The following is a 202410-nucleotide window of genomic DNA, read 5'->3' as shown; positions in this document are numbered from 1 at the left end:
GAAAGAGAAATATTTGCTCTGTTTTAATCGACTTTAATATACTCTACTTTGCACATTGGGTGACTTCTGAAAGCCATTCAAACTGAGAAAATGTCACATTAATTGAAAGACTGACATGAGGGAGATTAAGTATGAGAGGAATATTTAGGTGAAACAAGCCAAAGAGAATGAAAAGAGAAGGAAAATAATAATAGTTGGTTTTAATGTTCTTATAATCTCAACACAATAAGAACCTGGAGTAGATTTTTTTCTTTTTAAAAATCTTACTTTAAGATTATACAATAGGAAAAGTCAGGGCTGCAGATCCTCAGGTCATTAAAAACAAAGTATGACCTCAGCAGAAACTTTCAAAATAGAGAAGCCAAACAACTGTCCACAGGTTTAATCAAGTCAGCAACTTCAGGTTATACAGAGGGGACATTTATCTATTATAAGGAAATAGGTTCAAACCCAAAATTCAGTAGGGGAGACTGGGGATAGTTCTAACACCTTCAATATCTTCAACCAGGCACAAATTACGAATTACCTAAATTCACTTTGCACATGCTCAGTTTAATCGTAACTCTTCATGTGAGGAATTAGCACCCTATGGCAGACACAGTGAAGTTCATGAAAAAAAAAAAAAATTTCAGGTCAGCAAGTACTTTCTTTTACTGTATTTTTGAAATTGCATTGCCAGCTTTGTAGTTTAAGAGATGACATTTATACCATTTAATAGCAGACATGTGTCCCTAGTTTGTATCATACTTTGAACCCACCAGCTTAAAATAGCCCTGAGATACACACTGAAATTTTAAAAAATGTTACAAACAACCCCAGTCTCCCCTATTTCAGAAGATTATGCACACTGATCTAAGATTACAGCAAAAAAAAGAATCTATCACTCAATATCACTCTTGTCACTTCAGTAATGTATCTGTCTCAAAAGCAGCGTGAGGTTTCTGATGCGTTCAGCTCGACAGCGAGGAGACTGGTGCAAGAGGCAGCTCGAAGAAAGAGAAGGTGAAGCTTCGAGAGAAGCTGAGGTTGGTGACGGGACGCAGAGGCGGGAGACGGGGAGGACGAGGCACCCGACGCTGGGGCAACAACCTCCGCCTTGCCCGCATCCCTCTACCCCCTCTGGCTGCAGAGAAAGAGAGGGATGGACATGGAAATGTTGAAGTGAAAGAAAATTGAACACATAATTATTAAAAAGGGCAGAACCGAAATTCATGAAGAGTTAGTGGAGCTGCCAAAATGAAATTCTGAACTTAAAACCTGGAGTGAGATCACTTTCCTTACGCTGCATTCAGACCCATTTTCACAAGTATTTTAACCTTTGAAACCCTGAGCAAATTCGTGTGATTTCTCATAAACATAAGAAAAAGGCAATGAGAAACTTTGCAATACATTTTCAACAGACGATGATTAGATTTAGAAAAATTTTTTGAAAAAGCTAAGGAAAAAGATCCGGGGAGAAATGAAAAAAGTTCGGGTAAAACTATATTTATAATTATCATAACTAAATATTGAATTGTTGCAAAATTATTATCATTTTCAAGCACTTTTTTTCCAGGTAATTTTCATGTTTTTTTATTTATTTTATTTTATTTTTTATTTCTTACTAATTTTTGGGTCATTTCTTTTTTCACTGCTCATTGCCTTCTTTCCACATTTTTGGAAGGAAATCACACCTAATGGAACTTAAAAGCCCACGGGCAACAAGTTTTTCCACTTGCCTGATTGGACCTTGTCTCGTGACTAAGTGCTCCTGTAGATTGTGCTTAATAAACACTTTTCTCACTCTTCTGAAAACTTACACATAATCTTTTTTTAGTATATGGGTTTTGGAGACGTCACATAATAAAACTCTTTCATGTTATAATGTCTGAAAAGGACAGGTCTGAATCATAATCTTACTGGACAGGGTCCTGGTACTGTACATGCAGACTCACTGGAAATACTTATGGGGACACCAAATGAAGTGAAGCCATCGTTAATGTTATTGGTTCCACCTGTTTTTTCCCAGAGTCCAAACGTCTGCTGTGAAAAAGGTCTAGCTTTGCTAACAAATCACAGCCGAACAGAGGTGGGGCCAATTCTTTGTTTTGCAAGTCACACGTAAGTCTCAAGTCCAATCAAGTCCCAAGTCGAGACAGGCAAGATGCTTCAATCGGTTCCTGCTTGCTTTCTGTGGTGGTAAAGGTAAATTTATTAAGAAGGTAGAGGGTAGATTTATTTGTTACTTTTTAAGCAGAACTTTTGACTTTCTCTCGGACAAGGAGAAATGCAATTGCAAATAACTGTTTCTCCACAATTCCCGCTGCTGATTTTGACAAAGAATCATTCGTAAGTTAAAAAAAATAGTTGGCAATCTGTGAGTGTTGAATCGCCTATCTGGGGTCACCTCTACCTTCAGAACTGACAGTAGCCTATGACAATGAAAGAAAACATTAATAAGAATATTTGGCCCCAATCCATGTTTTGTTTGTTTGGCAGCATTTTATATTTTAGCTTTGGTTACATGGTTGGACATACCTGCAGCGTCCTGGGGGACTGCACCAGGTGGAGATGGAGCCTCTGAGTTGAGACTTGAACTTGAAACTTCCTCGTCTTCATTCGGTCTCCCACGATAAGGAGTGGATGGTGTCGGCTGAGGAGCGGGAGGAGGAGGCGGTGGAAGTGGAGGGGGCCGTGGAGGGGGAGGAGGGGGTATTGAGGTAAAGGAGGATTCGGAGAGAACCAGGCCTCCCCAAGGCGTCATGGTGGTGTCTGAGAGGAGGATGGAAGACGGCCCTGGATGAGGGTGAGAGGAGGAGGAGATTTGCTGCTGGCTGCGCTTTCGGTTATTAGCCTGATGGGGGCGCTGGAGAACCGAGGAGGAGACAGGCGGCTTGGCTGTTATAGGAAAGGGGAGATAAACGGAAAAAATAAAAATGTACAAGGTTGTGTAGCTAGTACATTACCTGTTAAAAAGGCTCTATGCGAGCATTTATTAAGTTGTCTGCACAAGGACATCAACATGAAGGTGGGTGAGTCAGTGACTCACAGCCAACAATGCTACCTCGATAAACAGAGCTAAACAGTGAGGGTAACTGCTGGTAAACACTCCTCCATCGATCCCCGCCCCCTGCCCAACAGTGAAACTCTGCCAAATAATGTAATTTACATCATTTGGCAGAGTTGCTGCCTACCGCGTGGAAAAAGGGTATACAGTTGATCAAGAAAGTTACCGCTCCCTTTAACTCTTTTTCTCAAACTCCAACCAAAATCAGATAAAATGGCAAAACAAGGCAGTGCTGACCAAACATAAATCAGGATTATGTTACTGCACTGCTTATTTATCTCCTCAAATGTTTCCAAAAGCATATTAAAGTTCTCTGTTTAGCTGAATTAGTGAGAGTTTGTGGGTGCCACACTGCTTCCTGCACAGGGAAAATGGGAGGCAGAAAAAACGGGGATAAAACAGTCTAACTAAAACTAAACTAAACAGCGTGAGGGCACTCTTTCTATCGGTGAAATACATCTTTAACTATCTGAGGGGTGTTGAAGTTTGTGCTAATATTTTGCAATTAGGAGTGCTTCTCTAATGCAGTTCCACTTATAGTTAAAGCTGATGCGGCATGTTTACATTTTCATATATTTTACAAAAACAGCAGTATCAGCTTTGGGAAATATGATGAAATAATAACATTTATTAATGTCCAATAAACAGATCCTTAAACCTGAAGAGTAATATAGTGGTCTGGAGCTCTTTCTGAAATTCAGCTGACAGCCTGCTGTAGCAGAGTTATTTGTTTTAAAAGACTGTTGGATAGAAAATCACCTTTTATGAAGTGATGCAATGTGTAGATATTTCAGGCCAACAACAAGAGAAGAATAAACTGCTATTATATTAAACATTTAAGGCTGTTTCCCCTCTAGGCAGTGGTGTAGATTCATGGATTCCCATACAAAATCATTTTGCAGCAGTTGTTTCTTTTAATTGATGTGCATTTAACTTCATTGTCTGAAGGATCACAGAGTTTGTACTTATTTGTTCAATTCCAAGCATTGCACGGGCATTAAGCAATAAATAATTACTAAGAACAAGGAAATAATCTGGATATCAGATCTCATAATAATATGAAAACCATTAGTTAATGGCCTGCTGTGCAATAGGGATAATCAATACTTTCTATTCTCACTTGTTTAGGGAATCTGGTTTATGTAACATTAATGCAGTTTGTGTAATATTTGACAATTTTGTGCTGGAGTGACTCAAAAGTTTTATCAAAAAAACCCCACATTTTGCACTTTGTTTTTCAGTATGACCCTATCTTGTTTACAAAATCATCAGGTATTTTTTATTGTAAAATAATGTGTCTCCAAAATCCGTTTGTGCATACTTCATCCTCCTGCAGCACAATAGCCTCTGTAAGTGGAGAAGTGAGTGGGTCACCTGTTGTTTTACTTCCAGATGAACCAATAAGAGGGAGCCGTTCCTGTGACATCACCAGTCTGCGAGCCTGAACAGAAATACAATGGATATTTTAAGATTGGCATGGTCACACTAGTGCACGAGAATAAATCTCTTACAGGGCTCTGGGTCACACTTATAGAGATATGTTTACAGTTCACAGTGCGCCCCTTTCATCACACACACAGTAAAGTGTGTCACCAGCTCACATTGTCACTGATGACTTGATAGCGTGGTGACATTACCATGTAGATACTTGTGCCTATAGGTCCAGCTCAAACAAAAGAACTGCCTAAAAATCACAAAATAGCAAATGAAGTTGTCAGCACTCACAATTATGTATGAAATTCTTGTACAGCCTCACAGGGCTGCTAGCATCGCTGAAGTTAGTCTCATTACTTTATTCTCCACTCTAATAAAAAAGAAATGATTTTTCAAAAATCCTCTAGGAATCTCTTCTTTCCTGACCCATGACCTAACCACACACCAAAACTTGTTGAACTCTAATAAGAAATACCTTGATAACAAAGATAAAGGAATGAAAACATAACCCAGCCAAGGTAACAATTCATCTTTGATGCGTGGCGTAGGTTTCATTTCATTATTGGGGAAACACAAATGAAATCATAGGTTAGGGCCAAACATTCTGAGCATCACACACTTCATTTCCTGCATTGTGGTAGTTTCTTTGCACCTATTTGTGCCTTTTTCTGCATCAGTTTATGGTGTTAATGTATTTACCTTTGTAAAAACAAGAGATCTATCTCCTCCACTATTCCCATGTTTTTGTTGAAGGCACAAATGTCCCCTAGATCTATGATATAGAACATCTCGACAACGTGTTTCTAAAAAGTTAACATTTCAGAGTTGCAGATGAGGGTTAAGTTAAAAGACAGGAAATAAATGAGAGGAATGGCACATAGCAGAGGCAGTGATGGAAAGCTGTGTGTAAGAGTGTGCGTATGTACCTCTTCGATGTCACTCCTGTACTTTGACAGCAGAGCACTTACTCCTCGGTCTCCTGGGTCGAGTCTCACAGACACGCACACAGACAGAGACAGACATACACACAAGGATTGTCATAAGCATGCAGGGACAATCTTCCTACCAGCCCTTCATCACCACAGACGTTAATGATCTCTCAAGCTGGCTTCCATAAGTCACTTCCTCTCTCCCCACATGTTGTCTGAAGACTGAAGATGACTAATTCAGATCAAATCCTTTTTGGTTTCCTCCCTTAAAACGTAAAATTTATCCGACACACATCCTGTTCTTTCTCTCTCATCTTACACTCCCTCATTCATCAGTCAGTCCTCTCCTACATTTTCCTGCCACGTCTCTGCTCATCCCTCTTTCTCGTCTGTAAGAAACATCAGCAGTGATGCAGCAGGTGCCCTCTCCACTTCTATCCGTCCTCGCACCCCTTTTCCCTCCTCACCGACCTTTACCTTGTCAGCACTGGTGCTTTCACTCTCCCTCCTCTCTTTTCTCTCACCCTTTCTTCCCCTTGTAAGTGATAGCGTTGCTTACACAGGCACTTTGGCACTTGCTTTCTCTCCTTCCTTCCCCTTTTCTTTCTGAACGAGGATGAAGGGTGGCAGGGAAAATGAACATGGGAGCTTACATCTCCTCTTTTTCCATCTTTTCTCCTCCACTCTCTCCTTCTCACCCTCACTGTTCATTTTCAGGGCGACATTAACTTTCCTTCTCTCTCTCTTCCTCCTTCTTTCTCTCCGTTGTGAGTGGCAGCTGGTGAGATGAGAGATGGACAAAAGGCAATGTGAGACGAGGCTTAAATATTAAAATATTCATGGGTACCTGCAGTCGGCCCCTTTGTGGGCTCTGTCCCCCACCTAGCCCTTCACACACACACACACACACACACACACACACACACACACACACAGAGGAAAGCAGGTACAAACGTCATCTGATATCTACATTTGAATTTCAGGCAGGTTATTGTGAATCAACACACACTTGCGCACACACACTTTGATCTACAGTGAATGACATTTAACATGGAGCAGGTGAACATGCTGCTCGCTGTCTCACGCTTCATCTGACACACAGCGACATTTGCATACCAGGCAGGCACACACACCAAATATGCAAATAATTCTGCACACAGTCCCATATCAACCTCCCACTTAAGCTGAATTAGCATTTTATATCACACATTCATCCTCAATTGTGCTAAATGAGCATTTCAGAAAACACACATACACACAACATAATCACAGCATAAGTGGGCACTGTTATATACAGACCCTCACCTTGGACCAACCACACACTCCATGTTCACACTTTTGACTTACTCGCGTATAAAAATTGAGTCTTTATGATCCCAAAATAAATACTATTTCTTTGTCACACAAAGCACTGCATGCATAGTCGCTCACACACAACTGTTTTGGCATTTATTATTATATTCTTTTTGATATGGATAATCTAAACTTATCTATTTCTGACATGATAAATGTTGTGTCATTGTTAGAGGTAAATATATTGAATGTAGCAAATGAAAAAAACAGCAAGTCCTTGTTCATTTGATTTTTGAATGATTTCAAAATATTCTTTTCATCACTGAAGCAAATACAGTCTAATAAAATAGCAAGAAATATTGGTGGAGAAATATCTTGTTTCTTGTTAAATTTATGTTTTGTTTCTTACCTAAGCCAAATGATTTAGAAACTGCAGTGTTACTCCTACTTTTTAAAAAATTCCCCATATTTGTTCTTATACATTTATCGTGATAATGGTTACGCTGTATCATATTAAACAGTCGTGTGTACTCTGTTCAAGTGCTTGTACTTTTTCAAATTTTAAATGAACAAAACAAATCCTTCTCAAACATACTTTTCTACTGTGTGTGGTAACGAACAGTTTTTTGTTTTTGGTTTTAAGTCTGTCAGATGTGTTATGGGATGTGCAATTCACTAAATCTGTCTGGATTTAAGTGTCTTGCTCAAGGACACCTCAGAAGTGGTGATGAGGCAGGGGTAATATTTTAACCATAAACTAGAAAAAGCCATAAATCTCACCAATATTTTGGAGACATTTGGTAAAGGCAGTCTTTGGTTTGGCCTTGCTCTTACCGATAATTGAGTCCCGAGGCTGTCTTCAAGTACGCAGCTTTATTTGCTGGCTGGTTGAGATGTAATATGCTGTATTAAAAATAACTCCAGTCATTTCTGCCATCTTTTTTGCAGTGCTGCGTTACTCCCTGAAGAAGGCCACAGATGGCCCAAACACATTAGAGACGGTTTTAATGTTCTTTTGAAATAACCATGAAGATTTTAATTTTTCCTCAATGAGCACCAAATGCTTTTGGTGCTTTGTTACAAGCAAAGATGTCACCCACGTTTTTTTTAAAGATTATTTTGCAGGTTTTTGCCATTATTTAATAGGACAGGTTTTAACGTGTAAGGGATGCAAAGAGCCGCAGGTGGGAATCAAACCTGCTGCAAGGACAGAGCCATTGTACATGGTCTGTCTGCTCTTTCAGATGAGCTACTGGACGCCCCAGATTTTCGTTTTTTGGCTGTTTTTCAGTCCAGCAGAAAATGATTGCAGGCTTTAGTTTCAGAAGTCATGAGAGGAAACTGTCTCATATTTCTTCACATATAAGATATTTTGGTGATTTTACTGCTGAAACTACCTCCAGTTTCAGCAAGAGAATTTATGTTTTATTTTGCTTTTTATTATATTTTGATTGAGCCAAATAAGCAATAAATGCCTAAAATAATTGCAATTTACCCTAAGAATAATCAGAAGGATGGAGAATAAATAAACTTTATTAAAAATGTAATTTAAATATTACCAAAGTATAACTGATTTGATATCAATTCCTGCAGCTGTAATCAAGGAATTTTACAGATTGTTCATAAGTAAATGTGTCCACTGAGAAAGTGATTGTTTGGACCACTACTCCACTTTTCCTTGCAAAGTCACTTTAACTCTGTGATTCACATCCTCTTTCTTTCTTCCTGCAGCCCGCATCTCTGCATCCATCTCAGTATTTTGGACTCGTAGTAGCTGGAAGCCCTGACCGCAGACCAGCACCCATCCCGTCTTTTCTCTCTTGCTCTCAGTGGAAGCATTGACACCCGTCTCTGTGTTTACTTCGCTCTCTGTCTCACCCACGCTGTCAGTCTCTGTTTGATTTCTACTTTCACCAGCTGTCTCTCCTCCCCTCTCATCACTGGTTTGATAAACTGGGTCGCCTGTCTCGCTCATGGCCTCATCAGGTCCTCCACCCTCGGCTTCATCAGCTGTTTGCTTTTCCTTTTTGAACTGTGCTGCTGTCTTACATACTGTTTTTAATCCTGTTTGACTCTCTTTCCCTCCTGAAATTACTATCTCCTGTTCAGACTCAAGCCTCATTTTCCTTTTTTCAACTCCCTCCTCCTCCTCCATCATCTGCCCGCCCCACACAGCGAGTCCTGCAGCATCTGCAACATGGGAGCACAGCGCCCCCGTGTGGCTGATACCTGTACTGCCTACCCTCCACAGGCAAACCCTCTGATCTGCAGAAGTGGAGACCACCAGGCCGGGGCTCAGGAGCTTAAGGGCGGTCAGAGGGGCAGCATGAGCGAGTGGGATGTGGGACTGGGAATGAAGATGGAGATGAAGCTGGTTTGATGGTTGGAACTGGGTTTGTGGAGAAATGTGGGGCTCAGAAATCTGAGAAAAGCCTCTGCTGCCCCCAATCGTTCCGTCCTCTGGGTACTGCACCCTTATCATGGACACTGTCAGCTGCCCATCATCCCCTCCGCTAGCAACAGTTACCAGGCAACCGCCCTCTTGTTGTTCCAGTTTCTCTTCCCAAACAGCCAATGAGTTGACGCCGCTCTGGTGGGCGTGAATGTCAAGGCAGAGGATTGGTGGAGGTGAAGCGCTGCTCGAAGTGTCGGACGATAAGGAAGAGTTATCAGTCAGATCCCACACTGCAATTCTGCCATCTGTTGCAGCACTGAACAGCAACTTATACCTGAGAGAGAGAGAGACGTAAATACAAACATGTACGTGAAATCTGCTTTCTTCAGATTTCTCTTTAAAAAACAAAAAAAAAAGTTATTTTGAAAATTGGACCTAAATTTACCCAGAGCAAAGCAAGACAACCACAAGCTGGTGTTATATGGACAATATTCTTCAGTCTGATATTGGAGATTCCAACTGAACTGTTAACACTGATGTAAAATAAAGTAATTTGATAAAATCTGCATTTACAGAGCATTTGCTGAGAATATAACTTTCTTGACTTGTGCAAAGTGGATCTGCCTGCTGTGAAGCATCTAATCTGCCAGAAATATAATTCACTCAATATAGAAAATACAGAAGGAGAAGACGTGATTCTGCCTGTTTATACAATTTAGTAGTCTTGAGTCACGGAAGTGTACGCAAAGTGATTCTCTAAAAAGTCCCCTAAAAAAATTTCATATGAAGAATATTGACAGACATTACAATTTATGGATGGTCCGTAAAGCAGGTTCAGGAAATAAAAAACTTAACTTTAATTAACTCACCTGTTGCCCTTTTCATCCTCCAGGCTGCAGGCTGCAACACTGAGCACACAGCGCTGGTGGTAAAACGTCTCCCACAACAGGTCAATCTGATGTTTAGTTTCACAGACTGAGAACAATCTGGAAAGGACAGTAGTGGAGTTGAGAAGACAGAAAGAAAAGGAGAGAGTTGAATCAATTTAAGTGACAGAACAAGAGCAAACAGCATCTCAAAGGAGACAATGGAGCATACAGAGAGTTAATATCTTCGGCCACATTAAAGCTACATTTTGCCAAGTAACAAAATATTTCAACACATTTTCTCTCACATTCAGTTAAAATCACAATCACTACCTCTTTACTAGAGAAAGTACTAATTTGAGAGCATTGAAACTGTTGGAAGACATTCTGATTTTATATTGAAAATCTTCTCCTCAGCTAATGAGAGAGAACTTTTCATTTTGCCTGCGATGGACACCAACCTGAGAGCTCCGTCGCTGCAGGCCAGAGCCAGAAGAACACAGTCTGTCTTCTCATCCACCGCCACTACAGACATGTATCTGAAAACACACACACGACTGGTAAGACTGGATAAGACGGAGATTCAAAGGAGCAGGAGTCAATTTAGCTTTAACTGAAATTAGTTGCTGATTTTCTTCAGCGCTCAGCACATTTTTCCAGTAAAAAGTTCGAAAACACTTGGAGAATGTCTACTTTTCTTGATGAAGACGGGCATGAAATAAAGGAAGGAGAGAATAGGCACTCAAGGTAGAAAGAAACGGGTAGTCATAAAGAAAAGTTCATCTTTTAAGGGATGAAGTTCCCTTCACACAGTACATGCAGATCAATCATCAACTTGCCTCGTTTCTGGATCCACCTTCACCGTCTTGTGTCGGTTCCGCCTCCTCTCCCACTGTTCGTCCAATCGGTGACCGGCCACCTGGATCACCTGGCAGGAGGGAAGCAGTCTCTGCATGTCCCAGCTGACCAACAGTCGGTAACACTGCATCTGAGCTCGCCCTCCAGCTGACAGCAGCAAGGCAGAGAGAGACTGTGTCTGGTTTTCGCTCGCTCCCTCTGGTCGTGTCACCGCTGTCACCGTCCGAACACTTGAGATGTGGTCGGTAATGACTGACAGAACTTTGATGCTGCCAGAGTTGGGATTTATTGCCAGGACTGTTAAGCTGGTGTCCTCTCCTCCCGTCACCACAATCTCCCAGTGCTCCTCCTTCTCCTTTACATCATCTTTGAACCTATCGCTTCCCCCAGTTTCAGTCAAATCTCCAGTACTGTTTGTTTGAATCTCATTCTTAACTCCCCTTATCATCCCCAGCCTACATACACATCCAATCCCCCTCCCATGGACGCCCTCTCTCAGGCTCCATCCTCCACTCTGTCCCGCATTACCAGCCCAGCTCTGTGCTTCTCCAGGGGGCTGCGAAGCCAGGACAGCCCCCTGTTTAATGAAGACCAGAGCTCCATATCCGGGCCAAACCCCTTTGTGGGACGGCCAGAGACTCCATGAGCGATGCCCCCCACCACAAGGCACCACTAACAGCCTCTCCTGCCTCACTGGGTCCCAAACCACAAAGTGGACAGCATGAAAGCCAACGATGGCAAACCTGGCTTCTCGTCCCTTGTTCTCTGTCTTTTCTCCTCTAAAGCTGCCCTCCTGCTTTCCTTTCAGCTTTTCTACAAAATCCTTTGTCTTATAGTGGTTCTCACATTCCTCTCTGAGCTCTTCCTCCTCCTCCTCCTCCTCAGCAGAAATGTCATGCTCAAGAATCAAAACCCTCTCCAGCCACTCCATCCCCTTACAGGCCCGCTGGACTCTGAGAACCTCCAGCTGAAGCCCGCCTTTGTTCTCTGCACTCTTTTCTTCGAGTTTTCCTTGTGGTGTTGGATGCACTCTGAAGACCCTGACACAGCCGTCCCTGCCAGTGCTGTAGAGCAGTCCCTGGTATTCAAACACTGAAGTTACACCTTGTTTTCCATGCACACCAAACAGGCAGCTCAGTGGCTGCAGGATTTGGTTTCCAGCTTCTTTTATTTTTCTCTCCTCTCTCATTTTATCTTCTCTGTCTCCACTGCTTCCCATTTCCTCAGCCCATTCATCTGTCAGCGAGCTTTCATCCGCCCTTTTGTCATCTCCCATTTTTTGATTTCCTCTTTCCTGAAACAACAGCAGGGAGCCTCTCCTGTCCCCGCAAACCCACAGTGACTCCTGTGACATGGAGTTGAGGCGCACTGCAGCTGTCAGCCAGCGTTTGGCACAGGGGGGAAGGAGGAAAGGAGGCAGGGGATTCACACTGAGAGCAAAGGAAGAGTCTTCATCTAATTCTACCTCCAAATACCAGCGATAGACAAGTCCTTCAGCGTCCGATGCTAGCAAACACGAGCCTTCCTCTGCCTCTTGCCAAATGAGACTATGAATCTTCCCTGATCCACCTGTGAGAAGAATCCCACTCTGAGGATGAGAGATGGGGAAGACCTGTAAGGACCCGCTGAGGTTTCCCACAGCACACAAATTCACTTTTGCTGTTGAGTCTTTCACGCTGACAGTTGTTGTTTCCATCACACAGTAAGACTGAAACTCAGGAGTCCCCTGCCAAACCATCTCCCACTGCCCATCGCTGTACTGGTACACTGTTCCGTGGTCAGTGCAAACCACAAACTTACTCTGACTCCAGCTTGAATTTCCACACGCTTCCCCTGCTAGACAAACCACTTTAGGTAAGCCTTGACCAGGAAATTTCAGGTCAGTGAGCTTCTCTGTCACAGTTTCCTCATTTCTCTCCTCGCTCTCCTCCACCCTCCACAACCTCACCCCTCCGTCTGCCCCTCCTGTAGCCACCCATCTCTCTTCATCTCCTGTTCCCTCACTGACTGCGAGCGCACGAACCCCGCCTGCTCTGTGTCCCTTCAATGTCCGAACCACCTTGCCACCTCCAGCCCAGTCCCACACCAAACAGGCTCCGTCTTCCCCAGCACTGAACACTTTCCCCGGGGAGAGACACACCGAGAATACCCTCGCCTGATGTCCATATAGGACCCTTAAACAAGCCGGGTTCAGGTCCCCACATCCGCCTCTGGGGCCCCCTAAAGCACCAACACCCCAGACTCTCACACTGCGGTCATCAGAAGCTGAAGCCAGCCATCCTTTCTCCTGGAGGTAAGAGATGCTGAAGATGACCCCACTGTGGCCAAGCAGACGTCTCTCGACTGGAGCTTTGTGTGTAGAATCGTCTCTTTTGTCTCCTTCAGGCTTCCAGAGAACCAACTGATTGAAAACAGTCCCTCCTACTACGACGGTATCTGTCCAGGATTCATGCACAAGAAGGAGGGCAGAGTACAGCAGACACCCCTCCAGACAGGAGCGCTGAACCAGGGCGTTTCCTGTAGTGACGTCCAGGAGGAGAGCACTGTTGTGGGCTACAGCCACACAGAGCAGTGAGTGTTTATCTCCAGAGAGCCAGCGGGCATCCAGGGCCCAGTCCTGCAGCTCCATGAGGGGGCCCAGAATCTCCAAGCGCAGACAATCTTCATCCTGGAGATCCACATGGAGCCTCACCAGCCTCACAGCCTTGCCTCCAAACACTGCGAGATCACAAAAGTAGGGCTGCCAGGTGGAGCTCAGTTCTGTTGACGGACAAGAGGAGATTTTGTGAATTTATGAGAGTGAATAAACTGAAAGACAACATCTTTGAAAAAAAAAAACTGTAAGTAAGTGCAAAACTCTCTTAACCAGCACTGGAAAGTTTAACTAGCCATCACAGCCAAAGATAATATCCCCTGAAATTTTTGTAAATACCAACCAAAGTAAGAGTTATTTGTCCATCTGTTTTCACTCACATCGGCTAGTCATGTTTTCATACATCCCGACAGAAGTGAAGAAATGAAACAACCTCCCTGAACACAATAGAAAAAATCAACACGTAGAAGGGAAAACCAACATCTTTCTGTGCTAACCACCTTTCTCCTTCCCAAATGTTCCCGTGGCAGAGCTCTCTGCTGCGGCAGCCGTCAGACTTCTGGGTCTTATCCCGTGGATTCTGTGGTTTTGGAGCACACTCAGGGTGGCATAGGCTTTAGGGCGAGGTTTGATACTGTACACCATCAAGACTGGACCCTCACCTGTCATTAAAAGGTAACAAAAGATTTTGATATATTGTGTGATTCTTCACTGTGTTCAGTCTTATTTCAAAGTGAGCACGAAAATAAGTGACAGACTCTTCATTATAAAACACATGACACAAATGACTGCATTTAAACTTTTTACCCATGCATTTGTACTAAAACCTCTACAGACATGCATAAAAATAATAAAGCATATAGTCAGGAAATTCTGCGATTTTTGGTTTGTCTTTGCAGATTCTTATTTGTGCATCAGAATAAATATAAACTTTACACTAAAACCCAACCCCGCTTCTTACCTGTCAGCAGACATGCATCCTGGAGGAACTCCGCAGCTGTGACTGGAGCCGCCAGAGCTGCTGTCTCCATCGCTTAATGATTGATAAACTTGCATTGAGGACACATTATCAACGATGCCTGGAAGATTTAAAGTGACAACATACTTTTGTTACACATTGAAGAGTCAAAAAAGACGGAAACCAGGCAGCGTCATTGTCAGCATTTTATATATCAAGATGTTTATAAAGTCCACATTGTCAACATTAGCCTTTTAGTTAGCAAAACAAGCTAACTAACTCGAGCACTTCTCGACTAATTTTGTGTTACTTAAAGTTTATTTTCCAGGTAAATACAAATAACGCTGCATGATTTACTTACATACAGCCTCTGAAGCAACATAAATGTGTTTCAATTCAGCATTAAAACATCTTTATTTGTGTCCACGGTCCGCTTGAATCCAGTACATGTGTTTCTGCTCTCGTTTCCGTGCCGCGTTTTAACCAATCAGATTACACTGCTGGTTTCCTGGACGCTGATTGGGTAGAAACAAATTAGTCACGTTCCTATTGGAGGAAACGACACATGTGACCGACTGCCATTGACTTCTGCTGCCCTCATGAAAAATAAGACGTTTAGCACCACCCATGTTAGGCCTGTTTAAAAAATTATGTATTACTACTTTATTCTGTGTCTCTAAGTTATTTTTTTAAACTTTTGTCAACATTAATTTGGATAATAATAAACAAATTAATTTGATAAATATATTTTCTATTCACTACGGCAGCAGATACAATTGTGCAGTTTCTGTCTTTCTTTCTTATACTTTCAGTTATTGTAGATAATCATGGGAATATCATATGAGGTAGCTCAATGCACCAATGTCAACGCCATATTTATGTCAACAATAGGCCTAAACATAGTAATTTCTATTAATATGCGCAGTGATACAGACTAAACTAATTCGTTATTCCGAGTGTGCATGAACGCATCAGGAGGCAGTGGAGGCAGCGCCTGGCTGTTAGCGGTCCAGCTAACTTCGCCGCTAACTATGCCTGGAAAATGTAAATTCCAGGACTCCTGGCTCTCAAAGGGCATTTACAAGGACTGGCTGGTAAAGGATCTGCAGGACATCCACTTCGCCCGATGTAAGGCCTGTTGTAAATCAATCAAACTTCAGACCATGGGCGAGGCTGCTCTCACCAGCCACGCAGGGGGAGCTGGCCACAAAGCGGCGGTCCGCAAGCTAGTGGAAGGTAGCTTAGCCTCAATTATACCACGAGTCAACTGTTCAGCAAGCATGCAAAGAGATGCGTTTGAATGTGAGTGATACTAACCAATCAGCCGTCACCGTTGAGCTGGTTTTGGGTTGAGATGCTGCAGTTTTCTGTTGGTATGTGTTTATTTGGCTGTAACGACAGTCTAGACGTGTGAGTGCTGAAACATCTGGATCAGGTCATCAGCCACAGTTTCTATCTCTTGTCGTCTATTTTTTTTTTTGTTGTTGTTGTAACCTGTCATAATCTCGCATGATTTTCATGAACGGCCTCATAAATTCATACATTTCTATTCTGTACAACAAGAGCCTTAAAAACACAGCAGTCAACACTTCTCTGCAGAGAAGATGAAAAGCAGCTGTCCTTGAACATCTGCAGCCTGCTGAACTGTCACTGAGCGCCGGCTCCTCAACAACAGAGCAACAGACTCATCAGCAGCTCTGATGAAGCCGAGCACTGTACTTACTGTGATAAAACAACAACAACAACAACAACAACAACAATAATAAGTGTAGCTGTGATGTAATTAAAGTATATGTATATATAATCACATTCAGTATATATAATTAGGTAAATGTAATTAGGGCCCTTAGAAACCTGGATTGACATCACTTTTTCTTGTGCTGCATCCAAATACCTTTCATAAGTATTTAACACTTCCAACCCAAAGCAGTTTGATTTGACTTCTTCCTCGAAAAGATGGGAAAAAGGCAATAAGCAATTAAGCAAAACATGCTCCACAAATTACAGGATTTTGTAGATATAGAAAATAGTTTCTAAAAAGGCTCCAGAAATCTCCAGAAAAAAGGGGGTATTACTAATTATCATAATTATATATTTAAAAAATCTTTGAGCCTTTGAGAAATTTGATGGGATACATGTTCGGTCGGGCTAACATGTTTACATGTATTTTTAAAAGCCCAGTTTAGTACGACTGACACAATAATTCAACTTTTTTTTAACATCATATAAACATACTGGCTGGCTTTATATGAGGCCATTTGCATTTTCTTTTTTTATTTTGCATTCTCACATTCGCTACTCAGGTGACATGCTTGACACATGGGAGAAATTTTAATTATGCAACTTCACCACTAGATGCTACTAAATGCTACACACCGGACCTTTAAAAACCATTGACATAGGTGAAATTCCCAATTCTGGGTAAACCTATTAAATAACTCATTCTTTGCATTTTTACAGCTGATGACAAAGATAATCTATGTTTCACTGCATTTAATAACATGCTGCTGAGAAACAGCTCAGTATCAAGCTCAGTGTTTTCAAATTTAAAGCGCGAGTTCATTCTTACTACTAAACCACATTTTCTCACAGCTCGACCATCGCATCTTACTATGAAATCTGAATAAACACACCGTTTATAAGATGCTCAAGTGTTAAGAGAGTCTAAAGACTGCCAGCTGTTTGTTTGGTTTCTGAACCAAAAAACCCTTTTTATTTTCTGGAACTAACAACCTTGTTGCCCTTCTTCTTGTTCCTACTCTGAAAAGTGCTTTGGGGTGTTTCATGTTCATTTGTGAAGTAAATCCAGAGTTTTCCAGCCTTTACAAACAGTAGTTTAGGTGTTCTTTGTGTAATTTCTTCACCATGCACAGAAGATGTTGAGTTTTTTCTTTATTTTGCCCTCTAGTGTGAGATCAAAATCAGCTAGAAAACAATAATAAAGAGATTCAGGGATTTAGTAATTCTGCTCATGGACACTTCAGTGAGGTAAATAAGTGTTTGCCAGGAGAGTTGAAACTTTCTTATTTTAACATCCTGCTGCACTAAAGGATGATCAGTTTGTTAATTGGTCAAACGTATGAGGCATCCAGCCTGGAGACTGCTGAATATTACCTGAATTTCATGTTTAGATGGTAAAGTGTTGGAAATTGTCATTACGGAACTCAGCTTAAAACGATATTATTGACAGTAAATTTGAGTCTGACATTGCTGTAAAGATTTACATCCCAAAATAGACTGATTTCTGTTTATTGGCCATCACGTCTCAATACTTTCACTCTGAACAGTTTAAGTGCCGTTGAGTTAACATCGGTAAGTCAGGAGTTCATTTTCCACTCCATGCAGAACGATGCATGCATACATGATGGTGTGAGGTGCTTTGGACACGTGTGTTTGTCTTTTTCGTGTTTGAGTGAAGGCGATGTACCTGCGTGCACCAGAGGGAGGCGCTCTCTGCCCATTTTCCTGAAACACATTCACCTGCAGTCCCTCCCTGACTGTCTGTCCTCTCTTCTCATTAGCAGGTAATTTGATGCTGATAAATGCTGCTGGACAGATAAACGGCAGTGTGAATCAGGTAAATATGCTAAAGAGATTATTTTACATTTACTTTAGAGGCAGAATTCAATGAAAGAACAACATTTAAATGCCAAATGTTTCACCAGCGTGAAGCAATCACTTAAAACTCACTTTGTTCTCTGCATCTGAGGCCGAGGACAGCAAGGAGCAAGTGGCCATCTGCCTCCAGCGTGACGCCTTGGACAGAGTGTCGGCCAGCGACTGGTCCGATCTGCATCACAGCCCCACTTCAAACTCCACCTCCCACAATGCAGAGCTACAGGATGTGGCATTTCCTGCCGCCTACTTCTCAGCACCAGGTATCCACAAGCTGCTGCAGGATTTGTTGCCTAGAGACACTTGTTCAGTGAACTTTTTGTCTGAAAATATTGGTGACCTTTAAATAAACATGTTTGCGTATGATTTTTCAGTATTAACCTGATTTAAACGTTACTCTTCATTAGGAAACTGTCATATGAACAGCACTGAATGATTACCTTGATCTTCATGCAGTCGTGGTTTATGTTTCCATGTCTGAGGAGCTTCAGTTAATATGTTCCTCAAAATTCTCAGTCCTGTGTGACCTTTTTCTTAACTCTGACCTCTCAGGCACCTCCCGACTCATCAGCCAGCGCCTCCACTCGACAGACGGCGAGGTGGAGGAAGCGCACGACTCTGTGGAGCTGTCGAGACTGGAGAACCAGCAGAAAACAGAAGCACTGGAGCAACAGCAGCAGATGAAAATCCTGGAGTGGGAGAACAGGATGAAGGTGCTGGCGTGGGAGCAGGAGCTGGTGAAGGAGAAGAGGAGAGCGACCCGGCAGAAGGAGAAGGCGTTCAGGATGAAGAAGGCATACTACAAAGCCAAGCTAAAGAGGATGGGCGAGGACGTGCCGCCGTCTTCCTCCAGCAGCTGCGATGAAGAGGAGAAAACATCTGATCCGACAGGATGAACTTTTTTTTTACTGTTGTGTTTTTATTCGCGCTCGTTTCATTGTATTCTTTGATCTATATGCCATGAAACTGTTACTATTTTTATAAATTGTTTTGTATTTTAATGCAGGAGAAGGATTCAGAGTTGCTTTAAATCAGCTGTTCTCACAGTGAGCCAAAATGACTCTTCCTGTTTTTGAGTGAGACTTCTTTTGAGGTTTCATAACCTGTACAATTTAGCAATCCTACTGGTTGGTTCTAGTGGGACATACAGTAACGATATGCTGCAAAGTTCTGCTTTTTAAAAGCATCAGTGAAATTAGTTGGGTTGCGGACTCCTCAAAAGTACAAAGAAGCTGTTTTTTAAAGCTTGTGACATTATTACATGTGGTCGAGCCATCAAACAATCCCTCTGCAACGCGACGACCACCTTCTCTGTCCAAATACGCCTCCTCAGAGATATTCAGAGTAAACTAAACTACAGCTGAGTACAAAATTTCATTAAGATTACCCGAAGTGGTATTAACAGAAAAGTACATGGAAATGAAACATGAATACTTCTGCAAACCTTGCATAGTAGCTTTAAACTATGTGAAAGGGTTGAGATCAAAATCACAGCAATCATATTTTATATGTCAGTCATCACAATGTGTCTTCAGTATTCAACGTTTTGAGACGTTTGTTGATGTTTAAGTTTGATAGTGTCTGTGAAGGTCATGGCCTTTTCTAGGGGGTACGGCATTTTAAAGAATGTATTGAGATTACATCTAATCACTGCAGATGTAGAACTGAAATGACTCTGAAACGGACAATCTGTTATCACACTTGCTTTGCTTCTTTCGCATGTTACTAACATGAGTGCTTCTGTCTTTGCTTTGTAAATAAATTTGCATTTGGTACAAAGTTTGAGTCAACGCCGGGCAGGTGATAATTCAGAGAAAAACCTGAATAAATGATTTGAGAAACGCTCACCACATGACCATGAGAGGAGTATGTGGACCGTGCTGTGAAGGACTCTGCTGATTTTAGGATCAGGCAGCAGGGATTTGCTCCCATTCAGCCACAAGAGCATTAACTGGCATGTGGGTATAGTTATGCACTGCAGCTCCCTCTGAGCATTAGAGGTGCTGGTAGGCATATTTTTTAAACTTTGCATAGTTGCCCCCAGTTTCCAGTCATTACACTGAGCTAACTGCCTTGACACACTGATATAATCTTTTTTGCAAAGAAGTGAATAAGCAAAATATCCCTTCACCCATCTGTGTGTCTTAAAGCGAACATTTCTTTTGTATATTAGGAGTATAAACATAGAGCTGATGATGTTCCAGCAGCATTTAGAACTATTAGAACAAGACCGTCCATCCCACTGTCCTGGACTCCCATCACCCCCTAACACCCCCTAATGTTGCCAGGATAATTGTCACATGAAATGTTCCTATTGTCCCATTCCTACTCATGTTTTTTCAAGGACTGGTGATGTTCTGTCTCAGCCGGATGCTTCTGTTTTTGCTGGAAATCGAGGTGGCAGCTGAACATCTCCGACGCCTCTGAAAGTGACAGAATACTTTGAGAGTCAAAACAAGTCAGGGAGAGAGCCTTCCAGGAAAACGTGTCCCTCTGTCAGGATGTTTCCTCTGCTCGGCTTTTCTCACCTGAAAATGTCTGTTCTCACGTATATGAAACAGTGCACACACACGCACACACACACGCACACATGCACGCACGCACACGCACACACACACGCACACACACACACACACACACACACACACACACACACACAGAATAAACGAACAGTCATGTAGGAATAAGTCTTTTTTTTAATGTCCAACATTTCTCTTGTTTCCGCGGTAACAGGGGAACAGCTGTTTCCATGCCGCCATCCCCTTGCCGACGGCGGGATAGAAGGCATCCCATAATGAACACACAAGCTAACAAAGACAATCTCCCATCCCTCCTCCTCTTTCTCCTCTCCACGACTATTTCTCACTCTGTTTCTTTTCTTCCGTCACTTCCCCACTTTGTTTCTTTTTTCAGAACACATCACAACGTTTTAGTCTCAACTCCGTCTGTCTTTCTGTCTCCCCTCACTTATGCAGCTCAGATTGGTCTAAACCAGATTAACTTGAAGCTAGAAGATATTTCACTTCCGTACATTTCGCTTAATGATTTGATTTTGTGCACGCGAAGCTTCTGTCTTCGATCTATAACAGTGAAGAGGGAGGAAAAAGGTTTGATTTGGGAAATATCTGCAGCACTATTTACACCCAGTATTAAACTTTGACTTTAGATATGTTTAGATATGTAGACACTGTCTGGGGAGGATAAATGCAGGATAGGATTCAAATTCAAGTTTGTTTTTTCCATTTTTCCACATTTTAACCTCCATGATCGGAAATGGAAACCAAATGAAATTCTTTAAAGTGTCCTGCATCACACTGTAAACAGACATTTTTATCTTGACATTCCTCTCTCTTCTTGTCCTCTATTTGTTACAGTGAGAGACTCAGATTATAAGAAACAGAGACGTGGACAAAAAAGAAATCACATCTTTACCTTGTACAAAACGGAAACATAAATACAGTGTCAATAAATAAATTATCATTAAATAAAATAAATCTCATGTCTGTACAAGTTAAAGGTACTGTCAGGTGAAGATAAACGGATCTGTGATGAAAAATGTAAAAGAAAACAGAGCAGCTGAATGAAACAAGTGAAGAGGAAAGTCACATATTTTAGGCGTACTACCCCTTCAACAGACTAGTGAGTAGTGTTCCCCTGTAGGAGCATTTTTGGCAATAATACTTGACAAATAGGTTCACGTGTCCAATCCCACAGACACGAGGATAACAGAGCAGCGGTAAGAAATATCCTTTTTTTGAGATGTGTGTGTTTATTTCCACTATCTGCATTTCTTTCTCCTTCTTCTTCTCGGTGATGACTAACGTCCACGCCCTCCTCCCCGCAGTTACATTTTGCACAGTCACGGTTTCTGACCCAATTTGTTCCAACCTTGTCCTGTTTTGTACTTCATGATTTGCTCTCTTGCTCATTATGCTCTATCTTAGCCTTTTTTTTCTCTTTTAAATCCTCTCGCTGTGCTGCTGTTATTACAAGTATTGTTTGACTGTCACAGTGCTCTCTGCTTGAGGACACACAGACAACACGTTTTGCCTTCAGTTTTTATGAGCAACTGCATTTTTTTTTCATTACAAAAAAACACAGCTACAGTATGTTAGCCAGAATCCTTAATCCCTCTGAAGGCTGCTGCTGTGTGTGTTGTTACCTTCAGGCCTGAACTCGGCGCTCGCTCCAACAGCTGTGAGAGAGGAGCAGCAGCTGATGGAAAGACCTGCATCTCAAAAACCACTTAGAGGCTTTTAGCGCTGACACGACTGACATCTCCTCTCCTCAGCAGACTGCTACGGTGCTGCAGGAGCTCCGCCGCATCTTGCAGGAGGTCTCATCCTTATACAGCGGTCTAAACAACGAGAGCAAATGTGTTCTGGTGTGAGTCTCTTTTATCAATGACCGATCTGGTTGGATGTTTGAGCCTGTTTTTCAGGACATTTCTCACATATAAAGGATGTTCTGATGTAATTTCCCAGCAACTGTGTTCAACCAAGGAAAAATTCTCATTTGGGATTCATGTGCTGCAGACATGAGCCAATATATTGTGGGAGATACCAGTCTGGATATGTACTGCAGGTCTATAAACGAATCTCTGAGCACACAGACAGAGACATGACTCATAACGCCTTCCCTCTGATCCGCTCTCCTACATGCCAAACCAAAATCTACTTGCTTATTCAGTATGCAGCCAAATAAAATACCAACCAAAGTGGGCCGTGTTGTTGCGCAGATCTAGGGCCTCATTAAGCCTTTGAGTGACTTTTCACTTTTCATGTGCTGCTTTCAGACACCTTTCACAAGTGTTTAAACCTTTGAACCCTGAGTAAAATGGTGTGATTTACTTAAAAAACATGGGAAAATGGCAACTTGGTAGGAAAATGTTCCACATACTGCTAGAAATTAGATTTGGAAAAATATTCTTAAAAATGATAGGGGAAAATGTCAAGGGGATTAAAAAGAAAAGCTGCAGAAATATTTGTAATGATCATAATCACATTATTAAATTAATAACTATTACAATTTTTTAAGCACCTTTTCCTAGTCTTGTTTGCCTTTTTTTAAAATTTTGTTTTGTTTTTACTAATTTTCAGGTAATTTTATTATATATTTTACGTATTTCTTGCTATTTTCGGCTCATTTCTTTGTTCACTGCTCATTGCCCTCTTCCCATGTTCTTAACAAACCAAATTGCTCAGGTCTCAAAGGGTTGATAAAAAAATCAATTTAGACTTGTTTCCATTGCACAAGCATAAAAAAAAACAAACAAAAAAAAAAAAAACATAAGAAAACTGAATAACACCCAGAGTCATTTTCGTCACATAAAACTGGAGAACAACGGTGCACGGTACTGATTTTGTCCCTTTGGCTTGGATTTGCACAGAACTTCTGCATGAGAAGCTTTAATAAATGCGTCTCCTGGATGCTGCCAGAGAGATTCGGCTGCTCCCGTGGCGTATCTTGAGGCAGGCTGAGTTGTGATGCATCAAAGAGCAAAATACCTTGAGGGGCTTTATATGGTTGTTACATGATACAGCCTCACACGGAGGAGCACACAGTTATCCACCTTCACGCGCCAGATCTCCGAAATATCAATCGACTGATATGGTCTGGTTCAGACAGCACCAGGCACAAAGATACACAGACTGATGACGAGGTCACATTCATATACAGTGGATCACAAAACAGCACAATCTCCTCAAAAAGATGATACTTTAGCGACTGAGCTTTGATAGTTGAACCACCAACTCTGAACCTACATGTGGTTTTAGCTTAACGTTGGCCATCTCTCTCTTCACAATCATCTTCCATCAAATCTCTTCTCTTATAATAATCCCTCCCTCTATTTACAATCACTTCTCGCTTCTTTGATATTTTCCCTTCGACCGCGCGCTGCGGTTTCGGTAATCTCATCAGATACTATTGCCGGACCCCCTGTCGCTATACACAGAGTTGATGAACGTGAGGAAAAGTTTTTGAGGAAAAATGTTTTCATGGGGAAATTTGGGGATTTTTTTTTCTTTGTAGGGGAATCGTCTCCCTCAGCAACGGACAAGACTGCACTCGCACCAACCTCACTCACAACCTCACACGGACACAATCATTAAAAAAACGAAAACAAAAAAAAACATCACAAGAGATTTCTTCTTCATCTCCAATGAAAAAGATACAAAATGTATAAAAATGTTATTTACAGTCTTTTTTTCTGATGTTGTCTGGATTGAGTTGACTTTTGCGTTTGACCTCTGAGGAGTATGTTTGTCTTTAACAGTTTTTAGGTAGTAGAGGTGGTTGACTCATTGTCCACAGAAACGTCACAGATCACTGTAGGCGATGGGACTTGAAAAACCTAATTTATACAGTACAAACCGCCCACGAGTGTCCTCCTTTATCCTCATGGACGCTCTGTCTTTTTTCTTTCCAACTCCTCTGTTCCAACTTTGTGTCCAGTCCTCTAATGTCCCAGGGTGCCCCGGTGGGCCAGGGCCATCCATGACCTTTGAACTTGTCCCTGATGGTTAAAGCACTGTCACAATGCATAAAGGGATATGGAGGCTGTCATCAAGACTGTCCTTCACTTCTGTTGGCTCTGAGGTGAAGGAAAAGAAAATGAGTCATCAATACAGCAACTTCTCTGCTGGTTATCATTTCACTTCCACATAATGATGATAATATACAGTAAATACAGGAGCAAAATGGAAATGAGCTGTTAGAGGAGAGAGGAGGCAGACAGAACAACACAGACACAAGGGAGAGGAAGATAAAGAGGCTGAAAAGTAGGAAGTGGAACAGAGGGAGCTAAGTAAAGTTGAGATAAAACGATGGTAAAGACAGGAAGGAACAATAAGAGAGGTGAAGAGAAGAGTTGAAGAGTGGACAGGATCCCTGTGGAGCTGCTGAGGAAGGAAAACTCTGTCAGGCGAGAGAAACGGAAGGAGAGGCGAGAAAGCAAAAGTCTAAAAGTGTGAGGATAAAGGACAATGAGGAGTTAAAGGAATAGTTTGGATTTTTTCAAGTGGGGTTGTATGAGGTACTTATCCATAGTCAGTGTACTACAGACAGTGTGCGGTGGTCACTGGGATGTCTCTTTAAAGAAACACACAAGAATACTGACACGGAAGACAAGTAATGTACTGCTGTGGATTGCAGCAGCAGCGAGACATATTACAACCACCTAAAAGAGTTAATATTGGTCTAAGTCTATCTTATTTTTTAGGATATTTCAAAAGCTTTACCTTGCTGTCGGACAGCCCCTTCTGACGGGGTAACTGAAGCCGTCATCTATGCTCTCTTTAACCCTTTGAAACCTGGAGAGACATCACTTTTCTTGTGCTACTTTCAAACGGCTTTCACAAGTATTTTAAACCTTTAAACCCTGAGCACATGGGGGAAACAAGCAATGTGCAACTTGGTAAGAAAATTTCAACAAGTAGCAAGAAATTAGTGGATTTAGAATTTTTTTTAAGCTAGGGACAAAATGTGTAGTGAAAAAAAAAGCTGGTAAAAAAACTGTATTTGTAAAATCAAAATTACATATTTGAAATTCTATTACAGAATTATATATTTTTTTAAGTGCTTTTGTTGTTTGCTTATATTTTAACATTAATATTTTTTCTTTTTTCTTGCGTTATAAAAAAAAAAACTAATTTACAGGAAATTGTCTTGTACTTTTTACCAATTTCTTGCTATTTTTTTGTGTCATTTCTTCTTTCTTTGCTTATTACCTTCTTCCCATGTTTTTAAAGAAATCAAGCCAATTTGCTCAGGTTTCAAAGGGTCAAATCCACCAGACACCTTTGATGAAAACATTGATTTTACCTTCCAGAACACAGGAGTTGACTACTACTACTGCCTCAATTAGTTAGATTGTTTGTGTTACTGTGTGACTTTGTAGTTGTAAGGGTTAATTCAGATTCACCAAAGTCACACAATAACACAAACTAACTAACCGATCAAGCCAGTGGTAGACTCTATAGTAGAGGTAGATCCACAAATCCGATGTTCTACAATGTAACGTTACAGTTTTTGTCAATGGTATGTGGTGGCTTTGAAGACAGCATTGATAACGGCCGCACTTCTCTGCTGGAAAGGGCTGTCTGATGGCAAAGCAGAAGTGAAAATATTCAAAGTACAGTACACTTAAACTGATATTGATTTTTTTAGGTGACTAAACCAGGTTTTGCTGCTGCCCACAGCAGCACATTACTTAGCTTCTATGTCTGTACTCCAGCCTGCTTCTCCAAACTGGAGGAACGCTGACCCCCATCTACTTTTTGTAATACAATGACTATAAATAAATACCTCATACAGCTGGAAAATCCAAACTATCTCTTTGAAGACAAAGCAGAAGATAGTAAAAATAGAAAGTGGACAGGAGGAGAGGGTTAGTAGAGGCAGATTTATTAATCCCAAAGGACTTACTCGGAGTCAGGGGAGACTTCGGATATGCTGTGGGAGGTGGCTGACTGGGGCGGGGAGGGGGAGGGCCCATGCGCAGAGCCATTAGGCCCAGGGTTAGAGGCAGCAGGAGGAGTGAGGGTGGAGGAGTTGAAGGATGCCAGGATGGAGGACAGAATATCCAGGTGTTCACTGGACGGCTGTCGACCCAGAGGGTTTGGATTTGAACCTGCAGTGGGGTACCTACATGGAGGTGCGGAGTCCAGTCGTGATCTGACGTGAGCTGGGAGCTGGTCTTGCGGGGGCTCCTCAGAGATCGGGGGAGGAGGGGAGGAGGAAGGAGGCTGGTCAGGGTGTGAGGGCTGGCGGGGAGGCAGAGTGCGGAGCCACTCCCTGCACGGCTGAGCTTGAGCTCCACTTCCATTGGTCTCCAGCTGCTCCCTCGACCTACTGCTCATCAGCGCCCCCCCTAGGTGCTCCCGGGAGGAGGCCTGCCGCCGAGTTAGCGAGTTCAGGTGCGACCTCGATCCGCTGAGGTATCCCTCCATTCCCGCTCCGACCGCTCCCCCATTTCCGCTCAAATCCTCCCTTGAGGCATGGATGGTGCCTCCGTGGTGGTTGTCCAGTCTGTCCCTGGATCCTGTCAAGTTCTCCCTGGAAGATGAGACTCGCTGGTGATCCAGCCCGAGGCCCCCCAGCCCTGCTCCCTGCCCCAGCCCCAGCTCTCTCCTCCTGGGTAACAAATCCAGGTTGTCCCTGGAACCCCGGGAGTCCAGTCGGTCCCTTGACCCCCCTACGGTCTGCCTCCCTAGTGGGTCCCTGGACAGCTGCCTCCTGGACAGCGAGTCCAGGTGTTCCCTGGAGGAGTAGCGGGAGGCCGGTTGGGAGAGAGAGCCTGAACCTCCGCCTGCACCAGCCGTGGCAGAGTACATGCGACCGTATGAAGCTGCTGGAACACCGCGGTGGCCCAGAGTCGAGGTTCGGTACCAGTTGAGCTCACTGGGGACCCGGCCCATGGTGGAAAGACCCTGAAGTGCAGGGGGACAGCCGAGGCGATTCTTCAGGATACCTGGAAGAAGAAAATAAGAATGTGAGACTCCATTTATAAAATGTTTGTTTTTTTAAAAATATTTTTAGGGATGCTATTTTACATACTTTGTATATTCATAGATGTATATATTTTTCATAATGTTAGAGAAGCCACATTAAACACTGTTTTTTTTATATTTATACCTTACATACAGTTTTTATTGCTTTATCCGTATGATTTGTGTTCCTTTGGTAATTTATTTCAGCTTTTGTGCTTAGTTTTTTTAGATGTGTATGGACTATGTCGATGTCTTCTGACATGTTTGATTATGAAAGTAACTTCATGTAAGGTTCAATAAAGTATCTATCTATCTATCCATCCATCCATCAGACAAAGAGACAGGAGAGCAGAGGTTGACAGCACGGTGAAGATGAGGGTGAAAAAGCAGGAGGTAGAAGAAGTGTGATGAGGAAAGAAGGGGGTTGGAAAAGGACGTCACAGGAGGAAGTGTTTGTGATGGTGAGTGTACATGCGTTGTGGCTATTAATAGGTTCACTGAAATGTCACCCATGCTTCCAGGCAACATGAGTGATTTTAAACTTTGCCTGAATGTCTTACTGACTCACTCAGTGTGTCTTTGCATGTGTGCTGCATCTCTGTGTGTAACTGTGCATATGCCAATTTCATATGTATGTATTCTGAGTACACACACTGTCCTGCACATACAAAAATGTCACCCAAGCTTTTAGGGCCAGATTTAGACCTTAACTGAAGCTTCAAGCTTTAAAGTGTCGTTTAAAGTTTTTTCTGTATGCACAGGGGCATTCTGCTGATTCTGCACTTTAGTGAGTTGTGGGAGGTAAAAAGAAACTTCTGCATGATACCAACATGATGGTGTGTTGACATCACAGACATTATAGACTCTGTCTTAAGACAAACATATTGTCCTTTGCACATCCTGACATCACTAAAAGTATGGTTACTAATAAAACCAACAAGAAAACTCATCATGTGATCTGGCACTGCTACGTTACATGGAGGTGGTACTGAAATAATTAGGATGTATCTCAGTTATTGAGCTGTGTTTTAATTGATGCCTCGCTGATTCAGCTCACACATCTCCTCCATCTTCCTCTTGGCAAAATGCCCCACTGGGGCTTCATCGGTCAGACAGGATGTCCAGAGATTTTTTTGTTAAACAATATGATGAATAATATATTTAATATGCAGGCACATACACTAATATCCACATCTGCATGCCAATAAACCAACTGCACTTGACTTTTTCAAAGATGTAAATGTAACAATTATATGATGTGTTGTTGTAAGTAGATATTTATAGCAACAAGAATTAAAAGTGAGAAAGAAAAGCATAAACATAATTTATCACAGGCACAAGTCTGTTAATTAATGGCAAGTACATAGTGGTATATTTATCATCTAACTTTTTGATATATTCGATATCCATGTGCCACTGTCTTAACTAACATTAAATATTTTGAGCAATTTTTTTTATGCATTAGACATACAGTAAGGACAAACCAAAGAATAGGATGTTAAAAGTGAATCTAAAATGTCAGTATGCCCTTAGATTGTATACACTTGTGTTCTTCTTACCCTTGCGGTGCCGGTGTGGCTGTGTGAGGCCGTTCTCGTCCCCACTGGTCAGCGCAGCATCGGGCTGGTTGTTGTTGGCAGCGTCCTTACTGTAATCTGCCCCCAGGGGGCGCTCTGAGCCCCACTTCTGAAGGCTGTGAGTCTCACACTCCTCCAAGGCTGGCCAGTAGGACATAAGATCATTGCCATCCAGATCTGTAACACACAAAGAGAACAAACACTTTGTCATGAAAACTGTTGTTCCAAAAAGTGACACCTTTATATACATTCACGTTTCCACTTCAAGTCATGACTTCATTGACGAGTGACTGTAATAATACAAAAAGCTTATTAAGTAGTTATTAAGAAATGACTATTGAAAGACTATGGGAATATGGAGGAAAACACTTATATTGCTGTCACCACAGAAAATATCTCTATGTTCTTATGCCTCATATTCTTTTTTTTAATATTTTTAATTTCAAGCATTGCACCTCATTTTGTTATCGCAGTGCGTCCCAGTGAACACAAAACAGATGTCTGTATCAGATAGCAGGTGTCTGCAGAAAAATAGCATATTTTCTGTATGAAATAACAGCCAGGACTAATTAAAAGTGGCATATTGGTAGAGAATGTATCAGATTACTGCAAATGAGTAGTTTTCTTTGTATATACTGAAGTCAACCATAAAAGTCCAAAAACAGTGAAAGAAATTTTATTGAAGCCCATTATGTCATCTTATTGCTTGTTGTGTTGAATAGATCTAAAGATATTCCATTTACAATTCTGTTTTTGCTAAATAAATTATTCAATTATCAAAATGATTGCAGAACCACCTTTGTTCATTGAGAAATTGAATAATCATTATCTATTCTGGCTATAAAATACATATTACTTTAAAATAACAACAATAAGAAAAGGTTGAAACTATCCATTTATTGGATCTTTCTTTTCAGCTGTCCACTTAACACTTACTCAGTTATGCACTCAGTCCTCTCACACTGTCCAGTCTGCGGCTCTACTGAATCGATGAAGACTTTAATGCTTTGTTACAATGAATAGGCCGCCATCTTCACACAGTGACCTTTCAGTAAAAAAGCCCACATCCCTCAGCACTGCTCTGGCCCTGCACTTTGACTGCACTGATGAATTGATTGGACTGTACTGGCCATCTGGTTCCTGTCCTCCTCTGTTCAGCTGACAGCTTTGCTCCATGTTTTACCCCGAATAGAGTTCATGTGATCCAGATGGCTTATTAGGCTAAGAATTGATTACTTATGTGGATTTATAGATTTGCCTGTCTGGCCTTTTCTCACAGTGAAACATTTCACAGAGCACTCTATATGCATGACATTTATATCACATACTTTGAAGTGCAGAAACTCATATTTTATGCATGATATCTTTTCATGTGTATCAAAACAAAAAAGGTATTGATTCGTGGCGAGTGGCACTGACATTCTCTTGTTGTGTGTGTTTGTGCCTACACATGTTGTATGTTTCTACATATCTGAGATAAAAGATTGGACTTATTTCTAAAGCAGGGACATAAATTACTCGACTCTGCTGGCTGGCAGGAGTCTGACTGTGTTCACTCCCTACAAGGGAAGGGCATGAGTACTTGAGGTTTTGATTTAGACGTCAGTATTCACATAAAGTAAAGAGCAATCACATTTTTTTGCTTTGTAAAAATAACCGTGAAAATATAATACATATAAATGTTCTGACTCTGCTCTATTAAAAGTTCACGTCTCGGACAGGATGCAGTGTGATGTAAGTGTTGTCAATGATAGATGAAGAGAAAGCTCTACACAGGTGCACATAACGTTGAGTGTTTTCAGTCAGATATGACGCAATCCAACAGAGAGAATGGTGGCACTGTGGTCATCTAGATAACGTATGACCTGCTTTTGCCTTTTCTCTGCTGCAGGGGGATGTTTGGAAGTATTTCGACAAAAATGTTTGGTACAGGCAATTTAACGTTAAGCTTGTGCATCATAACTAATTTCCACAGTCTCTTCAGAAAGGTAGGCTAATGCTAAGTCATACCCACATTTTCACTTGAGAGTTCATTTCAGACCCTATACTTGAGTTAATTTTTACTTAAGTACTCTTTAGTAATGTATTGCAGGTTGCAGATGTGTTTGCTCATGGTGGAAGTTTTTTGGGTCTCTGTAAATTAAAAGAGTATGGTTTAGATTTGCTTTATATGAAAAGTGTGCTGAGATAATTTTCTGATTTGGTGCTGCACAAATAAAGTGACTTGATGATTTGGAATGCCCATCCTTACTTCATACTTGTGTGGGTTTCCTCCCGCTGATCAAAGACACACAGGTCAGGTCTGGCGAGTCTTAATTGCCTGAAGGTGTGAATGTGTAAATGAATGCTTGTCCAGATGTGTTACCCTTTGATAGACTGTGAGATGGGAATCTCTCTAGCTTTCATGATTCTGCAAAGGTTAGCCAGGTACAGATGATGAACGAATGTGGGCCTAAATTAAATAAAAGGAGCACTCCTCTATCTCCAAAACAATCACCAGTTTGCTAATAAACTCAATCAATAAATCGAGTGTCTTTTAGCAAGAGACTTAAAACTTTATTGTGTTTTTAACTGTGACAAGAAATTATTTAAAAAGCAAAAGAAAAAGGTTGATATAAATAATTTGATCATCCCTAAAGTGCTGGTCTACCTTTGGTGCCATTGTGGGTGGGCTCTGTAAGCAGACGCTCGCCATGATTGGAGCGTTTGAATCGCCGCTGGATGCGTCCACGGAGTCGAACATTGTCCTCGCTCTCAGAGGAAGGAATGGAGAGACTGCGCTCTTCTTCCATGGAGAGGTCAGAGTCTGAGTCTGAATCCTCACCTGGGAGAAGAGAGGAAGAGGAAGCAAAGAGAGGGAAAGACAGAAAAAAAGAGACAGAGAGGAAACAAGTGAGAGGAGGAAAGGAGAAAAGGAAAGACCGTTTGACAGGTTCAGTGTTTTTTCATGCCCGCTGGTACACACTGAAAAAACCCTGTGCAGACGCGGTGCCTGGGATGACTTAGTGGCGCGGACTGCTTCAGTGACATGGCACAGGGGATAAGCAATGTAATTATTTGTGTATGAAGTTTTGTTCACTGTATATTAAAAACTTAAAACAAAGTGAACACAACAAGGAGAGGATGTCTGAACAGGCTCTATATATTTACAAAATAGAAGTACTTCGTACATCATGAGCAAAGTATGCATAATTCACTGCTGCACTTAATATTTGTAGGCTTTGAGAAAAATTTCACTACACTATCATTTTCCATTTCCCAGCATTATTTTTGGTCCCTGGCTCAGCTGAGAAAAAAAAGTGAATATATTGGGACGCCTGTTACACAGTTTTGTTCTTCTTGGATGGTGGTACTATAGTCATTTAGATAACGTATGACCTGCTTTGCCTTTTCTGTGCTGCAGTTATTTAAACTGCAATCCCCTATTCTGGCAATAAGAGTAAAACCAACAACACTGTCCACATGGGCATACATCCATAAATAACAGCTCGCTGTAGTTGATTTAGTAGAGCCAAGTGAGCTGCACAGGGTGTTTTATTTTGAAATTTGACAGGATTTGCTGCCGCTGTGTTAGTGACTTCCTGCATGATTTGCTTTGCAGCTTGAAGCAGCGCACCTCTTCCTTGCAGCAGCTTCAGTCTATGATTGCTGCGCTTAAACAGTGGCTTTACCGTTCTGAGCGCAGCAACCAACGCAAAATGACTCAATTTACTATCAGAGTTTCATCCATGCACTTTGGAAAGTCTAGAGAAGCCTCACAATTATTTTATCTTATCCACAGGCAAAGCGCTAACCGGGAGGCAGTCTCGGGATGGCAAAGGCATGACCCGCCCTCCTCTGTGTCTGATTGGCTCACCTAATATTCTAACTTAACCAGTTGTTAACCATTCCTGCTTCAGCCATCTGATCGTAGTCAGTGAGCACAGGGGAGATTTGTTAACATCCAGGGCCGAAATGACTTCAGGGTTAACCCACTTGACTTAAACCAACAGCTGGAAAGCAACATACAGGAGCTCCACTTGGTCTTGAATAGCAGCAGCAGCATTTATCGACTTATTACGCCACGCATTTACTGCTAACCTGACTTTGTTACTGTTAGGCAAAGACCTATTTCTCTGCTTTGATTTGTATGCTCCGATGCATTCACTGACACTTCACCTGGCTTTTGCTCAACCACTCACACCATATGACCATACGCCCAGACATACACACACTGCCGTGTCTCCTAATGGAGCAACAACCACTCTTATAACACAATCTAACAAACAAAGGCATAGAGTACCAGCCAGTCAGAGGCAGAGTTGGGTGGGTCATGACTTCTACCTCCTAAGGGAAAAAAATAAAGTGTACTTTGCCATCCTATGCAAACTTTGCACACATTTATGCCTGATGGGGGTTTCGTTGGCAGTGCGCCACGCCTGTAACACTGTAGGGGAAATACTGCTTGTTGTTATTCTCCATTGAGATGAGAGCTTAATAGTTAATGAAATCTAAATTGAGACAAAGACAGTGATGAGAAAGAAAAGAAAACAAGAGAAAAAAAGGGCGAAGAAACAGAGAACGTCTCACTGCTGCTCGTAAAAAATGTGTGATTGTGTGGTCATGTTTGTGCGTTTACCTCCATCTCTATGGAACATGGCTACATCCAGGTCTGTTGCTCCCGTGTGGACGATGTTTTGCTCCAGAGTTTGACGAGCCAAAAGATTTTCTCTAACAAGGCAAGAGGAGAGAAGTGAGGACACACTTACGCACACACACAAACAGCGCACATGTAGTCATGCAGGCTGATACAGATCAAAAAAAGAAAACATCCACACACACATACAGTACACACACACACATACGTAGTATATACTGTACATAAACACACATAAAGGCAGACAATCACTGAGCCTTAAAGACACCAATAGCCACATTCAGAGTACATTAGTGTTGCTCTACATACACTACAGTACAGTGTTCCATCCAATCTTCTTCATCTTTACCCCACTGACCCACAAAGTGCACGACAGGGTTTTTGTTAGCGAGGGAATTTCCTCCCAGAGGCAACTTTATCCCAAATCAAAGAGTCAAAGAGATTTAATCAAAGCTGACAAATTCTTAGTGTCTGAATGATAATTTATCATTTGTACTTTATATTGTGTGTGTATTGTACAGTATTTACACATTTGCTCTCCAACTACAGGAAGTCTCTACCAGCCATGGTGTGGATGTTTTCCACCCAAATGTATCCTTAGTTTGTTGGTAAAAGTTGTGTTTGCGAATGTGTGTGTACGATGTGTGTCTGTGTGAATATCTGTGTGTTTATATACCTGGCAGAGCTGACAGAAGAGATGGTGGAGGTTCCCAGAGTAATGCGGTGCAGCCCGCTCTGCTCCAACAGAGATGCATTGTGATAGGGGTTCTGAGCCTGAACACACACACAAGTAGACACAGAAGAAGGTTCAGAGAGTTATATCTACTGTTATTTATTTAAAATTTAATCATGTCACATCTGTGTCTCTTCTATAACAGAGTTGGTAAAGGTTATTTTCTTTACCTCAACTCATATGACATCTCTTTCAGGTCTGGAATTAGTAGTTCTTATCTGAACTTTCTCAATTTCTTCTACAAATTTAACTGATAAGGACAATATGGGACAATGCACAATAAGCAATATTTCAATTTCCACTTCAATGTAAATGTGCCAGAGTTAGTTAGCTGGTGAGTTAATTTTCATCTGCAGGCACAACAGTTCGACACAATATGATATGATTACACTGAATGGTACAAAACATTGCTCTTTATCTTTTTTTACTGAGAAAAAAAAATGAATTTAGTCTCTCATGATGCTTTGTTAACATGAATCAGCTGTAGTTACACCACATACTGCATTGTATCAAGAGTTGAAATCCCACCCTCATTATGGGCTGCCTTGTACTCCTCTTGCCTCTATTCCATAGTTTTTCTTTGCATAAAGATTTTTTTTATACAGAGGTTATATGATAGTGTATTTAGCACATTTAGCACTATAATATGTGCTTAAAATGTAGGAATCTTGTCAAGACATCTTTTTTTTAGGCTGGCATTCAAAAACACCACACAAGATATTTTACTACAGCTTCTTGAGACTCGTGGGAGCTATTATAGCGACTGCAAAAAAAAAAAAAATTGGAAGGAGACTTAGCTATTGGAGCAGAAACTACTCTTGAAATGGGGCACAATATCAGCTTTCTATACAGTATTAAGCCACTGTAGTCATGAATAATGTATCACATAGTATGAGTCATATAGGCAAAAGGATGCTAACGGTGGTCATTTGTGTCTAATAATAGTTTGGAAAGGTGCAGTTATTTTGCCCCAGATGGCTCAGCGATGGATAGGAAGAGCTTTAGAGGAAATGGGGGTTAAAAGGGTGGAATGAGCTATGTATCAACTTTACACAGCTTCACACACACACACAGGCACACATCTACACACACAAATGGATGCATGTAACACACGTCTCTTGCATACACACACGTTCAGTTTACATATGAAGTTCACTGGGTAGAGGATGGGATTAGAAGTGGATATTGGACTGTGGACATGCATACACACCTTCACACACTCACAGACACACACACACACACACTGGCAGTAGCACAGAGGAGATGTAATGAGAGACTTAAAAGACAGGCTAAAGAAAGCAGGGGTTAGAGTGCAGTGAGCTATGTACTAAAAAAAAAACACATATGAGACAGAAAGAGTGAAGAAAAGATGGGAGGGCAGGATATGATGACACACACACACTCTCTCTTTCTCTCTCTCTCTAATAGGCACTGCACACTGCTTTTGTAGAAGTGGGCTAAAGAGCGGACAGGGCTCCACTGGCCGCTAAATTGTTTTATCTGGGTCAGCGACAAACCCTGAAGGCTGAAGGAGAGGAGAGAGGGAGGACAGGAAAGACGGATGGATGGACAGAGGGAAGGAGGAATGGAGGGCAGGGGGGCCTTTGTGCTGGTCTAGTAATGGACACAGTGAGAATGTGTGTCTAAAAATGAGAATACTGTAGAGAGAGAGAATAAACATGGTAAATGGCTTTGGGATCATGCAGCGAGATGATTTACAGCTTCACATCAGGGTTTCAGATTCACCCTACGAGATGTTCAGTAATGACCTTCACAATATAATATTATAGCTTGTGTAAATTATACTTAAAAAATCTTTACTTGCACAGTGTGCTTTGTAAATGACTACAAAGCAATGAAAGTTCAGACCAAAATACCAGACGGCATAAAAACGTATCAGGTTCGGCAGACAAGAAGCAGCAGTCGGAGGCTGTACGTGTGTGTAACTCACAGTGTTCTGTGGTGGTCTCGGTGGGTCTTCTCCAGGGCTCTTCTTACCCAAACAGGCTACGCTCCAAGCCTCTTTAACCTCTGAGTTGAACACAGTGAAGACCAGCATCACCGACAGGCCCTGGGAGAGAGAGCGGTAGACAGACCCAGTTTACAAGATCTACAAGATCCTTGCACGTTTAACAGCGCCTTTTTCTGTATCTTATTCTTCTATTCAAGCAATACAAAAACAATCATTACTTGGCTGCTAATTTTGACATACCGTATGTAAAAATGTAAATGCTGTACTGTAATAAATTGAATAAAGGTTGAATCAGTGATAGAGTAAACCAATATTTATTTTTGGAAACATAAAATGTGTTCATACCTGCACGAGGCAGAGGACATTGAATATGTAGTAGAAAGCCAGGATGCTGTTGTTCACAGCCATCAGACCACACAGCCAGGTGGAGGTGGCTACTAGCAGCAGCAGGAAGGAATTGCGAATGGTAGCGCTGGAGAGAGATACACAGAAGGTTAGTGGGCGGAGGAAAAGGTCAGTCAGTCATTTTCTGTAACCGCTTGTCCTCGTAAGGGTCGCGGGGGGCTGGAGCCAATCCCAGCTGTCATCGGGCGGAAGGCGGGGTACACCCTGGACAGTTTGCCAGACCATCGCAGGGCCAACACATATAGACGAACAACCACACACACTCACAGTCACACCTGAGGGCAATTTAGAGTCACCAATTAACCTGAGCTGCATGTCTTTGGACTGTGGGAGGAAGCCGGAGACCCCGGAGAGAACCCACGCAGACACGGGGAGAACATGCAAACTCCACACAGAAGGGCCCCCGCCCGGACCGAACCCTGTTCCAACCAGGATTCGAACCAGGGACCCTGGGAGGAAAAGTTCACATTTGGATTCCTCTGAATGAATCAGTACACACTCTGGCAACTGTACTGGACGTCTGCAGTTCTTTGGAAATAAACATCAACGTATTCCATCTCTACACACAAAATAATGACAAAGTTTAGCTTTGAGCGGGACCAGAGCGTATTAATAAGAACACTAATTACCCTGCACGTTAGTTATCCAGTACTTTAGTGAATGTGATATATGGAAACAAATCTACTTGTACCTCGTTACACTGTATACTTATACTTCTGATATGGTAACAATGTGGTCATTATACATTTATGCATTATTTGCATATAGCCAATTCTTAATTGATGCCCATGATGATGGTAATGAAGAAATTTAGAGACAAACAACACAAAAGAGGCAAGTGTGACAGAAGTTAGAACTAGTAGGAAAAGGCAATAGTAGAGAGATCACAGCGGTAATGCTGAGACAAGCGTGTGGGAGCGAGGAAGAGAGAGACCTCAAAGCTTCGGTGATTTCCTTGTGCTGTTTATGCACTTAAGTTTTGATCAAATAACAAGGCCTGACATGATCATTGTCTATCAAATCAACATTGACAGAATGAGACAAATTGAAATACAGCCACAAACCATCTTGCAGAGCAACACTCCGCATGGTTTTGTGATGCTATTATGACAGCTAGGTTATTTTTACAAACTGCCCAAAACTAACATGTAAGTGACTTAAGTGTATAGTTTTATAAACTATAACTCTGGATGCGACCCCTCATAGCAATGTTATAAATTACCCACAAATTCTACGTCTGCATCTGTTCAAAGGACAAATTCTTAAAACATATGAGACAACATACTTAAATTAGCAAATCCTTCTGTTAAAAAGGAAATATTCTGGTGTCTCTCAACCAGTTAGTCACCATATGGGTTTATAAGATACCATCTGAAGCCTGAAATGAAGCAAAACTTGATTCTTTTCCCAAAAAAATGACAAGTACGGTGATAAAAGACTGTAAGTATATATAAGATGATGGGAAATAGCCTACAAATGTACATTTTAAAAAAGAGGAGTCAATTAATCATGGTGGGAGGTACTCACATGACAGGGAGCTTCTTGGTCTCCTTCTGAGAGGGATTGCAGGACATCTTGGCTACAATCATGAAGATCCCTCCATTCATCTGGATAGAAAGAGATCAATACAAACAGTCAGGCAATGCTTTTAATGCATTTCATCTAATCCAATACTGTCCTTAGCAATGTCTGGGATGACAATAAACACGTGAAACAAATCAATGTGGATAAAATAGTAAAGTACGAGGGCAAAATTGTACATTTGTTGAAGTCAAAGCCATTTGCATCTATGAATTGCTCCGCATTTCTGTCTTGACTCCTTTGCTCAAACAGTGCAGGAAAAGAGAGTTATTGAATGAAACAGGGGAAATAGCTAAATAAAAATGTTAGTGCAGAAAAAGAAGGGGCACAACAGAAGACCATACAGAAAAAAAAAAAAGAAGAGAGCATGGCCACATGAACGACGATATGATTCAGCTCATTTCGGGAGGGCACCCAGCCAACTCAAACTCAAGTTTATATTAGGATGATATCAAGTTTAGTAAGAAGAGTTATCTGCATTAACTACAGCATATATATATATATATATCAGACAGACGGAGATGGTTACCAGTATCACGATGGCTATAGGACCAGCAAAGCTCCAGATGAGTTTGTCATAGATGGAGATCCAACAAAAGTCTGGGTTCCCATAACCCTCAGGGTCCAAGCCCACCGCTAGGCCTGCAGTGAAGAGACGGACAGTCAGATCAGACAGGAAGAGAGAGGCCGTGCAGGATGTAACAGCATGTAGTTATCTGAATGACTGTGGCAGGAGACATTCCTGTCACTGGCTTCATTTTGTCAGCTCTGGAGGTTGCCATTTGATCAGAACACATCTCATTAATGTGAAGTATTAATCTTTTTTATTCATTAGTAATTTTATAAATATTGATTCCAGGTGACAAGCATGTTTTTTAAAGTTAACAGCTCATTGTAGACAGAAGATGTGAATATATGATTACAATATTGTGCCTTTAGAAATGTGAATACATTCATTTTCAGTACATTGACTTATCAGCACTGATTTGAACTTATCACTAATGCTTCTGATAAAATACTATCTAACATTAATATTTGTCAATTGCTCTATTATTATTTTATAGTAATATGCACCTGATTCTTTCAATTTGTCACTGAGCTAATTAAACATGTGTCTGAAAAGAAACTAGCGCTAACTAAAGATAAAATCAGTAACATTTTTGGATTTGTTTGAAAATAATTATTACTGAACATCGCTGAATGCACGTAAATTCGCACAACATCAACTTTTAGGTTTCTGTTTTATCATGTGTTTGTTTATCCATTATTTGTGCACAGCCTCCTCTCCATGACCATGATGGAGCCAGACAAGGGCACAGGGAGCTTTGTGACGTAGACCCTGAAGTCTTTTTTTGTGTGTGCTTGTTTGGATAACTGCTAAGGTTCTGACAGTCGTGGATATAAAGAAATTTTAAATTAAACTGCAAAAGCAAGACAGACAGGAAGAGCCGAAATGAAGACAGACAGACAGATTAAACACCTCTGAGCCGGAGGAAAGAGACGTGCAGCCAGTGTGTGCGTGCGTGTGTGTGTGTGTTTGTGTGTTTGCGTGTTTGCGTGGGTGTGTGTGTGTGTGTGGTGGGAGACACATCCACTCTTGAGGCAAGGTGAGACAGCGGTCAGAGTGTGTGTCAGAGTGTGTGTGTGTGTGTGTTTGGGTGTATGTCTGAGAGAGAAGCTGCAACAGATAGACGAGAGTTGACAGCATGTATGAGTCTGGATGGAAACTGCAAGTGTGTGTGTGTGTGTGTGTGTGTGTGTGTGTGTGTGTGTGTGTAAGAAGGAGGACGACAGAAGAATGCAGACAGATATTACTTTCTTACCATATGTGTCAAGGAAGAAATTGCTTGCGCCTGTGTGTGTGTGTGTGTGTGTGTGTGTGTGTGCACGCATTACTATCTCTATATTAAAATGTCACTGAAACCTGCTTAATACAAGTGTCAATAGGACACCTTATCTACACAGCCAGACTCATTGTGAATGTGTGTGTGATGTGCGTCTGTGCACATAATAAGAGTGTGTTGTCATGAATGTATAAATGTGGCAGGAACATGTTTGTCTGTCTGTGTGTACATGGATGCACAGGCACATTTCCAATAAATATCACAGATCTTATGTGTATGCATGTGTGTGAATGTGTGTGTTACCTGTGATAATGGCTGGCACGCCCCAGCCGATGGCGTAGTAGAACCTCATGGCACCAAAGTTGATGTTGCGTTGCTCTGTCTGCATGCGGTAGATATGAAGGCCCTCCACGAACATCCACGCAAACGTGGACATGAAGAAGTAATGCAGAAGGATGGCGACGACTGTACACAGAAACTGGAGGTGGAGAGAGAGAGAGAGAGAGAGAGAGAGAGAGAGAGAGAGAATGATTAAAGAAAGAAGAAAAAAGTGACGCAAGGGAGAAAGCAGACGGAGAGAGAAAAGAAGACAAGCAGGGATGAAACCAGAAAAGAAGAGAAGGAAAAAATGTGATTTAAGATGGTGAGAAATAAAAAATATAATCCCTCGTATTGATCTTGTGACAGTTGCAGAGCAGACGTCTTGGCAAGCGACCAGCAAGTCCTTATTACAACACAGCAGGTGTCAGCAATGAAGTAACAAGCATTCTTGATTTAATTACCAAACCACCTAATGAACAGAGTTAATGGCAGCATGTTACAGTATGTCTCCAGGAAATGTGCAAAATAACTGATATGAATTTAAATGACTGTCTTTAATGTGCTGGATTATAGCAATAACACCCAAGAGTGTGTTTTTGACTACGATTATGGATACGACAGTAAACTACATCAGTTGAGGGAAGTACGTACAGCAAAGAATTCCCCTGCAGGTAATGTGGTCTTCGTAGCACTTTAAGTGTGAAAGCGCTCATGTAACACAATATATTAACAACAATAAAAACAGCATGAAAAAAAGTAAAGGTAATTCTGGCTTGTTGTACTGTTTTTTTAAGGGAGAAATTAGATCAGATAAAGTATATTTACCACAAATATTCAAATAATTAATTTTATATTTTAAGGTAATGAAGTGCTCTACACAGCATTTCTGTATTCTTAATTAATATTAAGCCTCGTAACATACATGCTAGAGAGATGTTCATAAATGCCAGCTTTGTCTATGGTTGATTTACTTCTCTTTATCTTTATTGATAGCACTGATAAACATGCAGGGCCCTAAGACCTGTAGCACTGTTGTTCTGTCTAAATTGCATGGTACAAGTACGGTTAGGGCGTGTCGGCAGATCGGAGAAACAAGCGGTTTTCTGCTCAAAGTAAAAAGTGAGAGCAGTAATGTCACTGCAGAAAATATTGTGGGACAAGCGAGCAAAACTACTACTACTAAGTGTAGTTATCAACCTGACAGAGGACACAGAACTAAACTTTTAGGATCTGAAATGATCAAAGAAGTTACACCGCTACTCGTGCGTAATTGTGCACAGCGCCAATCTTAATGGGGAGTTAAACAGCAGCTCTGCTCTGCGCTTTGTTCACATTTTAGAGAATTTAATGAATATTTCCCTTATTGATAATGTATTAACCTGCAACCCACTGATGCGTCCCTCTGTGTTTAACAAGTTGACTGTACACGTGTTATTAACCCACCTATGTCAGTATCTTGCTATCAGAATAATACACCGTTCAAACAGCAGGAAAATATACCGCCATCTGACTTTAGACCAGATTTTTGTCGGTGAATGGCACAATCACTTTGTGCTTCCTCTAAATAGTAACATGTCAAAAATTTGCCTGACCACTAATCATTTTCAGGCCTACATGGCCATGGGCGCACAGGTGGGTGCATGTACATTTGCTCCTTATGCAATGTGGGCGTTGGCAATAAAAAAGACAACTGCATTAGTCTGAAACTAGCACTGACATTTAAGCTGTGCTGTGCTTTTTTTTGTGCCTAGTGTAAGATAAGGTGGGTAAAACATTTGTCCTTCTTGCCATAAATGTGATGGTGCACATTTGCTGAGAGGATGTCATATCAGAGCAGCGATGGTGTAATCTGCTATAGCATAAATATCTGAGGTCAGTACAATACCATGGTTAAGATTGCATATTATCAGGAATGAATCTTAGTACTTTTTGTCAGGGCAGGAGATAAACTTCTAAATCCCTTTTGTCAGCTAAGTGCTGCTGTTTGGTTTGGCAGTAATGCTGAACTCCTCTATGAATAATGCAGAATATTAGCATTTAAGCTTTCTGAGAAATTATCCTCAGGCTGCATTCAAGCATGTCTGAAGTGGTTTATTTGAACTCTGAAGCCTTCGGTCTATTTTGTTTGTTTAACCAGATGAGAAAGACGCCATTCAAACTCAAGTGGCTCTGAATTATAGCACCTACACATCCGAAAGAGCAAGTCAAAGTCTTTTAAGATAACTGTGGTGCTGTTTGTCAAGAGTAAAAACAAAATCTAAAGTTTGTGAATTAAAATAGATGGCTGCTGGCAACTGACAGCAACCTTTCAAAGGCATGCTTTGAATACCAAGAATAACAAGATGAAGAGTGAGAACAAACAGTCTGGTGTGATTTTTCATGTGTTGTTAACTAACATAAACACCAGACAAGGAGGATTAAAGCTTAAAAGACTCAAGCTGTCCATCCTGGTTTGGCTTGAGCTGCAATGACTGAAATCAGATTTGCTTTGACTCTCCCTCCCTTGTCAAAATCTTTGAGGTTTGACAAAATACTCTGTCTGATGAACAAGCCTCTTGCGAGTCTATGTAAGCTTTATAAACTTTGGTTCTCTGAGATTTGTACTGCAGCCTGCCAACAGGATACACACCTAAATATTCATAATGTTCACCAAAATAGTCATATTGGTGTATCTTAACATTCTAATAAGATGTGAGGACCGAAACAAATTACATATAGAAAAGTATCCAAAACCTTTCAACTTCAGTTCGTGCCAAAAAACCCCAAAACAACAACAACTTAAAAAAAACCCCAACAAACTATACCATCACGAGGCTGTTTTGCAGTTGTAAATTACTGTGAATGAGAGCAATTAAACATTGAAAATGTAAAAGTAAACATGCCTCTTTTGCTCAACCTACAGGGACTCTTAAGAAACAGGAGAAATACATCACTGAGGAAGTACTACAGCTGAGCGCTCTACATCTCTTAAGTTAAAGAAAGCAGACGTACGTCCCAGATTTTAAGGTAAAAAGAAGCTCAGTGCAAATTCCTAACGACAAAGCTCGAGACGACACAGAAATAGCAGCAGCTTTGGCAGAAATACAGCCAGACAATGAATTTCACACTCCCACACACACTCCCACGTACGCACGCACGCACGCACGCACGCACGCACGCACGCACGCACACGCACACACACACACACACACACACACACACAAATCCAAACACTGCAAGTTACATACTAAAAGATATACAGAGTAAAATACGCACATACATATACAAACAGGTGTACACACAAAGCTGCGAGCACTAATGTGCTCTTCCAAGCATGCTGTACATGAATTAGGGAACATATTGTTCAGCTAGAGGTAACTAGTCGCACTGTAAGAGCCATAGAGTCAACTGCGTGGGGGATACAGCTTAATTAATTGGATTTCATGCTGAGTGAGCACATATTTGTAGTACCCTCTCTACAAGACTTGCTGCTCTTTAAACACACATGAACACATTTGTGATGTAACAGAACAGAAAGAAAAAATCAAGAGAGAAAAGAGATGAGAAAACAAGAGCAGAGGAAGACGAAAGGTAGAAAGTGTTGAGCATGACAGGAAGATGACTTAGACAAAAAAAACCAGCAAGAAAACAATAGAGGCACAAAGTTATCAGAACAGAGCGATTCAGAGGATGAAGTACAAGAAAGAAAAAAAGGCAGATTGTTGATTGCTGATTGTTGATGATATATTATGTTCTACAGTATCAGGCAGAGCACAATTTGGAGTTAAGTCCAACTTAAAATCAGGCCAAAAGCAGGGCCATAATCACCTATTTATCATTGGAGGGGACCACAATCTACACCTCCCTCAACCCTTCCCTACCCTGAAAGGGGGTCTGGGGGGAACAGTAGACATTTCTAGCCAAACTGGCCATTTTAGAGCATTTTCAAACCAACATCTTAAGGTTTTCATCACCAATACTGCTATTCCAGCAAATCAGCTTTGGATCTTGAACTGGTTCAAATCAGGTACAATCTAGCAAACCAGCCCGTGTTTCCACCAGTTTCGGATCGGAACCACTGCGATCATGGATGTGTCATCAGTGGAGGGTGTTGCATAATGCAAAACTTAAGTAAACAGTAGTGGCAAGATGACAGATTACACTAATTATAAGCAAATTTTTGTTCCATTTTAAAGATATTTTTAAATTAAAAAAAGCACTGTCCAATTGTTAATGAGAAAACTGCTATTTTCCCCCCAATGATTTCTAATTAAATGTCTCTATTGTTGCCTTCTCCATCCGTCTCCTTCCAATCTGTAGAATATGAAACGCCCACTAATGTCGTCACAGTTCACCATTCAGATCAAGAAAATAAGTGCAATTATTTGGTTACAGCTGGGAACCAACTTCTTAGGTTCTGGACCAATTTTTCTTTGTTCAAAATGCTCTGAACACTTCAAAATTATAAACAAAAACGGAACTCGCTCCATGTAGGTGAAAAAGGGATATCGAAGCTCTTTAAAGGAACCTGTATATGACTGAGAGCTGCACAGGAGCAGCACACACATAAAGACTTTTTTACAACATGCTAGCAGCTTATAGAAGCTATAACAGTCTACAGTGATAAAGTCCCTCCTTCAATATATATTATAACTACTGCCTTAGCCAAAGGTAAATGTTTGCTCATTCACAAAGCTGCGGTCAAGGAAGCTGAAGACATTACAGAACATGTGAGGCTACAGAAAGACAAACACCCCCCCCACCACACACACACACACACACTATCTACCTGTTGTTCTGTCTGATTGACCCCGAGCAGAAACACCAGCTCGGACAAAAACATGGCTGCCGCTGTGTTTGAATGGATGCTCCTGGTGTTGGACTTGAGGCCTCGAAGGCAGGAGAGCACCAGGACAGTGAGGAGGAGGGCCAGCATGGAGACGCACAGAGAGGAGTATGTGACCAGGGCCAGCGTCTCCAGATCCCCCTCCAACTGCTGCTCAGAGAGATACGAGAGGGAAGAGAGAGAAGAGAAGACAGACGGTATTACTGAATTTAAAACATCTCCGTGGGAGCAGATGAAGAGTGAGGGCAGAGGAAAGGGCTAGAAGTAGCAGAGAGAGAATACGTGAGGAATGAGTTGGGAAATGCAAGGCGAGTCAGACAAAGGAAGGCGTGAGATAACATGGTGAAGTAAAACAAAGAGATGAAAACAAATAATTTTAATTTTTTTAAATGTTGCTAATTCAGTCTGGGTTACTGTCTGCCTTCATCTGTCTGCCTTCACTTAGTGTGACAATATTTATATTAGAGATGTTAAATAAATTGCAAAGCAGGTAACAAACTAAAGAGATTAAAGCGGCAGCAGACAGCAAGTTATTTTCAGATAAAAAAAAAAAAGAAAAACATTATCTACTAACTGTAGATAAAATATTAAATAGTTCCAAAAGGATTAAAGGAGGCAAAGGATCTCTGTATTCAAACTATTCAAAATACAAGTTATTCAATAAGCCTTTATTATAAACAAGTCTCAAAGAATTTGAAAGAGAAAATAAAATAAAGATGACAAGAAAAAAAGAAACTATCTTAGATGAATCAAACATCATAGCAAGCAAACTAGCAGACCTTTCTACATCTGTCAGGAAAAAGTTTGAAAATGCTTCATCACTGCCTGAACTGCACACAAAGAAAGCATTCATTCCCAGTAAACATTACAAACACCTTCAGAACTTTATTTGGACAAATTGGGCACATCTCCAGTAAATGAATGGAAATGTGGCGCTCCTCTCCTCATTTTTCTGGACTTACGATGATGATGAAGAAACACCTTAAAGTGCTCAATTCAGTGTTACAGCCAGTTGGAGAAATGCACAACTTTGAATTCACCGAAAGAGGTTTCTGATTCCATAAGTTTCCCGTATCATACGTAGAGATATATCATTACTTAGTATGCTGGGGTGTGATGGACAGGGGGGGTTTGCATTAAAGCGTGAAAAGCTTCTACAGCTGTAACAAGGCTTCCTTCATCTTCCAGAGTGTCAGACAGGATTTAATTCTCTAGGATTTCAAACTTTTATACCCACCAAATCCAGCAATTACCAGCTGAGATGTTCAAATGAAGAAAAAGGAAGGAAAACCTGAACGTGTGTCTACACAGCAGGATCACAGACAGTAACTCTACAATGAATCCACTACATGCCTCAATATTATAGAGAGGCATGTGAATGAAGTTATAAAAATACGTGGATCATGTTGAATATCTTTGAGTAGTTCTCTATAGATCACTTACCTCTCTCTGTGAACTGTCCATCAGCACGCCAAAGGTGCCGAGTCTCTGGCACTGACAGCGGACATGAGAGGTGTTCCTGTACACCACCATACAGTCCCGCACTGTCCAACAACCTCCTGTCTCATACCTGCAGAGACAGAGACAGAGGGACAGAGAGAGAGAGAGAGTTATTAATTAAAGGTCAAATTTCAAAATATGTGCAGACACAAAGACATGAAAAAACTGAATGTATCCTTTGTGCAAAAATATGTTTGGCTGATGTGTGTCTATTATGCTTCCAATCAATTACAAGGACTTTAAAGAACAAGGGTCCACTGTCGCTGCTTTTGTTTGAGTCTTCATGTTCTCTCTTGTTAGTGAGCATATAATTGTGCGTTACATAGATGTGCAGCTGCATATATGGCTCTATAGTGCTCAAGAGAATAACCACCAACTGAAGCCTGAATCATTTATCATCCCCCGGAACAAGAACTGTCAGAAGTACGCAATGCTGTCACTCAATGTTTGCACAAAAAACCAAAGTATGCCAGTGAAAGAAACAAAAACAGCCTTCAGGGATTCATGTTTGAGCAGCAGGAAACCTTTGTCCTGTCGCTTTATTGGAGAAATACCTGTCGATGCTGCCGCCCAATCCACTGGCCTTTTATCTCCATTCAGAGTGGACAAACTACACCAACAATCTATGACGAGTTAACAATGTAAATTTAGCTAGCTGGCATGTTTTTATGTGCAGCCTATTATGCTCGCTTTTCTCTAGCTTTTCTCTTTTCGCTTTTCTCTCTATGCTTTCAATTGCTAACAATATAATTTTTGTTACAGTGTAGTGTGCTGGAAGTGACAACAGCTCCCGAAAAGTGAGCATAATAGTTACCAAATTGCTGATCGATAAATATGTGGTTATGATGCAGCTACAACATGATGGGGACTTTTTTTCCTTTCTCCTACTGTTAGGTACACTATTGCTCTGTGTTGTGCCCAACAACGTCCTGAAGCTGCTTTAAAACTGTAAACCACGACCTCTGATGATTCATTGCTTTATTATCTATACCGGTTGTGAAAACTTGCTGACTTTCGGTTGTATCAACAGTAAATAAATACAGTATGAAGCACCATATGCTACAATAATGCACCTGACAATACCCAGCCCTAATGCACAGTATGTGTGTAGGAATGTGTGAACAAGTGTAATCTGTACTCACTGACTGCTGTGGTTCCACTGCACACACAGTGGCTTGCTGCGATTGGCTGTCTCCAGCAGCTTGAACTCGAGCAGGATGGGCTGGTCCAAGTGTCCGCCCACAAACGTCTGGTTGTTGTAGACAGAGACACTGACCACTGGGGAGTTCATTACCGGGTGTCGAGGAAGCCTGAGGGAGACAGAGTGAGTTACTGCACATCTACTAGATAAGACAGAGCAGAGTTTGATGTCCTGTTTAGGATGGTTTAAAAAAAAGGAAAGACAAGGTGAGGGGAGAGGAAAAGGACTTAAATGGCTGTTTAATGACAACTACTGAAAACTGGATGGTTTGTTACTTTTGTTATTAAACTCAAAGGTGAGGAAACGTAGAGCTGAGGGGGAGAGGGATGGGAGGAGAGGGAGAGAGAAATGAGATACCGTGAGAGAAAGAGAGAGAAGAAACGAGTCAGGGGATGGGAACATCAACTTGGCATTCTCCCTGTTTTTTTTTACACTTTATAGACAAAATGATTTATGGCATTTATTACGATTTATTTATTTATTTGTTTTTTAAATAAAATGCCATAAAGTTGTTGGTCATCATTAAAGATGAAGAAATTTAGTGCAGAATGTGTTTCTAATCACGTGTTGCTCCTGTTATATAAAAGCAATTTTGGTGTACTGTTTGTCACTGAATAAAAGACACATGGGTAATCCGGATTTCTAGATCCAGCATGCTTAGCGGGTTCAGAGGTGCTGTAATCAGATTTTTATTGTTCTGAGTGTGATTGATTCCCACCTCACTCCTCGTCGGTCTGTGTGATACTTGGGGGGGAGCGCGCCGCCCAGACTGCGATAAATCAGCAGGATGACGATGGTGATGGGCGGCTCTGGCATTGAAACAGTGCGTCTGGCTGCAGTGTATTCTCCTGTCTGATTGACTGAGACACCGACAGGGGCGGTCGCAGCGCTTTTTGGGGATGAGGCTAAAATGGAAAAGTCTGTGTGAGTATACAGTCTTAGTTTCAACAGCTTACAGTATAAAGCCTTTAGTTCTGCTTGAGCTTTTGTGCTTACGCTCTTTCTCTGTCCGCTCCTTCTCCTTCCAGTTGTGATGTTGCTGCTGTCGTTGTGGCACCAGGGCAGCAGGGGGCAGTATCACATGAGTATAGGGATCCCACAGAGCCTGGCCCCGGAACAAGGTGTTGTGGTAACGTGGAAAACGCCGCCGCACATGGGTCTGGTTCTCCACCCGGTCCAGGTTCATGACTGACAAACAAACAGGCAGCAAAAAACTAACATGAACGACATTTTTGGACACGGTATGTGCAGTAGGTGTTTGTTAATATGCAGTACATACACAGGAAAATGTCTTTGACCAAGTAATTATGAAACCTTGCTATAATTACCTGACACGCTGAAATAACAGTAAGATTATATCTCACACCACAGGCAGCATTTGGGGGGGTGGGGTGTATTGAGCACTAAAGACCTGCCCCCTATTTAAAGATAGCCCAAGTTTCATTATATTTTCTCAGAGAGGGGTAATGTTATTGGTCCATGTTGTACGATAAATAACTATTTATTTCTGCACTGGACAGCACAGTTGAGCACTTAATCATTTTAACAAAGATAAAGCATGTGTTATCTTGGTAGCATTCAATAACGCACTGCATTGTAAACCACGCGTCTTAGCTATTTAAGAAGCTGGTCGAAGCATCATGGGAACTGTGGTTGTTTACGGGTAACCTGTTTTTTATTTTTGTTAAAATGATAGAGTTCAGTTTTTATAAGCCACTTCTTTAGTAGATTTATCTTTAACAAATAAGATCTACAGCAAATCTCACTATGCTGTAATGTATCTCATTTCAGGTACACACATTCCAGCACAGGGCAAACGCCCAAATAAATATAATTTGCTACTTTGCCTTTATCAGGGTGTTTTACTTACAAAACTAATTTAATTAAATGCCTACAAAATATGCTTTAAAACAAGTTAAAAAAAGAAAAAAAAAGTGCAGACTTGTACAGTAAAACACACACTACTACATACAGTTACTACACATCGCATATTCACGTTTAATTTATTTGCTAAATACAGGATCAGCAAGTTAAAAGTGATTTTTACACTTCTCCTGCCATCTGAGAATAGTGTGAGCAACTGTGATAGGAACTTTAATTCCTCTGGAACAATAGCACCTTTACCCTGTTTTATACAGTGAAGCAGATTTCTTGGTGTTTGACCTTATGGCACACAAGAAAATTGCTGCACACAGGCCGAAATTACCCAGTGAATCATACCTCCGACGTTCTGTTTATTGTTGTATTTTCAATTTGGTATCATAATAGATACTTGTGAGTTTTTAAGTCTATTATGACCTACTGGTATTTTGGAAAGTGTCTGTTCAGTGATTATACAGTGTAATACAAAAGTGATGAAATGTTCCCCACTTTCATGAAGAAACAGTTTCCGCCGGTCGTCAGTGAGCAAACTGTTACCTCGGTCCCCAGCACAAAATTTAAGTTCAATAAATGATTTTTGTGAAACCTACAGCATGTTTGAAACTTACTAAAACAAAGGTTGATGAAAAATTTGACCATAACCACACTAGCTATTGTTTTTATTGGTTCAAAACTACACAAGTTATAAAGTGTCCTCTCAGCTCTCTGATAGGCTAAATCATGACAACGATGTAAAACTTGATTTACATACAATTAAAGCTTGGCAATATATCGATATGATATTGATATTCTAATGTGAGACTTGACAATGTCTCAAAGTGATGTAATCTTTTGAAATAACCATACTATTATGACTGCTCTTTTATTTGCCTTTATCCACTAAGTCAAGTCATTATATCCACATTACTGATGATTATTTATCGAAAATCTTATTGTGTAAATCTTGTAGTGAAAACACCAGTAGCCAACATCTTACAAGATCAGTATGGAGGTATTTGGTCAAAAATATTGTGATATTTGATTTTCTCAATATTGCTCATCCATACATTCCATCTAAGGGGAAACCTGAACTGCCTGTGCCAATAAAGCAATTTATTTACTGTAGATTTAGGAGAGCTATAGGAGCCCACTACCCATGGTGCCTGATGTAAGAACAGAGCCAATACCAGATCCATAAACACACACACACACACACACACACACACAAAATCACAAAGGAGCAGAGGAAGTGTCGTATTATGGGAAATGAGGTGGCGAACAGGAAGTACATAGTCAATGTGGAGTGTTCAATAATGAGTGAACACTTGACCAAGCAAGCAGAAGTGGACCAGCACTCAATACAGAGAGAGAAAAGAGATCATTCAATATAACAGACATCCGTGTGTGCGTGTGTGCGTGCGTCTTCATGCCTGCCTGTTGAGAGGAGTGTCTGTTTTTCTAATTTTAAGAGTCTATAATGACAATTTTTATGGAGAAATGGTTAATTGGTGAAATAAAATTGAAAATTTGGCATTTTAATGACCAAACACAGCAATAAACCAAAATACTTAACAGGAACTCATATATTGGGAGCTAACAGATGGGTGTGTGTCATGTCTATCCATATCTTTTCCCATATAATTCATTCTATCCCCTGTGGCTGAGAGCATTAACTGTCTGTGTTTGTGTGTGTAGGAGTGTGAAATTTAGCGTTGGCTGTATTTCTTGTTCCCTCTGCTTTCACCGCTGCTGCTAATTGTTTGCTGTTCGCCAGGGGATCTGCATCAGGCTGTCAGTTTAAGATTATCTAACAGCATTTTGGATAAAATCCAGAGGGGTAACATATACAGTGAAGTAAGAGAGAGATGAGAGTCACACAGAAAATGAATAAAAGCAGGCAACTCAATGTTGTCCAAGCCTACTTTGTATTTTCTTCAGGTCTGGGATTAACTGTATCGCCAAACTACACTGGGAGAAGCTGGCGAGCCAAGATTTACTAGATGGCAACTTTGATGAGTTTCATGAGTTTGGGGTGTATGATATTTGACAGGAATTCAATCTGTGTGTGTAGCTAAGAGCATTAACTGAGTGTGAAATTCATTGTCTGGCCTCGTCGCTGCCAGAGCTGCTGCTGTTGCTATTTCAACACCTATTGTGAGATTAACTACTTTTTTGTTGTTGTGGCACAAATTATTGAACAGTATTTTCTACACTGCTTATGTGACAGCAGAATGTGGAGAACGAGCAAAACATACAAGCGACAGGATGCCAGAAAATACATGACACAGGAACCTGGCCAAACCTTGCGGATGTGCGGTACATGTAAGGGAGTGTGTGTGTGTGTCTGTATGCTTGTCTGTGAGAGCTATCTGACCCACTTTTAATTCACAGTAAGTTTGAAAAAATAAACATTTTCGCAAGGTTCTGTCTAATAAATTCCAGCATATCAGTGTATGTGTGTGTGTGTTTGTACTTGTCTGTTGCTCTATGTGTGTGAGCGTGTGTGTGTGTTTGGCATCTGTAAATCTACTGTAAATGATGTATGCTGGCCAGTGCTACAGGGCTTTAGGGTTTTTATGTGTGTGCTGGAAGCATTAGCTGCTCTGTGTGTGTGTGTGTGTGTGTGTGTAGGAGTGTGAAATTCATCTCTCTGTGCCGCTGCCAGCGTTCTGGCTGTGCCATCATCATTTGCATTAGCGCTGTTCATCTCCCGCTTTACAATGAGTCATTCTAGCTGATTTCACAGCAGTGATTTACAGTATTATGAGAAAAGCGCAGCTAATCGTTTGTAAAGATTTTATACCGTCTTGGTCTGTCTTATTGACTAGTGATTTGCTTTTTTATTATGTCTCTGTGAGTGTGTGTGTAGTCATTCTGGACTCACCTATGTTTGGAGCAACCAGTGCCACAGGGTTGAGGTAGGTGAGCTTCATGTTCTGGGCCAGATTCTGGGCATATTGCTCCAGCAGCTCTGTCAGCTCAGCTGGACCGCCGCCCGGGATGTGGTTCTGACTCTGAGCGAGAGCCCGCCAAAGCCCAGAGGTACCAGGACCCAACAGCACACTGCAGCCCCGCACAATATTCTGCAAACAGCAAAAGATGACAAGTCGTAAAAAGAAAGACAAGAAATAGAGGGAGGAAGTAGAGATCTGCTTTCCAGCAGATGCTTTAAGTAACACGAGTCAACATCTGGGATCAGGAGAGGGAAAGAGATATTTTTCTGTGCTGACACCAGATAAAATCCTCAATGTCTCTGAGAACGCAACAGTAAATCCTCATAGAGCGTGTTAAGAAAAAAGAGAGAAAAAAATAAGTTGAGTTTGTTACTGATTCTGGTCCAGCAGATAAGGAAACAGATGTAAGTCCTGACCCCAATTATAGAACATTTAACCACAGTGATGTCTCCATTTTTACACATTGCCTCCATTTCAATGCTTTCATGGAAAATTTGTGTCATGATTGAAACCTGTTAAAGATAATCTAGACTGCACAGCCTTGCAAAATGTTCAGAACAAAGAGTAATATCAGAGATCAAGAAAGAGAGAGAGAAGGAGAGAGAAAAAGCGAGAGAGACAGATAGAGAGAGAGAGAGTGAGATAGAGAGTGAGAGAGAGAGAGAGAGAGAGAGAGAGAGAGAGAGAGAGAGAGAGAGAGAAGGACGAAAGTGTTCAATATGATTCCTTGCAGTCTGACTGCACCAGAACCAATAAAGCACTGCAGTCTCACATAATGCTCTGGGGAGAAAGAAATGCACAAGAAAACCTTCAGACAAACAAGGAAAACAATAAACAGTGCAGTATAGGAAGAAGGTGGTGAATTGCAGAGGGAGAGGAAAGTCAAAAACACAGGTTGTGGATAAATAAGCAGCAAGGAGAAAAAAGGAAAGTGAGAGAAGAAGCAATAGAAAAAGGCTCACGCTTGGCTCAGAGATGCAGGAAAACAGAGAGAAGGATGGACAAGGAGTCAGGTGTGATGAGGTGGAAAGTGTGAGCGAGGAGGAGTGATTGTCGGAGGCAGGAGACAGAACATGAGACAAAATGGATGATCATAAGAGACAGATGCTTAAAGGTAGATTACACAGGATTGTCAGTTACTGTTTGTAAACAAGCTCGCCAGCAAAAGTGGAAGTAAAAGCCAAACCCCGGATTCACTCTGGTTTCGCCTCAGTATAATTATGCTTTTTTGGTGCTGTGCCTCTTGGATGCCTGCTGCTTACAGTCTGGCACCTGGCTGCTACCTTTTATAAAGTCCAGACCTCACCTAAGCGCCATGTGGGTACACACCCATAAAAATTCCAAGGACAGAAAATAAGAGGAAAATAGAAAAACACAGGCAGAGGGCAGAGTCTCTGCAGAAGAATAAGCAATCACTGTATGAGTCTATACATTTTTTTTTTTGAAAATCCTGCATAGTACATCTTTAAAGATTGTGTGCTGATCTGTCACCACTGCTTAGAATATATACTGTCTCTGCGTTCTTTAGAGGCGCATTAAACATAAAGATGTAATGGTGGATCCAATCAGGCTGCACACAGCAGGAACTCATCCGGTCTGTATTTATCTCTTGGAAAAGAAGAAGGGGGAAAAACATTGGAGGATAACAAAAGGACAGAGACGTGAAGAGTTTTAAAGAGGCAGCAGATGACAGGATTACAGGCTGAGAAGGAGGCACAGGGTGCACAAAGGCTGAATGAGAGGAAACGTGGATGACAGTTTGGAACATAATGCTAGCCTAATCTGTTAAACAAACATTAGATGTGCCACTCAAACAGCAACACATTGTCATATCCAAACCATTTAGAATAAATTATTTTATTTTAGAAATGGATCTGTTATTGGCCAAAAGAGTTATTGCTTTTTCAGGGAAAAAGGTTGGAAAGCCAAGTACAGGTAAATTTAGATTTCTGAATTAACTACAACTCTGCCCCTAAAAAATTACATAAGCTATCAGGGGAACATCTGGGGCTCCTTCATATGTACAGATTTTTGTTTTTCTTTGTTTATCTGTGTATGGATTTGTCAGTACATGTATACATGTTCTAGTGAGTTTGCATGTGTATGTCCTTGTTGTTGCCAATATCAGTAAAGACACTGATTGAAAAAGTAGTATATTTTGTTTTTTATTCTTTTATGTTTTTAAAATTAACTCAGTTCCCCTCTCTTTTCACCCTTCATTTATGCTAAAGAGATCCTACTATGAGAAACAATTGTATTACCAGCCTGTTAGGACCATTGTCCAATACACGGGGGCCATAATGAATGCCAGATGTTTTAATTAATACTACAGAATGTTTAATATCTGCTTTTCGCTCCCTCATTTTAAAAACATGTTTCTGCTGTGTACTTGATGAGACATGAGTCGTGTCTGGAGGTGCAGCAGTCTCCAGTGGATCTGATCACAGCTTAAATATGAAAGATTTCTTCCTCCATTCATCACTACATTCCTGATGCAAAAACTCGTTTTCCCTTTGCCTTCCTTTGTTTCTCCTGCAGCCACAGGGCTCTGTCACCACCGCTGGGTTACTATAGTAACTGTGTTCGACATTACTGTACCTGTTCGTCGTCTGGCCTAATAGCTGCTGTTTAAAGTGAGGTGTCAAGTATTACCAGATATATATATATATATATATATATATATATATATATATATATATATATACATTTTGTTTTAATGGGGAGAAAAAATGGGCTGTCTGCAGCTCCACTTCAGTGGTGCTGGGGTAAACCAGAGCCGCCTCATTAACTTGACATGACGAGGTATAGCGGCATGACTGCTTTAGAGCCAGAGGTTACAAGCGAGGCGAGCTCATGCTTTGTTCCGGAAATCGTAAAATGACAATAAAGATCATAACAGTACCACTGAGACAACATATAGCTGCATTATGTTGCTGTAAACCAGCAAACCAAATGTTAATCCCTAATGGTTTTATATCTGATTTACTGTCAGGTGAAGTGGTAGAGTGAAATGTCAGGCAGGAAAAGGTTTTCATTTCACTCACTATGGGATGTCATTAATGCTACTGCTGTGTTGCTATAGCGACTGTCCTTGTTAGCCAAAGATTACGTATTGATTACATGAAACAATGTGCTGTTTAAGGTGTGAAGCTACGATTGTGGAGCATTTGAGCAAAATGTTCATTTAAGGACTGTTATGAATGAGTTTTTTATCACAAGGACTAATTTACACTTTGTTATTAAATATATTTTATTTAATGAGTCAGACCCTGACAGATGGTGTTTGTAGGAGGAGGGTGTAAAAGAAACACTTACACTGAACAGCATCCTTCCTCTTTTGTTGATAGTGTTATAACTGGAGCCACAGCGTGTATCTAGGATTCGGTGTGTGCAACAGGTGTGTTTTTAAATCAGATAAACTTGAGTACTTTTATTTTATCGTTTTCCTCAGAGGAAAAGATACACCCTTTTCCTTTTAATCCACTAAATTAACAACACAGAAGATGAAAGGTGATGCCTATACCCCATGCCTTAAATCAGAAAAGTTCTTTCTCCCTACACATGAGGGACAGAGGGAAGCTGGCTGGGCCTAATAATAAAGGAACAATATAAATGAAATTCTGTTCAAAAGCTCAACTCTATCTTCAAATATGTTTTTATATAATTACTTTGAGACATAATCTTTGGTTCAAACTATGGGATGCTACCACAGCCACTCAGTTTCTATAGCAACTCATTCATAGCTGTATAACAATGACAGTATGAATGATTCCAGCACTGCAGGGTGTGGCAATTTCTGCTAGTTATTAGGTGGCGTAATCCTCCCTTTTGTCATAAATAATGAAATGCTTCCCTGTGTCAACTGTCGAAAAATGTGTGAACAAAGAGCTTTTTAACTGCCCACCGTGGCCCCTATTGAGTTAATCACCTCCCAGCTATAAACTCATCAGCTAAAGATAAATTAATTGAAATGTCATAAAGTGAGAGATTACCATTCAACACTGGGGAAATTCCATATTTTATACCTCTTCTTCTAATACTATTACTGTTATTACTACCACTACTGTTACTGCTAATAAACAATACAAATCTGTTTATTGTAGCAAATGTGACACTGTGCATTTGAATGACAGGGAAAGATGTTCAACAATTCGATTTAACCAAGATTTGATATAAAAAATTTTCTCCAAGAATGAAAAAATACACACTATCTTCAGCTTGTTAATTTCACATCACCGTTTCCATAGTGATATACAACTTGTCAATTACTGACACACGGTCCAGTAAATAGAAACAGTAGTTTATCAGGTAAAACAGGACTTTATGTTACATCTTCAGCCACCTACTTGTGATATATGCACAACTCATTTCCTGTCAGCCAAATTTGATGTATAAGCAAAATATTTATATCAAAATGATATGGAGATCTCTGCTAGCTCCTTTATGTCAAAACGCCAACATGTTAAAATGATCCTGTGTCAGCTCCTCAGCTGAAGCTGTCGTATCAGGTAAAATGAGAGTCTGCCAGTTAATATGGAGAGATGACACGTAGCAATATTTCATGAGCTTCTGTCACTGCATCGCCATAGCAACATTACCTCCCATTTCAGAGAAAAGCCATCTCGTTGTACTATCTTGTCACTTGGTCTGTACCTCATAAAGGTGTGCTGTATCAATCATATTCACTGTTTTAAATAACAGCAGCTATTTTATGTCTTCTGGTAGATTTTTGAGCTGAGGTTGCCAGTAGCAAAAAATATAGTGTAAAACTAGTCCTTAAAGTCCTTAAAATAACTTAAATGTCATATTAATCATTAAAATATCCATTTGTGAAGGTAGAATATCGCTGCTGTCGGGTTCAAACCTCCTATCTCAAAAATCGCTATTTTTTAAGAATTAAAAAACCCCCCACTGTTTTTAAAGGATCCAGTGGAGATAGAAGATTTAGTCACAACCTTTTCAATATACATTTTATTGACTGAGAAATGGTAAAACCCACTGGTAGAAGTAGAGGGGGACCAATAAAATTATTTTATGAAAAAAAAAAAAAAGATGTAGCCCAAAAGTTTCTCCCCATCAACTACTATTACCAAAATGTTGATCAGTTTGTTGATCCCACTTGTCTTGGTTAATAATGACAATTAAGTCAGTTCAAAACAGAGCTGCAGAGTGACAGCAAGGAGTTTCATAACATGTTTGGATTTTCACACGTTAAAAATTAACAGCGCAAACTGATTATTGGCTTCACACTTCAGTATCTGGCCTATCTTTCAAACAACCTTTCACAGGTTGCACATTTGCTGTATTTTGAACACAATTCAATTTATCTCTCACCAATGTTAAAATATTAAAAGTGAGCATTTTAAATGATCAAAAACATCAATACAACTACACATCAGACTATTTCCAACCATTTAATCACACTCTTACAAGTAGTGTCTATTATACGGTAAAATCATTTCCCCATGAATTTCTGTGTCCGGCTGTGCTAAGAATGCTGCTGTCCAATCTTTTCCCAAAGTTGTATCTTCAATAAGAAGAGCAAGGTGTATTTTAGCAGCCAACAGCCATTGTTTAATATACCTGTGTATGCACCACTGTACCTCAGCAAGAAACTACACAAATGTATGAATATCAGACTAAAGCACACAGAGCGAGTGTTTGGTAAACTGAAAAGGAGTGAAAAGGATAATTCAATCATGTGTTCTTCTTCTTACCTCATTAAAATGTGCGTCCTGAGTAGCGGTAAGTCCAAAGCCGCTCTGTTGAGTCTCGAATGTCAGGAGGCGGGACAGCAACCGCTCAGCGATCTGCAGGTCATTGCCGTAGAGTCGGGCGGTTGCCTCAGTGACGTCGCGGAGCTGGTGTGCAAGTTTCTTCTCCATAATGGTGTTCAGTTCTGTCTCATTACGCTCCAAGGACTCAAGCTAAACACACAGACACCAACAAAACATGAAAAAGTTCGTACCCCCCCCCCCCCTTTTTTTTACAAGCATTTAAAAATTACCGAGATTTAATATGACAACATTGTTATGTACAGCAACACTACTGCCTGTCAACAAAGAGGTATTTATTGAAGCCTCACTTCATTTAAAGCTGCTTACAGTCCAAAACCTTTACCACCTCTGTTCCAGATCTTACATGAATGATGCCTTCAGCCACAAAAATAGAATAGTCCTTTACTTCCCATGCCATCCCCATTTGTTAGTTAATATTTGTTGTGTTAGTGAAAGTACTCTACATACAGCAGCATTGAGCTCCACAAATGGAGGTGAGGTGCAGTTGTAAAGGGCTGGCTCCAGCCATCCTCTCTCTACATCACAGTGTCTGATGGCCGCACCTGCAAGGACGAGAAACAGGACATCTTTTCACAAGGATACGGCATAAGTGAGTCCGCTGAAGTAAAAAAAAACAGACATTAGGTTGTATGTAATACAGCAGTTGCGTTAAGAATTTCTTTTTGTCTGTAATTTTGATGGACAGGGTCGTAAAAATTCTGCCATGCTCGTTTTCATTATTTAATGATAAGAGTATGTACTTAATAGCATTTTATTTTCATTCATCCATTTTCTTCTTCTGAATAGTTAATATGAAGAATAAGCATATGGACTATGCATTTATGCAGGCATGGAGAGGAAATATTGAGATGGAGAGTCTGTGAGGTCACTGTTTGGGTCAACGTGACATGAAGCATTGCACAATGATATATAGTGATTTAATTGCCCGATGTGTTGGCTAAAGCCAGCTAAACAACAAGGTCATGTACCTGAGATCAAAGAGAGGACTCCACAATGGCTAATTCATATGCACACACCAGCTACTGGGCAGGGGTGTGAATTACTTTAAGTTACAGTCAATCGCAAATATATCAAAAATATATGGTTAAATGTTACCTCTGTATACATAGCTATGTGTTTGAATGCAATTATGTTAGTGTGTAGTGTGTATGGGTGCGCACGAACCGACAGAGCCTTTGGGGCAAGGCACCGCAGCAGGCAGATTGAACTTGGTCCGAGGCCACCAGATCCCCTGAGTGATGGTTTTTGGACAACCATCATAAATGACTGCAGAGAGAAAGAACATTACTTAAAATCATCCTTATCAGTTCCATGAACTTTTCAATTAAAAACATAACAAAAACTAATGATATGAAAATGTTTTTCTTTTCACTAGCAGAGAAGAAAATAAAATTGGATGTGAGAGAATAAAATACCAGCTACAAATTAAAGGAAGTAATTACAAGAGGGACACTGGAAAGTGGCAAAGCTGCACAGAAAAAAAAAACAGACACAAAAACAGGAATAACTGGAAGATGTTAAATAGAAGATGAATACAATCAAAAGGTTTTTGTTATTTTTTGGCTTGGACACAAGATTGACAAACAAGGAGATTTTGAAAGAAAGAATAAAAGAATAAACTGGAATCCTATAATTACACAGTTCTGATTAAATATATTGGAAGCTCAGTTGTGCCTCATTATTTTCATTCATGTCGGTTTTCTCCGTGAATAATTTACTCAGTCTGAATACCAGTTTTTAATCCATTTTGAAAATTATACATTGTCTTTATATTGCAACAGACAGTTTTCTGTACCACTTCCCAAGAGACAATCATGCTAAAGAAAAAAGAAAGTAAGAAATTATTTAGGCTATTGTTGGAGAACAACACTGGCAAACTTTAATATAAAATCCTAGTTTGCAAACCAATCTTCTAAAGCAGACAATTTTTCTTCTTTTGTCAGTGAACCACAAAGGAGCTGCAAGACTTGTGAGACATTTTTAACCATCAAAATAAAGTATTTGGGGAAAAATGTTTCTGTCAATAATGTTCTTTTGACATGATGTGCTTCCTGCTAAGCAACTCACTGTTACAAGAACACAATGCAGCAGCAAGGTGCTCCTTTTATATCTCCCTCTTTTTTCATAACCACCTGCATGTGTGTCAGATGTTATACTCAGGCCATGGACAGAACTGTTAGGTAAACCATTTTTTAACACACGCATTCTCACCTTCACAGCCTGAATTCGTGACCTCAGCGAAGGGGCTGTCACATATGTTGCACTGGCGACCAATCACGCCAGGCCTACACTGACACTGGCCTGTCTCTGGATCACATGACCGCGAGAAGGAACCCACCGGGTAGCAATCACATGGCAGGCAGGTGTCAGAGCTCCGCAGACGGTAGTGAAACTCCTGAATACACACACACAGACACGGAGGGTTTGCATAAATTAGACACACAGATCAAACTCAGTTACACTAATGCAAAATGCCAAGGTGCCAAGAATAGTGTCAGCAGTTACATCACCACATGCTTTAGGGCAAGACTTATACAATGACACAAAAGGAGAGCTGGCTGTAACAGAGACATGAACACAAAAGCAACAATCCGTGCATAATGTGTTAATGAGCAGAGGTAAAAGAAAGCAGTTAATTATTTAGTTTGCTAAATAAAGCTTTGGAAAAAGACTGAGAGTGCTCCCATAGAGGATGACGGTGCAGCTGTTTCATTTTCTGAAGTCCCCCTTGATTTTAAATGTGTTTATCAAAACGATGTTTGACCACTACTGTGCAGAATGACGCAGACTGTTTTCACATAGATCTGCTGAAGGTGAAATGTTTCTCTGTGCTCACCTTTTATCTCAATTAAGGCACCTACAAGCATGATTCGATTAGACATCACAACTAGTTTGGAATTTAATCGTGGTTCAATATGCAGATTACAAAAGTGTCATATGTAAACTTGAAGCATCCAGAACATAAATTACTCTAAATGGACTTATCTATTAAGTGGGAGGCATGTTGTGTTTAGGAGTTAAAGTTTTCAACTAAAAAATACTTACATTTTGGCAGATTGTGGATTTTGTAATGAGGGAGAAGGACTAGATGTTATTTTAATTGTTTAGCTTTGACTAGTTAATTTAAAGTATTTGTGTAAAAACCTTATCAGGCCCAAATTATTACTGTAAGCACACTGAGTATTTTTTATGTCTTTCAACAAGTCTAGAGGGGCTCTTTAATGAAAATGTGTAATTACTAAACAAACTACCTCAAGCTGTAGCTGCTTTATGTTGCCTTTTACAAGGTGAATTTCAGAAGTAATCTGCTGATGCTTTATGATCCAAAACATGAACAGGGCACTCTGCTGCTTCCAGAGTTTAATCTTATTTCAATAAAGGCATATATGATAATATTATAAAAGATAACAAATAGAAATGGGCAACAATGATAGATGTGTGCATGTCACTATTCATTTAATCATGATCTATTGATCAATGCATATTAAAAAAAATAATGTGGGCATGAAAAGGAAAAAAGAAAGTTTATATTTCAAGCTTCAATTTTTCAGAAAATGAGGACTAAGGAGCAAAAGGTCGCAGAACAACATGTGGTTAAGTACTTTGTTCATGGCAATATCAGAGATTAAAGATTAAGGTCAAGAGATCGGATTAAGGATGGGATAAAACAGTGTTAAACATGGTGGCTACACATAAGCATATCAATATACACAATCACAGGTTCACACAAGGCAGAAATATAAATATGTAGGGATAATCATCGTATTATGGTTGGTGTAGTTATGTCTGGCTTAGCCTGTCAACCAGCCATCAGAGTGTGAGATGATTACTATGTCTGGACTCAACCAAAGCCTAAGTGAGCTACAGAGTGACACTGCTTAAGTCCTGTTAAGCAGGTCTGAAACTATTCAATAGAGCTTTGAACAGCTAACAGTTCTGGAATATGACAAATAATAATGATAACATCTTTATTTATATAGCATAGAAAAACAATTTAAAAAACAGCAACGTACAAGTTAAACTAGTAAAACCCAATAAAACGAAATGAAAACTAGAATCAGGTGAAATCAGGAAAGTTTTGAGTTTAGATTTACCAGAAGCAACTGACTCAGCCTGCCTTATTTTCTTGGGCAGAGTGTGTTCAGAGCCTTTGGGGCTTTTATCTCAAAAGCTCTGCCCCCCTAGTTTTCTGCCGCGAGTCTGGAATAGATAGATGGCCACTGCCCGAGGATATCAAAAGTACCAGCAGGTAAAGTAAAAGCCTACACAAATGAGTGCTTCCACACAGGTGCACTGCGTGAAGGAAATCCATCTATTTACATCTAATCATGCTCTGTGGCTTGTATAAAAAGGCTGAGCAGACTCAATTGATTCTGTTTGTTTTTCTTATCTGAGATTTGGACCCACATGTTGCACAGTGCTCCACCACCACCATCAAAACATAAATAAGGAAATGTATTTTGGAAAAATGCTGACTTGTGTAGAGTCAGTTCTATTCTGGAGGTGCGTAGTGGCACCCTGATGAGACACTTACTGTTGCTGTTTTATTCAATTTGTCATTCGTCTATATACTGTGGAGTCAAACCTTTTAGTGCCTTGTAGGTTTTTAAAAGTCTTTAAATCCATTTTGAAACATACTGGAAGCCAATAATAAATAAATATAAATAAATAACTAAATGTATAAACATATATATCTCATGACCCTCCCCGGAGCTATAAATATTTTTCCTTGAGCCTGGTTGTGACAAATTGTGTGGTTTTGGAGATTTTTTATGGAAAACATGCCTTTTAAACCTATCCAGGTTTGGGGTTCCGAAGGTATTTAAAAGTAAATACAAAATATGACCCTTTAAAGTTGAATGTCCCTCCCTTGAGCCAAATCAAAACACAGCAGACGTGTACACAACACCAGGATCCCAACACCTGACAGCATCAGTGTCAGGTGAAAGAGAAACTTGTGTGCCTCTCACACGTTTGAGTTCTGGTGCTGCAAAATCACAAATCACAACAAAACACGTGATAAAGAGGAGTTAGCAAAATTAGCATTCTTGCCAATTCTTGCCAATTGCCAATTCAGCATTCTTCTCAAGTTGCCGTGTGTGTGTGTGTGTATGTGTGTTTCCTGGTTACCTTGCAGTGACAGTGTCCGCTGGTCTTGTTGCAGTCCGGATCGAAGCCTTTATTGGTGTCACAGTGACATGGTCCACAGGTTGGAGATCCCCACCAACCCCGTGGACACTGGTGATCAATCCTACACACACACACACACACACACACACACACACACACACACACACACACACACACACACACACACAGACACATACATAAACAGTTAAACAGAAGTAGGTAGAATCAGTGTGGAAAAAGACAGTAACAGTGTGTCGAAAACTTTCTTGATCTTCAAAGGAACAATCTTTCCCTCTGACTAACTAATGACAAGCTAATGAGTCGAAACAAAGAGATGAAAGACAGACACAGTCAGGGAGAGAGAGAGGGAGAGACGGAAAAAGCAAAGACAGGGATCAAACAGAGAAAATATTGATAGTGAAAAGTGCAGGAGAAAGTAGAGAGAAAGGATATCTGGGAGAAAAGACACAACTTAAAAGAACAGCAAACACTTCAGCATAAGCTGAATCGCAGATAGTAACCATTATTAAACAAAACATGTTGAATGACATTTAAGCAAAAACACCTTTAGCTTTTCATTTAAAGACCAGCGTTCTCTAAAGCTGCTGAACTTCAAACACACCTCAAACTGTGTCACTCTGGTTCATGGTTCACGTCACTCGGCTCTTTCATTCTCTTCGCTCACATCTCGTTTAATGTGCACTGCTTCTGTTCTCAGTGTCTAATGGATCACTGAGGAGACAAACGCTTTTCACAGTCAATGCAGATTCTTCTGTGTGTGTCTTTATTGCTCCTTATGGGGCGTTTAGGAGAGGTAATTTCAGATAGCAGCGATCTTAAAAGAATATTAGGATTGACTCCATTTCTCCAGAGATCTTTGTTGCATTTCCACACAGAATCTCTTTTCCAAATGAAGCGTCTCTCCCTGCTGTGTATTTTTGGCTGCTGAAAGGGCTCTCAAACGGCAGGACAAACACATCCAGAGACGTTTGTCCAATTATAACTGGGGAAGGAGGAGCATAGAAACAGAGGCTGGGTCAAATCATGATGCTGCGCTGGCTGTGCTCTGATAGTCTTTCTAAATTTAGAGATTAGTTCAAACAGTTCTCATTTCACTCATTTTTAAGGACCTAGTTACCTGAACATGGGCTGCAGCTAATGATTACTTTTGAAATGTTAAATATGTCTTTTGATTATTTTGATTAATTACTGAGTTAATTACAATAACAAAATCATCAGAGCAAAAGACAATGTCTTCAAAGCGCACTGTAAAGGGAGTAAAAATGAATTTCTCTCAAAGAAAGAAGCTCTAAGGTTCCTTAAAAAAATAATTTCAAGTGTGCAAGGTGTCTGTATTTACAACTTCAGTCACCTCTTCGATGTCTGCCCAGTTCATGCTACAGGGGGAGGCAACTGGTTGAAGAATCACAAGATCACACAAGAATCATGAGAACATGCAAGTGTCCAGCCCTGATTTTGTACATACTAGTATTGTTGTTGTTTTGAGTACTACAACGCAGCTACTATCTAATACACTGCCTGTCCTGAATAGCTCCGACGGTAAAAATGGTATTACCAAATCACTGCTAGTGAACAAATTTCTAGAGTTGCATGCTACATATTGGCATATCGGCCAACCCTTATTAATATTTTCAACTTTCTGTTGATTAATATGATTTAGTATGATGATTTAAACATGAGTTAGTAGGAAGTTGATTCATCGAACTTAAATTTGGTTCTTTCATTCAAGATAAAAGAAGAAAAATTACAGCAGCGGGGATGAAAAAGAGAGAGAGAGAGAGAGAGAGAGAGAGAGAGAGAGAGAGAGAGAGAGAGAGGGTGGCACATCAGGGGAAATTAAGACAGAGAGCAGACATATATTTCATCAGCAGCCGACAATGTGTGTCTTTCTGAGAAACACACACCGACTTGATCAAAGACGAGATACACACATACACACACACACAGAACGCACAGAAGATCATGAGATAAAGTTAAAGCTGTGTGGATTTCACAGGCAGGAAGGAGAGGATCATGGGGTGAGGTCAGGGTCACGTTTGGTTCACACAGTGTACGCACACACAGATAACCTCGGTGTGTGTGTGTGTTATTAAGTTAAATCTACACTCATTCCACAGTGGATTACATGCAAGGCTGGAGATGTGGGACAACAAGGCAGGACTAATGCTACCAAAACACCACACACACACACACACACACACACACACACACACACACACACACACACACACACACACACACACACACACACACACACACACACACACACACACACACACACACACACAGAAATAGAGCTTAACTGGGCTACAGGCAGCATTTTGAGCATGTTGGCATCTCACAGGTAAACCAGAGTTCAATGATGAGTCACTTGTGCGTGTGTGTGTGTGTGTGTGTGAATGTACCTGTGTGTGTGTGAATGTACCTGTGTTGGCAGTACTGCCCATAGTGGTTGTCTCCACAGTCACAGATGTATCCATGGGAAGAGCTGGGCTTCCTGTGGCACTGAGCCTCGTTTTCACATGGATTCAGATGGCAGGCATCAGTGCAGCCTCTCCCATAGTAACCTGAGAGAGAGAGAGAGGATTCATTTCACAGCCACTGACATCATACAAGTCAAAAACAAACACCACTTACAAAATATGGTCATATAGAACTCATTTTCTTTACCAGTTACATGAATTGCTACATGGGTTATATTCACTGGAAAATACAGTTACAGTCTCAAAATTCATGTAATATCCCTGTAGTCAGAGGGAGGAAGTAACCAAATCAAATACATTTTTAAAAGTCTGTACAAACATACCCCCATAGTCATGATGAAGCAAACTCCGAGCTTGAGTTTTCCATCTTTGTCTTTTACCACTGGAAATAATATCCAAATATTTCTTTTGGGTTTTTATTTAAATGAAAATAATTAGACACAGAGAACATGACAAAGGCACAGGCAGTCACAATGTCCGTGAAGAACTTCCCTTGCATGTAAAATCATGAAATGAGAACACAACACAACAACTACTGAAATCTAAATATGCAGAACGCGGCTCTATGTCCCATCCACATACCAGAAATAATAAGTCAGTTCACAAGTGCACATCACAATCACATCAAACAGCGATTATTGTAAATGTCACTCTCCCGACTAACTCCAGCTGGGCCAACCACTGGAAAACAAGCCACGACTGTGCATCACAATGCTGTCATTCCCTCAAACTCAAAGCAACGCTGCCTCGGAGAGAAAATTACCCCCACTGCTCAAGAAAAAGAAAAAAAAGAACAGATTTCAATGCAGCCATACATAACACAAACAAATCTGTGCATTCAAAAAATATTACAGTGCACAAAACGAGGCATTTCTGCTGCAATTTATATAATGTAAAAAAAACTTAAACTGCAGTCTTAGTATATTTTGGATAACACCAAGCAACACTCCAGCAACATGCATCAGGCTAGTGACGCATGTTGCTGGAGCCAAAGAAAAACTCATGTGAAAAACGTGAAGTCATCAGAGAAAAAGTTTAAACACCTCTCAACCATAATAGCACAGAAATTTGCCTCAGTAAAAGCAAAGACAGAACACTTCAACGAGCCACTTCAACACAACAACGTACAACACATAAATTCCCACAGTGCACTTCAGTGTGCGCCAGTGCAGCACGGTGAACGCAGCCGTCACACACTTCAATGCCATCCCCAGACACTCCACACAAACACACCAGCCTCTTATATGGTAATACGGGCCAACACATAAAACCCTCTTTAATCTAATGAGTAAAGCAGAGTGCTTCACACATACTTTGGGGTGTATTTAGCACAAATAAAGAAGGCCTCTCACCCAGGCTGGCTTTTAATTTAAAAAGAACATAATTGTTGTATTTAGTCTTTCATGTACCTGTATTAATAGTTGGATTAAAATATTATGTGACTTAGCCACGCCATAAGACTCCACTTTCATGTTGGGATTGAAATACAGCAATAAATCCAATATAATCACATTAACGTTGGTGCTAAAGGAATGAGGTTTATATAAATTATTTACCAACGCTGAATCCTTATTATACAGCTGATCTCCGGATTGAAGGTATTTGTCTCATCAAATGTGTTAAAACATACCAGAAAATGCATTAACAATTATTAACAGCAGATTTACAGGCGTTTACACTTTCACTGATTTTGACCTCATTTGGACATGACAAACTAAGACCTTACTACTGATACATATCAATATTTAGGAGCCGGTTCCCTAAAATAGGAGAAAGGCATTATCTCATGAAATCTCTTTGATTTTGAAATTGCTTAAAAAAAAACATTCATAAAGTAAAACCAAAAGCTTGAGACAACAACGCCCCTGTCCTTTTTTGGAGTAACCATACTCTTATATATTTTTAAAAATCAGTGAATCAATATTAATATCACATTAATCATTCCAAAGAAAAACAAAACATGTCTGGAGGATCTTCTCTTCAGTATACTGATGTAGACATCATGCATCAGACATTTTATCAATGTGATTCTCAACAGACCGTTTCAAACTTGTCAACATAAGCATAAGAGCCCCGATACATGCCACAGTTTTTTGCACCCTGCAAATAGTTGTTTTCAGTGTAGACGTGCAGAGGGCACACTCAAAAGAAAGACTGACGCCATCGCACCACGCAAGCCTTCTCAAAAGCCTGTTTTTCATGGTACGATGGCTGTAGCACGTACATAAACAAAGTTCAAGTTTGACGAGAAGTTGATCGTTTTAGTGCAGGGCTTCCCAGAGCTTTAGAACTGTCCTACAGACAACATTTCAGGCCTAATAAATACTCAAAAAAGAAACCTTTGGTAGAAGATCACACTTCACTGGTAAGTGAGCTATGATACGGTGCTGGTTATGGTCGCTTAGCAAACACAGATGCAAACTCCCTCTGGGTCCTTGAACGTTTACACAGAGTAGCACCCAGTACCCGACCTCCCATTCCCAGGCGGTTTAAGTCCTAGCATGGTCCCTTTGTATTTCCTGTTGTAATGTTTTGCAGTTTGCGGCTCAAGCTGCTGCCTCGCTGTGCAATACAAGTGAAATAGTCTCCAACATTTTCAATGATTACATCTGTATTAATATAACACACATTCATCAATCCATTATCCAGGCTGCTCCCAAACAATATAATGATATTGTTTGTAAAGGTTTATACTACAGTATGTACATGTAATCCAAATAAATCACCTTTACCGATAAAATAATACTGTATATAATAATATATTTACCACATAATGACTAACGACTCATGAACTCCTTTATAATAACCCATTTGGGAATCCCAGAATAATATACCTGCATAGAAATTACAATTTTACAGTAATTTTAAGATATTTAAATAATTTGAAATATATTTTGATCTCATCATAAATGCATCATTACATATCAATAATTCTATTTATTGTTTTGATTGTAACACTCTTTACAAAAAAAAGTCATGTTATGAGTCACATGATTTATTTTTTAGACTATCCAAAATACATTCCTTCTAAGCTCTGAAAAGCATCTCAACTGCTCCAAGATAAAATACAGTAATATCTTTTATCAATACTAACCATCGAGTGAAAAACAGAAAACCATGTAATCTTTGTAACAAGATATTACATTTTGCCTAGAGCACCACACTGATCACCTCCAAAAAAAATCTCTGCCTCACATTTAATCACCTCCCCTCGTTCAGGGGCGAGTTCTGCTTTCAGGTCGCCTTTTTAATTTAACAGCATTGAATAGAAAGACGTCTCTATAGATTGAAGTGTGACTGAAGTGTGTGTACAGCTTGTTGGGGTCTGCATTCCTCCCTCTGGAGCTGGCAAAACATGTGTGAGGTCCGCTTTCACGTGTTCATCTATAGAAACCGCTCCGCCTTTCAAACCTGTGGCCTTGGCTGCAGCTTTAGACACACAAAAGATTTTCAATGACTCCTATTCTTGGAATATCTCTCTTTTTCTCCAGCTTATAATGTTCTTTGTGAAAACACAAACCCACACATACTGTAATAAGCAGAATAAAAACACACAATAAAAATAGACACTGGCCTTGCTTTTTTTCCCCTCTTCAATCCTCCACACAGTTTTTCAATTTATCTTACTTTCTCCTCGCGCTTGAAAAAATTTCAGGAATTATACAAACAAAAGAATGAAGACTGTCACAGCTGTTGTTCAGTTTCCAATTATTCGTTTCTTTTCACATACAAACACACACACACACACACACACACACACACACACACACACACACACAGGTATGATTATAGGATCTCATACACACACAAGCATTGGCTGCATTCTGTCTCTTATTTGTTCTCTCACGATCCCCCACTCTCCGTCTCTAACTCTGCTGGTCTCCACTTCTGTCGCTTTGTCTCAGACACACACATTCAATCATCTTCTATCTGCCCTATACATCTTTACACTTTCACCATGGCAACTGACAGAGAGAGGCGAGGACAGCCTTGGCTGTTTTGAGATGCTTATAATGACACTGGCCTTGTCACAACAATATGGGAGAAAAAGAGAGAGAGACAGAGAGAGATGGTACATAGCACTGTAAATCATGTGTGTATGTACGTTTTTGCCTTTCACAGTCAGGGTCCAGCAACTTCTTTGAAAAGTTGTGCCTCTCAAGCTGCACACACACCCAGTGTGACTCACAGCTTTAGATGCTTTATTGTACACAACATCAGCTTGACATCTCCGCAAGACCACAATCAGGGAGAGAAACATGAGTCATGTGTTTGCTGAAACATCCATTCATCCTCTGTGTATCCAACTGTCTTCTCTCTGACAGTGGGAAGATTGTGGATGTCAGAAATAGCTCATAAAATCGTGCTGGTGAGAAAACAGAATAATAGCAGTGAATACTGAGTCCAATGACTATCTGTTCTGTGAAAGTGGTCGCTCACAGTGATGACCCACATGAAGCTAACATTTATCCATGCCGTCTTGAATGGCACAAAGAGGCATTTTTTTGTCAACCCTCACTATATAAATATGAATATAAATCTGTTTTGACAATTGTATAGTTAAGATTGGTTCAGACACAAAAAGACTTGATTAGGTTTAAGGGAAGATTGTGGTTTAGGTTAAAAACCACATTGGTAAGGGCATGCGGCCCGACAGCGAGCAGGTGAGGTCGGGACTTTATAAAAATATAGCAACCAGACTGTCAGCAGCCCGCATCCAAGAGGACACTATGGAAATTTATTATCATACTTATTATACTACCCTATGTAAACATAAGGATAACCCAGAATAACAGAAAGAAAAGACAGGAAAATACATGAATGAATTAACAAATAAAATACACTAAATTATAACCTTCTATTATTTTACACTATACACTTACATAGTGCCGCCAGTTAGCTTAGTTAGCCTGCAATAATTTTGGCTTTTCCATCCATCATTCTATTTTCTGTGTCCGTTATCCTCTAACGGGTCGTAGGGAGGACTGGAGCCGAACCCAGATGACATTGGGCAAGAGGAGGGGTACACCCTGGAGAGGTTGCCAGACTTTCTCAGGGCTCTTAGCAACAGGTGCTCACACTCACACTTACACCTACAGGCGATTTAAAGTCACTAATTAACCAAATCAGCATGCATTTGAATTGTGGGAGGAAGCTGGAGAGAACCCACACTGACACAGGGACAACATGCAAACTCCACACAGTAACACGGGCCAGTCGGCTTAAACCCAGAGCCTTCTCACTGCACCACTGTGCCACCCTGCTGCCTATTCCATTACAATATATGTAATGTTCCTACATTGCAGCTTGCAGTGAACGGAGGAGAGGCCAAGTTTGAATGTCGTGTTTGCAAGCAGTAAATTCCAGCATCGTGTATCTTTAAGACCTTTGGAGACCTTTGACGCCGTGGTTAAAGTTACAAATATGTGGTTAAGGTTAGGGTGTGACAATCCAACATTAGTTGTTAGGTTGAAGCCAGGAATGAACAGTGGTCTCCTGTGTTAAAACATGAATCCATCATGACCTCCTCCTCACACAAACACTACCTTACTTCCTGCTCTGCTCCCATCTTAACTGCTATGGCTGCTAGAGGTTTTTTTTAAATTGAATGTAAACGTACTTTATGTCAAATTGGACAGTTGATGCTGTTGTTCTTCTTCGGAGGACAGTTAGTTTCTATATTTACAGTATTTTTGTTAAACTTGGTTAATACCATCACTATATATGTATGCTGGCTTACTGAAATAAAAGATTTATATTTTTTGTTTAAATCTTCATGGTCAGGTTTGACTGTAAAACTTTGTACCTCAAACATGTATACAAAATTCTCTTATTAAATCTTGTCCAAGTGAGCGTGAACAGGTTCAAGAGGCCTAAAATTTTAAAAACTTTCTCAACCCCAAGATGACCAGTGAGTTTTAAAAAAAGGAGCTTTATGTGAGTCTGTGTAAGTAAAACAAGGTGCAGTAAAATTTTCTTCATCTGCAACATACAACAGTGCCAAATCCCTGTACATTTTGAGTTTCAACATCAAACCTGATCAATAAATGACATTCCTAAGTGAGGAGTCATTTGTCATTGAGAACAACTTTGCCCTGATTCAGCATCTTGAGGATGTGGCATCTATTGTAGGATGGTAAACAGGAAATACAGTTTGAAACTCATAAATCTCTCACTCTCTCTCCCAGAGGGTCCGCGCTTAATATACTGCAGCTGCACCCCACACCGAAGACTAACAACCTCATATAATGTACTTTTCTGACAAACTCCATCTAAAGAAATGTGCATTAGTTCATTTCAGTCTCTATTTTAATGTCCTGAGAACATTGATGAATGACTCATTATTACAGTAAAATCTGTTCTGAGACTTCCGGCTCTCAAACCATGAACATATGTTTTCTACCTGTGATCCAGTTGGTTTTTAAACAGCTCAGGGAACTCAAGCAGACATAAATCAACATGGCTGTAATTTATCTCATTAAATTGAAATTTTCACCACAATGATATAGCCTGTAGCAACCAGCAGCAACTGTCACGTAAATACACAATACACACACATACACAGGCTTACATACTGTAAACGTATGCAGAGACACACGAGGGCAGATGTTTCTCTGCCTTGTCATGCAGGCGCAGGAGTATTGCTCGAATCAAAGGAGCTGAAAAGCAGTTGCGTGAGAGAGCCGTTGGACTAGTTTCAGCACCAGTCCAAAACACACACACACACACACACACACACACACACACACACACACACACACACACACACACACACACACACACACACACACACACACACACACAAACACACTTTAAAGGGAATTATTCAGAGAGCACCTCTCTCTCCCTTATCTCTGTCTCTGCTTTATTAAACTTTGATTTGGTTTGTCTCGAAGCGGCATTCATTGTTTAACAATTTTCATTTTTAATGCTCATTGTGCTGATGAAAGATAATGATAATGAGAGAGAGAGAGTGTGTTTACAGTAAATAAGTGCATGCACATGAAGTTTGTGCATATGCAGTGTGTGTGTGTGTGTGTGTGTGTGTGTGTGTGTGAGAGAGAGAGAGACTGAGTCCACGTGTGAAGGCATCAGTGTGAGTTTGTGTAGTCTCTCTGCGTGTGTGCTCCGTGCTAATAAGTCAAGGTGTTAGCATTAGCTTGCGGGCTGGTGCAGGATGTTACAGGGATAGCAGTGCCTTGCTGCTTCCTCTCCCATGCTGTCAGGCCTGAGGCTCTCTCACTTTCACAAACTAGACCCTCCACGAAACACAATCTCTCACTCATTATTCTTTCACTCCCTCCACCTCTGCTTTAATCTCATGCTCTCATTTCCAAACTTCTCTTTCTTGTAAAACTTCCCTTTGAATTCTCTTCTACCCTCTGGAGGTAAAAACTAGGGTAGCAGCCTGTAGCAGCAGGACGTATTAAGTTTGCTTAGTTTGGTCACAGAGGTGTGACAGAATCAACTTTAGTGCTGAGGTAGTCTTACCCTCCATATGCAGACAGTCGAAGCTGAAATGCACAGCAATAAAAAACACCATTGTTTACAGCTCTGCTTACTAAGCATGGTCACTTCGACTTGCAGTGCTGTTTGCAGCTGAAAAATTGAACCATGTACTGTTTTGCTCTTCTGTATTTTGTGGCAGCAATGTTGCTGGCCAGTCACAGCTTACAATTAAACACAATGGCATATTTTGTTTGCAATTGGCATACCGTGTTTCTTTTTTATTTAAGTGTAATTCAGTGATGCAGAATGTTGTATATTTTAAATTGTCTTTGTTTTTCAGCCCAACATTTCTGGACAAGCTGTGAGAAACAACCCTCATTCAAGTCCTGAGTCTACATGGACAAAACTAAATTACCAAGAAGTGTAAGACTTTGTCTTAATTCTCTTCTTTAATGCTTTATGCTAATTACACTGACACTTTCTTTGACCCCAACAGGTTGTGGTAAAATAACTTTGTACCAAACATGATTTGTACGTGTCTTTGGAGGCTAACACTGGAACAGAAAAAAATGCACAAAGACTACAATGAAAGAGAACAGTTTAAAGTTACAATGCCGACCTGTAATGTTAGCATTTGTTTGTAATTATAGGGGACTATTAGCTCCACTGCTTTCTTTTATTTGTAAGACAGATATATCATGACACAGCCTGTTACCCACTGCAGGGCCCAGTGACAGGTCAAAGTCCCAGTAAACATGAATACTGGGCTTTCACACTGATTATCCAAATGTTGGCACATTTTGCTGTGTATGGATAAATACAGATGCAGCATTAGATCATATATCAAATATTTTTGCACATACTGACCAGGTGGCTACCTCTGGGGCTGAAAAATGAAGCCAACTAAGGGGTGCTAAAAACTACAGTTCTTTGAACAGCCACTGCGGCTGGCTTGGGGAGCCAGTAAATCCCTATAGACCAGCATTTTAAAATGTGCAACTCTATAGCAGAAATAAATATGTTTATAACCCTTGCTCCTCCACAGTTCCAACCTCTGGTCCAAATTTGGTAAAAAGATGGTGATGACCAAAGTGCGAAACTTGAGGCTTAAAAACTGCGGTCCACAAACCGATAGGTGACGCAAAGCTGGCTGCCTTTTTTCTTTGTAGTTTTTTTTTCACTTTGTGTTGTGCTCCTAGTTTTTTTAGTTTTTTAAATGCTGGGTTTAGAGACTCATTTCTGCTTATATGATTTCTTCCTTGTGTTGTGTAAATTTGTAAAAAATTGCCCTTGTGTGCCCTTCTGGCCTTGGCCCTTTGATGCATGTCATCCCCTCTCTCTTCCCCCTTTCACACTTAAACTGTCCTGTCAGAATAAAGGCAAAAACCCAAAAATAATCTTTAAAAAAAAAAAAAAAGAAAAAAAGAATTGCCCTTGTAAAGCACTTTGCAACCTACCTCTGTGAAAAGTACTGTGCAAATATATTTTACACATTTACTTACATCCATTATTTTTTATACAGTCTATGATAATGACCTGCCCAGACGGTAACAGGAAATCTACAGCTGCATCTAAGAAAAGATGCGTGTTGAGATACAGAGAAGGAAGATGATGAATGTCAGGAAAGAGAGTATTAATACCTTGAAACTAGTATGAGAAAGTGGACTGGCTACTTTATCTCTCTCTCTCTGCTGGTTTTGTTTTTCATGTGGTACTTTCTCTCTTAATTTTGCTCCAATCTCTAGTTTCCTCTCCCCTTTAATCATAAATATAAATAACCTCTTTTTATCATCTCTGCATAGTTGATCTAGTCTGTTTAAGCAATACCCATAGAACTGGACTGCAGCTGTTGCATCAGCAGCAGGTAATAAAGCTTCAAATAAATACCAAATCTCACTCTGCATCTTCTCCTTCCATTTTATCTCACTTCTATGATCTGCATGTCTCTGTGTGCATATATGCCAGTCGTGTGTGGTTCTACTCCCAGTCGTGTCACCAGTGTTTTCAGGCTGTTTGATTTGACTTTCTCGTGCCCTCTTTCTTCTCTTTTTTTCCCTCTTGCCTCAAACTTTTGGTGTTTATATTACACTATTTCTGTCGCCCGCCTCTTTCTCTTCATTAATCATTAACATGTTCAGGTTCTCTGTTCCTCCTTTGCCTCTTTTACATTTTTCTATAGTTCTCTTTCTCCTCCCTTTTTATCAACATCCCTCTATAGATTATATGTTTTCCCTCCTCTCTTACTTCAGTTCTCCACTCCTCTCATTCTCTTTTAATCAAGTTTCTCTCCTCCACATGAATTCTGCCTCATTATATCCACCTGACTAAGGAGATTTTGGAAGGTAGCCTGCAGTCAGTCTCTTTCTCTCGGTCTCAGGTGGATGAGAACTCATTATGCAATCCCAAATATCTGTTTAACCCAGTTAGAGCATTGGCAGACACCTACGCAGAAATGGCCACTTTATAATTATTCTTTTTTTTCTCTCTCTCTAAGTCAGCTGGCTCCTTTCACCTTCTCCTCTCACACATCTTTGCTTTCACAGCCAATGCCCAGAATGTGCAAAATATTAAGACCATTTCCCTGGCACAGAAGTTCGCTTGCATTCAATTTAACTTGCATTACTTACGTGGAAAATCGTTTTTGGCTGTGTCACTTGGCAAGTTCATTTAATGCATTCATTGGCAAAGTCACAACACGAGATACAAGAGTTTAGCAGACATGCCAATAGTTTCAAGCCTTAAAATGTGTAATTAACATAAATACCCTTTTGTGTTGTCACTTAATCAACTATTTTTATATAAATCAATAAATTATTTGATTAAATAAAATAGTGGAAAATGATGTTTTTGTGTGTGCCGCTATTTTTTATCATAAAATCAGTACAGGAACATTGTTGTGCCAAACTTAAAGCTGGAGTCTGTGATTCTGGAGAAAGTCCTTCAGAGGATGCGGTAATATCTCAGTTGTTATTTGTGTTCAGTACTATTATGGCGTAGCTCTGTTACTCGTGGGAGTGGATGTGGAAACGGGAGAGTAGCCGGCATAGTGTTGTGTGGCTGGGTCCAAGCCACTTTGTCTGTCTCCCATTTACAGAGCCTGGGCTCTGCATGATAACCAGATTTTTACTTCAGCACACACACAGACAGACGACTGGTGGACTGTGAGGAGATATTCACTGAATTTAACAAAAACTATATTAGATTGGGATCGCAGACTACATCTGATATTGCCTCATTAAAAATATTGATTTGGTTTAACAACTTTTTTCTCTGTTTGTGCTTCTTTTTAGAAACACTCACACAGATATTACACACAGGCTCTTACAGTCAAGTCACAGCCACAGCATCATTATCCAGAGAGTGCCATATCACTAATGGGAAGTTAGACGAGAGCTGACACGTCTAAATTTACTCTTGCACAGTTGCTCTTGCTGCTGCAAAGCAGCATCCCTCCTACTCTGTTACATCTATTATTACACCTTGCAGTTCCATAAATGAGAAAATCAACAATCAATGTTTTCTGAACAGAAAGTCAATCTGTCAAACTGGCTGGACACTGGAGAGCCTCATAATCGCATGTCAATTCACGACTAGAAGCAAATACGTTGTGCTTCTTTTCTCAAAGGCAGCATCTTCAATCATTTCTACCAAACCAGCATCATCTCTGTTCACTCACCAGGTTCACAGACACAGGTGTGCCGCTCCCACTGGTCGGAACAGCGGCTGTGGCCGGGGCAAGGAGACGAGACGCAAGGGTTGCCAACATTACAGCCGATCTCTACTTTGATGGCTTTCGACGGGCGTGGCAGGGCAGGAGCATCAGGCCGTACACCTAAACGAACCCCCTGTAGGAAGAGAGAGGGAAAGGTCTAAGTTATAGGGAGTTAAAAAAGAGAAAAGGCAGCTTCATTCATTTACTGACATCAGTCTATCCCATTTTTCTTTCGCACATTTCCATCTTTTACGTGCCAGTATGTCCAGCTTCCCTCCATCCATCAATAAACATTAAAAATCCAGTTCATCCATTCTCACCTGTATGCATCCTTTTATCCCGTTTTGAACCTCTCCGGAGCCCAGCACTCCTCCCACATGCAGATGTTTCACCTTCAAACCATGAATCTCATTTCCCACTATCACTGTTCCCTAATGGGGAGAAAAGAGGGAGAGAGGTAAGGGGACTGCTGGAGACAGGAAGGGCAAAGATTATTATTATTAATAGCTGTATGCAAACTGACTACCCAGAAAAATAAACACAAGGAGCACATATGAATACAATTATCTGACAACGAAGAAGAACTCTAAGTTATTTGATAAGAAAATATCGAATGAGGAATGGAAAAATGAGTCAGAATGAAGAAAAGAAACTGTCAGCCTCAAAGGTCTGTGTGAAAATGTATACAATGACAAATTCATATTTTATTAGGTTATAGCATGACATGTATAGGGAGCTAAAATGAATCATTTAAACTGAACAAAGATGAAAATTACTTCTCAGAAAGTATTACTGATTTTTTTCTTTTTCCTGATCACCAACTGGAAGCCATGATTCTTCTATATTTTCATTTGCCACTTTATGACTCATTACTAAGGTTATAATGACGCTCATGTCAGTGGAGGGGGGGAGCAGGGAACTGCAGTGTGAGTGATTGGCTTTATTAAATAAAAGAAACCAATAACATACAGTCACTGTGGAGAAGGTCAATACACAACTGATAACACTGACAGTGTTGTGAAGCAATCTTGACAGGCAACAACTATGAAAAGAAAATCAATGAGCCCCATTTATCACCGTTAGCAGCAGAGGAAGATGCTAAACTGGAGGGTGAAATCTGGCTGATAATAGCTATGCACACGCCAAAAAACTTTCAAAGGTAATTACTGTTTCATTGGCAGCTACGATGTTTAATAATTTAACATCTAAAAATGTTGTCTGCACCGTTTACTCAGTATATTACTTGATGCACTTTGAAGAATAGCCCGGTGAACCACAATAAAATGATGAAAGATATCATTTGCAGGCAGATAATTTAAGAATTACAGCAACATGAAAGCAAAGCAAAACATGCCGTTTTGCTTGCAGAGTTTGTTTACTTTTCTATGTGCGTGCTACTGTCACATATGTACACACCTCATATAAATGTATGCACACCAAACAGGCGTGAACTCATACAATGTGACATATTAATAAACTACAGATTAGGGAAACTAGCATTATCAGTCCACATTTTAGAGTGTGCTGCTATCCAGGGTTAGGAAATCTGTGTGTGTTTTGAACATTTGTGAGGGCATTGTGAGTGGTATGGTACATGTCTTAAGGGAAAGAGGATAGAAGGATATGGGACGAGTCGATCAGTAACTGTAAAATGGAGAAAATGAAAAAGTTTGTATTTTTGGAAGTAATTTTGGCAAATATTGGTCTTGGACTCTTGAGACAAGTCAGTTGTGGAAATTAGCTGCAATAAAGTCACTGGTTTAAGAGCAACTTCTCTTGTTTCAAGATTGAGATGATCTGCCTTAAGGGCTGTCCATACCAACAATGATAACTATTATAATAATTACAACACTATAACAAAAACTACAAATATAGCTTTAGAAATCTCCTAAATCAAGTGGATGCTGGTGTCCACACTACTACTATAACGACAAAAACAATGACAAACAATGTCACTGCGATCACTTTCAGAGCAATTTGATGAATGATAGAGACACTAACATCCAAAATCCATCCGTGTTTATAAGCTGTCATATTCAACATGGCAGATATTACATTATGAACAAAAAACAACCCGAGCTTTGTAAGGACTGCAAACACAGCTTGAGTGTGCAGTATGAACCTGGCCCCGCTGCTTACCGAATGTTATCATTCATCAGCAGGGATGTTCAAGTCATTATAATTATAGTTAGCGTTCTTAGTGTTGACGGCCCATCTTATCATATCTGTAACTATGCTGAGAAATGATGTCATGCCATGTGGGGAATCTTGCTTTGACACAACTATGATTTTAAGATGTCTGTGTGTGTGTGAACATATTTTATATTGGAGGATTTCCTGCTTTCATTCATATAAAATGCTTTACAATTCTAATTAGAGGTCTATACTCTCTACTAACAGCCAAATGAAATTAAATGAAAGAATCAGTGCTGAAAAAAAATGCCTATTTTCAAGGGAACACGGTCCATTAAGGTTGTGAATCTGTAATGGGTGTTGTGGAAAAAGGAATACCAGAAAATTAATTGTTAAAGGAAATTAAGTATTTTTGATTAAGTAAAGCAGATATTATGTAGTCCTTGTTATTCATTTAAATATGTGCTTGCGGGGTAATTCTAATGACTGCATTTGCATTATATTAATACTTTTTAAAGACTTGAACTTGCTGCCCTAAAATATTTTATCCACAGTTATTGCTGTAACACTCAGTCTGTCCTAAAAACCTTCCCTTCAAGGTTTGTATCGTGTCTATTACCTGATAGAGTCCAAAGTCGAGCCGTAGTGTGGCAACATAGCGCGTCTCACGGCCACTGCGAACATCTCGCAGCTCCAGTTGGAGGTCGTGCCACCGGCCGTCTGCCACCTGCACCTGATCCAACCGCAAACGCACAGGTCTGGTCGAACCCCGGGTCACTGAGAACACCAGCTGACCATTTATCACCTGAGAGGGGTCGAGGAACACAAGCAGACACAGACACACACACACACACACACACACAAATAGGCAAACACCAGAAAAAAAGGAAAAGATTAGAGAGGACAAGAGGGAGTGTGAAGACACATGAGTCACTGAAAAACAGTGAAAGAATACAATAACCAGCTTGCCTGGAAAGAGGAGAGTGAGAGGTGACTGTGAGAGGTGTGTGTGTGTGTGTGTGTGTGTGTGTGTGCGCGCGTGTGCATGTATGTGTGTGTGTGTGTGTGAGTGTGAGAGAGAGAGAGTGAAATGGAATTCCAACATCTTGACTGCTAATACAATACTGTCTTTGTATGGAGAAATATAAATGCAACTGCACATCATTTCAAGGCTAATAGCAGCATTGTGACATTTTTGACTTATATAGAAGATGATAATGTTGTATTAAAGACACTTATTGGAACCACAATAGCTATGAGACACAAGTATAATTCCCATAATGAACATGACCACTGCCAATACACTTAGCCCACGCTTCATTTTACATCCTGTACCGCCTGTTGGGGCTTGGCTTAAAATGTGCGACATCCATTTTAATCACAATATCAAATTGTTTGTGGCACAAAAGTGGAAGATGATTCTGCCATGTATATTTTAGCGGAAATGAATGAGTTTCTGGCAGTGGTAAAAGCCAGGTAAAAGGGGAAAACAACATGATTTTGTTAATCCTCTTCAGCAGAGCCAAAAAGAAAAACCACCCGCCTGAGAGGGAGAGCAAGGCCCTGGCAACAATCTCCTCTGCAACGGGAATGAACAGGTTTATGGGGAACATTGTTTTGCTTTATGAAACTTCACTGAGCTTAGTGTGACTGTCACAACAAGGGAACTGTCACTACAATTTAAATGTTTTATTAATGTTCAAATATGTTCTAGCACAGAGATTAACAGAAACACTACACTACACGACAAAACAGTATAGTCAGTGTACGTGTGTGTGTGTGTGTGTGTGTGTGTGTGTGTGTGTGTGTGTGTGTGTGTGTGTGTGTGTGTGTGTGTGTGTGTGTGTGTGTCCATACCTGAAACAGCAGGCTGGTGTATTGGCCAGCCTGAGCATGCAGCAGCGTTCCCTCTCGCGCTCTGGTCCTGAAAACGAGGCCGAGGTACCACGGCGTGGAGATGGTCACATCGTTTTTTAGGTCCCACCAAAGGGCGCTGTTACCCAGGAAGCGATGGGGGTGTGGCATCACTGAGGTGGAGAGTGAGTTAAAGACAGTGAATAAAAAGCACCACAGTGTCCAGAGCAAAAGATCAACAAGTTTTGGTTATGTAAAAAAAAAAAAAAAAAAAAGTTGAATATTTTGACCAAGCAAAAAAAACCTTTAGACACACTCGTGGCCTCGGGCTTAAGCTTAACCATGAGTCACAATGTCTTTAGTTCACATCCGGCTAGGGACCTGTCTTGCGTGTCATCCCCAATCTCTACCTCCCCTCATTTCTTATTGTCTCTCTAATGAAGGTCAGTATATGTTTAATCAGAAACACTTTCTTAATGCTTCATTTATTCACAGTTCTGTCTCCCTATCCCACTCTCACCACTTCCTCCAATCAGCTGATTATGGGCATTTCGCTCTCCTTGTTAACCGATAAGACTTTGCCATGATCTGCCAATCATGTTCCTATTGTCATCTTTTAATCTATTCTCCTCTCTTCTGTTAACTGGCATTTTAGGCATAACCCGGTACGAGCTCATCAAAAGCTCACAGGCAGATCCTCAGCTGTCTCAAATTTATTCTCATTACCACCACCATCACTATTCTACATCTTCACCACCCTCCTTAAATATATGACATCACGATGGGGTCTTATCACCAAAGACTTCACATTTTTCATTTTTATGTACAGATGTAAATATTCTTTTCACTCAGAATGAGTCTCTCCCCGGTGAACTGTCGACTATGAAATAAAGGAATTAAATGCCCAAAAAAGTTGAAAAGGAATAAAAAAAAAAATTAAAACAGCAATTGTTCTCAATTTACTATTCTATTCAGAGATCACATAAATACGACTTCACTTCAACCTACAAGGGCCGATGCTACACACTTTCCTCCAAGGGTTAACTGTGTACACTCTCTATTAAGACATGTCAATAAATAGAAATGAGTATAACTCTTTATGATACTATTAGTCTCGCTGTGTTGGGCTGCAGTAAATATTCGGAAGTAAAGGGAATCATCCGTTTCACCTCGTTCCTTTAGCCAGTACCTTCAAAGGTCGACACCCACTTACCCATTTATCCACCTATCCATAAACCTGCATTTCACTTGTAGCATTATTTTACTCATGGACTCTATAAGCCTACAGCTGTGACAACTCAGCACAAAATGAGGAATAAATAATAAATGAAGACTGAGGCATACAGAGCACTTCCTAATCGAAACTACTTAAGTACTAAAGTGTGAAGCAGCCCATTAAAACAGGTTTGACTTATGTAATTCAAACAAAGTGTAAATAACAAAGAGCTGTGAAAAGTTTAAAGGTATTACCTGATTTTAAGATTAGTAAATTATTTACAAGTTAATGTGGCATTATTTTAATTACTACTAACAAATTAAGGCCACTGAGGGTCAGAATGGTTTGGCTGTTTTTTGTTTTTTTTTTTAAACCAGGACCATCATAACCACTGGCATCAGAACAAACCTGCCAATCATCATAGCCATGGCTCCCCTTGTTATTGATAATTATACCAAAAAGGCAAAATAAATGTGACACTTTTGAGGGTTGTCGCTGGTTAAAAGTGAAACACATGTGACCCTATGATGAAAATAAACCCATAAAGCCTCTCACCATGGCTGCAGTCCTTCCCTCCGTACCCGAGGGGACAGTCACAGGAGAAAGTCTCCCAGCTCACCCTGCAGGTTCCTCCATTCTGACAGGGGTTGGACTTACAGAAGGGAAGCTTGGCACTGCAGCCTGTCAGAGGAAACAGAGACGATTACATCATACATTAAGTGCTCAAAATGTATCACCATGAGTTGTGTCTCAGCGAATGAAAGATGATGCAGCAGTCAGCTGATGAATCATGATGTTTATGAGCCACATTTTAAGTCCCTATAAAAGGATTATCATTTACTTGGAAGTGAACTTTTCCAATTGTAGTCAGTACTTGATTCAAATGGCCTCTACAAAAGCAGTCAATTTTTTTTTGGTTTGCATTTTCAATTTTTAAATATTAATGTAAAGTTAAATATCATATCAAATGAGTTCATGAGCGCATAACAATTAACAAAGATGGGATACTGAATCTTATTCCGTTTTGACCTTCTAATTATAACTTTTGTTAATCTTACAGTGAAACAACACAATTAAACCACTGTGTTGACTAGTCTGAAGATATGCTTTAATTTATCACAATGATTTGTATCACTTTATTTAAAAAAAGAGGACATTTATGGACAATTGTGGGTTAGCAGTGCTGACCGGGGAGCGTTCCATTGTTAGCGATAAACCCAGCCAAGTCCAGCGGCTTGTTGTCAATGTGCAGCTCCTTCATGCAGCCGATAAACTCTCTGGTGCCAAATGGGAAGTTGTCTGGTACGTTGGGAACTCCGCCCAGAAACAATGGACCGGTCAAGTCCAGAGACCTGAAGAGGAGGGAATAAAGAGGAGGCAGAGTAAATAAGGTGGAGAGGAAAGGAGAATAAGGAAGGAATGGAGGATTATCCTCAAGAATGGATGGGAGGAGTGAAGGGAGGGAGGGTAAGAAAGGAAAAACATGACGAGAGGGTATGAGAGAGGCAAAGGGATTAAACAAACACAGAGATTAAATGTGTCATCAGAGGTAAATGTCAAAAGGAACAAAAATCTGAGGATCACAGTTGATGTTGAGGAAAAATGAGATGACAATGATGCTGTTGAGGGTAAAAGTGGAAACAGCAGGGGACGAGAGAAATTGAAAAGATGAGGGGAAAAAGGGAGAGGCAGTGAACAAACATATGCTTAAATATGAGTTACAGCAAATATCAGGAGAAAAGAGGTGAAGGTGGATGACAAGGCAGGGGTAAAAAGAAGACACGAGACAGCAAAGAAGGGAGAAAAGAGGTGGATGTTTGGGGACGTCAACAAATAGCAAAGTCACACGCATAAAAGGAGGCAAAAAACAGTGATGACAAAAGGGAGATGTGGAGACAGCCGGGGAGACAGATGAACAAACAAGAGATTAAGTGTGAGTTACAGCAAATATCAAGAGAGAGCCAGCGTTAAGGCGGATGACAAGACAGATGGAAGACGGGTGGAGGGAAAGACACAGGGGTAATGTGAGAAGGACGATGTAGAGGACAGCAAATAACAGTTATGAGATCGCATGAGTGAAAAAAAACGAAGCCACAGAAACAGTTGTGTTGTCATTTTGAGGGCATTATCTTTTTTCCTCTATGTGAGTTGGGTTTTTTCTTTTAAGCCCTCGTTGGAGACAGATGTCACGTGCCAAGCCAATAAACTCCAGTGGAATATGAATTAAAGGAACCCAGAGAGACAAAAGGCGCCAGAGTCGAACAAACAAGAGATCAAGTGCAAGTTACAGCAAATATCAATAGAGAGTGTCATTAAAAGAGGATGTCGAGACAAAGTAGGAGGAGGGGAGAGCTGTTAATGGAGAAGGAACAGAGGAAGAGTGCTGAAGCGTTGGGCTTTGGCCTTCCTCTTTGATCTGTCTTCTCTTCTCTCAGCTTCACTTAGCGCTGACAGAACACAGCCGACGTGATTACAGCTTACAGAGGCAAGGCCAGACATCAACACTATGACAGGCTGCTTTTTGACTGTGCATGTGTGAATATGTGTGTTTGTGCACTTGTTGGCAGACATGTAGACATTTAGTTTGGTAGACACACTACACAAGTAGAATGGACAACAAAACTTTGACAAGGTCAAACTGAACAGACACTTAAAAGCAACATAGTGGATTTAAAACAGTCAATTTGAATGTTTTGGTCGTTCATAAAAGAATATGTGGGAGGGAGATGAGACACAAGCAGGAATGAAAAAGGATGAGCATTAACACCAGGCAGGATGAGCCGACAAGTAACCATCAAAGAGACACACACAGACATGAAGGGGCATGAATTAGTCATAACTTATGAAGGTCTCAGGTCTCCATAGGTTTCCTCTACAGTCACCTCATCACCCTGATCTGACATTCTCCAGAAATCCTTTCCAACAGCAACAGTATCAGTCAAAGTTTTGAAAGAATTGAGCAGATTAGACTGCTTAAATCGGCATTAAATGGTGCGTTACACCTACTTTTCATTTTAAAACTGTGATCAGCTTACAAGCCTGTTTAAACCTCGCTGACGCTGTGATATTCTGACTCTGTGAAGTTGATGAATCAAAACAATTTTTTAGGGAGAATGGCCCAATAAGCGAACATATAGACACCAAAATGTGCTCCATGTTAGAAATGAATTTATTATACAGGATAACAAGCAGTGGCCATTAGACTTGTCTTCTGAGGGGCCAGAGGCAGAAAACAAATTAAAATGGTGAATGGGAAAAAGAGATAATCTTGAGATCAATATGATGACTTGTTGGGAAACATTCCTTTCAAGACAGAGGATATAAATAATACAACACGCATAGTTATGGAAATGTATGACTGAGTGCATACGAATGTTCCTCTACAAAGAAATTGCACCATTTAAGGTGCAATCTAAGTTGTATGCTTTCTAAAATGCAATAAATGTCTATTTATAAACTATAATGGCCTGTGATCAACAGCCTACCTACCATCAGCTGCTAGCTGTCCAGTGTGCTGCCACAGACACTGACCCGCTATATTGGTTTTCTACTTGGTTAAAACGGCCTTTGAATATCTGTTAATCTTCCGATCAGTCACAGATGATCATGTTTAATGAAAATTGTCTTTGCAAAGAAGCTGGCACATCCTGTGCAAACACCACCCACAGCTCAGGGTCAATGACTATTTGGAGTCTTGCAGTTGCTGCAATGAAGGTAAGAGAGATCCGTGCAACAAATTTACTTTGCATTATTTAGATGAATACATTTGTTCACTAAGACTTTTTGAGTCAGTCCTATTTCATCAGTGTCAAATGGAAAGGATTCTCATGATTATTATGAGTATTTATGAATACAAAACAATAATGTGATTTGACAATTCTGTCTTAAACTAATAACCAATATTACCTGCTTTGACCATAAAAGTTAAAAGTGGTAGGCAGCATTTTACATTTAAAGTCGTGTATTCTGGTAGTATTATAAGTTATATCATGACAATGTCAATGATTTTTTAATCAACAGGTAATCAGACCAATGCACCATTATCAAAAGGATTGGTATGTTCATTTAATCTACATGCAGAAGATCCTGTAGTTTTTTTAAAGATGTTGTAAGTAGTTTTGTTTGTAGAGCCTGGCTCACTTTTGCACGTATTCCTGGGTCTACAGGATGCATATGCTGCAACTCATATCTAAGGCTTGACATTTCCAAATATGTGGGCTACGGCACTCTGACTGTAATTGTTGAAGGATTATTTTAGCAATTTTTCAGATGTGTGGAGCATTCAAGTCATCAAATTTAAAGAAAACACAGGTATAAACACAGAAAGAAAAGATTCCACAGCTGAAGAAAAGATTGACTCACTTCTTGTTGCTGGTCTGTTTGCCCTGCGCAGCACAGCTGTAATTTCCGAGCTGTGTACCAAAGCGAAGTGACAAAGCTGTATCACAGTCATCAACGCTCACCACAGCGATCTTTTCATCTGACGGACCCTGGGCCTCACCACTCATGCTACGCTTGGGCTGAACACACAAATACATACAAAAGATTTAAAACAGAGCCCTAAAAAACAGAAACCAAGAAACATCACAACAGCAGACAACATGCAAGAAAAACAACAGCGTTTACTAAATCTAGAGTTTATATACTACAGTCATACACTACAAAATAACAGTTCCAACACATCAGACTATATCTAATATCCACACTGCTACTGCACATCATGTTAAAAAGGAAAGGGGAAAATTTGAGTTAGTAAGACAAGAAATAACAGACACTGAAAATGGGAAGGAAAAAAAATGGAGTAAAAGAAGTTAGACAACACACTCACTCTTCACTTACTGTCTGCTGGTGAAAGAAAGAAAGACAGAAAGAAAGGAAAACAACAGAAAGAAGGAAGTGTATGTGCAGCCTGACACACACTCATACTCACATAGCGTGTAGCTGGCTGAGGAAAATGAAAGAAGATGGAAAAAATTAAAGGAGACGTGTGTGAATGAAATGATGACAGGCAAACGCCCACAGGACAGTTTGCACACACAAACACTTCATCTCAATTCAAAGAGCTTTGTCGGCATGTAGGCTGAGGAACTATTCTGCTGACACATCAGAAGTACAGTACAAATAATCACAAATGTAAAACCTTAAAGCACAGCTGACATCATAAACACATAATGTAAGATCACAAATCCAAATGGTCAATGAAACAAAAACTTAATCAAAATGTAAACGCACCTTGTTGTAGTAGTGGATGTGAACAGTGTGCCAGTTGCCGTCGCTCACACCGCCGGGCAGGAAGGGACTCACCTGAGTGGACGATTCACCTGCAGGCAGACGGATGAAATTTGTGTCAAACCATAAGCATGTACTCAGCGTCTCATATGTACAAGCATCACACTTAAAGTTAATGCTTTTAAAAAACTTTTCAAGATATTTCTTAACCAATATAATACAGATTTTTGGACAAATCTTTCTCTAAGTATTGCAGGTAAGTATAAGAGTAAGTATTATTTATGTGGTTTTGTGCAGAGGTAGGCTTTCTGTAAGTTGTTAGTTGGACTTTCACATATAGTTGGACATGCCCAGAAAACCTCCAACATGGAGGCGTCCAGGAGGCATTCTAATCAGATGTCTGAACCACCTCAACTGGCCCCTTTTCACATGAAGGAGTAGCAGCTCCACAGCTCCTCACCATATCTGAGCCCAGCCACCTTACGGAGGAAACTCATTTTGAGCGCTTGTATCCACTATCTCATTCTTTCAGTCACCACCCAAAGCTCAAGAGCAGCGGTAAAGGTTGGCATGTTGTTAAATCTAGAGCTTTGCCTTCCAGCTTAGCTCCTTCTTTACCACGACAGTCTGGCACAGCACCCACAGCAATGCTGATGCCACACCAAACTGCCTTTCCACCTCACGCCCCATTTTACCCTCACTCATGAAGACGACCCCAAGATACTGGAACTCCTTCGCTTTGGGCGGTCATACAATCTAATTTAGTCTCATCTAACATAATGAACCCAAAACTTGTGTGAAATAATAAAGGTAGTGGTTCTCAATGTGTGCATTGTGGACTTAAACTAAATGATCTCACATCACAGTGAGGGACAGTGGGATCTTCACACCAAATTTAACCCTGTCTGCAGTTTACCGCTTGTCTCATTCTAATCCTACACCTAAAAAGTCCCATACAGAAATGACACACAACATTTGAGAACAAAACCTCATTGTTTTTAACCCGTGGGAATATATGGTCCTTATAAACATAAATACTTGAACATAGAAGCACAATCACACATACAGTATATAGTACCTGTGGAATATTTGAGCACCACTTGTCCTTCTTGGATCTCCAAGGCGATGAAGTCGTGTTTCTCATTAAAGCGTCCATTATAGAAGAGAAGACCGCTGTTCTCCAAGGTGGCAAAACTAGAAAATGCACACACACACAGATAACCCATCCATAATAAGATTATTAATGGACACAGTGTAAGAAATGTAAGTATTATTATGTTTCTACAACATTTTTTTTACATGTTTGTATCCAGAAAAAAAGTTATATCTTAAGGCACATTCATACATTTCAGTTGAGAATTCTGGCTGGGTTAATTGATTTGATCAAAACAAAAGCTACCCCTGAAAGCCCCTTCATGTGTTCACGATGGAAGAACAAAAGGTGTTCAAACTGTACCACAGACTTAAAGCATACTGTTGCTGGCTTCCATTCCCTCCAGCAGCTCAGAGTCATATAATAGTTGATTTCCAAATCAAGGTCAGAGGGACACGCTGAGGCCAAGACTGCTATGTTAACACACTGTGATCAAAAGACGTGTTTGTTTTTTGATACTACAGCACACATGACAAATCTTCCCTCTTGGCAACAAGATGCAGAAGATTCCCACTGCAAAAAATGTCCAATTAAAAAAAAAGATTTTATTTCGTCTTAAAGTGTTTTGTAGATAAATATCTTTGTGAAGATATTTAGAAAAGAAAATTATTTCCCTTCACTCTGACTTATGATTTGCATTTTATATCATTGGCTTAAACATCCACCAGAGAGTGAGACTGTAATAATAGATGCATTAATGAAATACAGGAGTGTGAAGAAATGTACTCTGGAGAAGAGCATGCATCACCATTTCCCTCATCTCAACTTTATATCTCTCTTTTCTGAGATTGTTGTCTTTGTCTAAAATAAATGCGGGTTATTTGATAGTGTACGTGTGTCTTGTTTTCGTGGCTCTGCTGTAATTCCAAACGCACTCTGGCATCCTATCTTGTAGTATGCAGATGTAATCTCTTCAAGCCACCAGAAATGGTTGAAAAATAATGTTACCTGAGCTTTGCCAGAGTAAATAGAGACTGTAAGTGGTGTCAGTGAAGCGAAGATGCAAAAAGGATGAAGGCATAAATAATAGGCAAAGAAGCATGCTTATTGTTTGTGAAATTCAATACTTGAGAGGCCAAAGAACTGCATTTAAAAAACAAAAAAGATATACCATAAGATGACCATTTCTCTTCAAAGCAATAAACCTCATGAGGCCGTGCATTCAAATTTCAGCTTAGCAGCTACTGAGAACTTCAAAACACAGCTGCAGCTTCCTTATAACCAAAGTCTCCCCGACATGATTTGCATACATTACAATTTTGCAGTCAGGACATATCTATACTGTCACAGCCCCATACAGCAGGGCCATGTCACCCGTCAAACTTTCTCAGGCAGAGTTACAACTACAAAAACTTCTGAAGCAGCTTATGGGTGAAAGATGAAAAATGCAGATTTTTTGCAGAGGAAAAATAAAATACTGTGGGGGGAAAGTGAGTGACATGAATAATGATTAAGTCCTGTTTGGCCCTGATGTGAAAATCAGGCCAAGGAGTGAAGCTGGCAGCAAACGAGAAGCTAAATAAAACACTGACATCTTGGAAGGGCAGCTCGCAGTCAGTGTATCTACCGTTGAGTTGAACACTGTTGAATTAGTCACCATCAGATGACTAATAGGAATAATATCAAGGGTTTCTCTGTCTTAAAAGGCAAAATGTACTAACTTTGTGTCCCAGAGCAGAGTGTCTCAATTTTGTATGTCCCTCAGAATAATTTGTCATAGCCTACTGACTGACTAATAAACTACCTTTTCTCTACAGTCTTAATTAGTGCAAGAACATTATAAAAGAAATGTATTGGAGATATAATAGACAAGTATTAACATTTTAAAGACTGTAAGCATTATAGATTTGTTAAATTAGAACATAAGCTATGAATCATTGTAGTTTAGTAAATGTTTAGTAAATGTTTTTCCTCTACCCCTACGTAAATGTGCAAATCCTAGGATAGCAAAGGAATGACCTGCCCTACTCTCCCTGTGAGAGGCTAGTACTTGCTGCCTTCATTGGTTGATTGGCTAGGTTTATGCAAGAGGAGAGGGATTTGTTAAAGTAAAAATGTCAGGGAGCAAATTAGAGGCAGAGTAAAACTGCTATTCTAAGATTCGCAAATTCCCTACCCCATCAGCGCTCAGGTGAGGTTGGTGTTATAAAAAGGTAGCGACCAGCTGCCAGACTGTGAGCAGCAGGCATCTAAGACACACAGCACCAAAAACTATATTTTCATATAATAAGGCAACGTGCCAAACAAGAGTGATCAGGAGGTGGCTTTTACTCTCATATTCACTGGCCAGTGTGTTTACAAATGGTAACCAACAATCATGCATAGTATACCACTAAAAATTAAAAATAAATAGTACCACAGACCCACAGACCTTGAAAATCATTGCCCTAGAGGAAGGTACTGAAATTGTAGTTCATCCTGTAGCCGACACTTGAAGCTCCTAGGCATGAATGTGTTTGACTGAATGTGAAGCAGGGCAGAGCTAAAAAAAAGACCATACAGTACTTGTTCAAAAACACCCTAACTGTTCTCAAGGACACGTTGATTATGGATGAGAGAACATAAGAACATTACTCAATTTTCTCACAGTTTGGGGTTGTTAACTACCCTGCCAATATTACCAACACTGGAGACTTCCAGGGGCAAAACTCTACCATGACATTTCTGAAATGCTCATAAACCAAACTTCTCATCCAAATAGTCTCATCCCAACTCATTCCTTGAATTATCATCACGGCCTAACTGGTGTTCACAAATCAATGAAACACTGAAATCCCTGTACTGCCTTTGCGCACCAGCAATGCAAAGGACATCATTTGGCAATAATCCCTCCATGTCTCATAGAAACCACTTCTTAGCAGCCACATCAGCCTAGCAACAACCCCATGGGCAATGTCACCTTAGCAACCATCATCAGATGACATCATCCATGGTAACCATCCCATAGCCCCGCCTGACCACTCTTAAGGACCACTAAGGACCACTCTTAAGATCTCCCACAGACGACCACTCGTCTGTCAGAAGGTGAATGAGCAGCAAGGAGACAATGATGGTGGGCGAGCAAGACAAAGACAAAGGACCTCAAGTAAGGAGACGATTGCTGACTTCTTATATATACTTATTATAGATTGTTATATACTGTTACATCTGTGATCAAACAAATAAGCTTAGAGGCTGCAGCCAAGTAGTGCACCAACAACAGTTTAGCAGACATGCAAAACTGTCTGGTATTGAAGTTATCTAAGTTAAGTTTTTTAATCCATAACTTACGTTTAAATGTTTTGAGAAACTTAAAGCCCTGGCAAAAGGTCTGAGAGTGCCAAATTGTACAAATCTACTAATTCATTTATTTTTCTGAAAAGAAAATCTGTTTTAAATTAGGCATTTAAACTTACATCAACTCTCTGTCTGCTAACTCTGACTAAAAGCCTATTTTGGTCTAATTTTGTAATAGGAAAATTACTTATCTTTAAAACTAGTAGAGTTCTGACCCCTTCACAGAGAGAGCATAAGGTCACTAGATATACAGCCCTTGCCTTTAGAGCCTTTGCTGAACCATAACAGACTGGTGGAGGAGAATACTGGAGCGATAAGATGTAAGATAAGAAGAGAGAGTGGAGCGAGAGAACGCAAAGGAGATGTTACTGAAACCAGTAAATTGACAGATGAAAGAGGAGAGAGAGGAGAAACAGCACTTCTCATCAGAGAGGCAAGTGGAGGCAGTAGTGAAACCATGAATAATGGGATCAATCTCAGAGACAGAGATGAAATAAATAGATTAAAGCAAAAAGGAGAGAGACTTCGTAAGAGGAAGAGAACTTAGAATCAAAGAGGAGTGGTTATGAATGTCTGTCTGAGTGCAACTGAATGATGAGTGATGGAAACCGAGAGTCAGGAAGGAATATAGCACAGATCAAACCAAAAATGAAATTTAAAATGTCAAACATACATATATAAGAAGAAGAGCTAAGACAAAGACAAGATAAAACTTCCAATTCACTCAATCTACTCACGTTAGCGAGATGGACAGGTGAAATCTCTGTCTGAGGCCCCGGAACATGGCGAAGGACTTTGGTGGGAAGGACCGGGCAGTGACGGTGCAGTATGGACGCTCGTAGCCACCTGCAGGACACTCGCAGCGGAAACCACCACCTGAAAGCTCTCGACAGGTCCCTCCATTACGACACACACCCGGCACACACCTGCCCTGCCGCCTGTCGAACTCACACCGGTCACCTGGGGGTTAAAAATGAAAAGAAATTGTTTTATCCTCTGTTGAACCTCAGTGTGAACTCCAACAACAGTGTAACAAAAATCATGACACCGGAAAGCACAACATCTAAGAATGTGTTATCAGTGTCTCAGTGGGAGTTCAACAAACTACTCTAGGGGCAGCAAAATACATTTTAGCTACCTAAAAATGAAGTTTCTTCCATCTCTAACACTGACTTCTCAGAAAACACTGCTACTGACAAACTAAAACATCAAACACCTTGCATTAATCTACATGTCCAAAAACCCTGATCTCTCCTTTGTGGCTGAGTTGAATGTTATAGACAAAGTTAATCAAGCTTTGAAACTGTCCACTAAACCAACCAACGCAGTCTCTGAATACGCCTGAGTAACTGCTCGGGCCACCATAAGTTAATTTACCTTAAGAAATGTTGTTACCTTGAACAGATAATGAGTTAATGTTAGCCTGACAGTTGAGTTGAAGTGTTGAATTAGTGTGATAATTGACTAAAAAGAGTTAAAAGAGAGCTGTTCTGTTTTACCTCTCAAAGAGCATTATTAAATAGGCAATGCATACATATCTACATGGAAACAGCAGAGAATATGAGCATTTTGAAATGTAAATCACACATTCAGTAACGCAATCAGCTATTCGCCGGACCTCAGATACGCTCAGCAGAGGTTGTTGTGTCACTCAAGAGCCTTCTGCAGGTTTTGACGAAGGACACTTATCATAAGGGTCTTGAAATTGCCCCAGTCTCAAAGATGTGGTTCTTTTTCCTTGTCAACAGAGTGCTGCTGGTTTTCTTTCAGGCTGTGAACTGCATTCACCAGACGTTTAAGATGTAAATTAGTGTTTGATTAAACGGTAAAAGCAGCAGGGTGCTGATTCCTGAGGAGCAGGAGTAAGAGCAACTGTTGTAGTGGCCTACCCTTTAACATCACTCAAAATAATACATAATATAAACTACAGCAAAATTAGAGTTGACAGCAATGACATACTTAGTGTACAGTATTTGGAAGTGTATTGAAAAATGGGAAAAAAAAGATTTATCTTCTGACTGTGATTCTGTTTCTTTAGAAGTGTGTGGAAAACAAAAACACAACACAAACAAATCTGCAGACGAGAATAAACACAGATTTGGCTGCCAGTCAAACAGGCGCCAGTCTGAAGTGTCTCGAGAGGCAGAAACACCCACACAACACACAGAAATACACACATGTATAGACACAATCACCCACATAAAAAAAGGTATGTAGGAGTAGATGTTCACTCTTTCTTTTTGGTTTTCACCTTTCCTTGAGCACATTTGGACACACACATTGTTTGACATTTAGCAGCTGCACACAAAAACACCCACACCCACTGCCCTCCATATAAACAGAGCAGACAGGGTTTGAAACTAGCCTTAAGACAAATGGCTCCTTGAGGACTCATTGTAGAACGTGCTGACGGCACACACACACAAACACACACGAAGATAACAAATAAACAAACAAAAACGTGTGCACATTAATAATAGATGCAATACATTTTTCTTTTTTTCAAACAAAAGACACACAAACACACATTCAATCTCTCTCATATTTCCCCTCTTCTCTCCATCTCTTTCTCTCTCTCTCTCTCACACACACACACACACACAAACACAAACACAAACAAACACACACACACACACACACCACACACACACACACACACACACACACACACACACAGAGACCATTGCCCCTGCCCTCAAGGCTGTTGGGTTTTATCATGTAGATGTCTCTGTTGGCACTTGTTTGTGCTGCTTTTAGACGCCAAAGTACCCACTGGCAGGGTCCTCACATCTTCACGTACACACACACACACACACACACACACACACACAATCGTAAACAACCACACACACAGATGACGTACAGTACTACTGTTGTAAGTCAATAGAAGCCTTCACCTTTCCTCATGGTGGTTTGGACACAAATATTATCTGACGTACACAAGACATGAACACACAGACAATCTCGCACACACAGCCACATACACACACACACCTGAGGGCAAGTCATGTACACACACATACATGTACAAGTCACACACACACACACACACACACACACACACACACACACACCTCCACACACACACACACACACACACAGACTGAGGGAAAAGCTCCCACTCTGATCCTGACTATCTGTGACACATACAACACAAACCGAAGCCCACGGTGTGACGCATTCAGTGGTGAAACATTTAGAGCTTATATAAGAATCAAAGGTATAGACGGCTTGAATTGCAATCCGTCAATCCTCCTCTATGTGAGGGATACAAACTGCCAAAACATTAAGTGCTCAGCTTTGAAGATAGCGAGCAAAGGGAGCTTTTATTTTACACCAGATTCAGCACTCACAAGTGGGTCCCTGCGCACTCTAAATCTGTTCTTGCTGATTGCTTGGTTCTTTCATTTTATGCGCTTGATTTTTTTCAAACTTCAGTACTTTTCTAAACTTTAAATCCCTGCTTGTCTCCTTTCCTTTTACTGATAACTGATTCATTGAAAGCACCTCCCTTGATCTACTCCCAATTTCTACAGTAATGTACTCATTTTTTGTCTGCTTTCATCTAAAATTTTTATCTCCATCAGTGACTTGCTCACTCTATAACAAGGGGTGTAACAGTGCATAACATTTAGGATTTGGTATGTACCTTTGGTACCTTTTGGTTTTGGGGTCATGGTTTGGTACATTTTTAGTACAGCAGGGTAAACAAAAAATTGCATTTTTTTCATTTATTTTGAAAAATGTAAACTGTCAATGGTGGCTCAATGGCCATAATTCTTACTGTAAAAATTAAGTTAACCAAATACTGGCATTTTGTTGGTAAGACAAGATAACAACAAAAGAAATACCAATTGTCAAAATTGTAATGCTCCATCATAAGACTCTCATCTATGGATAATTACCGACACTGCAGCTTGCCCTAAATGTGGGTAGAAAATGCAAACATGACTGCACACTGTAGCAACACAAGGCAATTTGACCGTATGTTGCCTATGTATTCTCTACGATGTGCGTCACAGAATCCGATACACTAGTTTGGCTGCATATAAACAGCAATAATCGCTCCATAGCATAAGTTAGTTTGAAATGATCTGCATTCGCAGTGGGAGGCTGCCTGAACACTGTGGGGAGAGAGACCTGCCTTTCAGTCTCTATTAGGCTCATTCTGCTAACTGATACATTTGGGTGACGCCGTCATAAATGGAATGTATGAAGCGTTTACACCAAGCGGCAATCTCTGGGGCTGAATAACGAAGTCAACACTGAAGTGCCAAAAACTGCAGATTCTCTAATGGCCAGCAAGTCAGTCCCTAAAGACCCCCATGTTGAAATGCCCAACTTAACAGCGGAAATGAACATGCTTACAGCCTTTACAAAAAAACTGTTTTGGTTGCTATAGCTACTTTGTCCCTTTAGGACAACTGTACAGAGGGTGAATTTTTATACAAATCACCTGTTTACATTTCATTAATCCATCCAATATGGTCACTTATGTCTCCAAAAAAACAAGGTTGAGGCTTCAAAACAGGAGTCCATGAACCAACGAGTGACATCACGGTAGCTACATCCGTTATTTTTACAGTCTGTGGTTTCCAGATATATCCAAAGTCACCTGGCTGATCTCTGCACACTTCTGGACACAAATGAATTGAGCCTGACCAACCCAGCTAAACAGGCTAAGTTGTCAAGCATGCCGCTGAAACAGCTGACAGACAGCAACAAGTGTACTGCCAAAACTTTCCAGGGAAAAATCCTGCTCCAGAATAAGTACTCGTAGAGCAGCTAGTTATTAACAGAATATCTGTTTGAGTCACAGGGTGTAGCGAATATATACCACATTTCTAACCGCATGTCTGGTAAAAACATTTACTGTTATAACAGTTTATTCATTTTTCCATCCTAGTCCTCATCATTCCATTTCGCCACTCTCTCTCTCTGCTCATGCCACCAGGCATCCGATATCTGCCAGTTATTGGCTGACAAACACACTCTCACACCACTAAATCACCCTGAGGACACACAGCGAGACACCCGGTCACACACCCTGCTCAGATAACAATAGCCCAAGGACACAGAAATTATCACATCTGTCTCTGTTTGTTCATCTTTCTTTCATCCTCTCTCTCCTCTCACATTAAACATATACATCCATGTCAGTGCACACAACAGGAAAACACACACCCATACACACAGCACAATTTCCCTGCCTTTGTTTGTTGTGCCTACTCATCCATGCAGACCCTCTTATTAATATTAAAATAAATCAATAGACATTAATGCTCATGAATTATGCGGGTGGGGAGACTTAAACAAACACATACATACACACACACACACACACACACACACACACACACACACAGACACACACAGACACACACACACACCTACAAATGCAGATGCTGGTTCATTATGCACACTCAGATGCGCACAGGTCGACAGACTGGCAGGAAATAAATTGACGAGGTAAAACAAACAGATAAAAAAAAACCCACACCCCTTTGCATGAACACATACAGTATCAAAAAAAAAAACCCAAAAACGACAACACCACACACACACTGAGAGAAGCAGAGCAGATGTGATCTCAGACTGACTCAACGAACGAACGTCTTTTTTTGGTGCCTTTTGCCCAGACGGTGTGCAGACGTCCACTTCACTGAGGCACTTAGCTGATCAGCAGTGATAGGAAACACAAACACAAACACACACACACACACACACACACACACACACAGTCTCTTCTAGTGTGTACTTTCTCATTCTGCTCAGCGTTCAGACTCACATGGACACAAAGGTCAAGCGATTACTAAACAAACGGTGAGTCGGTGTCAGATAGCAAGATTGCACTTTAAAATTCCTCTCACATACACACACAAGCACTTTATATACACATACGCAGATGGTTTTTAATGAACTTACCAGAATGGAGACGGCACACCCAGACACACAAGATGCAGTTTAATGCATCCACACAGTCTAACAAAGAAGTGCACACACACACACAAGTACACAAACACTGGAGTTCATGCACACATCCGACTGATGATCCGTAAGAGGTAAGTTATTCAAATTGCACTGAATCTGACTGCAATTTTGAGGTACTTGCATTTACTTTTGAAAATCTCACCTGAGGTCTGAAAGTGGTCCTCTCATTGTTTTTTTACAGCGGTATAAAACAAAGAGCAGTAACCGCTCACATTTGAGAGGCTGCATACAGGGAATACATTATATTTTTGTTTGATAAATAACCTAATAATTGATTATTTTTGACCAAATACCAATATATATATATATATATTGTAGGTTCACTTTTAGTGCTTTCACAAAATACTGACATTTAGTGACATTTTTCATAAACAGTCATTAGTAATGTGGATATAATGACTCCATGGTTAGGCATAAGGCAAATAATAGAACAGCAAGAACAGTCTGGTAAGTTCAAAACATTACACCACTTTACTGTAATGCAGCCTGAAAAACAACAAAAAAAAACAAACAAACAGGAAAACAAAACTTATGATATGAAAAAACAGAACTAGCCCTATATCACAATGCTGATATAATATGAAATACATATAATACTCAGCTCTAATCCAACAGGCTATGAGAACAGTATGCTGCTCATGTGATGATCAGTGATAATAATACTTATTAATAAGACAATTGTGAATAATAAGTGGTTTCTAATATTTAAGCGCTAGCGATGGACTGATCGACCCGCAGCCTGCAGTTTACGCAGGCTGACCTTTGAGCTGGGCTGTTCAATAGGGATGTAACAATTACCTCAACTCACGATTCCATACTGGGTTCACAACATGATTTTCTCACAACTTTTTTTTAAATACAAAATGAGATTACAGAAAAATGATGACAGAAAAATATTCTGTTAATTTTTTCAAACTAAAATTATACAAAATACTGCATTGGTCGGGCGGGGCTGATTGAGTCTCATAACAGGCTGGGTTGGGGTGGGTTTTAAAGAACATTTTGCAATTAATATTTCTGTTTTCAATCAAATGTAGACTGCTAGGCTTTTATACGTTATGGGATAATTATAAACATAAATTTTCAGTGTCAACAGATCCACAAAGACAAGTCCACTTACATACACATAATCCAAAATACACACCAGAAAACCCACTAAAGACTTAAAAACAACCTTCAAGTCTGAAAACTTCTGACTGTTTCTGCTTGTACTTTACTGTTTAAAGCAGAGCGCTACTTCCACCCCCTCTTCATCTTTCTTCCTCCCCTCCCTCCATCCTCCTCCTCTAGCTTCTTGTTCCTTCCTTCCTTTTCTTTTTTCCCTCCACCTTACATCTCTCCATATAAATTGCTCTATGCTTTACTGTTCTTTTCCCTTTCCTCTCTTTCCATATCTTGCCATTTCTTTTTTTTCCCTTCCTCTCTTCCTCATCTATGCTTGGCTTAATGCATTCACACCACCCCTTCATTCACGCGGATGTTTTATTCATCAAAGCCAGTATTCTTCAACCACCCCCCGGCATCTTAGTTTGCTCCGCCCAACCGCCTATCCTATCACCCCCCTCCTCCACCCCAACACATGGTACTTCCCTAGAGGCCAATACACTCCCAGTTGCTTCCCTCTTCTCCTTCCTCTTGTCTTGCCCCTCTAGGTCTTGCTCCCTTTTTCTGGAGCGTGTACACCCACACAAGCAAAGGCACCTTCAAGGGCCCTGCTAATTTTGAGCTATATGTAGTCATGTAATGAGTCAGATATATCCTTATCTAGTGCAGCAGAAATCTGTTTTTCTCATTTTCACATTAATAAATGTTGTGCTTTGACACTCTATCATCAATTCATTTGACACAATCCAAGTCATATCCTATGAGAGCTTTTCCATGTGCTGTTCTAAATATTCAGTCTGCGGTACATGTTTCTCAGGAAAACCCTCTGGAGCATACAAAGCGTAAATTAAATAAGAGAACGTCATAGTCCCGCCAACATTGTTTGACTGACGGGTGACACCAAAGCTTAGCATTACGCAGCGAGACAAATGAAATGAGTGTCTTTACTATTTCGAAAGTTAAAAAGGCAAATCATGATAAGTTAGCCTGTGTTCCAAACTTCTTTTGAGAGTAAAGCATATTAAACTACAGTATAGCATGTTGCGCACCAGGGATGGGAAATGAGAACTGGTATGCCTCTGAGTTTATCAATCCCTTTGATTGAAGCCAAATGATGTTAAACTCATGCATCTAAGCTCCAGTAAACTCTCAACAAAAAGGAGTCATGGCACAGAGGAAGAACAGTCCAAAGCTTTATTTTTCAAAGAAAGGAAGAGTGATGCTTGTAATGTCTGTAAAATGATCATTTATAGTAAGTGTGGAAACACCAGCAGTGTGCTTAAACATCGCCCTACACAACATGAGCTAATGCTGTGTTTTGACATGCCATACATGAGAGCCACTGCTTACCAATCAAGCAGCAAGTACATTACCCACGTTAAGTATCCAGTTATAATATTAGCGCCGTGCTGCTGGGCTTAAAAGATTTTGTCTTTCACTAAATACAGACTCAGAGAACTGTTGAGTTGATGTTGAAACTTGTGTAGGCCTATTTTTTTTACCACACAAAAATTGATAAAGGGAACTGCTAAAGAATGGGTCCAAAAAGCAGAACCGATAATGGCATCGGCATCAGTACAACCTTATCAATTCCCATCCCTACAACATGCTGCTTAATTATACGGAGGGTTTAGTTAAAATATACAAATTAACATTGAATTCAGTGTTTCCAATATAATTGTAAGGGGGAAAAAATGTTAAACCCATATATCCATTCCAGTTTTTGCCCTTTATTCAATCTGCAGTGACGCACTGCAGTGAGGCCATGAACAAGGCAAGTGTCTGTGGTTAGTTCACTAGCTATAAACAAAGAAGAACAGATGAGTGTCTGTTTTCTCATCTGCCTAAGTCATTTGAGCAGGTGAAGTGAAGATAACGCAGGTGAAAGTTACATACATCTGTGATTTTGTGTTTCGAGCTGAGCTAGACCAGAGAATATTTGGTTAAAACAGACTGGTGACGCTGTTTTGCCCTTATTGTTCTCAGGGTTGGAAATTAGAACTAGCCAAATACTGTTAAACATGCAAGTGGCTGCTAAATTTCCTTTACTTACCAGCCAAAAAGCAATGTTAATCTACTGAGTGGCTGGTAGATTTTCAAATCTGACAGCCACAGTCATAGGTGAACAAAAAAGTAAATTTCCCACCTTGATTCTCAGTGAAGTTTGCTGGAAGTGACGTAATGTGGCCCCAGAGCACTGCAGTGGACTGTTTTGAAAATAGCCTTTTAAATGCTGCATTGCCTGTCAGCAAGCAGTCATATGGTAACTTAGGGAGCAATTTGGCCTTGTGTGCTCTGAGTAATTTGGCATGCAATTAAATCATAGTTTTGTCTTTATGAAAACTCAACGTCTGGTGTTTTTTGTCGCAGTTTTGGAGATAATGTTAAAGGATATAATTGTAATAACATGTAAAACAGCTTTAAAATAGACAGATGTATACGTATATTTAAATAAGTGCTATCTGAAGAGTGGTTCATGTGGATTTCAAAAAGTAACTGATATATCTTTGGAAAAGTAGCTGATGAATATTTAAAAAAAACTTTCAAGTTTTTACAAGGCTCTATGTGGAAAAAAATGAGCATAACACCATTAATGAAATTTTGTTAGTTCTTTACTTTTTAACTTTTTTTATCTACTTATAATTCCTCCTTCATACAGTCTCACTTTTATTCCTTTACTGACTTAACACCTCCTTTCTTCTTCCTTTAGGCATCTTTGTTTTATTATCTTCTTGCCGGTTTGAACTCCTTCACAGTTCTAGCATTTCTTTCATTTCTTCTTTGCTTTTTTCCTCTATCCACTCCTCTCCCACTGCTGCCCTTTTATATTACTCCACTTTTAGTTATTTCCTCTTTCTAGAGCTCTCTTTACTAGAACTCACTTTAAGTAATCGTCTTCTGTTTTGGCCTTTTATTTATTTCAATCTATCTTCAGCATATTCTTGTAGTCATTTCCCTCACTCTTCCCTATCTTCTCTCTGCTCCTCTCCCTGTTTCCTTTCTATATCCCTGTTTCTGTTTCATTTTCGCTGTATTTCCCTTCCATACAAGTCTCTATCTGCTTCAAAGCCTCTCTATGCTTTTTTCAATCTCCTGGCTCTTGTTCCTTCTGCGCTCTCCTCCACATTTCTTGATGTGCTTTTTCCCCCATTTCCACTTTCATCCGCCTCTACTTCCCTCACAATCCTCTTTTGCCTCTTTTTTGGCCTTTTCCAAAATATCGGATCCTGGATACTGATAAGAATTCACCTCCCATGTTTATTTTCAATTCAGTTTAGCTTTTTCTGTTCACCCTACAGCCTTTGCCTTTTAATTCTTTTGGAAGTCAGCCTGCACTCTTCTCTCTCTAACTGGGTGTGAACATGAAGCATTCACAACATATGTTCTTCGACGCAAAAATTGGTTATTGTTATTACGCCGCATTTTTCGTTGTCTAACTGCTTTCTAAATGTTTTAACGTAGAAACTGCTACATTGAAAAGGAGTTACTGCCCTTGATCGTATTCAACCTTTTCATTACATTCATACTTTTCAAAATATTTAATGTTTTAATGTTTTTTGGGCATTCTTTCCCTGTTCAAATGAATAATGTGCCCCCAGTCCTAAAATTCAGAATTGAGTTAGCATTTCCCAATTTCCACCATCGAGGAAGGAGCAGTAACACATAAGTATCTGAGAGCCCTGGGGGTCAAGCTAGCTTAGTTAGCTAACTTGACGGGCGAGTGTTTTTAATTTAAAAAAAAAAAGAAAAGAAAAAAGAATTTACTAAATAATTCACTACCACAGTGCTAAATCCAACTCAAATTGAATTAGCAATAAGCAATGATGATTAATTTAATATCATGTTTTTAAACTTACTACTGGAGCAACTAGTGTCATACAGGTCATGTTTATTTTACTGCCGAGCCGAGACGACTGATGTCGGCAACATGGCAGAGGTCAAATTTAATATGGGGGGGTCAGGACCTGCTGTTTCATAATGTTGAAATGAAGAACTATTTATATTGAACCTTTTTTCACTACAAAAACCAAAACACAGAGTCAGCTGGCTGGTGTGAGATCACCGAGAAGCTAAAAGTGTCTGCTAAATGACCATCACTAAAAACAAGCTAGGCAAAAGTTACTTGCTGCTGGTTATATTGTATGCAATTCCCAGTAAATATCACAATATAAAGCGTTTGTTTTCTGATGTGAAAAGTAACGTTACACATGTAGGAGGATAGCAAGTATGCTACTCACTCATCTTTTAAGTGTTTATGTCTCCAGTCTGACATTGAGTGCTCAGCTAATATTAAGTCGTTTCTTTACGTTACCTAATGGAAGTCCATATTTAAGGTATTCAGTGTAGACACAGAGCTCCAGTGTTACGCAGTGCTATTAAAGTAAGACACTTACTTTCTTTTGGGACACGGTGTCATTATAACTCAGGATTGACTAATGAGTCAAATGGGACACCTGGTAAAAGTTGGTAAACCGGTCCGGTCCGGTCCGGCGGCTGGATGTCACGCCGTTTTGAAAATTTTCACACCGGCTTAACCCTAAATGTAACTTTGGAGACCATGCATATACATAAGTATCCACTGTGGCGGAAACATCACAAACAGCCAGAATAAGGGCAAAATACAAGTACAGTGTGATAACAGGCACAAGATTCATTTTCATTTCTTCACCTGACACACATATCTCCCATAAACACTCCGGAGAGGCCCGAGGTACTTGTACAATTTTTCTTCACCTCCCTCCCCTCATGCTCTCTAACTTATCTCCTAAAAACTAATTTAAGACTCTTCTCTCCATCCTCTCACACTGTTTCATGCATTTATCCCACTCAACTCAGCAAGCGTGTCCCCTGCAGCACATTTTTACATATAACATGCACATTTTCCAAATTATGTCTATTATGTATTTAGCTTTCTGTTTCCTCTATTTTCTCCTCCTACACAACCTGTGCTCATTCCAAACCTCATCCCAAAAACTGAGCAGTCTCTCGCTGTTTGCACCACTTACTTTTTTTTTTTTTTAACTGTCCACGGTCATTTATTCTCCGTGCATGCTTGCTCTCTCGCACACGAACATAAATTACCACACAAACACACACACATGCACACACACACACACAGCCACCACTTCACTATTTTTTAATTTCCCTGAAGTAATTTAGTCTACCTCTCTTTTACTTACACACACACATACATGCAAAAAAACCTCATCTTCTGTTACCCTTTCATCAACTAATTTGGTCTCACTCTTGCACACAACACACACTCATTCGATTAATGACCTGTAAAATTAATGTCACTGAGACTTCTGAATCCTGCCTATACTATTATCTCTCTTCTCTCCTTCCACTCTCCCCAACCAGCCTGGTTTTACCCACTAAACTCAGCCGTCACGTCCTCTCCAAGTGTCACTCTGTCCTCAAACTGTCTCTTCAAATGTCTTTTTTCGCCTGACTCGATCTCTTTCATGATATATCTTCACATAACATACCATGGCGTTTTTTACACTTTGAAAAGCGATCTTTATTCCACCTTTCGGGGCCTCACTCATCTGTTTTCCCTTAGATGCTGTCGCTGTCTTATCTCCCAGGAGCTTGTCACTGACATCCGCCCGCTCTGAATTTCTCAATCCTCACATTGTGTCTTATCATTTCCAAACTAATTGAGCTTTCATTTGTCTTTCATTATATTTTTTTTCTCTGCAAATGTGCTCACTTTAAATTGCTCCATTCTTCACACAGCATATTGTTAGAGTCTTATTATTTGCTGCTGTGTGGTGATTAATTCTACAATGACTGGCTGAGTAAAAGCTATGTATATAATACATGCTATCAATGGAGGGCTGATTACTTAATTCCTCTAATTAGTCCTTAAACCTTAATGACTTGTGTTTAACTTTTGGTTAATTGGATTTGTCTTAAAACAAACCCAAAATAAAAAAAATGAAATGTAAGTCCTGTTACTTCTGTCTTGCAAAAAATTATTTGTCCAACAGTGAATATTAAGCTACAAAACATCAATTTTCTTGGCTTCACACGGGATTTATAAGTTGCTAAGTAGATAATTAGCTCAGATCAGCTTAATAATTAGCTCTGATTTCATGGCTCAGTTTTGCCATTGGGCATATGTTTAGTAAGCTGAACATTTTTTCTGCTTTATCACAGACTGCCCAAGTGTGCACCACTGGGAGAGTAATCGACAATTTCAAAGACTGTTCTGTAACACCCTCTTTTCACCCAAATTAGCACGTATATGCAGGTTATAAATACAGGAAAACTCGATAGAAGAAGAGAATGGCTTAATACGTGTTCCGTTCCTCATCATGACCTCACAGGAAAAAAGAAAGATTCATGAAGGCCTCTGAAAATGTAATGACTGCTTTCTTTTTTTATCTGTAACTTATTCAGTCTGTCTTTCAAACCCAGTGCTCACTTTTTAGGAACAATGTTCGAGTCCCAGGGTTTCCCACACATTCATTTATTTGTGGCGGCCAGCCACAATCAAAACATCTGCCATATTGCTTTTGCATTTTTGGAGCTGGACACTTCCTTAGGTGTGCTATTGGAATATATACACCATTCGGTTATTGACTGCACCACACTGATGGAGCAAAGAACATAGTCTGGACAAAGAGGTAGCAGAAGATCGCCAGGCGCAATGAAAGCGAAACCAGATCGACAGAGCAATGATCCAACCCGCGACCAAGGACGGTTGAAATTGGAGTACAACACGACCGTCAACTTTTATACCGCAGTATACCTTGAAACTGGTACATCACTGCAACCCTAGTTGTGTCATCTAAAAAAAGGATTTATTTTGGAACTTTTAGCTCACTCACAACTCTCTTGTGGAAGCTAACGCCACGCTCCCTCCGTTCAAGTCAGTTTTTCATTCTCCTCTATACGTTCCAACTTCTCTTGCCAAACGTAATTTAGTTCCCTCTTTCTCTGCATTCATCAACCACCTCACACTTTCCGCCCATCCTCCATACTAATTGTCCCCATGTTTTTTAATTCCCTCTCAGTCTTTTCTTAACCAAACTAATTTAATCTCACAACCTGCACTTCAATCTCACCTCAACCTACTACATTTCTGCCCTCTCTTCTTCTCAGTTACTACTACTCATTTTTTTTCCCTGTTTCTAATTTTCAAATCTTCACTGTTTTCAAAGGGCCAAAAAATGCTTACGCACAGGCATCATAAGCCTGACATCGTCTTAGCTACCTCAAGCTAATTGGCTCAGTATGTGTGATCTGTTTTCCTCCCTATCTGCTGGATTAAATTTCTCAGTGTAACATGCATGTCTGCTTTATCACATCCAAAACTAATCTCACCTCTGCCTACCGCATTTCTTCTCCGTCTCTCTCTCTTTCTGTTTTTCATCTTCCTTCGGTGTAAAATACAGATCGCTTCACACAACCAAGCGATTTAATTTCTACCTGTGTCCTCTCTCCTCAGCGATCAACATTTTATCTTTCCACAAACTAATTTAGTCTGCATCCATGCTTCTCTCTCTCTGTCTCCCATCTCCTCTTTGCATCTCTCGGCTCTCCAAGGCGCTTCCCTCGTATTTTATCTTCCAATAATCTGCATAATGTGCTTCTCTCTCTATCAGTCCTGAGTCTGTGTTCTCTCTGTTTGTGAAAACGATCTTCTCTTTCTGTCAACTGTTATCTCTGTCTTTAAGGTTGGCTGTCCACTGGGAAGTTCTCTTTGTACTACTGAGGTCTTTTTCTTGTTTTCAGGGTTAATGACTGTTGCACATTCCCGTCAGCGATGCAGCAAGCTCTGCATGTTTCTATGAGAAGTGAGCGCTTGAGGTTAGAAATATTTAAATTCTTATAAATAAAAGAGTGCAGACTGCAGAGCTTCAGTTTAGCATTGTAGCTGCAGGAGGTGGGACTACAACTTCCCTCCTACATTTAATTACCTCTAAAGTAAGGCACCCTGGAAATAGAAGGGGGTAATTTCCAGAGAAGCAGAAGCTAATTATCCGATACTTAATAAAAAATGTTACCTTTTATTACTGGTCCTAAAACTATGCCTGCATTCATGACAAATTCAAGTTAAAGAGGCCTAGTTAATAATTTAACATCATGACTTTCATGGATTTTTTTTTTACATTTAACATGAGTAAGAAAAGCACAGGTGTAAATGTGACAATATGCATAAATTACAAGTAGTTGCATCACTTTCAGAGTTCTAGGATAACACACACTTGAATAAATTGGATGAGTTGAAAATGCTATCAGTAACATGCTTTTTCTCATATGACACCTGAAAATGCTGTGGAAATGACACAAAAAGGCATTAAGCAGCACTGAATAATCTGCCTATGATTCACTGATAGCACGTGAGTGAACTTAAACGCTTTTCACACTAGAATGAAGCAAAACTTTAACTATAACGCTGGATTGTAACACACCAGAGTTTATGTACAGTACACCAGTTTCATTTAAGCCTTGGTCTAACTCTAGCTTTTAAGTGCTCAGCTGAAAAGTACATGACCCCTCTGCTGATTTAGTGTTTCACACTATTTTCTTAGCAGTACATCTCTGCAGCTGGCACCGCCGAGGCTGTGTTAATGTTCTTTCACAGCAGGTTCACTGTCTCCTGGGTGCAAAGCTGTTGTAACCCTCAAGTCGAACCTTTTTTATCCTGAGGTTAAATGTGTGGTTTACAGGAGGGTGAGCCTGAGGTTACGTGTATTGTGAAATCCTTGTGTCTTTGCCTTTGTCTTAGTGGTGGAGAAGGTAAAGAGACTCTTTCATCCTTAAAAAGTCTGGTGTTACGAATGAAGCATTCACCTGATGCTGTTGTACACTGTCTTAAATCAGAGGGCCCCATATCAGGGCCCCAAAGCTCTGGAACGACACGCCTGAGAGATATAAAGCTGGTTGAGTGAGTATCATCTTTAAAATCTCCCTTTAATGTGTTTTTTTTCCAGGGTTCCCACATATTTTCTTGGACAAAACTTTCCCTGACTTTTCAAGGGCCCATGATCATTCACAACATATACCATTACAGAACCATATTTTATTTTTTTCACTGGATGTTAATAATTGTATGAAAATTAAACAACCATTTCCAATCACTTTTAGTTGATTATGTTCATATTCACTTTAAATATTTCACACTATGGGCACAGTCATTACCCTCGAGTAAACAACAGCTTTACAAGCACTAGTATCAGTCTGACACTGGCTTTCAAGATTACTTATGGAAGATTACTACCGAAGATTACTGTAAAAATTTATTCAATTATACACAACCAAATTTGTGAGTTTTCCATGGCCATGGAAACCCTGTATTTCAGCCCTTATCCTGATTTTAATAAATGTTTTTTACTTCATCTTATCTATCTTATGTATTTTACATACTTTATTTTTTTCAGTTTTTCATCTTTTTAATTTTTGTTTCTTCTTAAGATTTAAGTCTTCTATATACCAAGGTCTTCCATTTGCTTTAATTACTGTGTATAGTAGAAAGCTGTGAAAAGCATATATACTGTATAAAGCCATTTGTAACTTGGTTTTTGAAAAGTGCTCTACAATTTATGATTAATATAAGTTTTGCAGTGCAGTTTTCTAGTTCACTATTGTTTTGATTTCCCTCTTAGTCAGGGGTGACTGATGGACTTCCTGTTCACATTTTATGATTTAAAGTGATAAAACTATTTTTACATAAACACTTGGCTTGAGTAGCCCACAGAAACACTGAAGCAATTGCTCACAAATCACACCTGACACAGGGCTAGTGAAAGCTACTGTTCTAGCTTAAAAAGTATTTCTCAGGCAGTGGAAAAATAAAGTTTCCAGTCTTGGTCAAAACCCGGGGCTTAGCTCCTGCCTGTGAGAGGAATCCATAGAGTTTCGGGGAGAAGCAATTCAAAGCTACAAAGATCGAATAAGGGGATGGATGAAGGCAGGTGCCATGAAAAAACTGAAAAAAAATAAATAAATAAATAAAAATGAATGCAGTAGAAAGCAAACTTGGTTGGGAGATGTCTGGAGATTTCTATGTGTTGCAGAATCAATTCGTCCCTGTTTATTTGTCCTCCTCCTCCTCCTCCTCCTCCTCCTCCTCCCACTAGCCCTGGGCGTTGACAAGACACCGCAACACCCGACGCCTACGCAGGAAAAGCTCAACACCGACTTACCCAGAACCCATCTGATTTCCCTCGCTCTATCCCTCAACTCTCATCCTCCATCCCTCTCCCTCATTGCTCTCAGATGTCTCTCGCCCCATTTTCCCCCCTGCAGCCCTCCTTCCATGTTATTCTCTCTGAATTCATCCGTCTCTCTCGTCTCTCATACTGCTGTCATACCCGCCTCTTCTCTGTCCTTTCCTTCATCTCTCATGCTCTGCTGTTTGCACTCCTGTCCCATCTTTAACTCTATTTTTTCTCTGTCCCTCCAAGTCTCACAGTTATTCTGTCCACCTTTTTGTCCCTTATGTTTAATGATCTAATTTCCCTATTTTTCATCCTTTCTGTTATCTTTGTCGTCGTCCTTAGGCCCTTATACACCTTGTGTGAACAGCGATCTTGCAGGTTCACTGCATGTCACACTATGCGAGATGGGTCCAATAAAATCTTCGTTGCAATTTTTGTCAGACTGTGTGACATCTATTTCGAGGTCTGTCGGAGCGGTATGATTTAGACAGAAATAAGTGCAAGCACAGACACATCATTTGTCATCCAAGCTTTAGCCATTGCACTGGCACCATTTTTTTTTTGTTGTTTTTCAACCTAAAAAGTGTAACTTTAACAATGTTCCGGCAGTCAATGTATTCTGAGTCATTTCATGTCATACTCTGATTGGTCAGTTAGACGTGGGTCGAAGCAGCGGCCACATTGTGAGAATTTGGTCCTAAATTTCAGACACTGTCAGAATTCTGATGGAAACTTTAAACCAGCCATTGGTAGATGTGTCTGTGTGGTCTACAGCCAATGTTTTGGATCAATGACCAAAGATTTTAAAACCTTTTTCTCTCTTGATTATCAGCTTTTCACTGATATTTCCCAGAATCTAAAAGAGGGAATAAGGAAATTTTGCCACAGGTTAATAAGCTTGTGACAAGACCGGTGATACAGATAACAGACATTTTAAAAGAAACGATATTGGTAAATGATGCTCAGTGTCTGTATAGCCCTGTATGAAGTTACTGTTAACCCAAGCTAAACACTTGTTATTGTGCAGCTTCACATTAAAGCATTTAAATGGTGACACACAAGTTGGCCTTCACAGGGAATGCCATGTCTTTGTCAGTGACATTAGCACTAGTGCTACTGATCATCAAAAATTCATCTACAAAACAAGACAACAGTCATTTTTGGCAATTTCTGCCAGCGGATAAGTTTGAAATACCGCAAAGAGTAATGGAACAGTCAGGAGCACCCAGTAAAAACTGTCAAAAACTGTCAACTAGACTTTCAATGATTTGATAATATTACAATATTTAAGTCACAACGCAATATTATTGCAATTTAAACATTTTGCGATATGCTGAGTATTGCAACAACATATATTGTGAGATATTGCGATTTATTACCTTTTTACAACTGCAAATCTTGTCCCACAGGAAAACTTTGTCAATGTCTTTTTTATCTAATCAGATAAAGTTTTCAGTCTGTTCCTCTTGCTTCAGTGATTTCTAATGCAGCAAAAAGTTTCTAGTGAACTGACTAAAAAAAGCAAGTTATTTTATAATTCTAGTTGGCGACAAAAAGTTTAATTTGTATTTGTTATATTTATAATTTTATATACAAATATCAATACTTGGTGTTGGTGTATTGATACAATATTGCCATACTACATATCGTGATACTGTGCTGTATCGTTTATTCGCACACTCCTACCAAACAGGCACTTTGGCTTTTTGCTGTGACACCAAATCATCTGTCATCTTTACTCCCACTATGTGATGAGTGAAATCTGACTCCTGCCACTCTGTGCTGCGACTCGGCTGCTTCTGCACGGAGGAGACACTTTCAGTTTGTCATTGTAGCGCTGGATGTTCAACGAAGTATTGATTAAAAAAACTGGTTAAGTAATGTAATCGGTTTGTAATCTGTGTACGCCAAAACACCAGTAACACTGACTACTGTGGCAAGCCTATCTAAAAGTAATTCCCTCTTCCCCTTCACATTCCCTCTCTCCATACTTTTCATCTGTCTCTCCATTTCTCAAACTTTCCTGACTCACTCTATTTCTATTTCACGTTCTTTCCATCATACACTATTTTCCGTTCTTTTCTCTCCCTCCCACTCGCTCTATCTTTTTTTACCTCCACTTCTGGTTTGCTCATTTTCTCTCTACCTCTTTTTATCTCTCTTTCTGTCTGTCTCAGTGGGAGTTTGGAAAACACTCTGTCTCTCTCATGAAAGAAAAGTGTTGCTTCACTCCCCCAGCTCTTTTTTTGATACGAAATAAAAGGCAATGTGAAATATCCCCCAGACACACTCACACACACACACTGACATTCATAGCATCTATCCTCTCCTACAACCTACTCAATTGCTCGAAGACTGGAGCAATGTAGCAGTTTGAAGGGGCAGGGAAAGGGTAGAGCGAGAGAGAAAGAGAGAACAAATTAGTCTGGAGTATTGGGAAAGGTACGAAAGAATGAAATGTGTTTGTGAGAAAGGGAACAAATTAGTTTGGTGACAATAAAAAAGAGTGAGAGGACTTTGGTGGCAGTGGTGGTGTGTGTGCGTGTGCGTGTGTGTGTGTGTGTGTGTGTGTGTGTGTGTGTGTGTGTGTGTGTGAGTAAAAGAGTAAGTAACAGGTAGAGAGCTGAGGCAGAGGAAGCTCTCCCAGGAGGCAGAGTGTGTGTTTTCATGTTGTTCAGCTCAACATGACAACAGAGTGAAAACAGCGCGGATCAAAGAAGAAGTCGATATGGGACATGAACAAAGAGACGCAGTCAGTTTTAGTTTACTAGGGTTCAGTTAAAAAGTACACCAAAACACAACAAACAAACAAATACTTCAGACTAAATCCTATCTATTAAATCAGTGACTGAAGGTGAATAAAACACCCGGCAATATACAGCAAATCTATCAAATATAAACCTAAATGAAATTATGCCTCTTTTCTTGCATAATGCGCAAGTGCATTTTTCAAAGATATTTTTAGGGCTTTTTATTGCCTTTATGATATAGCAGCTGGAGAGTGACAGGAAAGGGAGAGAGGGAAGGGATGCCATGCGGCGAAGGGCCACAGGCAGGCCCCCAGGAAGTGCTTTGAAGGCCCAAAAATACTTTTTTCTTTTAAACTTACATTGTGCAAGTCTAGAGTCAATTTGTAAATCATTGGATCATTTTCATTAAAATTGCCCATTTCAAATTGGGAGTTGATCCATTAGGTCAGATAAAATTGCAAAAGAGCCATTTTATCCCCATTCAAGTTTGCGGAGGGCTAAGCTGAAAGTTAGCCACCTGGCCAGCAGGAGTGAGCCACTCAGCTTGCAAAAGTCTGCAGTGCACTTGCTATATGGGTGAAACTGAAGGTCCAGGTAATTCTAAATCTGGAGAGTTGACCATTTTTAGCTGAACAACTTTTATAGCAATGAACAGGGCGTCATCTTGTATCCTGTATCCAGTTGTTTTTATTAAAGAGGCAGCTTATATGGGGTTCACAGCCTACCAGGGGAGCTAGAGGTCGCTCCATTTGCAATCAATGTAAAAAAACCTCAATTAAAGGTTTTAAAGTATAAAAAAACACCAAATATATTTGAATTTGGCCATAAAACTGTATGAAAGTATACATTTTCCATTAAATAGTGACAGTGTGGCCATTCAAAAATGTATCCTGGATGTGATAATTGTACTCATTAAGAGTTAGATAACAATTTAGTGTTAGAAGAATCACATGCAGCGTTTGACATTGACAAGTATGAAAAGTTGTTTTTCCAACTTGGAAGTCGCTCAAAGACAAAATATTAAAAGTCTAAACAGAAAATAAACAAACAGGACCAGATGACAGTATCCAGAGTTCTTTAGGATATGGAGATAATTCAAGGGCAAAGTCATATAAATTATATGCAGTTTGAAAAAGCTAAATAGAGGAAAATCAAAATACATCAGAATATTAAAACTGACAGATGTTTTAGCGACATATATTTTAGCATTTTTTTGTTGAATTTTAACACTGTAAATGAGTAGTCTAAAAGTAGCTGTGGATCCTTCTGCCAAAGGACGCGTTAACTGGTAAGTTCTCACACACTGATTGGACTCTTAGCTTCTGTTTCATTGCAGCAGGTGCACAGGAAAGGTCAGTCATTAAACCAACAACATGTAGACAGCAATTTTTAAGGTGGCTATCTAGTGATCAAGATCAAGAACATTTCCAGTTAGATGTGGAAAATTTGTATTCATTTTTGGAGCATTTGCAATGACCAAACTGCTGGAGGTATTTCCAAAGATGCTTAATTTAGTGTTAAAAGTTTGATTCAAATTTGTCTCTTCCTTCTGTCATAAAAGATCATTTTGGTTGTTTTAATTTCCCCACTGAAACACATGTAGGTATACACACTAGTACTACAGCATATAATCAGCGTGTTTATCCCACCGCCACTACCACAAACAAATAAAAAAAACACAAGACTCATTCCACACCAGCTCGAATACATGCTCACTCCTCACTCACCGGTGTAGTCTTCACGGCAGATACAGGTGTAGCCTCCCTCTCTGCGGGCGCACACCCCTCCGTTCTGGCAGGGGTTGGAGTAACACAGGTTGATCTCCGTCTCACAGTAATCGCCTGTGAAGCCAACTGGGCAGCGGCAGCGTAGGCCTGCGATAGGGTGGATGGGCCGGAACAAGATGGACGGCGAGGAGATGAAGGGGGCGGAGCTGTTGAAGCGCAGCACTGAGATGCACTTCATGTAGTTCTGGCACGGCTCACGCAGACACACATTGTCGTCAAACGGGAGAACCTGGAGTGATGGGAGAGGAAAGATGTTGTACGTCATTGTGAAGAATGTTATTGTTGTGTTAACAAGTGAGCAGTAGTTTTCTGTTGTAGCTGCTCCAGATGGTGTCCTCATTCAATCTTAGTTTTCGCTGCTCAGCATGCTTTCTCATCAAGGGCTTTTTTTCATCCAAACTTCTGCCTAGCTGAGATATGCTATAAGCTTTTTCTTACAGCACAAATTCTGACTGGTAAAAGCAGTAAAACAATGTGCAACTGCTAATTATTAGTGTTAGCTGCTCTCCATTTGCCACTTCCAGTAAGTCATGCAAACAATATTAAAAAAAATATTAAGAATCTTTACTTAAGTAACAGTAAGTACCAATACAACAATGTAGATATTCTATAATATTACAAGTAAAATTGCTTTATTCAAAAATAGCCAACTGGTTCATATAAAGTACATATTATTAGTTAAATGAACCTCAAGTAAAAGTGTTTTGCAAAAAAATGGCCCATATGACTGATACATAATCATAGATAGGGCCTAACATTTTTTTGATATTATAAATACCAATTCATCGGTGCATAGTTTACATGTCATTTTTTACAAGTCACATAGTTTTTGTTGATATACAAATAGTTCAATAGAGTTTATTTCATAAATGTATCCATTTTCTAATGTACATTCTTAATCCGATATGGAACTAGTAACTGCAGCTGTCAGATAAATACATAAATAAAAATATAGATTTTCTTGTGACATGGAAGTAGAAATACTCAGAGGTTATGTACTTATTTGGCAGGGAGAAAACATTAGTAATGCCGGGGCACTAAAAATGCAGCACCTAACTTGACTGCAGCCTTGATTAATGTTATTTATAACACCTGTGCTTTTCCTGCACTAACATGTCAAAATGTCTTCCATGAAACAAGTCCATTATGCAGCTGACACAGCCATACTGAAAAAGAGAGGTTTAGAGGCATGTTTATGGAAAGAAAAAGTTAAATGTATGTAAATGCATGCTTTATTATTTAGAGACATGCAAGAAAATGTTGTTTCGTTCAACAACATTCAACAACAGCAAGATATCCCACGAGGCTACTGTAGGCTAATTATCCACACGCACTAACAAAAGGAAAAAGCTAACCATAACAAATTCATTAATTAACCTGTTTAGCTTATAATATGGACGGAGCTGTTTCACTATTCAAGCGAGAAACTCCGAGACACTGAGGATACTACAGGAGAAAGATATGTAATCTAACTTACTCTTAATAAACAAACAAAATGCTAACGTGTCTGCAATTAGTTTATCGGTCAATGTTAGCTGTTGACATGCCAATGTTTTGCACGTTAGCATGCTAGCGTTATCATTTTCACCTTCACCTTAACGTTAGTTATGCTAACTGAGTTACCATGCTTATGCTAAATATCGTTGTAACCTGGCGGACAAATGGGTAGTCTTGTTCCCCCCCAAAAATCCCATTTTTAAATTTCATTGACTTAAAATCTCTTTACATATCGTCCTCTTGTGGTGAAGCCGCCATAGTTCAGACGAAAGAAGCTTCGGGTTGATTAAAATGTTGACACGCTCGCAGCAGCGACCAGGCGTGGTGTTTTTGCCCAGCGTCACGTCTGTCAGGCTACAGAGCCTGCAGGTAGAGGCTGCTCTACATATTCTGATTAGTGGATAGATTTTGGCAACCAAATGAGATCCATGTAATATTAGTGTTGAAATGTTTTACTATCTTTACGAGAAAATCATAAATTATGTATAATTCTATGCAAAATATAGTATATGTGTGTGCAACAATTACAAATCCATCTTTCCACAATCTCCTCAGGTGAGAAACTTCTCAGGTCTCAGTCATTATGAGCGCCTCCTTGGATACTGGATAAAAATGGTTTGCTCTAAGAAATGCTTTACAGTCCCATCATAATGAGACTTAATGCTATTGGTCTTGTTTAATTTTTTTTTACCCTTATTAATTTGCACTTGCGTCACCCCGTAAAACACTTTCCGGTGGACTGTATTTACTGCTAAGGTCACTGAGTCAGATAGGTATTCACAAGATTGTGTCTTCCTAGACAGTAAGAGGATATAGATCCAGTTTTGTGTGTATCAATGTTTGCGTTTGTGTGTGTGTGTGTGTGTGTGTGTGACAGTGCCTGTTAAAAAAAGGTCACACACAGTCAGCCTTAAACTATGTATCTCTCGACACTGCTGTGCTCTCTCTAGGCCCTTCATAAATCTTTCCTCCTTTACGTTTCACTTGCTCTCTTCTATCGAAACATCTCTCATGTGCGTGTTCAGATATGCTCCGTAAGCTTGTATGTAACTGATGTGCATGCTGTGTCCAGGTGTGTGTGATTTCATGCATGAGAACATTTCGTGGTCATATCAGCGTATTGCTGGATAAAGCCATATGGCTGCGCTGGCACGGCATCTGTATTGTGTTATCATCAGTCCACATGCAATATGCTCAAGTGACTGTCTTGCCATGCATGTGTGTTTGCACAGTTTGTCTTAATATTTTGCATATCTTATTACATGTAAAATATATTTCCAGCTGCTGTCTGTTACCATATTTTTTCATAGAAAGTTAATTTAGAACATTTTTACTATCATGTGTCCGTGTGCATGTTTCTCGGAGTAGATACACACATTCTCACATGCGTATTTGTGTTTGTAAATGTGAGCTGACCTCCATCTGTGTCAGTGACGTCAGCCTCGGTCTGTTCAGGTACAGCTGTTCCTCCAGGGTCTCGGAGGGGAAGAACAGTCCGCCAGGCAACGCCGCAGAGAAACTGACATTCAGGATCCCTCCTGGCGCGGCGTCCAGGTCTGGCTGGATGTTAAAGATAAAAACGTCCTCAACGGGAACCGAGAGCACAGCCGACACGCCCTCCAGGAAGTTACTCAGCAGCGGTGACAGGAAGTGCTCCTGGGACATGTTCTGGAGGCGGACGGTGACGCTGCTGCCCAGCATGTCCTCGGTTATGATGAGGACACGGAGAATGCACTGTGCCGAAATGCTGTGGACGCCATCTGAAGAGTTAAAGAAAAGAACAGAGGAAAAAAGGTTAGGCGACTGAATAGATGATTCATGAGGTGTTTCGGGGATGGACAAAGGCTTAGGAAGTGACGGAGAGGGAGATAACCAAAGATAAAAATACAGAGAAGGTTGGCAGACATGGTGTGAACAGGTGACGGTGTAAAACGTGGAAAATAGATGAAGGAGACACGAGGGAGAAGGTTCAGGGGCGACAAGGATAAAGAGCGGAAAGACAGAGGTAAAGAGACAGCGATGAATGAGGGGAAGACAGAGAGGAAGGATTATAAAGTGACGAGAAAAGGTGAGGAGGTCACAACAATGTCATGAGATATGCAGCTTGGGCAGGACTCTTTCTCACTGCATATGTTATCATACGTTGTAAACACATTCAAGTTTGCACATTAAAACACAAAGGAAAAACAGTTCCGGTCTTCTTTTCAAAACTGCTTTGTGAACATGACATTTCACAGCAAAAGCTGCCTTTAAGTCTAACAGATAAGAGATAAGATTAGCTTTTATTGTCTCTTAAAAGGAATCCCTTTGCCACTGAAGTACAGAAACTCATACAGGAGGCTATTAAAAGTCAAAACACTGCCAAAGGCCACCTCAAGAGAACATCCACACATACACAAGCACATTTTCAATCAAACTTGTAGTTGCAGCTGTCAAAGGTAATGTACAGTAATTCAGAGTCATTCAAACTGAGTGAAAGAGAGAGAGAGAGATTTGTAGGTGATTGAAACTGCCAGTATGCTGATGTTTAAATAATGTGATGGGAAAATAAATTTGCCCTGGTCAGACTGGGTTCTTTGCACAAATTATGTGATCATTTATTGGCTGTGAGGGAAGTTTCCAATGTTGTGTTTTAATTTAACCTCCCTACAATCTGTTTAAGTTTCCTAAATATAATTTTAGTTGTATTGCCACCATGCATATATAGTATGTACAGTCTGTAACAGTTGTCTTACATGTTCACATGTCAAACAGGTTAAAAAGGCCATAAAACGGTTAGACTGGAAAATCAAGTGAACTGTCACAATATTCATGTCCACAACCAATCCTTTTTACTAAAACATATTTTTTCTATACTGCCGAAAAGGTTTCGGGAGAAACAAAATTGTCTTTACTGGCAAAGTTTTTCCCTTCCCATTGGAGGAAGGTCTGATGTTCTCATACTAAACCATAGATAGCACAAACTGATGTGTAGGGACCAGGTTGGTGTGGATGGTTACCTCTACAAAACACACACTGTCAGCCATATATTCACACACTGATGGCCGAGGTAAAGCTCCATACAAGGTGCCAGCTACTACCCAGCTTAAACATTCACACACTCACAATTTGAGGTTCAAAAGCTTGGCCAAGGATACTTGGACATGAAGACTGAAGGAGCTGGGGATCAAATCACTGATCTGCCTCCTGAGCCAGGGCTGCTTGTAATTTTTTTTTTTTTTTACCACTAATACCTTTATTTAGTGCTTTTGTGGTTTTAGTTAAAATATGATAAGTCAAGGTTTCCAATCCAGTCACGTCTTACTCTTCAAAATCTGAGAGAATTGGCTTATTGTCTTTTAAAATCATGGGAAGAAGGCAATCAGCAACTTAGGAAGTGACCCTAAAATTTGAAATTAGTAAAAAGTACAAGAAAATAACTTGAAAATTAGCACAAAAATAACATTTTAAAAAGTAAGTTAAAAATATAAAATAAAAATATAAAATATAACGACTTGGAAAAAATGCATAATTGTGTAGCATAATTCCAGATAAAAAAATTAGACAATATAAGTTTTATAATGATAAATACAGTTTTCTGGCTATTTCTCCTTAGCTTTTTAAAGGGAGACTTTCCAAATCGACTTATTTCTGCCAATTTGCTGGACACCTCTTATCAAGTTGTTCATTGCCTTATTTTCCCATGCCATTGAAAGAAATCAATCCCATTAGCTCATGGTTCAAAGGGTTAAAACACTGCTACATCCACAGACGCACATTCACAGATGTCAAATAGTTTGGTGGTTAGTTTGATGGCTAAAGGCAACTTTAAAAAACTTGCTAAAATCATTGCAAAAATGATTTTAATGCGATGCAAAACTGCCTGAGCGCTGAGGTTTTCTCTAAGTTGTTTTCTGCTCGCCCCTCTCTTACACACCTGTTTGGAAGTAGCTAACAAACAAACAAGCTCACAGAACATGATGGTTTTGTATGCGATTGTGACCTAAATCTGGAAACAAATCCTCAATAGATTTTCACTTTCACTTGAATGTGGCATAGACTAAATGTGACTTCATTAAGCCATACCCCTCTGTGACATAGCTTGATTGTATCTGTATATTTATTCATCATCTGCACACAGCTAATTATCCAGTGGACCTTTATGACAGGCAATAGATAGGAGATTCATGATATGAGACGGCAGGGTAATTTTCTAAAAATCCATCTCACCGTTGTTAGCAAAGATAATGCAATTATTTAATCATATGTTACAGTATGAAAGACAAAACTGATCCTCTGAAAACTGCATTTGTTTGTGAACGGGAAGTTGGTTTCAAGCCTTATGCATGTGACTGAACAAGCCACAGAGGGGGGGGGGGATATCACTGAGCAGCCTCATGTAGAAAATATCATCTCCCCCGTCTCCTCACATCCTGCTTTGGTTACAGATTCAACACAGCGCTCCTTTTCTCTGAAACCCGTCTCTACTACAAAATGAGTTCATATGAATCGCAGCAGGTCACGAATCCTACTAACAGAACAATATCTGTTTCAACAACAGACACGTTTCATCCACGTTGGATGCAAACACATTCCAGTGCTATAAAGCAATTTGGAGCGACAAGCTGCTTAATAAGCTATAAAATAATACAAGTGCATGCGAGCACACCGGCACGAGGAGGCAATTTCGTGCAGCGGCACTGGGGCAATGTGAGGGTGAAACAGGCTGAACGTTAAGACCACAAGAATGAAGCGAGAATGCAATACATGTCTTGATGCAAACAGGGCATAGCAAGTGGTGGACAGAAGGAATGAATGAGAGAAAGGAACAAAAAGAAAGGAAAGGGCATGGCAGCGATGGATGGGCAGTAAGGGGTGGAAGAGACGGGGAAGATGTTGACACAGGGAGGCAACGGAGGGTGAAGGAGAGTGTAGGAGCTTTATTAAAACCTGGAAACGCAGAGCAGATGAGGGAGGAGGACAGGAGAAGAGGAATGAGAGGAAATGAGAGTCTTTAGCCAGGGATTAATAAAACATACAGAAAGAGCACTTTAATTACAGTGACTGGCAATCAATAATAATTTACTATTTTATATTTCTGTGAATAATTGATTATTGATATTCATTTATTCCTCATGGCTAATACTGTAGTAAAACATAATTTGAAAGGGTTAGTGAACTGGATAAATGGTCAACTTAAAGGTGTTTGACCAAAGCGACCATTATTAACAAGCTAATTCCTCTATGTGTCACTCATTTGCTGCTGACACAAAGTGTTAAACATTCAGAAAGGAAGAAGGAAGGAAACAAAAAAGGAATGAAAGGAAAGGGAGACAAAATAAGCATAAAACATTTAGAATTATTGTTAAATGCTTTTTTTTTAAAGTTAGATCTTTATTTCAAAACATGCCAAATAAAAAGAAAGAAAAGAAACACAAAAGGCCCTTTTAAAAAAAAAAAAAAAAAAGAAAAAAAAAAACTAAGACATGGTTAAAGAGACAGAGATGGAGAGAAATGAGGGAGAGAGAGTGTTGGAGGGATGGGGGTTGGGTCGGGTGGCAGCTGGTTTGATTACCGGATTATGAGGAGCCTCACTCCCCACTGACCTCTAACACACACACACGTGCACACATGCATGCACACACACACACTTAAATCCAGAGCCCTTAGTAATAAATGAACAGACAAGAGGGAGGAGTGGCATTATGAAGGGACAGAGGAGGAAAAACTCCCACAGAAAATCATCTGGGGACATTTTAATGGAAAAAAATATCATAGAAATAGATGGATGATAACCTGAAAGGTAAACACAATGTAGCATATCTGACATTGAAATTATTAGGTGGAGTAATTAAATGTCACCTCGTCTTCTGGGGGCTAAAAGCCAGCTTTATCAGCCTTCTGGATCACGACGCAAAGACGCAGCAGTAATTGACACTGATCTCCCATTGTCATTGAAATGAGACAGGGATCTATGAAAAGACCCGGGATAATCTGCTGGAGTAGAACCCAATCTTACACACACTCACACACACACACACACTCACTAATACACATATTCATTCTACTTCTGTACACATTACAGAAAATACACCCATCATACTAACTCCAACACTTTTCCTATTAAACTTAAATCTGAATAGCATTAAAGGAGCAGTTTGACATTTTTGGGCGTGTGCTTATTTGCTTTCTTTTGGAGAGATAGATGCAAAGATTGATATTAGTCTCATGTCTGCATGGCATGTGAAGCTAGAGGCAGGAGGTGATGCATAAAGACTGGAAACAGGGAAACAATTAGTTTGACTTTTTATAAAGCTTAAAAAAATCCTTATTTGCACCTCTAAAGCTTACGAGTTAACATTTTCAATAAGTTATGAGGGCCCTGACACACCAAGCCAAAAGTCAGTGTTGGGCTGTCAGTGAGCTAGTTTGTGCGGTGAGTCCTGCACTGTTCCCTTTTTTTGGCCAATTCAGCATGTTGAATTGAGAAAAAAAAGCATAAGTGAGGAAAGCAAACAAAGAGCTAAATTCAAGATGGCATGAGACCGAAACAAATGGTTTAAAATCAAGTGTCAGTTTGTCTCTGTCGTTCTTCGTACGAAAAGTCGTGCGAGTCGTTCTTTGTACGAAAAAAATTAAATGTTAAAATGACAGAAAGTAACACGGACGTCATGCCATGTAAAACATTTTCACCACTGAAAGATGGACAGCACAACAGCTCCCTGAGAGTGAAGCAAAAACATCTGGATCCCCCCCTGGTGGCTGGCTGCAGTATAGGTCATAAATCCTGTCTATGTAAGCGAATGGGACCATGGGCCAAAATAAAAGCTGAAACTACATTCCAAATAAGTGTTAAACCCAGATGGTTTCTGTCATTTTGGTAGTACTTATCACCCTGATACATGTGTTGATTTTTCAGATAAGTTTAGTCATAAGTAGCTATTTGATGCTATAAAAAAAGATTGACGTCCTGATTGACAGTTGCATGTGCCAATCAGTGTGCTGGTGATTAATGGTGCTGCTCACAGATGCTCGGACAGGTGTGAGGGCTGTAACTCAAAACTGCGCTGACTGTTACTGAGCAGAGTCTGGCTCCAAATGATGTCATCAGCGCATGATGACAGCACTCGTATCAATGATATTTTGGCGTTATTTCTGAAGTGTAGACACAGACATCTTTAGATACAGTTTTTGTCTTTTAGGCAAAGTTACGCTAACCGTCTCCCCGGCTGTAGCTAAATAATTAGCATAAAGACTGTTTCATTGCTATCCTGTTGCAAGGTCAACAGCTTTGGTCACTGTTCACTTCAGCAACCGCGTTAAAATGTCTGTTTCTATGGCATTTAAATAAAGAGTCCTTTAAGAAATACAAAGGGACCCATTCAGAAAGTTTATGTTGCCAGGTTTGAAACACGAGAGTGGCATCAATCTTCTCATCTAACTCTCAGCAAGAAAGCAGAATGAGCATATTTCCCAAAATATCTTAAAAATGCCTGTGAGGACCAAACTGAATGTCCTCTATTTTTCAAAAACATCCTGCTAACAAAGACAAATACAAAATCTCTCTCTCACACACACAGTACAGTGTTTAGGCTTACTTCATGTAAAATAGCATTTGTCATGTTATTACTGGAGTCCTCCTCTAACGTGTTACTACTCAACATATGTTGTGATAGAACAAACAAACATTTTATTTCAAAAGGATGATAAACCACGTACACCTCACTTTTTAACAACTGCTTAAAGATGGTTCTGTTATTCTCCTCTTTGCCTCCAGCCAATCCATCTGCACCAAGGTTATCTGTTCTTTTGTTGACACACGTTTGTGTCTGTGCAATTGCCATGTTAGAGTTGTGCAGACTGTGTGCTTAACTGTTTTCTGATAAGAAAAACTAGAAAAATAAAAATAAAAAAAAAACAATTTCCTCTGCCAGGCACACTGAAAATTTCCCCTGTGAGTCACCTGCTCCCAGGAATCCCCCTTGGTGGTCCACAGGGGACGACTTCGACAAGTCAACAAAACATGTAGCACGCTGACATAGAAAAATGGTACTCCTAAATATCAGTGCCTGTTTGTCCTGACAGTTTTTAACTACACCATGTATTTTATCAGCCTTCAGGGGTGTTTTTGCTCCAAGCAGCCATTAAATTTTGTCAGTAAAGCTGGCACTCACACACACACACACACAAACATGCACAATAAAATATCTTCATTTGGCTTCCCTTGGTGTCCAACTAATTTGGCGAACCTGCATCAGCACAGAGCTCTTCACTCCCCCTCTACACGAGGCCAACTGGAGGTTTGAAATAGAAAAGAAAAACAATCATTCCAGCTAAATGGCCAATTCGCCAATTACATCCACCAAACTCTGTCCACCTCCCGTCAGCGCAGGTCAATGACTCATCCACTTCCCTCTTAGGCACATGCCCTGACATGCAAATTACAGTTCTGCTGGAAACATAAAAGTCATAATCAATAAGTCTGCAGAAACATAAAGTCCAGTGTCCAAAATTTCTGCAAGGTAGGTTTCAGCATTACAGCATGGGAATCTCTCAAACACTGAGCCCAATTATAATGTTTCCTGCTGTGTTAAAAAGTTCATATTTTTCTAAAAGAAGTAGGGATTTCTTACCTTACCCAAAGTTTGACTGTGCAGCACAACTTAAAGGGCAACGACGCCCATTTTCAAAATTCAAATATGTTTTTCTTATGGCTTATGCCAGTCCAAACACATTAGTAAACATGAGCAACTCTCTTCCAAATCCATAAGCTAGAGTGCTTAAACTCAAATTTGTGATGTCATAGGGTATAAAGTCTGGAGCTGCTCCACTGACAGTAAACGGTGGAAGATGTTCCAGATGACACTCAGAGCAGTCAGGGGAAAGTCCTGAGTATATGGGGACATTTTCTGTTTCAGAACGGAGGGCACCACGATAGAATAAAGCTCATTTGGTTATTTAAAAAAAAAAAAAACAATTCTGTGGGTCCACAAAGTCAGGCTCCCTTCCACTGTCTGTCGAGAGTTTATGGCATCACAAGTTTGAGCCTTGCCTCTTTGGCTTTTGGCTTAGAGAGAGAGGATGCCATGTTCACAAACATTGATTAAACAAGGGAAACAACATAGGAATTCTTAAAAAAAAACATTACTTTACTTGGATACAAGAAGAAACATCATTTTGAAATGTATCTTTTGTAAATTTTGGATCAAATTCCCGCCTGTTACTAAAAACCATCCATTTGGCCGTCTTCCATCCAAAGAATTTAATTTTCAACAAAAAGTCAGACAAGATAATCAAACTGGAAAGAGGGGGACAGAGAGCTGTATGACATGCAACAAAAGTACCAAGGCTGAAATCAAACAAAGAATGTTGCAGAAATGTGGCATGTGCTTTAACCCCTCGGCTACCAAGGCACTCTGAGACAATACTTAAGACAAAAGGGTCAGATAAATACCTGATATATGATTGTTATTGTAATTATTATTGACTCTTTTTTTTTTAAAGATCTGTATTCTTTTCTTTCTTTTGAGGGGTAAATTTCAGGTAATATTGTAACCCATAGATTTTTTCTGTGTTTTTGAAAGAAATCCACCAGTTAGCCTAGGTTTCAAAGCATAAAAACACATTTGAAGTCTACTGATCTAAAATTTCTAAATATTTCAGACATAAGGTTAAAAAAGGCAAATACTGAAGCTCAATTAGGAAAGAGAAGCCAGCATGTATGAGGACATAAATGACCTACTCTTCTTCATATTCCCGCCAAAGCTCTTGGGATTCATATCTGTAAAAAGGGCGGCTGTATCATTTTAGATAGAAAGCCTTCATCTCCAGAACTAAACCCAGAGGCATCCGCTCTGTCTCAGAGGAATATGAAGACATGGAGCGGTCGTGAATTGCTTTTGACTCCTGGTGAGAGGTGAGTAAGGGTGATCTTGTCCATAACTTCCCAATAAGCCAGGAAGTCATAACTAATGCATTGCCCTTTCTCCGTGGCACTCTACTTTAGTGTTCATGGAAACAATGAAACATTAATAACCTCCAAACTCAAAACACCACAAATGGAAGGTTATTTTGGCGTCTTTAGCACCACGGGAAAAACAAAGCAATTTGTACATAACAACTCGGAGACGCTTTTGGGCTTCGAGCCAACAATTTTCCCCTTTGTGTGTCCGCACTTCAAAGAGGGAGGAGAGCTTGGGGCTGGCGTGTATAAGGCCGCTAAGAATAAACACACTGATCTGGAATCACCAGCGAGGTACCATGGATGCGTGAACATCAATATGCCGTGAAAGAGAGGCTGGCCTCCGATCAGTGCTCCAGCTCTAAGATGCTTTGTGGGTACATGGTCCCCAGCGTTTCAAAGGGTTGACGGAGTTCAGTGCTATCTCTCTGCGCCAGGTAGCCTGACTAATAGCACACTCAAAGCTTCTTGAATGTCAGAGCATCCCGAGCTCGCTTCCTGGAAATCCAGACGGAAATAGTCTGCAAAGTAGCGTACAATAAGCCCACAGCTGGAGCTGAAAACAGCCCCAGAAATATTTTTTGAAAAGCTGCAATAGAGGGCAGGAGGATGGGTCACAAGGCAGAGCTCTGGCATTTTCCTTTGAGGAAGAAAGCAAGAAAGTCACAGAGCGAAGCAGCCAAAGGGTTGCAGATACTGCACAGGTGGTTTGTGAAGGAAAAGTCACTGATTCAAAAATGATGTAAGAAAAAGCTCTGCTGCAAAACTTTACTTTATCTGAAAACCTCACACAACTCACTGCTGCTTTGAAATTAAAGGATAACTGTTAAAAGAAACACATTTTTGTTGTTACATAGCTACAGTTTTTAGTGTTTAAGACAATATATGTCTACGAAGGTGCTTGGAGACACATCAGCTACACACATGGCTACTGAAAGACACACAAACTGTGTCCCAGTTCCTGTGGTAATTTATCATTTATTATTTTTTACCACCAAATGTCAAAGAAAATCCCTGTCTTTTCGCATTCGGTAAAACCAGATATAATGGCTTCAAATGTTTCATGACTACCCTGCACTCGGGATTTTATATAAGTTCAAATCAAATGAGACTTTGGGCAACTCGCTCATCACACCGGTCATATAAAACAACACTTCACTGTCTGTGGTTTGTAACAGAGTAATAATATGGAGGAAAAAGGGAAGTGGTATGTGTTGATATCAGTGGGCAAAGCCTTTTTTATTTCTTAAAATTTGTGGTTGAGGTCTAATTCATTTATCTCTCCCTCATCCTCCTCCTGATATTAAGGCGAAGGAGGTGTGTGTGGAGCCAACAGCCTGCGATACTAGCGTATTGTGCTAATCTCTGAGCCCGCCCACTTTTTGGAAGTCCAATCAAATGTTCTTGCAATTGTAAAATTCTCAAATATTCAGTTTCACTGAGAAAATATGTCACACAACAGTGCTAAAGTCTTTAACTTCCATTTAATGTGCTGTTGATGTAACCTGTGTGGGGGAGGAAACAGAGTAGCCGCACACATAGAAGATTAAAACACACTGCAGATGATGGTGAGACATTTTAATGAGGATGAAAGAAATAATGAAATCTTTAAACATTAAGCTTTCTCTTTGTCATGTGGTCTTTTGTTGCAGACTGACGTTTGTTGGTGCCCTCATTATTTTCTAATGATACCAAAATGGTAAAGTACATTCCTTGTTTACTGAGAGCACACTGCGACAATCATGGTGCAGTGGCACACACCGGAACCTAAGGGGAGAGATGGTCTGTCATATTTACTATAAAACATGCTACAGATGCAGACTAAAATAAAATGATTTGGTTGAGATATGCTTCTTTTATTCACCACATATCAGATTTGAGAACTCAGAGGACGTGCGGCCTGTTCTTTAGTCCATTCACTTACAGAACTGAAATATCTCCTGCATTCAAATTGCTCCCACTGTGGGAAGAAACCTTGAATATCCGCCGAGCAAATTTTGCATGAATCAATCAGGGTTCATATATCTCACCAATAGGCATTTGTGTCCAGTTAAAATGTGCTGTGAATGGGGATCGTGGGGCATAAGTTCTCAGAGAATACCCATTTTTCTTTTATTATTCATTCTGTGTAGCTCAGTCTGTAAAGGCTAACACTGGCGAGGTTAGAGGTCCAAATCCCGACATGGTTCAGTCATTCACACACGGTCTTGACACTGCCATGGTTAAGAGTCTGACTCAAACTGTGTGCACTCTTGGTGCTTTAAGGAGTTGGGATTAAAAGAAAAAAAGCCCAAAAGGGGAGATATATTACAACTAGCATGCAAAAACCCCAAAACAGTAAAATTGGATTTAGACTGGACAAAAGCCGTATGCTGCTGCTCTGAAACACACTAAACACCGTCACGGTGCCTTCAGCCCATTAGTTCTCAGTCCATGTATCCACAATCACATGGTTTTAAATCCCATTTCACACCGTGTTGTCACATCCCTTTGTTTGGCCTTTTCCTGCCGCTCCTCTGTGTCCTCGAAAAGTCCTAATAAAATACATAAGCAGGTTGAATTTTTCCAAACTGTGTGTGACAAAAAATGTGAGGATTTTTGTGTGTTTTCTGTTGTGTAAGTCACCCGCGGGTCAGGAAAATAGGCAGGTACACTAGCCGCTGAACAAATGCTGGCCTTTTTAAACACATATAAACCGTTTGAGGTTGTTAAAGGAGCACACAAAGGACCATCACCTGAAAATAAAGACTGCAACTCCCGGAGAGAGAGCGAAAGTATGAACAGCCAAAACGGTACTTCACACAACTGAGTGAATAAATGGATAGCTGCAGAGAGAGGCAGGCCATACATTAAAGCCTGTGAAATAACACAAGCGTTAACAATATTGTGTACGCGTCATTACAAAGCGCACGCATACACACACACACACACACACACACACACACACACACACACACACACACACACACACACACACACACACACACACAGTCCAGTCACTGGCTTGACAGCTGATTTCTGCGCTCTGTTTGTTTTTTAAAGCCTTTCTACCCCTGAGGTCTGGGCACTCATTATACTCAGTGCAAAGTAGAACAGAGCAACACACACACACACATACACACACACGCTCACACACAGCTGCCTCAGCGACATAATGGTTTAAACCACCCTTTTACAACAGAAGCACTAATCCTTAACGTTAAACCAGATACACTTAACTTGCACACACACTGAACACAAAAAGCCCTCTTGCATGCAAATACTCTCACTTCTAGCCCATATCACATTTAAACACACTCTCATGACTATTGTATGGATAAATAACAAATCCACACTCTGACCTCTCTGACATGCAGACGTGGCATCTGTTTGCAGCTGTTTGCAGCAGCAGCCATCGTCCTCCATCTTGCATGTTTTTTGTTTGTGCTGCTGCAGTTAGTCTTTTCTCTCAATGCACAACCACAGAGACACTACATGTGTGTTGAGAAAAAAAAGTACAACGCACTATCTGCAGATGTTGTTTTTGTGTTAAATAATTTGGTATTTTGGAGCACAACATTGCAGGCTGGATACTCTGTTGTAAATCCTTGCAGCCACTCCAGCACCTGAGGCAGGGTGTGTATGTAGCAGCTTTCAGCGCTCCTATCACTGTGAGGGCCCTCCGTCGCCCGCAAAGATCCAAAATTTGAATTTTCCAAACAATTGCCCCTGTGGGGCAGTGTAACAGTGCATCAGTAATGGTCTGCTCAGCACGGTACGTGCAGCAAAAAGGACTCCTGTGATGCTAACTTATGTATGCCAATCACTCAGACACACCTAGAGAGAACGCGCACGACTGAATGATGTTTGAATTACAATTATTAGTGCTCACAGCTCAGAGAAATGGAAAATTGTGGAAGCCGTGTTCAAAAAGGCAAAGCTCTAACAGAAACTGAGAAATAAATCTTTCTACCCTGTGATTGTTTTTTTATGTGGAAAAATTTTGCCACTAATGCATAGTGAGTGTATTATCTACGTGTTGACAATACTGATGTTCTGTTTGTTGCAATGCAACTGCCCACCTTCAGCGGCAGCAATGAGTACAACAAGTGGCACCTGCTCTCCATCGTTAAAGAGTTAATGAGACACGAAAAACATACAGTTCTTCTAGCCACACCCCCACCCTGTATATCATACTACATGGAAAAAAAAAAAAAGTAAACCTACAACACACATGGAAAATGTTGCAGGTGTGGGTCACACGCCAGTTATCATCAGGGCACATTAGATGAGTAACCCTTTAATTATACAGAGCTGTTCTGACTTAGACCAGATGCTCTCACCACCTACAGATCAAGATGTCTCCTGTGTCAGCGTTGCATCTATTATTACCAAATACCGAACCAGAGATCCAAAGCAGACACAAGTTTGGTTTTCGTCAAAAAGAGATGGATGAAAACAAACCTATAGAAGAGCATGTTAAGGGATGTGTCCATATCAGTAATCTTAAGACACCACCATTTCCACATTAGAGGATAGAAGACAAGAAAGGAAACCCAATGTGAAAGGTACCAAAGACAGTCAGGCTCGAGGACGATTGGACCTGATCCAAAATGTGGCCGACCTGAGCATGCCCAAAGAGACACTGAGCATCAGCGCTGGCAGCAGCACTTACAGTAACTGCCAATTAACAGCGGCAGCAGCAGTTGAAAAGAGCAACGAGACGTTTCATTTTTCCTGCATTACATAGTTCACACTCGGGAAAAAAAGGTGTTTATGGTGACTGTGCACCACATAATCAAAGCTGATATGAGTCACATGTTGTGGTGCATTGCCTCTTTAAAATGCAATCTAACAGACTCCAACAGACTCATCCAGTCCAGCCGTGACATCTCGCAGGCCGGATCACTGTCCGACCGCTCTCTCTGTGATGATGTCGTTTGTTTACAGCAATCATGTTAATGTCGTGAAGCTAATGTGCTAATGATTTATTGATGAAACGTTGCTAAACATAGCATGGAACTTCCAGTCGATCTTTCCTCATTTTCCCTGTACTGCGTCTCTCAGTCCTCCCTGGTGGCTGATTTGGACTGAACCCATTTTCATTTTGCCTCATACCAGCGCAAACACATCATTAAAATGCTATTTATGAACACTTATATTTCCATTTCCATTATGCATTTGGCTGTTTGATGTCTGAAAGGTTGGGAGACCTGGACTTGGGTAATAAACACTGTTTGTATTGTGATGTATTTGAAGTTCTGATGTGTTTTGTTTCTCTTTAAATGGCTGTAGAGCAGTTGTTATAGCATACTAAAAATAAGTTTTGCTTGCAGACAAAAGTTTTTCTGGGTCTTGATCAAAATATATTTAAAGATTTTTTTCTTTAAAAAAAATCAGAAAAAATCAAAAATACATATTTTTCCTCTATTACCTGTGGGTCTATTTATCAGTCTTGATTGTTTTGGTATGAGTTCCCGTGTGTTGGACATATTGGTCACAGGGATTTCAGCCTTCTCTCCAATATAATGGAACTAGATGGCACTCAGCTTGTTGTGCTCAAAGAGCTAAAAAATACATTTGAAAAACAACAGCGATGTCTCTTTTCTTTCCAAACTGCACCTGCCAACCGTATCAGTGTGCAGAAGTAAACTGTTTAGTGCCACGAGTAGGTTCATGCTACTTTCTGCACAGTAATTAGTTTGATGGCCGTAGTTTGATAAAGAAAATAGTTTGTCCATGAAACTGCTCACAACAAGGTCTGTGGATTAATTAAAGTAACTGTTTTATGATTTCTGGAAAGAGACATTGTCGTTAAGTTTTTCAAGTGTATTTTTTGGTGCTTTGAGCACTACAAGCTGAGTGCCATCTGGCTCCATTATATTCAAGAGACAGCAGACACTCTGCTAACCACACCAAAACGATGTAGAATAATAAATAGCACTACAGGTAAGAGATAAAACATGTTTTTTTTATTTTAGGGTGAACTATCCTTTTAATGCCTTATTGCATAAAAGTATGCTGCAGAAGTAGTTTGTCTCTGCATTTGTTAAAACTTTACTCTGTGCTAGGTACTTTTGAAATCTCGTCCAGCCATGTGTGTTTCAGACTGTTAATGAGAAACAGAATGTAATGGATAAATGTCAGCCTTCCTAATTAAAGACACGGGCAAAATACGAAAACATCCTGCAAGGTGCCGGAGCGTAGCAAAGGCAGACTGAGGGGGAAAAAGGATGCAGTCATTTGCTCCGCATCTGTGATGTTTAACAAGTCACCACTTCTTTATCACAAACACTCATTATACTATTCCTGCAGATTTAAAGGTACTCTATAATGAAAGTCTGGAACTTTCTGCTGCCAAGAGTTTGAACATTTGAACTTTTCCTGAGCTGAATGCATTACGCAGGCTGAATATTCTATCAGAGCAGATATTCAGCCTGCATAACACAACTAAGTGAAATATACTGCGAGGCAAGTTTTATGACTTTCTCTGTCAGGCTGCAGAAGAGCTGCATGGAGAACTTTGTGCTGCCTTCCTGGGTAACTGGGGAGTCTTAAGTTAGAAAATGGTTTTGATTATTTAAATAAATGCATGGTTCTGTTTTGTCAGTCTGTAAAGAAAAACAGAGGCTGTACAAATGAAAAACTTAATCCACAGCAGTTTGTTGCCTCAAAAATCACTGTAACAGAAGCTGCTCTCCATAAGATCACATATATAATAAGATTCACTATTTGTATAATGAGTAATTAACGTTTGAAACTTTTAAGTTGACACTTACACTCAAAAAGAATTAGGTGACAAAAAAGGTGTGAGAAGCAGATTCAGGAGCAGAGGGTTCCCAGACCAACTGCAAAACTCTCAGCAGGGAACATGAATTTGTTATGCTCTCAACCCCCTGAAAACTTCTGTCAAAATATTCACTCATGGCAGCCCAGCATGCCTGAATTTTCACTGTCACAGCATTCCCCTATGCATAATGTTGCCTTATTTATCACCATTTCCCAGCAGTCATCCTGCCACTCAAACCACATTGTTAGCCGGGAGAAGAGACGTATCAAATGGACTGTATTTGTACAGGTCAGCTCCCAGACGGGGATGTGCACCGCTGTGTGAATGCAAAGTAAGTTGGCATTTACAGTAAAAGATACCTGAGTGCAAAAGTAACAAACCCTGAATGAATGAGAACTGGAAAGCAAAGATCTTATCTGTATAATCCACTGTCTGATTCTGTGAGTCTCAGAGAAAAATACATCGACAACACATTTATAAATTTGCATGAAATAACAGAAGCCATTTACGTAAACTCTGGGGACTGTACACAAAAAGCTTTAAACAGACACTGGCTCTCTGTCAAGAGTCAATGGTTATACTCCAGAAAACATAATCACATGTGAACCCCTTGTTAATCGATATCTGCTATTAAAACACAGTTAACTTAAGCTTACAAAATATGAAAGAGAGGTAACTAATAATCAACTCCAAAAGATGTAGCAGGATCGAGGCCCAATCTTAATTTCTTTTTTTTTTCAACTATGTTTAAAAAATGACTAATAAACCTTGTACCTTGTAATTACTGGGCAAAACCTGTTGAGGTCACAGGTTTGGTCCCAGCGTCTGTGTCATAGTTACAGGACACTATCTATCCAGTAGAGACACATGCCATCTGTGTCCCTCCGAGGAGTGAGAAAACTGTGTCAATCTCGTCACCTTTCTGCCCGTTCTGAACCATTTAGCTCCTGACGGCTGGTAGATGCATTGCGCTCCTGACAGGTTGAAGATGTAGAGCGTACATCTAATGGATTCTAATGGGCTGGTAAAAGTTTCTTTACAATTGTGGTTGACCAGTATGTGCAGTATACTGGATGTAGGTCATCACAATTGGTAAGTGAGCTGCGTAAGTGCTGTGTGCTCGTAATACTGTGGGTTTGAGCCTGTCTCGTACAGTTTTTCATGCTGTGTTTATTTATCCTGTTTTTCTAATCCCTCAACCACAAAATGACCATTTGTTTATCAATTACTTACACTGTGTTATGTTAACGTCATGACGTAAACTTTGTGTTTCGAGGATGCCTCCACAGTGAATGAATGAAGAATCCCCAAAAAACAGAAAATTCTTGAAAAATTGAAGTAAAGGGGGATCGTGGGGGGGGGTGGTATTCCTTTAAAGTCAATATGTATGGTCTGGCAACACACATCCATGTGGCATTGAACAGTTTGATGAGGAATTAAGGAGTCAGGTTATGCTGAAGAAAAACTAATTTGCATAATATGTTGCTGAACCACTCTGGAAAGCAAAATGTTTGTAACTGTGGGGGACCTCACTCCACACACAGAGTGAACAGTCAGTCAACACTGAGAGACGAGCAAGATGCGGTTATTAATAATGTGGAAAACGGCTCACATTTTCAGACAGACATACTAAGGCATTCATAGCGTTGCCCTCTAGGTGTGTAAATCAAATCGATACTTTAAGCTTTTAGGAGAAGCTGCCAGCCCTTTCTTTGCTTTTGCCCAGAAAAGATAAAAACAACACATACATAATTGGAAATAATTAAAACTGATTCAGGGCTGTTTGACCTCAAAATGTGGATCAACAACAAGATCATTTCACTTAAGTGTTAAATCAATAATAAATGTCCAGGCTTATAGACAAAACAACTGTCTTTTGTAGGTCACTTTTTCCCCATATATACAACATGCTAATGATATTAGCATAAGCCTATGGCTTTTTACATTGCACGATTTAGCTTAGCGGCTAACGGACTTTTCCTCTACTCATAAGCAGTTTAGTATTATATGTGCTTTGTCTTACTCACCGCTGGTTTTATGTCCCTGCACCTCCCGGCAGAACAGCACGGGTGACTTTCATGCGACCTGCACGTTTTTCAGTCAACATTGTTGAAACAGAGCAGCTAGCCTAACGTTAGCAAGAAGTCCGTGAAGTGGCCCGGCAGGTACTCCTGTTTCCTCAGTACAACTTCTGGTTACATATCACGTGTGCTATCCGTTGATTCGCAGTTTCTCCGAAAACAAAACATTTCCACACTGCTGATTTATCCCCCAGTAAACAGCGTTATCCTCATCTTCTTTCTCTGGGCTGCTCGCCATCATCTGCCGGACGCTGTGTGATGGTGACACAGACTTTCACAATAAGGGTGCGCCTGAAGGAGGATCATATGGATCGATGTTTCGTGATCGTCACTCATTTAATAGATATATTGATGCAGATCGATTGATCGTTACCTATCCATTATGGCGTTGCACGCTTGAAAAGTTGTGTAAAGAATGAAAAGAGAGAGCTGGAGAGGAGTTCAAATCACACTTACTTTCTCATCTCCACACAGTGTCAACGTCAGACGGTCAGTCATGATGATATATATCGTCAGCAAGCACGGATTAACCACTGAGCCTCCAAACCCTACCAACTGGAGCATCCAGCATTTGCTTCTACTTTAAATAAATAAATAAATAAATAAATAAACACACAAAAATCTGATAAATGCTTAAAATTATGATAGTATCTGTGTTGAAATATGAACAAATTCACGCAGTTACTTCATTAGATAATAACAAAAGTTTTATGATTGCTTTGTTGTTGTGCCTGTGATGATGACGATGAGTCATGTGATCATGAGAATTGGAAAGCGCCAAAACCGAACAAAGCCTCATTCATTCTGCTCATAGCAGAAAATGGATTTAAACAGGCGGACCGCGGGAGCAGCAAAGTTGAAGGCGAAGAGAAGAGAAAAGAGAGAAGGACAACAGGGAGCTTAAAACGCGGAAAAATATTTCCTCAATTTCGGCATTTTTTTCACACTCGCCACAATGAGGCGGCCAGAAGGATGTATTTTTTGAGCCTGATACTAAAGTGGAGGACCAGCCGGACACTGAAGCGGATGGCGGGGACCAGTTGGCAGGTAGGCAAGGAGTTTAACAACCCCGCAATTTATCCTTTTCTTATCCATTTTAGTCTTGACAGTTTTAACCCACTATTAAAACCATCAAGGCCAGGCGCCACCCCCCTAAAAATTAAAATCAATTTTATTTCAGGCCTATGTGTGGCGCCAGATCACAACGAAGTCATCTAAGGTCACTTTTCATACAGAATAGGTCCAGACCGTGTTTTTATTGAGTAAACTAATGATGGGCTAATACCATGCGCTCCCTCTCTCATCCAGCTGCTCTCTGCTGCTCTCCTTTAACCAGGGGCAGATTCAGTGATTTGGGGGCCTGGTGCACCAGCCCAACTTTCTTGCTTTGATTTCACCCATTCTCCAGGTGGGAATGATGGTGGGCTGTTTGCAGCTGTAGAGGGAGTTATGCTGTTTTCTACACCCTCAATGTAACTAATATAGACTAGTGAAGTTGATGAAGAGTTGAAAGAAAATTTATTTTAAATTACATTTAAACACAGGACACACCACAGGATGACAGGCTTTGATCCAACTTGGCAGTCAGAGTGGAAATACTCTACCTGGCTCTACAAGACTGAACTTGGTAAATTAATTAATTACTTAATTGATTTCTGCAAATACGTTGCGTAAATCCTTTCTACAGGTGTTGTCATTCAGGTTGTGATCACAGGCTGCAGCCTATGATCACAATTTTTGTGTGTAAGTCCTGTATAAAGTACAGGTGTTTCCAACAGATTGTAGCCTGTAAAACCTGTAATAGTAACATCACAGTACAGCACACAGTGAGTGTGTGTGTGTGTGTGTGTGTGTGTGTGTGTGTGTGTGTATGTGTGTGTGTAGTGGACAGGTGGGGGGGCCTCTAAATTTCTTATCCGTGCCTGATTGTCAGACACTCATTTTACCAGTGGCTGTAACAGAGAAAAGAATCAACATGAAATAAAATGAATCTGTGAAACTACTAAGATCCATGATGATACTGTAGGGCCATTGTAGGTGAAATACAGAGCCGATATTCTCAAGACTAAAATGGTAAATTCAGCATATTATAAGGGGCCACAAAGTTCATGTCCAAAAAGAGGAAGTTGTGATAGATGAATTAGGTCAAGCACAGGACTTTCACCCAGAACACCGAGGTTTGTGTCCCGTGTGAAACAACGTTGGCTAATTATTTCCAGACTTAGTTGACCTATTATTTTCTGTTTATAGGATGTATAAAGCTGCTGAATGCACACAATTTTTTTTGTGAATTTACTACTTTAACCTCAGAGAAAATCCAAGTTTTCTTTCTTGTAAATTGATGATTTTTTTTACTGTAAATATTATCAGCCTTCCCCAGCTTCATTTTTAACTTACACTGGCCCTAATAAGCCATTTTATCAGAAGTGTATGTTTTGTAAGCTAAATCATATATTTATTACAGTAAACAATGTATAGCCTATAGAGTGCTGAGCATTATGTACTGGCCTGTAAAATGTATGAATTAATTTGTATAATTCCACAATTAACTTGTGTCATTACCATAAAACATCGAAATTATCCCTCTTTGTCTCTCTCTAAAACGGTGGCAGGCTTTCAGACCTCTGACTGGTAAAATCAATACAAAGCAATAGAGGGATGGGTGGTAAACACACACACAAACACACACACACACACACACACACACACACACACACACACACTGCTTTTCAAAGGGCTATTATATAAAAACCACTTTGTTTTGGTGGTGAAACTAAGCCTGCAGGGCTTCATGGGGGTTCAGGGGGCAAACCATGTTTTCATCACAACATGACATTGAAACTGGTTCATGACATTTAACGTCTGTGATCAGTTCTCTGGTTCTTTTCCTACATCTTTGTTTTGAACTGTATAATTCTCTTTCTTCACTGTAGACAACAAATCCAATATATAAGAAATGCAATAGATGCAAGAAAAACAGAAAAAAGGGTTTCTAAGTGTGACATCAACAATAGCAACAAAACACAAGAGTTAAACACACACTGTACTCTCAGCTCATTTTACCTCTATGCTTGCAATGTTGGGTAAAAACACATTATTATCTAAAATGCGAATAATTCAGAGCATTATGCTCCTGGGTGTTGACCTTTCTCAGCTGACCCACATGTAAATGCATTAGCTGCCTTACACACACACACACACACACACACACACACACACACACACACAGCATCAGCTCACCCATCCACGATGCATGTGTAGGGTTCTCGTTAACATCAGTGCAATGACCTACTATATGGACTGTAAGTGTATTCATGGTGCACTGACCTAAGTCATAGTTAGCATAAAGTTGCCTCAATAGTTGCAGTGTATGTTAAAGTGTGTAAATGTATTGGAGATGTGTCTTTATTCTCAACATAATCTTAATTCCCAGTACCCCAGCACACACAGGGGACATTAAACTCAAATCAGTATATGGAAAAGATTTCCGTTTGGCTCATCAGATGTATTAACTTGTTTGCAGGATGCTCACTCTTCTCTTCCAACACGTTCTCACTCCCAACATGTCAAATACAGCAGCTTGGTCAGTGCCATTTCAAACCATGACGCCTTAAGTAGTCCTCTGGCATCAGTTTTGGATGTCCTCTTTCCGGTCTTTACATGCATTGTGTCTTTTCAAAATAAACTTCTGTGCTCACAGGACACCTAGGTTTCAGCACAAAAATTACTTGGTAAGGTTTAAGAGGAGATCATGCTATGAGTGAAAATTACATTAACTTTTACATGGGTCACACACAGCCGTATCCTGGGTGAAAGCCTTGTGTTTGTCTGACTCATCCATTCACCCAGACCACCTCAATACGTGGACTTTCTCGCTCTTTATATAAAATAAGTTACCCTGATCGTCAAAAATTGACATGTATGGGTTTACACTAGAGTTAGTTGAAAACCTGCTGTGTTTCATCCAGATGCTCCAGACCAAGCTGTTGTTTACATGAAACATGGTGTTTGGGGGTCCTTCACCAGAAAGCTTTGTGCATCAAAAATTTAATGCCCTGCTTTCTGATTTTTATGCATCAATTTGTGCCTTTTCTGCATCAATTCATGGTGTAAATGTAATTAATTTTGTCAAAATAAAAGTCCTCTAGTAGTTTTATGTTTTTATGATGGGGGTCAAGAGCACGTACTAAATATCTACACCTACGATGTTGTCTGTTCGCTAACGCATGCATACAAGTGCTGGCATGTGACAAATTTACAAATGATAAATTATTCAAATTTTTGAGTACGTGCTCACAGTGACAAAACCACAACATCTGCAGTTCTATTGAGCTCTTAAGCCTCTTTTAGTTTATTATTTTATTTCTACAGAATATTCACTTTTTGGTTCAGCGCCAGTGCTCTCATCAAGCTCTTTTCCAGGAGCAAGAGACAGTTGTTTCCAACAAAAAAAAATAAAAGGCTCAACATAATAAACCTACTGTATACTACCTGCTTAGCAACAAACAGCAGAAAGTAAGACAAAGTGGAACATTTAGCAGATATTGGTTTAAGGAGTTAGTGGAGACCAAGCCAGAGCTTAAGAAGAGTAAATTGACTGTCATCCATCAGGTAGACACAAACATTACTCCAAATTATATTGGTCTGTATCCTGGATGTGTAATTAGGCAACTGTTGGTGTGGTTATTAGCTTATTATAGAGTTGTTCTTGTCCCACGGGGCCCAAAATTGTAATTCATGCATCTCTTATTAAACATAAAACTAATCATAATCAGAAACATTGCTACACAGGTGGGCCTTATCAGGATAATGACCAATTAAAAGTATTTGTCATGTATGAAAGGGGTCTGTCGTTTGGCACTTTGATCTTGTATGCAAGTTTTCAAAGCTACACAAGAAAGCAGAGATCTCTCTGAGAAACATGTAGCGGGCTCATAGATGTTGGTAATTTATTGGACTGAAACAGAAAAATTAAGACAAACATTTTGACAATGAGTGTGTTTTTCTTTCAAACTGCTTTAGTTTTCACTGCCAATTGACCTTTTTCACAGCACACATTTTGACAAGTCGTAAAAGCACAGGTGTTACTAATAACATTAACGATGGCTCTGCTCTGCGCAAGTGTCCCAGTAAGTTATGACAGTGTGACAGTGAGCCAGCATGCACAGTACCGGGGCCCTGACAGTGAAGCAGCTAATTGTAACTCAGCCATTGTTAATTTCATTATTTACACCGGTGCTTTTCCTACTGTAACGTGCCAAAATGTCTGCTGCTAAAAAAAGGGCCGACTGCACAAAATCTTTTGAACGTGTTGGCACACAGAGTCTTTGTTTCAACCTTCATCTACCAAGGGAAGTCCAGCTAGGCACGTGTTTCCTTTTCCTCATTCAAACTGCTACACACACTCACAACTGGGATTTTGCCAGTTTACAACCACAGTGTGTGCAGCTGGCCACAAGAGCAGCTGGGGGTTGCTTTGCTCAAGGGCACCTTCAGCTGATGCTGTTAGGGATGCCAAGCTAAAATGTTTTTTTTTTTTTTTTCATTACTTGCCTCAACCAACTGACCCTAAAGCTGGTTTCATGTGTGTAAATGTCAATTTGTGTGTCTGTGTGCTGCTGGCAACTAGCATGGATGCAGCGTTTAATCTCTGTGCACCATAAATATGGGAATTATCCTGAGAATCAACAGTCATAGAGAGAGTGGGAAAAAGATAGAGAGACGGAGAGGAAGAGAGAACGTCAGAGAGGAAAGTATGAGAGACCGAGGAAGTAAGAAAGCAAGACATGCAGCAGAGTAGTCCCAGCTCTCTCTGGCATGCATAGATATAATTCATTGAAGAGGCATGAATACACTCTCAAGTGCAATGCTTTGAGCCACCTGAGAGTACACACACACACACACACACACACACACACACGAAACAAACACACGTGGGCACTGCTACTATGCGCAACACAAATCATGCACAAGCACGTACACACAGAAAAATCTTTCTGCGACAAGGAAACACCGCTAAAGCGTGCACATACATAAAAATCGGGCATAAACACACAAAAACACAACCCACTGAGGCACTTTAGTAGACGAATAGACACACACACAAGGAGAGGAAATAAGGAGAAGCAGCAAAGAGGAGAGGAGGAAGGAGGAGCAGAGTTGAAAGGAATATGCCATGGAAAAGATGCAGCCCATGAGAGTTATGCAGGGATTACAGGGAAGTATCCGGGGAGAGAGAAGAGTCGGAGGACAGAAGGATGGATTACTGAGTACAGAAGGGGTTGAAAGGGAGAGAGTGAGAAAAGAAGTAGAGAAGAGAGATATAGCAGGTGAGTAAATAAATAATATGCAAGGTAAAGACTGAGGAGGTGGGAGAGAAAGTAAATGAGAAACAAACTAAATGATAAGGAAGAAGGGAATGGGGGGAAAAAGGGATGACGAAAGAGAGGAGAGAGAAACACCAGGAATACAAATGGTTGAGAAGAAATCTTTCACTCATCCATCCATCCATTGGAGGATGGGTAGAATAAAAGAGTGGAAGGAAGTGATGGGCAGAGGAGGGGACGGGTAGTCTCAGATAACACGCAGCACACAATGAAAGTGACAGCTTTGCTCCGAGCATGACTCTGGCTGACTGTTGTTTCATTATAATCTCATAACTGTCAAATCCTGGAGCAATGGAGAGAGAGAGAGAGAGAGAGAGAAAGAGAGAGAGAAAGAGTGTAAAATATTTCCACAGTGAGAGAGAAACGAGAGAGGAAGGGAAACGAGAAGCGAGAAAATTGGAAATGAATCTACACATCTGGTTGAACTGAGCTGGATGCACATTGGAAAAGGCAGAGGCAGACAAAGGCAGGCACATAAATACTTATATGTACTTTATGGTGTGCGCACACACACACACACACACATTATATTTGCCTGATTGCTTACTCATTCACTTAGTCACTGCTTTACTTGTAAAGCATTGGTTCAACCACTAATCAAACACTACCTCATTCACTTATTTATGGTACTCATTCCCTTTCGCTTTTTTTCACTCACTCACTCACTCGCTCGCTCATTTCATCACTCTTGAACTTTACTCCATTGCTAATTCATTCAGTCACTCATTCAGTTAGTCATGCACTCCCTAACTTTACTTCTTTTTTTTAAATTTAACCTTTATTTAAACAGGTAATCTCACTGAGACATGGGGTCTCATTCTCAAGAGAGACCTGTTTCAGATCCCATACAATGTAACAACAATTAGTTGCAGACAGACAGATTTATCAATACAATACATAAAGCATTTAGGTGACAGTGCCAAATGAAAGCAGGTTAAAAATACTAAAAATGGGAAGAAGTTTCCAAAGATGCTTTTTTTCCAGTACCCTTAACATAAGTTTAAAATTCCATAGTGGGATCAAGCTGGACAGCTTCAGATCCTGCTGTAGAGTGTTGAACAGTGAGGGGGGAGAGTAAGAAAATGCATTTTTGCCAACTCTGCACATATGAGGGAACACTGAAGGTAATAAAGGCCTGGGAGCACAGGCTACGACTGTACTGTTTGTGCGACATGCAGGAGGATTAATATGTTGGCAGCAGTCCAAGGACGGATTTGTAAATGAAGCATTTCCAATGCAAAAGTCTGCATATGGATAATGATGACCAGTTGACCACTTGACATGACACAGACTTGTTTACTTGTTCACTCATTTATTGAAGTGCCTTGATCTTTCATTAACCCATTCACCCACTTGCTCACTTACTCACCTTTTTGCCCGTTCACACGCCTCATTTTCCCCACACCCTCACTTGTTCACTATGCCAGTCATTTGATCACTCGTGTACTTTGTTTACTTTGTAATGTTTTAATTCACTCATTTGCTTGCTCACTCACTCCTTCACTTGCTCACTTACTTTCTCCTTCATTCACTCACTTCTCACTAATTCACTGACTCGCTTCTTCACTCTATCAGCCATTTGATAACTCCTGCAATCTCTCATGTGATATTTAATTCGAACATTTAAGCTCACTTATTTACTCACTCGCTCATTTGTTTACTCATTCATTTGTTCAAGTAACTTTCTCCCTCATTCACCCACTCACCCATTTACTAATGCAGTCATTTACTTAGCCTCATTCTATTTTATTCACTCACTCATGCCTGTGTTTACCTACACTCACTCACTCACTCACTCACTGTCTCCATTATTTACTGACTTTTCAAACACTTGTTCACAAACTCACTTCCTTGATCATTGACTCACTCCCTTCAATCAGTGTCAAACTCACTCATTCATTCACAACCTTCACAAAGTTAATCGCTTGATCACTCACTCCCTCATTCACTTTACTCACTAACAGACTGAATATGTATGAGCGTGCACCGTCACCAGTGAGGCTTGTATAAAAGCAGTGTAAATAGGGAAGCAGGTCACACACACTCTCGAGCCAGAATACACACAGAGCACTAACCAGGCCGTCAAAGCAACAGCGTTGCTCTCGTTTCTTTTCCTCATTTGCTTTCTAAGGCTTTGAACACTGACAGCAAAGAGGCTTGTAACGCTTTTCAGAGCCCTTTATCTTGAAGCCAAAGCCTAGAAATGCAAACAAATAAACAACAAAATACACCTAAAAACAGAACAATCAACTTCATTAAAAACAATTAAGTTACTATTTCTCAAGAAAAAATTCCATTGGAATTTTCACAAAATATAAGATTATATTCTATATTCTATTCTATTTAATCTGTAGCAGAGTCAAGAAATACTTTAAAGCATTTTTTTTCTAAGCACTTGATGTGGTCAACATATAATGGGTGGTCAACATAATGGATGGTCAACAAGCATGACAGTTGCTATTTTCCTGGAAAATCAAAGTATGTTTCTCTGCACCCTAATAGCCAATAGGTTTACAGTGATAATGGACCTCTCACTGTTCATTAGGAAATAAATCACATCACGAGTATTGATAACATTTTTGGGAATTCTCAACATCAAGTGACAGTAATGAGCTCTACCAGTTGGACTTGTTTGGTTCCTTGTTTTCATACAAAATAGATTTTATTTCATTTTACAGAATTGCTATGGCAACTTGGACTGAGCTTACCCAAGACCACATGTCAATCAAATAGTGTGGGTGGTACTGTGATACCAACCACTGCTCACAGCCACACAGCCTTGTTTTCACCAGCAAAATTGTCATTGCCAAGCCCAAAATAAAAAACTGCTTAACATGAGCATGTCTGATACACTGGCAACATGCTGATTGGTGTGAAAATTTGATATGAAAAACCTCCTAATAATAATTATTGTCAGTTATCTCACATTGATAGAAGTGCCTTCAGATATTTATCTCTTCTCACACTTGTTTTTTTCCTCCATGATCTCTACTGATGATCTCTATTTTCTCACGCAAAAACCACACTCAGCAGCACTAGTACTTTTTCTCCTCATCCTTTTCTCCAACATTTCTCACCTCTCCCACACTTTGAAACTCTGCTAAGCCGACTGGCATCAATCACCTAAATGTTTACCTCCCATGCTCCCGGGTAAATCTAACTTGAGCAACAGCTCTGTCACTGTCTATATTTCTCTCACAAACACATGCACACACAATGTCTCCCTAGAGCCTTCTCCTTCAGGGACTCAGGTACATGCAGCAGATGTTTCAGACACAGGTAACAAATCAAATTTTCTTGCTTCCTCTCCCTCCCACTCATTCAGTCAGCTTCCTTTCACAACGACTTGCACACAATCAGTCGTATATGTTTCAAAAAGCCCATTTAACTCCTCATTTCTTCATGCACGCAAGAAAAAAAGGCAAAAGCAAAAAGCAGAAGCAAAGCCCAGAGCTCAGCCAAATGCCATCCAGTGTCATCACACCCCTTTCTCACTCAGACCTGTAGAGTCTGAGTCCTTATCTTCACAGGATTCGTCACAGTGAGAAAAAAGCTACAGGGGAATCCAAACAGACTACACACCCTCCCCCCCCCACCACACACTCTCTTACCTGTGACAGTGATCAGCATGGCAGCCACCAGCGGCCTGTTGTTATCCAGTTTTCGGCTCAGTCGGATCTCTCCGCTGGTGTGATTCAGGAGCAGCAGGTGAAGCTCGTTCCCTCGGTCGATGGTGTAATACAGCCTGTCTGACACATCAGGATCATGGGCGGGGACTCTACCAATCACCCCGCTGGGGAAACTGTTGGACCGATTGGACACGAAGTTGTTGAAAATGATTTGGAAGTCCTGCAGAGTGGGCCGGTTGTCATTCTGGTCCACCAATCGGATGCGGACAGTGGCACGACTGACTAGAGGTGCTGAGGTGGCCTGGACTACAATGACATACTCATTGCGGGCCTCATAGTCAAGATCAATGAGTGAAGTAAGCTCCCCTGAGAAGATGTCCATCTGGAAGATCTCCGGGATGTTGCCCTCCACGATTTGGTACATGATCTGAGCATTGGCGCCTTCGTCTGGGTCAACAGCTGTAATCTGGGCCACCACAGAGCCCACTGCACTGTTTTCCTTCACTAGAACCTCAAAGTCATCAGCAGGGAAGACAGGGGCATTGTCGTTCACATCTAAAACTGTCACCTGAATGTGGACGGGGGTTCGCTGAGGGGGCACGCCACGATCTACAGCATAAGCCGTAAGCTCATAGAATGGCACGCTCTCGCGGTCCAAACGGCGAACACTTCGGACAATACCAGATGTAGGTTCAATGGTAAAGTCTCCATCCCCATCCTCGCCTTTTTGGAAGGTGTACTGAACACGACCGTTGGCATGTGCATCGCGGTCAGTGGCTGAGATTTGGAGGACGCTGGTGAAGGGTGGGGCATCTTCGCTCACTGTTCCCTGATATCTGGGGCTGAGGAACTGAGGGGCATTGTCGTTCACATCATTCACATTAACCTCAACATATGTAGTGTCTGATTTCTGTGGGATGCCATTATCTTTAGCCGTTATAGCCAAAGTGTAAGTCATCTGGTCTTCATAGTCAAGCTCTGCCTGGAGTGTTATGGCACCAGTGGCGGTGTCGATGCGGAATTGTGGGATATTGTCTTCGAGAAAGTACGTGATTCTAGCATTTTCCCCAACATCATCATCTGTGGCGCTGATAACAACTACTGTGCTTCCAGGTGGTCTGTCCTCGTTCACACTAACAGAGTAATGGGCACTCTGGAATACAGGCCGATGCGTGTTAGCATCTGTGATGTTGATGTGCACCTGACAGGTGTCGTGGAGTGTGCGATCTGAGGCAGTGACTGTTAGAACGTAGCGTCGCTCCTGTTTGTAGTCCAACGGGAGAGCTAATGAGAGAAGCCCAGCCCCTCCTGCTGTGCTGATGGCAAAACGGTTTCTGGTGTTTCCTCCTGTGATCTGATAGGTCACCGCACTGTTGACATCACGGTCCACAGCCGTGACAGTCACTACACTGGTGCCAACTGCCGCATCCTCATTCAGGCGAGCATAGTACTCCTTTTGGAGGAATTCAGGGCGGTTGTCATTAACATCCATCACTGTAATTGTAACACTCGCTGTAGCAGAAAGAGGCGGCATGCCGTAATCCCGGGCCTCCACGCCAAAGAAATAGTGCTCCACAGATTCTCGGTCGAGAATGGAGCTCACAGTGACCCAGCCTGTTGCAGAATTGATAATAAACGGTGTGTCAGAGCTGGTGCCAGTTAACCTGTACTCCAGACGGGCATTATCACCAGAGTCTGTATCAATGGCCTGAATGTGGAGGATGGAACTACCCACTGGGGCACTCTCAAGCACAGACGCCTGGAATGGTGTGGAGACAAAGATTGGTGGGTTGTCGTTGACATCCGTCACCTGTACGCTGACAATACCGGTGTTGTTTGAGAGAGGTGGCCGGCCGTTGTCCTGTGCACGAACACGGAGCGTGTACTCCCGCTCGGACTCAAAGTCTAGCGGTGCTACAACATGGATCTCCCCTGTGACACTGTCGATGGAAAACTGTCCACGGCTGTTACCACTGATGATATTATAGTGAACAGCAGCATTACTGTCCTTGTCCAGATCTGAGGCACTCACACGGAGGATCTCAGAGTGAGGCCGTACATCCTCCTTCACTGCCACCACATAGCGCTTTTCACTGAACTGTGGCACATTGTCATTTTCATCCAGAACAGTGATGAAAACTTTAACATTGGCGGAACGTGGCCCCGGTTCCTTCCCCTGGTCGCTGGCCTCCACCTGCAGAGTGTAGTGCTCATTGGTTTCCCGGTCAACTGCTCCACGGGTTGTAATGAGGCCAGAGCGTGGGTCAATCTCAAAGGCAGCTCGAGCCATTGCGGCCGTGTCGCCGACAAAGCGGTAACGGATGTTGGCATTAGATGGGGAGTCCAAGTCTGTGGCTCGCAGCTGTAAGATGGGATACCCCTCCTCTACATTCTCCCTGATCGTCTCCCTGTATTCTGTCTGCTCAAATATAGGAGAATGATCATTGCGGTCTGCCACAGTAATGGCCACCATTGTGGTGCCTGAGAGGCGAGAGGAGCCATAATCGGTCGCCGTGACCCGGAAGTAATGCAAGTCCATGTGCTCTCTGTCTAGAATCTGAGTGGTGGTGATGAGACCTGTGTCCGGGTGGATGTGGAAGTAGTCAGATGATCGACTATTCATCAGCGGGGCCATACTATAGCTCACTCTGCCTGCATCTCCTGCATCTGGGTCTGAGGCGGACATGATAATGACTGAGGTGCCGGGTGGCTGGTTCTCTGCTACTTGCACTTGGAAGTTATACTGGGAGAAATGGGGGTGTCTGTTGGCTGCACGCCGAGAGCGAGACCACGGCATCAAAATCTTCCTCCCCCTCTCTCCCTGTGAGATTTCATCATCTGCTACTATTATCAGTCGTTCCAGGCTCCTCTCTCCCCTTGAACTGTGCCTCTCCTCCTCCCCTTCCACCTCCATCTCCTCCCCCTCTCCAACCTCTCTGCTTTCATCTGCCTGGCTCTCTTTTTTCCATCTTTCGTTATCAGGCTGTGTGATGGTGGTGGTGCTACTGCCCCTATCCTGACCCTTCCTTGCCTCTGCCTCTCTCTCCCCTGCCTGCCTTGCCTTTGTTATTCCCTTTTCCCTTTCCTCCTCCTCTTGCTCTTCTCCCCCTGGTCCTCTCCCTCCCATCAGCCGCGCCTCTCTTGCGCCCTCCCCCACCTGTAATTTTCCTCCCCCAACGGCAGAAAAAGCAGCAGAGCCCTCTCCCTCCCTCTCTGCATCCCTTTCTCCCTCAGCCCCCATCTGCTGCCTATCTGACTGTCTGACACCTTCGGGCTCTAATGGCACTTGCTTACCGGATTTTAATTGCATATGTGCGCGGTCCCCCTTCTCGGTGGCTGAACAGTCGGTGGAAATGCTCTCAGCGCACCCTGCCTCTCTCAGCGCGGTCTCCCACACGTCTTGTTGCTCTGTCTGACCATGCCATGGCGATTTTTCTATTTCAGATTCATGACTATGACCATTTTTCTCTTTGTTTTGATCCTCTTGGTTGTTGTTATTATTACTGTTGCTGTTGAATCTGCTCCATAAGAGCACGCGCTGGGAGTCTGGGGGAGCTGTCCGTCGTGCTGAAATCACGTCCTTCACTGAGAGTAAGTGAAGCGAGCGAGCAAAGTCATCCTGCCACGTGGTCAGGTTAATCACTGGGAAAAACGAGACGTGTTTTTCTGTCCTGTCATCAGGCTGAGTGAGAAGACGCCGTGTGATTGCTGTTGCAGAGCGAGACGCGGCTGACACAACGGGAAACTTCGCAGGCGAGAAAAAGCCTGAGTCACCGGCTGTCTCTGAAGTTACTTTTTTAGCACATAGACGGTTAGATAGTTCAATCTCTGCATAATCGCCTGTTTGTGTTTGAGGGGGCGAATTGAGCACCAGGCCAAGATTCTTTGCAAATTTGGGAATTGCGCTTTTGCTGGATAGAAAACGTTGGCAGGGCGTCTCTTTGATGCTGCTGGGGGGAAGTTGGATGGGGAGATTCCTCTGAGCTATGACTCCCCCCGGGACCATAAACTCAGCTAAATATCCACCCCCCATTTCGATTCTGTCCAAACAACCGAAGCAACCACCGGGAGCCTCCCTGCTTTCTCTCCGGGTTTGACTGCTCTGCCCTCTGGTTGCTGGTGCTGATTTCCCCTGCGGAAGCTCATTACATAGGAGCGTCAGAATCGGAAAAGCCAAACCATTATCCGCATAATTAGATAAATTAATGTATTTGTTGCCTCGGTTCACCCCTCGTGTTCGCCCTTCATTTTCCTCTCTCCTCCCATCCCTCTCTCTATCTATAATTCTCCCACAACCATCTAAGAGCGCACAGGTACTGGGGTTAATCACTGCAGGGGCGCTACATCTATATGCTTCCTCCTCATCTCCCCCACTCCTCGCCCCCCTCTCCTTACATCTAATGCACCCACTCAAACAGCTATCATCACCCCTCTCTCTGTTGGGATCGATAACATTGTGCCTTCCCAAATGAGAACAATTACCAGCCCTCCTGTGCACGCTGGCTGAGCCCCCATCATCACCATCATCCCAGGCCTTGTTATTGTTGCTCCAGCAAAGTGGTCTCGGCTGAATTTTATCTGTGTGGCCGGTTGAAAAATGACAAATGTAGTCCAATTTTGATCCCTGGAGACAGTCTGAATTGTTGTTGAAACTGGGGTGAAATTTAAAGGGGTTTGAAGCTTCACTGTGTGCTGAACTGTATCCAGAAAGAGGGGGGATGCAACATGAGCAACCGGTTGGCAAGGAGCCAAGTGAGGGGTTTTTGACCGGGGAGAGGGTTTGTTTGTCAGGTATCTGGGAGCACCATGTAGCAAAGCGCCTCCTCACCTCACGAGCCCTCTCCCACACCTCTCCCCCTCTCCTTTCTCCACTTCCGGGTGCCCCGCACAGGCCAGAGGCGCGCACAAAGGCTCCAGCGGCGCCACGTTTGGCGAGGTGTGGCCTCGACGCCGGCCACCGTTGCGCGCACGCTCTAGTCCTTTGTACTGCCCGTTTTTTGCCGTTTTGAACCGGCGAGGAGGTGAAAGCAGGTGAAGCGGGAGTAGAAACAACGCCCTTCCTCCTCGTCCCCACTCTCCCCACTCCCTCTCCTGCGCCATCAGAGCTCGACCTGCTCCCAATACCTGGGTGGAGAGGAGGAGGAGGAGGTGATGGTGGGCCGTCTCCACTCCCCCAAAACGTCCCGACTCCTTTCAGTCTCTCCTTCCGTGTCCCCCTCGTCCCATATCTTCCCAGCGTCCCCCCTGCGCGCCGCACTCTGGAGCATCCTTCAGTCTGTATCCGCTCTACGGTCCACCTGCTTGGGCGTAGATTCCAGCTGCCCCTCGGCGACTCCCCTGCTTCCTGGCGCTGCTGCTGCTGTTGCTGCTGGCTCACTTTACCGGCGTCTCGGTGAAAGAGGCCCGGCGTCCATCGGTTGGAAGCCCCTCCTGTATTCACCGTCCCCGGGGTGAGGGCGAACAAAGGGCCGAGGAGAAGCAGGTGGAGTGCCAGAGACGAGAGCAGGAGCGGGGTGAAGCCCGGTAGCGGTGCAGCCATTTAGTCTCTTCCTTTCTCTGTCTCTCTCCTCCTTTCTCCCTCTTCCACCTCTGCCTATTCTCTCTCTCTGTCTCTCTCGAGTGCGTCTCCTCCTTCTCCTCGTTACTTCTCTCTTTCCCCTCGTTCCGGCTAGGTGACCACTTCCAGGACCGCCGGCACCGCCCGACACCTTCCCCCAGGCTCCCCCGTCTCTCCGTCGGCCTGGAGAGTTGGCATCTACCCGCTGTGGTCCGTGGAGCTGGAGGTCTGAGCGTTAGGAGCGGCGCGGCAGCAGCATCTCTCCTCCCGTTCATTCACATCCAACATGGCTTACACACTCACACTGACTGACTGGCTGGCTGGCTCACACACTATCCTCCCGAGTGTGTGTGTGTGAGAGTGTATGTATGTGTGTGCGCGCGCTCTCTAGCAGTGGCGGCACAGCCCGGTGGTACAGGCTACTATCCATCCATCCACACGCACACAATCACACTCTCCTCCTCTCTCCTTTTCCACCCCTCCCCCTATTGCTTGCGTCTCTCTCTCTCTCTCTCTCTCTCTCTCTCTCTCTCTCTCTCATAATGGTTGGCTCCGGTGCGCAGGGCTGTTACACAGCACCCGCGGCGGCAGCCATATCCACAACTGGAATAGGATGGGGGGAATAGCCTGTATTTTACACAATCACACCGTCATCCCCGTATCATCTGAAGAATTATCATCGCCTCAAATAGCCCTTCAGGTTTGTCACCCTTTACAGGGTTTATACAGACAATCCAAAAAAGCTGCTGATTCTTAGAAATGAGATTCTGGCAGTTAAAAATGAAATAATGCGACTTTGGAATAGGTTTAGAATGAGTTGGCAAAAAAAGGAATTTCTAAAAACTTTACCAAAAGGAAAAAAAAACAGAACAGGACATTACATTGTAACAAAGCACGTGTCTGTTATGATGATAGACGATAATATATATGATATTTCTGATATTACATAAATGAGCTTCAGTTTCACAACAGGGTTAGATTTTGTGGTATCATTCTTATTGAACTGCACGGTGTATTCCAGACCAGTGATGTAAGCTGTATCGTCAGGTTAGTTCTAGTAAAAGTGACGTCATCTCCCGTATGATCGCCGATGAGTAAAACACACACACACACACACACACACACACACACACACACAGAGATAGAGAGAGAGAGAAATTCCAATCCAGCCAGAAATTTTATTGTGAAAAATGTTTTCCCGTGAAAGGATATTCTATATTATGCCTTATAATAGTCCCACAGGGATTCATATATCTGCTGTTGTAGTGGTAGCCAAATTTATTACAGGATTAGTGTTATTCATTTCTGTGGTAAAGGCACATGCGCGCAATCCAGCAATCATCCCAATTTAACACTAATTTGTGCATGGCTAAATGGGCAGATCCATTTCCTGATACTTGTTGGAAAAAAAAATCACATTATGCAAATCTGTAGGGCTACAAATTTCCTCCAACATTCACAAACCATCTTCCCATTCAATACCAATTTATAATGCCGGCTGGGTGGTGTATAGTTTTTCTAATGACACGGCTGAAATTGAATGTGATTTCTTCCCGTGACTGATGGGAGGAGATACACAAGGCGTGTCAGTCGGGGACGCCGTGCATCAGCGCCCAGAGCAGCTAAGGAGCGGCCAAATCTGAGCCCCGGCGCTGCGTGACCGAGCATGCGCGTGCACATACGCGTGCGTCCTCACATCCCTCCTGTGTTCTTGACTTTCCTGTCTGCTGTGTGTCTGTTAGTGTGTGTGTGTGTGTGTGTGTGTGTGTGTGTTTTCTTTCTTTTTTTTAAATTTCACTTCAGTGGATAGATCTAAAATTTGGTCCAGTGAACCCCAAGCCTTTAAATTAGGCTCAGGCTTAAAGGGACAGTTCATCCCCAAACTCGAAAATACAGTTTTGTCGTCTCTCACCTTCAGTGCAGTTTATATGTCTAGATTGTTTTGGTGTGAGTTGCAGAGTGTCTGACATATAAGATATGGAATTAGATTGCACTTGGCTTGTGGTACTCAAATTGCCAAAAAAATACCTTTGAAAAATTCAACAGCAATGGTGGTCAATGTATTGTGTAAATGTATTTAATATTGTTAACAAAAGTCATCCATACTTTAAATTTATTTACTGGAGAAATCAAATGCACATGGTCTAAAGATATTTACCTCTTAAACCTGTAAATAGATGCACACTTCCCTCTGCACAGTGATACTTTTGGTGGATGTATTTCAGCAGCATACAACCACCCAAAAATTCAAATGAAGGTCAGCAAAGTTCAGAGAACATATTTGCCTTTGAATCAGTAAAAATCACATTTGAAAGTTATTTACGGCAGGTACTGAGTTGGGGTGTAACCAACATTTTCTAATCAAAACAAATTAAAATGAAATGCTGTGAATGACAGTTCTTAATACAGTGGTAAAACAGTGTGTTAATGTAAGCGTGTGTCCCAGTCTGTTTGGATCGCTGCCTCTGTTTTTCAGAGCTGGTGGGAACTTGGAGCACAGCCACAGCAATATGGTGCTCCAAAGCGCATATCTTCTTTTCCAAATAAGATTTGAATACACAAAAGAAAAATGCTCTCCCTCCCTCTCCTCTCTGGGAGTCAGCAGCCTCCCTCCAGCATCGTGCTCTGTCACCAGGATTTGCTGCCGTTTTTCTATCGTTGCACCGACACCCTCACACGCCTCAGTCAGTCAGTGTGATTACTGTGGAATGTAGGTTATTGTGGCGCAGGCTGGCGGCGTTAACAGGATTTGGAACGGGTGTGTGTCGGGGGAGCATGAGGACGTCTAGACAAGTTGTGACTAGGCAGCGTGTGAAACACTGTGACAGGTATTGCTCAGTTTACCCATTAAGTAATGATACTTCAGATGTAATGATACCTCTTTCAACCAAGGAGTTAAAGCTTTCTTGTTCTTAGCGCCCTATCAGAGAGGTCCGAGGTCACAGTGATCCCTGAAGCTGTCAGAGATTCAATGGCTTACACTTCATTGGGTTGTAAAACTTGAATTCCTCCAGTTGAGTCAAAGTCTTTCTTCTACTGCTCTGCCCCCAAAATCTGTAAAATTTAAGTTATTTTGTTACAATGCTCCTCACTGGAAAATCAACACTCTTGGGCTATTACTGTTTCAATTTCACTAACTACGGCACAATTACCAGTAATTAAATCTTGTTCTACTCAAATTGTGAGAATGAAGTTCAGCCAGGCAAAAACTGCAGTATACTTAACGTGTCCCAGCTGAAATGAGGAAAAAAATTAAGTGTTTACTTTCTCCAATGGGAAATTTTGTTTTAACTTTGATTTTATCTTCTAAAGAAAAGGCAAAGAATGAGCATTTGCTGAATGAAGAGGGGATGTAATGTTCATGCAACAAATGGTACAAGAACCTAACCCAAACACTAAACACAGCACACACGGCCGAGGGGAATTTAAAGGAGGCAGAAGGGATTACACAGCATATTTCACATGGATGATAGTCCCACTCCACATTACAGAATATGAAAACTAGTTTAAGCCTTGTTTGCCCTTGAAAGTGTTTGAGATATTAATAGCCTTGGGTCTATCAGGGCAAGCAAAATCCAGACAGCAGTGAATCCACCCGGGAACATTGCCATCATGAAGTAATTCTTATTCTTATTTTGGAAGATGGACGCTTAATTATACAGAATGGGAACTCTAATAATATGAGAATGAAGAGTTTCTGTATTCATTTTAACTTATTGAGATATACTGATTAAAACTGTCCCTGCCAAAGTTCATGAATCTCATTTGCAATTTTGAAGAAAAGTGGTTGTTCTAGAGAATCAGTATGGGCTGATACATTATTAATTGCTAGTCAAAACCCCAATTCTCTTTATTTGGGTCTCTACAGGCAATTAATAATGTATTAGCCATAAATTAATGTGGCAAAGCCACCTTTAATCCATGGAAATACACAGCACATACAATGAACATACAAGCCCAGTAAATGCAAATACACAAATCAATCTACAGCCAAGGAGGCAAAACTCCAGCCATGACTGCAAAGTGCTATCAGCCCTCAATGTACTTATTCAGACCTGACATTTGGAAAGACCAGCGGCAGATTACATCACAGACCTTAAACCCTTAAAGAATCCACAAATCACCCTTGAAAATGCTTGAATTACAAATAATTATGCTTGTCAAATCAAATCAAAATATGACACAAATCGAGTGGGGGCTGATCCCTGTTCGTCTGTGTTGCTCTCATTAAGTAAACAAAATGATTCAGCATGCCTGCTTAGATAAGCACATGAATAAATACAGTATTAGAAATCTTATTTTTTTTTACTTAATAACAACAAGCTAATAGGATTTTCACATCCAGGATTTAAGTATTTCATGTCCACCTTTATTTTTATTCTGAGCGGCTGGTCAAATTAATTAGGTAGAGTACGAAGTCTAATAGACAAAGTGTTGAGTGACAGCGATGAGGGAGTGCTGTGCCACTTAAAGCTATTTATAATGGATCAGAGGGGCTGGACGGACTATAAACACTAAACGAAACTGACTGACAGACAGTTACTACAGCACCCTGTGGGGCTCTGACATCAGAGGGAGAAGAGAGAGAGAGGATGGTGGGAGGAGAGTGGGAGAGGACGAGAGAGACTGGGAAACTAGGGTGAGTGATGAGAAAGAGGAGACGGGAAGCTGGGGGGGGGGGGCTGTTAGCTGCTGTAATACATGAAACTTTGAAAAATTGCAGTGTGAATTTTTCTGGCTGCAATGGAGGTTTGATTCTGAGTATGTCTGAGAAATGTGGACATGTTCACACATCACATGAAGTTGGATGTTAAAATTCATGAAAATAAAGAAAACCCAAAGTTACAGAGTGAAATATGAATGAACAGGAAATTGAACAATAAAAGCCGCCCTCTGTTTCCATCTTCTCAAAGTCAATGGGTTTTTTGAATGTGTTTTTAGTCAGAAGCCCTAAATAAGGTCTGTGGTTAACAAAAGTTGAAAAGAATTTCAAGTTTTGTTCTACGACATAAAATATGGTTCAGTAAATACCCTACTCATAAACTTTGAAACTTTTATGTGTCTTTAAAAAGGCAACTTCTAACAAGTGGCTACGTGAGACGACAGAACACCGCTGGCGACGCAGCTTTATTGTAGTTCATTTATCGCCTAATGTTCATTTTTGAATTCTGATGATTACATTTAGGCTTCTATAATCTTGAAAGTGTTGTTCATTTGTGTAGATTATCTTGTCGAACAAGAAGTGTAAATATCATGAGTGTTTATCACAGAGCTTATTTTCTGCAATGATCCAAAATCCAATGGAAAAATCCCATAGGCTTTCTGACGAGGAAACCAGGGCAAAGCTAACCTCCGGGCTGGCCTGCAGAAATTCATCTTCCCTGGGGCCCTCTATTGAAAATTTCTGCAAACTACAAGGTTATGTTACATTTGTACATTTCATATATATCATGTCAACATTTCTAAAGTGGTGTAGTTCGGATTACATGTATATGGGCTGAGTTTCTCATTAGCAGGAGTCAGGGATGGTGGATGCTGATAGCGTAATGTCTGGGCAAGGCGTCTGCCAAGCAGCAAAGAGCAGCAGACCACTGTTTGAGATCAACACACAACAAAAGCAAACCTAAACCCTCATCATGTGGTTTTTGTGCCTAAACGTAACCACATGTTACGCACAACATAAAATTCAAAACTGAAGCATAAAGTATCCACTACATACAAAATGTACAAATTTGAAATATGCAACGTACAAAACAAACCTATCAGTGGTTTGCAGAAATGAAAAATCTTGCGATTGAGTTTGACACAATATATGATAAAAAGTACTAAATATAACAGCAAATTTTTAAAAAAAAGTATAAATATTATTCCTCTGCTCACTGAGCACACGACTGTGTGCAAACGCTTGCTGAGAGCAAAGCTGCAGGAGGAAATACTTTGGCCCACACTCTCTTATGATTGGTTTGCTCACTGTATTTGTTTCATGCATTACGAAAAAAAATGTCATAACCTTTCGCATGCTCAGTCCTGCAGTGTTAGAACTAACATTACTGGAAATGTCACCAGGTTCTGATGAGGGAAATGTGCTGGATCACTTCTATCCAGAACGTCAACTCTCGCACCTGTTCACACACAACTCAAACAAATAACATTCACTTTTAAAAGGGCAAAAGGAGAGAAGAAAAGACTAAAGGCCAGACAAGGTAAAAGACAAAAGACTTAGATGGAGGTGAAGAGAGGAGGGAAAAAGACAAAGTTAATTACAGCGAGTGAAGAGGCATTGAGCTTAACTGCAAGTGTCCGAAACTAATGCTTTAATAACAAACACTGATATCAACTAACAGTCAATCCATCGACTAACAGTCCATCAACGGCAGCCGACGCGTCAGCAACCCACAAGCCATCTCATTCTGGTCTGTGTAATTACATTAGGCTACTTAATCATCTGATTCCCAGCTATCAAACTCCCATTTACAGATTGAAACCTTGACAGGTGTATATATAGACCAGACCACATCTAACCACAAGCCTTGATAAGTGAGGCAGACTTTGAAGGTTAAGGTCTATTCAGCAGCACCACTGCCCTCTTAAAGTGAGAGAGACGGAGGCTGAGGCAATTTCATCCAGTCCTTTGCAAAATGGAAAAAGTAAAAAACCATCCTCAAAGAACTGTAGAGCTGTTTTGTATCACCAACTTGCAATGTTCACAATCCAATTATTATAGGATAGCTTTAAGGAATTTGTGAATTCCCAGCAGACCATGCATATACTCTTCAATGCTTGTAAACACTTTTGCCTGACCTCAGCCTGCTATGTGTTTCTCTATTTCAGTTAGCTGTTTCCTTTATTCCCCACAATGTTTTTCAGTGGGTATAGCGCTGATTTCCCTTATAGCTGAACTGTAGCTATAGGAGAGGAGAGTGATGGCTGAGGGGTGTTTACTTTTCATTTCATTTCTGGTCGATTTTATCTACATGTCAGTGGAGAAAAGTGTTCTATCTGCCTCTCCCGCAAATAATAACCTGTATGATTTTTACATGGCAGTGCAAAGTGGTGGCACCGACTCTAAAACCTGATGTTCAAATTGATCTTTCAGGTAGCTGAAAACACTCTGCCATCAGTGTCCATTGTAGCCTCCACTTGAATTTTCCCTATGACATGTCCTGCTGTATATTTGGTCTAATCTGCCAGATAAAAAAAAAATACACCACCAAATAATACAGGGTACATCAAAGTACCTGCTTTTTATGGTGTCAGGTGAGTTGGCCCTTCAGGATCATGGACAGTTACCTGCTGCAGAGACCTTTCAAAGCTCATTTCATTCAGTGGGATGAAGAAAAAAGATCCAGTTACTCATTAGAATAAGAACATTTCTTGAACTCTGTATCAAAATATATGGTATATAGTAAATATACATTGTCTCGTATGGATGAGAGTTGTAAATTATGACTTAGTATCTCAAAATAATGACTTAGGAATCTCAAAAAAATGTCTTGCCTATCTAAAACCAATGACAAACTTTCTGAATAAAATGTCTGACTTATCACAAAATAATGACTCGAAACGGTGAGATTTCTCAAAATAATTACTTACTTATCTTGAAAAAATGGGTACTTTTCTCAAAACAGTGACTTAGTATCTTAGGTCTTTATCATAAAGACCTAGTCTCAAAATAATTGGTTGATTGATTTCTCAGATTGACTTAATGCCTCAAAATAATGAGAGGCCTCCTTCAAATAATGACTCAGTATCTGAAGATAATGAGTTAGTAACTCCAAACAATGAGAAGCTTTCTAAAAAAGAGTGAATTATTATTTCAAAATAAGGTCTTGTTGTTGTTTCCCATTATTTTGAGATATTAAATTAATATTTTTTGAGAAGTTTTTCATTTAAGATACTTACTCATTGTTTACAGATGAAGAATGCCTTATTTATAGATATCACACTGCCCGTTTTTTTTTTATACAAATATATCCGTTTTTTGCGAAGTGGGAGAATATGGTTTCTGAATTTTGCGAACCCTCAGTTGATGTTATCTTTTCTTTTAAATTGGTGGCATATTCTTTCTCTGTTCAAAAATAAAATAAAAACAAAACCATATCAGCTTATGGCAGGAGTTTACTGGCTGCACCTAAAAAAATGAACTCTTCAGACCCAAATTAATTTCATGATTCAGTGTGCAGCCCGTAATACCATCCGCCGTGGAATCAGAAATGAGCAGACCTAATTCAAATGAAAAAATCTTATTCCCAGTTTAGGTAATGTGGGTCAGGAACAGCTGGATCCTGCTGCTGATCCACTCTGCTGCCGTCTGCTCTGCAATCCATTAATAGCTGCGTTTATGCACACATGAACAGAATCTAATATTGTTCTCTAAACATTAAAATAATACTGCTTCCATGCAGCTTCGTCTGACTGTTCTGACAGGCTTGAAATGACCAGATGTTTTGCTAACTCCTCTGGCCTGCTGACTGCATCTGAAATAAAGGCTTCTGATAGAAACTATTACATGGTAAATGAAGCATATCAATGGTTTTTAAATCACATTGGTGCAAGTTTCTTGGTGCTTAAGCTGATGAAAATTATGAGTCCTGTTGACCAGATCATATTAAAGGAGTTATAATAGATGTGCCAGTGTGAGACTTAATGTAACCCTACATTCACATTAAATCACATGAGGTGGAGAACAGGATTTCATCTGCATTTTAAAAACTGCTCAGCTTGGGGGAGCGCTACAACATTTATACAATTTCCTGTGTGTCATGCAGAATATCTGTAATGCTGTGAATTGGATTTTCACAAGCCCTCTGGGAATTATTCAGTTCATTGCTCATCTGTGATGTTTCCTGGCATTTTACAGCAGAAAAAAATTACAATGTTTGTTTGCATGTTGGATTTTGTGGAATGATCTCACCGCTGTTTTCTTACATTTCTAAAACTGTACACATCAGCCCATTGAAGGCTTTGCTTTTTTGTTTCTCATTCATGTGTCGGCTGTAAAAACTGATATCCCATGTTTTAGCTACAATTACAGTTTAGAAGTAAGGTGATGGCATCTGTTCTGTTGCTAGTGGGATTTTAAGATTTATCAGGATGACACCTTTACTGTCGCTCTGTTACTATGATGGCTACACTTTTGTTTTACACCTATTTAGTGTGGAGCTCATATAGGCAGTATTGGTAAGGCCAAAATGGAACCTGATGTAGTGGATCTGTTTTTGAGCCTGCAGCAGCCGTGTGTGTGTGTGTGTGTGTGTGTGTGTGTGTGTCTGTGTCTGTGTCTGTGTGTCTGTGCGTGCGCTCGCGCGTGCATGCGTGCGTGAGCACTTGGTCAGTCGGCTGGCCTCTGTGTGCTGAGGGATCAATAACCGGCTGACTCCTCGCGGGAAGTCTCCTAGCTGCCTCGAGCCTCCAGGCAGGGGCCCGCGTGCTTTCTGTCGGTGTGGGTTTCCATGGGAACAGTCTGTAAAAGTGTGTGTGTGTGTGTGTGTGTGTGTGTGTGTGGTTGAGGGGGTACACTGAGATTGGTGGATTACCGCTGCTGTGTGTGTGTGAGGGGAAAAGAGAGAAGAAAAGGTGAACACAGAGGTTGAGGGAGACGACGAAACGGGAAAGCGAAAATGAGAGGGAGCATGAGTGCAGTAAATACATGCACGCACATACACACACTTAGGCCTATGCATACACAAAGAGAGAGACAGAAAAACGACATTTAAAAAAGACAGTAAAACAGATAAGGTCGTCTTGCGTCCTCATTGCTTTCCCCCTCCAGCATTACAGTCCCCTCTAATTGCCTGCCGCCCTCGGCCCTTTGCCTCTTTGTTGATTCACGCCACAGGGGGGGTATGGAGGGGAGAGTGGATGTAGAGGGCCACAGGCTGTCTGTAAGCGCTACCCCCTCCTAACCCCCCCCCCCCCAAAAACCCCCCAAAGAGCTTCTGGGCGGCAGGCCAGCAGGTGGCCATTGGCCTGCTGCTCATCTGTCCGGTTTGAAAGTGATGCTGCAGTGATGCATATTCAATAGGGGTCGAGGGTGACGGAGGTGGGACAGGGCGTGTGTCTGCGTGTGTGTGTGTGTGTGTGTGTGTGTGTGAGAGAGAGAGAGAGGCAGACTCATCCTGCCATTCAGACAGTCAGTCAATGACAGAGGAGCCACTTGCTGGAAAGCCCCCTCTCTCCCCCCACACTCTCTCTCTCTCTCACACACACACACACACACACACACACAAACAGAGGATGGCATATGGCGGCAGCTGCCCGGCGCGTGTCGTGATTTTTTTTCTTTTTTTTAAGAAGCAGCGTGGTGCGCGCACAAATAATGAGCCTCGCCTCTCTGTGGGGACGAGCCTCGCACTATGAAAAGATGAAAGAATTATGGGAAGGAAGGAGATGAAAACCTCCTGTAGAGCTGCTTCTTCTCCTGTGATCCATAACTGTTGATTTAACAGTTGGCTACTCATTTTATCATTAAAGTCTCCGTCCTCAGCTCCTCTTCTCTTGCTCTCTGTCTTGTTCACATTCAATTTAAATTTGCTCCCTTTAGGTCATTTAATTCCTCTTCAGTTTGAACAGATTCAGGTGCTTAACCTGCAAGAGGAGACCTAAGGATGCTAAACTCAGCGTCATTACACTCGTTTTAGATGGTTACCTTTTCAAATAAATGTCATGTCTACTAACGACTTGCTGAGTGTATCAACATTTTAAAAACTCATTTTCAGACTGATTGCCAACAGGACTCCCTAAAACACAGGATGTAGTAATGTACTATTCAGTGAGCTCTTTGACCGCCAGCCATCTCAGCCCATGTTCATATTTAACATGATAACCTGTGTAAGCATTTGTAAAAATGCACAACAAAAATTCTGAATTATTTCAGTCTGATGAAGATTAGAAGTCAGTGTGAATGGCAAAGTAGGGGATAGTCTTATTTCTTAAGCCTGGAAAACTGGACAAACTAGACCAAATAATACAACAACAGTGTTGGGAATGTTACTTTTCAAAATAACTGCTGCTTCATCTCGGAAAACGTACTTTGACAAAGCAATCTTGACTCAGGGCTCACTCACTAGATTTTTGTAGCTTTCAGCCAAAGTAGTGTTGTAGTTCTCAGTATCAGTCATAGTCTTGAGACCACTTTTAGAGGGTCCCGGTCTCACCTCAGAATCAAATGCATTTTGCCTCAGTCTTTTCTCGGTCTCTGACATCACAATTCTGTTGGTTAAATTGTTTAGCTTCTCAGTGCTTGCTTGTATTTGTTCATAGAAATCAGAGGGAAATTGTACATAACTCTCATATCTATCTATCTATCTATCTATCTATCTATCTATCTATCTATCTATCTATCTATCTATCTCTACACACACACACACACACACACACATATATATATACACAGTATATATGTGTTGTGTTGTTTTTGCATATGTCAAAAGAGAACAATCTGGATAGTACAGTACAGTACAAACACACAGTTTTTAAAGTCACATGCATCGAAATTCATAGATCAGGTCAAATTTAAAACTGCAATAATCATGTTAAGAGCAAGAAATAATTCACTTAAGGGCAACATTCAAAAAACTGACAGGGAGGGGGTTTATAATTTAAGAGGAGAATTTCATTTTTTTTTTAAAAAAAATTTTGAGAGTTTGTACAAGACTATGTATTTCAATGTACGGGATGGACTTGTGGAATGGGTTGGGTGATGGGTTGAAACAAAGCATGAACATAAATCTGTTTTAAAAAATTTACATTGTATTATGTACATTGTATTTACATTATGGGTCATTCAAACGGACTCACTGAGCAAATAATTTTATGATGAACAGGACTCACGTGAAGGCATCACAACAAGGCTGCACTAAGAGGTTCACTCATCGGCTAACTAAGTGAGCTTTTGCCTTCGTCCTCTGTTCCCTTATTCCAACACCATGGCCCCGTGAGTAGCCTAGAAACTAATGATAAGTAAAATACCTTTAAAATGTAGCTAGCCATGTACAAGTTGCTGGCTTCCTCCGTAACTTGCCGTAAATATAAATGCGAGCATTGTCAACCGTGTTCGCGTGTCAGTGGCATTTCTCTTGATACGTTAGCAACCGCTAGCCAGCTGCTAACTAGCGTATGTTTTTGTATGATATAGCGTTTATGCTAATTTTATATACCGCATTTTGTATTGTGCCAGGACTAATTGTACTTCACGTGTCAATTTTAGTGCACTCTGTTTTATTTTTAAAGCAAACGTGCTAAAGTGTATCCCACCAGCTAATTTGCTTAAGTCGTGGTTATGACAGAACTGATTAATGTTCGTTATTAGCTAATGCTAACATGCAATAACACAACAGAAAGACTACGAAAACGGGCACAATGCAAATGCAGACCTTCAAAAATGTGTTGTTTTTGTTTGGCTTTGCAATTTAAAGGTTAAAAATTGGACATACAAGTTGAAAAAATCAGATAAAGTGTTGTTAATTTATGAAACGCCCAAATATTTTTTAAGGATGCTCCAAACTGACCTGTAGCCTATTCGTGTGCACTGGCCAGTGGTAATATTGTTATAATATTAAGTTGTAAATGCAGTACAACACATATAAAATCAGGGCTGCACAATGATATTGGAATGTCATCAGTATTGGCAGATATCGGCTATGAAATGAAATATTGGAATCGGCCAACATGTTGATTTCTGCCAATATCACAAATCAATATTTTCCTCTTTATTGACAAAGTGAACATGTCTGAAACATTAACCCTAAGTTGAAGTATTTTTCTTATTTTGCACAATGAATGAATATTACATACACAGAAAAGCATTGTATTTTATGTCTTCATCTGCTGGTGTGCCATCACAAGAGGAGTAAGCATTATATGATTTGATTCCACTACAGACTTGATGACCATTAAAATTAGGTGGGGAAAAAAAGGTTATACTAATTTGGGTATCAGTTATCTGGCAAAAGCAAAAAAAATAATATTGTGCATCCTTAAATAAAATGTTGATTTGTACTCTGTTTGTGTGGAAACATGAGGTTATAATCTTAATTTTGGACTTGTGTTTTAACAGGTGTTGACACTGACCACTCCAGTGGGATGCCCATGTTGCTCCATCTCTGCTCAGTGTGTAAGTAATGCTCTACACTGAATTTTGATGAGGTATCAAAGCATTTTGTTGTTTGTTTTGAGTTCTTCGTCCTTCTTTCCTCTCATCAAAATTAATTGGATGCAGGTTATATTTGTGCTGCAGCTTTTCATTTTCTATTTCTGTTTGTGTGTTGTGCCTTGTGTCTATTATAGCTCTCTGTGTACACTCAGGCAAGCACTGTTACATCTAGTGTACACTGTATATACACGAATATCACATCTAGAAGTTAGTATATGACCAAACCATAGGTGATTAAAAAATGATAATAGGCTTCTCTCCCACCCACAGCCTCTCTGTTTCTGTATTTCCTTTTTTTCTGTATTTTCCTCTTTCATTTCAACCCCTTTTTTTATCCCCTCACATTCTCTCTGTAAGGTCTTTTCACCAACCTCTTACTCTCTTTTTTCATACATGCTTTCTTTGTTCCCATCCTCCTATTCTGCCTCTCTCTCTCTCTCTCTATCACCCCCCCTTTATTACCTCTGGCGTCCAATTGCCCGGCATTGTAGAAGCTACAACCAAAAATGATGTCATTAATTATTTGGGTAGAGATTATGTGATTAAGCTTTTGTGTGTGTGCGTGCGCATGCACACCCTTGCATGTGTGCATGTGAATGCCTTGGTGAGTGTGTATACATGTATTTGTGATGGTGTGCTGTATCTGGTGGCCACATTATTAGATTCAGATGAGAGCGGTGAGCCTGCATGCATGGGCAATTTGTTCGTTAAATTGTTGACCCACTGCTATTTCGCTGATACAAAGCAAACAAACACGAGAACAACAAACAGTCAAACAAACAAACAAATAATGTCCCCCATCTGAATCTCTCCTGCTGCAAAGACAATGAGTAAATAAAACAGATGAAAAGTGAAATAAATCATGCTGGCATCCAAAAGATCAAACATGAGCAGGATGCTGAATCACACACACACACTCTTAGAGTTTTTCTGTTGCACACTCTGTTTTATTCAGGTCACAGAGTTTTGTTTATGAAAAGACTGATGAGGGAGAATGACGAAGGGGGAGTAGCAAGAGAACAGACGAGAGGTGAAATGTTAGAAAAGAGATAAAGAAAATTAGGTGACAGAGACAGGTGACGAAATCAACACAGAGAGAAATTTGGGGTGTGAAGTTCAGCACTGTTGCACATATTGGACCAAATAAACAAATGTATTTCCGGACAGTGTCAGTAAGTGCCAGATTGTGATTCATCATAATGTGTGTGTTGTGAGGGGAGGGGACTGGAGAGGAGGGCAGAACGGTTTATAGGCCAGCTGTGTGTAGTCTTTTAGTCAGTCAGTGACCTAAATCACTGAATAAAAAGAGAGGGAGAGAATGAGAGCAAGAATGAGAGGAGTGTGTGTGAAGAAGAGGAGGGGGTTGTAGATACAAGGATGTGGAGGGGAGATAAACTAAGTAGGAGTGTGTAAGTAAAAGACAGAGAGAGGAAGAGGAAGAAAAAAGATGAGAGACAAAGGTTGAGGAAAGAGGATGTTGACAGAAAGAAGGAAGGAAGGAAAAGTTGGGGGTGAGCGCAAACAGAGAAGCCTGAGAGTGATGACATGTATTAGGCTGAAATTATGCAGCACAGACATAAATATCTTGGCTTGTTATTCGTTCTGTGCCTGCTTTACATTTCCAGAGCAGAAAAAAAAACTTCCAAACCACCACGCTGGCTCACTACACAAATGCACAACCGCTCCCTGCAGCCACAGCTTTCTTTCTCTCTGACTGTTTACTAAACATAGCATCGCACCACTACATGCATAATGGAAGAACAAATATCCAAAGCATGCCAAGCTGTAAATCCGACACATCGAGAGGGATAATTAGCTACATTAGGATAGTAAAGTGTCCTTGACACAAAGTGCCACATTAAGAATTTATCACTATGTTGCAACTTGCAAGTAATTCGTCTTTTTTAATAATTAAGTGGCCAAAATTGTGTTAGGGCTCATTGTGCTTGGAGATTTGAACCAGTACACAACATATACAGCTCAAAAAAGAGAGTGAATCTGTTATCTTTCCCCATGTTGTAAATATTATCATGGTTAAATAATTACATTTGTGATTCAGAGCACACTAAAAGGGATCAGAAACAAGGGCAGAATCCATTAGCATCACTTTCAAGCTTCACATCTGCTTGCTCCCCCGCCAACTTAGGACCACAGCACAGGGCTTTGGCACCACTGTGCCACACCGATAATTCAGGCACAGCTTGAGATTTTACTATGATGTTGAAAACATAAGATGTCAGATATTTTGATTGGCATACCAACACTTTCCTCCTTTAGGCTTGAAAGATGTCTGTGAATAGTTTGCGGTTTGATTGTGCTCAGAGAACACAGGCTGTGGTCAGCGTGCATTCATGTTGGTTAAAGTGTCAAAGTATGAGTTGTCCAAAAAGAGTTGAAATGAAAAACATTAGATTTTTTTTTCAACCTTCTGATCCCTTTAGTGTCTTTGTTTAAAGCATCAAAGACTGACATTGTTTAAGGGTTTCTGTGAATTGTTTCGTTGTGGTTTAGTCGAGTTTGGCAATGGTAAGCAAGTGATTCTACTGACATAGAGTTGTCTGGTACTTTTCGATAGTACTATAATTGTTCTGTAATTTTACTTAAAGAATGGTTTAAAATAAACATACCAAAACATTTTCTTTTTTTTTCAGAATTTTTATACAAACAAAACAGAAAAAAGCTACGTCACATGAGGCAACACTTGAGTTTATAAAAAATGACTTAAAACAGTAAGACTAAAATTATATCAAAATGGACAATTTAAGGTTCCTGAGAACACTCATTTTAAGTGTTACATGTTTCTGTATTTACAGCTTAACTCTTGGTTCAACTTTCAGGTATAAATTTGTCCTTATCTTCCTTATCTCAGCCGGCCACAAAAATAACCTCCGCTGGCCGAGCAGCTTAAGTCTTTTGGGCCACATAGTATCGCATGACCAACCCCAAAATTGAAATTCCATGGTTTGGCCACTATGTAAAATTGGCTTTAAAGCCCAGTATGCTTGCTATATTGTAAGATCACGAGATGACACAAGAGATCAGCAAGAATGCAGCCCTGATTTGATACATAGCCCAAATGTGCATATTTCTTTCTTTGAATGGCGAAGGCATGACCTGCTCTACTCTGCCTCTGATTGGCTTACCCTGACAATGAATAAGGCGGGTCATGCCTTTGCTATCCTTGAAAAAGATTTAGTGCCCTAAATAACTTCTGCAGTAGACGCGGCTTTGCCAAATCTCTACCGGTGGCACACTTCTGCTGTCGCATGCTGTATATCGTCATACCGGACAACCCTATTCAAAGAAAGTCATAAAGAAACAGCTAGTTTTTAATCATGCTTTTGGAATGGTTTCGTCTAATGCAGTGTTTTCTCTGAGGTTGCTTCACAATCTGGGCACCTGCCAGGTGTGAATGTGTTGAACTATACAGAAATAACAAAGCGCTGCTAAAAAAAGAGCATGCATGATCAGCAAAACCTTTTCCTGCATATCTAGAGTGCTCAAAAGTTTGCAGTTCAAGCCTGATAATCCTTGGCTTTCTTGCAAAGGTTTTCCTTCAGAGGGATTTTCCTCGTTGGGGTAACCTGCCAACTCGTCCAGTGGTTGATGTAGATTTCTCAGCTTGATGAACCTCATGTTGTGTCATTTTCTTCTCCTATAGGGAAATATGTTAACGTATGAGAGACATTACAGTGTAGTGCTTTTAATGCAGATTCAGGGCTCACACACAGCCACTATCATAATCCAACCCACTTCTGCTGCGCTTCGCCACATTTCCAGCTGAGTAGTCAAACGTGGTCTAAATGTTTGGGGCATGGTGTTGGTGATACAGAGAGCACCTGGCTGAAAAAGCAGTGAAAAATCTGGATCATTTTTTTTCCCATCCAGTTTCTGCTATCGGTGTGGAAAACCTGTTGGAAGAGCTTGTGAAGCGTGTAACACTTAAGATCTCATGTTATTAAGTCTGCATGGTTTGATTTTCAAATACGCACTGCTGTGGTTCGAGATAAGACTAGTGTCATGAGAGTGTTTTAAAATTCATGTAATTAAATGGAAATGTGTTAATTGAAGTCCTTAGCATTCACAAGACATTGACCAACAAAAACTGGTCATGTAATTCAAATGAGACAGAACTGCTGTTTGAAACCTATCCAGAAGGGCGACAGGTCAAGAGATGCAGACTGACCCAATTGGATGAATTTCAATAATTGTTTAGTAAGAGGAGCTAGTTGAGGTCATGACCAGTTTGTATAATGCATTGTTTGGAAAAAGTCCAAAACAGCATGTTAACACAGATGGATTTTTAACCACTCAAACCAAATCAAATCTGAATCATGCATTGATTAAGTGGGGTTATTCATATGATTACATAAATGGTAGAAAAGTTAGATTGTTATAACAGAGCATCTTTAAAACTAATGAAGGCAATAGAAGTTAATGCTTTCAGCTGGGTGGCATCTTTCCTCATGTAGCAGTGGCCTATGTTGCCTAATGACTGGTGGACAGTAAATAAAGGATTTGTTTTAGTCTAAAATGTAAAGATATTTAACTACAACTACTACACAGATGACATTTAACTGTTTGGATGGCGTGAGTGTCAACGCAAACATGAATAAATGACAATGTTACTTATTTTTGTCATGCATTAAGCATAGATCAGAAGAATATCTTAAATCACAAATTTGTATGTGGAAAAAAATCTTGTATGGCCTTTTCAACAAATACGTGCAGTAGCTCTGTTCTTTACATGCATAGTTTTTAATGGAGCTGTATCTTGAGCCAGGATTGTCTATAAAAAACGGTCAAACTGGAGGTGGTTGAGCTGGTGGTTGGCAGTTAATCCAGTTAATTTTAGAAACAACTTTTAAAAAATATATTTTTTGGGCTTTTTGTCTATTTTTAATAGGATAGGTTTAGTGTGAAAGGAGGAGTCAAGTTAATTGTATTTGTATAGCCCATATAGTATTTAATTTTATAGGCCCATAGCTGTGGTTCCTGATTACACAATATGAACAAAACGTGTTAAAAAAATAAGAAAAAATATCAGTGGGAATATTATCTAATACAAATCCAGCGCTAATGTTGTAAATCCAATCCAGTAGTCCGAGGAATTACCCTCAGATTGGATGATTTTACAGTGCAAATTTGCATCCAGTGCCAACTTTTTGGTGCCAGTGCTGAAGGTGCTTTTCATCATGAAGCAGAAAAAGAGTATGCAGGACAGAATGGTGGCTTGATATGCAGGGTGTTTGACTTTTATGTGCAGGTTTAATTTTTAATTTTTTTAATTTTATTTTTAGCATAACAGTGATCTTTCCATACTATTCTCTATAGTTTGATCCTGTAATTTATTTACAATTGTGCATTGTTGGCATCCTGCCTGCTGAACGGTCTAATAAATCTAATATGAGAAGTCCAATGATACCTCAAGACAGAGGGCGAGAGTGTTTGGAAGGCACATGACATTTTCCATGAAACTGTTTCCAATCTACAACACTGTGAGTATGTGGCAGGCATCATCTCCCACTGAGCCAGCAGGACATGCAGGAACCCAGATTGGTTGTAAATTAGTTACACATGGTTACGGGGACGGACCTCCATGTTGGACAGAGCTACAGCACCCGACAAGGAAATCTTTACTGCAATTATGCTTATGACAGTGACACAGTTTGATATTCTGCACAGCTCTGCATATATAAGGAACATCTTCAGAGGCATAATGGCCTTAATACAACGACAGCACATCTACATAACAAAGATTGTGCACATACTTTCCTTATAGAGGAGATGTGGTTCACAAATCTGGATGAATGACTGAGCATACGCTGGGAATTGACAAAAAAAAAAGCAGCTGGGACAATTCTTCTTTGTGTGAATGAAAGCTGCTATAAATAAACCTGATCTGGTTCCCCTGATTACTATTGATATGTCCCTTGTGTCAAAATCTGGTTTCTCTTATGTTGTTTTTGTATTTTATATCCCCTCCTCCTCACTTTACAACAAAGAAGTGAGATGTTTTCTATTCCTTTTTCAATTCATTTTATTTCCTGACACATAGTCCCCAAAAGCCAGCCTCCGTTCATGATCGAAAAAAGGAGCAGTGTACAAAAGGTTTTGTTTATACTTGTTATATTTGTTGCATTTCACAGCAAATCTCTCTCCATCTATTTCTCCTGCACACCACTTTTGGATCAGTGCATCATTTCCCCCTGGATTTCATTCAACATTTCTTAACATCCCTCCTACTGCAGCACACACCGTGATAAGCAAAGAGAGACACTCAGCATATCAGGCAACCAAACTAGTAATCAACCTCTAAACCAAATCTGTAATCTGACTCTAAGTGCCACTCATCACTGGATCCCATTCAACTTCGACCTGTTTCAGTCTGGACTTGAGTCAAGCTGCATTCGTATTCAGATCAGCATAGCTTTGTGTAGCTCTGGCTCTGGTTCCTCCATCACCCAGTCTGTCTGTTTGGCATCAGGCGAGTCGATCTGCCGCCAGAGCTCAGATGGAAATCGCACCAAATTGGATCAATATTGAAACCAGGAGGGAGAGCTGTGTCTTATTACAACACAGTATTGGAAAGTTATGCTCCTGATTACCTGCAGTAGGATCACAGTAATGCTCAGAGAAAAGAGGTAACCCCACTTTAACAAAGTCATTTTGCTCACATGCTTAGACGAGAAGCAATAGGTAGCAATCACACTGTATTGGATCAGTGTTTAATCCAGCTGGATGACTGTCTTTTAACTGGACAGCAATAGGAAGTCCCTCATTTTGTGTAATAGGATTACTGGATTACTGGTTACAAAAAAAAATAATATGATACATTTTCTAAAGAAGACTTATAGCAATGCTAACAGCCTCATGAGGCTGTTAGCAGACACAGCAGACAAAAATTAAAAACGGTCTTGCTACCTTAATCAAGAAGGTTTATCCATTGCACAATTTTTTGCCAATTTAGGACATCTGACCCTGGACACTCCAAAATACCTCACGGCATCCAGCTAATTCATTTTTTTTCAATTCATTTATTTTAGACTCTCCAGTTAGCTATTCTCTCAAATGTCTGCAGTGGTCGAATAATTTGCCATTGGTTCATTAAGTGAAGTGATGCATGAAAGTTCACCACAATTATGTGTGAAAGCTCAGCATGGATTTACTCGTCCTTCTCTGAGAAATCACAGTGATTGGAGCAATTCCATTTTTAAGGGGGCCTATCAACCTTTTCTTTATTTTCTGTATATATATGTATATACAAATATATAATGTACAGTGTTGGTTGTTCATATTAAACATGACCAAGGTTAACATATGTAAAAGTAATTCTTGTGGGATAAAAACCAAAAACCGCATTTAAACAAAGAGTTTGTTATATTCCAAATTCTAAAAGCAGCAGTATTTTCATTTTTATTGTAAATGCATATTGGTTCCAAATATTGGATATTGGTCTCATTTAGTACTAATAATCAGTATCAGCATGGAAACCTACTCCAGACTGTTCTGAATACTTAGTCTCCAATTGTTTTTCCTACTTGAGAGATAAGCTCCTGTCAGCTTGTGACAGATTTCTTCATATAGTATTTTTCTCCAGGCATGTTACTGCAAACGTTTACAAATACCTACGCTGCTACATGTACCTACATGCTGACATCAGGTCAACATGTAATCCCAGTTGCAGCTGTAATTAATTTTCCCCCCAATTTTGTCCGGTTGTGAAGATTTTGATTAAGAAGCTCTTAATAGTGATTTTTCACAGTAAAAAATGCAGCAATAGTCTGTTACAGTTATTACCCTGCTTCAGTGATGTTGCAGAGATGCTGAGAATGCAGATATGAAAGACCTGCAAACGCTTACCAATCAGAGCAAACTGGGCTTTTTGAAAGGATGGGGGGCTTAAATAAGACAGGCACTTAAACAGAGCATCTTAGAAGGTGCTCCAGCACAAACAATGTGAGGAAAATAAAGTGTTTTTCAAATATTAAAGCATGTAAGCATGTTCTGGTAAAAACCCAAATACAAGTAGGAATCTGAAAAAGAGCACAAAAGGCATATAGTAGATGTAAATAGTAGATGTGAGATTGAGTTAATAGATTTACATGTTACATGTTCACCGCACCCTCTGACTTGGCTCAACATTAATCAGTCTAAGCTGTACTTTGTCAACCATGGCTGTACGTCGCTCCAGCAATAGGAATGCAGTAGAGGTATGCAGCAGTATTTCACTATACTCCTGCATGTGTTCAGTAGAAAGTTAGATATCAGTGAAAGAGACATTCATAGAGGCTGCTTCAGATAAAAATCTAGCTGCTCTGGGTATTGCGTCAGTTCAGATATAGTGGGATTTGTGACACTCGGAAGTTTCATTGCACCTATCACTTTTATTTCAATCCTTTGTGTCCAGAAACAGAGGGTGATGTCTTTAGCTGTTCTGACAGAGACACCATATCTAAAAGATGTGATGTTATAGTCTTTGTTTCACAGATCTGATAGGACTTACAGTTGTCTCGGAGCCAGAGGAACTGAGTGGGATGTCTCTTTTACTCAGCAGCCAATGACAGGCTGCCATTCAACAAAGTGTTAGAACGCTCTGTTAGTCCCAAGTGGGCTTTTCTGCTGTGGTTAAAACCCAAACTGATAATAGGCAACCTATTATACCTATTATAGTAGACAATTTACATATTTCAATCACTCCTCTGACAGTCTAATTGAAGCCAACACCAGAGCTCTTTTATGGTGAAAATCAAGGGATATAGAAGGAATAGACTTAAATTTTAACATAATCACAGAATCAGTGAACACGGCAAGGCCTTGAGACGTGCATTAGAGCAGAACTGAAGAGAGTACTCAGCAGAACAGAGGGAGCATCTCATCTTGTATTCTTTATAGGTTTCTCTAGACTGCAAGGCATTCCAGTGCATTTACATTTCCACATTTACATTTTAGCCCCATTACACCGCAGAGCCACTTATCATAAGTGCATCAGCAGGAGTTTGGGGAGGATCCAAAGATTATGGCGTTATCGTAAAATCCTTTGAGAAAGATGATTGGGGCTCGGATGTAGAAATGAACTCTCCTGAAAATGTGGATGGGAACTGGCTTCATTTATTCCTCATTCACCCCCTTTTATCACATGAATTGTGGGAGTAAAAAGGTGCTAACCACCTCTGGAATACAGTAATACATCTCACTTTGATTGGTTGTGTCCTTTGTGCAAGAATGAATCTCTTCCACCTCCAACATTCACCATTCAGTCTGTCTGCTGTCAGCCATCGTTGAGCCAGTGTTGAGTGTCTGTGGCCACCAGCCTGCTGGATTTTCTGAGATGTCCAGCACAGTTGGCAGCCATTCAGCCGGTCGAGCATGTTGAATCAGCAGTGGAGGCAGTCAGTGAGAGATAACTGTATGACTGGCTGGTCAGTTTACAAATCACAGATTTCATCTATTGATTGCTGTTTCTCTTTTACAGTTTGAGATTGCCCCCTCTTTCCTTTCTTTCCTTGGCTGATAACACAAGTTGAAAATAAAGCAAATCAGACATATTTTCACTTTGCATTCCATACATAACATGATTGTTTAAACAGATTAACAGTGGTGTTTAAGAGTCAGGGTAGTCGGACTTTTGTTTTCCTCTCACACAAGCGCACACCGTGTGTGCATGTTGGGCATCAGCTGCAGTCTTTGCCTTGTGTTTTAGGAAAGCGATTTGAGGCAGTGTGAGGAGCTGCAAAGCATTTGATCATCTGACCTTTGTTGCTGCTGGGTCTTTTAGACTGGCTAGCTGTGTCAGGAAAACAATAACAATGTGGATAGTGGGTTCAGAAATCAATAAATGACAGATTTCTCTTCTCTGACTGAAGTAGATCCTGGAAAGATGTACCAGCTACTGGGTGTTTACAATGAGCAGTGTTACTGCTACAAAACAACACGTTACTGTAATCACATTACATTTGTCTGAAGTGCAGCGATGCAACATGTTATTGTTCTAAATTCAGTAATCCTGTGGCACTTTGAGAGACTCTTTCCTAAGCTGGTGTCACACCGCTGTGTGTTAACCGCCCTGACAATCACCTACTTGTAAGAGTCTTCCCCCCAAAAGTAAAGCTTTTTTAAAAGTGGTTGCTGCCGCTGTGGTCTATGCCTCGATGCCAGGCAAGTGAACACTGGCAGAAGTGCAAGCTAGCATTTAGCTGCGTACTGTAGAAACATTGGGAATCGCTGAAATTACCAAATATTACTAAATATTTGGACAGTTTAATAGTCATCTGAAATTGGTTGAAATGTTGACCCAGCATGTCTTCTGGTTGTCCTTTTACATTGATAGAACTGTAACTCTACATATGTAGACACCAACATTATCAGCTCCCTCCATCTTGTCTTCATTTTTGCTTCTCTGATGCCTGCTAACTGATCAGCCAGGCAGTCGGCACATGGGCGGCAACAGCATCATACCCCTACCGCTGTGTTGAAAATCGCTGTCCTTCCTCAACCCTCCTCTTTTTAAAAATAACTGGAGTCGACGAGTTACCACACAGTGTGAAAGTTATGAGGTATAACCACTGCTTTAGTGATAAACACATCAATAAGCTGGACTAGTCTGCTATAAAGAAATGGTTTTGTGAGCGATTGACTTGATGTATGTTTTGAGCATTTTGCCGGTTATATGCACTTCACATGCTATTTTAACATGTTTTTACTCCTTTAAGTCTATCTTCATCTAATTATGATGGGGAGGCCACCCTCTTGTGTGATTTTTATTTAGGCCTGTCAGTGTATTACATTGAGGCAGTTATTGTACTATGCAGTATTAGGAAGGTCAACTTCTTGTTAATATTGATATAGTTTAATTTTTGGGCACTTACAGCCTCTTTATTCTCTTCAGCCTTGTTTTGAGCTGATATGTGGGCCTATTGACGGTTAAGTTTTTTGAACTTGTTATTGTGTGACAATGCATTGCAGGTGATGTTGCAGAGTAGCACAAAGGTAATGTAACAAGTAGTGCAATGAAGTACTTTCTACAGTGTCTGATTAATTAAAGTAATGCATTACTCTTTTTAAAAGTAACAAGTAATGTATCTTACATTACTTTTTTGAAATATGACCCCAGCATTGACAATTAGTGACAAACCAATAAATTATCAAGTATTTAATGTATTTGATAATAAACTTTACCTTAAGTCATACAGATCAAAGTGAATACTGAAATGATCTTAGTGCTGATCTTTCTATATGGGCCACATACATGTAACTGGCTCTCAGCTGTCCTATAAATAACTGCAGAAACTGGGTGGATGTACAGAATATGTGTGTGTGTTGTCCTCCCACAGTAAAGTGATGTGTGACTTATTGTTCATTATGAACAGATGAATATGTGCTTACAGTTGGATTCACACTGAAGCCGTCTCTGTCCTGAGGTGTAAATGGATGTGTATGAACTGTGGCAGGTGTAATCACACCCCTTCACCCCAGTGCTGAAGAGGAAATTATGTTGTGGTTAATATTCCTAAAATGAGCTGGACTGTAATAAAAGCTAATAAAAAAAAAAGGTCATATGAGCGTGTGTGTGTGTGTGTGTGTGTGTGTGTGTGTGTGTGTGTGTGCGTGTTTGACATTTTGAATGATGTATAGCGCGCACATGAACAGTTGGTCATTCCTGCTTTTAGCATTAACTGTCAATTAGTTAACAACAGCGAATATTTTTGACATGTTACACATGTTGGTCTAATGGTTAATTTTGCGACTCTTTGGTTTACTTTACTGTGCACCACTCAGGTCTGGTAGGAGGAACTAGTGAAGCTGCTCAGTTTAAGATAAACGGCTCATATTTGAGCTGGACAACAGCTTTAGTATTACTGTATTGTATTGTTTAATTTGTTATTAGTATTAGGTCTGTTGGTGCCATTCTCGTGGTTTGTGATGCTCACATAATTAACAATGCTAAAGGGGTTTTACAGCTCAAAATGAAGTGGCTTATTATCCACCAGGGCGACCTGGGGTGCCGGGGAGACCAGAGGTTGGGCAAAATGTTCCTGCAGCAACCCATTCTGGCACTGGGACAGCGTTACTAGTTGATCACTGAAGTTATTGAGCAATAAAGAAACCACTAGAGACCAAAGGCTGCGCAGTGGGCATGTCTCCACATGATAACTCAGCTGTCTCTGAGCAAAGCCAAAAACAGTCGGCCAGAAAGTAAACCAAATGTAAAACAATACAAAAAATTTAAATTTTGTCACCTCTCTGAAATGCTGTGCTAAAGTTCAGGCAATGGAGAGTTGTACTAAAAGGAAAGGCCTTTTGTATTTAAGATCGATTGATCGATTTGAGTTATTTCGAAAGGTCACAAAACAGAAATTCTCTAATTCCCGCTCAAATATGAATATTATTATTAATTTATAATAAATATATAAACTGTACTGAGTTCTGCCTTTCTGCTGCTTTCAATGTGCTGCTGACAAACATCAACTGGTTTGTTGAATAAAAATAATGAAACGATTTTCTTCGCAGCAGTCCTTTAATATATTTTATAATTTATCTTTATTAATTAATCTGTAATTAATTTGAAAATTTAGCCGGACACAAAGGCACTAATGAAAAAAAGGGAATGATAGTTTTTTAATTTAAAGTGCAGTTTTTTACTGAGAAATACCTAGAAAAATCCCAGAGGGCAAAATCACTGTCTTTTGCAATGTGTTTGTCATGCAAGTTGACATCGCAATGATAATAAAAATACAGCAACAACAAAAACCCAATATGTTTTTCAGTCCCATTGAAGGTGTTGCCTTGTAACTGAATAGGCATTAGAGAAAGCTAGTGTGTAAGAGCAGACAGGACTTATTCAAGTCAGGTTTAAAAAGAACTTGACAGTCCAGTCGTCAGACAGCATTTGCCGTGGCCTTGTCTTCATCCTGCTGTGACAGGGTTGGGCCACCGCTGTTCTAGAGTGATTCAACTACAACTAATCAGACATGCTTGATATTTGAATTGTATTGCTCAGGCCAATGATATTTCGGCATTGTACAGCATGTGTCCTGCTACCTGCTGTTGCCGAGTTACATCTGCCACAATGTTTATTGTATCAAGTAACCTTAGTGAAATACAAACCAAAGAAAGTGAGTTTAGTCTTTAGTTTTGCTTTCTTATACATTTTTGTCTTTCTTTTTTATTTTTTTTTATATTTTTTACTTTTTTTAAGCAAAATACCCATCCGTCTTTTCATCTAGCACACCCTTGACTCACTGTATGCATCAGATGAGGGTGGAAGTGGAGAGAGTTTACATGCCTGTACCAGAAAAGATTTTAACAAAATTTAACAACCGTATCTTAAAAACATGTTGCACTGCACTTGTTTTGCTTGAAACAGGACTTCATTGGCTTCATTCATGGTTTTGACACTAAACTTCTGCTGCCCTTTTTTTTTTTTTTTTTTTTTTGGAGCTGGACCGTCATTTAGACAGCTATTACAATAAATAAACTGTTCTGTCATTCATTGCACCATTCTCTCGGAGCACATAGCACACTCTGGGCACAGACAGAGCAACAGACTGTCAGACACAGCTAAAATGAAACATAACCGTCGACTGCGCTGGGTTTAAAAGTCTGCCATATACCATACAACTCAACTCCAAAAACTCTCATGAAGAGTTCCATCTATGCTGGGTTAACGGATCTGCAAAAATGTCTAAATTTGGAGAGGGACACCCATCCCCAACCTTGTCAGCTACCCTAACACATAGATTCTAATTCTGTCACTGCTTCATTAGTAGGTGTGTGTTTGCCTGTGTGTAAACTTGGTGAGAACTGTACTATATCCCACCCTACTATTCACACAGACACTTACACACACATAAGCCCAAACTATGGAGAGCTTTTCAGCTCAATGGGGGTTCATTACAACACTCACACGCACTCCTCGACTCCCTGCTGCTCCTTCCCAATCGCTAATTCTGGATTTGCACTTTGATAGTAGTGTGTGCATGTGTATGTGATGGAAAAAAGAGTTGGAGAAAATGAGTGTATTAGCATATGTGCGTGCCAGCTTGCATGTTTAAAAATGATTTGTGTGTGTGTGTGTGTGTGTGTGTGTGTGTGTGTGTGTGTGTGTGTGCGTGCCTGCGTGTGCTGGCAGGGGGCTAGGATGTGCATTTTGTGCATTTTTAGAGATACAGCATAATAAGGACTTGAATAGATAGATAGATGATGGGTCTGGACACTGACAGATTTTGAAGAATCTCAGTGAACCCAAGAAAAATTAGGCTAAATGCAGTTTTATAGCTTAGGGGGACATTCACTTTTGGGTTAAATGCTATTTTAAAGTCAATGCAGCAAGTTATATCAACGCAAAAGCTTTTAAAAAAAATGGAAATAAATGTTGGTAGCTGCTAAAAAATGTATTGGTGCCTCAAACTTTACATCCATCAGCCTTGCCTTAGATTTTGATTACCTGTATATCTCTAAATCTTTAATGTTTCGATATATCGGGCTTCCCCAAAGAGGCACTCTGTGAAAAGAAGACAGGTCTGTGGTTGTATTCAGGAGCTTCTGCATCTGAATATGTGCGTTAAACTGAGCTGAATTAAACAAGTAGAGATATTAAGAACATTAGTTGTTGTCCTGAATGCTAAACACTAAGATTCAGACAGTTTATTTCACTGCATTAATCTGCTTCCTTCCTGCTCTGACTAAAGGAGTTGTTAAGAGCTGCACAATATTCCAGCCTGAGCAGCACAGGAAAAGACATTGTCTTACTGTGGAAACTAGTCATTAAATCACATCTTGCATGTAGGTGCTCACCACACAGACTGTATTAGCACTGATAGTAGAGATGTGCACAACATCTGTGTCAGCATCTGAGTGTGTGCACAGCATTTCATTTGAATAATATTTGGGCTGCCAGAGCTGTGTATCTGTTATTCTTCTATAGCAAAACGACTAGATTAAAACCTAGTATTTGGCTGGATCGTGTACTGTGGTTCCCAACCTTTTTCCTTCAGGGACTTCTTCACTATCATTGAGTAAACTGACGACATATTTTAAGGATATTTCATAACAAATTTGTCACAATAAAGGAAGAGAACAACTGATAAATTGTACATTAACCCAAATGCCAACTGCAGAAAGATTGTGTTAGATTAGCAATTATAGATGGAGCTCATTATTTCCTGTGAATATTGCATCAGAGATTAGTTTTCCTGATACTGGTTGAAACTTTTTATAGTAGTCTTTATACCTTCAGTCATAAATCCTTCTTTTTTGAGAAATTCCTTTTGCTTGGCCATCTTTTCTACGACAGGATGAGGCTGTTTAGCAGACAGTGAAGGATCTGTGATTATTAGTGTGTTCTAAACTTAGAAAAAATACAATTGCACTGAATTATGTTCACAGAAATTAGTGAAATGCTGAGAAACGCCAACTGTTCATTTTATTTTATATATTCTTGAAAGTTTTTTTAACAGGCCTCACAACCTTATGGGAAGCTTTGGTGACTCACAGTGGTGTTGGGACCCCAGACTGGGAACCAAAGGTGTCTGAAACGTGTTGTTGTGGTCCAACCCAAAATTCATGTAGCCTAATTACATGTTAAAATGGAGAACAGTCCACTTAGACACTGTCACACAGGTGAGGGGACATGCTTTCTCTTGAGCTGTCCCTCTGATCATTTGACACCTCCTCCCTCTTCAGCTCCAGTCCAGCTATAAGAGCCGAGCTCCACTGATACTGATAGTTTGTGAATCATTCTATCGCTTCAGATTACCAAACAGAGAATTCTGTCTCTGTGGCGCCACCCGGTCCAACATTGTAGCACATAATTTTCACTTTAGTTTCAATCAATGTCTGATTTCTTCCCTTCGTAACGGCAGCACCACCTGTTGTGACACATTTGACATTGCAGTAAACATACATAGATGAGGAAATGGGTATGGTTGTGTAATCTATCAGTGTCCTAATGATGCTGAGATTTCCATCTCTCTGGCTATAACAGAACAAAAGCTCCTCCACCCTTCGTAGCCATAGATTACTTAATGCCACTAAAATCCAACAGCAGAGATAAGTGAAGCTTACTGGGAGAATGGGGAGGCAGGTCATCCCAGTGACACTCTGCTATGATGAAAAGGTCAAAGGTTCAATCTCTACAATACTGAATGTTGTGTTGGTCAGCTGTCAAAATATCTGTCAGCAGAACACTGCTTGCCCATGCTGCTTAATCTAACAATACATACACAGAGCGGGTTGGTCTGTTTGTTTTTATTTGTTAAAAAGAAAGCTTCATTGGACCAGATCCTCATCTGCTGAATTAGGGACTGAGATGGATAAAGGACAGCATGTGTTTGTGCGTACGTGTGGCTGCATGCACTCTCGGGGGGTACGCATATGTGTGTTTTCCCTAAGTACCCTTGCATGCACACACTGACATACTGAAAGAGGCCTGGATACAGAGAAGAGATATAGAGGCTGAGAGAGGCATTAAGCGGAGATGGAGAGAGAGAGAAGGCAGAGAGATTGGGTCATAGACAGGCCGAGTCTGGGTGACAGCTGTTGCATCGGGAGTTTATCAGATTAAATCTGACCATCTCCGCTGTGGGAGGGAGGGACCCAGTTAACTGATGCCCCACAGAAACACACAGGCACAAGCACGCACGCGCACGCACGCACACACACACACACACACACACACACAGACACACACACAGACACCCCTCAGCGGACACATTTTAGACTTTTTGAGTTGCTTTGGCCAAATTATTTAAAAAAAACAACACCTCATATCATACATAGACTGAATACAATGTAGATGAGTTTTTTTTCAGTCAGATCCATCCCTTTGTTCCTTCAAAGCTCCACCCTCTTATCCAAATATGGTCACTTCTGGTTCTAAAAAAAAAAAAACAAAAAAACAAGACAGCGGCAGCCAAAATAATGAACTTAAGGTTTCAGAATGGCAATCCACAAACCGATGGGTCACATTACAATATATATGTCCATTATTTCAATATGGTCTGGAATTGGGTGCTTTTTTTCAAATAGTTAATATTACAGGCTGAAATTTCAGTGTATCTCAAGCAGCCACTCACTGATGTGTTCCTTATTGGTTCTGATGGCTGGCACAGTAGCAAATCTTTATCTTGCCAAACATTTCCTCTTGAGGATGACGGCTACGGATGAAATCAGACAGGTTATAGCGTGGCTGTCTCCCAAAATCCAGTTAACAGCTGTGGAGAGGATAGCTGCCTAAAAAACATAATTAGCTGTAAAAACGCTGATATATTTATTTTCTTTCATAAGGTTCATTTTCAGTTAGATTCAGATATTAAAATAGCAGTCTGAGAAGTTGAATTTGGGTCAATGTTCTGTTACTGTTGGTGCTAAAATTGGTTTTGTGATGGATTTCTTCCTGTATTTGTTAAACATCAGTACAAAGTGGCATCTAGAAAGCACTACCTCTTTGATTTTGAGGATCACATCTTTTGAACTCCATTGTAGCTGCAGGAATAACATTTTCTATACTCAAGTGACATCACGTTTTCTGTGTAAAGCACCAAACAACAAAAAAGGCTCAGGATTTTTTAAAGGGTTTTTTTTGTCCCCTTTTCCCCTCATTTACTCTATAATGAATGGATGACAGGCTATTTCTTTGCCTTTTGATGTCTATAAAAGAACAAAAAATTACAGGATAATTTCTCCCAAGGGCAGAGCATCACTGCCTCTCCTCTACCCAGCCCCCATCTTCACCACGAGCCATAGCCTTGGGCAAGCAACCGCAGTTCATAGCAATTAGGTATACCCAGAATCCTAATTTATATGATTTAATTTAATTCAGTTCTCAATTTATTCAATTATTGTATAACACTGGCCCTGTTTCTACTACCCACCGTCCCCTCCTCCATCCCTGTCATGACCAAACCCCCAGCAATCTCCTGCTCGTCACTTACACCGCTGCTGCACTTGACAGGCGCATTTGCAACTGTTTTGGAAATTAATTGAAGGGGCACGGTTCAAAAAATACTCCACATGTTGAATGTAGCAGAATGCTGAGTCTCTGCTGTTGAGAGATTATTCCACACTAGCAGCCACAGTGATATCAGCAGCTTGCCTTGAGTCTCACTCTCATCCTTGTACTAAATCAATTAAAGTGCTGCGCTGTTTCCGCTGAATCCCCCACATGTGCTTGTTCACAGAAATATAAGAAATGGCTGTTAGAACATGATGGAAGTATGTGTGTTATGCAGTCCTTTCCAATGCATCAGTACACCAAATAACTCTTTATTACCACTCTGAAATACATAGAAATGAAGGGGAAACTACATTGTACACCACTACTACTACTACTTCTACAGCACATTGCTTTTCTAGTTCAGATTTCTTAGGTGACATATTCTAACCACACATAAAGATGCAGCATCATGGGCTACGTTCACACAGCAGGTAAATCAGATTTTGTTTTTCTTATCAGATTTTGATGATCTGATCAGATTTGTATCGTCACCATTCTATCTGTTACTTTGGTGGTAACGTAGGCGTTTGTAACTTCATAGCTCTGCTGTTGACGCAGCTGTCCACCCGATAGTGTGAAAAATTGAGGTCAATCATTTTGCCCTCCAAACAATAGAGCTGTCAAGTCGCGATGCAAAACTCCTCGGACACACCAGACAAATTCCTCCGTAACGCTCTGGCAGCATGGATTCTGTTCAGCAGAACATTGGTTTGATGTCATCATTGTTTGATGTGTTGTGAGTGACCTAAAAGACACTTTGAAATCCTGTTTGAGCAGCTAGAGCATCTGGACAGAGACACATCTGTAGAAAGTCAGTTGGAATCATATTTCAAACGAACTCCAAATGTGTTGTTAAACTTCAATTAATAGCCCAGGCTATTACTTGCTTAAACCACTGAACTCATCAGGGTTATTTTTGGGACAGGCGTTCAATTGGAACAGGCTTTTAATTCCTTCCTCAAAAATTTTTGCTTAGTAAAGATGGAAATACAATCAATTGTTTATTTGACCTCTTTTTTTTTGCATCTCTCTTGTTTACTCTGCCCGTATTACTTCTGCTATGGTGCTCATGGTTTTAGGACAATGAACTAAATGACTAAATTGTAGAAGTCTTACCAAGCTCATGATTTGTGTAGCTTATCCATATAAACAAAATATTTGTATGCATTATCTAAGCAGCTAACTACCGTGAGTGGTAACCTGAAACCTTCAGAGCACATACACTGACATACACTGACAACGGACTTTTCTGAGTAGGACATGGATTTAATCTTTATAATTTTTTACAAGATGAGTTAACTTTTGTGCGGAAAAACATATTGGACAAAAAGTAACATTCAAAGTAGAATGTTTTTATATGATAGAATAACTATATAGCTGTTTTTCATATTTTTCAACCGATCCCATGAGTCAGTCTCACACAAACCACCCTGAAGCCACAGAAAAGTCACAAGTGCATTCATCTGTGGCTGAAAATAATTTAAACCCCAATTAGCATGGCTCAAGATGTAAATCAAGAGTATTACAAGCCATAGGCTGCATTTATTATTTAAAGTGAGAAGGGCCGGTGAGATCAGCAGTGCTTCATCACCTGCCTGACTGCTCCAACCTTCCTAGCATCCTCCTCTTTTCTCTGTGAGCTTTCCTGCTGAGTCAATGAGCACCTCGTTGGCTTGTTGAGGATAGAAACAGCTCAAAATAGAGCGCCTTAGCTGCCACGCTGCCAAGATATGAGCAGCATGTGATCTTGAGTAGCGTGTTAAATCTGTTGACATAAATGTGTCTGAAGCCTCGCTGAAGCGGACATCACACCTGACTGTGTCTCTCCTGGCATGGAGAGATGGGATAAATCTGCTGCCTGTTGATTGAGATCGGAAGTTATGAATTTTTCACAGCCCTCCGTACTGTACTGTCATAAGTTCTCCTTCACAGATGTAATTCACATCTGGTTTTAACATGGTATCTGTACATCTTTTCTGATGAGGCAGAAACAGTTTTAAACTCCACCTCTTCCTGCTATATTAAGAAAATCTACAGGCCAATCAAACACAATATCGCCTGATCTGGGATGCACCATGTTTGCTGATAGATCTATATAATGATACCAGGTATAAATGCAAAGGGCCATTATGAGATGTCATTAAATGTCATAGAATTATGATATGTTGATCATAGTGGTGTAAATCACAATTACAATGACATTATGGTATTATATTGATTCTTTGGATAGCAATACAGTATTGGCTGATGTCACACATAATTAATCATTTAATCGATATATTGATCCAGATCAGTGTATTATTGCACCCCTATTGAATACCTTTTGAAGCAGGAACCTCCTCCTTCACACCTCTGTGGCTTCTTCTCCTTATAGATGTTGGCTGTGGCCCATGGTAGTCATCGTATTTAGGACCTTTTGTTATTCCAAAAGTGGTGTAAAAACACAATTTAATTCAGCAAAAGGTCCTGTATATGCAACCCAGTATCACGCCAAAGCGTGTTGGTACATGAGATTCACAACATCAATATAGCAGCCATAAAGTATTTGCCATGTAAAGATATAGTGGAGCAATGGCATCCTAAGCAGAGAATAAAGTCACTCCCTCTGTGTGTGTTGTAATCTGAGCTTCTGTGTTCGACTGTTCAGCCTCACATGCATGTTAGTGCATGTGAGTGTATATCCCACTGACCAGCTAATTGCTCACGGTCTTCATTGTGCTCAGCGATTACAGCTGATATTAGGACAGCATTGTTGCCAAAGTGTAACGCCAACCCCTGACATTAACAACATTAGCTCTGTCAGCGCTGTTTCCTGTCGTTGTTGTTAGCACTGTATGCACTGTTAGCACTGTTAGCTGCTGGAAGCTAGTGTAATAACCTCCATGTTGAGAGCTGTGTGCAGACAATTTCTAAATAAGACTCTGAATCATATGCTCTAATTTAAATATACAGCTCATTTTTAAATGTTAAAAACTGATGACCTAAGCATAAACCTGTGCTACATTTAAATTATCCAGGAGACTCAGTGTTTTCGTTTCAAGGAACAATGACGCTATAATTAAAGGACATTTTTAAAACTGGTAAAAAATACCTTATAGTCTTTCCTTGCTTCACAACTATTTACATAAAGCAGCACCTGTCAACATTTGTCTGTTTTAATTTCATAGTAGCAGATTACATGTACAAGCGTGCATCTTCCCCTCCCCTCGCTCTCTCTCCCTCTTATGTTCCCTGTATCCTCGCTCTTCTCTCCGTTCCCTGAAGCTCTCCCTCCGTCTCTCCCTTCTCTCTCTCACTCTCTCTCTCTGTCTCTCAAAACTATTTTATGTTGCTTCTCTTCCTTCTCTTCCCTGCTCATCCCCTTCCTTTTTAATCTTCTTTCTGGTCTTCCACCCAGTTACCCTACGTCTTATGCTCTCTCACCCATCTCCTCCTTTTATCTGCTTCTTTCCTGCTAACTCTTCTTTTCCACTCCCTCATGCACACTTTCTTTTCTCATTTCCATGTTTCCTCTCCATTTCTTGCTGTTATTTAATTCCTCTCTGCTGTCGCCCTCAGTCCATTTCCACCTCATGCATTCACTCCATCTTACCTTCTGTTATCCCTCTTTCTCTCACTCTATCAAGCCTTCTTTCTCTCTCTCTCTTTATTCTCAGGGGCGTCCCTGACCCCATTCATTCATGTCTCTTCAAGACAGTGGATCCACTCAGCGATTACTCTACATGCTCCGCTCTCTCGAACATCCCATCCCTGTGTTTATCAACCACTTTCACGTCCAACCCCCCCACCCCCCTCCTGTTTTATCCTCTCTCCCTTTCTCTCGCTCTCCTCCCTCTTTTGTCTCGCTCCAACCTATCGCCCGAGGGGAGTGATTGACAAGCAAGCGGGGGTCTTGTAAAGGGGAGTCTCTGATTGGTGGTGAGGGAGATGAAAAGGATAAAGCCTCCTGGACCTGCCCTGACTGTACTGCAAAAAAAGATTCATTGTAATTTATCTTGGTCTCAGTCTGAAGGTGCATTCACGTCGAGCATGTTTGAAGTCTCTGAAGTGAGCAGTGTGTACTGCTGTAGTTTACTGTGTTTCTCCAAGTGAAAACAATGCCATTCAAAACTGAGAGTGTAACTACTGTTACTATTTATATAAAAAAGTGTAGAAGTAAGTGACCCAAATAGGTCAACAGAAACACATTGAAAAAACAGGGAAGCCCTTCAAAAGTGCAAATTAAGCTTGAAACACCTTGCAGTCTGAAAGACCTTCCCAATTTAATGTCACACTCTTTGCACTGAACAGCCTCCCTTTTTTGTTATGCCTCTGCACGGCAATAGCCGTGGCTGGAGTCATTATGTGTTTGAGTTGCCTGTCTGTCCGTCCATACAGATGTCTGTCCTATTCTTGAGATCCTGATATTTTAAGAAGGCCTTGAGGGAATTCCTTTAAAATTGGCACAAATGTCCACTTGGAACTATATGTCATAATGATATATGACAATATGATATCTCAAGAATGCCTTGAGCTGTTTTTTTCCCCCTAATTGGCACAAATGTCCATTTGGACTCAAGGATGAACTGATTAGATTTTGGTGGCCCAAGGTCAAGGTCAGTGTGACCTTGTGTCTGCCCCAATCTTGTGAACATCACATCTCAAGAATGCCTTGAGGGAATTTCCTCAAATTTGGCACGAATGTTCACTTGGACTCAGTGATGACCTGACTCAATTTTGATGGCGGGTACGAAAATTTCTAACTTTCATACAATACCTCAGAAAAAAAATACTTTCAATTCCATATTTGATGTGGGAAAAATTGACATTAAGGGCATACAAGTTAAAATTTCTATGAAAATGTAAATGTAAAAAGCCTATAATATGGTAAAGATGACTTTTCTCGGTTTGCAGCAGAGAACAGCAGAATGACTGTAGTAAATATTGAAATGTTAAAAAAGAGTAAGGAAGCGAAGCTTGTGTCAGTGTATTCGTAATGCGCAAAATAAGAATTGAAGCCGGTTTGAATATTCTAGTTAATGTATGTCTATGAATTGATATATTTGACAATAATAGCAGAAACTGTCATGAACTTGGCTGTATTACAAATGTACCTTTCTTATAACAGTTTTCTATCCATAATACACCTCAATGTGAATATGTCATTTAGTTGTGAAGTATTTCCAATTTGGAGCAAACTACAACCATGCTTGTAAGAAGAGTCATTTTTTACTCCTTCAAGACAGCTGTGTTACAGTTAATTAGCACTGATGACATAACAAAGGATAGGAAACAACCCTAAAACTAAAACGTTTATGGGAATGAAGAGACAGATGTTGACATCTGGCAGACAGAAGTTCCTCACAACACAGCTGAACACAACAAAATGGGATCAGGAACCGCTGACGTTCATGTTCAGCTTCCTCTTCATATGTCGTTAAATTCTATAAGAAGACTGTTGTTTATCACACTTAGATTATAAGAGTGTTACCAGGCTTATAAAATGATAATTATTACATTATTTTAGAATTTTTGAGATCACATAAAATTAGAGGAGTGAGCCAGTGTGTGCTTATAAATATTTTCAATGATCTTTAACCATTATAACATATTTAAACCTTTTAAACTGCATTTAAAAGATCATCTGACCACACTGACTGAAAGAAAAATCAAATTATGCAACTGATTAAAAGACTGCTGTACATCTCCTTCTAGCTTCGTTTTTTTGCAGTGTGTCTGGCTGGGTTGACGACTTGGTTGAAGTTGATTGAAATCCTGTCCAAGCATCACCACCATGTGGTTAACTTGGTGTACTGCACTGAGATTACATCATTGCTCTGCATGCCTTACAGTCAGTTAGATTCCAGCTGTGTTTAATGTCAGGTGTTGTGAGCACTGTGGGAGTTTTCAAAATCAGAGATGACGGACACATGACAAAAGCAGAGTGCACATGCCAACACGAAGAATGCATGTACATAATGCACACAAACACATCATTTAGAATATACTGTGTGCATGAAAAGGCATTTGTGCTGTGCAAACATACTTAATTTGTAAATAAGAAAAAAGACAGAGGCAAAAACATTTAGAGGATTTGCAGTGCAGCCATGTTTGATAATGCAAAATTCAATCTGAGGAAACCTCTGAGTGAATATAAGTCATGTAAATATGCAGAAACACTGAGTGAACATCTCCGGAAACAGCTGCGTCGTTGCTCTTGTTAAGCACACAACAGACCCAGGAGCAGATGATTCCCCAAATGAGAAAATCTAACAGTGACCTCTTTATCACCTGACTCATGCATCTGCGCGCGCACACACACACACACACACACACACACACACACACACACACACACACACACACACACACACACACACATGCTCACAACACCCCTGAACATACTCCCTTTGAGACTTAAACCCACCTGTCTCCAACAGCATCTGTGTTTGTGTGTGTTTGTGTGTGTTTGTGCGTATTGATAGAATAACATCATAGAGGAAGCAAAGAAATGGGTGCATGCAGGATATAAACACGGGGGTCAGAAAATGACAGGCAAACAACAAACTAGGCCCAGGAGTGTAATTTTCTTTTGACAGTTTTATTTATTCAGTCATCAGATGTCATGAAGTATCAGGAGGATTTAGCATATGGCAACACTGTTGATAGATTTACAAGTTGCACGTGGTTTTTACCTGCCCCATGCAGTCGGGCAATTCTTATTGTTGAGTCTTGCATCTATTGACAAGAGTCTGACTGATGATCTCCTTATCAGTGAAAGATGACATTGTTGGAGAATGAGCTGAAGCTTAGTATTTTTTCTGAATATAGTAAGCCTATCTAAAAACACATTTTAAAAGGCTGTTTGTCGTAATTTTGTACATATCTCTTCTTTGTAATTTATTTTGTTGATGCTTTATTTTATGAAAAAGGAGAATTAGTTGAATGAATGTCAAAATGCCTGTGAATTTTCAAGTAATGAGAGTGTGTGTGTGTGTGTGTGTGTGTGTGTGCGTGTGCGTGCGTGTGTGAATATGTGTGTCTTAATTTATGAACTACATCTCCTATAACACAGACAGATACAGCTGACTGCAGCTCATTACTGCAGGTCAGGACAGGTTGTTGGAAAGAGGAAACACATTATTAAACTACTCTGTGGGCTTGCCACATTTATTGGCCATCATTTAGAGCTATAAATGTCAGGAGTTAACACGTTTATTTTAAATCAAATCCAACAGTTCACTTGTTATTTTGTCTCGATGCATATTTTTTTCTGAGATGTTGTACTATTTAAAGTTAGTTGGTATCTCGATGTGTTCGTGTTGGCAGAAAGTGTGGTGACTGTGCGGGTTTGGTTGCCTCTCACTCTCCTGACTTTTCTGGAACAAATGTTGGAAAAGAAATTTACAACCAGAACAGGAGGAGGATATGTTTGTATATGTGTCTGTAGAAACTTCATAAATCAAGTGAAGAATTTTTCCCTCCTTTTCAAAGAGACAAAAGTTTTGTCTGCAAACATGCTGATAACAGGAAGACACTGAATATAAACACATGCAGGAAGTTACAAACTACTGTATTGCAATTTCAGAGACAGGAACTTTAATACTTAATTGAATATGTGAAGTGTCATGGCTTTTAAACAAGGCAATACAGGTTATTATTTCGGAAGTGTTAGTTTCTGGAACATCGAGCCTATATTTTTCTGCTGACACAGTGGTTACGCTACGAATTTTACCCAAATTAAGACACACACACGCACGTATGCAGCGCACACACACATATGCATGCACACACTCACACACACACACACAAAAATGACACTTAACTGATACTCTTCTCTGTCATGCTCATTCATAATTATTTCAGGAAAGACACCAATACAACATAATCATCTTCACTATTATTTAAAGTTGCTTGTAATGATTGTTTTCAATGGATAATTAAAATTGTAATTCCTTCATTGTTATGTTGTGCTAATTGGGAATCAGCTGTGCGGCAGGATTTCTGTATAGACATGAACCAATAACGCTCAGTTACCATCTTCTCTCCATGAAATTTAGAGGTGTCAGTAATTGCCTGCATGGTCATCTGTCTCGGCTTTATGCTGATTGCTGCTAGTGACCTTAACCATGATGAACTTCTCCACTAATAACATTACTGTAAAAGCAATCAACTGATTAGTCTGTGCTGCTCAGCCAATTAAAGCAGAACCAATTATTCCTGTTATTACTTTATCATAGAAATATTATGATCCGGCTGTTTGATTCAGTCCAACACCTTGCAAGATTTGATTTAGTGCAGAAAAGGTTCGAGGGTAAGAGGAACAGCTGTGTGATATAGAGTTAGACAGATATGTTGATTTGCGGATATGCAGGACTGATGTAGGTCGTCTTGCCTTAAAGGAATGCTTCACCCACAAAATAGTTATTTTTGCGGAGGATCTAAAAAAAGGCTAACATTCTTAATGAATTGAAGTATGTTTAACAGCAGCAAAGCTTTATCAAGAAGTCTGTTTTCAAACTCTCACACAACTCTTGCATTATACATCCAAATCTAATTTATCCAGTCGTATACTCAGTGCTTCCCACACAACTGCATTTTCACTAAAACGTTACTTTAGATAACACCTCTACCTACGACTAGCTCACCCGAGCGTGCCCGATCACACGTGTGCATGTGAGCTCCACCTGAGCTCCCAGGTAAAAAAAAAATGAATATATTAGTGTATAAGAAATACAATTTAAGTGTTCCAAAGCTATTGCAAGTACACCTGTATGTCTTATGCTGAACTTTAAGTATATTTAAAGTATACTTTTCAAAAGTTACTTCAGAGATGTAGATGTCATGTCTAAATGTCCTTTTGTTTAACTTGAATGTACTAAAAATAAGTGCACTAATTCTGCAACACTTAAAGTGGTTTACTTTATTTGAAGTGTTTTGTAAATTGTATGATAGTGCACTGTTAAAAGTACAACTGTACTAAATTGAAAATAGTAATAGTGGTAGTTAAGTGTACTTATGGAAAGTATATTTATTTTCAAGTCCCCGTAACAGACCACTAGTATGCTTTATTAAAGTTTAATTTCACTTCACTGTAAGTGCACTTTAATTGAATTTCATTTTTTGCTATTTCTCGTATTTTGACGTATTTTGTACTTTAAAAAGTATATTAGAGTGCAGAAACTTAAAGTGGTAATTTGTGTACTTTTGAAAAGTGCACTTTTTCAAGTCCTTTGTCATACACTATAAGTATACCTTTTTTTATACATTGAAATTTAAATGCATTAATGTTCCCAAGTGTACTACTCAGCCACTCATGAGACTGTTTCTACTGATGTGAGTCACAATGTTTACAACTATATACAACTATATAAATGAAACATGGATTATACTACACAAATTGTATGAGAGTTTTATAAATGGACGATATATGCAGATTTGCTGTTGTTAAACATGTTCCCTGATTGCTTCAATTCATGAAGAATGTTCGCCCAAGTTTTCTTGACAAATTTAACTTAACATTGATGTATAGATCTTCATTTTGCAAGTATTCTTTTACGTAGCTGCTACAACTTATCATTTTATATCATTTTAGAGTTGTGATTTTTCTGAGGGACTTAAAAAGTGGCAAGAGAGTAAATTTTATATGTATTTATATGAATAGAATATGTTTAGTGATGTCAAAAAGATGCATATTGAATAGCAGCAGTGACCTTAAAAAACAGAGGTTCATTGGTCCAACCCTGATATGTGTGAATATGTGCAACTTGTCTTCCATATAATGGGCACAGAGCATTAGCTGGGAGCAATGAGGGAATGTTTCTTTGTTTCTCTCTCATTGACTGAATGCAAAGAGAGAAATACGATGGATCAAGCTTGGTGGGAAAAAATATTGCGAAATTAGGAAGACAGCCAGAAAATCATAGAGAAACTACAAAAAAAGGAACAAAAATGCAAATGTAATGGGTAGGAAGACTTACATAAGAGAGAACAAATACGAGAGGAAAAAGCAGTCAGAGTATGGACGGCTTCATAAATACCATATATAGAATGTTTCATAAACTCATAATCACAAATTTGCATCTGTATGTAATTTGCATCTACAATCTTTAGGGATTTCCAATTTGAATGCAGCAGAACCAACTGTTTTATACAGGAAAGCAGAGTTACATTACAATATGTATAATAACAGTACACAGGTCTGTGCATTTGACAACAGAGATACAGGAAGAGATGAAGAAAAAAGCAGCAGGGAGTTTCAACTGTCCAGTATACATGTGCATTAAAAAGTCATCAGAGGTCCTCATTTCTAAAAAAAAAAAAATCATAACAGTTTCTGACTTTATCCTGGAGTACACTGCAGCATAACCATGTCATAAGAGCAGATAAAATCACCACACTCCACAAGATTTATTTATATAAATAATTTTAGCCTGCAGTAAATCTGAGCAGAAAATGTCATGTAGCCCACTGATGTTGGAGCTAAACTCTGATTTTCAAGAAGGCGAATGTTTGCGTGTTATCAGCTATTGATCGGTGACTTCCTTTTATTAATGAGGTTTAGACGAGGAAAGAGATTATCAGCAGAAAGGAGAGGAAGCTAGCAAGTTAGGACTCCAGGCAATAGGGAGGGATGGAAACAGAAAATGGGCAAAGAGAAATGGTACATCACATTAAAAGGGTTGTAACTATCTACAGTGATGGATCATTGTTAAAAGCATATATTGTATATCCATGCAGTGTGTGGGTTATTGTTGGATCTATGTGGCCTAAGGGTGGTTTTCTGTAGTGGAGCATAAGGGGATTTATGTATAGAATGACGATATCAGTATGTACATCTCTCAGAGACACACACACACAGCCGGAGAGTCTGTCATGGTTATTTTAATTCTGCAGACAAGAAAGACACAGAAACTGTAGGTGCACAGATGTGTGTAGGAGCGAGTTTGACAGTATTATATGCATCCAGATAGACAAGTATACTTAAGAGTCAGAGGCATATGTAGACATTTTTCAGGCTCAGAGAGGATGTGACGTGAGGTTGAGCTGTCAGTGTTGTTACACTGAATTTACTTTGTTTCATTTCAGAATTTAAAGGAATAAATCATTCCCCAATGACCATTTGTATATCAGTTACTCACTCTGTGATAAATTGAATTTGGAAGGAAAACTTTGTTTTTGACAAGCTGGATAAGTCATCCAAAAATGACAAAAATCCTTATGATCCTCATATGATCCTCATTTATCCAGTTGTATGCCCAGTGCTTCCCAAACACGTGCATTTTCTCTTAAACCTTATTATTAAAAACACTTCAAGAAATCAACTTGTTTTAGGATTCTTTGCTCACCATGGGGGTATGTGAGAAAAACATTTTTTCTTAACAAATTCAATGAACCAGGATTTGAGTACTTGATATATAAACGATAGTTTTGTGGGTGAGGTATTCATGTCTATTTTTTACTATTGAAAACAAGGTCGTGTTTGATGAGTAATGATTTCTTTTTCTGAAAGAATTATTTTTCTCCAGTTTTCTCCAAGCATTTGGGGTCATCTTGTAGCTGTTTGGTTTCTGAAAAGTTTTTAAATCACAATTTTCATGATGCCCATGAAAAACATGGAAAGAACTTGAAAACCAGAGGTGCTAAAATTAGTACAGGCAAGCTTAAGCTCTGAATGTGAGCATATAATACAGTGCAGGATAAAGAGATATAAGGGCTCACAGCGAGGAGGTGGGAGTTACGGTGGCAAAGAGGAGGAAGAAAAGTATAAGAGATAAGAGAAGAAGGTCAGAGATGTTAAGGCCTGAGGGATAAAAACATGGCAGCAAGAGAAACACATCAATGGCTAACATAAACATACTGTATCTGTGATATACAGTACATCTGTTTACAGATACGATGAGACAATAAACAGTGTAAGGTATGAAAAATCACCTACTTTAATACTGTGGTAATTGCAGCTGTGGTTAACAAGACAGTCACTGTAAATAAATCTGCATATTGTTAACATCCCATTCCCTATTCTATAGAAAGTAAAATTTTAAAAAAAAAGTCGATTACAAAAATCCAGGGACAAGCAACATTTGCAGAGGGTCAAACGACATTTCATGCAGTGAGAAGTGAGTAAGATATTTGATACTTGTGCACACTAACTGTTATTGTTTCAACATGAGATATTCACTTTAAAAAAACAACATCAACTTACAAAATAATGTGGAGCATTAAGTTAAAACAAGCTATGGCACATTTTAAGAGACAGTAGGTAACTGAAATGGCAACACAATTCACATTTCAAGGATCAATTTAAGATCATTACCAAAATTTATAAATAACATTTTTGGCATAAAACTCTTCATATATATTATTTTCATGCCACTTCATGCATCCCCTAATGTTATGGCACGATGCCCTAAACGCTGTTTTTGTCAATAACTTATGAACACCGGTTATATCTGGTACATGTGGTTTGATACTGAACATCTGTGATTTGTCAAGCAGGGTAACTGTGATCGAAGGGCTCTGAATAATCATATAAACAGCAATTAAGACTTGTATGCAGAATATATATTCTGTACAGATTTATTTTTTAACTAACAATAAATATACGTGTGGCATTGATAAATACAAGGTGGCTAACATACATGAAATAGGAGCTCTGACAGCTAAAAAACTTTTTTTTTAAATTTTTTTTTTTTTTTCAGGCAGTGACCAAGACACTTGTATGTTTCAAAGAGGAGATTATTAATGTAATATCTGACAATATCTGGGGGGTCTTAATACAATTTAAATATGTGTCTCGACAACTGATGGAATTTTGGCACCAAATGGGGGAAAAGTTTTTGTTAAAAGGGCATATAAATGTCACCTATGGTCGCATGAGTAGAGCAGACATGGAAATTACAAAGTAGGACTTCAACAGAAAAAAAACCCCATCTTTGCTAACTGAGACAGTGAGTATATTTACATGCACAAATAGTCTGTTTTTTCCCCGTTCTCCGAAAGAGACAATATTCCTACAAAGCTGTTTACATGACTTATTAAAAACAATGTTCCACAACTGTTCCCGCTTACATGCAGGTGTGAATACTAACTTGTCGTTTATCATGTCAAAACACAGAAAAGTGGATCGGCTGGAGCCACAGTTTTTTTTGCCTCTTTGCATCTAAATAGGATTTTCTAGAAATGGTACACCAGAGGCAGACGTGTTTGACTGTGCACATACAGCCTTCCTCTTTCATTATTTCAACCACCCTTTTGAAAAGGTTGGCGTTGCGATATTTGCACATATACAAAAAACTGTTGTTATTCAAGTCTTTCATAATGCTCAATAGTAGGTGTGTTTCTTCTTAAGACCAAAAATGCGGGCTTTAGTTTTGGGCATGCATCTCTGCCAAAGCCTTGCAAACTGTTGGTCAGTTAGTTTGTGTACAACATATCCATGACAACGCACAGAGCTGACCGTAAACAGTCAAGAGGCCATGTGTTGCACAACTGAGGAAGAAACTCTGATTGAGACACATATTCCAAATGCACTGTCTACATGCCCAAATAATGCTATTAAAACATGATTAATACCTACATATCCCACGTCTTATTCCGAAAATGCTCAATTCGAAATAAAGCCTAATTTGGAATCTCTGAACGGAATATGCTGTTTACATGACCCTCATTAAATTCATAATATTATCATATTCAGAACAGCAGTGGAATATTAGAGTGCATGTAAATGTAGTCACTGTAGATTTGGATTTTTTAGAGTGTTTTTTTTTTTATGAAAGGGTAAATTTAGATTTAGTTACAAATCCACACTGAAAGAAATACTCTGACATTTTGGGCAATATTAGCTCGTTTCTTACCACTTTCACATATGTACAGTAAATATGAGCAGCCCAAATTCACAAGCACCCTGACAACATGATGTTGTACTTCAGTTGTTTTGTTTCCTGTGTAAAACAACTGAAATGTAAAAGAAAAAATTCAGCGTTTTTAAGGGATCATGTGTCAGACTCTTCTCAACTGGGACCAATAACTTTTTAACCCTAGTCACAAAATAGTCCAACACATCATGTTTTTACACTTTGACCAAATTAAAAGACATAACATATGAATTGCTGATTGTTACCTTTGGACAGAGTCAAGCCAGCTGTTTCCCCCTGCTTCCAGTCTTTATGCTAAGCTAGCTTCAAATTTACTGTACAGACATCAAAGTGGTATCAATCTTCGTTTTTAACTCTCAGTAAAAGACAAATTAGAGGACTTCGAAAAAGTCAAACTATTTCTCGAAAAACTGCTTTAACTTCTCAGGAAAATTAATCTGCCCAGATCAAGTTTAACTCGGTGTGCAGACTTCAAAGTTTACGGACATGTACGTAGTACATGACTGATGGGTAATGACATCCTTTGAATATTTTTTCAGTTACATAATGTCCGGCTACAGTAATCACTGACAATTGGCTACTTACGGAGTATCTCATTATTAACTGTAAAAGCCACAGATGTGCCTTGCCAAAAACAGGGAAAGGTAACTGAGCGTCTTAACACATTATCATCACTAAATGAAGTCTGTGAGTGGAGCTACAATTAAACTACATAGGTGATAATGTGAGATGGTTAGGGAGGTAGGGCCAACAGTGATCACAGGATAAGTAAATTGTGTCGAGGCTATAGTTGCCTGATGGGGGGAAGGTTCAGGGTGTCCAGAGCGCTGTGGTAGAGTTCTCTCAATGCTCTCAACAGATGCAGACGACAAAACATCTGGTTGAAGAGATGAGGCAGCGGCTCCTGGGAAGAGAGAAAGACAAAAGAAAGAGGAAGTGTGGGGAGGAGAAACAGAAAAAGAAAAAAAAAAAGTTGATGTTGGCACAAAGGGAGATTTAGAGATTAAGAAAGAACAACAAATAAAAATATTAAATATGCTAATCTTGTACTGAACTGGTCAACCTTTGTTTTTGTGCAACAGTCGAAGGGCTGTACCAATTTAAAAAAAAAAGGTTTTATTTGAACCTTCTATTGAGGTTTTTGAATAAAGCTTCAATGGTCTGTTGTTACATTTTATGATGTCATCACCCTAAAAAAATTCTCAAACAATATCCTCAATTTGGAAAAAAAGGTGATTCATCAGATTAAATTAGTCTTCTCTCTTTTATTTATTTATTTTTTTAATAAATCAACTATAAGATGGCTGCTACAGCAAAAACATTACCATTTCCCATTTAGTGCATCTATTCTTTTTGGACAGAGGCAAAAACCACCTCAAGAGCAATGTACATAAAAACAGAAAGGGGGAGAGTAGGTGGAAGGTGGACTATCGCACACAAGGTTTCTGTAAGTTGTTTAAAACTTACTCAGTATGCTGCTTTGTGACCCATTGCCCAAACCCGTGATTTATTCTAGTAAGATTACCCAAACCTGCCCCAACTGTGGATTGTGTGTTGGCCCGTGCATTACCTCTACACGGCCACCACTGGAATTTAATTTCACAAAAGTATAATACTAACAATATTACTGTTGCTTAATATTTATCTGTAGTTGTGCAGAAATTCAGGGCTAAAACAGAATGAATAGATATGCAAAGGCACAAAGCAAAAAGCTGCGTAGTATTTGAATGTTGATTTAGACTGAATGTCAACAATATGAATGACGCTTTGAAATATTTGGTACAGCCCCACACAGATGTCACATTATGTCAGTGATAAAAAGTCACCAGATGGTGTAATGAACTATAACACACTAATCTCAGGAAGGGAACACACACATAAATGAGCCTATATATACACACATTCATCCATAAAAACAAACACTCACTGTCAAAGATAACCTCTCATGTGCTCATAATTAATTTTCAGTGAATGAACAAATACATTTATACATATACTCCACAGACACAAGATCTACATGAATATGAATATATACAGTAAAAACATCCTCACCCCCAGCACATGGACTCTGTTGTAGTATGAGCTGAAATCTTTACTGAGAGACACAAGGAATTTACAGATCTGAGGAACGCAGACATGTACATGAGTTAGTTAAACATCTTAACAGCCAAGTTTGACATCTTTGATAAATTAATCTCAATCCTCTGACCTGTTCAGTCTTAATACTGACTCTGGCTCCTCCCCCTTCACAGTCTAACGCTTGTCCTGATTGGTCCAGCAGCTCGGAGAACGGAATGAGGTAATTGAACAGGAGGAGCCACTCGCCCTGCCAGTCAAAACACAGAGACAGCAGAATAAGATAAACACAAAAATGGTGAAGTAAGGACTTCTCAAGTACACCGTTTATAGTCTAACATCTATTTTAATGGAAGGAAGGGAAAATAAAAACAAAGTAAATGTAAAGAAAGAAAAGAAGTGAAAAGGAACATTTGATAAAAACATTGTACCTCTTCTTTCAAAGCTGAGAAGTCTAGCTGGGAACCTTCAGGGATTTCTGGATACAGACCTGCAGACAAACAGTCAGAAAAAAAAATACATGAACAATACAATATGATTCATAAAACATCCAGTTATATAAATCTGTTGTATTCTTAAAATAAATAAAATACTCTCTTTCCTGCACTGTACACTGTACTAACCTGAAATGTATCTTGCTTTATGTCTTTTGTTACCGGTGATTATACAAGACAAGTTATCTGTATTGATTTTTAAAATGTGCTTATTGGGACACTTCTAAGTGAGAGCAATTAAATCCAGCTATACTCATCAGTGCATATCATCACTCTCCTGCTGAACTTTTATGACTCTGGCATTTGCTGTCACAGCTTCTTTTAAACTGAATTATAGATTTTCTTTTTTTTTTTATTAGGTTTGCCTTTGTCTTCCATCTTGAGGTTAAGGAAATACTGCCAGGCCACAGCGGTGGGAGTTATTTGTTGTTTGTAATGTTGTTGATCAGAGAAATGAAACATGACTCTCTTGCAGAACACAGCTCTCACCCTTCTCCACTCCTCTCTCGTAGCTGTCGAACAGAGTGTGCAGCCTGGCACAGTTATACATGACAAACACTCCTCCTCTTGGCCCTTTGGTGGACACGCCCCCTTCCCTCTGGACATCCAGTGTCACCTAAACAGAGACCCGTTAATCATTCTGACTCGACTAATTACATCAAAGAGTCATCAATTTCTGCCACAGGTTTGTCAAGTCCATCACCACCCCCTGCATGACACATTCAAGAGCAAACACACAGCTGTACCGATGACTCACAGGACTGGTGTGGACTGTTGACAGCAGCTCAAATCTGACTGTGGCAGAGGTCATGACCCTGATGATGTCATCCCACGTCTGACCTACAAGGGGATGAGGAAGATGAGACAGTATTTCACTCCAGCTGACTCGCTTTATCTATAGTTACTGGTAATTAGTATCAGTCAGATCAATTGTATACATAAGGAGCATAGAGTTAAAAAATAAGCATGCCCAACAATACACACACCTTCGACTTGATCTCCATACTTCATCTCTGAGGCCTCCTTCATCTGACCTCTTCTTAGCCTGGATGAGAGGAGGAAGAAAGAAACTATAGGAGCCTCATTTACACAGACAGCTGGGCTAAAAATATATGGTGATAACACAGTGAGGAAGAAAAGTCCCATAAACGCCCACAAGTGTTCTTTTAATTTAGTTTAATTAGAATTGCAATTCTACAGAGCAGACAAGATTCGAGTGAGAGTGTCTTTTGTGATAATAAACATCTGTCTAGTGGAGAGCTGGGCAGGGCATATGGAGGCGGAGAAGAGAAGGGAATGGGAAACTAGAATGGGAAGACAAGTGCAGACAGAGGGAGTATAGAGAAACTTAAGACAAAAAGGCAAAGCAAAGACAAGACAGGACAAGAGAAAACACAAGAGACATTAATAACCAAGAAAGTGATGTGTCTTACTGCAGATATTGTGCAGCAGTGAGGTGAGAACCAGGAGTCTTCACAGGCCCACATACCAGATGTCTCTGCAGACACAGAGAGCAGAGCAGGTAAAAATAGGAACACAATGCAATACATGATGGTGTGTGTGTTTGTGTGTGTGGGTACCTGTGTGTGTGTTGCTCCACTGGCTCTCCACAGCACTGCTATCTGCTGTTGGCGGAACTCATCTTGACAGGAAGTCACATGTAAAGCTGTTGCCATGGCTACCTATGAAAGAGGCAGCAAGGACAAATGAATTGGTGCTCTGTTTGTAATTTTTTGTGAGAAAAAAGGAAACCATCTGTGTGTGTGTGTGTGTGTGTGTGTCTGTCTGTCTGTCTTACTGTGCAGTCAGCAGTGGCTAGGTCCAGTTGTGCCAGATGGGAAACACTGTCTCTGTGTACTGAAACAGATACCACAACAATAACTGACCAGTAAATATACAGTAACAACCATCTGTTATTCCGCTAATGATTTCTCTTTAAGGTGTAAACACATGCAAAAGTTTCTTTGTGTGACATTCAGGACATTAATACAGCAGAAATATACTATTTGCTATATAAAGATATGATAAAGTAATGGTGCCTTGCCCAGAGAATGAAGTCATGCAACCTCTGTGTTTGTCATAATCTGAGCTTCTCTGTTCTTTGTTCTGTTAAGCCGATCCAGCTGTGCACGTCAGTGTATGTTTGTATTGCCTCTGCTTTGCACTGCGCTCATAGGGCGGTTACTGCATATATCAGAAGTGTAGCACGAACCAGGAACAGGAAGGAAGTTTTGTGCTCTTGGCCTGTGACCTCTTAAAAAAAGTCTTGGCCAGTTGCCTGGCAGGTCTCGGTTATCTCACCGGCCTGTAGTAGTAGTTTTGTTGTCGCTGTTTTTTTTCTTTCTTTGACTAACCAGTATTTTTTCTCTGTAAAGACATGTTGCTTTTGAGTTTTCAAATCTGCTTATAGTCTCACCTGTGCAGGTACCAAGGCTGGGGTCGTATCCCAGCAGCCCTTCCTCCTGGAACGCTCGTTTCAGGTTGATCCTGAGCGCTCCCTCGTTCTCCCCCTCCTCCACCTTCCTCCCTCCTCCTCCACTGGTCCTCCTGCCTCTCTCTGTTTCCCTCTCTTTGTACGGGGAGTTCTCCAGCGCCTCCTGGATCTTCTCCTCCCGCTCCTCATTGGTCCAGTTGGCTGGGGCTGTCGGCCAGTCTATGCCCAGAGCTCGGAGAAAGGTGACAATGTCGCTGTCTTCAGGGAGCGTGGGGCAATAGGACACTGCAAATCTGAGACAGGTAAGGAGATTGGTACTGATCATGGGAGCAATTCAAATATGCTGCTACAATTAACAATTATTTTATTATCAATTAATCCACCAATGACTTTTTTCAATGTCTTTTTTAAATAAACTGTCATTTTGTCTTTAATATACCAGGAAATATGTAAAAATGCCCTTTAAAGCTGATATCTACAAGCAGTTTATTTTGTCCAAGCAACAGAGACCTACAGATATTCAATTTAGAATAACATAAGAAAGCAAAAGCAGCAAATCCACGCATTTTACAAGCAAAAACCAGCCAATGTTTCATATTTTTCTTGATAAATGGCTTAAACAATAACAAGTTTAGGCAACTGATCCTTATTCGTTGTGATAAAGTAAAAGAAACCACAGGGAAATTTGTTATTAAGGATGATGGTAACCTGGATGTGCAAAATTTAGACATAACCATCACACTCACCCTTGTCTCCTCAACAGCGCCCCCATGTGGTCAGCCAACAGAACAGTCCTCAGCTGGCCCAGAGTCAGTGTATCAGGAGTGGGTGTGTTGGGTTTGGGGTGCAGCGCAGGGCAGTTTAGCACCACACAGCCTTGCCTCTGTCTTGAAGGCTTCAAGTACTCTGTGGCTCCATCTGCCAGGACAGCCCTGAAGGCTGCGGCTCGATCCACCCTCACCCTCAACCCCTCACCCATGACCTCCCCACCAGCCACAGGGAGAACCCCACTGCCGCGGAGGGACAGCACTCTGGACATCACTGCTGGAGGGACCTGGGCAGATGAAGAGGGCAAATACAGATTCATACATGCTTGCATGAACAAGAGAATATGTGAGTACTCTAAGTCTCAAAATCTCCTTTAAAAAGGTAACACTGTGAGATTGGCATTTTGAGATCATTTTCTACTAGTATGTCATTCAATACTTCTGAATTAGAAATACAGTAAACACCATGTTTGTTTTGTGATTTTTTTAAAGTTTTTTTTTTTTTTTTTTATGTGGCTACACAATTAATTGAAATATTATCCAAATCACAATATAGCCAGGAGCTGCAATTTTTTATCAATTTAAAATGTGTCATAACCATCATTATAAATTTAGCATTGTGATGTCACTGAGATGCCCTACGCTATTCAATTTAATTTTATTTTATTTATAAAGCCCTCTTTCAGGACGGAGAGACATGCAAAAGACATTTTTCCTGTTGAAAAAACAGATAAAAACCAGTCTATGTTGGTAGATGGCTTTGGTTGCTTTTAGCTGGTCAAAGATGGTCTTAGATGTTCCTGACCCAGTTGTTGCTGGTCTTTGATAGTTTAGTTGGGTGCCTGTCAATGCACAGATTCATCTTAATGCATATCCCATGACAGCAGACTTAACTAATATATACCCTTTGCTTTTCATACTTCCCTCTCGTGACACTGTTATGTCTCCATACTAAAGGACATTTGTTTGGTTTCAGTTTTACAGGAACTTCAACTGATGCACCAACTAGAGTGATCACCACAAGCTGTTATGACCAACTTTATTTGTGTTTTTGCATCTATTTTTGTTCTGTACAGCACCTTATATTTAACAACTTTTAGATGTGCGTGCTACTAAAACTTTATTCTATATGACAAGCTAAACCATCAAAGATTATGCTAAAAAATACATTGGTCAAACAAGCTGGTCAATCTTAACCATCTTAAGCTGTTTTTTTAAGCAGGAATGTGCACAAATCAGATTTCAGGAAGGGAACATTGTTTGGTACACACCCTAGCAAAAATGTACATGTTATCATTTTTATACATTTTTTCCATTTAAATAAAATGCAAAATTACCATTTCTATTAAAATCACAAATTGCAATATCTGCAAAAAAATATTTGCAATATCATAATTAAAGTGCAGCCTTTTTTTATGTAGTTCTTGGTAAACATGCCTGAAAGCCTTTGCACATGCATTCATGCCGCTTATCTTACAAAACTGCATATTGGTGGGAAAACATCAGATGTTGGTATCTGCTTAAAAAAACCACATCAGTGCATCTGTGCAATCATAATACATGCTTAGGATGCAAAAGTATGAGCATCCTCTGATGCATGAACACACCTATTGGTAGCTACAACGTGCCAG

General features: G+C 40.3%; 5 protein-coding genes across 8 annotated transcripts in view; 1 reads left to right on the top strand and 4 right to left on the bottom strand.

Annotated features, from left to right (window-relative positions):
* Positions 1 to 950: 950 nt before the first annotated feature.
* Positions 951 to 5784, bottom strand: LOC121947573 (WAS/WASL-interacting protein family member 3). Its single transcript, XM_042492682.1, has 4 exons — positions 5407 to 5784; positions 4421 to 4487; positions 2518 to 2877; positions 951 to 1123 (listed from the first exon to the last, which is right to left on the bottom strand). Exons 2-4 carry the CDS (start codon positions 4470 to 4472, stop codon positions 951 to 953), a joined length of 585 nt encoding a protein of 194 aa, XP_042348616.1. The 5' UTR covers positions 4473 to 4487; positions 5407 to 5784.
* A 2502-nt stretch (positions 5785 to 8286) lies between these two features.
* On the bottom strand, positions 8287 to 14816 carry wdr6 (WD repeat domain 6). The gene is made up of 7 exons (XM_042492566.1): positions 14734 to 14816; positions 14376 to 14493; positions 13915 to 14076; positions 10803 to 13581; positions 10425 to 10502; positions 9967 to 10083; positions 8287 to 9431 (listed from the first exon to the last, which is right to left on the bottom strand). The coding sequence occupies exons 2-7, from the start codon at positions 14443 to 14445 to the stop codon at positions 8366 to 8368; spliced, it is 4272 nt and encodes a 1423-aa protein (XP_042348500.1). The 5' UTR covers positions 14446 to 14493; positions 14734 to 14816; the 3' UTR covers positions 8287 to 8365.
* A 550-nt stretch (positions 14817 to 15366) lies between these two features.
* On the top strand, positions 15367 to 19777 carry LOC121947490. Of its 4 annotated transcripts, none has more exons than XM_042492570.1 (4): positions 15367 to 15500; positions 17894 to 17949; positions 18082 to 18250; positions 18540 to 19777. In XM_042492570.1, exons 1-4 carry the CDS (start codon positions 15404 to 15406, stop codon positions 18881 to 18883), a joined length of 666 nt encoding a protein of 221 aa, XP_042348504.1. In that variant the 5' UTR covers positions 15367 to 15403; the 3' UTR covers positions 18884 to 19777. The 4 variants fall into 4 exon arrangements, with proteins under 4 accessions (XP_042348504.1, XP_042348503.1, XP_042348502.1 ...); XM_042492569.1 differs by having other exon boundaries at positions 15367 to 15608; XM_042492568.1 differs by having other exon boundaries at positions 15367 to 15674.
* A 4777-nt stretch (positions 19778 to 24554) lies between these two features.
* On the bottom strand, positions 24555 to 149986 carry celsr3 (cadherin, EGF LAG seven-pass G-type receptor 3). The gene is made up of 37 exons (XM_042492564.1): positions 144430 to 149986; positions 117059 to 117402; positions 114086 to 114374; positions 93079 to 93301; positions 88991 to 89106; positions 87916 to 88004; positions 87614 to 87628; positions 87046 to 87203; positions 83872 to 84035; positions 83239 to 83364; positions 81471 to 81640; positions 80233 to 80418; positions 77801 to 77911; positions 77445 to 77613; positions 66262 to 66403; positions 63816 to 63936; positions 60897 to 61080; positions 59850 to 59951; positions 59133 to 59227; positions 58605 to 58814; positions 52818 to 53016; positions 49070 to 49261; positions 48792 to 48978; positions 48015 to 48182; positions 46816 to 46942; positions 45316 to 45522; positions 40530 to 40704; positions 38912 to 39024; positions 38329 to 38408; positions 36742 to 36868; positions 36376 to 36495; positions 34368 to 34465; positions 33674 to 33765; positions 31706 to 31879; positions 29038 to 29232; positions 26415 to 27459; positions 24555 to 24582 (listed from the first exon to the last, which is right to left on the bottom strand). Exons 1-37 carry the CDS (start codon positions 149984 to 149986, stop codon positions 24555 to 24557), a joined length of 11898 nt encoding a protein of 3965 aa, XP_042348498.1.
* A 42011-nt stretch (positions 149987 to 191997) lies between these two features.
* dalrd3 (DALR anticodon binding domain containing 3) overlaps positions 191998 to 202410 on the bottom strand; it is an 11680-nt gene continuing 1267 nt past the window's right edge. Inside the window, exons 2-13 of the mRNA XM_042492103.1 lie at positions 200759 to 201066; positions 199995 to 200305; positions 199377 to 199435; positions 199159 to 199260; positions 199012 to 199076; positions 198565 to 198623; positions 198336 to 198418; positions 198068 to 198194; positions 197516 to 197574; positions 197218 to 197334; positions 197061 to 197129; positions 191998 to 195912 (exon numbers count right to left, since the gene is read on the bottom strand). Coding sequence (XP_042348037.1) covers positions 195793 to 195912; positions 197061 to 197129; positions 197218 to 197334; positions 197516 to 197574; positions 198068 to 198194; positions 198336 to 198418; positions 198565 to 198623; positions 199012 to 199076; positions 199159 to 199260; positions 199377 to 199435; positions 199995 to 200305; positions 200759 to 201066 — 1479 coding nt within the window. The 3' untranslated portion in view covers positions 191998 to 195792. The remainder of the gene's footprint in view (positions 195913 to 197060; positions 197130 to 197217; positions 197335 to 197515; positions 197575 to 198067; positions 198195 to 198335; positions 198419 to 198564; positions 198624 to 199011; positions 199077 to 199158; positions 199261 to 199376; positions 199436 to 199994; positions 200306 to 200758; positions 201067 to 202410) is intronic.

This window comes from Plectropomus leopardus, chromosome 8 (genome assembly GCF_008729295.1).
Source record: "Plectropomus leopardus isolate mb chromosome 8, YSFRI_Pleo_2.0, whole genome shotgun sequence".
NCBI classification, from domain to species: domain Eukaryota; kingdom Metazoa; phylum Chordata; class Actinopteri; order Perciformes; family Serranidae; genus Plectropomus; species Plectropomus leopardus.
This window is presented reverse-complemented; position numbering and strand designations above follow the sequence as displayed.

Bases quoted from the DNA above. Each gene is read 5' to 3' on its own strand.
- LOC121947573 (XM_042492682.1), bottom strand. From the start codon at position 4,472: ATGTCACAGGAACGGCTCCCTCTTATTGGTTCATCTGGAAGTAAAACA. The intron at 2,878-4,420 runs GTGACCCACTCA...TTCCTATAACAG, and splicing joins ATCTGGAAGTAAAACAACAG to CCAAGCCGCCTGTCTCCTCC. The intron at 1,124-2,517 runs GTATGTCCAACC...CTTTCTCTGCAG, and splicing joins AGTCCCCCAGGACGCTGCAG to CCAGAGGGGGTAGAGGGATG.
- LOC121947490 (XM_042492568.1), top strand. From the start codon at position 15,404: ATGCCTGGAAAATGTAAATTCCAGGACTCCTGGCTCTCAAAGGGCATT. The intron at 15,675-17,893 runs GTGAGTGATACT...TCTTCTCATTAG, and splicing joins GCAAAGAGATGCGTTTGAAT to CAGGTAATTTGATGCTGATA. The intron at 18,251-18,539 runs GTATCCACAAGC...CTGACCTCTCAG, and splicing joins CGCCTACTTCTCAGCACCAG to GCACCTCCCGACTCATCAGC.
- wdr6 (XM_042492566.1), bottom strand. From the start codon at position 14,445: ATGGAGACAGCAGCTCTGGCGGCTCCAGTCACAGCTGCGGAGTTCCTC. The intron at 13,582-13,914 runs GTGGTTAGCACA...GTCCGTCAACAG, and splicing joins AACATTTGGGAAGGAGAAAG to AACTGAGCTCCACCTGGCAG. The intron at 10,503-10,802 runs GCAAGTTGATGA...GTGTGTTTTCAG, and splicing joins AAGGTGGATCCAGAAACGAG to ATACATGTCTGTAGTGGCGG.
- celsr3 (XM_042492564.1), bottom strand. From the start codon at position 149,986: ATGGCTGCACCGCTACCGGGCTTCACCCCGCTCCTGCTCTCGTCTCTG. The intron at 77,614-77,800 runs GTGAGAATGGAT...CTCTTCCTACAG, and splicing joins GGATAAAAGGATGCATACAG to GGGGTTCGTTTAGGTGTACG. The intron at 66,404-77,444 runs GTGAGTGAACAG...TCTCTCTCTCAG, and splicing joins CACCTGTGTCTGTGAACCTG to GTTACTATGGGAGAGGCTGC.